Below are 288,358 nucleotides of genomic sequence, written 5' to 3'. Positions count from 1 at the left end.
CAATGTTTTTGCCCCATCAGGCAATGGGAGCTCAACCCAGAATTCCAATGGGTGGCCAAGACTGCAGGAACTGTGGAATAGCTACCACAGTGCAACACTCTGAAAGTCAACGCTAGCCTTGGTACTGTGGATGCACTCCGCTGACTTAATGCGCTTAGTGGGGACACACACAATTAACTGTAACAAACTGATTTCTAAAAAATCAACTTCTATTAAATCAACCTAATTTCTTAGTGTAGACATACCCTATCTGTCCAGCTATGGCAGTTTTCTGGTCCCCTGGCTCAGGGGAGGCAGGTTTGTATAATTTTTGGTGGTGCCCAGAACAGGTCCAAGTCCTGCCCCCGCCTCCACCTGCCTTCTAATCCAATATACAATAGCTTCTCACTTAAAGTCATCCTGGTTAACATTGTTTTGTTGTTACGTTGCTGCTCAATTAGAGCAGTGGTTCTCAAACATTTTTTTCGTGGACCACTTAAAAGTTGCTGCAGGTCTCGATGGGATCTTTCCAAATGTTGTTTGTACCATTAGCTAACTATTGTAAAGCGCTTTGGATAAAAGTGCTATATAAAAAAAAACCCTTAATAATTAATGTTTTTTTGTCCTACATATAAAAGCACACAACTCATATTTTAATATCAGTAGTCTTAACCTTTCTAATCCGATGGATGCACCCTCTCTCCCCTGCTGCAGCAGCCCCAGAGCTGGGACTGGGAAGGAGGGGGGAGGTTCTCTCCCCTGCCATAGCAGCCACAGAGCTGAGACTGAGAAGGAGGGCCGTATCTCCCCAGCAGCCGCAGCCCTGGAGCTGGGAAAAGTCACCTCTTTCTCTGGTCGCCACAGCCCTGCACTTCCCAAATTCCCCCACCCCCTCTTCTCACACCACTGCCCCCTTCCACTTACTCCCTATTCCCCCCAAGTCCACCACCTGACTTCACATGTACATCTTCTCCAGGGTCCAGGCACCTAATTAGCGGAGCCACTGTTCTCTGCTTCAACACCTGCGTGGCTCCACTAATTTTGTGGGTGTCCCTTCATTTTCTCATGTATGGCTGCCCAGGTGCTCATCTTAGAAGGAATGATCTACAGACCACCTGAATGGAGCTGATGGACCATTGGTGGTTCACGGACTGCAGTTTGAGAACCTCTGAATTAGAGAACATGCTCGTTTTAAGTTGCGCAACGCTCCCTTATAATGTTTTTTGGCAGCCGCCTGCTTTGTCCACTGCTTGCAGGAAGAGGAGCCCATTGGTGCTAGCAGGTGGGGGCTTGGAACCAGGGGGGGCTGGCAGCCCCTCTATCAGCTTCCCTAAGTTCCCTGGGCGGCAGCTGCCCAGCAGGTTATCAATTGCTGGGCAGGTCAGCTGCCCCACCTCCCACTGCCATGTGCTGCTCCTGCCTTCTGCTTTGGAGCTGCTCTGTGAACTTCCTGCTTGCTGTGAGAGGGAGGTGGTGAGGGAGAGAGTGCTGATGTCAGGATGTCTCCCTCTCCAACTCCTACCTCCTATCTCCACAGAGCAGGGGAGGACACGACAGGGCTCAGGATGGAGGGAGTTCATTGGCAGCAGCTGCAGTCTCAACTTTAAAAGGCAATATACTTAGAGTAGAGTGGTGAAGGGAGAAAGAGGGGGCCCCTCCCCCAGAGCTCACTTTGGATTCACTCTGATGTACTTTAAAAGGCAATATACTTAGAGTAGGGTCAGCATACTTAAAGGGGCAATGCACGTCTCTCTCGCTCTCTCTCATACACACAGAGGGTGTGTGTCTCTGTCTCTCTCTGCCATGCTGTCTCTTCTCCCTCCATTTGTGCTGCCTTGTAGAGTGTGAGGCCACATTAGCAACAACATGTTAACCCTGGAGGGCTCAGCCGAGTGCTAGTTCATCATTTAGCAGCAAGGTATTCTCTGGGAAATAGCCCACTCTTTGATTCACCACCTCAACCAAGCTTCACAATCATCATTGCTGTTGTGGCAAATTGCCAGCACTACTATGATGGGTCTCACGCTTTCTCTTCTTGGGGGGGAGGGGGTTCAGGGAGCCGTTTCTTGATCTTGAACTGGGATATTAACTGTCCTGGTGGAGGGGAGTGGAGAGGGAGGGACCCAGGCCCGCTCTCTACTCTGGGTCCCAGATCAGGGGCCCTAGGGATAGCGGTAAATCACTTGAACTAGCGGTTCCTTCCCCGGGCTACTTCCCTCTCCTGCCCTTCAGCTTGTGATGCTCCCTGCCTTCCCTCTGCACAAGCCAGGTGTCCCTTTACTTAGGGTCTTGGTGACGGTCTTCTTAGCCCACCGCAGCACTTGTCCAAACTTTCCTCTGTTTCCCTCCACACTACTCTCTGTTCCAACACCAATCCTCTCTGTTTCTACTCCTTCCCCTGTCTGATTGAAGCAGGGGGATTTTATCAGGTGACTGGCTTCAGGTGCTCTAATTGGCTTCAGGTGCTTTAATTAATCGATAGCAAACTTCCTTCCCTCTACAGGGAATAAGGCTCTCTTCTAACCCTCTCCTGCTGCCCTCTGGCCATGCTGTATCACACTGTGTACAGTATTAAATTGTTTGTTTAAAACTTATACTGTGTATATGCATATAAAATATAGTCTTTTGTCTGGCAAAAAAAATTCCTTGGAACTTAATCCCCCCCATCCCATTTGACATTAATTTTTATGGGGAAATTGGATTCACTTAACATCATTTCATTTAAAGTAGCATTTTTTCAGGAACATAACTACAATGTTAAGTGAGGAGATACTGTATATTTTTTAAAATAATGTAAAAATGTGAGGGCTCTGGGGTGTGGCTGGTGATGAGGGGTTTGGAGTGTGGGAGGGGCTCAGGCAGAGGGTTGGGTACAGGGGTGAGGGGTGTGGGAGGGGATTCAGGGCTAGGGCAGAGTGTTGGGGTGTGGGAGTGAAGGCTCTGGGCTGAGGTGGGGCTGGGGATGAGGAGTTTGGGGTGCAGGCAGGCCAGAGAGGAGGACCCTCCCAGCCCTCTCCCCGCCAGCAATGAGCTCTGTCAGTGCACATGCTCCTAGGGCCCCTTTCAGGTCCAGGAAGCCCCCTCGCCTCCCCTGTGGTGGGTGCCGGGAGGTGGGGCTGCCATCACATGTGCGCCTACTCCCCTGCTGCTGCCCCTCACTGTAGCCTCATTGGGAGTGGGGGATAGGGCTGCCCTTTGTCCAGCATGGGGCAGGAGCAGTGACTGTGGGTGGGGAGGCCCCCTGTGCTGGTGGAGGGTCCTGTTGGAAAAGGAAAGGGTCTGCGGGGGAAAGTTAGGTGCAGAGTCAGTCTGCCCTGACACTAGTGATGGGGGGCACTGGGACCCTTCAACAGCAGTTGATGCTGGGAGCCAGCAGAGCGAAGGCAGCGTGGAGCTGCAGGGGAGAGCCAGAGCTGGGGAGGTGCGAGGGGGCAGCTAGTGGGGCCAGGGGACACTCGGGGGAGACGTGCAGGGGTGGCAGGTGGGGATGGGGAAGAGAACCGGCCCCGAACATTGTTGGAGCTGGGCCCTGAATATTGCTGGAGCCCGGGCACCAAGGGCCCATACAACTTGCTACTCCAGCCCTGGCTTGTAAATATCACCACAGTATAAAAGTGCATCACAATCTTTAATGTATTTTGTCACACTAGGTAGGGAAACACTCCTACTGAGTGTCTGAGGCACAGATTAAGTGACTTGCCCAAGGTCACACATGAAGTCTAGGCAGAGCTAGGAGTTGAACCCCTCCTGTTTGAGGATAGGCAACGGTCCTAACCATTTGACCATCATTCCTCTATCAGTTTTGCAACCAGCTCCCAGGTGGCTGCCTCCAGCGAGCTGATCTCTTCCCCATTATCTCCCCATGCCTAATTTTCTCTGCTCCCAAGATTACATTTCCATTTTCTAATCATTTTAGATAACAAAGAGCCCTGTATTAGGTTAGATGCTGATCTGGGTTCCTGCCTATGCAAAAATTATTTGTGACTCATTCCTTTCCCTCCCTCCAGCTCATTCAGATGAAGTTGGGAATAAGATAATCAGTAAGGAGCCAAGAGGCATGACACAATATGCAACATATCTCCACTGGGAAACAGACAAGTTGATCACTAAACACTTCATCCTCTTTGTTTTGAGCATTTCATGTTTTAATTGAAGTGAGAATATAAGTCCCTCTAGACTAATTTCTACTGATGATATGCACCATCCTACAGATCAGCTGAGGTGCTTTTGCTGACAGCCTTTAAATGTGCACTCGTGAGGGAGGGTGGGAGGTCTCGGTAGATGGTCCCTAGAAGTTAAATTTGTTCCCTCTGTAATTCAGATTGGTTCACTTTCAGAACATTATGCAAGATTCTTATTTCAGAAAGCCTGAAGTCTGGCAGCATCTAAACTTTGGAGTCATGTTCCAATCTTAGGCATCTTGATTTTTCCCAATAGAGGTCATTAAAAAACAAACAAACAAATATATAAATTAATCACTCACCTCCACCACTCTTGGTGCTTTCACAAACATCCAAAATATTAAAAAGCCAAGGACAAACATCCAGAAAATACACGTGGCTCATGTAAAACCAACTAAGACTAAAATAACACTCAGCCAAGTTAATAACCACCCACCATCTAACTACCTCACAGGTCTCAGCCCACCTCCTCAACAAAAGCCTGAAACAAACATGGGCTCTACCAGATCCTATGGGGGAAGAGGGAGAGGAGGAGAAGCATTTCCTGACAGCTTTCTAACTAGTTAGGACTGTAGCCTAGGGGTAGAGATGCCACCTTCTAACCTCTGCCAACTCTGTAACCAATTGAAGGACAAGGCCAACTTCTGCAACTGGCATCCTGCTAGCATGTGAAGTGAAGACACCACCCGTAAAGCTCCTTTCCTGAACATACTGTCATCAGGGATACCTAGTACCAGGCTCAGATGGATCCTGTTCTTCTCTTCCTCTGTTCAAGGCCCTTCCTGCTTTGAGCATATGGGACGCTGAAACCCATTCCAGGTTTTATGGAGCTAAATATGGGCCATTTCACTGTTGTGGTTCCCACAATAACAATGGGAATACAATGAAATTTCCCATTCAACACTGTTACATAAAACACCTTTGTAACATTGTCAGGGATGCACCCTGGATAACTGGTCCTTCCTTTAGCACTGCTTCATCACTCGATTATTGGGAACCCCCATGTGTGAGAGCAACTGGGCGTCTGTAGAGCCTCATCTCGCACCCGCAAGGACAAGGGATGCAGTGCTTCTGTCCAAGGAGGCCTGTTATCAAGGGGAATCAGAGCTTACTGCAGGGAAAGTGAGCATATTACTAGTGAAGATTCTAAGGGTACGTCTACACTACAGGATTATTCCAATTTTACAGAAACTGTTTTTTTAAAACAGATTGTATAAAGTCGAGTGCATGCGGCCACACTAAGCACATTAATTCTGCAGTGTGCATCCATGTACCAAGGCTAGGGTCGATATCCAGAGCGTTGCACTGTGGGTAGCTATCCCATAGCTATCCCATAGTTCCCGCAGTCTCCCCCATCCATTGGAATTCTGGGTTGAGATCCCAATGCATGATGGGGCAAAAACAGTGTCACGGGTGATTCTGGGTAAATGTCGTCACTTAATCCTTCCTCCTTGAAAGCAAAGGCAGGCAATCATTTCGCACCCTTTTTCCCTGGATTGCCCTGGCAGATGCCATAGCATGGCAACCATGGAGCCTCTTTAGCCTTTTGTCTCTGTTACCGTATGTGTACTGGATGCTGCTAACAGACGCGGCACTGCAGTGCTACACAGCAGCATTCATTTGCCTTTGCAAGGTAGCAGAGACGGTTACCAGTCCTTTTGCACCATCTGCTGCTTTAGAAATTGGCGATAGTTACCAGTCCTTTTGTACTGTCTGCTGCTAGAAATTGGCGATGACGGTTATCAGTCCTTTTGTACCGTCTGCTGCTGTCATGGTTGCTCCTGGCTGGCCTCACGGAGGTCGGCCGGGGGTGCAGGGACAAAAATGGGAATGACTCCCCAGGTCATTCCCTTCTTTATGTTTTGTCTAAAAATAGAGTCAGTCCTGCCTAGAATAAAGTCTACTAGACAACCAGAGAGCACAGCCGCTCCGAGTCAGAGCCCCAGATGTCCCACAGAAATGATGAGCTGCATGCCATTCTAAGGGGTGCCCCTGCAACAACCTCACCCGTTGCTTCCCTCCTCCCACGCCCCTCCTGGGTCAGTAGTGGATCCATATGATAATTTTACTTCTGAATTATTTAATTGTTAACTTGCTTTTAGGATTTACAAGTTTATGGAGGAAAGGTGTACATTTATATTGAATGCTTCAGTTTTACAGCTCTCTTCTTCTCTAAGTGGAAGTTCCAGCCCCCACACATCACCTTAATTTCTAGATACACTGCCACGATTTCTGAAAGTTAAAATGCAGCAAGTTTCTGTTAAACATTACTTCATGCTTCTGGCATTAATGTAATAGAAGTCTGCATTGGGACAAGAGGGAGAAGCAATGAAAGCTGATTTCCTGGCATGCAGTAGAAATCCTGAGAAAATTGAGATCTGCCACTAATTTTAACAGCTGCATGGCTGCTTCGCGCTATATGAATACATAGTTACATAGCTCTTTATTATACCAAGAGGAAAACACAGAGACACTTCAAGAGGCAAAAAACCTAATTCCGCCATAGGATTTTTGGTGTAAAGATCCCAGTTTACTACATGGTCTAACTGATGTGGATGCAGTAGCAAAATGGAGACAGTAACATGCATGAAATTAAGCAGCAGGCTGCAACTTTTATTAAACTTTAGCACAGGGGAGAGGGCACTACTTACCCATCATCCAACCTATCCTATACTAAGCATTTAATTGGTTCCAGTGCAGGGGTTACAGGGCTCCTTACCAGGGGTGCTGGAACAATTTTTTTAGTAGGGGTTCTGAGAGCCATTGAACCAAACTGTAAACCCTGTATATAATGGGAACCACTTCAAGCCAGGGGGTGTGGCAGCACCCCTAGCACCTCAAGTTCCAGCACCTATACTCCTTGCTATACAATCCTTAATTCAGCATGGGCTATTCTAGTCTACCCCCAGGACTCAGAACTTTCTGAGTCCTAGCAACCTCCCCACATCCTCCCCTCTCCCCACTCCCCCACCACAAGGGGGACAGAGGGTGCTGAGGAGTGAGACCCTTGGCCTGAGAGGGCCACAGGATCTGACCTCAACTTGCAAAGGCCACAAGGTCTGACTCTGTCCTAGGAGCCCAAAGCCCATCACCAAAATCCCAGGTCTTTTACCTCTGGGAACTGTTCATTTTATCCTTTTAACTGCACAGGCAAATGACCACAAGTTGTGATGAATTAACAACTCAACCCAAGTGCCTCAGTTAGGTACGAAGCACGTTCCTACTTAACCCACTGTGACTCAAAGGTGCTGCAAGGAAGGTGTAAAACTCCCTGGTCCTCTCCCAATTGGACTATTAAAGAAAAAATTCTTCCTGACCCCACCACAATAGGCTATTGGTTAGACCCACAGCATCTGTCAGGCCAGGTTCTCATTCCTAGTTCAGGGTGGGGCGTCTGGAATAGAGCCGAAAGAGACTCCACCTGGCCCTCACTGCAGGTTAAATCCTGGGAGCTGGGGAATGCTGGCCAATGGGTACCAGAGACTCTGGGAAGAGAGGAGCTACCTGGTGTCCCTCAGTGTCTCCTTCTCTTGCTGCTAGTACTGTCCCCTTTCATCACTGGCCTCATCAAGTTCCCCCACCCCGTTGAGGGATGTGGGTGGCATTAGCAAAGCTGGAGATGTCAGTACAGGTCATTAAGGCTGGGTAAATACCTAAACAAACTATTCTGCATACTCAGTTAAATAAAGCCCTAAAACCTCTTTCCCAGAATTTGCAACCTCTTGTATTCAATTTCTGCAAACGTCATTTGTAGTTATGTTCACAGAAACAGAAAGCAAATATGTATGTGAACAAATATTTACTCAGAAAGTGATTCAGCAACCACTTTGAAAGCTCTAAGTGAGCATGGGAATCATGCAATCAGGGAACAGAAATGATAGTATGTGTTTTAGATCTGGGGTTCTCAATCTTTCCAGACTACTGTACCCCTTTCAGGAGTCTGATTTGTCTTGTGTGCCCCAGATTTCACCTCCACTTAAAAACTACTTGCTTACAAAATCAGACATAAAAATACAAATGTGTCAAAGCACACTAGTACTGAAAAATTGCTCACTTTCTCATTCTGTCTGTATGAAATTTTAGTTTGTACTGACTTTGCTAGTGTTTTTTAATCTAGCCTGTTGTAAAACTAGGCAAATATCTAGATGAGTTGATGTACCCGCTGGAAGACCCCTGTGTACTCTGAGGGGTACGCATACCCTGGTTGAGAACCAATGATTTAGATCAGTATTTCTTAAACTGGGGTCGCCACTTGTTCAGGGAAAGCCCCCGGTGGGCCGGGCTGGTTTGTTTACCTGCCATGTCCGATCGCAGCTCCCACTAGCCGCCGTTCACCGTCCCAGGCCAATGGAAGCGGCGGCCAGCACATCCCTCGGCCCGTGCCACTTCCAGCAGCTCCCATTGGCCTGCAGCCACGGCAGGTAAACAAACCGGACCAGTCTGCCAGGGGCTTTCCCTACACAAGCAGCGACCCCAGTTTGAGAAACACTGATTTAGATGACAACTCACAGCGCAAATGACAGTGAATACTTGGAAGTCCCTGTCACAGCAAACAGTTCTTTAGCATTAAATAAGACAAAATATGGTTCCATACACTGAATAATTATCAGTGACATTTCTAAAGAGCAGAGTCTGTTTGTGGATAATTAAACATTTTAAAAAACGACATTCACTGAGTGAAGTGTTCGGTGTGAATAGTTTGCCCAGTGCTGCTGCTCATAATGGCTGGTATGACAATGTTCACATAGATGGTTCTTTACTCTAACCATGAAAAATAAGAAGGAATAAAAATCAACAATTGTTCATTGTTCCCTTCTTTTCTCATTTCATGCCCAATCTGTGTTCCACCTGGTTCTCAGGCACCATATGGTCCAAATCACAAGTCATGTTACAGTAGCCAAGATTCTTACTTATTGTTGCAAAGGAAGGAAAAATGGTGCATGTACTTTAGCTTGAACCCTCTTTTTCTGTATAACAGATTATTGGCTGATGTTTCCATAGGGTAACCAATAGGTGCTAGGAAACTAATTTTTGGAACCTCAAATTCTGATGTTTCTATTTTGGCAAATCATCTTACTCTCCAGATAGTCTTTCCTAGTCTGAAGGACTGATTGCCTCACCTGCCTATTTGTGCATGAGATCAATAGAATGAAGACAGCAGCTTTTTTTCTGTCATGTTATCTTCAGTCAACTATTAATGTATGTGTTATGCTGGAAAGTGTTAATGGTTGCCATCAGTCACAGACATGGTTAAAGCAGATACTGTATTAAGCTCCTTTAATTCACCTAAATGGAAGGAGCAATTAAATGCCCTTGTATGTCACAATAGCCATGCACTAGCCAGCACGGTCAGGCTCAGCAGAATCTAAGCTATGTGGGCTGAAAGGTTTCCCTGGGTACTGACTGCATAATACAGAGACTGGAGCACTGATCTGTATAAGAAAAAGAAAACAACCAGAAAGCAAGGAGAATGCTTCCAGATGAGAAGAGAAATGACGATGAACAAGTCCTTGGAAGGAAAATGAAAGACAAAGCTTCTTCTGGGAACTCACTGGAAAGGCAGACTTGGATTTCTGGACAAGGAAACTGCTTCATATGTGTTACTTCTGAGTTCAGGGAAAGGGGCTATTTATATGTAAATATAAATGTATATGTAAATTAATGGGATTGCACCAAAAAGGATACCTGACTCCTATCATGAATTTCTCCTCCTAATGGAAACAACCTAGCAGGACCTTAAATATTGGAGAACTATTTGGGACAAAAAGGGACAATAATATTATTAACTACACTTTTGGTCACACAGTGATTTGCTGCTTTTTAATTACAAAGCCAGGACCTTTATTCTATCAATTATCTCCCACTATTAGGCTCAGTATTTTTTCTATATTTAGTACTAACTTCAATAGGATCGGCGGCTCTGCTTACAGATTCTCCTAATTTTCCATTGTAATTGGCTAGACAGGATGTGTATGTATTTAGATTATAGCATTTTGCATAGATTTTTGAGTAAAACTTGAGCTTCAAGATAACAAGGTACTGGATGGCTGTGGGGAAAGACCAGTCTTCCCACTTTGAGAGGAACTCCTTTTTGAAAACAATGATGTCCCATGATTTTTAGACTATTGGCAAATGCTGCCAACTTTTTTTCCATAAGCCTGACTACAAGGCCGTCCTTAGGATTTATGGTGCCCTAGCAGGGATTATCAAACTGGTGCCCCTGTGCCTGTCTTGCTCTTAGCAACACAAACATAAGCTTACACTATTAGAAAACTTGCCGCATGCATGTTATTAAAGCCAGTTTAACTTAATTAAGAACACTGTAATGCTGATGGACTAGCACTAAAGAAGTAGCACTGTAGAAAAAAATCTACTTTGACAGAATGATGCAAATAATATAATTTTTTTAATTTGTCAATATTTTATTGGAAATTTATATGAAACGGTATTGAAAGAAGGATTTGTTTTTAATTAAAAGCAATCTTTCTGGCTTTTTTGGCTGCAAAATCAGTAATAATGTCTTCGTATGACAAAGACAAAGTGTTGTCTTGTTTGACTGCAAGAACAGCAAGACCAGTCAAGTGTTCCTGACTCCTTGTAGAGTGGAGATAGTTTTTAATGAGCTTTAGTTTTGAGAAACTCTGTTCTCCTGATGCTACTGTTACAGGAATTGCCAGTAGAATACGAGCGGCAATGTACACATTAGGATATATGTCAACAAGTTTGCTGGTATGAATAAACTGTACAATGTCAGTGGCAACATTGATGACAGTGTACTTAATTCTTCATACAGTTCAAGTTCATTTAAATCAAAATGATCGCCGTGCTTCAGGAGGCTGTATAGGTCAGGGGTCTCCAATGTGGTGCCTCAGGGGCCTCTCAGTGCACCTGTGTACTTGCTAGCGGACAAGCATCTGCCGAAATGCCGCCAAAATTCGATGGCATTTCAGCGGCGAATCCTCTGGATGATGCCGCTTGCTGCTGACAAGCAGCGTCATCCAGAGGCATTGCCGCTGAAATGCCGCCGAATTGCAGCGGCATTTTGGCAGATGCTCATCCACCACCAAGTCCTTCATCTGGCACCCGGCAAATGAAAAAGGTTGGGGACCACTGCTCTAGGTTCTTGCAGATTGTCATTAGTTGCTCTTGTTTTCCTATTTCGTTGAATTTAGTCCCGCTCAGCCCACCTACCAGCTGAGTGAATGGAACCCCAGGCTGACAGCGGGTTGAGTGGCTCAGCCGGGGTCTCAGCCGCCAGCTGCTCCGCCCACTACCAGCCTGGGGTTCCTTGGGGGTCCCCAGGCCAGCAATGGGTGCTGAGTGGGGCCGGTGGCTGGGATCCCGGGTGACAATGGGGCAGCAGCCGGAACCCCAGAGCAGTGGCGAGCTGAGCTGCTCAGCTCACCGCTGCATGCCATCAAAAATCAGCTCGCTTGCCTCCGTTGGCACATGTGCCATAGGTTGCCAACCCCTGCTCTATACACTAGTAAGGAGATGAGCGTATTACACTTGTTGGAGGGCTCTATTTAGCAGTAAAAGGGCTATAAGAAAATCAGTCAACATTTTTTGTTTCTCTGATGAAAACTGGCCCACTTCCTTCCCCATACCAAACTTGTCACAAATAATTGTCAACAACTTAATTTTCTGTTTTTGGTTAAGATATTGATTTTTTAAAAAAAATATATATTGAATTTGAATTCAGGATTGTTAGCAAGTATTTTTGGCAAACAAATTTGTTAAATGACAATCTAAATGGCAACACAGTACTGCTTTCTTGCTTGGCTCACCCCCTAGCCTGCTGGTCCAGCAGCTGCAGTAGAGGAGGAGATAGGTGGAAAACTGCAGGACCCCAAAATCCACCTCTTAGGGTGCAGAGTGGCAACAGCAGCAGCAAACCCTCAGATCTGATCGCACACCAGTGGGCAACAGACCATGGTCAAGTTAGCACAGCATCTGATCTCAGGGAAGGGGCACCCATGGAGCCACAGCAGCTCATCCTGCCCTATGTAGCTCCCCCTGGATGAGATGGATCACTGCCAGCCCGGGGGAAAGACGCACTCCCCAGCTAGGGTGACCAAATCCAGACATCCTGATTTTATAGGGCCAGTCCCGATATTTGGGCTTTTGTCTTATATAGACACCAATTACCCCCACCTAGGGTGACCAGACAGCAAGTGTGAAAAATCAGGACGGAGGATGGGGGGGAATAGGAGCCTATATAAGAAAAAGACCCAAAAATCAGGATTGGCCCTATAAAATAGGGACATCTGGTCACCCTACAGGTGAGTTCCTTCCCCTACTTCTTCCCAGAGACCCCAGCAGCCAATCCCTTCCCTCAGACTATGCTGCATTCAGCTCTCTCTTGGACCCAGCAGCCCTGCTCTTACATGTTCCACTGCTTCCAGTCTGTCTGGGCCGGGCAGAGCAGTGCCCCCAGACCTAGTGGTGCCCTAGCGGCTGCCTGTTCTGCCTATGGTTAAGGACGGCCCTGCCTGACTACCTGGAAGTGGTGAGGTGGCCTTTGTTAGGTGTATTTGGACTGGCAAAAAGCCTCAGGAACTGGTGAAGAAAACCACCAAGCAGTAAATCCAGAGAAGTGTCCTCACATTTTATAATCTTTCTGTCACAAGACATCTTAGAGGCTACTAGAAAGGCCTCTAATTTCAGTTGTTTACAGATTGAATTCTTCCTTACTCCATTACTTACCTTTTTGTGATCTTCTGTAATTAACCCATCTGTACCAGTCACGGTGTGACCCAAGAACTTCTTAATGCCAACTTACAAGCTGGTGTAGAGCTGTACAGGTATCTTCTGATTCTGGTATGTACTTTCTGGTTCACTAAAGACCAGGCGCTGGCTCTAGGCACCAGCAAACCAAGTACGTGCTTGGGGCGGCATAATTTCAGGGGCGGCATTCTGGGCACTTCGGAAGTTGCGCTCTCGGAGGTTTTTTATTTATTTTTGCTTGGGGTGGCAAAAAACCTAGAGCCAGCCCTGCTAAAGACTGGCCTGTGAGGTCTCAAATGAAAGCCAGTGTAACACAGGTCATCAATATCACTGTGAAATGTATGTACAGGTATTATATAAGAAGTTATGTATCTGTTCCAAAAAATGGTGTTCTTTAACCTAATTGCCTTCTATGAGGAGATAACTGGGACTGTGGATGAGGGGAAAGCAGTGGATGTGTTATTCCTTGACTTTAGCAAAGCTTTCAATACGGTCTCCCACAGTATTATTGCCGGCAAGTTAAAGAAGTATGGGCTGGATGAATGGACTATAAGGTGGATAGAAAGCTGGCTATATTGTTGGGCTCAATGGGTAGTGATCACTGGCTCCATGTCTAGTTGGCATCCGGTATCAAGCAGAGTGCCTCAAAGGTTGGTTTTGTTCAATATCTTCATTAATGATCTGGAGGATGGTGTGGACTGCACTCTCAGCAAGTTTGCAGATGACACTAAACTGGGAGGAGTGGTAGATACGCTGGAGGGTAGGGATGAGAAACAGAGGGACCTAGACAAATTAGAGGATTGGGCCAAAAGAAACCTGATGAGGTTCAACAAGGACAAGTGTAGAGTCCTGCATTTAGGACGGAAGAATCCCATGCACTGCTACAGACTAAGGACTGAATGGCTAAGCAGCAGTTCTGCAGAAAAGGACCTAGGGGTTACAGTGACCGAGAAGCTGGATATGATTCGACAGTGTGCCCTTGTTGCCAAGAAGGCTGATGGCATTTTGAGCTGTATAAGAAGGGGCATTGCCAGCAGATCGAGGGATGTGATCAATCCCCTCTATTTGACATTGGTGAGGCCTCATCTGGAGTACTGTGTTCAGTTTTGGGCCTCACACTACAAGAAGGATGTGGAAAAATTGGAAAGAATCCAGCGGGGGGCAACAAAAATGATTAGGGGGCTGGAGCACATGACTTATAAGGAAAGGCTGAGGGAACTGGGATTGTTTAGTCTGCAGAAGAGAAGAATGAGGGGAGATTTGATAGCTGCTTTCAATTACCTGAAATGGGGTTTCAAAGAGGATGGATCTAGACTGTTCTCAGTGGTAGCAGATGATAGAAAGAATAGTAATGGTCTCAAGTTGCAGTGGGGGAGGTTTAGGTTGGATATTAGGAAAAACATTTTCTCTAGGAGGGTGGTGAAGCACTGGAATGGGTTACTTAGGGAGGTGGTGGAATCTCCTTCCTTAGATGTTTTTAAGGTCAGGCTTGACAAAGCCCTGGCTGGGATGATTTAGTTGGGAATTGGTCCTGCTTTGAGCAGGGGGTTGGACTAGATGACCTCCTGAGGTCCCTTCCAACCCTGAAATTCTATGATTCTAAGGTAAAAGCAGGTCATCAAAAGTTGATATGCCTTAGACCAGCTCCTCCAGAACAGAGGTAGGAAAATTCTCTCTCTTGTTGGCATGTAAATTCATCATTGTAAGCTAACACAATGGTTGCCCAAGGACTTGGGGGTTAGTGTATGCTCGTCGCTACCTACACAGAGAGAGCGAGGCCTGTGAAGGCCTGGAAGGCAGAGCTATTCCTGAGAGAGGCTGGTGGTTTCAGGCAGCTAAGCCAGAGCAGGCAAAGACAAGACTCCTTCATGCTAAGGGCAAGTAGTGGTGAGATGCCTCACAATTCCAGGTAGCCCTGGGGAGCATTCCACATGGTCAGTAGCAAACTGGTGCTTTTGTGCAGAAATTGAGACTTGGAGGAAGCTTATTTAACATCTGGGGCCTGATTCTGGCCTCACATCAATCAATGGATTTACACTACCCTATAACTAGCATGTGTGGTAAGAGAATCAAGTCCCTGCTGCTAATCTGAGCTGCAATCGCATCACTGAGTATTTACTAAGTTTCCAAGATCAAATGAACAAGACCAGGAATGATAAGTGCTTCAAATAATTGTCAGGTTTACTTTTACTTGAAATCAAAGAAACAGCAGCCACAAAACCATGAACAAATTTAAGGATCCTAAAGCAATTTAACTCTTATATCAGGCAGCCAGAATAACTAACTCCTAATTATGATTTTTATGTTTATTTTGAGGATCAGTGCTCAGTATTTTAAAAAATGAAGAACAGTAATAACATTCAACAGGAGACATAACATTAAGTACGATGATTATGTAGTTGAAAATGGGGCTCATTCAATAACTGGACAGAAGTGTGCTGTATTTTAAAACATAAACATTTATATTTGTGATGGGGTCCCAGGGTGCAATGTGGACTGTGGGACCACTGAGCCCTGCAAATGCACCAGCCTGGGTTGTCCTTCCCTGATGTCAAGCAAGTCCAACAGGCATTGCACGTACACAGCCATCCCCAGGCAGAGACACAGCCAACTGAGTCACATGAATGATCTCCCAGCCACTCATGAACCATCGATGGAGAGGTTCCAGCCAGTTCCCTCGAGCTTCAGCCCTACACCTCGGAACTGTACCTTGCTCAAGGATCCCTTGGACAGCGCAGGTTCATTAATTAGTTCATCACTGCCTCAGTGTGGAATGGACACACACTAGCTTTTGTGGCACTTTAGAGACTAACAAATTTATTTGGGCATAAGCTGGTTCTAGCCCACAAAAGCTTATGCCAAGATAAATTTGTTAGCCTCTAAGGTGCCACAAGGAGTCCTCATTGTTTTTGCTGATACAGACTAACATGGCTACCACTCTGAAACCCGACACTAGCTTTTGTAACCTGAGGTGAGATTTCTCAAGCACTTCAACTGAAACCACACTGTTTTAGGTAAAATATCAAACGGATTTAGTAAATACAGAAAGATAGATTGTAAGTGATTATAAGTAGCAGGCATAGCGATCAGAGTTGGTTACCTAAGAAATAAAAATAAATTAGCAGTCTAAGTTCTTACTTAATAGATTAGAATCAAACAGTCTCTCACCTTAATACATGGAACAAGCAGCTTACAGTTCTTTAATACAAAGACTGGACCTCCCTCCAATCTGGGACCAAACTACCTCGTTCAAAGACTTTGTCTTCCAGATGATCTTCCAGCTGTTGAGGTTGGGGGAGAGAGGCAACTGATGATGTCACTGTCTCTCTTTTTATATCTTATTCCAGCTGCTAGAAATATCCTTGGTATGGTGTGTGGGTCAGGCAGTCCCCCCATTGGTCAAGCAGTCTCCATTGCATATGTGCCTTCTCTAAGGAGACTCTGGGATAGTGGATTCTCACAACATAACTGAATAGCTCATAAAGCTCTACTTCATAACTTCACATACAATGATAGTACATACAATCCAACAGAAAATTAATGTTCAACAGATCAAGACTTTTAAAATGATACCTCACAAGGCATTGCATTGTACAAAACACATCATAATCATATGACAGTGGTGAATATGGGGATTTCAGGGTGCTATTCTGAGGTACAGAATGCCACTATGTTCATCTTATTTCTTGTGGCAAATCTCTTCCCTAGCATGCAAATATGGCAATCTAAAGCAAGAGGAAGCTTCTCTTTCTGCTTCTTTTTTAAAGTCAGTTCTATAGGGATTTACCGCTTCTCATTTTGGATTTCCTGCCTTGTACTCTGGGGAAGCAATATGTCATGAGAAATAGCAGATGCTACATTGCTGACTTGTTTTCATATCAATAGGCCACATTCAGTCCTGATGTAACTTTGTTTAAGTCAATGTCTCATTCACCTGCCAACAGCAAGATGTAGTTTTAGACTTGTCACAAGACATTTAATGCTCACCTCATTAGTGTAAGTGAAACCCCTTTCATTTGATATTACCGTTCTGGAACAAATGAAAGAGGGTTAGATTAGCCCATGTTTTATTATGGAACCCTTTTCCTAGTTCCTTTGGCCAGGACCCTTACGCTGGGTTTTTCTTTTTAGTGTGAACGGGAAAAGGAGTCAAGAAGTGAAGGGGAGTGGATGACTACGTTCAGAAAAAATAAGAACTGAGTGGAAACTTTTCCCCAAATTAAAACCAAATCCAAAACATTTTTAGACCTTTGAAAACATCTCTTTTAAATATATTTTTGCACTTCCTGCAAGTCAGGACTAGAATAAGAAACAGCACAGTCCACCTTCAGTGACCATTCATGGGACAACCCAAAGTCAGTTGCTTAGTAGCTATGACTGTTAACTAAAGGTGGAACGCAGTTGTGCTGGAAACCACATTATATCAGTGGGATACGTTAATGTGAGAGGAGCTGTCTATGGAAGGCATGGTTTGATTGTCTTTGTTGGGTTGGAATATTTGGACAAAAAATATTCCTGCGATTATTGAGACCTAGCCAGCTACTACTGGAACTCCACTGAGATCCTATTTTTAACAGGCTGTACAGAACCTACCTCTCAAATAGTCAAGGCCGAATCTGGACCTTATAGTTTAACAACCCTACTGATCAGGTGAAAGTCAAGGCAGAATTTAGCTAATGGGGAGAACACTGTGCCATGAAAAGAGAGAAAGTGGTGGTAGCAGTGGTGGTAGCATTTAATGAGGTAGGGCTCAGTGTAGTAACAAGAGTATGCAGGAAACTTTGTGAAAAGTAGCTCCCTGGTAATCCAAAAGCTGGGCTGAGGTTAGTGGTGATCAGATTAACTGAGCAACCTGAAAAAAAGGCAAACCTCCAAACCAAAGTACCAAGACTGGCTGTCCCAAATTCAGCCAAGAGAGTAGTTCCCACTTCTTGCACTATTGGGTTTTATCCTGACCAGGCCATTGCATTTACTTGAAATCAATTTTCCTTTACCTCTTCTGGTAATATGTGTGAAAAAGGCTCACATGTTGGACTGTGGGTGGAAACAGAAATGCTATCATTACAGCATTGGGGAGAACCACAATATTGTTTTCCCTGAGCACTTAGCAAATGTTCAAGGTTTTGAGAGTCATTTCTGTTAAGAGGAGAAATTGATGGATGGAGTCAGGGAATTCTTTAATACAATTCATTTTTTTTAAAAGAATGTACAAAGTACTGTTTTGCTGAACACAGTAGGAATCAAACAGCTGGACACTCTTCCTTTGCTTAAAGTTCAAAGGCCCTTTTTAGACAGTTATTTTCCCAAAAGCTTGTGCTCTCAGCTTTTTCTCAAGGTCACACTACAAGTGTTTTTCTGCCTGTCCTTGAGGTTTCCTTGCTGTTTTACCTAACCTCCCTGTGTTTTCATTCAGTCCCAGTAAACCCTTCCACTCACATGGTTCACATATCTATCATGTCTTGCATATGGCCTGTAGTTTGGGCGGTGGCTTCTAATGTTTCAGCTATCTATTCCATAAAAGAAGTTTAATAGCTTTTCACATGCATCTTAATTATGCTTTCCAGCTTCATTACGCTTTCCAACTTCAACAAGATTTCATCCAACGCGCAGCCTGATGTTTAACAAAAATCTATTCCAGACATGCATTTTGGTGTCCAGACAAGCAATTGTGATTATGTACCTTAAAACTACTTTAACAATGAAGAAACTAACTAATGTCCACAGATTAACAAGTTTTCCCCCAAACACAGAAACTGGCTCCATATACTTGATACCACAACAGAAGACATCCATTTGGAGTTGCGACCCCTCTCCTCTAATTTCATGGAAGGAAGAGGCCCTGCATTGAAAAGCTCCAGGGCCCTGCTGCTTCTGACAGATTTCCTTTTAAATAGTCCTCTTTACCTTAAATCTGCTAACAGCCTCGTCTCTCAAATGCCTGACTAGCCTTGGTGTGCACCCCACGAAGTCCAAACCTCATGTTACACAGTCAGCCCAGATTGATATCTAACATGGTTTGGAGGAAATGGGCTAACAGCTCTCACAAAAGCATCCTCCTATCTTGTACTTTTCCTGTGCAGCTTCCAGGCCACAGGGTTTTGGATAAACTTCAGATAAGCAGTTGAACTTTCTGATGCTTATCTGAACCAGGGCCAACCCCCCCCACAACTGCGAAGGTTCTCTCATTGGCAGTACTTTTCAGACAGAAAATTAACTGGGGTTCAGGGTGGAACATTGTCCTTTGTGGAGGTAAACAACAGTTATTCTGAGCACATTAAGAAAAGTGGTTTGCCTGGGTTTGTTTATTGACAGGAAACATATGCTCGTTCATGGAGACTCCCCATGAACATTCTGCTTTTTCTGGCAGTCTCGCTTAGTTCAGCTTTTCCTGGTGCTGCAGAATCTTTATATACACAGATTTATCATCATATGAACTAGTTTCCAGATCACTGAGCAATCCTTGTTTACATAAAGATCTGCAAGGAAAAATTGTAGGTATGAGCCTGAACTGGAACAGGGATGGCCTTTCATTGACCCATGTGGCATGACAAACTTGTGGGTTTCTTTACAATTTAGAATATGCGTTTGACAAGCCAATTGGGGCTTTGCCATTCAAAATAAGGACAAAGACTTGTTTTAATGCTCTTGGCCAAGACTGCTTTGAGTGATGGAACAAGTTGTCATTTAATTATATGATGGGGACAGCATCCTCCTGCTTGATGGACCTGCTCCTGTTCTCTGTTGACAGGACATCTCTGCTGTCAGCTCTTATTATTAACCATCTTGGTCATATTGGTTACCCTGTGGCACCAGGATAACTGCACCTATATTTCCCTGCAGTGGTCCAGCAAGGGCACCTGCTCTCAAACTTCCAGCTCTTCAGTCATTGCCTGTCTTGGGTGGAGACCTGCCTCTCACTCACCTCTGACCATGGAATAGCCAGGCTGCACAGTACCCTCCCTTCACTGTGTATTTCCTAGCACATACCGGCTGCCTAAATCTCTTCATAGACTGATAACAGAGTGATTGCTACAGATATAAGTTACCACATCGTTCTTTCTAAGCAAGCCCATTTTTATTCTTAAGGTAAAAGTACTCAGAGAAAGCATATTTAATACAATAAAAGACCTACATGCATATTAATAAGCTTACCAAGCTCACCTCTTCCCCAGGGGTGTCTTTGTAGTTAAAAGTTCATCAGAGTTTCAGCTTAGAACAAGCATCCAGTCTTATGAGACCTCAGGAAGTCAAGTCCTTCGAATCCCCTCCTAAGGAATATGGCCCTCTGTGGACCAGGGAGTCCTACCCATTTCCTGGATCAGGAAGAAGGCCCTGAATTAGTCTAATCCCTGGTCATTTATCCCAAAGTCCTTTCTTTGTCTCTTAGACCCTGGAGAGCCCAGTTTGAACTAATGTATGCAAACCTTTGCAGGGGGTAGTTTCAAAGGTTGGCTTTGGAAGGTGAGAATTAGCATTCCTCTCACCACAAGGTGTTTCCTATGGAAATCCACTTCATACATATTGTTCTAATAAAACCTTTGACATTCCTCATACCTTAGAGAGATTACATTAATTTTGTCTTCCTGCTAAATAAATTCCATGCAATCTCTCAATAGTACATAAATATTTGCATTTTCAATACAGTGAACTCCAAAGATGCTGAATTTAATTCAGTGAAATTTAATTTAAATCAGTGAGTTTTTTCCTGGATGTAACAGAATATTGTCAGAATGGCACACATGGTTTCCAGCAGACCTAGGTCAACTTTCCACCCTAGAAAGGAAAATGTTGGGAGATTTCAGTACACATGGAGATCAAAGCTCTGAAGCAGAAGATGTGGATCACATGGAAAAAAAAATGTTATGTCATGAAAAACTGTGTCATAATGCATATGCACAAGGGAGCTAAACGAAGCTCACACAGGCATCTTAATTCTGGCATTTTCTAACTTTTGAGTGCTTGACTTTACAACTTTAAATTTTTTCTAACAAGATTTATTTTAATATCATTTACTGTTATTTCTTTTTAAAAGAAGCTGAAAAATAAGAAATGTTATCATGTGGAACCATATTAACATGCCATGTCAATCATCAAAATACTCCACTTAGGAAAGAACATTGCACACATACAAAATGGGAAATGATTGCCTAGGAAAGAGTACTGCAGAAAGGGATCTGGGGGTCATAGTAGACCAGAAGCTAAATATGAATGAACAGTGTAACACGGGTGCAAAAAAAGTGAAAATCATTCTGGGATGTATTAACAGGAGTGCTGTAAGCAAGAAACGAGAAGTAATTTGTCCACTCTACTTCACACTGATTAGGCCTCAGCTGGAGTATTGTGTCCAGTTCTGGGCACCACATTTCAGGAAAGATGTGGACAAATTGGAGAAGGTCCAGAGAAGAGCAACAAAAATGATTAATGGTCTAGAAAACGCAACCTATGAGGAAGATTGAAAAAATTGAATTTGTTTAGTCTAGAAAAAAGAAGACTGAGAGGGGACATGACAACAGTTTTCAAGTACAGTTTTCAAGGAGGGAGAAAAAATGTGTTTCTTAACCTCTAAGGATAGGACAAGAAGCCATGGGCTTAAATTGCAGCAAGGGAGGTTTAGGTTGGACATTAGGAAAAACTTCTAACTGTCAGGGTGGTTAAGCACTGGAATAAATTGTCTAGGGAGTTTGTGAAATCTGTGTCATTGGAGACTTTTAAGAGCAGGCTAGACAAATACCTGTCAGGAATGGTCTAGATAATACTTAGTCCTGCCATGAGTGCAGGGGACTGGACTAGATGACCTCTCGAGGTCCCTTCCAGTCCTATGATTCTATGATCATCAGGGTTGGAACCTTTAGATCATAGCACAGACCTCTACCCACTTGAGCTAATGGAGTAACTGATACCAGTAGCAGGCTGTTATCTTTGACATGGACAACCCACTTGGGGTGATGATGGTGGGACATGTATATTGCTAATGGGTTTCACAGCTACTTTCTAGACAGCAGAGCAATGTTAAGATGCAGGAATCAGAACTCTGTTCCAGGTTCTGTCTACTCTTGTGGTTATAAACTGACAACCCCCCCACAGCCTGTTTCTGCTCCCAAAGCCCTCAAACCCTGGAATATGTTTCTCTCTCACCCTACCACCCTACTCCTCATCCCATTGCATACCAATCAAGCTATTTCTTGAATCTTTAGCACATCTGGCACATAAATATCTTGTGATGCCAATGCCATGCTGTCATAAACAGATAGCTAAGGGTTAATGTTCTTTTACCTGTAAAGGGTTAACACAGGGAACCTGAAACACCTGACCAGAGGACCAATCAAGAAACAAGACTTTTTCAAATCTGGGTAGAGGGAAGTTTTGGGTGTGAGTTCTTTGTTCTTTGTCTTGGGTCTGACCCTCTCGGCTCTGAGAGTGATTTTTCTATCTCCAGGCTTTCTAATCTTCTAATTACAAGTTGTAAGTACAAGGATAGTAAGACAATAGGTTTATATTGTTTTTCTTTTGTATTTACATGTGTGTAGTTGCTGGAATGTTTTAAATTGTATTCTTTTTGGATAAGGCAGTTTATTCATATTTTTTCCTTTAAGCAATTGACCCTGTATATTGTCATCTTATTACAAAAACTATATATTATGTCCTTTTTCACTCTTTTTATATAAAGCTTTCTTTTTAAGACCTGTTGGAGTTTTTCTGTAGTGGGGACTCCAGGGAATTGAGTCTGCAGCTCACCAGGGAATTGGTGGGAGGAAGAAGTCAGGGGGAAAATCTCTTTGTGTTAGATTTACTAAGCCTGACTTTGCATACCCTCTGGGTGAGGGGGGAAGAGAGATTAGCTCTCTCGGTACTTGTGTTTCCAGGACTTGAAACAGGGAGGGTAGAATCCCTTTGTTTAGATTCACGGAGCTTGCTTCTGTATATCTCTCCAGGAACCCAGGGAGGGAACACCTGGAGGGGAGGAGGGGGAAGGGAAATGGTTTATTCCCCTTTGTTGTGAGACTCAAGGAATCTGAGTCTTGGGGTCCCCCAAGGAAGGTTTTGGGGAGACCACAGTGAGCTAGGCACTGTATTATTCTTAGCTGGTGGCAGCTATACCAGGTCCAAGCTGGTACCTAAGCTTGGAGGTTTTCATGCTAACACCCATATTTTGGACGCTAAGGTCCAGATCTGGGAAAAAATGTTATGACACATGTGAACGCCTGTTCTCACTTTCAGGTGCCATTGTAAACAAGAAGCAGGCAGCATTATCTCCTGCAAATGTAAACAAACTTATTTGTCTGAGCAATTGTCTGAACATGAAGTAAAACTGAGTGGACTTTTAGGCTCTAAAGTTTTACATTGTTTTATTTTTTAGTGCAGTATTTTTTGTACATAATTCTACATTTGTAATTTCAATGTTCATGATAAAAATATTGTACTACAGTACTCTTAATAGGGGAATTGAAAAATACTATTTCTTTGTTTTGTTACAGTGAGAATATTTGTAATAAAAAGTAAATCTAAAGTATATTTTGTATTATGTGTTGTAACGGAAATAAATATATTTGAAAATGTAGAAAACATCAAAAATATTTAAATAAATGGTATTCTATTATTAACAGCACAATTAATCGTGATTAATTTTTTTAATCACACAATTAATCGTGATTAATTTTTTTAATCGCTTGAGAGCCCTAATATGAACTCACCTTCCTGAGGGTTAAATAGACTTATAGACTTTAAGGCCAGAAGGGACCATCATGATCATCTTGTCTGACCTCCTGCACATTGCAGGTCATAAAACCTCACCAACCCCCTCCGGTAATAGACCCATAACCTCTGGCTGAGTTACTTAAGTCCTCAAACCTTTCTTTAAAGATGTCAGGTTTCAAAAGAATCCACCATTTACTCTAGTTTAAACCAGCATCAAGTAACCCTTCATCAAGAATCCCTGTTCTCTAAATTAACAGTTATTTTTTTAGGCCTCAGGTCAGAGAACCAAGGACTTCATCAGTAGAGGTGTCAAGACTGCTTAAGTACTGGAGTCAAAGCAGAAACTGAAGCCATTGGAAGGTGGAATGATTATACACCAAGTGCCAAGTCACACTGAGGTGGCATGAGTATATTTGGATACTTGGCCTCCATAAGCATATAAATGAAGCAGTGCTCAAGTCCTAAAAAAAAGAAGTACTAGAACATAGTGCTGGTACTATAAGTAAAAGCACCAGATGTACTGGAACTGTGCTCTAGCTCCCCCACAAAATGCTGGAATGTCATTCCAGCCCCTCTAAAAACTACTGGCACAATTCAAGGCCTGAAACTAAGGGTTACACACAGTCGCAGCTATTGCCAGAAAATAAGGCAGAGCAACCTCTCTGGCTTGGCTGTTCTTGAGCCCACATTACTTGTGAATTAAGAGCCAGGTGCTCCTCTCAAGCTAAGGTGGCTCATTGACAACTCCCAGCCAATTGACTTTACATTGGCCACAGGTCTTGAAAAGCTCCAAGCCAGGCCAACACTTTTACTGTCTGTTATATTTAGTTTCTATTGAGGAATAGTGACTTTAATACTCTGATTACAAATTCCTTTAGAAATGTAGCATTTAAACTATTATATAATTAGTACATGACAAGAACTGTATGATTTGTCCAATAAAGAATTTTTACTTAACATAGTGCTTAATTTTATGCAGAGTAAAGGAAAGGGAGATGAGGTTTTGGGGAGGAAAAAGTGGGGGGAGGGGAGGATGAGGCTGGCTCCTCTGTATCTTTTTATTCGGAAGTTTTCCTATACTACAGACCTTGGTTAGGGTATAAATTAAGGATTTTTTAAAAAATCAGTGCACCAAAATGTGCAGAAGAAAAGTACTCGCATCTGTTTGCATAGTGTGTGCAATCCATTTAAGATATTATTTCAACCAAGAGAGAAAAGGAAACCTGAGTTTTTATGCAAGTGCTTTTAATGTCTACCCACCACCACCCCCACTTTCCTCTTTAAATATTTTTCTTAGTGTCAGGTACTCGATAGACTTATGGAAATCTAAGCAATAAGATAGGGAACTTTTCACAAGAGCATGACATGTGGAGCGAGCAGTGCTATCCTGCTTCTATATCTCTACAGTCCCTTTAGACAAGGGTCATTTCTGGGGATGGGAGATGCAGGGGTGGGTGAGGGGAATCAAGATTTAAGCACAGGTAAAAGGAAAATGACAAGAACTGTGCCAAACTCAAATGATCTAATAATTCTCTTCAAACAATTTAACACTGTTTACATCTATTGACTTGAAGGGAGTCACTCCTTATTTACATCAATGTAACAGATCAGCATCTGGGTCAAGGCTGAATATAGTTGCATCTCCAGTTACTTATCTTGGGCCAACTGCATCTCTAAAATAACAAACCCCATAGAAACTACATTAGAGAGATTAACCTACTCTCTTGACTCCAGAACACATTCTGTGGAGTAATGATCTTGACACCTGATCTCCTCAAACAAATTCAAAACTCTTGTCTCAGAAAATAAAGACATCCATGAGACACTGATTAAAAGAAAATATATTTTATTAAATGTTTCTTAGCCAGAAGAGATGCCCAGCATAGAATGTCCCTAGACAATGAACTCTGCTCTGCTATCCCCAGACCAAGGCTGAGGTGGTGTGTGGGAAGCTTGCCCTGTTGTATCATTTCTGGGGATGAATTAATAGCCTTCAGTCACAAAAGCTCTCAGTCCATTAACTTTGAACTGCACTAATTTCAGTCTAAAATAAATATTCAGGAACAATGGAGAACCAGTTTGAGGCAATTAATGCTCATGGGAGTCAGAGTGTTTTGAGGGAAAAGACTCTGTTTATTGTTCAGAAAAGGAATTCACAGAAGTTGAATTCTAAATGTTTTAAAATGAGTTGTGCTATATGGACAGGAGTTTAAGAATTGCTGGGAGGAAGGTAAAAAAGTGACAAAGATTCAAAGGCAGTAGGATAAATGATGTGCTGGTGGGAAGTAAGAGCAGTGAGAGAAAGAGGATGGAGTTGGAAGAGAAAATGTTTAGAGCTGCCAAATCACTCATTTGGGATTAGTTTTTGAGCAGTTTTTTTTAAATCATCCCAATGTACTGCCCATTCAAATACTGCTCCTAAATGTACCTGGGCTTGTTGCTTTCACCACAATCTCTTCTTTGTCCTTCCACTGGCTCCTGCTTCATCTGTGCATCAAACAAATGTCTTGCTTTTTCTTGTAAAATCTAATCTAGCTGTGCCATACCATACGTAGAATGCTGCAATATATACGCCATCACCTACTGCCTTCTCTCTGCCAAAGCTCCAGTCCCAGCCCGTATTTCTTGCCAGTCAGCTGCTACTTCCAGCACCTACAAACTTTGCAGGAGAAAAGCTCCCTGAAAAAAATTCATAAAGCCACTACCTTGACCTCCAGACAATACTTCCTCCAGACCCATCTCTGCTGTGAAGTCTTCAAAAGCCTATTTGGCTAGGCTAGAGTAGGGCTCTGACTGTCCCTATTCTCCTTCCTTCCTCTTACTAACTTCCCTACTCTTGTACATCCTTCCCACCAATACAAAAACCTAACAAAACCCGTGTCACTGAATCAACTGTCAGTTCATCACCATACTCATTTGCTTATAACATTGTATCCCCATGCCCAACACTTTATCTGTTTATGTTTGTTAGGTTGTAAACCTCTAGGGTCAGGGTAGTTTCTTATCTGTGTTTGTACAACATCCAGGCATAAAAGAAAGCTGATTCCCATGTCATGTGGCTCGTTTTGCAGGCATCCCTTCCAAAAGAAAGCATCCCCAGCACTCTCCTCAGTCGATCCTCTTCTGCAAATCGTATCTCGCTAAGTGACACAATGTTGATATGGTATCTTCAAGCTCTGGAGCATCAGCGCAGTCCCCTCACGGGACGGTCAGTTTGATTTGGACAATCAAAGAATGTACGGACAGTCCACGCCACAACATTAAGACAAAAGGAAGCCTTTTTAGTCTTGCTTAAGTTTCAGCCATGTGACGGGACACACTCCAGCCTTTGTAAGCTGGTTAGGCTGTACGGGATATGCAGTTTTTAGGGAACCCTTTCTAGCCCCTCTCCTCAGATTGAGGTCTGCTGTGCTGTCCCTCAATAAAGCAGCCAACTCGGTCAAGATGCTGCCAAACTACAGTGTCACCCCAAGTCAACACAGAGCTACCAAAGTCTTGACTCGACTACACATAGGTTCATGACTATGGATCCTAGCAATGTCCATCTCCTGTTATTTTTGCCATTCCCCAATCACAGTAGCACTGAGTGGATCATCAAAGGTTGTGCGGTAATTCAGTTAAAGTCAACAAGCAGTTGCGAATCAACTTGCACACTCTCTCAGCCAGCAAAATTTCCAATGGCAGGGTAAAGCCAAGACTACTGAAGGACTTCCTGGCTGCAGGTTTGTTTTTGTAGTGACCATCTCTTACACCAGTTGCCCTATTACCAGGCTAACAAACCAGGTCTGCCGAGCCAGAGCCCAGTAGCCAGGGTTTTTTAGACCAGATCCCTGTAGGTCTTCGTGGCTGCCATAGTAGCCCGGAGAGAATAGTTCACCAAATATAATTCATCCTAAAATTTCTCTACCTCTCTTTTTTTTTTTTTTGGGCGAACAGTAAAAATTGCCAAAAATGGAATAAATTTTTCTGGACAGCAAAACAATTTGTGAATTTGGCTGAAAACCCTCTGGAAATGTCAAAACCTGATGTTCAACATTACGTGTAAGGTATATAACTTGGCCATATTTCAATGAACTTTCATGAAAAATGGCAAAAGGCATACACCTGACACAAAAGACACACCCCATTACGCCAAATTTCAAGCCCCTGCTCCAAAGGTAGCTGATGCTGTTCAAAAGAAAGGCTGCCAGAATTTTTAACACGGGTCAAAACAACATATTTTTTATTAGCCTGGTACTTGGAAAGGGCTGAGCTGTTTTGGCTGAAGTTTTAATAAAAATAATAAAGCATGAGGCAGATACCTGGCATGGAACATTTCAGCCTAAACAATTACAGTTTGGTATAGTATAAACAACTATAAATGGGGTCTTATAAAAACAAGTGCCGGGTACCTCTAATAATAACAAGTGCAATATAATGCAGTGAAACATTCAAAAAATTCAGTTCAGTCTGAAAGTTTTGTATGAATATTTACAGGAAGCTCAGAAATAAATTATCCTTGACAAGTGTCACTTGTCTATTTTCCTTGACGTTACCCTGGCACCATTCAGGCTGTTGCCCTTGTTTGCTGGGTTTGACAAAGCCATAATTTTTAGGGTGGATTTTGATTTTGTGCTCTGGAAAACGTCCAGTTCAACTTTCAACAGGAAAAAAAGTATTTTATTGGGAAGCTGGTGTTCCCGGCTCCGTCACAAAAGGCAAGAAAGTGGCTCAAGGACAATGCAGCCAACACAGAATGAAATAATCCGAACACAAAGGGTTGAACTGAAGTTATGTCAATTTATCAGTGCCTTCAAGGTTACCTCTGTTCAAAGTAGAGGACAGGAACAGCCCTGAACTTGCTAGATCTTAAATAATCCAACAATGAGGCCTGAACTGGAGCAGTGACATGATTTTATATGTGTCTCCAAGGTAACCTTTGTTGCAAGCACAGCCCATGAGCGGTTCTGACAAAAAACCCTATAGGGATCATGAAATAAAGCCAAGTGGCTCTATCCTTTTTTCAGACCTCTGAATGAGGCATCATTCAATTTAAACAAGGGTGAGCCACACTGACAATTATTAATTCATCATGAAGCATGAGAATCTAACAAAAGAGGTCGAGAAAGATTACCTCTATTTAAACTGCGAGGAACTCCCTCCCACTAAAATTTAACTCAGTGAAGCAGTGCACAGCTCGTAATAACGACAATTATGCAGGAGCTTTTGTATAGTTCTTATTACCTCAGCAGTGCAAGGCCCCCAGCTCTATTCACAGTTTGTGCATTAGGAATGTTCAGCTGATCTTGTGCTCTGTTTGGCTGAGCACTACTTAGTGCTCTATCATAAAGCTAGGCCAAGCAATACAAACAATCCTTTATGGGCATAAGCTACCTGTTTTGAAAGTATTATGTAATAAGCTACAACAGGAAGAGTGTTATTGAGCTATGGGTACTCCTGTGGGTCCATTATGGAACATGTGACCAAGAACCCACATACAGAAATGACCCAGGAATAAACATCCTGCTGTGGTTCATTGCTGTTACATTATGGCCACACTTCACACTAGCATCTCTTTTCTTTCACTCTCTCCCCCCACTTCATTCCTTTCTTCACACTACCTCATGACCTGGGAACAGCGTCCAAGTAGGCAATAAGCAATAGTTGAAGTGAGCTGTTTGCAAACAATCTATAACCTGGAAACTACTTGTCCAAACTATGCATGGGTAATAATGTATAATGATTACAGTAGGATCATGGGAATGAGTCACTAACCAGAGCAGAGCCCAAATTTTCATTGAATATTAATTTATAACCTTTGAGAAGTTATTCTTGTATACATTGTTTGTCAAAATACTTTGTCATATATCAGCATGAAAGGCATTCCATAAAAGTACAAATAAAGTTCCTTTCTGATTCAACAAGAACCCAACATACAAGACCTAGTTATGGATTTTAAACAAACCAAACATAGGGGTGTTCAGATCTTGCATTACAAATCTAGGGGGCCAGTTGCAAAATTAAGATAAGGATTAAGGTTACAAATACCCCAAATTTCCAGACAGGCAGATTTCTATTTCAGTCAAGTTATTTATGCTATTTATGAAGCACAAGAAATGAAGAAGGAAGTCCAAGTCATGCTGTCTGGAGAAGCCTCACTTCTGAACTCAGGACAGTCTGTAAAATTAGCATTCCACAACCCCACAAGCCTGGAGTGCCTCCAAGGAGCCACACATTTTAACAAAAGATCACACAATTCAGCCATAAGAATATGTTCATCTGGTTATTTAAAGTTACTTTCCTGTCCTTAAATGAACACTCCATCTGTTTTTCATTTCCTGACTGGGGGTGGGGAAAAAACACAAAGGTCTAGAAGCTACTGACCAAGGTAAACAGGGTGTTCTATATTTACCAATAAAATAATAATAACAACAAAACATATAGAGAAGGAGAAGGGAAAAATACTCTGCAGGCTGGAGGAGGCACTGAGCATTAAGGGACAGAGAACATATTATTTAGAGTGGTAGGGGTTAGGAATGGGTAATTTACTTGCAGCTGTAATTCCTGTGAAGCTTCTGCACAAGGGTTCATATATTAAATTGAAACGTTTCCCTTTGCTGCTTGCTGTAGGTGGTGAAAGTGCATAGTGAAATGAGGGCAGAGATAGTCATAGGAGGCATCAAAATGAAAATATGTGGTATTGATAAGTTTTATTAGGGCAGAATTTGACTGTTTCTGACATTCAATGTGACATTTTGGTGAAAAGTGGCAAACCTGTGAATTTTATACGCATTGGCCTCAATCTGCTATTTGATGAAAACATTTGCCATTTGTTTATTTCAAACAGTTTTATCTCCCAACAAAGACTAGTTTCACCCGAGAATTTGTCTTTCATATTCAGTGGTTGCCCCCTCTCCCCACCCCAAAAAAAATTCTAGGCGAGAACAAAGAAAGGGTTTTTCCCCCCCCCATTAAACTCTCCAGCATATGGTTATTAATCGAATGGTCTGGAAATTAGAGTTTTATCCAAATGTGAAGAGGCATATACAGGTTTTACTGACTAGGAGAACATTAGAGTAATTCTCAAACACTCATGACTCAGAAAATAAGCTGATCAAATGATTCCCACATGTCACAACAGTTAGGAGTATAATAGAGATTTTACTCCTTCCTTTATTGGCATCTTCTGGAGACAAGATCCTGAGCACTGGTCTGTGCTATTGGACTATGTGGACATTAACATGGCAGTTCTTAGGAAAGATTTCCCCCGCCTTATCAATGAAGGCCAGTTCCATGGTCATTTTTTTTGTCTTACTAGATGCTGCAGTAATATAACAGTAATAATTAAATAGAACAACTGCTTTGGATAAACATTTTCTGTAAGTCATTCTGAACTCCAGCCATTTCAAAAGCCAGCCAGGAAAGCAGGCCTACCCTGTTAATAAATCTGCATTTCCTTTTCAGAAAGCTGCTGTGAGTCATCACACTGTAAATTCTGTGGAATGAAAACTGAAGTTATAAAACTATCAAATAATACTGGACCTGACACTGCAAGGTGCTGGCCACCCTCAGACCATACTGAAATCAGTGGATTGGGCTCCTTCTAATCAAAATGAGGAGGGCTAAAAGGTACTTCCTCCTTTAGTAGCAGCTAGAAGATAGTTTGTATTTTAATTCTATTATTTTATTTGCTCTGGACATACTTTGTTTTAAGTAGCATGTTTCTGCTTCTCAGGACTCTATAATGAGCTATTAGTAAAAGTAAAACTGCTCTAAAGAGCCTTATTTTAAAGAACATTCACCTCTCATTGCAGCTGAGAACAGTAAGAAGCTTTTCTCTCACACAGGAATGTCTGATGTAAATCAGTTTGCAAAAGCCTTCGACTTTGTATGTTCCAGTATCCAATATCATTGGCAGAAGAGGTCAAAACACAAACTAAGAGTCCAGATGTCTTGGGGTTTTAAATGACTGTATAAGTGCTGACAAACCTCACTGGGCCATGAAAAAATCTCTGTTTTTACTTCCTGACCACCATTCCTTCTTCTGCATTGTTAGGTGATTATTTCAAAAGCCAGACTATCCTCTGACGTGTTTTCCTTCTCTGAAACAAACATGCATAAAGCCACACAGAAGTAATCACACAGATTTATTACAATCATTACTAAGTTAGAGAATGCAGACCAAGGAGCCTTAACATAATTCCTAGCAAGGTAATTTGTTACTACTTTGTCACTTTGATCATGTTGTGATTTAGCAGATTCCTTTAAACTTGGATCAAGCTAATATTTAAACCCTAATCTTTTCTCCCTCTGCCTGTGCTTCTTGATTTCTCTCTTTCCCTTGTATTTATTAGCCTCATGACTGAGTACATTAATCTATTCACCATATAATTACTTTAATCTTCCTGTTTTTGTAATTTATACCATAGACCATATTTAATCATTTAACCCTGTGAAGTATTTTGCATCTCATGTTGCATGAAATATGTTACACAAAGTAAATCTGTATTCTTTTCCTCTAGACCAGAGGTTCTCAAATGTTAGCAACCTGAGGACCCCTATTTTGATTTAAAATTTTTCGTGGATGCCCAACCCCCTCCTCAGCCCCAGGCCCTGCTCTCACTCCACCCCTTCCCCCAAGGCCCCACCCTACCGCTTCCCACCCCTGCTCCACCCCATCACTCCTCTTCCCCACCTTTTTCTTCCCCTGAGCACACCCCGTCCCCGCTCCTCCCCCTCCCTCCCAGCATCTCCTGCTTGCTGCCAAACAGGAGGCACTGGGAGGGAGAGGGAGGAGTTGAGGGAGGGAGGGAGGAGGAGCTGATCAGCAGGGTCTGCAGACCCCCTGGAGTACCCATGTGGACCCTCAGGAGTCTGCAGACCCCAGTTTGAGAAACGCTGCCCTAGACAATAAGTTGAATTAAAGGGATCAAAGAAAACCAATTTTGTGCAAACTTTGTAGGTCCATGATCTGAAGGAAAGCAGCTCAGTCATTTGTCTCAAGTAGTAAGTTTGAGATACTTGCTTTCTGGTGCCCAAAGAATGACTGTGGGTAAAATTTTCAATGTTGCCTCAGTGACTTTAGAGCCCCTAAAAGCCATTTCAAATGTCACTGAGGCACAAAGGAGCCCAAGTCCTACTGTTTGAGATACATGAAACTCAATGAGATAGATGCTTTCCAAAATGTTACCCTTTATCTTCTGAAGATCTAAGATGAATAGTGTGCAAGATGGACATTTTCCTATCAAATCAGGCAAATTCAAGTAACAGCAATATTAGCAATTAGAGATTGCTGGCCTTAAATTTGTCAGATGAGTTGTTAGTCTCCATCTCTTTCCTAATAGAAAAGTGCCCATATCCTGAAAACTGAAAGTTTGCAGCACTTTATGACGCTTTTAGTGCACAGCGGCAAGGTCCACACAGATATACACCCCAGCTTGTCACACATTGAATCTCCATGTAGACAAGCCCTAAGAAAGAGATTGTTAGATTAAATATTCTCCTCAGGTCTTTCTACCTCAGGACTAGAGTTGGCAGATTTTTTTTCAGCAAAGAAGTAAATTAACTGAAAAACGAATTTTCTGGGGAACCAGAAATATTTGCCAAACCAAAAAACTCAGGTATTTACTCAGTCCTGCTTGATATGGCTTAGCCCTCACACAAGATCTCCTTTCCCCAGAAAGTCTCTCCCATCTCCCTACTAACCAGGTCAGGTAATGTTCTATCTGCCCCAATGAATCAACAAAATCCACTTAATCCTTTCCAAGCAGAATCAACAGCTAATCAAAAGATGGACTGTTTCAAACAAATACTGCCAGCCTATTAGAAATAGATAAATAAATAATAAACAATGAGGGCATTAGGGAAGACTGAGATGGAGATTATAATTACCTGGGGACACTAATTACTCCATGATGCATGAATGTGTTTTCCGGTCACAATGTTTTCTTGCTTGTTAACCACATCATACAACACTACTCAAAGAGCATGACTTCCTTTATAATCCATTGATTTATTTACCACCCAGGGTTTCAGAAATGGAGCAGTCTAAAAATAATGGCACTTTAAAGCTAGTCTCCTATGGGGCTGTTATAATTTGTTCCTGAAATGATCTATTAAGTTAAACAATTACTTTAGAGGAAGAGCAGTTGCATGTGTCTTCACCAACCCTGAAATTAACAAAGAAGCTTTTAAGGCAGTTATGGCTGGTTATGTAAGGGCTTACTCACACAAAGCCCCAAAAGCAGAATTCATCCTGAAATGTCTGTCATATGGGGTGAAACAAAGCAAGTACTGCCTGGTTGGTGGCATTTTTCTTACAGGGAAAGATGTTTCAAGTAGTGCTCACTCTCCAAGAACAGAGAGAATCCCCAAGGGGTAAGTGAGGAAGAAATCAAGCTGAACACTGTCATACTATAGTGAGAAAGAGTTAAAGTATATAATTATCTGCCTAACTGCACAATTTGTTCCTTAAATGTAGCAAACCTTTTTCCTGCACTATCTGAGGAGAGATGGGGAGAGAGAGAGATCCATCTGTCTAGATTATACATTCCATCCAAGATTCAGCATGAGATATATTATGCTCTTGTACATCAGACATTTCCAAAACACTGTGAAAGCTGTACAAATATCCAAAAGGCTTGGGGCAGGGTAAAGTTTCATTTTATTGGCAAATACTCTGAGGCTGAGTTTTCATTCTAGAGTCAGAACAGGGCAGGATCCAGCTGCATCACCCAAAGTATAATTGCTATGGGCGATTAAAAGGTTTAAGCTTGATTAAGAATCCTGTTTGGTTGGAATTTCAAATATTTAACCTTCAATTTTCAAAGCACTGCACAAGCACCGAGCCAACATTACAGGAAATTAAGTGACTAAAATCCATGCACAATGTTGAACCTGTATCTCTCCCTGTCTCCTCTCTTAAAAAGTTCCACTTGACTGATGATTAGGGTTCACTACCTCTCATCCCAAGAAGTAATGCTGTAAACAAGAAGTTCTCTCATACCTTAGCTCTTGTGAGAATTTAAGAGCTGTCAGTTTCTTGAGGCTGAATGAGAGGTTGAGAGCCAAATTCCAGCTGCAGGGCCATAATCCAGTGTGGCCAGCTGGAGATCCAGAGCTGTGTTGCAGGATCTGAGAGGTCCAGCTAAAGATCCAACACCAAAATCTGGGGCTAAGACATGTAGAACTGGGGAAGTTCAGCCAGAGTTGCAGCATTAAAAGGCAGGTGTTAATGGCTACCATAAAGTGGGTCTACAAGCAAACACAGACCTTATTAAAGCTGACAAGTGTGCTAGCTCTGACTCTAAGCACCCCTGCATTCACTCGCTACACACACTGTTATAATAATCTTTATACAAAAATATGCCTTATGAGGTATCATTTGAAAATTCATAACTTGCTGATCATGATGTGTATATTAATAGTTATATATATAAACGGGAATTATGACTAAAATGTGTTTAAACCAGGCATGTCAGAGAGAGTTGGTAAACAGGTCTGCCTTAGACAAAGGAACGTGTATTTGATTCTCTGTCCAGCTCAGTCTTCAGGCAAAGTCAACAAAGGTCCATTTTTATGTATTATGTAAACAAAGCTGTTAAGCTATCAAGGGGAAAGAAAAAGCATGGAGCTTCCTTCACCGCCAGACTCCATGTCACCTTCCTCACAACTTGAATAAACTTTATGTTGAGGGTAAACTTGAGAAGAATCCATTCAAAGGTTCACTGGACTATAAAGGAAAGGGGCAGAAAACCCCAACTTATCTCTCTCACCGAAGATCACAAAAAATCAATACTTTGGGCTCCTGGAGGAGATCCTGACTGAAGGGAAAGTAAGCCATTTTACTGGAAGACTGTGGGGGATAAATGGTGCCTTGAACAAAGGCTGTATGTTGCTAGTTTAAGTTTTAGTTGCTAGAAGGCGTTTCACTTTAATTTGCTAATAACCATTTCTAACTGTATCTCTTATACTTGAACTCACTTAAAATCCTACTTTCTTTGGTTAATAAACCTGTTTCACCTTTCAACAAACAGTGCTGTGTTTGAATTAAAGTGAATGTTAACTCCAGTGAAAGTGGCAAGTTGTTGGGTTTTGTCTCTTTAAAGGCACAAACAAACTGTATTATTTCTCTGAACATTGTAGGAGAGGGCTGGACATTACAGAGCAGACAAGTTTGGGAAGGTTCACGAGTGGAGGTAGGGTGTTGGGGTCACCTGCTAACATTAATCAAGTCTGGGAAAGATAAGAGTGTGTCTGTGATAACTGCAGGCAGGCTACTGGATTTAAAGGGATTGAGTCAGAGCTGTACAAAATACAGAACATGGAGTGCATGCTGGTTGCTGACGCTCTGTCTGTGTGTGTGTGTGTGTGTGTGTGTGTGTGTCAAGTAGGGACCCACAGGCAGCAGAAGCATTTTGAGGCACTCAGGGTTATAATACAAGCAGTGACACAACCTCTTACTGGTCTGAATCACACCCTGAAGTGCTACACTAACCATCTGCACTCAGACTAAATGGAAGAAATAGTTAAGTTCCTTTATGGAGTAAGACAGCTGGAGACAACCGAGACCACCATCCAAGGCACTGAACTGAATGCTAGGCCAATCAGTAGCTAAGCCACATGAGCTGAAGGGTTTCCCTGGGGACTAGGGTTGCAAGTTTTGGTTGGACGTATTCCTGGAATTTTCATCACATGACATAATCTTTAATTAAAGATTCTTTAATTCATGGGGACTCCAGGACAGTCCTGGAGGGGTGGCTAACCTCCAGGGACTGATTGTAAATGGAGGTGCTGGGACATTGATTTGGCTGTAGATGAATGTGAAAACAAACAGAAAGCAAGAGAAATCTAAAAAAGGCCAGAGGAGCAATTGTGAGCATGGCCCTGAGAGGGAGCAGAGACAGAACTCCTCAGGGCACATGACTAGCTGGAAAAGCAGGCTTGGAAACTGTAAGCAAGGCAGAAGGAAATTGCCTGATGTTTGTTCCTACAGGACTTTGTGTACATTCCTAGTGAATAAACAGGATTACACCAAAGAAATACCTAAAAAGCTAAATCAAAGCGGGGAAGGGGAGAGACAATAAAATGCACTGCTGTGAGGAAGCGATTACTTCCTATTCCCAACAAAGCAGCAGACAAGCAAATGAAAAAATAATTAATTATACATATTATTAAACAAAACAAATTAGAAATTTGTCCCCTACGCCTCCTCTCTCCCCGTCACTGTGGCAGGGACTGTTAAGAGGAGGTGGAAGAGGAAAATATTTGTCTTTATATCCCAAGCACATGCAACAATTGCTGCCAAACCCTTCTACCCATAGTCCTATATTAAACATTAGAACATCATCTTTATGTTAAGGGGAAAATATCTCCACTCTGTGGGTACCACTAATGTCTACAGGGACACTGCCAAGGTTGACATACTTCAGATATGCACAATCTGGCCCACAAAATCAGTAGAGTGTAAAGGGATCTGTCTATCTAGTCCATCCTTCATTTATTACTAGACATTATTATACTGCAGTACTGAATCACTCCAAGTAGGTGGGGCCCCATTGTGCTAGGTGCTGCACACCTACAAAGTAAAAGACAGCCCCTGCTCCGAAGAGCTCACAGTCCTGTTAAATAACACTTTCAACTTATGATTTAATATAAATGTCACTCGCTAGAGAAAGTAAGTCACTTGTCAGGATTCCATCAAATATTGTAGTGAAGGAATTTATAGAATGTCTGCAAGTTAACTGTGATATTTTCAAAAATGAAAGCATCTAGTTGGTTTGAATTCATGTGTCGAATCATATATTTAGTTATTTGCAAATATTTGGACTGCTACCAGATATTGATGGAAATGTTTGGGCATCCCAAAAGGTTAAATTTTAGCATAAGATTCTTAAAGTGTATTTTTCACTATCCTCTAATGTTATTTTTAAAGTATTTCAATCATAGAGTTAGGGAATAGAAATTCCAGAACACAAATACCAAGCAGTTAAAAGAGAAGCCTTTTCAAACTATCCAAAGGATAAAAATTATTCATCCAAATGATTAAACAACAAATACATCTGAAGACAATGAAGATGAGTTTGCAATAATTTGCTAACTAAAACAGAGCTAACTTCATAATGAACATTATTTGTGATGACGAGCTGTAAGAGCACTCAAAAGAGATGACCTTTTTGTATGATAATTTGCTAGCTATTGCTGCAGCTCTGCATAATTATTTCCATTATTTCTCTGCATCCCATTCCCAGGTTATACATAGACATTGCCTAATATGTAAATATAAATTGCTGCTTTTCTTACTGTCTCTTCTTTTTCCAAACCACATATATCTCCTACATGCAGCATATTATTAAACCTTCTAGGAAGGCAAAAGTTAATAACTAGTTTCTCTATAGGAATACATTTTACTGTACCAGGGGATTTATTATCTGAAGTCAGACAGGCTGCAAAGTTGCTGATGAGAAATAACCCTTCTCTTATAGTAAACTGTTTTGCCAACTGTTAGGTACATGTGACTATAGATTTGAAATATCTTGCACAAAAACTAAATAGTTTTCAAATTAAAAGCTTTATTGGGCTAAAGCCTGCTTTAAATCCCATTAGAGTCAATGGTAAAAGTGCCATTAACTTTTGTCATGATTCTCTCAGAACTGATGTTTAAAACCATTTTGTTCCTATCTGTGCTTGCTATTTAAAAATATATTCCCCCCTCAATTACAAACATTTCTCCTTTTAAAAAGACAACTAATAGGTAATGCAATACTAAGCCTCTATACCACCAGTTCAGATGCAGCATAGGACACTAATGACTTTCAATTGTTACCATCAGATGGCTGGCCGTTATGAAATGACTTCGTTGTTTCAGTCCTAGTGAACCCTTCAGTGATCGCAATCATAATAGCAGGCTCAGCAGAGAGGGCAGGGATTCAATTGGCCCTGAAAAGACAATTGCACTCTTTCCTAGAGCAAGTCCTTGCAGGCCACAGTTGAGGCACACTGGTGGGACATTTTGGAGCAAGCACATTCTGTGTGTGTTTGGGAATCAATGGAGGATTTCAGTCTTTGCTGCTGAAAAATCAGTTCTAGACAGATTTTACATTAATAGTTTTTAAAAGCTTTAATGAAATCTCACTAGCTAGTCAAGCGTTTGTCCAACTGTCAAGTGCTCAAAGGGATGGAGAAAAAAAAGAGGTTTATGTGCCACCCAATTTTGAGATGAACTCTAGTCCTATGTACTGAGAGAAGTGCCAATATACAATACAGCGCTTGAAAAAGTGTCAAAAACTAAAACCCAACACAATTTTTAGAGGTCAACGGGAAGCCGCTGGAGAGGAAAAAAAGGAAAGTCTTATGCTTTAGTGCCTTTGTTTTGTTCCAAATTTATGGCTAGGTGGACAATGTGACAGACTGACATCATCCTGGACAAGCCTTATGGAATTAAAACTTGCTGAAGTAGGATTAATACCTTCGGGGTCCATTGTATTAAAAATGCAACTGTGTATGGATTATTGTGAAATTGTATGTAGCTCCTCTAAGAAGAGGGAGATGGTAATGTAATTCCCCTGGTTACTAGCCCTTGGAAGCCACCCTCTGGAAAGTTTTGCATACACTAGTTCAAATGGGATTCTCTAGGGACCAAAAGACAAAAAGGATTTTTTGAATAAATAGCCTGGTTTGAAACAGGCTCATTCTCCTTCCTGGTCCAGCAAATGGATAGGACTCTTGGTCCACAGAGGGCCGCAATCCTTAGGGAAGCGTTGGAAGGACTGAGTGTACTGAGGCCCCCATAAGAATGAGTACTTGTTCTGAGTTGAAGCTTGAAACCACAAGGCAGCCTCTTGGGTGGAGTTTTGAAGGATTGCCCCTGATTAGGGTTGGAAGAGACCTCAGGAGGTCATCTAGTCCAACCCCCTGCTCAAAGAGCTAAAGAGAAAGTAAGCAGGCCTGCTTAGGCGGAGTTGCTTGCTGGGATATTACAGTATCCTCAGATGACTGTGCATCCTGGAAGTACTCCGGTCAGAAGAGTGTGAGACATATGTCTCCACTCAAGAGAGGTGACAGCCAGCTGAGACTGAAACCCAGAAACCCTTGCTGGACCATACAGGGGGGGAGTACAGGTACATTTATCATCAACCGTGATGCACAGAAAAATCATTTTGTGCTCAAAGGAGTTCCACACTGAAGGCTAAATCCTAGATTTCTTCCTATGTGAGTTTCCTTGGGCACAGACTGTGTGTAACATGACTACAAGTCTCCAAGGTTTGGCCTCCTTGCTGGATTTAATTTGTATGACGTGGCTTGTCAATGGTTTGTGTGGTGCAGTGTCTACCCATATCTAAAGGGTGAATTATCAAGCATGCACGGTAATGGATTAGTTGGTTTGTTTCCATGAGTTGTGTCTCCCAAATTTTTTGAAGCAGTTGGCACCGTTCATAACTTTGCAATGATTCTTTTGATCCAGCAGAGCAACTATACGACCACCTGTAAGAATTGTAGTGCACAACCATGAAATTCAGTCTAGAAAAATGTGTACCTGTAAAGAAGTAACAGCAAGTTTCACTTTGCATTTCAGTGAAAGCTTGATGGCATCCACTAGACTTCAACTGGCTTTGTTTGCATGTATCAATCTGAAATAAATCAAATCAAATTTGGCATGGTTTGGGGTTTCTTTGTGCAATGGTCACATCTCTCAAATGGCCATATTGAATCCAAGAAAAGAGTTAGAGATCTTGCCAGCAATGATCTGAGTTTCTCAACTGCATAGATGTAAATTGTCCATGTTAGGACAACAACAAAACTGACCACTGGAATTGTTTCTTGGTAAGAGAGAGAGATTTTACAAGCCAACCCAGAGTCAGCATATACTCATGTACTTATTTTTGCATGCACAGTTGTTGCCATTTCATTCAGAAATAGTTTAAAATAGAGAAGCATTGTGGTCTAGCCAATAGGTTATTCTCCCTCTGACCTTTGTCTGTTTAGACCAGGGACTCTTACAATTTACTTGTATAAACCTAGCACTAGGCGTTACTGTTACACAAATAATACTTTTTTTCATGCACCAATTCCTAATGTGCATGTGCAGGCCTGATAAATGCTTGTGCCAAAGCAGACACATTTTAAATGTACAAAGACATCAGGTCTCACTATAAAAAATCTTACCTTCTGAATTAAACGATAGACAAAGGGCTTGGCATTGGTCTCCTTGGACTGTAAGCTATAGGCACACTCAGGAAGCTAGACATTTAAGTGACCTCATTTGAGGGTTAAAAAGACCTGCAAATGCAAAAATGCCCCCACAGTTATTCATACCTAGAATTTTGTGCCCACAAATAGCTGAGCTACCAGGTAATGCTGGCCTGAAAGTTGGACCTAAAGTATCTGAGGGAATTTATCAATAATGGCTTGTCTCTGTATGAGTCTGACAGCGTGTAAGTTAAACACTTATTTTCAGGATTGTTTTCATCCAAGAATTATTTGATTCCTGGGTTAAGGAAAGGTACCGGCACATCACTCAGTTGGCCTCCATTATAAAGGACTTCTCACATCCTAGACCTATATTAATCTCTGCTCAATAGAACCCTAGTGTTTTCAACTACTAACATTTAATTTTGTGTGTGTGCATGTGTGTGAGAAAGAAAGTTGTATTTATGCCTAGATGCATGGAGACACGCTAGAGAAAATTTTTGTGTTTGTGTGTGTGTGTGCATCTGTTCATTCCTCCTACTGCAGCTTTGTCCTCACCCAAGCTGCAGCACTGAGTCTTTCCTCAGGACTCACTAATTCAAACAAGGCTAATCGCATTTCATGCTTCATGGTGTAATCTGATCAACAGAGGGGTTAGTAAAGAAATTCTTTCCCCTCTTCCACATCAAGCTATGGGATGGATTTATTATAAGAGTTTTTCCACTATTCTCTAAAGATTTGGCTGTTAACCACCCCTGGAGGCAGGACTCTGGGCTTAGACTCATGTCTAATGTGGTTCAGCAAAGCCTATGTTATTTATTTCCCCTAGGTTTAAGCTGACACAAAAGTACAAACCAATAGGACAGTTACATTGCCTTGCCTTAAGCTGAACTTGCTCAGCCAGAAGCATATTTAAACAATTCAGTTCTTTAAAACAGTGTCTGCTGTTTTTTTTTTTAATTAATGACCTCTTGTCACAGATCTACTTGTGCTCCCCATCCTGGGCTCTCACCAGACTGCTGTGAGGGGATCCAAACACTGAATGCCCCATGAGCTTTAAGCATTCAGAGTCTGAATAGAGTCCAGACACCGTATGTGGCTTGAACTGGTGAAAATGGCAGAGGATCTCACATAGATCAACTCCTGACCTTTTATAACCTTCCCATCCCTCTGTCATGTGACTCCCAGAGCAACCTCTGGAGGTGATCCCAGATTCCTAGCACATGACATAGCTCAGTGGTTTGAGCATTAGCCTGCTTAAACCCAGGGTTAAGAGTTCAATCCTTGAGGGAGCCACTTAGGGATCTGGGGCAAAAATCAGTACTGGGTCCTACTAGTGAAAGCCAGGGGCTGGACTTAATGACCTTTCAGGGTCCCTTCCAGCTCTATGAGGAAAGGTATATCTCCATATATGTTACTATTTCCCCTCCACCTGCTTTTCCTTTTCTATCACAAGCGTGATTTAGATGCTTTTAAAACTGTTATTGTTGAAGTTTTTAGGAACATCTCTGTATAGTGTCCTACATCACCCAAAATACCTGCCAGAGCTGCTGGCCCTCAACAGCTCTGAAAGACTCTGGGTTAGCAGCTGTGGAAGCTCCCTGTTCTGAGGGAGTACTTCCCCATCCATACAGCGTGGAATGTCTCCATGGCTTTAGGAGACTGCGTAACACCCATTCAAAATGGCAATAGCTCTTCAGCTGTTGCCAGTTAGGCTGCAGTTGTAGCAATAGCAAAGATTTCTATTAATATGGCAGGTGATGTTAATAATCATATAACACATGTTTATCTATGCCGACATGGAGGGCAGGATTTGGCAGGAACAGTCAAGTTTAGGCAATTCCTATGTTAGTGCATCATAGAATTGGAAGATGGGAAAGACCTGTTATGTCATCTAGTCCACCCACCCGGACAGTGCATTATTGGTTCCCATAATGTAGTCTTCACTGCTCCATCTAGTCTCCTTTTAAATTGTCTCTGACAACAAAGCTGCCATAATTTCCCTTGAGCGACCACTCCATAGCCTAGGGCATTCTTCCTAATATCCGACCTAAATAATCTTTTGCTCACTTTCATTCCATTATTGCTAATTATCTCACCTTGAGACTTCTACAAGAACTTCCCTCCAGCTTGTCCTCTTCACCCTTCATATCTTCCTCTCCTTTCAAATCAGCTCCTTCAGTTGAAGTTGGTATTGTGTTTGTTGCTCTTCTCTCACTTTGTTGCAGTTTTTGCCATCTTTCTGTTACCTATGAAGAAAGCACATACATTTTACACAATAGGATTATCATAATTCATTCTCCATGAAATTTATGTGCTGCCTCCACAGAGCATATCTAATTTTGCTACTTAAAGCCTAGCACATAATTGATTTTCATGCCAAAGTTTCTTGGCCTCAGTGAGCACTTATGCTCTGGAGAGCCCTTTATAACCAAATAACTAAACAAATCACGTCAGATTGCTCTGGTCTGAATACCATTGTTACCACTATTATTCTTTGTCTTAAGGTTGCACCCAAAGGCTCAGTCACAATCAGATTCCCATTGTGCTAGGATGCTATATGAACACCCAGGTAGACGTGGTCCTGCCCCAATAAAGCTCACAATCTAATAAGCCATGACAACAAGTAGACACAACAAACAATGGGAGGGAGAGGAGATGAAGGGGAGGGATGAGGGTTATGTGAAGCAAGTAGCAGTGGGAAGATCACATTTGCAGTGGCTAGGTATTTCCACAACTTGATGGTTCCAAGTCAACTGAAAGGTGTGCTGCACTTTCATAAAAACAAGTGACTACATTCACACTGGCTTCTACCTTTAAGCCTGATATAAACTACTCAAGTATTGAGAAGAGATGCCCAGTAGCAATAACATGCTGTAGCATCCTCTGCTAAAGATATTGTGCTTAATGGGCCAGAAATCTTCAGCATGAATGAAGGAGGTGCACTTTACTGCTTCTCTAAAAAAGAGCACATATGACCCTGTCTGGTTCTTTTGGTCCACACTAAGTGAACACCCTACCTCACTCAGAGCCCATGCTCACAGTGTGCCTGATGCACATGCTGGTCTGTTAGTCTAGAATTCAAGATCCTGCCCTATAGGTTGTGTAACTGCTATGCTTTCCACCACGGACAAGTGGCCTACACTTGTCCGTGGTGGAAAGAAATGATTTGTAGTCTCCATCTCTCTGCCTTGTGTATCAGGGCAGGATTTAGTCCATAAACTTAAAATAAGAGCATCCATTTAGATTAAACAGAGTTCCACCTCTTACCAGAGAGACTAGGTCTCTAGCATTCTGCTTGCTTAAGCTCTAGGAGCTGTAATGTTTGCTGTGTTTGTCCTGCACACACCACATAGGGACCCCCAACAAGATGGGGCTGAGTTCCATGCATCATCTTAGTGGCCACCTCAGCTCCTCCCCAGTGTGGCAAAAGTTATGCTATGAGGATGTGGGAATCTCTAGAGGTACAGAGGTGAAAGCTAGATTTGCCCCATAGTTCTTAAAAAGGGACGCTGAATATAAAAGTCATGTATATAATTCCTGTCCCCCACCAACCAGATTGCAGATACAGAGAGCTCCTGGAGAAATGGAAATTGAAGCTAAATATTCTTTTGAGGGTGGGACCACCTGTTACAAAATGCATGGGAGGCAGGCACAGTAGCATATGAGGACTTTGGCTGCATTAAAATGTATTGGATTTTTTTTTTTAACTATGTGGTCTCAGCTCACTCCTTCACTGATGCTACTACCAGTTTATATAAAATTCCCTAGTTTACTAAAAACTCTTATTAAAAATTCATTTTTGTCATTATTGATGGCGTTTCTTTACTTTTTGTATTTCACAGGCATTGAAACCAGGCCAGTCCTTTTGGCTCTTGCTTGCAGTCCTTTTCACTTTGTGGGTGTGCTGTACGAAGTCAATGTTGGTTTGTTTAGGGTTCCAGTGTTAAAGGGGTAGGTTTAAAAAAGGAGGGGAAATGAACAGAAAACCATTTCTAGTCATATGAAGGTTCATAACCCCAGATCTCCCTTTTTCAAACAAAGCTTCAGTTTTGGACCTATCCAGTAAAAACTAACACAAAACCAGAAATCTGGCACATGTGAAATATGCAATATTGTCTGGCATTCAAGTGGCCGCAGATTGGCTCCAATTCAAGCATTTTTATGCAAGATGAGAATAGAGAGAGGAAAGTAGCTCTCAAACTCCGCTGGAGAAATGTGCCCTTTCTCAGGCCCTAATGTTTTTTCTCCACACTCATAATCCCAGAATATTTTTCTAGTCTCCTGGGGGCTGATCCACTGGCAGTTGTGGGTGCTCAGTACCTCTCAGGAACTGGCTCATAGTTATTACAAAATTAGGTATGTAGTTCAATGAGTTCTGATTCCCACTTCACTTCTCATCTCTCACTATTAATTTCTCATCAGAAATATGTTAATGATTTAATCTTCTAATCTCCTGATTTTTCCATCCATTAAGACATTCCTCAAGTACTAATTCACTCATGTTCCATGTGTATTTTAAGCAAGTTGAGCATAAACTGAGAAGGATTGTGAATTAGAAGGAACCATTAATAAAAAAAAGATTACATCCATTTTGCCATGGTGCTAATTATTTACTGTTTAAAGGCCAGAGCTTGCGTATATGCCACACCAATACCTCTCCAAAGCTATTGTTTGTTCTCCAGAGTCTCAGCTATCATTTTAAAAACATCTCTAGCTGTTGAAGATGCAAAGAAATGCACTCCCTCCCCCATCAAAAAAGGTGAACCAAGTGTCACCAATGTACAGAGGATCCTGCAGAAACCTCGGCACAAGAACTCCGAGAAGAGTGAACTGTCGCATTTTTCTCAGAAAGAAGTTTATTCAGAGGCCCAGTGATGATTATTTAAATGTTAACATGGCTAACAATTTCATTCCTTATATAAGAAGGGAAGGTGAGGGTCACAGATCTGCACAATTCACTGTGAGTGACATCTCAATTTGGCTCTGCAAGTGAGTGGTGTGTGTAAGGTACCACCACTTATTTCCTCCCCACCCTAATTAAGAGGCAAACCAAACCTAAGGAGCCTAGAAGAGCCCTTGGGCATATGAACCTCCACTGAGGTGGAATAGAGCTCAAGGAGCCTAGGAGAGGCAAGCATCAACACAGTCCTGTTTTAAATACTGGCACAAGATACAGTGAGCAGCAGCAAATTTTCATCACTCAGATAGGAAGAGCACATTCTGTAGGCGGAACTTGGGTGAATCTCACTGCTATCCCTCACTCCACCTGACCCCATCAAAGACTAAGTGCTTTATCATAAGATTAACATGTCATTATCCTTGTCTTCGGACATCTCCTCTGGCTCTCTTAGTATTACATTTTTTCATAATTCGTTAGGCCAAACTGCCATCTGACCCTTACAATTTAAAACAAACAAACAAACAAAAACACTGAATGTACTTTAGGTTAAATACATTAGACACAGAGATTTCATCATAACTAGAGCTGGCCAGAAACCTGAATTTTGATTTGGTCCTATCAAAACATCTTGAGTACATAATGTCAAATAATTTCATTTCAGTAAAAACGATGTCATTTTGATAAAGTAAAACATTGTTTCAACATTATCATTTTGACTTTTCTGTTATATTCAAATACTATTGTATTTTTGTTGTAATACAGTAAAAGTCAAAAAATTGACAAGACAAAATCAAAATGAAAGGTTTTACCCTATCAAAATGACACATCATTGAAATGAAATATTTTTATCTTATCAAAACAAATTGGTCTGATATTACCAAAAATAATTGAGAAAATGTAAATGAATCATTCTCTTTTCCCATAAAAAATGTCCTTGGAAGAGACACATTCCCATGTAATATTTCAATTTTGACACAACTGCATTGTTTTGGACAAATCTGCTCCATCAAACTTTTTTCAGCAGCTGTAGTTGTAACCATAGTTAATGTACCACAATTAACTTGGTGTTGCGCCAATGCCTTATTCATTTTTAGCACCTCTGAAACACAAAAGTTTTATCATTCAATTGCCAATGTAGACATAGCCTATGAGTGAGCTGACTGATGGCTATTGTATCTGATATTCCTAAACCTGTATTATTGTTTCCAAGGAGAAAGCATGTTTTCCCCTCCTTCTGCTCATTTCTTCCATCTATCTCAACTTCAAAAACCCTATAAAGGCATTGTCTACACGGAGCTATTCTAGAAAAGATATTCCACTTTAAATTCACACTCTACCATTAATCTGAACTAACTTTTATGTGTAGACAAGCCCTAATTCCCTTCCCTCAATCTACTTCCCACCCTGTAAGACCCCCACACTGTGGCAATCTTCCTTCCATGAGATAATTCCTTCAGCTTCATTCCAATTATTTCTCCCATTGCGGTGTTTTCAGCTGTAGCTGTCTGAGGAGCATACTTACAACTCAACCTGGATTTCTTCTTCTCAAGTGTCATCCTTTCGCTGATAGAAAGTGACACTGATGGGCTGTGGGGATGGAACTGCTCCCATCACTCCATTAGATGGAGGGCATGTAAAAGGATAATAGATACAGGATACCTATTAAGACTGCCTATAATTAGCAGCAGTGCTGCTAAAACAGAACAAAACAAAATACTGAGACTTGACTTGAAGGGATTTGAACCAGGGCTCAGCGAGGACATTTATGTCCGATAATTTTGTATGAAAGCTTCTGTATTTTTTGCTAATAAATGTATTAAATGACAGTAAAGAAGCTTGCATGTTATAAAGGAGCACTGACAACATATTATACAAAACCTCTGGGCTATGAATGGACACTCAATCCTATTTTCTCCTAAAACAATGCTTTAAACATAGCTTCTCATCACAGTTCAAATGTTGAAAGGGAGGCACATTCCACCCCATAAATATTTTAGCCATAAAGACACACGTTTATCAGAGGCAGAGAGGCCCTTTGGTTTGTGAGTGCCTTCTCCAAACAAATTCAGGCTAGGAGTGGGTTTGATGGCATGCCTTAAACATTCCAGAAATGAATCCAAGCATTGTCTCACTGCATCTCAATATGTGGGCACAGCCAAGCTGCATGGAGAAAGCCTGGCTAAGTGTCTCCAGATACTGAGAATGTGGGTTGTGCTCACAAACAGAAAAGAGGCAGCACATATGGAGAAACTGAAATTCCAGAGAGCTGGTAACTGTGTAACTGAAGTTCACTAAAAATCAACTGGGAATTACAGAGGTGGTTTCATTTCTGATGCACAGCTTGACCCTGTGTGAAGTAATGCACGTGCCACATCCCAGTTGCTTTCCTACCCCTGCAAACTTATACACTCCAGAATGCATGAGAAGATGTATTAACTGGCCTAAAATGTAAGGTTGTCTCTGGATGGAATGGGTAGCTGGGGGACCAAAAAAAAAGTGCATCTCACAACAGCAGGAGGAAGCCTTTCTGTACTGGACGCATGATGAAAGTATGAAAGGTGAAAATCTAAGGCCCTTTCAAACTGCACACTTAGGGCATTCTTGTGGCACCTTAGAGACTAACAAATTTATCTGGGCATAATGAAGTGGGTTGTAGCCCATGAAAGCTTATGCCCAAATAAATCTGTTAGTCTTTAAGGTGCCACAAGGACTCCTTGTTTTTTTGCTGATACAGACTAACACGGCTACCACTCTGAAACTTAGGGCATTTTCACCCTCAACCATCCAATGCGCTTATCTATATCTAGCCCAGGCCAGAACACATATTTCAAGTTAACAATTGCTGTGGTGTATGGTGACACCTGTCCTAAGCACCTACCCATTTGTAATAGCAATTTGCCTTCAGATGACAAAAGGAGTAATGGGAACACCAGACATACCATTAAATTTAGGCAAAAATTTCCAAAAGCAGTCATTGATTCTACATGCACAACTTAAAATGCCTGGAGCATCATTTTTAGCAAGAGCTGAACCATACATAATTCAATTTGAAATCATTTAGACCTTCAGATGTTCAGCAACCCCCCAAAAATCAAGATGTGCCAAAGCTGGGCACCTAAAATCAGTGGCCACTTCTGAAAATTTTGACTTTGGCATGCAAATGAGACATATTATTAATAGAATCATAGAATCATAGAACTGGAAGGGACCTCGAGAGGTCATCTAGTCCAGTCCCCTTCACTCATGGCAGGACTAAGTATTATCTAAACCGTCCCTGTCAGGTGTTTGTCCCACCTGCTCTTAAAAATCCCCAATGATGGAGATTCCACAACTTCCCTAGGTAATTTATTCCAGTGCTTAACCACTCTGGAATAAATTGCCCCAACCCTTTATTTTTTTTCTCCCTTTCTTTTCCAAGGAAAAGGTACAGAACATTTTTTTGAAAAGAGAAAGTGAGGAAAAAGAAATATTTTATTCGGAAACATTTCTGAGCTCTCTGAAGCTTGCTGTTTCCCTCAGCTTCTATTTTTCAAACTTAAGTTAGCTGTTTACATTTAAACATTTAAAAAGTAATATGATCAAAGGAGCCAGTTAATAATAAAAGCCTGATTCTTTGGTTTGTCCAGTCTAGCTTTAAATCTTCCTTTATATAATTGTATCAGTCTTTGGCCCAAACCTGCTCTCACTGAAGTTAACAAGAGCTTTGCCATTGATGTGAACAGCATAGTTCCCCAGTTCTGTATATAATTGCTCTCTGGTTATCTAGTTTGACAGAAAAGAGCTGCTGCCTTTCTTAACTTTGGAGACATTGGAAAACTGTATTCAACTCTGCCAGAAAACTGATTCATTTGTTATTAACGCAGCCCATATTTAGCAATGTGTTTAAGACATAGAAAGCATTTACTTTCATCTCAACACAGCTCAACCTCAGTACAGTTGAATCTCCGGGGACGCTGGATTCCATTTTGCATGTCCAAATAAGGGAAAGCAAGAATTTTAAAAATGCAAACCTGGCCTGAAATCTCCCCAACTCCAAGAAGCTATTTTTAGGTTTTGAGAAACCTTTCGTTGAACATCTGAGGATGCTGCAAACCTTTGATTTTATTACTCTCCTCTGCATAACTAACCTTCAATATATACTGTAGCACATGTGTGAATTTTATCCAGTGTGTTGGGATGCATAGGGATGGGGATATGGAACAATAATGAAAATTGTAACATCATACAAATCAGTGGTGCAGCCGTACCTTGACCCATTTACTATATTGCATTCTGGTCTTCCTATACTAAAAAAAAATTCAGAGGGACTGGTTCACAGGCAGGTGTTGAATGATCTGAGACATGAACATCTTCCATATGGAGATAGCTTGAGAAGATTAGGAGCATTTACGTTGGAAAAAGAGTCAAATCAGAGGGGACATGACACAAAATATTTTTCAGTAGTGTTATCATAGCACCTAGGCACCCCAGTCATGGACCAGGCCCCATTGTGCTAGGTGCTGTACAAACACAGAACAAAAAGATGGTCCCTACCCCAAGGGGCTTATATCCATTTCAGAATTTTATACTGCTGCCCATCCTAGTATCTCAGAGCCTCCATGTAAAAATAAATAGCAATTGCCAAGTTTCTAGTAGTCTCTACAGAGTATCCCTTTTTGGGGTAAAAACTTTGCTTGGGATTGGTCTTTTGATTTTTGAGATTTTACTTCATTCTTTTTGTGTGTGTTTATTGGCTAAAAGGCATGATGGGAAGGCTTCTGGAAGAGAAAGATTTTGCAGCACTTTCTAAAGACGGTCAGGCAATGGATTCACCTGATCTTCTTGGGAAGTTTGTTCCAGACCTGGATCCCCTCAACCAAGAGTGCCTTATCCCTAGTTCTCAGGCACTTCATCCTGGGCTCTGTGATCAGCACTGTCCCAGAGGAGCACAGCTGTCGCAGTGGGTCATAGATCGATTTGGTCTTTAATGTAGCTGGGGCTTGAGCCATTTATTGCTTTGAAAATTAGAACCAAGTGCTTAAAATGGCATCAGAACCTCCCTGGCAGCGAATGAAGGGACTCCTGAGCACAAGCCTGATGTGCTCCCAGAGGCCTGAGACATGGATCAAGTGAACAGCTATATTCTATATGAACTAGAGCCTCTGCACTATCTCGACATTCAGCTTTAGACACAGTAGGTTGCAGTAATCCAGCCTGAAGGTGATGAATGCATTGTGACTGTTCTCAGGTCTTCATCTGTGAAGAAGGGACCAAGTTTCCAGCAAGCTGAAGGTGAAAGGCACTTTTAGAAACTGATGCTACCTGGTTGATCTCAAGGCTTCCCACCACTTTCATGAATGGGGGCTATATACATTCAGTGGAAGAGGGACATAAGGTCTCGACCAGTCCTTCAAAGGGTTTCCCCTTTCCAGCTAGCATGACTTTGGTCTTGGGTTCAGTATAAGCCAGCTGCTCTTCATCCAAGATCTAATTTGCTGCAGGCATTCTGACATTTTAGTCGTCTCACGTTCTCATAGACTCATAGACTCTAGGACTGGAAGGGACCTCGAGAGGTCATCGAGTCCAGTCCCCTGCCCTCATGGCAGGACCAAATACTGTCTAGACCATCCCTAATAGACATTTATCTAACCTACTCTTAAATATCTCCAGAGATGGAGATTCCACAACTTCCCTAGGCAATCTATTCCAGTGTTTAACTACCCTGACAGTTAGGAACTTTTTCCTAATGTCCAACCTAAATCTTCCTTGCTGCAGTTTAAGCCCATTGCTTCTTGTTCTATCATTGGAGGCTAAGGTGAACAAGTTTTCTCCCTCCTCCTGATGACATCCTTTTAGATACCTGAAAACTGCTATCATGTCCCCTCTCAGTCTTCTCTTTTCCAAACTAAACAAACCCAATTCCTTCAGCCTTCCTTCATAGGTCATGTTCTCAAGATCTTTAATCATTCTTGTTGCTCTTCTCTGGACCCTCTCCAATTTCTCCACATCTTCCTTGAAATGCAGTGCCCAGAACTGGACACAATACTCCAGTTGAGGCCTAACCAGCGCAGAGTAAAGCGGAAGAATGACTTCTCATGTCTTGTTTACAACACACCTGTTAATGCATCCCAGAATCATGTTTGCTTTTTTTGCAACAGTATCACACTGTTGACTCATATTAAGCTTGTGGTCTACTATGACCCCTAGATCTCTTTCTGCCATATTCCTTCTTAGACAGTCTCTTCCCATTCTGTATGTGTGAAACTGATTGTTCCTTCCTAGGTGGAGCACTTTGCATTTATCTTTATTGAACTTCATCCTGTTTACCTCAGACCATTTCTCCAATTTGTCCAGATCATTTTGAATTTTGACCCTGTCCTCCAAAGCAGTTGCAATCCCTCCCAGTTTGGTATCGTCCGCAAACTTAATAAGCGTACTTTCTATGCCAACATCTAAATCGTTGATGAAGATATTGAACAGAACCGGTCCCAAAACAGACCCCTGCGGAACCCCACTTGTTATACCTTTCCAGCAGGATTGGGAGCCATTAATAACTACTCTCTGAGTACGGTTATCCAGCCAGTTATGCACCCACCTTATAGTAGCCCCATCTAAATTGTACTTTCCTAGTTTATCTATAAGAATATCATGCGAGACTGTATCAAATGCCTTACTAAAGTCTAGGTATATCACATCCACCGCTTCTCCCTTATCCACAAGGCTCGTTATCCTATCAAAGAACGCTATCAGATTAGTTTGACACGATTTGTTCTTTACAAATCCATGCTGGCTATTCCCTATCACCTTACCACCTTCCAAGTGTTTGCAGATGATTTCTTTGATTACCTGCTCCATGATCTTCCCTGGCACAGAAGTTAAACTAACTGGTCTGTAGTTTCCTGGGTTGTTTTTATTTCCCTTTTTATAGATGGGCACTATATTTGCCCCCTTCCAGTCTTCTGGAATCTCCCTCGTCTCCCATGATTTCCCAAAGATAATAGCTAGAGGCTCAGATACCTCTTCTATTAACTCCTTGAGTATTCTAGGATGCATTTCATCAGGCCCTGGTGACTTGCAGGCATCTAACTTTTCTAAGTGATTTTTTTACTTGTTCTTTTTTTATTTTCTCTTCTAAACCTACCCTCTTCCCGTAAGCATTCACTAAACTAGACATTCCTTCAGACTTCTCAGTGAAGACCGAAACAAAGAAGTCATTAAGCATCTCTGCCATTTCCAAGTCTCCCGTTACTGTTTCCCCCTCCTCACTGAGCAGTGGGCCTACCCTGTCCTTGGTCTTCCTCTTGCTTCTAATGTATTGATAAAAAGTCTTCTTGTTTCCCTTTATTCCCATAGCTAGTTTGAGTTCATTTTGTGCCTTTGCTTTTCTAATCTTGCCTCTGCATTCCTGTGTTATTTGCCTATATTCATCCTTTGTAATCTGACCTAGTTTCCATTTTTTATATGATGCCTTTTTATTTTGTAGGTCACACAAGATCTCGTGGTTAAGCCAAGGTGGTCTTTTGCCACATTTTCTATCTTTCCTAACCATCGGAATAACTTGCTTTTGGGCCCTTAATAGTGTCCCTTTGAAAAACTGCCAACTTTCCTCAGTTGTTTTTCCCCTCAGTCTTAATTCCCATGGGACCTTACCTATCAGCTCTCTGAGCTTACCAAAATCCACCTTCCTGAAATCAATTGTCTCTATTCTGCTGTACTCCCTTCTACCCTGCCTTAGAATTGCAAATTCTATGATTTCATGATCACTTTCACCCAAGCTTCCTTCTACTTTCAAATTCTCAACAAGTTCCTCCCTATTTGTTAAAATCAAGTCTAGAACAGCTTCCCCCCTAGTAGCTTTTTCAACTTTCTGAAATAAAAAGTTTTCTGCAATGCAGTCCAGGAGCTTATTAGATAGTCTGTGCCCCGCGGTGTTATTTTCCCAACATATATCTGGATAGTTGAAGTCCCCCATCACCACCAAAACTTGGGCTTTGGATGATTTTGTTAGTTGTTTGAAAAAAGCCTCATCCACCTCTTCCACCTGATTAGGTGGCCTGTAGTAGACTCCCAGCATGACATCACCTGTGTTTTTTACCCCTTTTAGCCTAACCCAGAGACTCTCTACACTTCCGTCTCCTATGTCCATCTCCACCTCAGTCCAAGTGTGTACATTTTTAATATATAAGGCAACACCTCCTCCCTTTTTCCCCTGTCTATCATTCCTGAGCAAACTATACCCATCCACACCAACATTCCAGTCATGTGTATTATCACACCAAGTTTCAGTAATGCCAATAATGTCATAGTTGTATTTATTTATTAGCACTTCTAGTTCTTCCTGCTTATTACCCATACTTCTTGCATTTGTATATAGGCATCTAAGATACTGGTTTGATCTTGCCTCCCAGCTTTGCCCTGACCCTCCTTCCTCTCTGCCATTATAGCCCGTGCTCCCTCCTGTTTCCAACCCATCTCCCAGGTCTTGTTCCCCACTTACCTGTGGGCTTTGCTCACCTGTCCCCGACTGGTCTCATGTAGTTATCGAAAAGAAGCAGGGATAGTATTGATCCCTGCAGGACCTGGCAGGTGAGTACCTTTGGAGAGAAAGAACAATTACCCATCACCGCAATTTCAGTTGTGCTGAAGAGGAACAATTGCAGCCATTCCATAATGTTGAGCCATCCTCTCCTGCTATGTCCCAGTAGCAGACATGTTAGCAGTGCCTTGTGATCTACTTGGTCAATGTGGACGGTACAGAGAAAGAGCACGAGCACTTCTATTCTCCTCTCAAAATAAAGAGCAAGCACATTTAGTGAAAAAGAAGGGTAACAAATTTAAATATGACAGGGAAACAGCCCTTTCCACATAATGCACAATTAGCCCATGGAACTGTTTGTCACAAGGTATCATTAAGGCCAAGAGTTTAGAAAGCAATTGGATATGTATATGAACAAACGAGAACATCCAGTGTTACAGGGTTTCAAAACCCAAAGTGAAAAAACCTCAGCCAAAGCCATGAGGTTTGGAAAGGAACTACACGTTGATGCTTCATGGCATACCCTCTAATGGGAGTTAGGAAGAAACTTCCCATATGTGTTCTCTACAGACTCCTGAATTTTGTGGTGGTCTCCCAAATCCAAACATAGTTTTGGATATGAATGGTGCCACTAGCACAATACTGAACACAAGAACTGCCATTCTGAGTCAGACTATGGTCCATCTTGCCCGGTATCCTGTCCCCAGCAGTGGTCCATTTAGGGTCGTGTATTGAACAAGGCAGTTGGAGCGATCCACCTCTGTCTTCCCCTTGAATCAAGCCAAGGTTTGCACCACTTTCTTGAACTTGGGAAGTGTGATAGGGACTGTAGCAGGGTGGTCACCCGCTCCTGGCCTGAAAGGGGTTAAAAATCAGCCCTTGGAGAGGGCTGGGGCTGGAAGCCTTAGGCTGGCTTGATTGGGGAAGTAGCCACAGCTGGGGCCATGCCCCAATCAGGCCGTAGCTGGCCTTCATAAGAGGGCAGTGGAGCGAGGAGCAGTCTGCTTTCAGAGACGGGGGGCCTGGCTGCTGGGAAGTTCAGGGTACCTAGAGTGAGGCAGGGCTGGGGAAAGGCCAGAGGGGCTGGGGAGCTCTAGGCTGGCAACTCCCCAGGCTGCAGGGCCTTGTCCAAGGCCCCATAGAGGTACTGGGTTGTAGAGAAAGGCAGCAGGTCCAAAACTCCCTTGCCTGTGATGAGTGGCTTATACTGCAATTTACCCCACAGAGTGGGGGCTAGTGGTGACTGGCAGTAGCCTTATACTGAGGCGAGGTGGGGATAGTGGGTGGGGGGTCCCTGGGGAGGGGAGACCCTGAAAGAAAGGGGTTACTACCAAGGGGCAGCATCCCAGATAATGGGGCACCGGGTCCGGGAGGGACACGGGGCCCAAGCATCAGCCGAACACCGACCTGCAGAGGGTGCTCCAAAGGCTGGATGAGCTAATTCCCAGAGACGACCAGCAGGAGGCGCCACGGGGTGAGTCCCACATGCTTACAGGAGCTCACATTGGTTGTAGTCATTTCCAAACTCCCACTACCTGCTTTGGTGTGGAGTCCGATCTAACAGACTTTGGGGAGGCAGGAATTCACACAGAAATCATTCCTTTTTCTGTAAACAAGTGAGAGCAGCATTGTGTCCATGCAGCATCAGCATCGAATGTCCTTTCTGGCAGCCTGAAGTCCCTTCTTGAATTGCAGTCCCATCGTCAAGTAGGGAGAACTGGCAGCAGGAAGTAGAGGCAGGATTTTTTGTTTGCTTTCTGGCCATCCAGGGATTTAGACAAGTAGAGAGGCCAATTTCTCCTGTCTGCCCATCCACAGACATTCTCAGCTCTGTCGAGTGGGAGTTGCACAGAGCAGCTTACAATACACGCCTCAGTGTTTGGCTTGTGTCCATTTTTAGCCAAAGGCATAGAAAACATGAGTATTTAATGTAAATTAAAATGTGCAAAAACTTAATGTAAAAGGAACAAAACAAGAGGCAGCTCCTCCCTTCTGTCCCAAAGCATGTGCATGAGGGTGTGTGTTACTAAAGCTGTGATCAGTGTTTGTTTGAAACTAAACTTGAAACTGCACAAAACTCCCCTGGGTTTTGTTACAAAATTGTGAACTCTCACCAAGGTCATGTGAAGATTCATAAACAACCTGGTACAATTTATGCCTTTGTATCAAACCTACATGAAACTCAAGGCTTGAATGAAGTTTTGCTTTATGATTTTAGGTTTGCGTAAGCCCTAACTCAAAGCAAAACTCAGGGCTTGAATTGAAACAAACCATGCTGTGAAATTGATTTTACATAGCTTTAGTCATTACAGCCAGTTATCTGAGGTGTTATCTTGGTTTTTAAAATTGGGTTGGCTGGGAAGTAGTAAATAATGCCAATAAAATGAAATGCAGCATATGTTGTTAACACTTCCTTCCCTCCCCAGTCTAGCCCCTGACTTAAAATTGCCCTGTGTGGCAATTCTGGTCTATATTTAGATTTGATGTGTGAAAACCAGAAGAATTATAGGGTCCTATCTGTGACCAACAGGCTCTTCAGCTTCAGAGGCCTAAACAGGGTTGGCCCAGGTTACCTGAGGTACCACTTCACCACATGTGATCATGACCTCCCACATCAGCTGCTTCCTACATAACAATGTAACTGCTAGTGAAGAAAGAAACTGGCAAGGGCAGCTCTCTCCTCTACTGGCCCAATCTGAAACAAGTAAAGGCAACAGTGATCCTCAGCTCCTTCACAGCAAATGACCAAACTCCTTTCTTTGACCTAGATTTCCCATGAGACCACCACAGAACAACATGAATAAACCCCCAAGGAAACCAAACCAAACCAAAAATACATGGAGAACAAACCAAATCCTAACCCTGCTGGCTGGAGAAAAAGCAGATAAATATATCTTTGTGCGTACTTTATAATTTTGGGAGGTGCTCAGATGCTACAGTGACACTGGCTATGTCAAAACTTAGAAACAAATAAACCTTTTAAAAACTTGTTATGGCAGAGCCCTTATCTCGTCACCCCGTGAAGGGCACGAGTGGCAATACTGGTTTATTGGTTTGCAACGAACAGCTTAAATGCATGTTTAACTGTAAGCAGATGCTTAGGCACTTCACTAAGTAGGGGTAGGATTAGGTTCCAGTTAAGCATGTGCTGAAGTACCTGAGCATAAAGTGTTTTGACTTTTTGTGAAATGTCACAGGCAGAGATCTGGCCGTCCTCCAATCACTCATTGTATTCAAAAGCAGCTTGGCATGCTCTTCAGCCATGTCACCAAGATGGACTAAAACACCCCAGCACACCCCACTCTCAAATTCTTCATTGATGCACAAAGGGATGCATGACCTGATCCAACCTGGCGCCATCCACGGGGCTGCCTCAGAGATTCATGGATTCTTAGGACTGAGGGAACTTCACTGCACAATGCCTTGGGCAACACCATCAACCATGGTCACTCTGGCTGGCACAATGGCACCAATAGACTATGTGTGTTTGATGAAGTACTTAGCTAAATCAGAGCCTTCATTTCAAGCCTGACAAAATTCCCCCCATTAAACTGGCTTATACACTTGTGCTATCTGTGTTCAACTAGGGCCTAAAACCACAGAATCCAATCCAGCTCTTAAGTTACTCAGAGTCAGAGAGTGATCAGACCCAGGTTTCTGGCTTGAACATTGCAGCAGAGGTAATGTCCAATGTGAACTTCAGTATGTTGGAATTGATGATTTTGCTGCATGCCCCTCTCTACTTTGTACATATCTAATGGAGACTAGTCATCCCCTATCTCTAGACTTGACTCTCACTAGCTCCTCCCATTCCTTCTCTGCTATATTAAGCCTTCCAGTTTGAAATTTTCACTGGACACTGGGATAACCTTCCCATTGCTTCCCTTCCCTTGTAGCAACAGTCGCTATCAATTCCAGTTCTTAAAAAGAGCCAGGTCATGAGATGAAAGTATGAAATATGGAAAAATTCCAACTATAACTTTGTAGTCAAGCTACACCAAGAGAAAGGAAATCAGTGAGAGAAACGGGAAAGAAAGAATAGAATAAAACCTAAAGAAGACTGTGTTGTTTAGTTTTATGAAAGGTTTGTTTTTAATGACTTAATGATGGTTTAGTTGTTCCTGGCAAAGAACAGCTCAGAGCTTTTCTAGCTTTGGGCTTGGAGGAGATAATAACCCTCTCTCCAAACCTGTATCCCATATGTTATAGATAGATCACACTTGTCCTCTTTTTGAAAAGCTGACAGGTATACTCAGCTGCTTCTGCTTACTGGGCCTCTCAGCTTGCTTGCAGCTTAATCAGTGCACACTAGCTTGTTGCAAAATATATATATACACACACATTTTTACAGTTTCCAACAAAGCTATGACATGTTCAAAAGAACATTTATGCAGTTTCAGCCCGTAAAGATTTTTTTTAAAGTTGCAATTGAGAGCTTCCTCCTCCAAGAGTAGTCACTCCTGCCAAGTCAACACAAAATATACAAATTACATTTAAGATCTTTTGCACCATAGTTTTTGTTTCAGAGTTTTAAAATGAAAAGCTGGATGTTGGATTCAAAATAAGGAAACAAATCACATTTTCATGTTTAGCTGCAAAGATTAAGGAGAATATTACTTTGCATCTTACCTGAATCTGCCCTACAAAAGCATCGGACAGGCATTTTATCAACCACTGAGAAATCTGTTCTCATGGCTTTGGAATGTGCATGAGGGTTGTTGAAATCATTTGTTTTTTCTTACTGCTATATTGTACACTGTAGCACTCTCTTCTGGGATGTGCTGAAGTTTTGTATAACATTTGTTATTTTTTCATTCTCAGGATAAATACCACAGTACAGGGAAAAACAAAATTTGAAACAAAGTAATAAATAATGGCTTTTACCTAAATGTTTGTAAGGGAAAACTCATTAGTCAAATAAAAATAAAAACACTATACGGCTGTCAAGTGGCGTTATTTATGTTCAGACTGCTTTATAAAGTCTTATCACACCCCTGTGAGGAAAGTACATACTGAACCCACCTTGAAAATGGCAAACACACAGGTGAAATGACTTGCCCATGACCCCACAGTGAGTCACTGCCAGAGCTGGGACCAGAATCCAAGCTATCCTGAATCTCTGCGTTCCAACCATTAGATCACATTGACATTCTCCTAGCTCTTTTAGGAGTAGGATGAAAGAAAGAATAACCAGCTAGATCTTGTACATATCTTCTGGAGACACTGATAAAATTCCATGATCTGTGTTACACATAGGTCAGAGTCTCTAATCATAATGGCCCTTCCTGGCTTTAACAACTATCGGTCAATCTCAGACTCTAAGGTCATAATACCAACAAGCACAAAGGCCCAAATAGCAAAGCCACATGTTGTTTCTCTATATCCCCCAGGTACTTGTCCAGACAATATAGAAGAAGCTTCAGCCTCTAGGACGCCACTTGTCACCAACCGACACTTAAATCTCTTAACAAAACACCCATTTTCCTTAGCAGTATTTTTTGAAAATGTATGTTTGGATCCCTTTTCAATGAGTTTTTTTCTCTATTGGCTGATAAAAGGTTTTATTAGGGGCAGATAGAGCCTCCTGATTCAATGGGCGCACTACACACTAAACACTTCTTAAATATGATTTTAAGTTGTTGTTAAGCGGGACACCAACCACATGCAACAGCAACCTCTGCTTCAGCACTGCAACCCTAATCCTGGCCCAGTGAGGAAGGGAGGCCTCGGGAGGGAGCCCGCTCCTCATTGATCCTGCATCGGCAGCTCCTACCCCATTGGGCTGGGCCCAACTCCCCGCTCTGGGTGCTGCGACTTGGCAAGTGGGGTTGCAGTGCCACTGAAGTTTGGCACGTTTGGTTTCATGATTTCTGGGGTTGAAACTGAATCCATGAACCCATGCGAAAGCCACCGCTGGTTTTTCAAACCTTTTCTATCCAAGTCAGTGCTTAGAAGTTCTTTGGGTCAATTCCTGAGTCCCCAAGAGCTGGCTGCCTGCTGAGCTATCCTAGAAAATGGCTAACAACGGGCTCCACTGTACCCTTAGGATCAAGACATGAAGGGTTCACTCTCTGGAAGTGGTCAGCCACCTCTAGAGACTCTTCTCTCCACACTTTTCAGCAAGCTGCCTAGGGGGCTGGTATACCTCCACTGGGAACTGGGTGGGAGGAACTTTCATCTTTCCATCCAGCAGCCAAGAGTTGGTCCAGGTGTAACCGAGGGAAAAATGTGAAGAAAACAAGTGTCATGGTGATAATTTGGGCTATGGGAACACTATTACTGATAAGAATGCATGGGACAGGAATAACCTAGCTTGATTCTTGAAGGCTATTTTGAATTAATAGGGTTTGCAGTCAATAGATAAGCACATACACATTATATATATTCGTTAAACTAAGCACATTTTACTGAAATCATGGAAAACTCATAAGATTTTTTTTTTACTGCTCCTTTTCTGAAATTCACGGGTTTGTTTTTAATTGGTAAAAACTTGTTTGCCCATAAGTGGAACAAGTTACTCTACACCCTGCCCAGCTTTGACCAGGAGAGAACAGTTTTGAATGTGAGAAGAGAGTTCCATCAGAATGGCCTTTATAATCCTTGGCCTCCCTGTTTACCCCAACAACACGAGCATCTATTATTATGATTATCACTATTTGTTAGTCACTTAGGCATTAAACATTGACTAAGCAAGCCATTCTACTTTAGGCTGTTGTATAGGAAGCATGTTTTTTTTTTAAAACGAGCTCAGCTTTTAAAGCTTAATAAACTGTCCTAGCTGATCCACTCCTCAAGTGGAGCAAATCCAAGATGGTGGCTTGATTTCAACAGCCTTCTAAAACCTTCATATATGCTCCACTTAGTGGCCTGGCTACTTCAAAAGCAATCATACTGAAGTCAACGTGTGGGTGGCAAGGGGCTAGTGAACCACCCACGTGTAACAGAAGATGCCTCTATGTTCTAAGACATCCACAGCTTTTCCAAATTGGGTTCAACTAGGCCTCAAAATTACCATCCAAGGCTCAGTTTCTTGCAAAGCCTTAGCTGCTGCCACCACTAAGTAAACAAACTTCAAATGCCTTATCACAAGGATCGTTTCAAAGGGAGGATGGTTTTTGTTCTACGTGCCTGCAATCTTGAACAGTGCTTCAGTATGCAGGCCAGCTAAGGTATGTCCAAACCAGATAAGCTAATAACCTGGGGTCACAAATGGAATTTAACAAATATCAACTATTTTTTTAACAGATTGGAAGATAATGAAAGTCTGGAATACCCTACCTAGGATCATTATCAAACTAAATAAGTGGATTTTTTTTCCTCAGGGAAACTATAATATACAGGAAAAGGTTGTTAAGATGATACCTTCTCACTCCCAGGTACTTATAATAAAAGTAGCATGAGTCTTTGCATTTTCTACCCCCCCACCACCTACCCCCATTTTAAACTGAATTTTAGTGCTGATGAAAGGTGCTGGCTTGACATCCCAGGAGACTGAGGTACTCTATCCACAAAAAAACACAGAGAGCAACAGTGCATATTATGCACCCAGGTACTCCACCAATGTGCCTCATCTCTAGGAGGAAGCACCTTCACTTCTGTGAAGCTATCAACAAAACAAAAGATTGGGGCTGGAGGGAGAAGAATCTGAAAGTCTGTGAATTCAAATGAAATTCACCTATGCTGTGTCCTGCCAAGGCTAATTATTTAGTGGGCTGGTAGAAAAGCTTTTGGAACTAATAAACCATTTTCTCCGTTGGTCCTGGACCAGTGAGCAATTAACAAAAGAATCAGCCCCTGAAAGATTGTCTCAGTCTGGAGGCTGAAGATATAACTGACTTAATTAGAATATTCCAGGGAACATGTCCACACATGCCAGCTTCCCTTGAGATGGGAAAACATCAAGAGCAATAATGACCGCCACTGGGCAAAGGAATAGGTAGACACCTCTGAGCTGGTGGGAAAAGACACTCCGCCAGAAACTAAAGGAAAAGGCTAAAGTCCAGCAATTGCTCTGGAATGGGATTATGAACAAGGAAAACCTCCTTCTAACCAACTTCCTCTTGTCATATCAGGAACAGAATTAGTTTCAGCTTTCTAGCAAAAAAGAATTAGGTGAGCTGCCTTTGAATGTCGTACATAGCGATATCTCCCAGCAGACAGCATGTTTAACTTAACCTAGGATGCAACGTTCCCCAGTGTGACAATCAGGGTCCAGATACCTCAAAAGTTTACTGAACTATAAAAAGGGGAAAAGAAACCCTTAGTAATCCGGCACTGATCCATCCCTCTCTGGGGGCAAGGGTGTGTGTCAACCTAAGATACGCAACTTCAGCTACGTGAATAGCATAGCTGAAGTCGACCGCTGCCACTCCCCCGTCGACTCCGCTTCCGCCTCCCACCATGGTGGAGTTCTGGAGTCGACAGCTGAATGATCGGGGATCGATTTTATCGTGTCAGCACTAGACGCGATAAATTGATCCCCGATAGATCGATCACTATCTGCTGATCTGACAGGTAGTGTAGACGTACTCTCTGTAAGAAAAGTGCTTAGGCAAAAGGTTGTCACTTGCTAAGATTAAATTTTAGGCACTAGCAAGAGTGTTCTGGGGTTTGTAACCATATCTGTCTCTTCTTCTTTTGCTTAGTATCACTTAAATCTCCATGCTTTATTAATAAACTTGTTCTTGTTTTATTACAAAATCATCTCAGTGCTGTGTCTTAAAATGAGGTGTGAGTCTTCAGCTACCCTATCAGTCTGATCTAGGCTCTGTCTCATTTGGAGGCAGCAAACTTGGTGATGTCTTTGAGTGTCCAGTGAGAGGGACACTGCAGGGAGATGCCTCTGGGGAACTAGGTTCACTGATTGTTACCTGCAAGGCAAAGTTTGGACTGGCAGTCTTGAAGAGTTTGCTGGCAAGACAGATGAGTGAATGTGTCAGGGAGCTGACACACAGCTTAGCAGGAGCAAAGCTCTCATCTGGTGAGGCTGAGAAGGGTAACACAGTGGCTCACAATGTTGGGTACCCCAGGCAGGATGTCTCACCCAGAGAGGTGTGTTCCATTTGCACACAGAGAAAGGGTGTGGCAGTGGGAGACCAGTGTCAGGAGATAGCTAAATATTCCTATAGCCCTCATCACCATAGTATCTGAGCATCTGTCAAGCATTAACAAACAACAGCCTGGTGAGTTGTTTTCAGCAGACAGGGACACGGGTCAGATATACCTCTAAACATGATGACACCCTATCTAGCTCAGTTTACAGAGTCAAAATCTTTGCATGGCTGCACATCTCCTCCTCGTCCTCCTCCTGGAAAGAGCAAATCCTATTTGCCAACTCCACACGCACAAAGGTCACTCACTGCAGCACAACTAATGTGGTTCCACTGAATTGGTATGGGGGAAGCAGGATGCTGGGAGCACAGGTGGGGGATTGCACCTTCTGGGACCCTCGGACCATAGGGCTCCTTCCACACCATGCAGGAGGATAAAGGGCCTAGGGCAGCGCATCTGTGAGCATGTAGATCCACTGGCCTGAAGAAGATGAGCATAGCATAGCAGACTAGCAGAGGGAAGAGGATTTCACGCCCCTCCACCCCGTGTCTCCCATGGAGCATGCTGGCAAACAGCTAGCACTAGGGGCTGAAGTCTTCAGGCTCATCTCTCATGATCTATCTACATTAGCACTATTTGCAAAACTTAACACTGGCGTTGCTACTGAGTTGGGGCCCTACCCAACATAAGGCTCTGGTAGCTACTGTCAAAAGGTTTAACTAACTCTGTGATAAATAGTCACTGGAAGCCACTAAGGTTCCCATCCAGTGTAGAACCAGTGGGAATTTTTGTCTCAGCCTGAGCAGAGTAAATGCCCACTTAGCTGCATGGAATACATTTATATGTTCATACCACTTCTCAGTAAGCAGAGTTTCGCTATAACAGAACGCAATGCCATTCACAGCCTCAGAAACCACCCTGACATTATCATCAAAGAGGCTGATAAAGGAGGTGCTGTTGTCATCATGAACAGGTCTGACTACCAAAAGGAGGCTGCCAGACAACTCTCCAACACCAAATTCTACAGGCCACTTCCCTCAGATCCCACTGAGGAATACACTAAGAAACTGCAACATCTACTCAGGACACTCCCTACACTAACACCAGAACAAATCAACATACCCTTAGAGCCACGACCAGGGTTATTCTATCTACTACCCAAGATCCACAAACCCAGAAATCCTGGACACCCCATCATCTCGGGCATTGGTACTCTCACTGAAGGACTGTCTGGTTATGTGGACTCTCTACTCAGACCCTATGCCACCAGCACTCCCAGCTATCTCCGTGACACCACTGATTTCCTGAGGATACTACAATGCATTGGTGACCTTCCAGAAAACACCATCCTAGCCACCATGGATGTAGAGGCTCTCTACACGAACATCCCACACACAGATGGAATACAAGCTGTCAGGAACAGTATCCCTGATGATGCTACAGCACAACTGGCTGCTGAGCTCTGTGCCTTTATCCTCACACACAACTATTTCAAATTTAATGACAATATATATCTCCAGATCAGTGGCACAGCTATGGGCTCCCACATGGCCCCACAATATACCAATATTTTTATGGCCGACCTGGAACAATGCTTCCTCAGCTCTCGTCCACTCACGCCCCTTCTCTACCTACGCTACATTGATGACATCTTTAACATCTGGACCCATGGGAAGGAGTCTCTGGAAAAATTCCACCACGATTTCAACAGCTTCCACCCCACCATCAACCTCAGCCTGGACCAATCTACACAGGAGGTCCACTTCCTAGACACCACGGTGCAAACAATTGATGGTCACATTACCACCACCCTATACCGAAAACCTACCGACCGCTATGCCTACCTTCATGCCTCCAGCTTCCATCCCGGGCACATCACACGATCCATTGTCTACAGCCACGCACTGAGGTACAACCGCATCTGCTCTAACCCCTCAGACAGAGACCAACACCTACAAAATCTCCACCAAGCATTCTCAAAACTACAATACCCGCATGAGGAAATAAGGAAACAGATCAACAGAGCCAGACGTGTACCCAGAAGCCTCCTACTGCAAGACAAACCCAAGAAAGAAACCAACAGGACTCCACTGGCCATCACATACAGTCCCCAGCTAAAACCTCTCCAACGCATCATCAGGGACCTACAACCCATCCTGGACAATGATCCCACACTTTCACAGGCCTTGGGTGGCAGGCCAGTCCTCGCCCATAGGCAACCTGCCAGCCTGAAACATATTCTCACCAGTAACTGTACACCGCACCATAGTAACTCTAGCTCAGGAACCAATCCATGCAACAAAACTCGATGCCAACTCTGCCCACATATCTACACCAGTGACACCATCACATGACCTAACCAGATCAGCCACACAGATCACCGGTTCATTCACCTGCACGTCCACCAATGTAATATACGCCATCATATGCCAGCAATGCCCCTCTGCTATGTACATCGGCCAAACTGGACAGTCGCTACGGAAAAGGATAAATGGACACAAATCAGATATTAGGAATGGCAATATAAAAAAACCTGTAGGAAAACACTTCAACCTCCCTGGCCACACTATAACAGACCTTAAGGTGGCCATTCTGCAGCAAAAAAACTTCAGGACCAGACTTCAAAGAGAAACTGCTGAGGTTCAGTTCATCTGCAAATTTGACACCATCAGCTCAGGATTAAACAAAGACTGTGAATGGCTTGCCAATTACAGAACCAGTTTCTCCTCCCTTGGTTTTCACATCTCAACTGCTAGAACAGGGCCTCATCCTCCCTGATTGAACTACCTTATTATCTCTAGCTTGCCTGCATATATATACTTGTCCCTGGAAATTTCCACTACATGCCTCTGACGAAGTGGGTATTCACCCACGAAAGCTCATGTTCCAAAACGTCTGTTAGTCTATAAGGTGCCACACGACTCTTTTCTGCTTTCACTATAAACTGATTTCATGGTGCATAAAAATAATATATTTAACCCCCATACATTATCCTTCCACCTTGGAATGGAAACTATCAGCCTCAAGCCAAATGAAGGAGAAAAATGACAGCAAAAAACCTCAAAGACTGAAAATCATAAGATGAGAATCAGTACTGGAGATCATTCCCCTTTTGTATTTAAAGTCTCTAATAAGTACTTTTGAATTGTCTGAATTCCAGAGTAACTTTCCAGATATCCCAAATCATTGTACATAGAATCTTGATTTCACCAACAATACTCTTTTCAGACACAGTATTGCTAAAGCTACCTATTTCTTGGTGACAGTTTTTTGAATCTATAAAACCATATAGCAGTATCAAATACTGTTAGAGCTCTGTATTGCTCTCACATGCCTTTTAAAGAGCTGGAGACAACAGTGAGGAAGGAACCCAGGGCATATTGTGGAAATGGTCAACTATTGTGTGGAGTGAGGAGGATAGTTTTCCATCCAATTGGAAATGCAGTGGAACTAAAAGGATGTGTTCAGCACACTTAGGCCGAGTTCTGTTTTCACTCTGAAACCTGAAGCTGGGCAAGATTTGCCTGTTTCCAGATTTGGTTGTCAACATTTCTCACAGCTCTCCAGTGATTATATCCACATGTGCTTATTTGTCCAGCACACCAGGATGATGGCATCTTTAGAAATAGAAAAGCCCGTCACAGCATAAATATGCTTGTGGTGTGTGATGTTGCAGTGAGTGTGGTGAAAGAGTATGTTTCATTCAGTCTCAGACAATCTTGTTACTAATAACTAACTAATAATTTTCTTCCACAATTACTTCTGGAGGCCAAACATGTCAAGTTTTAGCCTACAAGATATTTCATCTTATAGTTGAGGGGCACAAAGTGGCCATTTAAAATTCAAAGTTAGTAGGGCCAGGATAAGTAAGATGGGTCATCCAGTCTGTCTTTCAATTACACATTGTGCATAACAACCCAAAAACTCATTCCCACTAACCTAGCTTTTAGAGCCTCTACTTGAGTAGAACAAAGATTGAAACTAAAAGCATTTACAGCTGTGTGTCTATAACTGGTGGCTGGCTGAGATAGGCTAATTAAACAGTGTTCTCTCATACTGACCAATGTATACTCATAGATTCCAAGGTCCAAAGGGATCATTCTGATCATCTAGTCTGTCTAGCATAGGCCATAGAAATTGCCCCATATGATTCCTCGAGTCTGTGTAGAAGACACTATGCATGTTTCATATGCTATGCTGTCAGCAACAGTTGCAAGTCTTTGCATGCACACCTTAGCTCTGTGCACTAACTCATTCCATGTAGACTTTCTGACTCACTAGACCTGAATCAAAAGGTATGTGCAGTATGTGGCAACCAAGGATTGGACTTGCATATAGGATGAGCCTGTAAATTGTGTTGAGTTATACAGCTGCCTCTCTTTTGCAATCATCATCTGACTAATCACAATCATCATAAAAGTTCTTAAGGTGTGTTCATCATTTCCCTTCTTTCATGTAGAGACTTCTTGCCTAAGGACAGAAAATAAAAAAACAGCGCCAAAGTAGCAATGGAAGAGTCACCCTCTATCAATTCTGTGTTTAAATAGGGTCTAATGTTATTTCATTTCATAACAATGTTATTTCAAAACGGTAAGTCAACCAGGCTGGTTGTGTTATTCTTCTAGTATTTGTTTCTTAAAAAGTACCACTGGGTATTAATTCAACATTCAAGTTGATAAATCATGCTCTGAATTTTTAGCAAAGGCAGAAGTGTGGTTGAAATTTCTTCCTAAATTAGGAGACCTGGATTCTATTCATAAGTCTTCTACATGAGTCCATGTGGGCAACTGACCATCTCTGTTCATCATCTAATGAGATAACAATAATACCTATCCCTTTGTGTTAAGTTCTCTTAACTCTATGGATGTAAATGTATAAATACTAATATACCGAGGTATTTACCCAATAATTCATTCTCTCTCACCTGAACACCTTGCATTGTGCTATTGTGCTTCTATCAAGTATCTCCATGTGCTTTATAAACATTATTCAAATAAACATCATGATACTTTTGGGAGGTATGTACTGTTATCTGCACTTTCAGATGGAGAAAATGAAGTACAGAGAGGGGAAATGACTTGTTCAGGTTACCTAACAAGTTGCAGGTCAGGGGACAGAAGCCAGGAGCCCTGACTCCCAGTCCTCTGCTCTAACAACTCTAACATGCAGCTTTACGTGTAAAGTAAACCTCTTTAATTTCAGAGCATGAGATAATTAAATTTGAAATCAACCTTCTTTTAGAACGACTCTGAGCCAGCAACTTTTTGACTATCCCGATCATTCTTCTCAACTGTTCCTGAATATAGATACAAGTTCACCTCTATCTGATGCAGACACACTTTGTTACACATAGTGTGGAGCAGAAATGCATGTTCATGAAACTCAGATAATTGATAAGCACATGCAGATCTAGATTAGGTAACTGAATCCCACATGGTATTAAAGCCATTTGCTTTACTTTTTTTTCCTTGTGCTGCCCTTCACTTTAGAGCTCGGCAACATAAGATGTCTGCTCTCAATTACCCCATTTTCAGCTCTCGGTTAGGTTTCAATCAAAAAGCCCAGTCTCATGTGAATGGTTGACCTCTCTGGCATCTGACCGCAAGTGGAAGAATTACTAACAGTAAGTGTTACTCAATTTCAGAGATTTCCATTATTTTTCTTACCTCCAGGCTACATGTGGAATGAGTACAGTTGGCAATCACACCCCAGGTTTCAAGTTGGCTTTCCTTCAGACGACATGGAAGTGTTTACCCGCCTCAGCTAAGACCTGTGCACTGCAGCCTATCTTAAGTGGCAAGTATTTCAGCCATGTGTAATTCAGGAATGTGGTCATGTTTAAACAGCCAACCACAGGTTTATGGCAACAGCAAAACCGTCTTCTTCAAGATAAATATAATTTGTTGCAGAACAAACGTCTTTTTTGTAGGTTCATTATAGTCTTAGTAAAGTTTATCTATATTTTTCTGACGTGTGTGAATTTAGAGCTGCTGAACAGTGTCAATCTGACAGGCATAGAAAGCCATGTCTACTGTCCATTCACAGAAGAGGTAGAGGCATCTGCAGGGCATTTTCTTCCCACCAGTGTGCCTCAAAAACCCATTCTGGAGGAACACCTTTAGGAACAAAAGGATAATTAAGTTGCCATGGGCTATTCAGTGACAGACCTCTCTGCTTAGCAGTGGCTAATGCTATACATGGTGATCTTACCTGACATGGGCACTCATTCAGTGAAAATTAGGTTAAGAACACCTCTCCCCTCCCCAGCTCATTTCAGACAGGCCTCTGTAGCAATCTATTCGGACACTATTAACCCAGCCTGGACCGTAACCACTTACCGCAAGGTAATAGGCTCTAGATAATAATACTTATTTATTCCCCACTCATTTAATCCCTTCCCCACAAGTTCAGAATGAGTGAGCAGAATCTAGACCACTAAGGGATAGTCTACACTGGCAACGTGACTTGTGTAGTTATGGCAGAGTACTAGGAGAGAGCTCTCCTAGCACCCTAAAAAATCCACTTCCACCAGCACGGCTCCCAATGCTGGTACACTGTTTACTCTGGTGCTTTACAGTGATGAACCTTGCTGCGCTCAGGCGGGTGTTTTTTCACACCCCTGAGCAAGAAAATTGCAGCACTGTAAATTGCCAGTGTAGACAAGCCCTAAGACTATCAGTAGGGGGCTCCTTCAGATCAACCAGGGCCCAAGTTTCAAAGTCATCAGCATCTCGTTTTCAACTGGAGTATGAACATGGTATTTTCTTACCCGTGCTCCAGAAGCTGAAGCTACTGCATCTTCAACCAAGAAGCCAAATGGGAAAAATGATCCTGCTTCAATTCCAAATGGTATCTGGAGTTCATGCACTGGCATGTAGTTCTTTCTAAGACCCAAGTTTAATTGAAAATGGTTATTATAAATGTAAGCACATATTAACCGAAGATTGAGCAGGTAAACGCTCACACACCACCCCCAGGCCAGAAAGTATTGGGTTTTCAATAATGACCAGCAAATTACTGGTAGATACAGTAATACAGATCTAATACACAGGCCTCTGAAATCATTGGATTGGTTTCTGCTTATCTTACATTAATATTTTGTATGAAAGGAAGCTAGGAAACTAAAATCTTTATATCATTCCGTGCAAAAAAAACAAACAAACAAACAAAGCAACCAAAACTCAGAAAATTGATTCAAAGCTGGATCTTTTGTGTGTCAAAATAATAAACTGCACTGACCACACAGTAAGATTATTAACAAGATGAAGTTACCAAAATTGTGTATTTATTTTCAAGGTAAAACCTCCAATCCAACAACTGTAATTCTTGAGTAAAATTAAAAAAAAAAAAAAAGAGAAACAGATGTCAGCCCAAAATTTATTTGCTGTTAAAATGAGGCATTTATGGTTTTTCAACACACACAATTGAATTAGGCAGATGGGTAAGGTCCACAATGCCAATAAAGAAGGGAAAGAGAAATTGCATAAAACTCACAGATGAGAAGAAGGAAATCATTATTTTTTCTTGGAAGATATAAACAAAATATATCAAAAAATATGACTAGAAAATGCATTTTACACCAAGCAGAATCCAGGCTCTGCCAAAAGTATCCCTGTTAGACACAAATAATACTTGAGTGTTCTATAATATATTGTTTTTATAGAAAGAAAATGTTGCAGTTCAATTTCAGTGAGATGCAGACAGAAAAGAAATATATCAGAAAGCTGACAATAAATAAGAGAAGCACAATGACAATGGATAAAATACAGTACACGATTTCACTAGATTGTTCTGAAGTTTATGTTGCTGGTCAGGTCCCTAGGATCTATATTTTCTGTGAAAATATGGGAATATGTGTGCATATCTAAATATGTATATGCCCCTTCTCTCCCCAATCTCTTCTTTCTCAGTGTGGTAGGGGCATAAAATAGGGAGCTAATAGTCCTAGGGCAACAGTGGAAGGTATTAAAGTACACAATTCTATATACTATGCTCTAGATTTGTGGAGGAAACCTTCATTTCTGTTTGACCAGTCTGATTGCATGTATCATGTGCTGCCTTTTCTTTCTTTCTTTCAGTAAATCAGAATTTGCAAGCAGGTCCAATTGCTCAGTGAATAAAGTTGCCCACTTCCTTGATCCTTCATGGAACATCACAGAAGCAAGGCTGAGTCTCTGAAGAGAAATAAATTTTTCATTGCTCTTACATGCCCCCTAGTGATGACTAATTTGAGACAGAAGTTAACACAACCCTCTTTGTCAACAGCCAAATTCTGTAAATAACTACCATGCAACAGAAGGGGGCTTAAATAAGGGGAAATGGGTAGGTGGTGTAAGCATTAGTTGTCTAATCAAAATAGGGCTGGGAATCTCACAAGCATAAAAGTTTCTCAGATGTCAGGTTTTGATTGCCAGATTACGGTACAGTATTTCACTTCTCACCCAAACCAGAAAAGGCAGAAATGAGGATTTCCTTCTCTTTCTTCCCCTCTCAAAAATCCCCAACCAAACAAGTTTTAACTCAGTTCAAATGTTGGGTAAAGTTTTAGGTTATTTCTTATTGTGTCCAAATCAGTTCATCTGTTCCTGCTAAAAACTCCTCTCAAAATTGCCCTAACTTTTGCCTTGGGGACTGATCCCTTGGTAAAAGTCTTCAGCTGAGTTAGGACAGGAAGGAGTAAACACATATTCTGATACCTGAGATAAAACAGAAATAGATATATATTCTGTATAGCAAGATGACAAGTCTGATTCTAATACAGGCACAATACACTCTCCTATCAAAATTTTCATTTGTAGTCTATTACCAAACGAAGTATTTATGTCCTATAGTTACACACTAATGATCCAAAAGCTTTCTCCTGTTTCTTACAACATGTATAGGCTGTCTCTACCTGTAACACACATATGCATAGAAAATAAATCCATGACAACACTAGATAGGAGGAAAATTCAACCTTGGATCTAGACAGAGATCCAGTCTCTATTATGGGCCTAACCAAAATCCTGGATCCAAAACATCCTTTAGCTTTGCTACTCAGGCCCATCTCTAATATGTACACATTAATAAAGTGCCTGAGTTGTGATATCTCAGGTGCCTATTGTCTGTGACTAACATTCCATCTGTCTTTATGAGTAACCCCATGTGTGACACAGCCACAAATGATTTAGGTCAGTTGTCTCCAAATTGTGGGCCATGGAACACTGTTGGGCCTGCAAGAGCTGGCTAATTCCATAGCGCTAACTCTCCTTGTTTCCACCTGTGAACCCACCTTAAGAAGAACCTAAAATATATAATTTCATAATATTTCTTTTCCTTATACATAAATGCTGTCAGTGCTTCAGGCATGTTAACAGGGAGGTGGTCTGCACCGTCAGGAAATGCCAGGAGAGAGGTGACCTATGTCATAAACAAGTTAATAAACTTTGAGTTAATAAGTCTCACCTCATGAAGACAGTGATAATAGTATCTCTATCTATGTACGAGTACATTGCTTTTGGTGGTTTTGTTACACAGACTCTTATTCTTTAAAAACTGCATTTCATTGAAATATTATACCCCACACAGCTGCTAGTAACATTCTATGCAACTCTTTATACATAATTCTGAACAAAAGAATAAGTGAAACACATAACACTCTTCAGTCTCTTTGTGCCACTGCCTCTCCATTGTTTGCAATGAACATTCACAACCCAGTTCAGGGTATGAAGTGATTGAAACAATAAGGTAGTTAATGCAAGACTTAACCACATAAACATGCTTGTGGAGCTTCTTTTCTGTGCTTGGCTGCTCCCTGAGCACCCACACTCGCACTGTCATCATGGTGGCAGCTTTCACAGCAGTTCCCTTATGATCATGCTGATGTTTTACCTTTTTACAAGTGAATTTTAGTGCTTTGTAAAGATGCAGGATTAGAAAAGATGCAGCCCTGTACATGACAGCTATATATCCACTAACACACACACACAACACAGTCAATGGGAGTGCAGGCTTCCCCTACATTGCCCCACTAGCATGCCTCAACCCACTTCCAAGGAGGCAATCTCAATGTTCATCCAAGGATTTACTGTCAGCCGTGATAGTGGGTTTACCATGTGGATACCTGTCCCCTGGGAACTGTGCTGAGACCACCCAATCCCTCCACACAGGGCCAAACATCAGCCAGATTTAGTGACATTTCCATCACCATGGACTGAAGTAATTTTCCATTTAAAATTTCTTTTTGCCATGCCACCATCCTTATACCTGCACTCTCAGTAGTGCTTCTTACCTTGTATGTCAACACAGAGCAGCCAATAGCAGATAAATCCAAAAGTTTCGTGAATACATAAAGAAAAAAACCCAAAACAGACCCTTTGGTTCTCTCCATCCACTTTTCTATTTAAATAAATACAACAGGATGGCTAATAACACAGATACATTACTCTGAATACTCTATAAAAATATTACCTATCTAAGCCTGGTAATTCTTTTTTGAGGTAGGTACATACAGTACAACAGATTAGCAGTTTAAGAACTAATACAAATACAAGGCTATACTTGTAGCTGTATGCAGGGCTTAAATTCAGCCAGAGCTGTCCAGACCGGAGCTCTGGTAAGTACTTTCAGACCCTATGGAGTTTTAATATAGCATGTGGGGAGGACAGTGGGGGCTGAAAGGGAGAAGAGCCTCTGGGAAGTACACTGGGAATTTAAACCCTGCCTGCATGTAATTCAGTCATTTAGTGATCATGCAAATATTTTTTGCATTCACACTGCGTGAGTTTTGCTTTGACTTCTGTGCTCAGACACTCTCTATATCTAGAAGTGGGCCTAAGCCACAAAGTATATACCTCAGTGATTGCTCTGATTGTGGGGTTTTGACTTAATCTACTAGAGAATTTGGGCCAGCTGCAAAATTCAAATCTCTAAGTGAAACGCAATTGAAGCGATCATGTTGCATATGGCTTGGCATTAAAAGTAGAGCTGGTCAAAAGACATATTTTCTGCAAAACATTAAAAGGAAACAAAATATTTCTTTTGTTTGAACTATTTGTGCAATTGTTTTAGCTAAATAAAACTTTAATTTGTGGATTTTGTTAAAAAAAAATTACACCATTTTCTCTCACTTTTGTCCACTAGAAAATGAGGAAAAAGTCATGGTGATGGTGGGTGGCGGGGGAAGACACGAAAAGTCAATCTTTCGGTTTTTCATAAAAAAGGTTTAGCTGGAAAAACATTTTGAACAGCACTAATTAAAACCAGGCAACACAAACAGATAAATCATATTAAAGTTTGTTAAGAACTTGGCCAAGGTTCACATGTGGAAGGTTTGCAAACCTTTAAATGAACCCTAGCAGAGTTCTGAGTTTAGAACAAAAGCAGGTGATCTCTGTCTGGTTTTGGGTATTATGTATAGAGCCATCATCAAAAGAGAAACATCACGGAAAAAGCTGCAGCTACTAACAGACTGGGTGAGGGATCCAGAGGTTGAGGGGATGGTCAGGTTGATATATTTTTTTAAAAATTGTTTGTAAAAACAATCACTTTTCTTATAAACAAAATAAACTGAAGCCTTAACAGTTATTCTTAAACCCACTGATAATTAGTTCACTAGCAGCAGTTTGTAGAAAGGTGATTGAACAGCAGATGAGCCCCCAATTGCACTGTTATTTTGGGGGGAAAGCACAACTCTCTGAAAGACTAATAGTGCATCAGCTTCATGGGATAATCAAAGTGCTGAATTTATTCTGGACATCCATGCTGCAAAAGAGTAATCTCTGCATGCTATGATGTTGCATAATTACACAATGTTTTGAACTGTAGATCAGTGGCTCTCAACCTTTCCAGATGACTGTACTCCTTTCAGGAGTCTGATTTGTCTTGTGTATCCCTAAGTTACACCTCACTTAAAAACGACTTGCTTACAAAATCAGACATAAAAAATACAAAAGTGTCACAGCACACTATTACTGAAGAATTGCTTGCTTTCTCATTTTCACCATATAATTATAAAATAAATCGATTGGAATATAAATATTGTATTTACATTTCAGTGTATAGTATACAAAGCAGCATGAACAAGTCATTTTCTGTATGAAATTTTAGTTTGTACTGACATTGCTAGTGCTCTTTATGTAGCCAGTTGTAAAACTAGACAAATATCTAAATGAGTTCATGTACCCCCTGGAAGACCTCTGCATACCCCCAGGGGTACATGTACTCCTGTTGAGAACTACTGCTGCAGATTAACATGCCCTGTGAGTGCAACAGTGTGAAGATACAAACTTTGTGATGTATTATCACGCAATCACCCAACCCTCCAGCTGTTTTATTTATCTGGATTTGTCTTGAAAGAAGCAAGTTTTTGTGAATAAGTATAGTACTACTGTGGCCATAATGAAAGCTCTGTCCATCTCTACTTAATGCCCAAACCTTAGGGTTTCTAGTCTACTGCCAATGGAAAGTAGTTAGTCTCAATATGAACTGTGCTAACAGACCCCTCAATGTTCAGTTGAATTGTGCAAAGTTTTCATTACTAACAGATTGAGCCAGTGATCCAACACATTTCCCTGTTGCTCTAGAATCTAATCCTTCATTTTTAAATGTCAGAAGATAACCTTTACATTATGAACTGAGTGCAAATTTATCCAGTGGTGTCTGCCTGACTCAACAGAGAGCTTGAGACATCTCCTCTCAAATCTGTTCACTTCCCCTAATTCGTTAATGGAGTGTCAATACTGAAACATAATTTTAAAATATAAATTGTCAACATTTTGCTGCCGATCAAAACAAACAATTAAAAAACGTGTATGATCATGTAATGAGGATCGGCACAATCTGTGAGCAGCATCTTATTCTGCGATCAGAAGAGGGTGCAGCTTGGGAGAATTCTACCAGTTATTCCCACCCCTCCACTCCCTGCATCCCAATTTGCCTCCCAGAGAGTAAACCTGAAACTCAGGTCAGGGACTCAAAATCTCAAGTAAGCTACAAACCTCACAGTGACTTTAGGGTGGGTTTTGAGCAAACCTGGATAGGTTCAAGTTTTGGGGCACAAAATGATGTAAAAAATGACCAGATGCCAAACCAAAAAGTAATAATTTTCACAGTTTTTTTTTCAAATGAAGTCTAGGGAATGAAAAACCAAGTGAATCGAAATTGGGGTAGGGGGTAAGGTCCACCCCAATGAAACCACCAAAGTTTTCACTAAACTTCGCTCTATAGTTTGCTACATTGTGTCTCAAAGCTACATACAATGAACAAAGCCTGCTGTGTTTCTAACATGTTCACATAGCAGCCTTTTGTGCAGAGCTTCCCCCCACCCCCCACAATCTTTCAAGAAAACTCAACTGATTTCCACCATCCCCCAACTTAAGTAAAGTGCATCTGCATCCTGCTTTAATGGAAGTCCCTTAAAATAAGAGAGAGACCGAAAACAAAACCTTGAAGTCAAAAGCTCCTGAGAGTTATAAGTTTAGATCCAACCTCCACACCTCGGGCCCATCTCTATTTAAACCACTGAACACAGTATAAAAGCTTCCCTCTGAACAATGGGGATGCTGTTTTTTTTTAAAGAAAGTCAGAAGTAGCTTCCAGTACGACATAAGAGATACAATAGCAACTGCTAGCAGAGACCAGCACAGCTCTGACTTATGTAGCCAGATGGAGGATCCCTTTTGGCTAGTTTGGTAGAACTGCTCCTGGGGATCAACACCAATTCTTAGACTGACAATGGGGTTCAATAACACACAGGATGCACACCCACAGGGAGTCTAGTTGCCTGGGGAAACACTGCTGCCAATTGGTTACATCTGTTGTAGTGTCGGCCTCCTATTGGCAGGCAGACAACAGCTTGCTGTACTGCAGCAGATGTGTGCATAACAGAGTCAGCAGCACTCAGACACTGCTTAGTGTTCAGGTCAGATCCATGCAGCAATAGATCCTGATGTGAATGATTTTCAGCACGTTTTTCTCAGAAACTAGGTTTTTGTTTGTTAAAAAACAAAACCAAAAACACCTAAATTGAGATTTACATTGAAAGCTGTTGACATGGATGAAAGGCTCCAAATCTTCGTCTCAGTCGATGAGCGCTGATCTTAGAGTGAGAGACAGAACAGTCAGGATTTAGTCAGAGCTTGGTGCCCTTCTAAAAGGAGGTCGTTTAATGCAATAACCGTGGCAGCAAAGTCAACCAGCTCCACAAAGTCTGATGTAATTATGTTTATGCCCATAATGCCTGGCTTCTGTGTCTTTACCCAGTTCAAAATCATAGGCAGGTTCCTAAAGAAAAAAAGGATAAATATGTTAACCAATATAACACACTGATATGGAAGCACCTTGATTTTGCTCTACATGTAACAGTTTGTCTATGAACAGCATGTTCGCACAGTATCCTTTAACCTCAAAGTAGCAAACACAATATATACTGCACCCTTAAAATGCAACCACCTCTGGGGAGAAGGGTGGCAGAAAACAGCACACTGCACAACCATTTTTTTTGGTGTGTGCAAGGGGGGAATAGAAATATCGGCCAAAGTCACCAGTGGAAACCGCTGCTTTTACAAGACATACTATAGCATTCTTATTGACTTCACTGAACAGTTAGGACCTCAGAATTTAAGGTCCTGCAATGGTTACTTTGTTCTTATTTTGTCTGAGTATATGCTGATCTGCAGGCTTTATTCATAGTGATTAGGTCTTGTGTTATTACTTAAATCATCGTAAGTAGAGATGGATGAAATGGTTTGGATTACTAAGAACTGAAATTTTTTTCAGTCATTTCATGAAAAGAACTTGAACCAAGGGTTTGCAGAAGTTTTTGTGCTCCTTTAACACTACAGCAGTGGGGTTTCCACAGGAGCCAGAAACAGAAGTAACTTATCCTATAATGTGCCTGTTGTTTTAAAAGCAGATCGAAAGGCAAGCTGTGTGCCCCTTGGAGCTAGCAATCCCAAGAATAAAAGTAATAACAACCCACAAAGGAAGTCATCAGTAAACAAAAGGAAAGGGATAAGGGCAAAAGAGTAGTTATTCTCATGAAAACCCAGTCATTTGTAAATCATTGTGAGGAACAATTTCAAATGTTTCTTCTCCATTAGTTAGAACTTAATGCAAAATGGTTTAAGACTCATGTTTAGGGCCAGCATTATCATAATCAGAAGGCAGAGGTCCATACAAAATTGTACAGCCAAATATGAATGTACAAAAGAGGCAGTTCCCATTCAACTGTGTATAAACACTCTGCATGAGGGTGCAAGCATGCTTTAACTTGTGAAGTATTTGGACTCTGTTTTTAACTGTATGTCGTTTCCAGACCCCAGTGTTTTAGCAGAACTTCTCAGTAACTTCCTTAGAAAGTTGTGCTTAAAACCTGATGACACATTATGGCTCTGTATTTGAATTATTGTTGGAACAAATGTTAATATTTGAATTATTGTTGGAAGACCTCAGGGAAGTAACTAATTTTAAGGAAGGATTTGCTCCATATGAACATTATTAAAGCTCGTGGAAATGCCTTGAAAATTAATTTACTGATGATTGTGAAGCATTTTGAGGATGAGAATGGTCATGTAAAAGCAGCAAAGAATCCTGTGGCACCTTATAGACTAACAGACGTTTTGAAGCATGAGCTTTCGTGGGTGAATACCCACTTCGTCGGATGCATGTAGTGGAAATTTCCGGGGGCAGGTATATATATGCAAGCAAGAAGCAAGCTAGAGATAACGAAGTTAGTTCAATCAGGGAGCTCAGCAGTTTCTCTTTGAAGTCCGGTCCTGAAGTTTTTTTGCTGCAGGATGGCCACCTTAAGATCTGCTATGGTGTGGCCAGGGAGGTTGAAGTGTTCTCCTATAGGTTTTTGTGTATTGCCATTCCTAATACCTGATGTGTGTCCATTTATCCTTTTCCGTAGCAACTGTCCAGTTTGGCCGATCTACATAGCAGAGGGGCATTGCTGGCATATGATGGCATATATTACATTGGTGGATGTGCAGGTGAATGAACTGGTGATCTGTGTGGCTGATCTGGTTAGGTCCTGTGATGGTGTCACTGGTGTAGATATGTGGGCAGAGTTGGCATCAAGGTTTGTTGCATGGATTGGATCCTGAATTAGAGTTACTATGGTGCAGTGTGCAGTTACTGGTGAGAATATGCTTCAGGTTGGCAGGTTGTCTGTGAGCGAGGACTGGCCTGCCAACCAAGGCCTGTGAAAGTATGGGATCATTGTCCAGGATGGGTTGTAGATCCCTGATGATGCGTTGGAGGGGTTTTAGCTGGGGACTGCATGTGATGGCCAGTGGAGTCCTGTTGGTTTCTTTCTTGGGTTTGTCTTGCAGTAGGAGGCTTCTGGGTACATGTCTGGCTCTGTTGATCTATTTCCTTATTTTCTCATGCGGGTATTGTAGTTTTGAGAATGCTTGGTGGAGATTTTGTAGGTGTTGGTTTCTGTCTGAGGGGTTAGAGCAGATGCGGTTCTACCTCAGTGCTTGGCTGTAGACAATGGATCAGACTTCAAAGAGAAACTGCTTGAGCTTCAGTTCATCTGCAAATTTGACACCATCAGCTCAGGATTAAACAAAGACTGTGAATGGCTTGCTAACTACAAAACCAGTTTCTCCTCCCTTGGTTTTCACATCTCAACTGCTAGAACAGGGCCTCATCCTCCCTGATTGAACTAACCTCGTTATCTCTAGCTTGCTTCTTGCTTGCATATATATACCTGCCCCTGGAAAGTTCCACTACATGCATCCAATGAAGTGGGTATTCACCCACGAAAGCTCGTGCTCCAAAAAGTCTGTTAGTCTATATGGCGCCACAGGATTCTTTGCTGCTTTTACAGATCCAGACTAACACGGCTACCCCTCTGATACTTGAGAATGCTCATGTGAGTTTTGACACATTCTTATAATATTGCACATTTAATATATACTATAGAAGAACCATATTGTATCCATGCAAATTAAACTCTCTAGTAAGTATCTTCAGTTAAGATTAAGAAACAATTTTAAATGTATAGTGCTTTACTCCTTAAAACACATGCCTCTCTTAACGAAGAAAGGTGAGTGAGGTGATATCTTTTCTTGGATCAGCTTCTGTTGGTGAGACAGGCTTTCGCGCTTACACGGAGGGCTTGTCTACACATACAGCGCTGCAGCGGTGCAATTGTACCGATGCAGCTGCACTGTTGTATCACTTAGGTTGTCTACACTGTGCATGCCACCTCCAGTCTGCACCAGCACTTTTAGTTGTTAAAACTTTTTATCATTCAGGGAGTGTTTTTTCACACCCGAGCGACAAAAGTTTTAATGATGAAAATGCCAATGTAGACAAAGCCTTAGCGAAGACACTATCTATGATGAGGGTGAGGGATTTTCTCCCATCAGCACAGGTACTCCATCTCCCTGAGAGGTGGCAGCGATGTCACTGGGAGAAGCCCTCACGTTGACATCGTGCTGTCTACACCAGGAGTTCAATCTGTATAACCGTGTTGCTCAGAGGTGTGAATTTCCACATCTCTGAAGGACGTAGTTATATTCACTTAAGTCTGTAGTGCAGACCAAGCCAGAGCTCTTCTTCAGGTCTGGGAAATTTACCCAAAGTGTCACAGCTAAATAGAGGATGGAACAGATTGTTTAGTACAAGTAGGTAACACTCAAGGGACCACTCAAGGTGAAGTGGCTTGTTAACACCCCTCTAGTCATAGGGAGGAAAAGGAGGGACAAGAAACAGCTGGGTGGGGGTTGTTAGTGGGTTATAGGTTGTTGTAATATGATTTTTAGTGTCAAGAAAAGTTATGAATTTAAGCTCCTAGGCTCGTTCTTTTTGTGAAAAGTGTTCACCCACAGGTAATGTGATGTTTTTGTCTTTTATCATTTTCCTGTGTGAGTTCATTCAAGAGACAACACACCTTTCAAGATCCATAGGTCCTACACATACCTATCACAACATGTGCTGTACCTCATCCCGTGCACTAAATGCCACAGTAGCAACTATGTGGGTGAAACCTGACAATCACTATGCTCTCAAATGTTCCACCTTGTATGTATTTGCGACACTGAGTAAGTTTCACAGACCTGAAGAAGAGCACTGTGTAAGCCTGAAAACTTGAGGCTCTCACCAACAAAGGTTGGTCAAAGAAAAGATAACACCTCACCCACCTTGTGGTTTTTTTAAGTGTCCTGTGTTTTCAGGAGTAAAGTTATACAAATTTAAAATTGTTTCTTAATCTTAAACATATTACCTCACCCACCGCATCTCTCTAATATCCTGGGTCTGACAAGGCTACACACGCTCTTAAAGAAAGCATTTTAGCACCATCTAGTGTTTAATGTACAAAAAACAAATCAATTTATTATTCTCTAAGGTGCCACAAGTATTCCTGTTCTTTTTTTGAAAAAAACAAACTGCAATCTTGGAAAACAGGAAGTTCAAAATCTTTGGATCAGATTACTTGGATATTAACATTATTTCATTATTTAGCTTTAGACATTATTCTGTCAGACTAAATTCTGTGGAAAGGCAAGAGACAGGAACTCCACATCCTAACTTCAACCACAGGAACTTCAGTATTTCTATTTTGTGAATATTTTAGATTCCGACCCTCTGGGCCTTTGAGGAGGATTTTTTTTTAAAAATAGAATCACAGAATTATAGGGCAGGAAGGGGCCTCAAGAGGTTTTTAGTTCAGTCCCCTGCACTCAAGGCAGGACTAAGTATTATCTAGACCAGGGGTGGGCAAAATACATTTTAAGCTGTCCGGCAAACTGCCGCTGGGGGAGCAGGGTCTGGGGCTTGCCCTGCTCTGGTGCTCCAGCTAGGGGACCAGGATGGGGAGGCTGCACCACACAGCTCCTGGAAGCACCCGCATGGCTCCGCTCCAGTGCTAGCAGGCCGCTCCATGTGTAGGAGCTGGAGAAGAGACATGCCACTGCTTTTGGGAACCGCTTGAGGTAAGCGGGGCTCAGATCCTGCTCCCTGCGACTCTTTCCATGTCCCAAACCCCTCCTCCAGCCCTTATCCCCCTCCCGCCCTCCAAACCCCTCAATACCAGCCCAGAGCACCCTCTTACACCCCAAACTCTTCATCCCCAGCCCCACCCTGGAGCCCACACCCCCAACTAGAGCCTTCAACCTCTCCCACACCGCAACTCCAATTTTGTGAGCATTCATGGCCCACCATATAATTTCTATTCCCTGGTGTGGCCCTGAGGCCAAAAAGTTTGCCCACCCCTGATCTAGACCATTCCTGACAGGTGTTTGTCTAACCTATTATTAAATACCACAACCTCCCTGGGCAATTTATTCCAGTGCTTAACCACCCTGACAGTTAGGAATTTTTTCCTAATGTCCAACCTAAACCTCCCTTGCTGCAATTTAAGTCCATTGCTTCTTGTCCTATCCACAGAGGTTAACTAGAACAATTTTTCTCTCTCCTCTTTCTAATAACCTTTTATATACTTGAAAACTGCTAAGTTCCTCCTCAGTCTTCTCTTCTCTAGACTGAACTTAACCATTTTTTCAATCTTCCCTTATAGGTCACGTTTTCTAGACCGTTAATCATTTTCGTTGCTCTTCTCTGGACTTTCTCCAATTTTTCCACCTCTTTACTGAAATGTGGCACCAAGAACTGGGCACAATACTCCATTTAAGGCTGTGTCACTGTGGAGTAGAGCAGAAGAATTACTTCCCGTGTCTTGCTTACAACACTCCTGCTAATCCATCTCAGAATTATGTTTACCTTTTTTTGCAACAATGTTACATTGTTGACTATATTTAGCTTGTGATCCATTATGATCCCCAGATCCCTTTCCACAGTACTCCTTCCTAGTAGTCATTTTCCATTTTGTATGTGTGCAATTGATTGTTCCTTCCCAGGTGGAGTACTTTGCATTTGTCCTTATTGAATTGCACCCTATTTATTTCAGACCATTTCTCCAGTTTGTCCAGAGCATTTTGAATGTTAATCCTGTCCTTTAAAGCAGTTACAATCCCACCCAGCTTGGTATCATCTCTAGACGTCATAAGTGTACTCTCTATGCCATTATCTAAATCAGCATTTCTCAAACTGGGGTCTGCAAGGGCACACCAGGAGGTCCATTGATCCTGCTGATCAACTCCTCCCCATCCCTCCCAGCACCTCCTGCATGCCAGGGAACAGCTGTTCAGGGGCACACAGGAGATGCTGGGGGAGAGGGGGAGCAGGGATGAGGGGTGCTCAGCAGAGAGAGTAGAAAGAGGCAGGGAAGAGGAGATACATGGGTGGAGCGGGGGTGGGAAAAGGTGGAGCAGGGTGTGGCCTTGGGGGGGGGAAGGGTAGAGTGAGAGTGGGGCTGGGGCTAAGCAGAAGGGCTTGGGGGTCCACAAATTTTTTAAAATGAAAACGGGGGTCCTCGGGTTGCTGAAGTTTGAGAACCGCTGATCTAAATCATTTATGAAGTTATTGAACAGAACTGGACCCATGACCGATCCCTGTGTGACCCCACTTGATATGCCCACCCAGCTTGATTGTGAACCACTGATAACTACTTTCTGGGTATGGTTTTCCAACCAGTTATGCACCCACCTTATAGTAGCTCCATCTAGGTTGTATTTCCCTAGTTTGTTTATGAGGTGGTCATGCGAGACAGTATCAAAATCCTTACAAAAGTCAAGATATATCACATCATCTGCTTCCTCTCTAAGGGTATGTCTTCACTACCATCTGGATAAGAGGGCAGTGATCGATCTAGTAGGGATCGATTTATCATGTCTAGTTGAGACACGATAAATCGATCCCTGAGTGCTCTCCCATCAATTCGCTCTGCGAGAGGCACAGGCAGAGTCGACGGGTGAGCGACAACAGTCGACTCACCATAGTGAAGATACCGCAGGAAGTAGAGCTAAGTACATGTAGCTGAAGTTGCGTAACTTCGATCGATCCCCGCCCCAGGTAGACCAGACTTTAGGCTTGTTACCCCATTAAAGAAAGCTATTAGGTTGATTTGATATTATTTATTCTTGACAAATCCATGCTGTTACTTATCACCTTATTATCTTCTAGGTGTTTGCTTGCTTGCTTATTTGTTCCATTATCTTTCTGGGCACTGAAGTTAAGGTGACTGATCTGTAATGCCCCAGGTTGTCATTGTTCCCCTTTTTATAGATTGACATAATATTTGGCCTCTTCCAGTCCTCTGGAATCACTCCTGTCTTCCATGAATTTTTGAAGATAATCGTTAATGGCTCCGCTATCTCCTCAGTTAGCTCCTTGGATGTATTTCATCAGGCCCTGGTGACTTGAAGCCATCTAACTTTTCTAAGTAATTTTTACCTCGTTTTTTCCATATTTTAATTGATGGGCAGGGGGGTGGGTGTATTGTAGGAAAAAAACAATAAATACCACTAGAAGAAACAATAATTTTCCAAAGAAAATCTAGAATTGGGCTGTTATTCACTTGGGACTAAAGATTCAATGAGTTTTTCAGAAAATCAAAAGCCACATGCTAACTGGTTTCCAGTGTCGCTCATTTCATTGTTTTATATCCAGTTCAGTAGGTGATATGGTCATTTTGACAATCAGACTCACAGTAGCAGCTAGCACCATTGTTACTAAATGCACAGGACTGGACACCAGTCTGTATGTCACCTTGACAAATCCAAGCTTTGATTATATGGTACGGGTAGAGCTAAGGAGTAAGATCCCAGGCCTTACACGGCAAAAAGGATCACTATTCACTCTGTGATTTGGAATATAGGCTACACAATGTTAATATCACACAGCAGAATCATTTGGGTCAAATTCTGGGAAATGACGGGCCCTGCACCTGCCCTTTAAGTCATTATGAATTACAAGGGTGCGGCAATGTTCAAGGTCAGGCCCTTTATTAGTTGTCTTATTTATGGATAACCATGTAGCCACAATTAGAAAACTCCTATTATTCATCTCTCTCTCTCTCTCTCTTTTTTTGGTCTGGAGAAGCAAGACACATTTAAGGCCATATCTTGTCCTATGAGTGTGTAAGTGTTATAGAAGTCACTGGGGTTGGTATGCACATAACTCAGAGCAGATTTTAGTCCACAGAAAATGAAATCTGGTTTTCATGTAAGAGATAAGCTTGTTTTTCCTCCTCACTTTAAATCAAGAAGAGTTGAGGGTACCTATTTTCTCTAGAGACACCACTTCAAATTGCTCTCTGCTCACAAAATATGAATTTGGTTTTGCATTTTGTCAGCCAATATCATGACTAAAAGGCTTGCACTTATGCTTGATATATAAACCATGAACTATTTTCCCATCATCCTTTGTACTTATGCTAAAATAAATTGCATTAGTAGAGCGTATGAACTCTGTCCTTGGGTACGTGTAGGAGCTGTTAGGGATAAGATGCATGTCTTGTTAAGGCCTGACAAGTTGCACGAGGTGCTGGTACTGAGGAATAAGGATGGTTGGCATGATGTCTTTGTGACCTGAAAACTAAGTTCAAAATAAGATAAGAAACTGGTAAGAACTGGGTGTACTCTACTTTTGTTGTAAACAAGAGAATTATATGAGCGAAGTAAGTCCATAATTTTGGAGCAGACTGATTGCTATGAGACTCTACTTCCCAGATTGGATTGGTAAAGTATTAATCTTTTCCCTTTTGTGTTGTGCTGTATTGTCTTTGACTAATAAAGATGGCTGAGCCTTATCTGACATCTCATCAATACCCTAAACTGAACCCTACCAACATACAAGAAGCAATGTGCTTAAACTGCAGCAAGGGAGATTTAGGTTAGACATTAGGAAAAAGTTCCTAACTGTCAGGGTAGTTAAACACTGGAATAGATTGCCTAGGGAAGTTGTGGAATCTCCATCTCTGGAGATATTTAAGAGTAGGTTAGATAAATGTCTATTAGGGATGGTCTAGACAGTATTTGGTCCTGCCATGAGGGTAGGGGACTGGACTCGATGACCTCTCGAGGTCCCTTCCAGTGCTAGAGTCTATGAGTCTATGTTCTCTGTGGAGATTTACACATAAAGAGATATTTTATGTTTTAGCTTAACTGCAGGGAGTGAGATGCTTGCAGTCATCAAATATAAGTAACAATATATCCTGAAAGATCAGCACTTGTTAATAATTCAAGCACAGGTCTGGTAGTTACTTGCTTATTCATTGTAACTTCAAGGTAAAAGTTTCAAACAAGGAGCTGTGGAACCAAGACAAATCCTTACCTGTGAACAAGTGTATTTTTTAGGCCACGGATTAGGTGCCGTGCAATAGTTTTCACCCTGGGTGTGAGAATAGCTTGAGAAACATGAAAAGTTCCATGTTGAGCCCGCTCCCCAAGAGTGGTCTCTAAGAACTGTAATAGCTTGTGCACGTTCGTTGTGTTTGCCCAAGGTGCCGGCATTTTATTCCCTGGCCACAGGAAGGGATATTCCTGATACAGAGGGTAGTGGTAGAAAATGAGAACCTAAATAATGGAAAGAAAGATAGAAAAGGATGCAAATTAAACCGAATCATGATGTTTTGGAACCAAACTTTGCATTTAAGTTTATCCATGCAGTCCCATTGAAGTCTGAGTACACATGTGTAAAATCTGGTGAGAATCAGGCCTCCTGTCTTTAAACTAGTACACTGAATACAATTAATTCACTGGAGTGTTACCATAAAGGAGAAAATCATTTTGATTAGCTGCAAATTCAGGACTGCATAGTGTTTCAAGTGTCACTACAGAAAAAGGAGAATTTACAGTATGAAACTGAAATCATATTCCAAGATGTTTTACTTAAACAACATTACTTTAATCTTACTCTAAATATTTGTCAAACAGCATTGCCAAAATGACTTTTATCTCAGGAAAAGGATGGTGGCAAGTCAGGAACTAAAATACTGTGTAACGCAATTCAAATTAACTTGCTGTGATATACTTGGCTGGCTCATACACTGGTGTTACACTGCCATTTACTGGATGGAACACCGAAGACAATCTCATTGTCTGCTATAACCTCCACTGTGCCTTCTGGAGCTGAGATATGAGTTTTATTCCTGGTGTCATATGAAATAACAGTTTATGAGAGTCCTGTGAATATCTGAGAAAGGTCTTCAGATCCAGAGTTAAATAATACATTGGGATTCAGTGTTCTAGTTCAGCCCATTAGGGAGTTTCAAGCCAGATGTGTGCTGTTTGCCTCTATGTCCAGATCTGAACATCTTAGAAGTTTATAAAGAAAATGGATCTTGAGTTCAGATCTGGATCCATCTCTAGCAAATCTGGATACCGAGTGTTACATCCCAATCTGTTTGTTTCAAAGTGTCAGATGATTTATTGAGAGCTAGCTATATCTAAAACAGAACATCTTTCATTATCTGAATTGACAAGAGACTCTTTGCTTTAATCAGGTAGAATCCTGGAAGCAGACTGAAGAGGACTTGCTCAGAGGAATTCTTCAAAACATGACTGTGCACACACAACTTTATAGTTTTGGAATTAAATGGAAGCACTGGGAGTCTTTTGCTTCAAGACTGAGCATTAGAGAACTGCAATCAACAGGCACCATAGTCACCAACCAAAGCTCATTCATGCACTAACATGGATAGAACACAGACCGTTTGCTCCTAAAACACAGATGAGATAAGAGACTATGCATTAGCTATCTATAGAATTAAAGTTTTTATTCTTTGTGTGGGCTAGTTACTGGAGGACAACGTGTCCTCACAAACACCAAGCCAATACTTTACAGAAGATCAATTACATATGCAAGTTTGTATCTTTGTTGCATATTTGTGAATTCCTGCATAATAGGGCCCTGACCCCTAGATGCCACCGTACTACAAAAAATAAAATAAATAATAATAATATGCTTTGAACCCTAATCAGACATTTTTTATAATTTGAATTGTAATGTTTTGGACTTAGATTCATTACATGTCCTTTCCCCACCTGCTGACTCTTCTCCCAAAGATATCGCAAGGTCACATTTTCTACATATTCCATTGTGCAAAGTTTTGATCCAAATGCTTCCCGGATCCTGTTAATCAGGTATATGTGGTGCTGGTCTTCCATGGCATAGAAGTGATTGAAATCCAAGAAGATAGCTTCTTTGGGATGCTCTGTGAGGAAGGTGTTTATCTCCATCAGTCCATCCCATACTTTGATGCCAAACAAACCATGTATGAAGTAGATCTCCTGTCCCACTTCTCCTGGTTTGGAAGATACACGCAAATCAAAGTAGCGGATCCCACCTTCCAGCTGCTCTTTGAAGGTCAGGTTTTGAGTCACTGACCATTTCTTCATCAGCTTTTTCACTAAAGAAATTTTAGCCAAACGTTTGATTGCTGTGGCTTGATCAGGTCCCACAGGAGATTTCTCATCAACCCAGTAGCTGAAAGAATCATGTGATCCTAGAGATAAAAAAGAAAGTCATTTTAATGTTATAGCATTGAAAATAATATTTAATGTGTCCAATATGGCACAAAGGTCTAGTGTTAAGGCACTGGACTGGGATTCAGGAGATCTGGGGTCAACTCTTGGCTCTGACACAGGACTTTGTGTGTTATCTTTGGCAAGCCACTTCATCTTAAAGTCTCGGCTTCCCCCATCTGTAAAATGGGAATACCACTTCCTATTCACATCTGGGAGTTTTTTAGAGTTACAACTGTCTCTTAAGATGTGTTTGTACAGTTCCCAGAATGATGCTAATACAATATAAATAATAAATAGCCATAGTAAGTACACTCCTCTGTCCCATTATCCTCTCCTGTGTTCATACTCCTCTGTCCATCAAAGAAACAAGCAAGCTATCTCCACAGATCTTCCACTGTGGTGGCACAGGGGTTTAAATCTGGTCTTGTGTTTGTTGATGAATTCAGCACTGAGCCCTAGAATGAACCAAGATTCTCTTTTTATATTGTATTTATTCCTTGCTGTAGTGGGGTGCTCACTCATTCCGGCCCTGAAAGGGTTAAAAGCAGCCCTGGAGAGGGTTAAGGTGGGGAAAACCTACGCTGATTGGGGGAAGCAGGCACAGCTGAGGCCACGCCCCAATCAGGCCACAGCTGGCCCTTTAAGGGGGCTGAGGGCCAGAGACTGGGAGGAATCTCTCTCTAGCTTCTAAGAGAGAAGGGCCTGGCTGCCTGAGAGCTGAGAAGGGTACCTAGGGTAAAGCAGTGCTGGGAAAGGGCAGAGGGAGCTCCAGCCTAGTAAAACCCCAGGCTGCAGGCCTAGTTAAAGGCCTCCAAACAGGTACTTAGGCTGCAGAGGGGCAGCCCAGAGACAGGCACAGGCAGCAGGTCCTAACCCCCTTGCTGATGATGAATGGTTTACAGACTGCAGTCTGCCCCAGGGAGCGGGGCTAGATGGTGACTTGCAGTAGCCACTGAGGCAAGGTGGGGATAGAGGGTTGGGGGGTTCCCCTGGGAGGGGAGACCAGAGTGAGGGAGTACTGTGGTGGGCAGAACCCCAGGTAAGGGCACTGGGGTCTGGGAGAGACATAGGGCCAGCAGAGGGCACTGGCCTGCAGAGGGCACTCCAGGCTGGAAAGACCTAATTCCCGAGACGGCCAGCAGGAGGCGCCACACCAGTGAGTCATCACCCCGCAACACTTGCCTTACTATCATAATTCATGTAGATATATCTACAGTTACTTAAAATGACACATGACTGTGGGAAAACCACCTAAGACACCAAAGCTCTTGGTTAATCTATGGGACGGAGACCTCAGGCTGTGGCTGGGTGAAAATCCGCGCAACGCACTGCCAATGAGTCTTAGCTCTGACCATAATGAATCATTTCCAGCCATCAGATGACTGAACTATCTCCATGTTCAGCTATTCCTTGGCCTTTCAGCTGTCACCGACAACCATGTAGCAGGTAGTGTCAGTTGTAATGATATTGTTTTGTTTTGTATTTGTGGATACCTCTATTCCAGGAACTGGACTGAGAGCAAACTCATTTCAAACAGGCTTTTTACTGGCAATGACTTTAGGTCACTACTGACCTTGTAAAAATGCAGGAAGGTGACTAAGAAATGAAAGATTCCCTCTCTCGTCGTCAATCACCTGATAACCGAGCCATCATCCTGCTGCCCCACCTAGTCTCTGCAGGAGAGATGGTAATGTGCCTGTGACACGGGGTGTCAGCATTATGGACATGACAGAATCTGGCAGGGAAATCATGCACCTAACCACAAAATAATGCTCATAAATAAAGCTCCACCTCTCACTAGTCTAATAAAAAGGTACCAAAAAAACAACCTAGTAAGAAAGAAATCAAGAAAAATCCATTGTGGATTATGTCTTCGTAGTTACTGCTTGCAGAATACAAGAGAAGAGAGGCTGGGAGCCCCTGAAGAAGTCCTGACCTGATGGCAGTGGGAAGCACGCAAGGGCAGGAAGGATGATCTTAATTGGAGCAGCAACTTTGAGGGGAGGTGGGACCAAGAACATAGTACTTAGAGGAGACCCTGGAGTCCCTTGTCAGAGGCAACATTAGGCAATCTGGGGATAGAAATCTGCCTGCCAAGACTCCAGTTTAGCTAGATTTCCAACATCCACCCCAGGGAGCTCCATCCTGGTCAATATGCTGGGGCTTTACAGACACAATCCTTCCTCTGCAGTCCCATCCAGGAAAACAAGTAGGTGGTTCTAGCTTCTCTGCTCCCTGGCTCCTTCTAGTCTCCCAGCAGAGAAGCTGCAAGCTGTTATTTGGGCTTGACCCACTAGCCAATTCCCAGGAGGAGATAGGAATTCCTGCTCTTAGAGCAGGAATTGAAGGAGCAAGCTACATCCAAATAGCCCTGCTCCTACTGCCAGTCTGAAGCTCAGGGGATGCTGCACAGCAATGCTAGCTCCCTCAGCTCCTGTCCACTTGCTGAAATATAGGAAGCATACACTGACTCCACCAGACTATATAATATTCTAGTATATTACAGATGCCAACATCCCCTTTCCTCCCATCTCTCCCCTCCCTGAAAATCCAGCAATTCCTCTGCCATATCCCTGAATACTCCTACACAATCTCCTTGTCTGATTTTTTCCCCTCCTCTCTGTTTATTAGACAAGCATCTCTTGTGTGTGTGTGCGTGCGCTCACTTGAAGACTAATATGTTTCCTGTCATGCTGCAGCATCAGAGCTGTAAATGCGATTATGATCTCAACAGGATTACCTTGTTAGGGTTATTAAATCCATGTGGACGCATAAGCTGTTCACAAGTCAAACATCAGTTTGCAAGATTCCAAAGCACTCCAACAGTAATAAGCATGAGCAGTTCCTCTCCATTGTGTAACTCCACACGCAGTCATGTGTGCGAGAGGGGGAGGAATCTCTCCTTCCCCAATCAGCGTGGTGGAATAAGGGGGAAGAGAGGCATGTCATAATTTTGCAGTTTCAAGAAAACAAAGCTATTTTGCTTTGCTTCTCCTGAAGAGTGAAAGGTTGTTTCCCACAAGTCTGATCATATATTTTATAGTTACAAGACCCTCAACCCAGTGCAGATTGCAGCATTTAACAGGATAAATGAAACTAGTGCAAGACAAAGGGGTGTTTCTCAGAACTGAGATAAGTAATGGCATCAGAATTTTGTGTTTTCCAATCTACCTTCATGCACGTGGCTTTAGACAGATGGTGGTATAAACATGGAGTCATAAAGCACAGGAGCATCTAATCCAATCCAATCCAGTGCAAGCATTCATGTACGCCTACAAACATATTACTAAACAAGCGAATTCTGTTGAGAGCTGGCAAGTACGTTCAATTGAAACAAATCAATATAGGAAATATTTAAAACTTTTTAATGATTTTTACATACACGCTTCAGAGACTGGATTCTTAGTGAACTGGGGAAGAAACTCTTTCATGTTGCTACGTTAAAAGTCCCTATATCTATGACTTAATGAATGTTAGTAAATGTTTTGAGACTGTGGATAAGTGACCCTCGAGTATAAATTATTTTATACATAATAAAATTAATTAATTTTAAGACTTGCCCAAAGTCTTTCTGCAGACCAGAAACATAGTGGAGAACAGAACCCAGGCCTCCTGAATCTCAATTTGCTACCTTCTCCACTGTACTGGGGAAATACTCTCCTTGTGAGGTGGTTTGTGACACCAGATGTTCATAGTTAGTATTCCGATTACAACAATATTAGAACTGCTTCGGTGCTGCAGCTTCAATGTGAGCCTCACTGCCAAATACCCGTAGAAGTCAAGACTTAATTTGGAATCATAGGAATGCATAGGTTATGAAATACAACGCTGGAACAAACCATTTAATGGTCTCTCTAGTCCAGTATCCCATCTCTCCACCAGCAAAGGTTGGATTCGTCAGGGAAAGCTATACCCTCTCCCCTGTCTGCCCAGGCATTCAAATTCCTTCCTGACACCAGATTGTTACTATGATAGATAGCTCTTGTAATTTTATCCTAGCAAGTGCAACTGTAGATTCATGAATCCTTTTTCACTTCCACTATGCCACTCTCAAGTTAATTGTGTGTTAAATCTATTGCCTTTATTATCTTTCATTATTCAAGAATGTTTTTGTTCTATTTTCTTTGTTTCAGTTGGTAAGAAGCAGCTTTTTAGCTTCACGTCTGTAACTATTTCTAAATTGCCAATTCTTCACTTTTTCATGTTCCTTAGAATCATAGGATCAAATTAATTAGTCAGATCAAATGAATGCAGTTACATTACAAAAATTTGGCATTATTTATTCTTGGACTTAATTTTTATTTTTACTGTTTTGTGTGGGTTATCAAGAACTGATTCCTTTTTCTTGTTACTGTATGAAGTTGATAATAAGAGAACATTGTATAATGATTAGAACATGGTATCTGGAAGCAAGAATTCTGGGTCCTATTCTATTAATGACTTCCTGTGTGACCAAGCATGTCATTTAACTTTACCCTAACAGGATGTTGTGAAGATTATTGTGTGTGCAAAAGGATTTGACATGTTATAATGTAAAACAAATTTCAAATACAAAATATATTGTCTACACACTGGAAAGATATAAAATACCCTTTCCTAGGCAAAAGCATATCTAACATCATCTCTACGAATCTAGTTTTCCTGACTGTGAGGTATATTAGGCTGTGGACTAGTCTAAATAAGTGAGTGAAACTCCTTTTCTTAAGACTTTTAGAACCAGGCTGAACTTAAACACCAGACAATACTGAAGGGGAACAGTGCTGCATTTTCAGGGAAATGGACTGGATGAGTGGAAAGATTTTTCTCATTGTGGACATACAAGGTATGATTACTGAAAATTAAATAACTTTATGTGTAATATTTCAGTGAGTAGCTGGCGAAGTCCACAAATGGCACTGGCATATTAACAGCATTAAAATGTCAATTGTGGACTCTGGCATTCCACCTCAGGATTACCTTAGCTGCAGTGACGCCAAACTTCTTACAGTAAGATTTGCTCTCCACCTAAAATACATTTGCCATTTATAATCAAGAAAATATAGATAAAGCACAAACCACAATCAAAAACAAAAACATCTGAAAATACACCAATCAGGCTTCAAAAGCAACAGATCTGGGAGCATCACGGAAAAGCTACACAAGCAGCAGTCAAGGAAAGAACAATATTCTGTATTTTGCAAGGGTAAGCTCTGCTTTGTACCAGCCATGAGGTACATGAATGAGACAGAAGCACCTCTAACAAACGCTGAAGTCTTCTGGATACAGGTCATTAACAATCCAGATTTTCTAATCAAAAGATTAGCATCTTAAAACATCTTTACTAATCCACATTGAATAGCACGTTTGACTTGCTTGATACCAGGCAAAAGGGGGGAGAGAGTTAGCCATGATTAACTATATGATCCATATGAACTATCTAGATAAGCATGTCCATTTTTGAATAGTATTTTAACAAAATTCTGTAGTTAAATGTAATACAGCAATTAAACAGGGGTAACACAAAGTCTAGTAACTTAAAGCTTCCTAGAAACTTGTAATTTCAGTATCAGGCATAGGGTATTATAATTAGGAGAGAGGGAGAACGGTGTTGAAGAAATAGTTGTTGAAGACACAATACTTGTATGTTAACATTCTTTTCTACCGCATCATCTCAAATCCAGTCCACTGTTATTGGCTGTCAGCTGTTGGATGGCCTGTGCCAAATCGATTTGGTGATCCTGGTCTAGTATTTAGTGTATTGCTGTCAGCATCATGAAAATCTCCACCACAATTGGCTGTCACAGCAGAGCAGAGCAGGACATGGAGGCTACACAACCTTGAACCTGGACTGAGGTTCAGTAGGGAAGTGGTTTCTAAAAAACTTACACCGTTGTACCTGATGGTGAGTGAACAGAGGACTTGAATCTTGGAGTATGTTTGACCCTGGATCCTCCTTGGAAAACACAGAATCTGTGTCTTGTTAGCCTAGGCCAGAGTTTGAAAAAACTTCACTTGCCTCTCTAGTGTATCAGTTCTTTTCATTGCAACGGGAGAAAATGGACTATTTGGTACCAGTGTGATTAACATCTTCCCCTCTTCGTGAGCTCTGGTCTGTGCATTCGCCTGCATGGAACTCAGAGCTCAACATTATTGCTAGGGAACATTAAGGTCAACCAATGTCTCTCACTTGTTCCCACCAACCCAGTTCATTCAATGATTTAGAAATACTTAAGCCAAGTAATAGTCACTTTTAACTCACAGCAAATGGAGCAGATTGTCCCACAGGGGAAATGAAGTGAGAAATCCAATAACTTTCTGACTCCAGTTAGAATAGTGGAAACAAAAATACCAGGAAATTACAGGATTTCCACAGTGGATCGTCACACCTCCCCACACTCAGTGGTGGGAAATAATGAACAGAAAGCACTGAAGTTGGAATAAAAAAGAAGGTGGGAAGATTAATTTGTGATGGAATTAACTCTTCTCCCTAGGAAAGTGCTGTGAACGCCCATTCACCTTGCAGTTATCTGTATCTTTTTGGGGTCCTGAGATGCTGAACACAAGGAAGAATTATTTCCAGAGAGACATGGGAAAGCAGAATTTACTTTCATGAGGAAAGCCTGTAATGTTCTGGGGATGACATTGTCTTTATATAAATTGCAATAGGATATCTGTACTGAAAGAGCCACCAAGTTCTGACACTTGCTTTTGGGATTCCTGAGTGGCAACATTGCCAGGAGTCAGCCAATGGCTCTTGTGACCCATGTTGCCAGCAGAGATTTTGATTGGAGGGTTTCTGCTTCTGACTATTTATTAAGAGGAGTTAGGGGCCTGAGTTCATCCCAAGACAATGGGTGGCTGGGCAATATGTGATTGTTGCTGCAGAGGCCAAGACACAGTTAAGGACCTACAGGAGGGAACACTGGACTACTTAGAAGAGGTGTATTTGCACAGGGGAGATTTTTCAAAGACTTACTTCTGAACTGGTTGAGGTAGGTTCTCATCCTCTTGTGAGACCCTCTGGTCTGTATTCATTTTGTCCACAGGGTCACCACACTGTCCAGTGGAGAGGGACGTGTATGAAGAGACATTGCACTGATCCAACATTGTGCTCTGACACAGTGAGGGTCAGCGGGCTGTGATCAGGCATGGCAGAGTCTACCCTACCTCAGATACATAACAACACTAAGAAGTTGCACAGTTCTTTCTGGGCTGTTCTCCCACTTTGCGGTAGCCTATGAGGGAGGTACTACACCACAGGGCCAACGGAAAACAGCCTCTTCTTATTATGATACTCCCCAGAGAAAGAGAGGAAAAGCTAGTAATATAGCATCTTGCCACTGCCCTCCAAAAAGAATAAAAGCAAAGTTGAAAAGAAAGGTGAGAGAAAGCAGAAGCATTGAATTTTTTTTTTATTATTATTTCTAGCAGGGGGACTTCTTACACCTGGTGTTTCCTAGTAGCAACGATGCTGTCCTCCTGCCTCAGCTTTCCAATTAGACCAAAGCAGTGTCCATCACTGACAAGTTGGAGATGATGTCATGATCCAGAGATCCTTGCTTTCACTGACTACATTCTCATGAGCAGGCATTTTTTGTCTTATTAGTTTTTCTACCCTATTTTTCAATGCTTCATGTAATCTGTGTAGCTCAACACTCTAATTTATACTGAGAAATGGTCTCACTAACACAGGAATTGCCACGCTGAATCAGACTAATGGCCCAGTCAGTCCAATAACCGGTCTCCAACTGCAGCCAGTATCAGCGGCTAATAGAGAGAAGTGCAAGAAACCCCACAGTAAGCAGTTATGGAATAACCTGGCTATCAGGAAAGGCTCTTTTTAAGACCTACTAATCAGAAGCTGCATTTCATATCAGGTTTTCATCACTGCTGCAAGATTATTTTCCTCTAGTGGATGATGCATCATTGCTTGGTGAATGTCCACTGAGTTGGGCAGGAAGCCAAAGAATGGAGATTTAAGAAGTTAGCCGTACATCCTCTATTTTTGATCTTTTTTTTTCAATCTCATATGCTTCACCTGTCACATGAGTACAAACTTTAACCCAACAGATGGTCAGTTCAGCTGTCTATGCACTGATTCAACGACATTATCCCCTCAGTCAGCAGTCCATTCCATCAGGACCCCTATAGAGACCTGCTGCCATTTCAATTTGCTCCCTCCTTGCATGGGGCCACAGGGTGAAGGTCACCTACTTCTCTTTGAGGGCCAAATTTTCATGGGGCACAAAGGTCTCATAAATGAAGATGGGGAAACTGACACACAGAAAGTGACTTGTCCCAGGTCTCACAGACAGAACCCAAATCACCTGTCTCCAAGCTCACCCTAAAAATTTAACCTGGTTTTCACTTAACTAACACTTTCATTTAACTTAGCCAATTAAGACACAAGACACCCAGGGAACTTTGGGTCAGCAATTACACATGCATCAAAATAATCTTGGCTATACCCACCTTTGGGAGGTGCTGAAATATTTGTATACACTCACACCCATTTAAGGTAAGTCATGCACATCTCATTCTGTGAGCAGCATATGCAACTGTGACCTCTTTTTCATGATTGCATACATTCAGAACTTGGAACTATTTTCCCTTAACAGCTTCTTGTGAATTCAGTAAACCAAAGTACACCCCTTCATGTTCTGTGTAATAGATACTCACTTTATTATACTTGGGGCTGGTAATATTGCCTATTAAGGTAGCTTGACACTTTCCCCATTGTAAGACCCTTCATAATATTGCCACACTTTAATTGTTGGGGCTGGGTTGTCTACATCAGGTTGAACATTTTTTGGAAAATTTCAGCCAAAATTGTTCAGCCATATCTAAGAATGCATAGTTGTGCGCATCTTAAAAGATTCCAGCAATTTTTTCTTTTAACAACTTGGCCACCTCCATGCTTTGGAGCGGGTTCTGAAATTTGGCAGGAGATGGCCTTTTTGACAGGGATGTGCCTTTTGCCCTCCCTGTAAAAATCTCCTCAAACTGAGCCAAGTTATAAGCCTTTGAAAAATCACATGTTCATTAGAAATGGATTCTAGCAGCTAAAATCTCTCACTGAACATGCTCCATCAGCTCACAACCTGTTGTGTGGGTGGATTGAGCATGTGCTATTCCCACAGAGCAACTGAGCATGCTTCCTCCAATCCAAGGCCAGTACAGGAGTGAAGTCAGACTGTCCAGGTAATGGCTGCTCTAAGTTGGGCCCAGGCACTGGACCTATGAGCAGGGACCTCGCTGTCTGGTATTCTCAATGATCCCCCTGCAGATATCCAGGCAGCATAGAGGAGGAAATCACATGATTAGAATGCAGAGGAGACAAAGAGTAGAGATGTGGGGACAGAAACTGACAGTAGCTGGGCAAAGAGACTGGGAAGAGAAGCCTGGAGAGCAGTGGAGGCTGGAAACTGGTGGGGGGGTGGACAGAAGGGCTGGGACTGGTTGGGGCAAAGAAACTGGAACTTAAAAACTATCACAAAGCATATGTACACATGGAGGGAGGAGTGGTGGCAAGATAAGGTTGCATAAGTGACCTTAATTTGGCTATCTCCTACCTTTTGAGTGCTTGACTTTGCAATCTTAGCAACGTTCTTTTAATGTATTTTTGTATGTATAATTATTTATGTAGTGGCATCTGTCTAAAGATTCCAACCCTGCCTATAGTTCCCAATCAGGAACTGAGATCTGAGTGTGTTAGGTTCTATCCTTGCCCGCTAATCTTAACCTGGCCTCCCACAATGCACGTGAAATGGAATTTGGAGGCTACTTTCAGCAATCAAGTTCGACTAAAAATATTGCTTCTTAGGATCTGTCTCCCTCAGCCCTTTGAACAGCACTCTTTATGACTTCACCAGTCTCCTGGTGCTGCATAAATCCTAGTATCAGTCTTTGGAGCCACCCAGTCTGCCACTATAATGATCACTGAGCCATGTTATGGTTATTTTATATGCTTAGAACCAGAGGAGCAAGATCCTGGTTATCCCTGAATGCATGTACAAGGTGGAGAGGACTGAGACAGGAGGTACATAGACTTTTCTCCTCCTAACACAGTGGAAAAACAAAATCCTCATGCTTCTTCACTTCAAGGGGCAGGAGAGTCATAGTGAAGTTGAAGGCGTTACGCATCCCAAACACTAAATACATGGCTGAGGCACATCAAAGCCTTGTGCACCTCCAGCCCATGCACCAGCTTGTGGTCTAAAACCAGGTCGATAGGAAGGGCCATGACATACCTTCAAACCAGTAACTGAAGAGCTGCCTTCTCATCTCTAAACACAATGCCTGTCTCAGCACTCTGGAAGCACAATGCCTCCAGCAAATATCACATACATATAGTTCAAATTACAAATGAGTAGTTTGGGCACAGTAAAGAAAGAAAAGCACACAGTAGCACTAGAAGTGTGTCAAAATTACAAGACTTAATATTTCCAGTGGGTGGAGGAGCCATACCAGGCAGGAGATACAATACACTTCCCAAGACACCTCCCAAGACATGGTGCTTGCAGATGTTACGTCTTTCTCTGGGTATGAAGAGATCACGAGAAGTTACTACGTCTATGAATTCCATGTAGCCAATGCATTCCAAGCTCAGCCCTTCTAGCCAGTTCTCTTTCTGCAGCACAGTTATGACCACTCCATACACTTATGTGGGAAAGGGTTTGATTGTGATGGGGTGTAGTCAGCCTTTGTGACTCCCTGATAGGGCCTTCATAGTCTTATTACATCTCTTTGGAAGAAGCAGTGAGGAAAAGAGCAGCAAAGGTGGGTCCTCCAAGTTTGCTGAGAGAAGATTCTCTGGAGAAACCATTTTGAAAACTAGAGAGACCAGGCACGCCAAGGGCTAGAGGGGGTAGCAACAGCAATCAGGGCTCTGCTGGCCCTGATAAAAGGAGCTGCCAGGCCTTAGCCATGCAGTTGTTAGCTGGGACCAGAGACATGAAGGAGGCGGCTCTGGCCAATGGAGACCAACCATTAGATAGAGTTAATGGCTTGCTGAACTTATATAGCTGTGATTGCAGAGAGAAAAGGACCTGAGGATGTCAGCCCTGAGCTAGGGGATGACCCGGGAGGAAGAGGCCCATAGAAATAGCAATGGAGGCTTGAGGTGGCTGCCGTGTGCAGGGTCCCTGAGTTGGAACCTGGAAAGTGGGCAGGTCGGGCTTTTGCCCTGCCACAGGTAAAGTGGCAAAAACCCCTAAAAGGAGACAGATCTTATTTGGGCACCTGAACAAAGGGGTTGAAGACCCTAGCGAGAGAAAATCGATTGTTTATTTATTGGACTCTTTAATAGCCTGGAAGGTATTCACTTGGATTTTGTGAGTTGGCCAAATGACCAAGACACTGAAAACCCACAAAGGTTGACCGGCAGCCTGCAGGAGCACCAGCGGCAAGAGGACGACTGTGGTACCGCCCCCCGTTGCTAGAAGGCACTCAAGAGGTGAGTGCTCCTTTACAGCATCCCTGCTAGTGAAGCCACAATTTGATTTAGAAAGCAGGTAAATAATGATCAGGAATGTAATTTTTAGGCTAAAATTCTACCAGTGCAATAGAAAAAGATTTTACAGTTAATGATCACAGTGGGACTTGGTCTAAGAGCACAATAGGTCTTTCCCATTTGTAATTTCTGTGAAATCAAGTCTATCTGCTGTGAATGCTTCTGAGCCAAAACATACTAGCTAGGACAAAGTTAATGCCCTAGTGCTTCATTCTCTAGTCTAAGGTATCACCCAAACGCAATGAATTCCCCTAATCTAAAGAACAAAATAGTCAATGCTTTTGCTCATTACCATGACCCAATGTGTGGAAGGCTGGACTAACCAACAGCTCAATAATGTTTCAAGTGAACATCTGCTAGCTTGCTTTGCTGGCTCCTTGAACAATGGGGACAGGACAGCAGCTTATCATGATCTGAGTAAGTGTTTAGGACTGCAAGGGGAGAGAGTACTTGAGTGTCAGGGAATAAACAGAAAGTTCAGCCTGTCCTAATAAAAAGAATTGTGTCAGTCTGATGAAACTGGGAATCAATACTATATCCAGCTAAACCATTCCACAGATACTGACAAAGATACCAGGCTGCAGCCAGGATGTCAGATCTGAACTGTGATATTGGAGAAATTGTTTAGAAAAACAATTCATTGGAAGTGCAACCACCACAAACCATGCCCACCGTTGCTCTGAATTTTGTCAAATGAACAAGTCATCAATGATTAGATATTCTCACCAAATTTTTAAAAAGGAGGTTTGTGCTAGAATAGTAGTTCAGTGAATACTAATGTAGCACAAGCAAAACTTTGTTGGATATATTACTTCTTACATTTATAATGGAGAAAATAAGAATACCAATAAAGACAAAAGTTAAATTATTTTTGTTAGGAGGCGGTAGAAGGGGACAGAAGTGTACAACACTGGTATTTTTCATATATATATTTTTGCACTGAAACATTTGTCACTTTGTTTTGAGCAGTACAATACCCTTTTATATTTTGTATTCACGTTAAAAAAACCTTCAAAAATGTCAATTTTAAACCCACCTTCATGTGGACTAGATGCATTTTTTTACTAAAATGGGCTTATTTTCAAGGGAATTAGTTTACTGAAATTATCCAGCAAAATTAGCCCCCTTAAGTATAACACAAAATACATTAAAAATGATGAGTTAATTAATCTTGGGTGATTTTTTTTCTCTCTCTCTACAAAAAGGTATAGTGGTATCTTCCTTGGAATGAACCATAACGAGGAATCTCACACCTCTGTCTGGATGATACTAGATTGTGCTACATTTTATTCTTGATGGTTATGGGTTTCAGGCTTTCAGATCTATTTTGTGTTTAGTAAAAGCAAGAGAAGAGCCTAAAGCAAAACTCCAAAGGTGAACACAGCTAAGCTGTGCAGCATAGGTCAAAATCCACATCTGGATTCAAATGTCTCAAAGGCCCACTCTATCTTGATTGCAGGTTAAATCAACACAGGAATTGCCATACTGAATCAAACCGTTGGTTCATCTCCAAAAGTGGCCATTATCAGCTGCTTCAGAGGCAGAATCAGGCAATCACCTGTACCCAGGGAATGTTTCTTCCTAGCCCATTCAATAGCTAGAGGCAGGCTTATGCCCTGAAGCAACAGGGTTAATTCACCTTAAATCTTTTCTATTTTTAAAGATAGCATTTATTGTTAAAACTTTGGATATTTTGTGTTCTGTATAAATGTCTAATCCTTTTTTGAATACTGTCAAGTATCTGAGAATTGAGCTCCACTGTGCGTGTGTTGTGTGTAAAAGTATTTATTTTTATACATTTTGAATGTTTCAGTTATCAGTTTAATTAAACATTCCCTTGTTCTTGTAGAAATTTTCCATCTATCTTCTCTAAAACACTGAATACAAGCAGTCCCAAAAGCTATGGTGTTTGGAGCAGAGGGAGGAAGAGCAAATGCACTCAAATTAGGTACCCCCTTGATTTAAAATCAAAGGGTTACTGTATCATGAAGAGCACTGGACTTTACTGTTTGACTTGATTTCTTCCTAGGGTATTGGCTGTTTGGTTTGTTGCTCTTGTTGTTAGAAGCTAATTTGTTTTTTTAATAGAATGATTTTATTTTTAATATATGTTGAAGGTGCTTAGATCTTTCAGTTATCTAGCCCACTCCAAGTCTATGCAGGTTTGTTCCCCACCGACATTTTCCAGCATTGTGTCCTGTCTGGTTTGGAAAGTCCCAAAAATGAAGTCTCTTTTGCTAAAGAAATGTCATGATTCTGTGAAAAAATGCAACATTATTTTGAACATACTAAACAAGAGCTCAACAGGTCCAAATCCTTATGTTCTCAGAGACCCTTGTCCCCAGCTCTCCAAAAAGGAGAGTTACTTCCAAGGCAGCTATTCCTCATCAGCACCACATGGAGCAGAAATGTGTATTTCTCACTTAGATTAATAAAGCCTCCCTCCATGTCACTGTCCTTAGTCAATATTCCTTAATGAACCCAATCATTGCTGTCAACTGCTGGAATGTTGATCCATGAAGTGATCGTTTTCTTACATGCTGCTGTTGACTTGCCTTGGCTCCTTTACAGGCTGCTTTATCATTGATTATACTCTATTTCATACAGAAGTTTGGTATGATGGAAATGGAAAACAAAACAAACAATAATTTGTGGAGTGCTGCTGTTCATTTGAATTTTCCACTCTTCCCTTCCCTTCACACTCCCTCCCTGTCTTCTGTATTCACAGGCTACATGACAGGCAACTGTGTCTAGCTGTCAACTTTCACCATCACCATATCCACAATGTGAAGGTTTCAAGAAAGACAGAAAGTCTGTCTTACGATGAGGAAACGTACAGCATTTTAGGGTTTCCAAGCCTACCATCATTAACTTTTCTGGTTCCTCTGCTGCAACTACCATGCTGCCAATATCCATTCACATCACTTGACTGAAATTAATAGACAGTTATGACATATCCAATACACTGAATAGCACTGCAGGTGCATATCCTGCCTGCAACCTTTGGGAGGCACATGTGCCGAACACATCTAAGCAGCATCTTCATTGTTGTTAGTATTATTGTCGCATATTACCACTGCTATAGCTGGTTGAAAATTAGAATTTCTGTCTCCTGAGAAACTTCTGTTTGTTTTTGTCACTTACAAGGGTGAAAATTTTGGGGAAAACATTTGTGGAATGGAAAATTCCAGAGCATATGGATTTGGAAGTGTCAAAATATTTGGTTTGGAGGTTTTTGGTAAAATGACACATTGTGAAAGTCATGAACCAAAATGTTTTGTTTTGGGTCAGTTCGTCAGTGAACTGCATCTAGCTGAGCTGCTCTGGTGCATCATGGGAGTTGCAGTTAGGGTGCCTCACGTCCCAGTGGCTTGAAACTCCATGGGTTTGCATCTCCCAGAGCACACACCAAAGGCTTCCCATGAAAATGTCTAGAACGTCAATGAATTTGCCACAACATACATACCGGGGAAGTTATGATGGCTTTAGGAGACTATTGCAAGGAACTTGGCAGTGCTGCACTTGAGCAGAGTCCAAAAATGAAATACCATAAGGAACAGTCTATAGCAGTTACCACTAAAATCTTCACAGTCTTAGGGGACTTGGGGTCAATTCCTGCCTCTGCCATTGGCCTGCTGGGTGACTGGACAAGTCACTTCCCTTCCTTGAACCTCAGTTTCTCCCTCTGTAAAATGGGGACGATGATACTGACCTGCTTTGTGAAGTGCTGTGGCATCTACAGATGAAAAGTGCTACATAAGAGCTGGATTATTAAGTACAATGAGACTGTGCAATTGTAAAATAGGCATGAGACAATATTTTAATGGCAACCACTATTCTTGAGTCTGCTGAATAAAAAAATATTGAGCTGACTTACAATTACATTGTGACCTTTTCTCTACAGAACATCATAAGTAGTTTCTACTATAAAGCATTCATACTGAATGACTAATGAATATATGCAGCAGGGATGATTTTTACATTACTCATCAGTATTGCCCAGGGCTAAGCACAGCATAGCATTAATTATTAAGTATCACCCCAGCCTGCTTCCAGCCCTACCTAGCAACATGAGAAATATATTTCAAAAGTAACATTAAAGGTATTAGAGTATGGGAGCAGAAAGGGAAGGCAGTACAGATAAATACCAATTCTTCCAGAGCTTGAATCTCTGTTTGAAATTCACACCTGTTCCCATATCTGAAACACATACCAATACTAGAATTCACCTTTACAAATCCTGACTTGATTAAATATTTGGACTCCATTTTAGACACTGCCAGTACTAGAAAGGTTTAGTTCCTGAACGCGGTGTTTGCTGTGATTTCTTTCTCGAGTTTTTTCCTTCTGTTTTACAAACAGAAGCCACCTACGCTCTCACTTGGACTAGAGCTGGTCAAAGGCTAGGAAGATGACAGATGCACTGCTGTTTACATAAAAGTCTAAGCACTAGTTTGCTGTGACAGATGGGGTTATATTACCTGTCATTCAGATGTATTTAATTTTGCACAGCCACCAAGCATCAAAGAAAATGTTTTTCAGTTCCAGGTTTCGTTATTTTTAGCATGAGTGATTAATTCATTTGAAAAATACTTCACAAAAGTAAATTATTAGTTGTTCTCCTGTTTTAAAAGCTTTGAGGTCATTCGGGACATAAATACTAACTTGTGACTTCGGCAGCCAAACACACAATATGAATAGTGGAAGCAAATGTTGTATGACCTCACATGTAAGCCTAAAGTTATTTGGGCTAAGTGTCTGGCCAGTACTTATGAATGACTGATAAATTTGAAGAAAGCCAGGATTGACTCATGAACTCTTCACAAAACTAGAAGGGACTAAGGTCAGGCTGAGATTTCTGAAACAGTTTATGGAAGCTTGCATCCTGCCAAATCTCACTGAATTTCTACAGGATCCGAGTACCCAACCAGAGCCCTGCACAGGACTATTTTTTAAAAATCCCATTCCCGTCCCGCTCTGCAATACCCACTCCCACCCATGCCCACATTGTTTCTTGCATTTTTATCCTGTACCTTCTTGCAAAAACCATAGATCCCACAAATCCCACCAGAAAGAAAGAGTCCCCCATGCTACTTTAAAAAAAGTCAGATAGTATATACAGTATAACAGGAGTTATATTTTTACATGGTTTAAGCAAGATTTTTTTTTCTTTTGGTAGTAAAAATTGTGTCTGAATTCTGTTTTTATATATTAAAAAAACAGAATTCAGACAATTTTTACCACCAAAATAAAAAAAAATCTTGCTTAAACCATGTAAAAATATAACCCCTGTTGTAATAGACATCAAATCTCTTTTTATTCCTCACTTAAATGTAAGTATTAAAACCTTTATTTAAATCAGAAAAACTTGCTTTACATTGCTGAAATTCTATTTCTGACAAACTGAAGGAAGATTTAGTGTTTTCCTGCAAATTACTGTAGTTTTCTCCCCCCTCTTCCCCCGGTCCCACTCGCACATAGTACATTTTACTTGGATAACAAGAATATCCCAGACTTGTCATAATAAATATCAGAACAACAAATAACATTACAAGGGATACAAACTCATGTTTCAGGGCATAAACCAATTTCTAACTATTGGGGGGATTGGCGTAAACTCTGGTGTTACTGTATGACAATCCTCTGAAGCAGATGGTACTGGACTTGATGGCACAGCGGTCTCCACAATTCCTATATAGCTTTCAGTAGAAAGACTCACGTGCTAGACTGCTTCATTCCTATTTTACTACCTATAGATGAGACATAGATGCCAAATTGAATGTCAGTCAGTTGATCTCATAGATTACGGGTTCCTCAGTTCCGGAAGGTGTTCAGACATAGGCATTACCAGAGCAGAACAATGATTCATCTGGTCCGGCATCCTGGCTCCGCCAGTAGCCAGCGCTGGATGCTTCCGAGGGAAGGTCACTCCCTCCTCAATAATTTACTCCCTTGAGTAAACATAGAAGTGCGTGGGAGGAGAGAATGTTCCTTGACCTCAGCTGGTGATCAGCTGACCCCAGAGCAGAAGGTGGTAAAATAACCCCGGACATTAAATTTTACCCTCGCTGACCACACACTTTGCAGCAAGTGGCAACCAACACTGAGTATGGTTGTTTCAAACCAAGCAAAAAACCAACCAGAAACAACCCCCAGCCAAGCCTATAGCGAAGGCAATTCGGGGGTACTCACACCTCCTAGACCTGGGTGATAAAACCAGCGTAACTCGCACAGGGGCTTTGTCTTGGGGTGAGCCCCCAAAACAATCAGCCCCTCTCCCCCAATCCGCAGGTGCGTTCACACGACACGGCCCCGCCCGGCCCCCAGGCTTGCAGTGTTTCTTGTCAACCAGCCAGTTCGGGCGCCGAAGCTTGTCCCGGGAGGAAGAGCCCATCGGGCACCCCTTGCCCTGAGCGGTTCCCGGCCAGTCTCGGGCTGGCACACCAGGGAATGGGCTCTCTCCTCCGCGCTGCCCTTTCTCCTGGGCGGCACCGAGCGCGCCCCAGAGCAACCCGCCCCGCCACAGGACCCCAGCATCCCCCGCCCGTGGCTGGCTAGCGCGGGACACGGGGGCGTTAACCCGCGCGCTGTCCCTCCCGGGGCACCTCACGCCCCTGGCCGCCCGCGGGGCTCATCCCGGCGGCGGGGGCGAGCCAGGCGCGCAGAGGACGCGTTACCTGGGATGGCCAGATGGGCCAGCGGGAAGGCGCTCAGGGCGGGGGCGAGGGAGCCCATCCAGTCCGCGTTGCTGCCCTCTGCCATCCTCCCGCCGCTTCGCCGGGGCTGCCTGCTGGCGGGAAGGGCGGGCGGCTACCGCGGGGCTCGCCTGCTGCCACCAGCTCCCCCGGGGCCGCCCGCCCTTCGCCTCTCCCGGGGCAGCCTCCGGCTCCTGCCGCCGCGTGGGCACCAGTCCCCTCAGCCGCCCTGGCTACGCGCAACTTCGTACCGCGCCCCCACCCCCGGCGGACATGCCCTGCCCTGCCCGCGCCTCCCCGCCGGGAGCGGAATCACACGGCACAGGGGCCCGCTCCCGGCTTATGTAACAGGTGCGCTGCTCCTCCCCGGCCGCGGCGAGGTATAAAGCCGCTGGGCCCGCTGCCAGCGCCCAGCCCCCTTGGCAAACATCCTCTGGCTCTGCCCAGGGCACCGCCCAGCACCGGGGAGAAGGCGCGACGCGAGCAGCCTCGCTGCCCTCTGGCTGTGCAGAGATCAGCTTTGCAGGACAAGTCAGAGGCGATTTGTCAAGGTCAGACTGAACGCCGCGGGGAGAGATTTGTCTCCGCCCAGCAGCTGGCTCGGCTTCCGACTGCGGCAGGAGGGCCTGAGACGGGGTGCCAAGCCCCCCACCCCTTTTAAAAGAACCGCTTGTAGATCAACCAACAAGTAGAAGCAAGGGATTTAAGGAAGAAACGGGAGGAAAATGGCTCTGACAGCGCAACTTCACATCTAATAAAAACCACGTTGGTAAGAAATCTCCGAAGCTAGGAAAACGTGCCTAGGGAAAACATGAGTAGAGCTGTCCTGGGGGTGGTCATAAGAACATGCTTTATTTGTCAATATCGCAACTGTCTGTGAATGTGGCAATATCAATCCATCTTTTTCTTTTTGGGAGGTGGCGGATGGGGGAGGATAGAGGAAATGTTTCTCAGGTACAGGCTGGCATCCCCCCCCCTCCAAAAAAAAAACATGGTTAAGACACTCTCCGGGGGTGAGGGAGAAGGAGTTTCAAGTCCCTTGTGTGCCCAATTGAGTAACACAACCACTGGGCTATAGAGTTAGGCTCTGTTTGGTAGGTTATACAAAGTGGAACAGGTCCAACAGGAGAGTCAGAGAAACACCAAATCGTCAATGCCATAAGATAGGGAGTGGAACAGCATTCTGGGACTTATGCATCATGAAGGACTTTTGCTCTCAAAAACAGTAGGGATTAGACCCTGGTCAATACCCAGTGATTAGAGCACTTACAGAGGGTAGTAGGAGGAAGGATAGAAACTCAAGCTCAGTTCCCTGAGATGAAGCAGGGATTTGAGCCTGGATCACCAACCTCCCAAATGAACGGCCTGACCCTGAGCGATTGGCTATTCAGGGGTGGATTGGTTCTTCCTTCCTCCTTCCCTCTCTCATTTTTCATTACAAACTTCAAGAGGGCTTTCTTTCATCCCACTGCAGAAAGAAAAAATATTTGGAAACTCAGATTTTTGCAGGATAGAAAATCTTGCCCAGTTCTCATCATAACAAGAGAAAACAAATTACATGGTACCATATCAAATTGTACTTTCACTACAGTTTCAAATAATAAAGTATTAATCGTTCTTTTAAATAGTGAAATAGGTGCAGACACATTCAAAATACAAACTGAAGTGAGCATATCCATCTAGCTCATGGAAGAGCATCTGATAAAGCTTCATATTGCTTTTGGAATTAAATTTCTGAATCCAGGGTAGGCATAGCCACAGGCTGCCATAATGCAAATACCTATTGATACTGACATCAGGATGGGAATCACTTACAAGTACTATATGCCAAGGGCCTTTGGTCTATCATTCACCAAAAGCTTCATCCCTTTATCATCATTCCCCCCCACCCCACACACTAATTATTCTCTGAATATTCAACAATGAAACCCACTCAACTAGCTGAGGAGTCTAAAAACCTATCAGAGATGGAATACATGTGCATAGATCAAGTTACTAGGCAGGAAATAGCCCATCTCATATAAAATTCAAATGCACTACATTCAGATATTAAACAGGTACATTGGTACATATGTGCAGTAATAGCACTGTTTGGACTATCATTTTGTAGCTTCAGGAGAATGGGAATGAATGAGGCAAGACCACACTATCTTACACAACAGTTATTTAATGCAGCCAGAACCAGCAATACCTGAATTCTCGAGATCAGAGTTGACTGCAGGCAGGCCCACACTCAAGAACATTGCCTTCCACACTTTCCATTTTCAGAGCCTCTCTCAAACCACACTCACTTCCTACACAGCTAGGCGGGGTAAAGGGAAACCTATAAGAAAAAGCACATAGCAAATAATTTTATAGAATTTCTATTAGCTTGTCCTCAGTACAAAATTTTATATGGTTACAACACAACTGTGCAAAGTTGAATCAATTCGCATGATACTGATTGGGACACTGTGGTCAGCATAGAATTGGCTAACCTGTGTTTAGTATCATGCAGCACACCTTGCTGACAACACTGTCTACAGTGCCAAAGTCGTGGTTAGCGCTGTGCTGGCTAACTCAACTCTTCATAGTTGTTTACTAACAGCATACATTTTTAATAATGAAAACAAGGCTTATATGGTCACAAAGGCCTCCATGTCCATTTCAAGCCCCGCCTCAGCCACAATAAATCTTTTCAGACTTCAGGAAAGCCTTTAGCACACTAAAATATACCTCCAGATAACTCAGATTATAGTGCAATCAGTTAAAGCACATGCCAAATTTAAGTCCTTAGCAATTTTCTTAGCAGCTGTTAATATGAGTCTGTGTTAGACTACTGTGCTGTATAAGCCTGGCAACAAAGAAATATCTTCCTTGTTAGCCATCCCGGTTGGCTCTCTCATTTTCAGATCCAACTGAGTTCTTGCAACATGTCTTAGATACCCTTCCTGGCTGTCCTCCCAGGTCATCTTCCAGAGCCTCTCTTGGCCTGTGATAAAGCAAACTATTTCCAAAACAAGAGGCAAATCCTAAATATTGTATTATTCCTCACTATACAAGTCATCTACTAAGTAGATTCCTGCTCTCCCCTCAAGAACATATCCTTTTGTCAAATAGGAAGCAGCATAGCCTCCAGGGAACAAACACAGTCTGGAATTCACCGATAGTTTATTCTAATACCTTTTCTACCATCCCACTGCTGTGTGACCTCAGACAAGTCACTGTTTTCTTCACCTGTATCACTAATATAGTGTGTACCTACCCATCAACATAGGAAGGAGTTGAGGTCAGGGCCGGCTCCAGGCCCCAGCACGCCAAGTGCGTGCTTGGGGCAGCATGCCACGGGGGGCGCTCTGCCGGTTGCTGAGAGGGCAGCAGGCGGCTCCGTTGGACCTCCCGCAGGCGTCCCTGCAGAGGGTCTGCTGGTCCCGTGGCTCCGGTGGACTTCCCGCAAGCGTGCCTGCGGATGCTCCACCCGAGCCACAGAACCAGCGGACCCTCTGCAGGGACGCCTGCGGGAGATCCACCGGAGCCGCGGGACCGGAGGGCGGCAGAGCGCCCCCCGTGGCATGCTGCCGTGCTTGGGGCGGTGAAATGGCTAGAGCCGGCCCTGGTTGAGGTTCACTTAAAAATACATACATAATGCTTCACATTCTCTATATTCCAGACACTCGGCCAATCCTACAGTTCCTCCGCTTAATGCTTGTAACTTTTGAGATCTGGCACCATTTCTTCTTCATAGTCTCACGTGTTGCCACAGAGACTCCTAAAAAGCCTCTTGTAGCCTGAATTCTGATATCTGAACCCCAAGGATTACATTTTTTTCATTGGTGCTGGTCAGCTTAGAGGTCAGCCAGGTGCCTGTCTTCTGTGAAGTATTTGCACTCTGCTTCTCTGCCTTTTTATTTATTTATTGCTCTATGCACATTTGGCAAATCTGACAGATTTAACTCCTCATGCAGCAGGACCCAGATGCTCAAGTGAATATGTTGTAGGACTTCTTTTTCTGACAGGCACTGAAAACAGCAGGAACAAAATAGAAGTCAGATCCCACAGTTCAGAGTCTCAAACTTTTCTGCAAAGCCGGCTTGTAAAAATGGGCCTAATCAGGCATGAGTAGAAAGCAGGACCTTTACTTTCTGTATTATAGTTGCATTTTACACAACTTAGAAACTTATTTTATGTACGTTTCACAGTGATTATTACTATTATTTGGTCTCTGAGTAAAGTAGTACACAACATGCCTGCTTCCCCTTACTGTTTGAATCCTCCTCCTGTCTGAGTAGTAGCTGAGGCCTAAATAAAAAGAAGTCATTCTTATGTAGTACATTTTAACATCTGCATGTTTTTCTGACCATCCTGTTATTGCAATGTCAATCAGCAAGGGGAACAGTTGCATGTGAAAAAAAGCTGACCCCACACAGAGCTGCCCCACAACTGGTCAAATAATGTCCAGACAGTATAGCAATAGGAATAAGTAACACATTGGTTCCTCTTCTGCATCAGCTCAACAACAGAACTGGAACAAGATCCATCAGTATGTGGGCATGGGCTGGGCCAAAGAGGAAGTGGTGATCAAATCAGGGAGGATGTCAGCAGAGTCATAGAATCATAGACTATCAGGTTGGAAGGGACTTCAGGAAGTCATCTAGTCCAACCCCCTGCTCAACGCAGGACTAATCCCCAACTAAATCATCCCAGCCAGGGCTTTGTCAAGCCTGACCTTAAAAACCTCAAAGGAAAGAGATTCCACCACCTCCCTAGGTAACCCATTCCAGTGCTTCACCTCCCTCCTAGTGAAAATATTTTTCCTAATATCCAACCTAAACCTCCCCCACTGCAACTTGAGACCATTATTCCTTGTTCTATCATCTGGTACCACTGAGAACAGTCTAGATCCATCCTCTTTGAAACCACCTTTCAGGTAGTTGAAAGCAGCTATCAAATCCCCCCTCATTCTCCTCTTCTTCAGACTAAACAATCCCAGTTCCCTCAGCCTCTCCTCAGAAGTCATGTGCTCCAGCCCCCTAATCATTTTTGTTGCCCTCCGCTGGACTGTCTCCAATTTTTCCACATCCTTCTTGTCATGTGGGGCCCAAAACTGGACATAGTGGTCCAGATGAGGCCTCACCAATTTCGAATAGAGGGGAATGATCACGTCCCTCGATCTGCTGGCAATGCCCCTACTTATACAGCTCAAAATGCTATTAGTGTTCTTGGCAACAAGGGCACACTGTCGACCCATATCCAGCTTCTCGTTCACTGTAACCCCTAGGTCCTTTTCTGCAGAACTGCTGCCTAGCCATTCGGTCCCTAGTCTGTAGCAGTGCATGGGATTCTTCTGTCCTAAGTGCAGGACTCTCCCCTTTTCCTTGTTGAACCTCGTCAGGTTTCTTTTTGCCCAATCCTCTAATTTGTCTACGTCCCTCTGTTTCCTGTCCCTATCCTCCAGCATATCTACCACTCTTCCCAGTTTAGTGTCATCTGAAAACTTGCTGAGCGTGCAGTCCCCACCATCCTCCAGATCATTAATGGAGATACTGAACAAAACCAGCCCCAGGACCGACCCTTGGGGCACTCTGGTTGGTACCGGCTGCCAACTAAACGTAGAGCCATTGATCACTACCCGTTGAGCCCGACGATCTAGCCAGCTTTCTATCCACCTTATAGTCCATTCATCCAGCCCATACTTCTTTAACTTGCCGGCAAGAAGTCGGATGTAATCTTACCCCAACTGGCACCAAATAGGAATTCTAGATTTGCACTGCCATGAAATTTAAAATCCACTGAGCCAGTGTGAACTTCTGCATGCCGCCAAGGCCTGCAATTATCACATTACAGCCTCATACAGCACACCTGTTTTATGTGCGTGCATATGAACACATACGCTGGATTCCATCTGTATCCACAAAAAAGCTGTGGTCCTGAATCAGATCTTACTCACACCGTTGTAATTCTATTCGATGGAGTTACCCCAACATACAGCAGAATGACAGCCGAATCAGTACTTACATTACTGCAGCATTCATTCATAAATCAGGAAATGTGAACAGTAAGATTGCAGCTGTCAATTTACTCTTCCCCCTTGTCCACAGATATTAAGATATAGGGTAATATTTAGGGTACAGCTACATTTCAAGCTAGGAGTATAATTTCCAGCTCAAGGAGACACATACTCATACTAGCATGCTAAAAATAGAGTGTAGCTGTAGCAGTGCAAGCAGCAGGAGGGGCTAGCTGCCCGGAGTACATGCCTAAAGTCTCAGATAGGTATGCAGCCAGGGTGGTTATCTCCTCATGCTGCCACAAGTGCACTCTGTTTCTGGTGTCCTAGCTTGACCAGAGCTAGCACAGACATTTCTCCTCAAGTTGTAAATCACACCTCTAGGTGTCAGCTAGTCAGTACAATTGAGTAGAAATTGGTGCAATTTCCACACCAAGGGAGAGTAAAGGAATAACAGTACAAACCAACTAACATGAGAGGCTAAAGAGTAAGGGTATGTCCATACTGGCAGAGCTACAGTGCCAGGAGTTACAGCACTGCTCAGAGAGCGCTGAAGGGAAACCACTTTTGTGTGTTCATGCTGTCAGCTGCCTTTGCAATTGCGTGTTCACACTTGCAGCGGTATTTAGAGTGCTGCACTCTGGGCAGCTATCCCACAGAGCACCACTTTCTTTTCTGCCTCTAAGAGTTGTGGGAAGACGGAGGTGGTAGTGGGGAAGTCAAAATGCCCATTGTGATCCTGGGAGATCCTGCCTACCCCTTAATGCTTTGGCTTATGAAACCATACACGGGGCAACTTGACAGAAGCAAGGAGCGGTCCAACAACAGGCTGAGCAAGTGCAGAATAAGTATTGAGTGTGTTTTTGGCCGTTTAAAATCCCGCTGGTGCTGCCTCTGTGGGAAGCTGGACCTGTCTGATGACAATATTCCCATGTTTATAGTCGCATGCTATATGCTCCATAATGTTTGTGAAGGGAAGGGTGAAAGCTTCCTTCAGGGCTGGACCACAGAGGCTCAGCACCTGGAGGCTGAGTTTGAACAGCCAGAGACCAGGGCTATTAGAGGGGTGCAGTGTGGGGCCATAAGGATCAGGGATGTCTTGAGGCAGTAATTTGAAGCTGAAAGCCACTAATATTTGTTGTTATGCTCGGGAGTGCAGTGCTTATAATGCTAGGTGGTGATTGGTGCAGACGATGCAATATGTGAGCTTAACATAATTGTACACTGCTTTGCAGGGCTCTTTTTGCTTTCAATTAATAGAATAAAGATTGCTTTCAAACTAACACAATTCTTTTATTAAAAAACAACAACTGGAGGAGAGAGTCAAACCAAAAAAACCCAACCAACCAACCAAACCACTAGCAGTGAGGGGGATGGAGGAAGGTCCCAGGAGGAGGAGGGCTCCCAGGACGGCTAAAGATTTGTGTATGTCCAAGGATCATATCCATCCTTCTCCTTTGGAGTACAATTCAGTGTGTGCTGTACTTCAGCAGGGCCAAACTGCTGAGGGATGGGTGTTGAGTACAGTGGGTAGTGGGAGTCTGCAGTGCTGGACTGTGAGTGGGGAGGAGTGGAATACAGTGGGTATAGACTGGAGCCAAGAGGTTGATAAGAGTGTGTTGGTGGTGTCTGGGGGGGCACATGGGAAAGAGTTTTGTGACAGTAGCTGCAGGGGAGAGCAGGCATGGAGCTGCTCAGTTTGAAGAGCTAGTATCGCCTGGACCGCGTCCACTTGGCGCTCCATAACGTTTAAGAGCTGCTAAGTGGCTTCATTCTGGTGCACCACGTTCTCCTTTCAATCCCTCTTCTTGCTGTCCCACCACTACTTCAATTCTTGTTTTTCGTCCGCGGAGTGAATCATGAATCTAGACTGTTCTCAGTGGTACCAGATGACAGAACATGGAATAATGGTCTCAATTTCCAGTGGGGGAGGATTAGGTTGGATATTAGGAAAAACTTTTTCTCTAGGAGGGTGGTGAAACACTGGAATGAGTTACCTAGGGAGGTGGTGGGATCTCCTTCCTTAGGAGTTTTTAAGATCAGGCTTGACAGAGCCCTGGCTGAGATGATTTAGTTGGGGATTGGTCCTGCTTTGAGCAGAGGGTTGGACTAGATGGCATCCTGAGGTCTCTTTCCAACCCTGATATTCTGATTGTGACATCACACAGAAAATCCTCCTTAGTTCTTCTTGGTGCATTCTAATTCTGCGCAGCTGTTCAGCTGGCTATAACAAAGAGGGAAGCTGGGCTCTCAGGGTCATCTCTGTGAAGTTTAAATGCAACATTTGAAAGAAGTAGTATTGTTTACAACATAGACAACAGTGATTTAGTGATTTAACACACAGCCAGTACTCTCACACCTGTCACTAAATGGCTGACCACAGGCAAGCGCACATGAGCCACAAGACCCCCAAAATGGATAGTAGCCACAGGGGAAGAGTAAATCCCTCTTCCTGGATCCTGCTGTACACTGGGCACATGGCTCCTGGGGAGAGCCAGCACTGTGTGTGTGAGGGGACTGATAGTCATTCCTGTCCGCACACTTTCCACAGGAGGTGATCATTATGGAAAATAGCTCACTGCTCAGGGTCAGTGGGGAATCAAGGGAGGGTCTTCTCCAAGACTGCAGCTTCTGCCCTGGCCCTATGTGGCTTGCCTATGTGCAGCAATGGTCCCCGTGCCCCCGGGATGGCACAGTGACATGAGAAAGTTACCGTTAATGGGACAAGAAACAAAGCAGCTCTGCCAAAGAACTTGCATCAGTGGATTTCCCAGTATCTCCATGAGAGTTTCCTGGAGATCTGAGAGAGATTCCCATGAAGTAAGAGAGTCAATCAACAGCCTGTTCCGTCACTCAGACTAGCCATGCAGTGGGAGACAAGCCTGCTTTATGCAACCCTTCTACCTCCCAACAACTTGCTTCAGCGATTCCCAAAATCAAATCCACTTACCAGGGGTTGCCTCTCCTGTTTGCACTTCGCCAATATCTGACAGCTGTGACTGGTTAGCCTCCTCTGAGGTAGAAAAGAGCTCCTGGCTGCATGCATCTCTGACCTCCGAATAATCCTCTGCCTCTGGGTCCCCTTCCCCCTCCACATGCTCATCCAAGATTTCCTCCTCCTGGATCAGTCCACTTTCGACTGGTACACAAGCCACGGAAGTATCCGCAGTGGTCTTCACAGTAGCGGTGGGGTCACCACCGAGTATCGCGTCCAAATCTTTGCAAAAATGGCAGCTTGTGGGCGCAGCACTGGAGCGCCGGTTTGCCTCCTGCCCCTTATGGTAGGCATTCTGCAGCTCTGTCATTTTGACCCTGCACTGCAGTGTGTCCCAGTGTTGGCCCCTTTCTGTCCTGCATCCTGAAATCTGTCCATAGGTATTATAATTCCTACAGCTGGAGCACAGCTGATGAGGTCCAACAGCTCAGCATTGCTCCAAGTGGGGGATCGCCTTGTGCATGGAGCAGCCGTGGCCACCTGGAAAGATGCACTGAGAGCACTGCATGTGATACAGAGCAAACAGGAAGGGACTTTCAAAATCCAAAGGAATTTATGGGGTGGTGATGATGGTTGGTCCTGTGAGTGCAGGGCAGTAGAGTTCAAACCAATAGCCAGAGAGGTGAAAACAGGCATTGTGGGACACCTCCCGGAGGCCAATTGCAGCACTGCAATTAACCACAGTTTCTACACTGGCACTGCAGTGCTGTACCCCGACGCAGAAAGTTGTACGCCTCTTGTTGGGTTGTTTTTTATACAGTGCTACAGCTGCACAGATTCTGCACACTAAGGGCTTGTCTACATTACCCGCTGGATCGACGGGCAGAGATCGAGCCAGCAGGGGTCAATTTATCGCGTCGAGTCTAGATGCGATAAATCGACCACTGAGTGCTCTCCCATCGACTCTGATACTCTGTCAGGGCAAAAGGTGCAGGCGGAGTCAATGGGAGAGCATCAGTCATTGACTTACCACAGTGAAGAGACCAAGGTAAGTAGATCTAAGTACGTTGACTTCAGCTATGTTATTCACGTAGCTGAAGTTGCATAACTTAGATCAATCCCCCTCCTCGCCCCCACACCAAAGCATAGACCAGGCCAAAGTGGCTTGTCAATGTGTACACCTCGTGACTTACAATGCAGAAAGCTGCTTTACTGTACAGAAACTTGCCAGTGTAGACAAGGCCTAAAACAGACCATTTTATTTTATACTTGCATTGTCTGTGGCACTTCTTGCAACATCCTGTTCCTTCCACTTGCTCAGGATGCAATATTACCAATCTCTGTTCACTCATTACTATAGCACTTATTTCACCTTTGTCTTCATCCCTAAGAATACGTCAACACTATAGACACAATAGCAGCATAGCTACGTCACTGTAGTTATGCTGTGTCAAGGTTTTTTCCCTCATTTTGAACTTTAGAGTAAAAATGTTGAGGAGCTGCATGGACCCTTCTAAGCTTAATTACTAGCTTAAATCTGGTACGCTGCCACCAGCCAGAAGTCTGTCTGGCACACTTCTGTTCCCACAAAACCTTCCCTGGGGAATCCAAGACCCAAACCCCTTGGGTCTTAAAACAGGGAGAAATTAACCAACCCCCCAGCTTTCCCCCCACCAATCCCTGGTGAGTTTAGACTCAATCCCTTGGATTCTAAAACAAGGAAAAATCAATCAGGTTCTTAAAAAGAAAGCTTTTAATTAAAGAAAGAAAAGGTAAACATTATCTCTGTAAAATCAGGATGGAAAATGCTTTACAGGGTACTCAGATTCATACAGACTAGAGAGACCACCCTTCCCCTAGCCTGAGATACAAAGTTACAGCAAACAGAGGTAAAAATCCTTCCAGCAAAAAGACACATTTACAAGTTAAGAAAACGAACATAAGACTAATCTGCTTTGCCTGGCTATTACTTACTATTTTGAAACATGAAAAACTAATTCAGAAAGATTGGGAAGCCTGGGTGTATGTCTTGTCCCTCTCAGTCCCAAGAGCGAACAACGAACAAAACAAAAAGCACAAACAAAGACTTCCCTCCACCAAGATTTGAAAGTGTCTTGTCCCCCTATTGGTCCTCTGGTCAGGTGTCAGCCAGGTTTACTGAGCTTCTTAACCCTTTACATGTAAGAGAGACATTAACCCTTAACCATCTGTTTATGACACACCCCCCAAATCTCAGACAGTGTGGAACCACACTGGCGGTGATTTATTCCTAGAACTTTAGAATAAACAGATTAATAAACACATGCACCTTTACCTATACTACTAATTATGTAAACTACAAGACTTTTCACATTTTAAGGACAATTTTTAACCAGTTGATTCTGGGAAACTTTCACGGGAGAGTGCATCAGCTATTTTGTTAGAAGCTCCTGAAATGTGTTGAATTTCAAAATCAAAATCTTGGAGAGCTAAACTCCATCGAAGCAGTTTTTTGTTGTTCCCCTTGGCAGTATGAAGCCACTTTAGCGCAGCATGGTCGGTCTGTAGCTGGAAACGCCGTCCTCAAATGTATGGGCGTAGCTTTTCCAGGGCATACACAATGGCGTAGCATTCTTTTTCACTGATTGACCAGTGGCTTTCCCTCTCCGACAGTTTCTTGCTGAGAAACACGATAGGATGGAAGTTTTGATCCAGTCCTTCTTACATTAAAACTGCTCCTACACCACGCTCAGATGCATCTGTGGTTACTAGGAATGGTTTGTCAAAGTCTGGGGCCCTTAGCACAGGGTCAGACATGAGTGTTGCCTTAAGCTGGGTGAAGGCCTTCTGACACTCATCAGTCCATTTAACTGCATTTGGCTGGGGTCTTTTTGGTCAGGTCTGTTAGTGGGGCAGCGATTTGGCTGTAGTGTGGTACGAATCACCTGTAATACCCGGCCAAGCCTAAGAAGGATTGGACCTGTTTCTTTGACTTTGGGACAGGCCACTTTTGGATAGCATTTACCTTGGCCTGTAGGGGGTTTATTGTTCCTTAACCCATCTGATGTCCCAGGTAAGTCACTCTGTTTTGGCCTATTTGATACTTTTTAGCCTTAACAGTTAGTCCTGCCTGCCTGATGAGCTCAAAGACTTTTTCCAGGTGTTTTGCCCATGAATCAGAAAAAATGGCCACATCATCGAGGTAGGCAACTGCAGATTCTCCCAATCCTGCTAGGAGACCATCTACAAGTCTTTGGAAGGTGGCGGGTGCATTTCACAGCCCGAAAGGAAGCACATTAAATTCATACACCCCTGCATGGGTGATGAAGGCTGACCTTTCTTTGGCGGGTTCATCTAGTGGTACTTGCCAGTACCCCTTGGTTAAGTCTATTGTAGAGATGAACTGGGCATGTCACAATTCCTCCAATAGCTCATCGGTGCATGGCATTGGATAGTTGTCAGGATGAGTTACAGCATTTAGCTTACAGTAGTCCACGCAAAAGCATATTTCTCCATCTGGTTTGGGTACCAGAACCACTGGAGATGCCCATGCACTGGTAGAGGGGTGAATTATACCCATGTATACCAATTATACCAATGTAGCATGTTTTGGATCTCCCGTTTTATAGCAGCTTGGGCATGAGAAGACACCCGGTAGGGTGGGGTTCTAATTGGATGAGCATTACCTGTGTCAATGGAGCGGTATGCCCATTCAGTCCGTCCTGGGGTGGCTGAGAACAATGGAGCGAAGCTAGAGCACAGCTTCTTGATCTGTTGCCGCTGCAGACATTTCGAGGTTGTGGAGAGGGTCACCTCTTTCAAGCCATCGTCACTTTTTTCTTTGTAGTAGACACCTTCAGGCCACTCAGCGTTATCTTCTCCCTGGGCTGTAAACTGACAAACCTTTAAGTCTCTGGAATAAAAGGGCTTTAAAGAATTAACATGGTACACTTTAGGCTTTAGGTGGGAAATGCTATGAGATAGTTAACAGCTCCCAGGTGCTCTTGGACCGTGAATGGCCCTTCTCATGACACTTCCATCTTATGGGCCTGTTGCCCCTTCAAGACCATAACCTGGTCTCCTACTTTGAAGGAACGCTCTCTGGTATGTCTATCATACCAGGCCTTTTGCTCTTTCTGAGCATTCTTTAGGTTTTCTTTAGCAAGAGCTAAAGAGTGTCGGAGGGTGCTTTGTAGGTTGCTTACAAAGTCTAGAATGTTAATTCCTGGAGAAGGCGTAAACCCCTCCCATTGCTGCTTCACCAACTGTAATGGCCCCTTAACCTTGTGGCCATACACAAGTTCAAATGGTGAAAACCCTAAACTGGGATGGTGGTACAGCCCTGTAGGCAAAAAGCAACTGCTGCAACACTAGGTCCCAATCATTGGAGTGTTCATTTCCGAATTAATGTACCATGGTCCCCAAAGTTCCATTAAACCTCTCCACCAGGCCATTGGTTTGATGGTGGTAATGGGTGGCAACCAAGTGATTCACCCCATGAGCTTCCCACAGATTTTTCGTGGTCCCTGCCAGGAAATTAGTTCCCGAATCTGTAAGGATGTCTGAGGGCCAACCTACTCTGGCAAAAATGTCTGTTAAGGCCTGGCACACAGTTTTAGCCCTGGTGTTGCTTAGAGCTACTGCTTCCAGCCATCGGGTAGCAAAGTCCACGAAAGTCAGTATGTACTGCTTTCCTCTGGGGGTCTTTTTTGGGAAAGGACCCAGAATATCCACAGCTACTCGCTGAAATGGGACTTCAGTTATGGGGAGTGGCTGAAGAGGGGCTTTGACTTGGTTTTGGGGCTTTCCCACTCTTTGGCGTACCTCACAAGACCAGACATAATTAGCAACGTCCTTGCCCATCCCCTCCCAGTGGAAGGACTTCCCCAGCCTGTCTTTGGTTCTGTTCACCCCAGAATGGCCACTAGGATGATCATGGGCTAAGCTTAAGAGCTTTCTGCAGTACTTGGTTGGAACTACCAACTGTTTTTGAGGATGCCAGTCTTCCTGGTGTCCACCAGAAAGAGTCTCCTTGTATAAAAGTCCTTGTTCTACAACAAACCGGGATCAGTTAGAAGAACTGAGAGACAGTGAGGTGCTCCGTGCTGCCACCCAAGCTTTCTGAAGGCTGTCATCTGCTTCCTGCTCAGTCTGGAACTGTTCCCTTGAGGCTGGAGACATCAGTTCCTCCTTAGACTGTGGACTTCGGCTTGGTCCCTCTGGAAGCGATGTAGGTGATGAGGTTGTTTTCGTTGGTGAACCACTTTTCGCTGGTGCACTATGCGATATTTCAGGCTCTGGCTGAGCCTCTTGGGTAGGGCTGTCTGCTGCTTCTGCCAGTTCAGGCCCGCTGACGCCCTCTGGCATTGGGGTTGGAGATGGGTTTGCAAGTGCTGGCATCAGTGCTGGCAACGGTTCTGGTGCTGGTTGCTTTTCCAGTTCCGGTTCTGGGACTGGATGCACTATGGCTGTTACCGTCGTTGGCAGGGGTTCTGGGTCCACCACCTCTGTCTGGGTCTCTGGTAACAAAGACAGGGCCATTGTGGACGACTCAGGAACAGGAATGGGTTTGGAAGCTTGCCTGGCTTGGCTGCGTGTAACCATTCCCACCCTCTTGGCCCGCTTCACCTGGTTGGCCAAGTCTTCCCCCAGTAGCATGGGGATGCGATAATTGTCATAGACTGCAAAAGTCCACATTCCTGACAAGCCCTTGTACTGGAGAGGCAGTTCAGCTGTAAGCAAGTTTACAGATTTTGACATGAATGGGTAAACTGTCACTTGGGCCTCTGAGTTGATGAATTTGGGGTCCACTAAGGATTGGTGGATAGCTGACACTTGTGCCCCCGTGTCTCTCCATGCAATAACCTTCTTTCCACTCACTCTCAAGGTTTCTCTTCTCTCCGAGGGTATTTGAGAGGCATCTGGGCCTGGGGATCTTTGGTGTGATGGTGGTGTAATGAACTGCACTCGGTTGGGGTTCTTGGGGCAGTTGGCCTTTATATGTCCCAGTTCATTACATTTAAAGCACCTTCCAGCTGACTGGTCACTGGGCCGAGGTGGGTTGCTGGAGACTGGTGAGGTGAGACAATAGGGTGTCTGGGGCTTTCCTTGGGTTGTAGGTGGGGTTTTGGGTTGCCCTCGGTGATAGGGTTTATTTTTGGTTTGCCCCCTGTGATATTCACTCCCTTTGCTAGTAGCTTTTTTCTTTTCTGCCACTTCCACCCATCTGGCTCTAATCTCCCCCACCTCGGTTACAGTTTTGGGCTCCCCATCTAGGATGTACCTTTCTATTTCCTCAGGAACACCCTCTAAGAACTGTTCCATTTGCATTAGGAGGGACAACTCTTCCAGAGATTTAACATTTGCTCCTGATATCCAGGCATTCCAATTCTTTCCAATGTGGTAGGCGTGTCGGGTAAATGACACCTCTGGTTTCCACCTTAGGGCCCTAAATTGCCGACGGGCATGCTCAGGTGTTAGCCCCATTCTGATTCTGGCCTTGGTTTGAAAAAGTTCGTAATCGTTCGTGTGTTCCTTAGGCATTTCAGCCGCCACCTCTGCTAAGGGTCCACTGAGCTGTGGCCTCAGCTCTATCATGTACTGGTCTGTAGAGATGTTGTACCTATGGCAGGTCCTCTCAAAATTTTCTAAGAAGGCCTCAGTGTCATCACCTGCCTTGTAGGTAGGAAATTTTCTGGGATGGGAAACAGTACCTGGAGAAGGGTTGTTAGGGTTGGCTGTTCCATCCTGCTTAACCTTTGCTAATTCCAGGGCCTGCTGGTGGGCCCCCCTCTGGAGCTCCAAAGCCCTCTGGTGGGCAGCCTCTTTGGCTTGTTCTTCTATTTCTTTCATCTCCAGCTTTCTCCTGTGGTCAGCCTCTTTGTCTTTCTCTTCTGCATCCAGCCTAGCCATTTCCGGTTTAACTGCTTTCTTGGCACTCATTTTTCTGCTTTCTTGTGCTGCCCGCACCCCTCTGCAGCTCAGACTGCTTGGTTAACAGAGATTTTCTAACTAGTTATACCCGAGAGGTAGAAAAAGAAAACAATTCAACTTGTAAATGCCTTTTGCTGGCTGTCTGCTGGCTCACAGCTTGAAGCCTCCTCTTAACAAAGACCCTTGTAAAAAAAACTTAATACCTCTGCCCTCAGGTTGCTTTCTAAGCAGCTAAAAAGGAAAGAAAAAAAATCCAACTGGCTTTTGGTTCCTAGAAATCCCAACGCTGCTCACCATGTCAAGGTTTTCCCCCCCACTTTGAACTTTAGAGTAAAAATGTGGGGGACCTGCATGGACCCTTCTAAGCTTAATTACTAGCTTAAATCTGGTACACTGCCACCAGCCAGAAATCTGTGTCTGGCACACTTCTGTCCCCCCAAAACCTTCCCTGGGGAATCCAAGACCCTAACCCCTTGGGTCTTAAAACAAGGAGAAATTAACCATCCCCCCTTCTTTCCCCCATCAATCCCTGGTGAGTTTAAACTCAATCCCTTGGATTCTAAAACAAGGAAAATCAATCAGGTTCTTAAAAAGAAAGTTTTTAAATAAAGAAAGAAAAGGTAAAAATTATCTCTGTAAAATCAGGATGGAAAATGCTTTACAGGGTATTCAGATTCATATAGACTACAGGGACCCCTCTCCCCCTAGTCTCAGATACAAAGTTACAGCAAACAGAGGTAAAAATCCTTCCAGCAAAAAGACACATTTACAAGTTAAGAAAACAAACATAAGACTAATCTGCTTTGCCTGGCTATTACTTACTATTTTGAAACATGAAAGACTGATTCAGAAAGATTGGGAAGCCTGGGTGTACGTCTTGTCCCTCTCAGTCCCGAGAGCGAACAACAAACAAAACAAAAGCACAAACAAAGACTTCCCTCCACCAAGATTTGAAAGTATCTTGTCCCCCTATTGGTCCTCTGATCAAGTATCAGCCAGGTTTACTGAGCTTCTTAACCTTTTACAGGTAAAAGAGACATTAACTCTTAACCATCTGTTTATGACATGCCGGCATTACCCTGTGGAGTAGATTTAGCCTATACAAATGGAAGGGGTTTTTCCATTGGTGTTGGAACACCAAATAACATTCTTCCACTGATATAGCTGCATCTACCCTGGGGGTTAGATCAGCATAGCTACATCAGTTTGAGGTATGGACTTTTAAATTAAGAACAAGCCAAAGTCTCTAACTGAGTGATCAAGCACTGTCTGTAATACAATTTGTGAACTTCATAGGCCTAGTTGACACTTAAAATTTGGGTCAACAGTTACATTGTTCAGGGTGTGAAAAATCCATACCCCTACCCAAGATAGCTTTGCCAACATAACCCTCATCTGTAGGTGCTGCTAGGTTGATGGAAGAATGCTTCTGCTGAACCAGATACCATTAATCTGGGAGGTGGTATTCCTACACCAAAGGAAAAACCCCTTTCATCAGTATAGGGTGCGTATACACTCTGGGATTATGCCAGCATAACTACAGGGACGCAACTATGTTAGTATAGTCCCTGTAGTGTAGACATACCCTGAGATTCTCGTGTAGCTTCTTCCAATATATTTTTTTCAACATCTTAACAGCACATTCTATCTTTCAGGGCTTACACTTTGTGGGCAAGTTCTTCCTTTAAAAAGAAGAGTGCTTTGTCACATATAAACACATATTTTATACAAACATGCACAGATTTTTTCCCCTTAGGACTACTGTAAATTGAAAAGTGTTGCTCCATCAAATATCCTTCTAGAATCAGAGTACACTATAGTGTAAATTTCAAAGTTTCCTTGATTCTGTATCTTTTTTAAAAGTACAGTATATATGTTTTTATAATATGTATTTTTCATTTGACAGGTTCTCAAACTCTTACTTAAATTCAAGCACCATGCACAGAGTACTTTATACACTTCCTTTAATATATTGTATATAAAAAATTGTCATATACAAATCAATCCCTTCTGGCATAATATTATCACCATCATTTATCATCATTAGTCAACATCAACGGAATGCATCTTCCGATGATAAGGAGTGTACCAAAGCCAAGATGGAAATTCCGGAAGCCAGATGGGGGCTCCTTTACAGAGTACTTAGAATGAGGTGTTGTAACCATCCCATTAAAGTATCAGAAGGGTAGCCGTGTTAGTCTGGATCTGTAAAAGCAGGAGAGAGTCCTGTGGCACCTTATAGACTAACAGATGTTTTGGAGCATGAGCTTTTGTGAGTGAATACCCCACATCATCTCCATGGAAGATGCAAGTTGTTGTTTCTGTTGTGCCATTGTTAAAGTTCTAAGTGCAACAATTCCATGTGGCTTCCAACCAGTGTAGATTCCATGTTTGAATGATGATTGTGCTGAAACAGTATGAGAAGTCAAGTGATCTGGAGATTTTGGACCATTTTATAGAATCATTGGATTCCGCTCGCCAGCCTCGATGGGAGGAAGTGACAGTGGTGCTTGACTTTACACAGTCAAGCCAGAAGAGCTGGCGCTTAATTTGTTGACTAAGTGCTGTTCAACATCCATGTGCACAAAGCAGGCTGGCAGTTACTCCAGATCAGATTGCCAGTCATCTGTTGAAGGTCACCAAAGCTCCTGTTGACAGTTGTCTAATGACAGATACATGACAAATAGTGGCGTTTCCTAAGGAGAAATCCAGTCGATAGGACAATGGAGCCATTCACTAGTCTGGAATTGGTTAAAGTGCAGAATGATTTGAAAATGGGTACAGCTCCCAGATATGATAGAATTACACCTGAATTCATTAAACTTGTAGGTTCTCATGCTTAGGAATGGCTTGTTTGTTTTTTCAACAGAGTTCTGCAAGAATCCAGACTGCCTAGAATCTGGTGCCAAGCGAAGGTCATTGCCTTGCTGAAACCTAGGAAAGACCCATTCTTGCCTATGAGCTGCAGACAAATTCTACTCATAAGCATATGCTTTAAAGTACTTGAGTGTATGATTTTGCAAAGAATTTCACCATCTGTGGAAGGCATGTCAGCACCAAAGCAAGCTGGTTTTCGCCACAGTCATAGTACACATGATCAAGTGCTGGCAATTACAACTTTCATCAAAAATGGAATCCAACATAAGCTGAAGACTGATTCAGATTTCTTTGATCTGACTGCAGCCTACAATACAGTTTGGCACACAGGTCTTGTGGTGAAATTTTCTAGAACTGTGCTGAATTGGGTAGTATGTGCAGTGGCTCTTTTTGAGAAATTACTATTTCCATGTGCATATTGGTGATAAAACAAGTGCTTGGAGGCACCAGAAGAATGGCCTCCTGCAACGATATTCAACTTATATTGAAATGACCTACCACTTGCCAGATCTCGCAAGTTTGTTTATGCAGATGACTTTTACCTTGGCACTTAGTCACACTCCTTTGACAAACTTGAGTATTCAGAATGCAGATATGGTGGTTATGGCTCATTGTCATTGTCGGTGGTGCTTGATACGAAGTAGAAGTAAGACTGTGTCAAGTGTCTTCCACTTAGATCATGCACAAGTGGGCAGAGAACTAACCATAGTTCTCAGTGGTCAGCGAATAAAGCACGAGTTATACTCGATCTGTCTAAGCCTCACGTTGTATAGAACTCTCACCGTCTTACAAAGACAGTGACTAAGGTCAAAACGCGCAACAACCTGCTCAGAAGACTAACTGGAATGACATGGGGCACCAACGCCCAAATGTTACATACTTCAGCCTTGGCACTCTGTTATTCAGTGGCGGACTATTGCAACCCAGTATGGGCTTACTCGTATCACATAAAGCTGATCAATATACAACTTAATTCACCATGCTTATTATTTCATACCAACCAACCATGGTTACTGGTTCTCTGCAATATCGTTCTGCCAGTGTTCACAGAGAGATAAGTGTAGCAAAACTGATGGCGAACTGATGTAGCAAAACTGATGCCACATCTACTATTAAAGAATTGCTAATCCCTCATGTCGCCCATTGTGAATGTTTACCAGTTGAGCGATTTATCATAAGGGACACGTGGCAAGCTTCATGATCTGCAGAGAAAGTGACAAATAATTTTATTGTCTTGGATCCCACTCAACATCAACCCGGATTTGATTTACCACAAAGACAATGGAGCCTTCTGAACAGGTTTCTTACCAAGCATGGAATTTGTACAGCAGCGGAATTTCAGTGGTGTTTTAGAGACAGTCCACTATGTCAATGTGGGCAGCCACAAACATGACACATATTGTTGAGGACTTCAAAATGACAACTTCCTGAAGAGCTTTGTATGTTGAACATCGTCAATAAGAATGCTGTGGCTTGCCTTGAAAAGATTACATATGCCAAATAAATTAATTTTTCAAGTAGAGTGACAAAAATATGATCATTTCTAAGTGTTAAGTATTTAATGGTATGAAAAATAATATATTTACAGCTATATGTATTCACACAGCAAACTGATCTAATATTGTCCTGCATCCAGGGAACAACAGAAAGGATATGTTTAGGATCTAGTTAACTGTGCATTGCAGCCCAGCTTCTCCTTCAGTTGAGGTCAATTAGCATATTTGTCATTGACTTTAAAAGGAGCAAAATCAGGCCCCAATATCTCAGCACAACCCCTATGCTATTTCAATCACCAATATTTTTCATGTAATTAAGGCCATAGAATTGCAGCTGCCATCAAAGCTCTGAACCCAGAGAGGATTTTCATGTGGCTACATCAGCTTGTGCAGTACCTATCTTGATAGTTCAGTACATTTAATTTGAGTTTGTTTTCCCTAATTCATCACTGTCGTTCACCTTCCCATGCCCCTCACTCTTTGGTTTAGCATCTATTTGGCTATCAAATGCAGCTATTTGTTTAAAGAAAGTAAATCGTTAACTGTGTAATCTGTTTTGTTTTTCATGATGGAAAGGCTACATGACACCGGAATGGTCTCTTCATGTGCATGTACAGCACTTAGCATAATGCAGGTCTCATTCTTACTGGGGCATTTGGATGCTACCATAATATATATATATACACATACACACGATTAAAATATATATATTTGGAAAAACTAAATGTGTGTTCTCATGGATTCCACAACTCCATCCTTTGCTGAATAGTTCTCTTCCAGAACCTACATTTTTCTTTGTCCAGAAAGGTTGTTTCTAGAACTTACTGTGGCAAAAATAAATTTATAAATATGAATGAAGTATAGCTGGTGCAGAATCATATTTTTGAGTTTAACAGCCTGAAACAACAGTGCTGAGAGGCATGGACTGTCCCATTCATCTCACTAGCATGTTAATTTTGAAACCTAAAAGATGAGATTTTAATAGTCAGCACTAACTGCTTCATTGGTTATCTGTAGCAGAAACAAGTGTCATTCTCCCACACCAAAATCACCTCCCACACTGTTCCAGATGCCCAGAGCCCAACGTGACCTATTCCCTTGGCAAAATCGTTAGCTCCCTCCGCCCCAGAAGACATCTAAAATTTAATTGCGTGTGCTCAATACAAAAACCTGTTGCAGTGACATTTATAAATTTAGGCCAGAGTTAAAAAAGTAATCATCATCATCATCTTCCAAGGACCAGTCCTGCAAACACACTTACACATGCTTCACTTAAAGTCAGTGAGACTAAGTGCTTAAAGTTAAACTCATGTTAAAGTGTTGGCAGGATTGATGCCTAAACAAACATTGCTAGGGATATTGTACTGATTTGCACTAGCCATTTTTGCAGAAAGTTCAGTAAAAACCTGTATTTTTTTCTTTTTTTCTGTAGCTGCTATGGAATTTTCGTTCAGCTGCACTGTGTGAAACAGAAACCAGGGTAGCCTCTTGACAGAATTTATATCCAGTGTGCCATGGATTATCAGGGCGTTAGTGCTTGAATTTAGATGTACACAAAAGCTAAAGAAAGGATACCTATCCCCATTGAGCTGGCGACCCTAGACATAGGTTGGTGCCTGCAAAGGGTGGCAGTACAACTCTACATCACCAGCAAGCCAGGCAACTTAAAAGCTTAAACTTCCATTCCTCTCTCTCTCTGACAGTTCCCCCCAAATGCATGGTAAAAAGATTAGCTTTGCAGCATACACTGAAGGTCATCAGTCTGGGGCTAATTCAGAGTAACGGGAATGGATATTTTTCACCATTGCCTAACAAAAAAATATGTGAATGGTTTGTACTCAGGTTTTCAAAAAAAATAATGAAATAATAAATAAATAAATAATACAATAATAAAAAAATAAAATAAAAAGTAAAATTCACCCCCAGGTTGACACCAAATGTGAAAAATTTAAGCCAAAAAGATATGAAAAATTCAAAGTCTATGAGCTACTGAAAATAAGAGTTTCTAATGGAAGAGCTACTGCAACCCTACCCTGATTGTTTTCTGTCACACATCCCATTACTCAATGAGTTGAATAGCTGCTATTAGGGCTTTCAGTCATAGTTTTTCAAGATTTACATGTTAGTCCTAAATCTACAGCACTATGTTAATTCAAAATCTTTACATGCATTTATCATCACAGACTAGATCAAAATTATTATTCAACTGGCTTCTGCATCATCCCAGTGTTTTAAAGGGACACTGCTACCCTTAAAAAGAAAAAAAAAGCAGGATTCAGCAATTCATGTTAGTATACTGAAGTCTTCTAAATTATTCATAACCATTTTCACCACTGAGTGCAATGGAATTATTATTTCATATTTAAGAATATCAGACACAGTCTTTCATAATGCATAGCAGACACCATTTTTTAAAAATATTGCTTCTTCAGTTACAGTAGACCAAGTTACTGTGTTCAGTCCCTGTTACATATCAAAACAGAAAAATACAGTGACTATCACAGAAACTCAGTTATTTGCAAAGGCAATCGCGAATGTCAATAGCAATCTTGGGTTTTTTGTATTGGCCCTTTTTTTTTTTTTTTGCATTCATGATCTCCACTTCTATTTAATTGTGTTAAGTGTACATACTTTATTTTCCTTTCTTTCAACCAAAACCTAATATTTAGGACTCAACTACATGACAGTGCTTTCCCTTTAAATACAGTATTTACACCAGATGAGAATGTTTCCAGTTATGCTTCATGTTGTGATCAGTTTGCATGGAGAAAGAACTCCTAGTGAAAATTAGTAAACCAACAAGACACAAAGAGGATTTTTTTCCACTGGTTAAAATCTTATTAGGCTGAATCTGCCTCAAAGAATCAACAACCAGAGAGAGACACCAGATGATGGAGGATTTGTGATTAAGGGCCTAATCCTATATTCTTTAAATCAACATAAAGACTGGCATTGACTTTCAAAGGTTTTGGATCAGTCCCTAAAGGAATAATTTTAAATATAGTGTGATTTTTTGAAAACTGTATTAGAACATATTTCTATAGGATTTAGCTAACAACATTCCTCTGCAGAACTCGTAGGCAAACCTGTTCTTGGGTCACTGCCCATAAGGCTCTAGGGAGTCACAAAACTCAATGAGTGAGTCACAGTCCACATTAACTTAAGTATTTTTCCTGACCAAACACTAGTTTGATTTCTCTTTTCAACATGCCTCCTTCTGTGGTTTCAGTGACTCTTTCCAATGTCTGTTTGCTTGCTCTGATAAATGAAGGCTTAAATTCTGGAAAAGGCCTCATAAGAGATTCAGTACAATGTGCTCTTCAGGATTTGTTAAGCAAAATTAACTTCTAAACAAAGGCTTAAAGACACTGTTGGAACAAGAGAGTGTTAGCTAAAATAGAAAGTTACTTTTTAGATCTATGGTAAGATGGGCTATTTCTTCAGGAGATAATGTTAATTATCAGCAACCATTACACTTATTAATCCAACTCTAGGATTCTCTACCAGACTGCATTCTCCTACAACCTGCTTCCAGGCAGCCTGAGAAAAAACACAAGTTTAAATGATTAACAAGACAAAGAACATGCTACAAATAACAGAGGTGCCTTTTAAATGAATAATCCAAGTCTAATTTACTTATAGTAAAAAAAGGTGCCTTTTAGATGTCACAATGAAATCTATTTGAGAGGCATATAATTTAGAGTGATGCAGAAGGTGTTAAAAGAGGACTAACACTTGTTGGGATCATTTGCATGTACAATAGCCAGATTGTCCTCTAAGCTCTCAGCTGTCTCACACAAAAGTCCCTATTGATCTGTGGAAACAACTGAAAGATTTGGGAAATGCATTTTTTTGTGTGCTCTACATGACAGAAGGCAGGAAGGCTTCCCAACAGGTGGCTTCCAGTAGTATGATGAGATCAGGGGAAAATATCTAGTCTTGATAAGCAGAACAATGAGATACAATGACACTGGCTACTCTGATGAAGGTCCAGCCGAACTCCATAAAAGTCTGGAAAGACTCCCATTGGCTTTAGTGGATGCTGGATGAGGTCCTAAATACTGAAGATAGAATCATCATAGAACTGTAGAAATGTAGGACTGTGGGACGTCAAGAGGTCATGAAGTCCAGCCCCCTGAATTGAGGCAGGACCAAGTAAACCTAGACCATCCCTGACAGGCATTTGTCCTACCTGTTCTTAAAAACCTCCAATGATCCTTATAGGTAAAAAGTTGATCCTAACAGCTAACTGAAGTCTCCTTTGCTGTAGATTAAGCCCATTACTTTTTGTCCTACCTTCAGTGGACATGGAGAACAATTAATCAAAGTTCTCCTTATAATGGTCCTTAACACATTTGAAGATGTATCAGGTCACCCCCTCAATCTTCTTTTCTTAAGACTAAACACGGTCAGGTTTTTTAACCTTTCTTCAAAAGTCAGGTTTTCTAAAACTTATCCTTTTTGTTGCTCTCCACTTAGCCAGTTATTTCCCATTTTGTGGTTGTGCATTTGATTTTTCCTTCCTAAATGAATTACTTTGCATTTATCTTTATTGTCTCTAGCTAAATAGAGATTCTTGTCTCTTTTCTATTCTTCAAACATTCAATTTTTTATTCTTTTGAAAGGAAGTAAACAAATACATTAAACAGAAATACCTAGCTGCATGGCTTCAAAGTACGGTGATCTTAAACCTATGTGGTACACATTTTTTGGAAGAACAATATCTAGGGCATGACCTAAATCATATATGTACAAAAGTAACACAGACAAATGCAAGTAGCAAACAAACATCTAATTATCACAGTTTTTGCTGTGCAGGTTGCATTTTATAACGTATTTTTCTTTTTCAAATGCATTCATTTAAAAGTTTTTTTCAGCCTTTATCCTACAAGTTCCAAGATTTTGCCAAGTAGTATAATTTTATAATGTAAGTATTATAAATACTTTGCACTTATAAAGCACCTTCTATCTGACAATGACATAGTTGTTTACTAACATTAGCTAAATGAGGCTTAATCCTGGACATCCCGACTCATATACTCGCATAAGTTGGAACTGGTCACACATCCCACTGATTGTGGTATGGTATGCCCAGAGTAAGTAATGTGCAGGGCAAAGTACGCAGCTGTGTAAGGCACCAGGAAATTCGGGGCACCAAATGTCCTGGTGCCCTGCATAGCTCCATGCTGCTCCAGCCCCCCGCTCCGCCTCTTCGCCATGGCCCCTGCCCCTTCTCCACCCCAGCCCCACCTCTTCCCACCCCTGCTTTGCCCCAGGCCCACCCCCACTCCACCCCTTCCCAAAAGCTCCTGCCTCTTCCAGCCCCTGCTCCACCCCAGAGCCGCTCCAACTCCACCCCTTCCCCTGAGGACTGCAGCAGCAGCAGTTGGGTGCCCTACACTCACTGGGTGACTGTAATTGAAGTGACCTAGCCCCAGCTTGCTCCGTGCCTCCAGCTTCCAACCACGCCACTGGTGAGTGCTGGGGGACAGTTCCCCCCCAATCCCCAAGGCTGGGAGCCAGGGTAGCTGAGTGGAGCAGGCTGGGGTCAGGTCACTTCACTTCCCACCGCCCCGTGAGTGCAGGGTTGAGCCCGCCTGCACTCACCAGGCAGCAGGAAGTGGAGCGACCTGGCCCCAACCCGCTCCGCTCTGCTGGCTTGTGCTGGGGAGCGATTTCCCCCTGCCCCCCAAGCCTGCTCCTGCCCCCCCCCCACAGAGGCCTGGGGCCACACACCCCCTCCATGGGGGGGGCTGCGTAGGGCACCAAAATGGCTAGGGACGGCCCTGGTGATGTGGTTGGGGCTGGTAATTAGATACTTCCTTTCTCCTTCTCCTCAACATTGCCTTCTCCCTCTACCCCTACAAAAGAAATATTCCTAACATGATTGGTGACTATGAGCATCTCCCTCCTCCTGAGCAGGGGAGACTCTATGTATTTTGCCACCCCAAGCATAGCAGTCAGGTGGCTTTCGGCAGCATGCCTGTGGGAGATCCACTGATAACGCGGATTCGGCGGCATGCCTGCGGGAGGTCCGCCGGCCCCATGGCTTCGGCATACCCGCCGCCGAATTGCTGCCGAAGCCATAGGACTGGCGGACCTCCTGCAGAAACGCCGCTGAAGGCAGCCTGACTGCTGCCCTCACGGCGACCGGCAGGTCACCCCTGCAGCTTGCCGTCCCAGGCATGCGCTTGGTGCGCTGATGCCTGGAGCCACCCCTGCTCCTGAAGGTGCCCTTTGGTGTTCTACTGAAGGAGTGAGAAGCCTCAAGCTCTTCCTTCCTGCTATCCCTGCTGCTCAGTTGTGCTGCTGGTGAGAAAGAGGAAAGGGAAAACATCTGTCACAGAGGTTTTTTGTTAAAGTAAATAAAGACCAGAGGAGCTAACTGGTGGACCAGGGCAATGGTGATGCATGTATCCATTATGTGGCCCTCGCCCATGTGCTTCCATTCTGAGGCAGGAACAGACCACCTAGAGCATCAGGAAGATACTTCAGTGTTAATGCCCATTCGCTCCTTACCTCTCTTAGCTCTGCCTGCAAACATGTCCTTCCTGGGATGGCTTTGGTGATGTGGACACTTTTCCACCAAGTGGACTGAGTCTACCCCAGGACATTTCATATAGTCTACTGAACAATGATCCGACGGTCACTAACAGCCAAGTCTGAAGTGACAACTATAACCTAGAGGTGAAATATATAAATCCCAGAGCTGACCTTCTGAGCCATCCAGTGCCTGAGTTCTCTCTGAAGACATGGCTTTGTGCTAGAATAAAATGGTTATACATAATGAGCTGATATGGCTTTCGAATAAGATCAGTCTTCAATTATGAAGTGAATAGCTGACATTTGTGATTGCCTTCTCTCTCACTAGTCTGTATTGGAGAAACACATTACATAGTGCAAGGAAGGAGACTCCAGAAAATAGCTTTCTTAAAACTGAAGGACCTATACTGTATATTTATCTGTGTTTTGGAGCAAATTTTGCAGCTTATGATTTCATACTCAATTATTTATCTGTTTTTGAAGGAAGTTTTGTATCAAATGTTTTTAATACTCTTCAATACCTTTTCAATAATTATTTCACCTGTGGCCAACAAAAATGTAGTAAAGATGTTCATTTTATTGTTATGACTTTACTAACCAGAGAATTAAATTTACAGCTGTGGAACCATCTTCTGGTGGTAAGGTGGCATTACACCCACATAATATTTCTTTTACAACTTCAAGTCAAATACAAAAAAAAAATAAAAAGCTGTACAGGGTAACATTCAGGATGCGACACAGACCAGCCTCATATTATGAGGGCAGGAACTCTATGGGAAGAAACTCCGTGGTCATAGATATATGCACATAAATGGACTTATCAATTTGTGATGGCATTCATTTTTCTCTGTGTGGCTGAATAATGAGTCTTGAAAATAAGATAATGAAAAGAGGAAAAAATAAGAAAATACATATTAAGTTTCAGAAATCCTTAGATTACAATGAACTCATGAGACTAGGTTCTGACACTGGTGTCAACCTTTAGTAATTCCATTTTCTTCTTCTCAATGTGACCTGGCAACAACTCAAACAGCTCAGGAAGGTTGAACCAGTTTGGGACTTGGACACACTGAATTACATTCTTTGCCTCCAGAGAGAAGTGCTTTAACTCACCCAGTTACAGCAGCATTCAAGTCTTCCTCCATGACTTGCCCAGGAACTTGCATCCTTGGGAAAACTTAGCTGACAGTTCCCAGAACAATGTTCCTGGGAGCTGAAGGCAGAGGATCCTTGGCTTAAGGAGTTTGGCTATTGAAACAGCTACATGAAAGGATTGTCTAAACCAGAGTCTGACCATTTTCAAGGCAGACAAAAAAATCCCAAGTCTTAAGGAAGCTTTTCTACTATAAATGGCAAAATGATGATCAAAACTACAATTACTCCTCAAGCAGAATTTCCTTTAACCAGGAAGGGGAAAAGAGCAGAGAAGTCCAGCACCGATATTGCTGGGCAGATTTATGTCACAGGGAAGCTCTTCTATATGGCAGTGAAGGGTGCTATGGAAAACCCTGTAATAGTTAGGCTTCAGTCAAAAAACTTCAAGGAAAACCCAGGGAGGTGCCAGAAACAAAGTTAGTTACAAAGGTGGTATTCTTTCCTCTAAGCCCCGGGAGGTAATATCTTTTGGATCATTTTTTTAAAACCAAGATAGTGAGTACTTGCAGCCATTGAAGATTCATTGCTAATTTTTTACTAAGCTTGCAGCAGTGTCCTGGCTGCATTCTAACATGGGTTATTATTTGCTTTTCTATATTTTCCCATGAGTTTTTAGTGGATGACTTTTTTTCCATTTTTTGTCTTAAACATTATGTAAATGGTTCTGTGCAGTTAATCATCCATGTTTTACACTAGATTTAGATGCATTTCAGTGGTGGAAAAGCTGATCTCTATTCTGCGCATGAGAAGTTTGTAAAGTTCTTTATGAAGAAAAGTGCTTGCTATAAACCTCAAATATTTAAGAATGGACAAACACAATAGCGTACTCTTATGTCTGAGATTTTAGAGGGAATAGTTTCTTAATTTCTTTTTCCTATCAAATAACTCCTTCATTTAAAGCTATGAGGAATGCAATAGCATTTGTAAACTCCATGACACTCATCTTCCACTTCTATTGCAGAAAGTGCTGCATATTCCATCCCTAAACCAGCACATCATTTTCAACTTTACCATGTCTGAATTTGGCTCCTTGTGAAACACACACTTTATCATGATGGCATTTCCTTACATTAATTGTACTGCCTCCAGTTGAAGCCTGACTTCGTACATGTCTGAAAATTGTTTGCAATATTAAAAGATATTAGCAAAGACAAAGAGTTAAACCAGTTCTCAGCAGGATTCTCCCTGCTGACATTTACAACTGTGGAGTGAATAATGAAGAACTGTGTTCCTTTTTTTTCTCCTGCGATCAATATGTTTGATATATAAATATACTTCAGAAAATATTTGTATCTTTGAACAATTGTTACTTTCAATAGCTATTGTCCATGGAAGCAGTCACTGTTTCTATTATCATCCCCTTGGATTGTTATGCATTTCAGTCCTTAGGTCTCCCATTTAAGATGGCTTGCTAGATAACCTGACCTCTCCTTGGCCTGGCACTTTTAATATATGCAGCAGGTCTTCTCAGCAAATCACGTCAGAAGGAAACAGCAGCCTCCTCTCATGTCAACCTTTCCAAGTGAGTCCACATTGGATGTCAGTGATGATATATGTGGACTATCGTCCTACAATGTATGCTCCAGCTTTTTAGGCTGAGCATTGGCTAACCTCACTGTATATCAGTATTTGTATAGTAAGAAAGATTATAGTTTAAAAAAACCCTGTTCACGCATGTGTCAGAAAGCTTCCAAAAGTATTACCAAGACTGTGGAGTAATTATGTCTGCCATATGCTTAAAGTGCTCATAATTATAGGCATACCAAAATAAAATTCTTCAACATTTTTTCTAGGCAGATTAATGAAGTGACACATGCACTAATCTACTCCCATTATTAAGACAGCAAATTCCCATCTGATCACCCAATCCAAGTTGAGCACCTGTAATCTCCAATGTGCTGCAGTTAGACTCCAGTCTGTCAGATGAATGCATATCTAAATGGATGAGAAAGCATACTCAGGAGTGCTTTGCTTCTGACCTTGTCAGTTTAAGAAGTTTGACTCTGAATATGGGTCATTCAGACTGAACTCCAGCAATCTGCATTTTAAAAGGCTTACTCAGTTACAAGATATAATATTCTTCGGAGATAGTTCAGGAATACATCAAGAAACATTACAAAGTTTCCAGTTCATGGCAGGATGGGGTAGTTCCATCAGATTCTAGCATGGATGTGTACTTAATTGGAGGTGGTGGTGGCTTGAAAGATGGAGGTCTGTTCATACTAGAATAAAAAATAAGTCTTTGAAAACACAACAGCTAATGATGTAAAAATGGCTATAAGGTTATTAGGGAAAATGGGAAGAGATATAAGGACAAAAGGTAAGAAAGAATTTTGGCCTCTTTCTTCTCTAACATTTTGTAGAGTTCATGTCTGTTCTCTCTGTCATAAACAGATAGCTAAGGGTTAATGTTCTTTTACCTGGAAAGGAGTAACCTGAAACACCTGACCAGAGGACCAATCAGGAAACAAGACTTTTTCAAATCTGGGTGGAGGGAAGTTTGTGTGTGAGTCCTTTTGTTTTTTGTCTTTTGCCTGTACTCTCTCTCGGCTATGAGAGGATTTCTGTTTCCTGCTTTCTAATCTTCTGTTTCCCAGTTGTAAGTACAGAAAGGACAGTGGTTTATATGTTTTTTATTTTGTATTTACGTGTGTAGTTGCTGGAGTGTTTTGAATTGTGTTCTTTTGAATAAGGCTGTTTATTCATATTTTTTTTAAGCAATTGACCCTGTATTTGTCACCTTAATACAGAGAGACCATTTTTATGTTTTTTTCTTTCTTTTTACATAAAGCTTTCTTTTTAAGACCTGTTGGAGTTTTTCTTTAGTGGGGAACTCCAGGGAATTGAGTCTGTGCTCACCAGGGAATTGGTGGGAGGAAGAAGTCAGGGGGAAATCTGTGTGTGTTAGATTTACTAGCCTGACTTTGCATTCCCTCTGGGTGAGGGGGAAAGAGAGATTAGCTCTCGGTACTTCTGTTTTCCAGGACTGGAAATAGGGAGGGTGGAGGCCCTCTGTTTAGATTTACGGAGCTTGCTTCTGTATATCTCTGCAGGAACCCAGGGAGGGAACACCTGGAGGGGGGGAAGGGAAATGGTTTATTCCTCTTTTTTGTGAGACTGAAGGAATTTGGGTCTTGGGGTCCCCAGGGAAGGTTGTTGGGGGGACCAGAGTGCCCCAAAACACTCTAATTTTTTGGGTGGTGGCAGCTTTACCAGGTCCAAGCTGGTAACTAAGCTTGGAGGTTTTCATGCTAACACCCATATTTTGGACGCTAAGGTCCAAATCTGGGAATATGTTATGACACTCCCACCTACATATTCTACTTTACAGCTCAAAACCATGTTCTGGCATTGATGTGTGCTCTTTTGTACACAGAGGTGGAGGGCTGGGGACAACACACATCTTTTACAACTTGAAGTGCTGTCGTGAAATCCAAAACCTTTGGATAAATAAGGCAACAAGCTGTTGCTTGCATTGATATCTGGAGACACATTTACAAAGATTTATAGCTGTGCATGGAGATTTACAGGGCTCCATAAAGTAAAAGCCCAGTCCCAAGATGTTAACAATCCAAGGATAAATATAATCTTACTGCAGTTAACTGAAAGTTCAGAATAACCAGGGTACGTTTTAAAGGGGTTTAGTTTGCCATCCCTATATTTCCCCAAACATTTAATAAGGAACTCAGCTCTCTTATGTGGAATGTTAAATTGAAGCATATTGAACAGTGAATGGGATTAAGCTTCAATTATGTATATCACACAACTGTATGTCTGTACTTGTTCATTTCTACCCATGTTCACATGCATCTACAAAATAAGATAATTATCTGAATTTCATTCTGAAACTTTGGGCTGGAATCCTCACTAATATCTCTATTTCTGCTCACCATTTTTGATAATAATACTTACATTTCTTTTTGGTACTGACACCATTTTCTGATTCCTAAAATGATTAGAAAAGAACAAAACAGAAGCAAGAGCGCTACAACCGCAGGCCAGGAGAAGCGAGCATTCTCTGCATTTCCCACCATGCCTGAAAAAGGGACAGAAAAAAAGAATAATTCAAACTCCAGCTCACAAGGAAAAGCAACATTCTGCCAAAAAAAAAAAAAGAGGGGGGGTTTCTATTTGATTTAATTAAGCAGGCAACTCCCTTATCCACACATCTATATAGCAAACCCAACCTGTATAGGACTGCCAGTGTTTTCAAATTTAGATGCATCAGTTTAAGCACATAAATCCTAATTCAGGCACATAATTAAGTGGCTTCATATCATAGTTGTTGAGATTACAACTCCATTCAAAGTCAACTGAAGCTGCAAATACTCAGCATTTATGAAAAATCAGACTATGATCTGAGTGTTTTCTTTTAAGCACTTACTCTGAAAAAGTTCGGCCTATACATTTTCCACTGTATTCTGGAATTCTATGAGAATGGGAAACCAACATAAACATATCACTAGGGTTGCCATCTGCATCAAAGTTGGGGACACAGATCTAGTTTTCTTAAGTTTGCCCCATGCCCATTACAATTGGTTAAAATATTTTGATTAATTTTTAGGCAGAGATTTATGTGCTGAAAAGATTCTCCATGTTGCTAACCACAGAGAGATAGCCCTCTGAGAATCCACTACAGCTTCATGCATGTTGTGGGGGTTTTAATTAATTCTACAAGATTTCCAGTGCTGGTGAGTGTATTCAATGAAGCTCTAACTCTTTAACTTAATACTGAGTCTTACTGAGCTAACTGAAGGCTCCATACAACTTAAGGCAACACCAGCATTGCAGAGCTGCCACTTGAAGCAAAAATTTGGGCCTGGCCATGGTACAAGTTATGGGATGGCAGCTGGAAAAGCCCCTTTCAATTACTGTGGGCAAGTGTGTGAACTCATTATTCACATTGTTAAACAGTTGCTTACAGTGCTAGTCCATTTGAGTCAATTTAACTACTTGTGTGACAGACTGCTCATATAATGTGTGTGAAAAGTTCACAGCCTGGCCTTTCAACTGGTACTTTAACTCAGTTTTGTTTTTCCTTTAGCCAACAGCAGCAATAGCTCTGCCCACTGTGCTACTAGTAGTACTAGCAACTTAATGGAACCTTTCATTTACAATTTTTTGGAGCACTGGTTTGTATGACGGTTACAAGGGTAAAACAACCTGACATTCCTGTCAGTGATAGCACAACCACAAGCTCAACATTATCATATTACCACCAACCAATGAAAAGTACTGCATTATAATGGATTTGAAATAAATCATATTTTAGCACAGAAACCATGTTGTCAGTCCACTAGTAAGCAAAGGTGGGTAAACACCAGTAACACACTGATATGTCTGTGAAATTCTATAGGTGTGTCACGTTGTTAAAAGTTGCAGTACATGACATTTCACAGATTAACCCCATCTTTCAGTTATAGGTGGCTACCCACAAGTAGCATGCTTAGTATGCTCTTTTGCTAAAGATGTGCCAGGATAGAAATACCCAAAGCAGCTGTGATTATCTGCATTGTGGAGACATGAACAGCCATTAGACCCCATATACAACCCTGGTTTGATTAGGTTTTGTTGTTGTTGGTGGTGGTGGTGGGTTGGTTGGTTTTCTATTACCAGTGCAACTACTTGAAGCTCTAAGTATTAGTCCCTCAAGTTCTTACATATCTACAAATATTTATGAAGGAGAGAGTTGTGAATGAATGGCTTACCAGTACCATTAACCAATTTCCTTGTAGTTGATAAACCATCGAATTTAGTAAATAAAGCTGGATCAACCATTGTGCTGGAGGACAGATTGCCTAAAAAGATATAGACATACAATGTAAATAGTGTGTTTGATTTTACTGAGCATGATTTTTAGAAGTCACAACCATATATAATTCATGAGAGCCTGAAAGAGCTGAAAACCAGCTGCCAAATTCTGAGTGCCCACTTTCATTTAAAGGGACAAAGCCAACTTTAGTTTTGACCTAAGATCTAAATTTGATATAAACAAAGATTTATATAAAGTAGTTACAAATGTTAAAAACCTCCACTAAACAATGACTTTAGTCACACGGAACTTCTGCAAGAGAGGTAAACATTTCACCTGCTCTACAGATGGAGAAATTGAGTCCAAGAAATATCAAGTGACTTACTAAAAAAAATCACAAAGTGAGTTTGGTAGCAGAGCCAATAATATAACCCCAAGTACTGTGTCACACTAAAAAATCACCTTTCTTTGCCTTGTAAACAGTTACATACCTTTCCCATCCTTGCTAGTTTAGCCAAGCTACACAAATTTGTGACTGGTACTGCTTTAGGATTTATTGTCATTTTTCTGGACGTGCCTCCTCAGTTCATCACTATTCCAAAGCAATGGATAAAATAATTAACCACACAACGGCATGCATTCTAGATCTGCCCCAACACTTACAGTGTGGCAGGGTTACATTCTCCCTGGAGAGGGTTGTATTCACGTTGCTCTGTTGGGTTGCAGTAGTAGGGTCACTCAGTCCTATTTAAAAACAATCCATTTTCAGAAGTTACTTTACAAGCCATTACTGCCACATCAGGCTTAGTTTTGCTATTTTATGTCCTTTTCTTTTCTGGACTCTGGCAGTAAATGAAATAGCAGACCAGCCTAAAAAAATTATGTATAATGTCTGGTGCCTAAACCTACTATACTCAAATATAAATTTCATTGCAATACTTAGTTGGCAAAATAAGGTTGTTAATTCCACAAGAGCCGCACAAACAACCTGTGGGAGATTAAATAATTGAAAAGAAAAAAGACAATGGCCCTAGTGTTACATGAGACTTCCAGGACATGCGGTTTTTTTTGGTTCTGACCAGAACGGAGAAGTCAAAGAATTTTTTTAATACATTAATCAAATATTGTGCATCTTTTTAAAAATTCAGTTCAAGTTTTAGATGGAAGTTTACATCAGTTCTTACTTTATCAAAACATAATACGTGCTTAGTTCCCATGGGGATGAGCAGGATATAAAAAACCCCAGAGATATACATTTACTGCAAAATCTTAATCGCTCTATATAGAAGCTTGAACAGCATTACATATTTATTCTTATTAGTGTTTTCCATTTGTACTATGGCAGCACATAGAGAGGATTCAGCTGGGATCAGGGCCTCACTGTGCTAGACACTATTCAAATACAGTCAACAGACACACCTCGCCCTGAAGAGTTGCAATCTAAATACACAAAAATAAAATAAAGAGTGAAAGAAATGAAGTATTATTATTAAAATGTCCCTCACACTATAGATAAATGGATTTCGTTAAAAAGGAAAATATCTGATACAATGTTTTTGTTTTGTTTATCCATGGTTTAGCTAAATTTTTTGTCACTAGGGCTTTATCCCATTCAGGTGTCTCATGAACTCATTGCTTCTCTTTGCTTTGCTTGCGTTCTCCACTAATATATTTAATATGTTATAACTACCCTCTCCGTGTTCTGGTTCTGCCCAAGGACCTACCTTAATTTTAACATTATGCCTGACATTATTTATAAACATTTTTAGTTTCAATTTGGGCGCTGAGGAAAATTCCTGCCCTGACAAGCCTGAAGACTCAAGTCCTGCATATGATGACACATATAGCTTAGACAGAAACAGCTTCCTCTCAAGTGCCCTGCCAGTGAACCATAAACCTGACATGAAACCACTGATCAACATTATTGGTGAAAGCGCAGTTCAGACTCCAAGACCCTTTTAGTGTTTGCCCTCTCTGCTACGACAAAGCTTGGCCAATTAATGCCACTTTGGTGGTGGTGGTGGGGGGGAGCGGAGGAGGAAGTGATTTTTGTCATCCTGTCAGCGATAAATTGAAATGTGACCCATTTTGCACAGGCCACCAATGATACCAGATATGGAAACAATTTATGGTCACAGCTGTCCCAAACTAGTTTTAAACCAATGATTCCACATAGCTTCTGAGAAACTCATGGCTTGCTCTTCTGATCCAATACCTCAATGCTCATTATCATCGCTACACAGAAACTTTTAAAAATATTAGCTTTAGTGTCTTTTGATATACATATTTTGTTAGCAAGTTATAATTTCCCACATGTGCTGCATGAGACCTTATTTTATGCTGGTGAAGTCCACAGACACCAACTACAGGCAGCAGTGGATTAATGATTTTGCCTCCCTTAGGCCCTGAAATAATTGCCGCTCCCGGCCCCGTAGGAACTTGTTTTAGTTTTTTTACAAATTCGTTTGAACTAAAATCAATCTAAATATCATTAAAATAATAGAACATTTAGAAGTTTTATTATAAATAAAATTACAATTACAGCGGACCCTCGCTCGAACACACGTCTGTATAGTCTGATTTCGCTTATAGTGCAGGACCACGCATGGACCCAAACCCTGCATTCAAGCAGGGGTCCAGAGCAGTTTAGGATTCTTGTGAGTATGTTTACTAAATGGCTTCGTGCCGTCATTGGTGGTTTCTATGATTGGTAGAATCGCAGCGTCACTGATGCTGCGATTACAAAAATGCTGTTATTATAAATTTGCCACTCCTGCAAATTTGTCGGCCTAGGTGATAATACGCCGCTGACCACAGGAGCTTTAGCTGGGAATGCGTAAGGTGGAGGTGGAGAGGACTAGGTAAACATGAGGTTTGAGTATTAACTTCAAAGATCATCAACTCAATTCCAACTCTAGATTCCTGCCTGTGGCCTAGTAATTACACTTTGGAGTGGTCACGGCAAGCAGCACAATGTGATGCTACCTGTTTTAGAGCATAGTTTGCACCCAGCGGCGACTTGCATAAGTTCAAATCAATAAACCTGAAGTAAGTGAGCTAGGGAAGGTTTGGGTTCATGTGCCAGCTGTTCACTCAGGTCATTTCAAGAAAGAGGTTTTTGTTATGTCTTTTTTTCTAAGTTGCTAAGTTCTTCTAAGTGTGTTGAAATAAATCTACTGGTGGAGGGGAAAGAAAAAAAAAAATCTTATTAGGAATTCCTGTCAGGAATACAGCCTCATGTGTATCCAATATCAGACTTTGCATTATAACACAAAATAACATTCAGGAACATGTGTCAGAAACAGTTTTGGTGTGAGCAATCAATATTAGCTTGTTTGATCCTTATTTTTTTTGCATGAACCATTACAAACAGAATAACATGCCATAGGGGATTTCTTCTCATGGCTTGTAAGGCAGCACTCATGCCTCAGCCTTACAAACATTACAGCCTATAAAAATATTAATACTTAGAGACTAGCTGGCTCAAAAGAATGATCATGAACTAGGAAATCTTTTGCAACCAGGTCAGTGGTCTTTCCTTGACTAATGACTGAAAACCATTGCCACCTGATGGCCTATTATCACCACAAATGTTGACACTCAGCAAAAAGATCAATGGTTCAATGGGCAAATTGAGATTGAGCTACTCTCTGCCATTGGAGCTGATTCCCTGGTCCCACTAGATTTGAAGCACAGTGTTGGGTAAGTTTGCATTGCTGCTCTAAGCGTTCAGTTTCCAGCCTTCTTTATCCAGAATCTTTTATTTAATGAAATCTTACAAGGAAAAATATACCCAGAGAGATAGGTATCATCTACTTACGCTGTGATGTTTCACTTTCACTGGTGGCTATGGTGTTGGTATAGCCTTGTGTATCTGTGGGAGAATCAAACTGGCCTGTTGGAAAACAAAGCAACAGTTTGCAAAAGTTGTGCTAGACAACATTGTTGTGCTTACCATTCCTCAGACTCTCCTCACTGTCTCCTGACTGGATGATGATTAATGGCTGTTTCATCTAATATCAGCAGTTTTGGTTAATTCACAGACAAGCATGATGATATAGAACTGGATGGGACTTTCTTTACAGAAACCCAAAGCAAGGTTTGGGGTTTTGTCATCAAGTAGAAACACAGCATGATTTACTGAAAGGATGATTCAGGTTTGTGAAAATTTCTAATGAACCTAGTCTGAGTTTTGAGAAAATCTGAACTGATTTATCATTTCAATGGGAAATCAGTTGAAACTTGGTGGTTTTAATTGAGTTTTGGGGCTTGTTCAAAACTGAAGCCAAACATACGTGAATCAAAACTGTGGAAAAGATTCTCTGCATGAACACCTATGAAACAAACCCATGTTTTATCCAGCTCTAGCAAGATGATGTTTTGAGATAGTGACTATCAGGACTTTTGTAAAAGCCAATTCCAATTCTCCATTTAACAGATCAAAAGGAATCAAGTGAAATGCTAAATAGGCTAGAGCTGAACCAGCTATTTATCAGGAATTTGACATTCTGGCAGATAACAAGCAACCTCCCAGATGGCTTATTTCAGACTTGCTAAAAATGTCAATCCTTCTTGACACCTGTCTGATTCTGCAAGAATGGCACTAAGTCATCGGAGAATGTTTGCAAGCCTGAGAAGGTGAGACAAAGCTATTACCTAACACACAAAATGCAAGTGTCTTCGGGTGCTGCACACGAGGGATTAACATGAAAGCTAAGCATAGAACAGGCTGCCCTTGCAAGAGCTCCAATCCTGCCCCCTTACAGCCTTCCAATCTATTTGTGTGCACTCTCTGCTTGTATCAATTCCCTTACACCAGCTGTCTCCTGGATTTTCAATAAGAGTGCTGTGAAATAAGAAGTTGAATCAAACAACTTTTATACTAATGAGGATTTAGAAGGCAAATCCTCTGCTCACGAACTCAGTTGACTCCCAGGGCATCTTCTGAAGAAGCCTATGGTGACACTGGTGTGGAAAGAAGTGAGTGAGTTATTAGAAAGGAAGGAGCAGTGTTATGCAGAGCACTGGGTCACCCAGACACCCAAAGACCCTGTCTATTGTGTAACTGTAATTGAGTCAGGGGAACCAGCTCTAACACAGTTGTTCCCTGTTTACAGGAGATAAGACATGCCAAAGTCCTGTTTACATCACAGCTTTTTACCAATTCCTGAGCCAGTTATAACATGTTCTAATTAGGTTGGCACAGGCTCATTTATATCTGTAGTGTAGCTGAAGCCTTATTTGGGTGGCAGACATTTATATTTGCATATTGCAAGCAAGCTAAAAGGTTTTCATTTATTTTATTTATTTATTTCACAAGGAGGCTGAGGTAATAAATCTTTTATTGGACTAATTTATGTTGGTCAAGCTTGAGAGATGAGCTGTCAAGGTTACACATTTTGTTTGGCAGCTCTTTGCTTGCCTCCACATAATCCAGCTGGCATCTTGCTACTATTTCTATGTCTTTGAACCTGTTTAGATTCTCCACTTTATTTTACACTATCTTCTTACCTTCTCAAAGTATATGTTATTACTAAGCCATTCAGTTTCTTCCTCTGGTGTCATCACTCACCCAGGCTGCCAATGTCTGTCTACAGGTCTGTGTAAGTATTGTTATGCTAAGCTAATTTGCATAGTCACACTCCACAATTTAAGGAATATTTACAATACCAGAATCAAGAGCGTTGGTCTTTTGCCATCACATGTAAGTGAAGCTGCTAAAGGTACCTTTACATATTTCAGGTCAGATTCATCTCTTCAGAAAGTGGATACAATTCCCACTGACTTCCACAGGAGTGGTACAGCCTCCTGGAGGGCTGAATTTGACCCAAGAGGTGGAATTAGCCAAAGGTAAGAGCTCTTGCTGAATCAGCTTGTTATTACAGGTAGGTATGGAACTAACAAATGTGTATTCTGGGATAGGCAACCTTCTGAAAAGCTTTAATGTTTGAGTGTAATTAGTGTAATTAAGAGGATAAACACTCATTATGGAAACAACCCACTACGTCAAACTGGGTGCACTGCAGCCATATGAGAATGGAGAAGCTGAATTTAAAAGAAAAGAAAAACAATCACTTTTGCTCTATGTTCTATGTACTTCAGATATGTAGTGTCTGCCCTTCTCTGAAGTCTAAGATGACAGAAGACCAATGCCCACAGTACAGCTGACACTGAGCACTGTCTGTATTGTAATATACAAATATATTTTCATTTGTGAGCCATGACTATGGTGTTGCTCTGAGGAGGACGATGAGACTAGAGTAGTCTGTTGCACTGACTCTTTTCCATGCCCTGGGGGCTGCCATTCTTCACAGCATGTGGTTTGTCTTTTACATTCTGGGGTTGTTTCATTTGTGCATTATGTGCCAGTAAGTCTATAGCCTATTGCTAGCAAGACGAGAAAGAATGCCTGCCTAATCCTGGATCATACAAGCTCTGGAGGGAGAGACAGACAACTAGGCCTCATAATGCAAACAACCCTTAAAAAGGCAGTGTTTCGATGACTAGAAGGTTCTTGGTTCTAGGAAGGACCTTGTTATTCCAAACCATCAGGGCCAAACCACATGTAAGAGGCTCAGAATTTAGTCTGCTTTGATTCATGGGATTGTCATAGAGTTGTCAGGTGTACACCAGAGACAATTGTTGTGAGCTAATCCCTCCAGGGGAGTTTGAATAAAACCCTGCATTACACTTTCAACTAGAGCTGGGTGAACAATAGATTTTTTTGGTTCAATGGCAATTCCAAAAAAGTAAGTGTGTGTGTGTGTGTGTGTGTGTGTGTGTGCGCGTGTGTGCGCGTGTGTGCGCGTGTGTGCGCGTGTGTGCGCGTGTGTGCGCGTGTGTGTGCGTGGCGGGGAGGGGACGAGGGAGATAGTTTAGGACCAAACATATATTTTTTCAACCTGAAATGAAATGTTTTGTTTTGATTTTGAGCATTTTTTTAAAAAAATTTTTAAGTAAAATTCAAGCAATTTTTTTAACAAAAAATAATTTCAGACAAAAAATCAAAATGCTTCATTTTGAAAGTGTAGAAATGAAAATATTTTGAAATGTTTTACTCTTTTTTTACTTAAGCAGTTTGGCAAAATTAACACAAATTTGTGAAATGTTTTGGGGTAGCTGAATCTGCTTTTTTTTTAAACCAAAAAGAAGGTGTGAAAATTTTACCCAGCTCTGCTTCCAGCTGAGTCATATTTCATCACGCAAACCTGAGCATCAGCAAGACCCACTAAGGCTGCCACAGATGGAAGAGAGGAAATCACTAAGCCGAGTCATGCATTGTAAATATTTTATTTCTCTACGCACTCTGTGGATGCTCTGGTGCTGCAATACTTAGTGTGAACTTTCAGTATCTGTAATATAGTCCCATTTTCAAATATCTTTTTAATTATAAAAACATATATACACAATATTTTTGCTCAATTCACTTTCTAAAACTGGTGCATATTTTCTGAAACAAACAATACATACTACTACATCATAACCATGATTTCTCACATCAGTTTATTCTTAAACTGCCAACTATCAGATGAGAGACAAGGTTGGTGAGGTAATACCTTTTATGGGACCAACTACACTGCAAACTACCAGATTGTAACACAGTGTGGAATAGGATTATACCTATGGTGTAAATATAAGTTGTGTATTTTTGCCAAAAAATTGATGTCAGTTATTTAGTGTCTATCTGTATTTAACTTTTTTCTTTAATTCCTGCAGCAATACAGAAACCATTTTGGACACAAGAATGAACCTGAATCATACTTACTTCGTGCAGTGGAAACAGATTCAGAGGTTACTGGGCTTGTGAAGTCTAAGGAAGTTGAAGATGTAGTTTGAAGTCCTATGTAAAAGAAATATTATGTGATAAGACATTTAGTTCATGGCATGCTTGGTATTATTATTACAGTAGCACCTAGAGTAATCAACCAAGGTCAAGACTGTTGTACTAAGCCCAGTGCTAACATACAGTTAGAGACTCTGCTCCAAGCCTATTGAAGTTTAAGAGCAGATGCATATTTAAGTTTAAGAGCATTACATAAATGTAGAAACTTAACAAGACAGTCAGAGGAGGAGGCTGCGGATGATAATAGAAATACTTCTTTGAATAGGCTAGCTATGTGCACTATTTTTAAGTATCTAAGGTTGCTAGGTTTGTGTGTGGGGTGAGTGCTGTATGCTCTTTATTCCCACTTTCAGTCTAGTCAAACAAGGTCTTTGCAGTTTTAGCCTTGACATCTTGGATTACCAAGCAGGCCTGGTGTTTTCCAAACTCTTTTAAAAGGAGAGGCAGGACACAGTAACTGATACAAATGAAAATTATACCATTATCTCTAAGCTTGTTTTAGCCCAGGAATGGTGGCATTGTTAATTAGACCTATTAAGTGGTCACTACAGAAAGGCTTTCCTTTGTAAAACACTATGTGTAGCCCATGCTAACGTATGTGGATTACATATCCATGAAGTTGCAACAATGAGGTCATAATCAATTTAAACTTCTAAGCAAATATTCATGGATTCCTGTCAACTAAGAACCACACATAAAACTAATTTTACCAACCAACAGTCATGTTGTACCATTTGAGTTAGGGGATGCAGAATTGGACCAAATGGAAAAGTGAAATCTAGAAACCTCTCAGTGAGGGTAGGAACTTCATATTTATGACATGTCTGGTGATACATTAATATTGAATATGGAACATATGGTTCATATTAATAGTGAAGACGTGCAGTTATGATGTTTGAGTGCAGGGGTACTTTTCACTTCTGGTCTATCTCCTCTCTATCACCACCATATCAATTATCTGTAACAGTAATAAGATTTTTATAAAGTATTTTACTTTATTTTTTAATTTGGTGCTCAGGATGGGGGTGGAGATGTGGGAGGTGCATGGGATGTGTGGGGGCTGGGGATGTGGGGAGTGCCAGAGTCAGGGCTGGGGTCGTGGCGGGGCTGAAAGAGTCAACAGAGGGCTGAGTGGGTATGAGGGAGGTACAGGGCTCAGGGCAGGGGCCTGGGTGGTGTGTGGGGGTGCAGGGATCAGGGCTGGGTGTGTGTGGGGGTCAGGGCTCAGGTCAGAGGGCTGGGTGACTGCTCCCCTCAGAACCCCCAACCCCCCCGCTCCTTGTCCCCTGACTACCCCCTCCTGGGACCCCTGCCCCTAACTGTCCCCCAGGACTCCACCCCCTATCTAAGCCTCCCTGCTCCTTGTCCCCTGACTGCCCCCCTAGGACCTTACCTACTACCTGTCCCCTGACTGCCCAGACCCTTATCCACACCCCCGCCCCCAGAAAGACCCCCTGGACTCCCATGCATATCAAACCACTCCCCGCCCCCTGACAGAACCCCCAGAACTCTGGACCCATACAACCCCCCCGCTCCCTGCCTGCCTCAACCCCTCTCCACACCCCTGCCTCCTGACAGCGTCCCCAGAACTCCAAACTCATCCAACCCCCCCAGCTCCTTGTTCCCTGACCACCCCCTCCAGAGACCCCCCCACCCTAACTGCCCCCCCAGGACCCTCCTTTCTCCCTATCCCCTGACTGCCCTGACCCCTATCCACCGCTCACCCCTAACAGATCCCAGACTCCCATGCCCCATCCATCCCCCCTGCTCCCTGACTGCCCCCTCCAGGGACTCCTGCCCCTAGCCACCCCTCCCTCGGGATCCCACCCCCTATCCAACCCACTGTGCTCCCTGTCCCCTGATTGCCCCCACCTCTTATCCAACCTCCCCAGCCCCGGACCCCTTCCATGATGCTCCAGGCAGAGCCAGATATGCTGCCCCATGGGAGCACACAGCCCCGCCCTTCAGAGCACTGTGTGCGTGATGGCAGGGCTCCGGATGAGCGGGGAGCGTCTTTCCCTCCCCATGGAGCCAAACGCTGCCCCACGGGAGCGCGCAGCCCTGGCCCCCAGAGGGCTGCATGCGCAGCAGCCGGGCTCCAGGGGTAAGGAGGGAAGGCGGGGAAGGGGCCAGAGGCTTGCTGCGCTTGGCCAGATGCTCTGGCCGGGGAGTGCGGACCCTGTGGCTTGCCACGCTGGCAGGATTTTTAATGGCACGGTGGAGTCCCGGCAGGCCGCAGTGTGCCATTAAAAATCAGCTCTCGTGCAGTCTTTGGCACGTGTGCCATAGGTTGCCGACCCCTGCACTAGAGCATGAACACATTCTGAACTGTGATTCTCAGTCTTGCCTCATTGTGTGCCTGATGCATAAGCACAGGTCAAGTACAGACAAGAATCTATTAGCAGAAAAATAGGATGAAATATTTTACCTGTGGTAGCCATGATTATTGATGGAAATGTTGAAATTTCAGGATCTATAAGCAACCAAATCCAACAAGGACTTTTAAATAGCTTTTTCAGTACAGCAATGCCATTTATTATGTTCCTGAAAATAGAGCCACTAAGGGTTCCAAAGGCACAAGGCAATTTACAAAACCTCACACTGATCTTTCAGAGAAATCAATATAATCAGGAGATGCAGAGACTCATAAGCAAGGAAAAGCTGAAAGCCATTCATCTATGCATGCCATTCTAACAGGTGATTATGGGGGAGCATGCTAACAAGTAAACAAATGTGGTCAACCTAAGGGTTGTGTGCAATGTTGCTACAGATATTCAACCCCCCTGACATCATCGCTTATTTGCAAACCTTAGGCCAGGTTTAAGTATGTGTTCTTCAGTTGGGTTGATGCTATTGACCAGGTTCTACAGCCAGAACAAGTCCCCTCTCCTTTCTCCTACCAGAAGGCCACTCCCCCATTGGAGTCTTCCATACACCCTTGAGGGGCAGGCCACATCCAGCTCAAGGAGAATCCCAAAGGGAGGAAAGTAGGTCATCAACTTTCCCTGAGTATGTCCAAGATAAGCACGATGTCCTTGAAACAGGAGGGGAGGACCAACTGCTGTGAAGGTGAAGAGGATGAGGGTTCTTTTTCTGTATGACAAGAATCTTCAAGCAGGGGCTGTGCCATTGACAGCTCCTGTCCACAAAACACTGCAGGTTCATGTGCCCACAATAACTTGGACTCTGTAGGGTTTGTATAATTCTAGTGAACACCAAGGAGGGAGGGGAATCATTTAGGCTGTTACAAGGGTGCATAACTAGGGAGTAAAGCCTTGAAACTGAAATTCTGATATATACTGCAGAATGCACTGCACTGTATCTGAAAAAGCCACTATATGTTAGTTAATAGGAGACAGCAGGCTTCTCTGTGCAGATTGAAATTTCTTCTTGTTTCATCTGGTACTGTTTTTAGCTTCCATATAAGGAGAGATTAAAAATACTGGGACTATTCATCTTTGAAAAGAGATGACTGTGGGGTGATATGATAGAAGTCTATAAACTCATGAATGGTGTGGAGAAAATGTATAAGAAAGTGTTATGTACCCTTTCACATAACACAGGAAACAAGACTCGCCCAATTAAATTAATAGGCAGCAGGTTTAAAACAAACAAAAGGAAGTACTTCTTCACACAACACACAGTCAACCTGTGGAACTCATTGCCAGGGGATGTTGTGAAGGCCAAAACTATAACTAGACTTAAAAAAAAAGTTCATTGAGAATAAATCCATTAATGGATATTATCCAGAATGTCAAGGAAGCAACCCCATGCTCTGGGTGTGACTAAGCCTGTGATTGCCAGTTGCTGGGACTGGATGACAAGGGATTTATCACTGGATGATTGCCTAGTTCTGTTCATTCTCTTTGAGGAATTTGGCCTTGGACACTGTCGGAAGACAAGATATTTGGCTAGATGGACCATTGGTCTGACCTAGTATGGTCATTCTTATGTTCTTAAATTTAATATAACCCATACCCAGATTAGACCAATGACTTAACAACAGCACTTTTCATGACCATTTAAGTATTCACTGCCTCTCACACCATTGGCCTACAAGGGCACTGGACACTCCTTTTTCCAAGTTCAATATGCACCGATTCTTCTATATACATATAGACCTACATAGACACATACATATATACATACAGGCAGATCACTCAACGAATCACTGAAATGTAGTTATCTCTAGTGTGGAACACACTGGAGTATTTGCTCCAACAATACTACTTAACAGCAGCTAAGTTCGGGGATGTGAAGAATAATTTGTCTAGCTGAAACTATCAGCAGAACTGACAGTGACAGAAAGCAAGAATTTGGTCAAAACGGATGCCTGAATTAGCAAACAGACTGTTGTGAAATGTGCCATTAACTCTTTAAAAATCACAAGTGTATAGGACCTTGGTAGTGTGCCTAATCACATGAATGAAGTGTTGTTAATAGCACAGTATCCACCTAATGTTCTTCTCAGGCATCAGTTCAATACTGAGAGCCACCTATTCAACTGCCAACCCAAACTTCCAGAAGAACCTTCAGTGATCCTTAAACTACGTCCCATTCAAAGAGTAAGTAGGCTCCCTTCTGCTTAGCTTATGAGAATTAGCTATGATAGATCACAGCTCAAAATGGTGCAACTTTTATGGTAGCAGCACAATTAAGTCTTCTGTTGTTTTCTGAACTTCTGATAATTGCACCAAAGCAGAGTATTCTAACTATGCTGTTCAGTCCATCCAGAAATGCTATGGCAAGTTTGGGTGCCCACTATTCCAGCAGGAAAACAGAGCATTAGAAACTTGTGCACGTATATGAGTGCACCAGTTGGAAAACAAATAACACAATACTAAATGTAGTGAAGAGTAATTTATCTTACCTTTTGTAGCTGTGGTTGTAAAATCTGGAAATGGCCCTTTGTTATATACATGGCCTAGGAATAGCCAAATAAAATCAGTTCTTAAATAAGACAATAAACTTGTGTTTATAATAAGATCTTAAAAATAATTCACTTGTGGTGTGCCACAAGGTAAAAGCATCACATTGCAGCTATCTTAGTACCACTATGATTTTTCCTTCTAAAAAAAAAACTCGTAAGTTTTTGCATTGAGGAGCACTATGTTGGTATTAGTAAATCCTATAGTCAAGTTTGGAAATGATTGATTGTTGATACAACTTCAGCGTGGGGCTGACATTATCAGTATTTGAGGTTTTAAAAGAAGATCACTTTTAAAAAATCTTTTCAGTTATTTTAAATTATATACATCTGACAATCCCTCCACACACTTATCTCCCCTGCAGAAACCTTTCAAAATCTTGGCATGTAAACATTCTTCACTGGGAAGCATACCAATAACTAAATGTGACCAACACTGGCTGCAAAGCAACAAAGTCATTAACATTTGAAAGTTAAGACTGGACATACATAGTAGGCATTGGTCACTAAGGAATGAATCATGTCCCCATCACAGCGACAAATACAAAGTCTTTGCACTAGGGAGGAACGAGGGTGGCGGAGAAACAGTGCACATGCATCTGAATGCCAGTGGACTGCTAATCCTTCCTTAATTACTGAGTGGGAAAAGAGATGCCCCACAGCCATTACAGCATCCCCAGTAATGCAATTACTCTATAGGCTGCTATGATCCCATGTCCATGAAGGCGTAATGCAGCGCAGTTCTCCATTCATCTCCCACAATAGTGGAATCCAAGGCACCCAGCTGCTGTTAATGGAATGCAGAGAGGGCTCCATGCATCCTACCTATTGGTTTGACTGTCTTCAGAGCCTTTTTCATCCCTTACTCTCACTGCACATAATCTGGCCTTAACTCTCTGAGGTTTGACTTTCCAGACAGCTTCACTGTGCACATGCATGCCTTTCCCCAGGAGCTCACATTGAAAAGTGCTTGTTAATAATAATGTACTGGTGCCTTGTAGCTAAGCCAGTGTATACTTAGCTCAAGACTGTAACAGGCAGTGGTGTAAGAGTAAATGGAATGAGTTCCCTTCCACATGTACAGAAGCCAACTGTTTTTTTAAGCTGTTGTAGTTTATGTTTGACAGATCCTTAGCACAGTTAAGGTCTTACCTTGAAACTGCGCACGCAGTATTGCCTGACACATGCTCATGTAAGTTCTATACATACAATCTTGTATTTCCCTGAGCCTGGGATTTTTTTTTTAAGTTACAGAAAGCTCAGTGCATTCTGTGTTCTGAATATTTTAGATTTCAGATGTGTCGTAATTAAAGATGACTTACCAGAAGAAATTATTATTTCTCCAGATGAAATATTCCACCTTTTATTCCCCTGAAAGGGAAAACTACACATGCACCAGAAAGTCTGATTAGTGTCTGACTGGTTTGTACTTTGTATCTTCAGTATTGATCTCAATTCATAGAAACCTTCACCATCTTTTAGATTTTCAGCTTCAATAGATATTCCTGAGAGTAAGATGGAAAAGCCATTAGTCCTTCTTTTATGCCCTGTCCCATAAATCAGAACTGTGCGAAATGCTAGCTCTGAAAAACGAACTCATACAGCTTAAGGTTTCTTAACTCAGATCTGGTACAAAGATTTAATCAGATAAACATGACTGTTCCAAGTTGTCATTTCCATGAATGGAATTGTTGCATGGGAGCCATCACTGCTTGTCAGCTGTTCTTCACTGGAAGTATAGATGTTCCTTCTGCACTGAAACGAGTACCCAAAACCCTCCATCTAACATGCATAATGCAGCACCAATTGCTTTTCTTTTGGCTTATAAGAATATTATTTCTGATTAACATTTATTACCTCCAAATTGGTCTTTAAAAATCTCTCCATCCACATACCATGTGAGGCTTGGCTTGGGAAATGCCTTCTTTACAATACAGGTAAGACTAGCCTATAGGATAGTAAGAATAAGTCAAGTTATTAGTCTAAACATTTCTGTCTTGATTCATGTTACTGAAATATTCATTATAAATATAATAATTAAAAATTGTACTAACATATTGCCCATTCCCATTTAGTAACAACCATTTACTTCTCTTTTAGGATGATGACATTTCTTATCTAGTTCTTTCTATTTCTAAAGCAAAAGGTAAGATTTATCAAGCTCAAGGGACTGCTGAACTGAATGTAGAAACATTTCACCCTCAATATAGATCTTTGAGTGAAAGCTGGGCCAGGTTGGGAGGATTTAAATTCATTATCCAATTCTGTTAGTGGCTTGAGAGAGATGGGATGGTTCTCAGTTTTACTCCTAGAAGATAGATAGATATCCATGTTAAAAAAACCCCAAAAAACAATTGTATAAGGAAAGAATTCAGCTAGGTCCAGACAATGCACTAAAGAAAAAAAGGGAAGTTTAGGGCACAACCTCTTTTATTTCAGATATTCTGATAGGTCCTCAGAAAGACCGCCTGGCACAAGGATGTGCCAAGTACATAGAACTAGCTATCATAGAACTGGGTACACCTATGTCAAAGATTACAGAGACACCAGAAGCCTATGTGTTGCACCCTACGTGGAATAGCAAAGGACAGACCATACTTACTCCCAAGCATCTGACACATTTACCCCCTAATTGGGTTTTGTGGCAGCCAACAAAAGGCAAAGACTGGGTAGACCTGAAGATTGGACTAGCCTCTCTCTAGAGGGGGTGCCTCCACATTGGGGCATAGACATATCAATGGACAGTGAGCATGTGGAGCCTCATCATGCCTGTGCTGCCTGTGAGTTGCAACATTTGAAGTGCTAAAAGAAGCTCAGCCTTCTTCTACTTTAAAAGTAAGAAGTTTATTTTATTATAGGGTAGTCACACACTACACATCCATCCCTTCTGAAGAAAGCAAGGCATGTAAATTGACACCAAATGCACCACAATGGTTACAAACACACATTCAGGATGGAGACTGAAATATTTTTCTTGTCGTAAGTCATCTCTGAAGTCATGCTGTACTTGATGTTTTTCCTTCTGTTCTCCCCACAGCCCTTTGTCCTTTCTTAACTATAATCTCATTTTTCAGTGCTTCTTAATGGCAAGTGCTGTCCAGACTGGATTTTATTCCTTTGAGGGGCTAAAACAGAGGAGGAAGGTGTTCAATATTTGGAGGGGGCGGGAGAAGAAGTAAAACCTCTTGAAAATACGCTGAATGGTGCAAACGAGATTGTGGTATTGAAAATTCAGCACTGAAATAGGTCATGGGGGAAATGATGACAGTTCTATGCTTTGTGTCTGACATGTGGCTAATCTGAAAGCAGGATGGATGTGGCTTATGTACGTTAGAACAGACTCTTCAGTTCACAGAACTTATTTCAGGTGTCTGCGTATCAAAAGGCTAAATCTGGCTGGTCAAAAACTATGCAGACAGATTTCTTGAGAATGCTGTCACCAGTTGGTCATTGGGCAACTGATCCATTTTGTACTAAATATGATCTGAGGTGTAAAATTTGGGTAAAGATTCTGCTGACAATGTGAGCCATGTGCCCTAGCTACATTACTGTGGGCAAAGGGTAGTGATAGATGGAGAGTTGTGCCTTAGAAACTCAGTAGGGCTGCCATTAGGCAAAGAGTGTGGCAATTTAAGACACAGGATGCATTTTGCAAACATAGGTCGTGCAAAGGTGGTATTGTGTCACCTCTACACGGACACCTCCACCTTAATCTTGGCAAGGGTGGTAAGTTGTATGGGCCTGTGGTGCCCAGGCTCCAGCAACATTCAGGGCCTGGGGGCCTGACTCCACCAATGTTTGGGGCCAGGTCTCTTCCATGGCCTCGCCTGCCAGTTGGGTGTAGCCAGGACTGGTCGGAGCCCAAGGGAAGTTAGAGTAGCTAAAGAGCTGTTTCAACTTGCACTGGCTGGTAAAAAAGCCCCAGGGGGACTGTTACATAACTGGAAACAACTTGAGTACAAAGTGGAATTCCAGCTCCTTTTAAAAAACACTGATTCCACAGCCACTTTTGCCTAGCTGTGCTCAGTGACATGGCAAACATGCTATTCAATGCCTTTAGGCAGTACTACTCCCAGCACGCTAGTGCCTGCAGTTCATACAATCAACTGGCTTTCCAGGAATCTATCCATGTGGAAAGAATCTCCCTGCCTCCTTCCACCAGCAGATAACAGAAGGAAATGTGATTGGCTAACATAATAATTGAGTTATGAGTTTTCTATAATTGGAACATCGCTGTTGCAAGGACCTAGGGTTTGGCTTAAAATCTCAAGGAAAAACTGAGCTTCACACCAATTTCTAAAGTGTTTTCAGTGGTTTGGGATGGAGGCTAAAGTAGCTGGGGAAAAACAGCAGCCTCATCTCGATCAGTGCAATGACATATTCATCAGGCAGGCTTGCCGATATTCTTCTTTGGCCCAAGAGGCCCACTAGCAAAGGATTTGGATTTGCATTTTCTTTATTTTTCATGAGCTTACCGGTTCTGTTATCTCTGATTTTGTTCGTGCTCATCTCCCCCTACCCTACGCCCCCAAAGGCCATGCAGAATTGTTCCCTACAGTAAACACCAAACTTTGGTATTTTGCCTCATCTCATTTTTACCCTACCAACAATCAATTTTAATCAACCATTAGTAGCTAATTATTCAAGTGATTTGGGGAACTTCCACCAGTTCCCCTGTGAGGCTGTTCCACAGCCAAATAGAGCTTTCTATAAAGACATTTTTCCTGATAAACAGCCTCAATTTTTCTTTGTTCAGTTTCTTATCACCAAAACTGCTAGTAATATCCTCTTGGATCATCCTCAACAACTCCCTCCTGGATGCGTATGGACGTGCAGTCAAGCGTCAACATACTTACTCTTGCAAAAATGTTCTGCGATTTTTTACAATCAGTAGCAGGCAATAGTTGCTCTTTATGTCTAGTTAAAGCACACTGCTCCAACCAATATGCTGATTCACTAATAACTCAGATGAACGAACATGAAATACTGAACTTAAATCACTGATGTGACTTCCTGTGGTCCCTGAGCATTCTGTCAATTCTAATCACTCACCTCCCCAATGCTGCCTCTGGAATTATTTTGGAGGGTAATGGATATTTCCGGCTTGGCTGAAAAGCAAATAAAATACATGTTAACGAAACTGACAGCAATAACCACAGTAATTTAGCTTCTCGAAAGAGTCTTAGTATTGTCTTTTTTAAAATTCATACCAAGATCAACATAATGACTACATACATGTGTTGTTAGTACACACTAAATACTGATGAAGAGGGGAAGAGACTGACACTTAGGATATAGTAGAAGTAGCAATTACAAGATCTGTAACATATTTTACTGTTTTTAATGATCCTAGTATCTGAGACATGTGTAGCCAAGAAATTAGTTCATAACATCTTATATACAGAATGACGATGGTCATAGCCACAGGAGGAGGAAGGCTAGGAGCATTTTCTTGCCATCAGTGTGCTTCATTTGAGTACAGCTGACTATACTAACATGAGCTTGCATATATTTTTAAGCCTGTCTAAATGATTTTTTTTCTTTTTAAAACAAGTCGCTGAACTATCATTCAAAAATAAAAGGTGCATTCTTGCACCAGGGAATGTTCAGGTCACTAATAATATCTAAGGACTTACTGGTTTAGTTATCAACACTTCAGACAGACTGTGGCTAGCGAACAATGAACCTCAAAAGATTTGAACTAACCCCCCAAAAATTAAATGCTTATCTCAGCCGGACCTTACTCTCTAACCCTCTTTTGGCTGCAAAACTGGACTAGAAATCTCAGGTAACCAAGGGTTTCTTCTGAGAATTTTGATTCTTCCTATTTTCTGCTTACATCTTTCCAGATTTCAGCTGTATTGCCTTTACTCTCTATCCCAAAACGTTTGCCCAGGTTACCTCTATAGCACTATGGCATTACTTCACTGAGGAGTTCTGCCCACATCTGTCTGTCACATCAGAATAATGCAAAGCTGTTGTGTTCAGATATGTGTATCCATAACTTGGCTTTCTTTTGTCACATCTTATTGCTCTTGGAATCTTTCGCATGTGTATTCAGTTTTGCTGACTTGTTTTACTTGGACTGGCTCAGGTTTTAGTTTCAGGGGTTTGGGCGTTGTTTGTGTTGTGTGTGACATGTTGCGGGTGTTGTTTGTGGTTTATTGGTTTTTCTGGGTTTCGGAGGGTTCTCACTATTGTCTCCAGATATTGTACTGGGAGGCTAGTGCTTTTAGATATTCTGCTTCTTACCATAGCTTTAACTAGGCAGCACAGCAGAATGAACAAAAACGGGCTGGGAAGAAAATAGCCACACTTTTTCAAGCCTCAGAAATTTTGAATATTGGATGAAGATTAGGCCAGAATTTATTATATCTTAGCCATTTTTGCCCACTTTCCTTGTATATATTAATTTTAAATCACAGCTGGATACATTTTTTCCCAAGTCCATGTTGGTTTCTGGCCATGCTATTTTCTCTGTTTCATGATATTATGTTTAGTGTGCAACTATTCAATCCTGCATCTACAAGAAAAGGAATTTTCCATGTAACTTCAAAGCTTCTATCAATTGTTTGGCATCCATTTAGCTTTCTAGGATCTTTACAGATGTTTTGGGACCAGGAGGAATTCGGTATCTAGCACAGTGATTTCTGCTGTTGGACTTTTATTTGACTGGTCAATCATTGGCAAGTTAAACTTGAAAAACAATTCTCGCTAACTTAACTCAGAGCACTCAGTTCGAGAAAAGGCACGTTCACTATGCACATAGTTCCAGAAGTCTTCTATTAACCCCTCCCCCAACTGCTTATTGATGTTTTACGGGGGATGGAGGGGAGCACTAGATAAATCCATCAGGTCCCTGGCTTTGTTTTTATATCATATCTTACTTGAACTGTAACATAGACCCAATATAACACTTAATTGCTATCACTGACTTTTACACACAGGGTCAGTGTTTCTTCTGTGCCAAGTTAAAGCAGGACACAGCAGTGAGATGGGGAGGGCTGTTAGGGAGAAAGCTACAGCTCCTTCGTTCTCTGTCTAGCTCATAGTGGAGGGGCTGCTGCCACCTGAGATCACTAGTTGTCATCTCCAAGTGACCATACGAGATCTGGGGATTGCTGAATCGGTGTGCTATGGCCAGTCCCCCTGATTGCCCCATCCCAGCTCCTATGCTAGGAATGAATGATGCATATTAGGGACTCTAATGGCAATAATTGTATTCAGTCTCTGCTCCTTCTACACCATGTCTGAGGTGTAAAAGGAGAACAGCTGGACAGAGTGTAACACATAGTATTGTATACAGCACATATACCAACATTGCACTCAGGTAATAAAAATATAGACATACACATGCACCATAGTGGAGGAGAAAGGAGAGTGAACACTAGTCTTTACACCTGATAAAATATTAAATAATATTAACAAGGGGAAAGAGAAGCAAGCTGCAATCCCTCTGATCTGCACTCTGTTTGCCTTCTGACCATGTGTGACTAAGATTTGAGAGACCTCAAGTCAGCTTCTGAATCCCCCTCCAACCTTTCTGCTGACTGGGAACCAGGACGGGAAGAGTGCCAGAGACAGAAGCAATATAAGTGCCCTTCTCCTCCAGTCCAATTGCTAGGGGTTGGGCTGAGGCTACTGCAAGGCCCTCAAAGAACACAGGAAAAGGTTTTGGTTTGTCTAGTTTATTCTGAAGTCTGCTCTGCGTCTTCCCCCTCCCATTTCCTGCTAACATGCTGGTATACGTGTCTCTGTGCACAGCCACCCTGACACAAGTTTACATGAACAGCAAGCAAAGGATATTAATGTCTAACTTATCATACACAGAACAAGCGGCTATTCTAATTGCAGTGGTTTCAGTACTTTTCAGTGCTCAAGAGACTATCCAGGTTACAATAATTATTTGTCAAATGTCACTTTTTAAGCATAATAACCATTTCTGACTCACACAAGCGCAAGAGGAAATCTCAAACTATCAACTTCTATTTTTGTGTCTCACCTCAGCATGTGATAGCCCCAAAGAGTTTCCTTTTTTGAAAAATATTGCTTCCTGCTGAATCTTTGCATTCTGAGCATTGGCTCAGTGTGAGATGTGTTGTAGACTCCTGAGAGCAGATGGTTATATAATGGATATGTTGACAGCACCTCCACAAGATGCTCATTCATTTTAGCAACCCTGGAGTTGTACCTTCAAAGATTCAGTGTACTATAAGCAAATTAATCCTTCTCAATTCCCCATGTCTTTGACACAGCAAACAATGCTGTCCACTTGTATTTCAGCAGTAGATTTCCTACACTATTTGAAACAGAACAGACCATGATTTGATAAAATAGTGATATGGGATGCCTCATTTTGAGGGTGCCCAGTCTGTGACAATTTAAAAGGCTCTGATTTTCAGAGGGTGGATGGATCAGTAATTTTCTGAGAATCAGGCCCTTTTAATGTGTTTCTGGTTAGGCATAAAAAAAAAGAAAAGAAGCACCCCAAATTACTAATCACTTACTAAAATCTTAGCCGTGATCTATAATTGAGCTGGTCATAAGCCAATAAGGGCTACAATTTTATATGATCTCCATAACCAAGGGCACAATGAGCTTGACTGTGAACGTACATGAATGCCCAGCTGTTACCATGCAAACTTGCATATACAAATGAGCTACTTACACACCTATTTGCATGTTGAGTGTCTATTTGTATACCCAGTAAGGTACTTTCCACAGATGCTTTCCTCCATGTTGCAGGTGTTGGCACCAATTATTGGAAATTTGGTCTTAAGTGTTTGTCAAGAAATGTGGATTTATTTTCTGAAGTAATTCACAAGAACAAAATGGCTGTCTGCGTAGCATGAATCAAAAGTCTTTATAATGCAAAAAGGAAGAGTTGTCATAAACCGCTTACCAAATACTTTCACTTTGATGATGTTCATCAGGATTCTTTCAGGATGGTACATCACACGGCAAGAGAACACCTTGCCATCGTCAACAATTTTGATTGGGGAAATCTTTAGTGCATTATCTGGACCCAGCTGAATTCTTTCCTTATACAATAGGCTGTTAGTCTTATTCACATCCTGCTGGTAGAACTCTTTGATTATAAGAGTTGTTTCTTCACGTCCATTTTCCCCCTGCTTAAAACACAGACAGATGTTTCTTCCAGTCATTAACTCCTCCCTCCCTCCATCACAACCATTTCCTTCTCACCTTCTTTGAATTAAAGCCTGAGGGATCATTCTAGGGTTGCAACATTTAAGCTTGGCACTCATTATAGCCTTTTCAATTCCTGGATCTCAGAGCCCATCACAAAAATGGTCATGATCTCCATTTTACATATGGAGGAAATAAACACAGAGTAGCTGGTTGACGAGATTATGATCAAGTCTCCTGAATTGTAGTCCTGTGGCTTAGACATGAACCACACTGTGTCCTTCCCACCTACAGCTACTCTTCCACACAGTGTTGGGCAACTGTAGCATATTTAAGATTAGAGAAAAATTAGAGACTTCTCTTAATCTTTTGATTTTTTTTTATTTCTAGTTGCACCAAACTAATTGAAAAGCCGAACTTCATCATCATCTTTTGACTCCTGTGCGCCGGAGCTAGTAGCAATGCCTACAGTTATGATTGATTCCCTTTCTCTGTGCATTTCTACACACACAATCTCAACATGTGCTGTATACTTGCACATTCTGAAACGCAGAACCTTTGCTTTTTTTTCCCAATGTATAGTTTGTGCTAATTTATATTTGGTGATGGTAATTCAATGTGAAGACTTGCCCTACAAAATTTCTAAGTTTAGGATAAATGTAGTACAAAGAAGAGGTGATCCAAACTGATAGCCAAAGGAGATAGAGCCACTGGAGAAAATAAAACTTATGCTTATATTTGAAGGTCAGATTAACAAAGACACTATCAATTAGAGCTTTTCAAGAGTAACAGATGCCAACAGATATAAACCCCAAAAAGAACAAACAAGGTACAGAAATTAATGAGCAGTTCCAAGGACATAGTTTGCTCATCTTCATCTCTGAACTACTGAAAGTAATCTTACAAGAGAAAGTTGGAAAAAATACAAAGATTCCGGCAAAAAGTAACATGCAGTGCATAAAATAACTTGTTCAACTCCAAGCCAAGAGCTTCTAAACTTGGTTTGCATGTGATTTCACATGTCTAGGCAACTTTGTTTGAGAGCTCTTTTGTTCTTCTCATTCTTAAATTGAAAGTTAGCAGCGAGCAAAAATATCTATATGTAGTATCACTTTCTGTTTCTGAAATCACCAGACACATTACTTATCAAACAACCAGGAGCAGCTCAGTACATTATGAGATAACCCTGCATGATGTTGAACATTTGGTAGTGCGCCAACAAAGCAAGAATTTAACAACTTTAAAAAAAATGATGCAGAGGGTTGGGTTTTTTTCTATTTTGGTTATTCAATTTACCAATTTCTCTACACTTTCCAACACTCTTTTTGGTTTCAATTATTTTGTGAAAAATTAAATCATCATAGCAATGTTTTTCCTTTGTTCTCTAACACACTGTTTCCGGTGATATGTATGCTGCTTGTCAACTGTGGAGACATTGCATTTCTAGCTTTTCCTCCCTGTTGTCACAGTCTGATGTTTACTCAGGTACTGATATTATTTATAACTTTTGTCTAACAAACCTTTACTTTAACTGTTTGCACTCCCTTGTGCAAAGTATAACATTTCTATTTGCTATGTTTTTTCCTTACTGTTTAACCAATAATGGAGGGTAGTTACACTTACCATTAGCCATTTCAAAGGGTACTTGGACAAATTTACAGAAGTCATGTTCTCAAGGCATGGAATTTCCAATGTTTCATTTAATAGCATTTCCACGAACCTATAGTGCTTCTCATCTTTTATAATTGTAACAGAAAACAAGAATAAAGAAAATTATTAGCACAATATGTGATGTGCTTTAAAACAAAACATGCATTGCTCTGCTGTTCCTATGCTGTTGATTGTTTAAAAATTCAGTTAAAATACTTCCAAAAGCACAATAATCTTTTACACGCTTATTTGCTAACTGAAAACCGCAGTCCCAATTCTGCAAGCAACGCTATGCCTGAAAGTACCATTGAGTTTAACAGGAATATTGTAATGGAGTACTTGCAAAAGAAATTCTGCTAGTTGTATAATCAAGAGTTACTCTCAGAAGGAAAACTTGGAAAGGAGGAAAAAACAGAGTTTGTTCCTTCCATTTGAGACACATAAGAGTCTGAAACATCTAATTTCTTCTACTGGAATAAACCTTAACATTAATTTTTCCATCTTTTGTTCTTTTCATCTGAGGATCTCAAGGAGCTTTACAAACATTGAGTAAGCCTTGCATCATCTCATGTGAGTTAAATATACTCCTTGTTTTATGAATGAGGAAAGAAACAGAGGTATTAACCAAGGTGATCCAGGTCACATTGACAGTGGCACAGCTGGAAATGAAGCACAGAACTCTTAACACTTGATCCTTTCTCTACCATTGATTCTTTCTTTTTAATACAATCATGCTGTTTTTTCCCCTTCCTATAGCAGCTTTGCCCAGGAAAGTTTTGCTTAGTAATCATACAATAAAATTTAGATATGGCTGCAATAGTCTGAGCACATATTCCTTCTCTCATAACAACAGTACACTTGAAATAGTAATAACTAGGGCTGTCAAGCAATTAAAAAATTTAATCGGGAAGTCAATAGTGCACGCTGACTAGAAGCTCTTCAGCTCTGGAACTAGATTCCACTAGTAGATTCATCAAAGGTACGTCTAGCTCACATGACAGTGTGCTCGACTTGGTTTTTGTTTTTCCTCAGTCACAGGTTCTTAGTCTACGTGGGCTCTCTGTGTCTGACAGTTGTCTGCAATGACAACTCTCACATCTGGACGCGAAGTGCAGTGCTACAGCTGGCGAGGAGCCAGCGAGCAGCCCATGTCATGAAAGCACTGATTTGCAGCCCTCAGAATGTTCTGCAGGAAGCTCAAAAGAGGAAGCGGTTGTATGTATTTCAATGAGGGAAGGACCACTCAAAAAGGTAAATGTCACTATCGCTGCATTACAAAAGGGCACTAATCAGCTTTTCATGATAGTCCAGAAAGGGGAAATGGAGTGAATCTTTTGCTGTACTATGTACTTGAGAAATTAAACTCTCTGGGGGCGTCAGCAGATAAGTTACAGGTCATGCAGCAGGCTACAGACAGTGGGGTTTAAGTACGGTCAATAGACAAACAGGAGAGCTATTTAAAACATGAATTCTTGGAACAGGAGGTATTTTTGAAGACTACCTCTCTGCATTCTCACAATCCTGTGTCAACCGTTGCATTTTTCCTGCAGTTCTTTGATTCAGTTCTCTAGTAACAAACTGTCTGCTATGGTCCTATGTGATCACCATTCACCATTTTTATCTCCCTTAAAATATACATTGGCAATAGGCATACTGATAAATGTAGTAATATGTTTGGTTTGCTCTAGTAGGGGGCAGAGCACACCTTGCTGGTTTGTGCCGTTTCTCCAAAAAGCCAGCTTGAAACTCACAGAACGTAAACAATTGTTGTCCTCATTTCACCCCATGTAGATGGTAATGCTGATGCTGGGCAGGTCTGCATCAGTAAGGAGAAAGGCTTAATTTCTTTAAGGAGGAGAGAGAAAACCCAGCACAATGAATAAACTTTTAGTCAAATGCTCATCTAGCTTTTCCCTTCATTTCCTCCACCCAGTGCTCTCCACACTCTAACAATGTACCATAGCCATGGCATGGAAGTAGAACTTTCTATCCCATAGGGGTGTCAGAAGTGCACCTTGGCTATAGCACAGAGTGCTGGTGCAGTCCTTTTCACAGTGGCTGGTGGGTTTATAACCTCTCTAAGTTTTACTCATTCATCATTAACATTCTTTATAGTCTCAATTCTCTTCCCTAGTTTATTTGATCTGCCTTTTGCTGTTAGTCAAATGGCAAGAAGATCCCCAAAGAGGAGACTATGCAGTAACTCCAAGGAATCTCCTGCATCCATGAGTTAAGATGGAATCTTGTCAATGAACCAACATTTGGCATTTCAACCCTAGTATTCATATTTTTGATCCAAAGCGATAGTTTGTCCTTGTTTGTTTCAGTAAGCCCACGCAGATGGGTTTCCTGAGACTGGTCAGCCTAGATGTTAGTCCATGAAACTTAAAAACAAATGTGAGCTACTCAAAGCCACATTCTACTTATTAATCATAGCAACAACTCCAACCTGGAGAGACTCAGTTTCAGTTTGCACATCCCAGCATATGTGCTTTTTTGGTAAAAGATCTAACTTACAGCCAAATTCTAAAGCCACTGAGTCAACAGTATTTGCCCTTGGGGCAGGTAGGTGACCCTTAATGCAGCAGCTGCCATTCTGTTTTGCTCCTCTTTTCTATCCTACTCAAGGACAAACATGTCACTATCTTTTACCTTTCCTATATCCTTCAAACACTCCTCAAAGTCTGCATGCACATGAATGCAGTACACAGGAGAACAAGTACAACAAGATACATAGCGCCTGTCATAAACAGATGGTAATTGTCTCTCTTACCTGTGAAGGGTTAAGCAGCTCAATAAACCTGACTGATACCTGACCAGAGGACCAATGGGAGGACAAGATACTTTCAAATATTGGTGGAGGGAAGTCTTTGTTTGTACTGTTTGTTTTGTTCATTGTTGGCTCTGGGGGAAGACTTGGCCAACCAGGTAAAGCGGGCCAAGAGGGTGGGAATGGTTACATGCAGCCAAGCCAGGCAAGCTTCCAGACCCATCCCTGTTCCTGAATCGTCCACAAGGGCCCCGTCTGTGTTACCAGAGACCCAGACAGAGGTGGTGGACCCGGATCCCCTGCCAACGACTGCAGCAGTCACAGTGCATCCAGTTCCAGAACTGGAACTGGAAAAGCAACCAGGACCAGAACCGTTGCCAGTACTGACGCCAGTGCTTGCAAACCCATCTCCAACCCCAATGCCAGAGGGCACCAGCAGGCCTGAACTGGCAGAAGCAGCAGACAACTTTACCCAAGAGGCTCATCCAGAGCCTGAAATACCATCTAGTGCACCAGTGGAGAGCAGTTCACCAGCCACAAAAACAACCCCGTCACCTAAATCGCTTCCAGAGGGACCAAGCCCAAGTCCACAGTCTAAGGAGGAACTGGTGTCTCCAGCCTCAAGGGAACAGTTCCAGACTGAGCAGGAAGCAGATGATAGCCTTCAGAAAGCTTGGGCGGCGGCACGGAGCATCCCACTGCCTCTCAGCTCTTCTAACCGATCCCGGTTTGTTGTAGAACAAGGACTTTTATACAAGGAGACTTTTTCTGGTGGACACCAGGAAGACTGGCATCCTCAAAAACAGTTAGTAGTTCCAACTAAGTACCGGGGAAAGCTCTTAAGCTTAGCCCATGATCATCCCAGTGGCCATTCTGGGGTGAACAGAACCAGAGACAGGTTGGGGAAGTCCTTCCACTGGGAGGGGATGGGAAAGGACGTTGCTAATTATGTCCGGTCTTGTGAGGTGTGCCGAAGAGTGGGAAAGCCCCAAGACCAAGTCAAAGCCCCTCTCCAGCCACTCCCCATAATTGAGGTCCCATTTCAGCGAGTAGCTGTGGATATTCTGAGTCCTTTCCCAAAAAAGAACCCCAGAGGAATGCAGTACGTACTGACTTTCGTGGACTTTGCTACCCGATGGCCGGAAGCAGTAGCTCTAAGCAACACCAGGGCTAAAACTGTGTGCCATGCCCTAACTGACATTTTTGCCAGGGTAGTCTGGCCCTCCGACATCCTTACAGATTCAGGAACTAATTTCCTGGCAGGGACCATGAAAGATCTGTGGGAAGCTCATGGGGTGAATCACTTGGTTGCCACCTCTTACCACCATCAAACCAATGGCCTGATGGAGAGGTTTAATGGAACTTTGGGCACCATGATACGTTAATTCGGAAATGAACACTCCAATGATTGGGACCCTGTGTTGCAGCAGTTGCTTTTTGCCTACAGGGCTGTACCACATCCCAGTTTAGGGTTTTTCCCGTTTGAACTCGTGTATGGCCACGAGGTTAAGGGGCCATTACAGCTGGTAAAGCAGCAATGGGAGGGGTTTACGCCTTCTCCAGGAACTAACATTCTAGACTTTGTAAGCAACCTACAAGCACCCTCCGACACTCTTTAGCTCTTGCTAAAGAAAACCTAAAGAATGCTCAGAAAGAGCAAAAGGCCTGGTATGATAGATATACCAGACAGTGTTCCTTCAAGGTAGGAGACCAGGTTATCGTCTTAAAGGTGCAACAGGCCCATAACATGGAAGTGTCGTGGGAAGGGCCATTCACGGTCCAAGAGCGCCTGGGAGCTGTTAACTATCTCATAGCATTTCCCATCTCCTCCCTAAAGCCTAAAGTGTACCATGTTAATTCTCTCAAGCCTTTTTTTCCCAGAGACTTTAAGGTTTGTCAGTTTACAGCCCAGGGAGAAAATGAAGCTGAGTGGCCTGAAGGTGTCTACTACAAAGGAAAAAGTGACGATGGCTTGAAAGAGGTGACCCTCTCCACAACCTTGGAAAGTTTGCAGCGGCAACAGATCAAGAAGCTGTGCACTAGATTCACCCCATTGTTTGCAGCCACCCCAGGACGGACTGAACGGGCATACCACTCCATTGACACAGGTAATGGTCACCCAATTAGAACCCCACCCTACCGGGTGTCTCCTCATGCCCAAGCTGCTATAAAACAAGAGATCCAAAACATGCTACAGATGGGTATAATCCACTCCTCTACCAGTGCATGGGCATCTACAGTGGTTCTGGTACCCAAACCAGATGGGGAAATACGCTTTTGCGTGGATTACCGTAAGCTAAATGCTGTAACTCGTCCCGACAACTATCCGATGCCACGCACCGATGAGCTATTGGAGAAATTGGGACATGCCCAGTTCATCTCTACAATAGACTTAACCAAGGGGTACTGGCAAGTACTGCTAGATGAACCCACCAAAGAAAGGTCAGCCTTCATCACCCATGCAGGGGTATATGAATTTAATGTGCTTCCTTTTGGGCTGCGAAATGAACCCACCACCTTCCAAAGACTTTTAGATGGTCTCCTAGCAGGACTGGGAGAATATGCAGTTGCCTACATCGATGATGTGGCCATTTTTTCTGATTTATGACCCGAACACCTAGAACACCTGGAAAAAGTCTTAGAGCTCATCAGGCAGGCAGGACTAACTGTTAAGGCTAAAAAGTGTCAATCAGGCCAAAACAGAGTGACTTACCTGGGACACCAGGTGGGTCAAGGAACCATAAACCCCCTACAGGCCAAGTTTGATGCTATCCAAAAGTGGCCTTCCCAAGGTCAAAGAAACAGGTCCAATCCTTCTTAGGCTTAGCCGGGTATTACAGGTGATTCGTACCACACTACAGCCAAATTGCTGCCCTACTAACAGACCTGACCAAAAAGACCCAGCCGAATGCAGTTAAGTGGACTGATGAGTGTCAGAAGGCCTTTACCCAGCTTAAGGCGACACTTATGTCTGACCCTGTGCTAAGGGCCCCAGACTTTGACAAGCCATTCCTAGTAACGACGGATGCATCTGAGCGTGGTGTGGGAGCAGTTTTAATACAGGAAGGACCGGATCAAAACTTCCATCCTGTCATGTTTCTCAGCAAGAAACTGTCGGAGAGGGAAAGCCACTGGTCAATCAGTGAAAAAGAATGCTACGCCATTGTGTATGCCCTGGAAAAGCTATGCCCATACATTTGGGGACGGCGTTTCCAGCTACAAACCGACCATGCTGCACTGAAATGGCTTCATACTGCCAAGGGAAACAACAAAAAACTTCTTCAATGGAGTTTAGCTCTCCAAGATTTTGATTTTGAAATTCAACACATTTCAGGAGCTTCTAACAAAGTAGCTGATGCACTCTCTCATGAAAGTTTCCCAGAATCAACTGGTTAGAAATTGTCCTTAAAATGTGGAAAATCTTGTAGTTTACATAATTATTAGTATATGTAAAGGTGCATGTGTTTTATTAATCTGTTTATTCTAAATTCTAGGAAAAAATCACAGCCAGTGTGGTTCCACACTGTCTGAGATTTGGGGGGCTTGTCATAAACAGATTGTTAAGGGTTAATATCTCTCTTACCTGTAAAGGGTTAAGAAGCTCAGTAAACCTGACCAGAGGACCAATAGGGGGGACATGATACTTTCAAATCTTGGTGGAGGGAAGTCTTTGTTTGTGCTGTCTGTTTTGTTCATTGTTTGCTCTTGGGGTAAGAGGGAGAAGACGTGCACCCCCGGTTTCTCCAATCTTTCTGAAACAGTCTCTTATGTTCAAAATAGTAAGTACTAGCTAGAAAAGGTGGATTAGTCTTATGTTTTTTTTTAAACTTGTGAATGTGTATTTTGCTGGAAGGATTTTTTACCTCTGTTTGCTGTAACTTGAATCTCAGGCTGGTGGGCGAGGGGAAGTCCCTCTAGTCTATATGAGCTGAATACCCTGTAAACATTTTCCATCCTGATTTTACAGAGATAATTCTTACTTTTTTCTTTCTTGAATTAAAGCTTTCTTTTTTAAGAACCTGATTGATTTTTCCCCCTTGTTTAAGACCCAAGGGGATTGGGTCTGAACTCACCAGGGATTGGTGGGGGGAAAGGAGAGGGGGAAGGTTAATTCCTCTCTGTTTTAAGATCCAAGGAATTTGGATCAGTGGAGCCTCTCAGGGTAGCCCAGGGAGGGGAAAGTTTGGAAGGGGGAAAGGAGGAGGGATGGTTATTTCTTCTGGTTTTAAGACCCAAAGGTTTGGGTCTTGGGTTCCCCAGGGAAGGTTTTGGGGGAACAGAAAGTGTGCCAAATACTATATTTTGGCTGGTGGCAGCATTACCAGATCTAAGCTAGGAATTAAGCTTAGAAGTGTCCATGCAGGTCCCCACTTTTGGACGCTAAAGTTCAAACTGGGGGAAAAATACCTTGACAGTGCCCAGGCAATGGCAAATCAGAGTCCTCACCATCATTTTCCCTGTTTCATTCCTGTAGTTTGTTAAATACTCGAAATCACGTATTTCAGTTGTTTTTTAAGCAATCAAGAAAACTCAGCTGATGTGAACAACTAAATTCCTTCCTAAAATAAAAATAGCGCATTTCTTCACTTTTTCATGTTATCTGAAACCAGGCAAAACTAATGTGATTTCGGATTTTCATTCAAATCAAAAATTTGAGTCATGTTCCCTAACCTTCCAGCAAACTGGACCAAGTTTCCTAAGCATCTTATTCATGATTCTGGGTGGAAATCAGGTGGAACTCATTAACCTCATATGGCTCAGAGATCAAACTTGGCAAGTTCAGCAGACTTTAGTTTTTGAGCTAGTTCAAACTCAGGACTGGTATGAATTCATCCAAATCAAAACTGAAACCTCTACATACCAAACCTACTGACCTTCAATAAAGCAGTGGTCAACAAGAACAATTTATTTATTAGCTGTTTCTAGGAAGCATAGTGCAAGTTTAAGAGCTGGCTCAGAAAATGTTTGAATTCCCATTTCCCAAATCTACCCTTACACTGAGGAAATTAGCTACCTGTAGACATTGCAGCCTGGTTTTCAAAAACACCCAGCGTTAACACTACACACATCAGTCTATAGGAATTGAGGATGTTCAGCCCCTCTGTTGATCAGTCTCTTTACTAATAATTTCAACACACACAGAGTATAGTATGTTTGGAAGACAAGTGTCCTCCATCCCTAGGATGCTGCATTTCCCAATTACCATTCTCTGTCCAGTATATCATCATTGTTCCTAATGACCGCACATCATCCCTCCTCCCTGCTACTCACCTGGTTCCTTCCATCAACCTGCTCCGATATTCCTGCCCATAAGTTAAATTGTGCTATGCTTGTCACCAGGCACTGTTTACATACGGAAAGGCAAGGCATACCAGGCTCTCAGACAACAGCTAAACCAGAGATAGCAACCTGTCTAAGCAGCAGCAGTATAATACAAGTGCACATCTGGAATTACAGAGCAAATTGAATGTAGCGAGACAAAAATATTCACAACATTTACTTGTTCTGTTTTTTCCCTCAAGTGTTCCCAAAATGCAATAGGTATCTTAATATCACTTACCTTCTGCCTTGATAGTAAGATTAATTTCTGCAGCCTTTGTCCCATATGGGTAGGTAGCAAAGCTACACTCATACTGCCCACTGAGTGAGAGACTAACATTACGCAAATGTAGACTCCACCGTTGGCATTTCACCTGGTTTGCTCCAGCATCATGGGAACTCCAAGTCTTGTTAACATCTACCCAGCACTGGCGGGGAGTCTTACTGAAAGCCACTGAATAGTTATAAGAAGTCTTAGAAAAAGGTAAATACGTAATGCCATATATAGGGTTATATACAGCTATTCTACTGGGTGGTGTATCATCGATCTTTGACCATTGTGTTTGTGTCAGATGGATCCAATCTGCGCTCAGAATGCTGCATTCCAGAGTCACATCACTGCCAGGGAAAGCACGGACTGCTTCTGTGTTTATAATGGTGCCTTCAAGCTGGCCTTAAAAAGAAACAGAAAAATTGTCAAGTCAAGCAATGCTTATAAACAACTCCCCTTTAAATCTTCTTCTCAACACTGTTTAGTACCTTCATTAGAGAGAGATACCTATATAATAATAAGCTGGGGCCTAAAATACAGTACTGTAATATTAAGTACAGGGAGAAGGTTCAGCAATTGATGGAAGTAGTAAATCATTAGTACAGATTCCAGAAAAGGAACTGGAGAAAAAAATAAGCAGTGGCTCAAGTAGCTTGTACAGGATGGGGAGTGCTACTACATCATACTACTCAAAGAGAAAGGGGAGCTTGTAGGTGGAGATCTTTCAAGTGATATGTAAAGCAGAAGCCAGGACTGCTTATTCCACAGCTCTCTTTGCAAGAACCAAGAAGTAATCAATCCTGCTTGCTAATTCTATTTTGTGCAATTGCATTCTGCCTTTTTCAATTACCCCTGCTGTTTTAATAGGAAAAGGTGTTCTTTTACATGGACCTTGCTAGGCAGCTTCTGCATTCTGCTGTGGAGGCTGTATTTCAGTCAGGGCCGGTGCAACCATTTAGGCGGACTAGGCGGTTGCCTAGGGCGCCGAGATTTGAGGGGGCCAAAAAGAGCCCCCCAATTTTTTTTTAAATGGTTGAGCAGCCGCTGCTGCTGGGACAGAGAGGGAGTCTGAGCTGCCGGCAGCAGTCGGCAGCCCAGGATATCACCCTGGTTAGAGTGCTGCCACGGCAGCCGGCAGCCCAGGGTGTCCCTGGTTCAGGGCGCCTCTGCGGCAGCCGGCAGCCCAGGGTGTCCCCGGGTCAGGGCGCCTCCGCGGCAGCCCGCAGCCCAGGGGGTCCCCCGGGTCAGAGTGCCTCCGCAGCAGCCCGCAGCCCAGGGTGTCCCCCGGGTCAGAGCGCCTCCGCGGCAGCCGGCAGCCCAGGGGGTCCCCTGGGTCAGGGCGCCGCCGGAGGGGGCGGCAGGCAGCTCCGGAGGAGCTGCCGCAGTGGTGCCTGCGGGCGGTCCGGTGCTCCGCGGCTCAGGTGGAGCTGCCGTTTGTGCCTGAGGATGGTCGGCTGCTCGCGCGGCTCCAGTGTACCTCCCACAGACACCACTGCGGCAGCTCCACCAGTGCAGCGGGACCAGTGCGCGGGGCGGCGGCAAAATTGCCGTGCGCCTAGGGCGCTCAAAACCCTAGCGCCGGTCCTGATTTCAGCATTGGAGGAAGAGGCCTCCTCATGTATGGTTTGTTTATCAGTTTGTTAATTTTCTGAGGCACTTTGAGGTCCTTTGTGCACCATATAAATACAGAGCTAATGCATTTGTGAAAGGAAAAGAAGTTTTCAGCCTTAAAAAAATAAAAATAAAAATAGCTGCTGCCACAGTGAAATTGACCTTTTCTCTTTCTTTTTTCTTCTGGGGGAAAAGAACTCTGATATATCTCCACTGTCTCTGTTGAGTTCCAAGGGACATGGAGTGCAGCACATTCATATGCATGAAGTTCCCAGGCAGCTATCAATGACATTACACAGAGCAGACCCCTACAGCAGAACTCCACTTAACCAAACAACAGTGCCACACAACAAATACTCTTTTATCTGGTGACAGGTTTCGGAGTAGCAGCCGAAACCTGTCATTATGCAAGGCACTGCATTTAGCAGTATGGAGTGGAAATCCATCAATTTCATGAAAAAACTCGTACAGATACAGACAGACATCTTCCTTTCCAAATGCAAACATATGGACATCATACCAAAAGGACTAAAGGTAAAAAATCCATTACAATCTACATATTACACAGACTATAACAAGTACTCCTGTTCCTTTTATCTGAAGTATTTGGCAGTCACAAGTAACTTTCAGAAAAAATGGATATATATGAGCACCCTCAGATGTAGGGCTCACTCTCCCTTAGCAGTCTTTTTAGCCTCTCCCCATCTTTAAAAACCACTTTGAAAATTCTCACTATGCACCCCTCCCCCCCTTCCCAAATGGTTTAGCTACATTCAGAGCCATATTTACAACATCTCTCTCCCAAGCTTTTTGTGCCTCCCCACACCCTGCAGCCAACACCCTCAAGTCATTTTATTCATTAAGAATTTTTAAAGGGACATGGCAATTTGATTTTATGTTATATGTAACCATGTCAGGGATGGTCTGACTCTAGACAAATACTTAATCCTGCCATGAGTGCAGGGGACTGAACTAGACGACCTCTCGAGGTCCATTCCAGTTCTATGATTCCATGTTCTACAGTCCCCTAAATGCCTGCGCAGACCGAGGACATGTAATGCAGCAGTGAACTCATTTGTCATTTATGTAGCACTAATAGTACTCTAGGATCTATATTGACAGCTATTAAGCCAAGACGCAGGCCCTGAAGGGCTTACAGTTGAATGCCCCAGTCCTGCAAGGAGTTCAGTGTGGACAGGTCTGTGAACCCACCAGGAGCTCATTGCAGAAAAACTGGTTCTAAAATAATCAAAATATGAAACCAAGTGAATAGAGCATGAAAAGCAATGTGACTGAATAGTCAGGTTAAGTGCACTTAGCTCCAGCATTTTAATACCCCCTTCATGTACATCCTTTACAGTAAAATAAAGGGGAGTAAGGTGGGCAAGTTAAGATTTGCGTGGAAGATTTGCCTAAATAAAAATCTCAGTATCTGTCCAATATGACGACAGAGGCTGATCTAAGACCTCTACTTACTAAAGGCATCTGTTATATTCAAGAGGTACCATCACTTAAGTAGTTTCCAGACAGATAACTTGCAATGAAAATTATTTTTAATAGTACATATTAGAACAAAGAGCCACATCAAGCAGGAATTTGGGAAAAACATTTTAATACTTCAACTTTTTTTTTATTAATTGCTTAACACAGCACCAAATTAACAGAGTCCATTTTATCTAAAGGTGTGCAGCAGCTCTCTTATCTTGGAACTGGAATCTTGCCAATTGTTTTAACAACTCCAATTTTACCCCAACATTAAAAAAAAATTAAGATACTTGTATGTCCATACTTAACCCCCTTTCCTGCAAGATGTTCCACCCATTCAGAGTATCGTGCTGCATAGGCAACTCAGACACTTAAGTTTAAAGTGGAAGGACTATGTTGGCACCAGAATAAATTGATGTGCACTGGGCATGATTAAATTTAGGCTGGAAATTAAAAGAAACTTTCTAATCATTAGAGGAGGGAGGGTCTGGAACAGCCTTCCAATAGGAACTTTGAGGGCAAACAACCTAAGGACTTCTAAGAGGGAGCTTGATAAATTTCTGAACGGGATTATACGACAGGACTGTCTCCAATACTAAGGGACTGGACTAAATGAACCACAAGGTCTTTTCCAGTTCTGTGTTCCTCAGTGCTCTGATTTTTATTAGGGCAGAACACCTGCAGCTGCAGAGAACTTTAAGGGAGTTTAGCCTGGATAAACAACTGAAGGATTTTGCCGTAACTTCTGTTTTGTTGAGATTTAATATTGACAATTGTATTTCTGTATGTAATATGGATTTTCATTAGTCATCTTACTTGGCTCTTCTCTCTATCTAAACTAAACTAAGATTTTTTTTTTCGTTTTTATCATCATCAGTTTCCCTTACAGCAGTAGGAAATTTCTCGACCTGCTCCATCTATATGCAGTCATTGATAAACATACTCAGATACATCTTGCAGTACCTGGAAAATCTTTATTTTTTGAACTGGAAATTGGACTCAAGCCACAACATTCATACTCACACTCAGCCCTGGGTTTTAAGTACCCCAAAGGTCAGGATGCACAAATGAAGCGTTATGAGTTTCAGGCCCTGCTCTAATTTTTAACAAGGCTGGTTTTGATTAAGCTTGCCTGATACAGACACAGTAGCTCTCCCTTCTCTTAAGTCTTATTCTAATATTCAAAATGCCTTGCTCTGGGGGCATGTCTACATAGGAACTGGGAGATGCAATTCCCAGCTTGAGTAGACATATGTATACTAGCTCTGGTTTATCTAGCAGGCTAAGAGCAATGTGGCCACAGCAGCGCAGGTGGCAGCTCAGGCTAAGTATATAGCCGGGAGTCCAGGTAGAGTGACCAAACAGCAAGTGTGAAAAAGCGGAACAGGGTGTGGGGGGTAATAGGAGCCTATATAAGAAAAAGATCCCAAAATTGGGACTGTCCCTATAAAATTGGGACTGTCCCTATAAAATTGGGACATCTGGTCACCCTAGGTCCAGGTGAGACTGTACTCAGTCAGCTACCTTGAGCTGTTGCACTTGCTACCATGGTCACGTGGCTCTTTTTGATGTGATAGCTTGAACAGAGCTAGTGTGTGTCTGTCCGTCTGTGCTGGAAATCATACCTACCAGCTGCTGTACAGACATACCCCCATGACAACCTTGTGTTGCAAGCCCTTAATACAGTGCACAGATGGGAAAAAATCCAGGATTTACAAGCAGTCAGTATCATGGTTCTGCAATTAATGGTTTCGGAGGGGAGAGGAAGAGGAAGTTAAAAAACGGACACAGTTAGGAGGGAAGCTCTCATTTCTAAAACATATATTCTGCTAAAATGAGTGAGTTCTTTGCAATGAGAGAAACTGTGAAAATGGCTTACAGCTTTGAAGAAGCTGACTTGCTAGTCAGTACATCTAGTTAACATTTAATAGTAGTTATCTGTATTTTGCTGTAACTATGAAAAAGTTGCCTTGAAACACAATATCACTGTTAGCAGTTTGACTTTTGCCTTAATGTGAAATTTAAAACAGGTTTTTCCAAATTAAAGAAGCTCAGTCCATAAAACACTTACTTACCAGCAACACGATGTGTTAGGATGAACAAATACAATGCACAGGGAGGCCACCTTTTCTCCATCTTCATCGCTTGGTGTTACATTAACATTTTCATAGTTGTCTTAGTGATTGCTGCAAGTTCTTTGTAAAGGAAGCCAAACCAGTCTACTTTACACGAACACATCTGATCAACCCAGACACACCATTTCAGCGTGGCTTCAGAGAAGAGCAACGTCAACAGGAAACTGAGGTTTTCACATCTGGGGTGTAAAATTAGCTCATCTTTTAAAACCTTTCTGTAAAGATCATGCCTAATTTATTCAAACTATAAACCCTAGATGCTCTCTGAAAATGCTGTCTAAACAGTAAACTGAAAACCACATATATTCTACAGCTCACATCCAAAACTCAGTGCATGGTCTTATTCTCTATATAGAAGTCCAGAATGGACACAGTTACTAAGATAAATGTAAACTTCTTGAAAATAGCCTAAAGTTTAAGAAGTGTGTATGATGTGCTGTGTAGAGCAGGGATGCATTGTAACTATTTGCTGTGCAGCGTACTCCTACATTTTTAAGAACCCATCAATGAGCAGACAGGAATTTTCTTCACACAGTTAATTCAACCTCTCAGGCCAATTGAGGCAAGCAAATTTTACTATTGATGAACACATCTGTACTATAACGTTAATTGCCATGATGCGAAACACGGTTTGGACTCAGTGTAGAGCAGGAAAAACTCTGTTCAACATTATGTGAGCTAACAGCATCTGTGTTGCTAAAACCATTACTGTTACTACTGCTAATAACACAGTTGAAATCAATGAGACTACTCTAATTTGTAAAGATTACTCCTGTACGTAAGGGCTTGCAAAATCAGTTCTTCAGAAAGCTCTTCATGGCAGGGACTCCATGTTTATTTGTTTTGGTAAGGTCCACATGCATCTGTGGCACTACATAAAATATCGGTGAATCAATCTGTTTGTCCATTCTTCTGTGTTTTTTCCTTCCCATGTGCCTCCAGAGTAGTTTGGTGTACAACCTACATGCTACATTCACTGGTCAGAGAATTAGTGCATTGGGGTATTTCCAGTTATACTGATTGTTTTGTTTTTGTCTTGTTTCCTGTTCACTTATTTGCCACAGTATTACAAACTGCAAAATTGTGGGTGAAAGTTTAATTAGTATGGTAAACCCCATGCAACTTAAAAACATGCAGGCTGAGTTTGCAGTGTTGTCACTGTTAGCAGAAAGTTACAGCTGTTGCACTTGGAGCTTGCACTATTGCTGGTGACGCACCTCCTTGCAACATTGTTTGGGGTTTCTGGGAGCTTGCACAGCATCCCTATTGTTTACTGCTGCCCCTACTAATTCACATTTCCCAATCTGCTCAATCACATTTCGATAAGGTCCATGCCTCTTATTACAGATGGGGACACCTGGGCTTTGTCTATACTAGACAAGTTCCCCACCAGTTTAAGTAAATCTACTTAAACTGGTGCAAATCCCTAACATAGGTGCACTTAAACTGCTGTTATAACCCTTGAGTATAAATCATTTATTTCCAATTGGTAAATTACCAATGAAAAGAAATACAAATTTAGCAAGGTTCAAACAGTTTAAATACATCTATATTAGGGTTTGTACCGGTTTAACTACATCAGTGATACTAAGATTGAGGCTTAGGAGCTGCAAGTGGCTCTTTAATGTGTCTCCTATGGCTCTTTGAGGCACATGGTATTAAAACACTGTGAATTAATTATTAACCAATTTAAGATATTAACCAGTCAGGATGCTTTTACTGTGTTATTAACCAATTGTAGAATACTTGACCAGTCATTTTGTGGTGAGAATATTAGATATATTTTCTCACTGGACAAAATGACACAGTGTTTTAATACCATGTGCTGTAATATATATAAAATAGTAAATGAAATAATGAATTCACGCTACTGTGGCTCTTTTGGGTAATGTTGATCACTAATTTGGCTCCTGAACCACTGAGATCTGACTATCACTGAACTAGATCAATTTTAGATAAGTTCATTCCAGTAAAGACATGTACAGTATCCTTATAAAAGGGACAAATTTCAAAATAGAAAAGAGAAAAAATATTCTAGCACTTCCAGTTTCTCCTCCAGTAATTTTGTTCTTCCCCTTTGCTTGTGTGTTAGATTAATTGTTGACATTCTTTTTAATACATGTAGCTGTTCTTTAAAAAGAGTTTTGGTGTTTTCCTGCTTGTTTTATAATGTAAAAGCAAACTTGAAACTGGACTTCAAAGCTTGAGTTTCAGTCTTAGCCAAAATTAGTGGTCTTCAGGGCAGATTCACAGAGTCAGATTGACAACACGCTAGTTGCATGCACATAGGTCCTAGTGAATAACTCAATATTTGCTGAGGACCAGTGTCACTTTATTTTATGACAATAGGGCTCTATTTTCACAAAAATAACTCTGAGCTGCACACTTACAGTGGGCAACTACTTATTTTATACACAGTTGCTTTTCACATGCAGCTCAAGGTCTGTTTTTTAGGAAGTTTAGTGCACTGGTAATAGTTTTTCAAACAGAATAAATTGGTTTTGAGCCTTTTTTCTGCTCTTCCTTGGATTTCTTTTTCTAAAACGACAACAAAACAGCAAGATAGAAGCAGGGTGAGTACCCCTCACACAAAGGCAATACCTGACCCTATTACTGATCAGTGAAATTGTGCTCTAGCTGAGCCAGAACCCGGCATCCTCATTCCTAAACATAGGCCACTGTGGGATAAATATTTGCTTGTAACTCCAATGCCATCTCTTGTTCTTGTTACTTTAAATCCTGACCCCATCCTTAAGACAGCTGTGCTGCCTACATAGTAAATGTCATTACTATGCTCGGAAGCAATGAGGTGCTGTGTGGTCAACAAGACATTCAAACCATAGTTTTCAGCAGTCATTTGGGAGAAGCAAAAATGCTCTCTGACATGCGCACTCCCCGGTTTCCAACTCAGGGAACAGTGGCAATAGATAAATTGCTGACGTCTGAGCCAACTGCAAAAACAAGAGTCCAAGACAAATCAACTTGACTCCAAACTTCTGAGAGGGATCCATGAATAGAGTTCTTCTATCTGCCCCTGCTGAGCAGTACCCAGCAACAAACTTTTGAACTACTGGGGGAAAGGCTTTTGTGTGACATGCCAGAAAAACCTCACGTGAGCAGTTTTTATTGATCTCAGAAACATACATCACAATTTGAAAAGACAGCACAAGGGCAGTGTGTTGTAGGAGGCATCCACACAAAGGTCACTCAGCAGCATTTTTTTTAATCAGTAGGTCATTTGGCCTGACCTCAAAGTTTGCCTCTCCAACGAGAGACGGTCTGACAATGTTATGGTTTTATATCGAGTTTCGTTGGTTGAGTGTTGTCACTCAGTATTCATATTGTGGCTTGCTGATGTGCAAGCCATTTCCCTCCAACCTGCCTCCAGATTTCACAGGCCTTACTCTGAACACAACAGCTCACCCATAGGAATGACAGATCAACATCAATAGGTAACAACTGCCAATGTAATCTACAATTATATGGGAGGTACAAAACCTACTAGCTGTATCCCTACCACCCAACACTTTTTTGTAATAGTCATGAACAGAGAGCATGAAAATCATTCAAAACCACCACTGCCTTTTAACAGAAGGACTGTTTCCCTCACGAGGAGAGCTTTCTGCCATATCATATACCATTGTGAGAACCTGTAAGCTTTCACAAAGCTAAATAAGCCTGGGCTAGGAGAAATAGAATATTTCTGCAGAGGTGATGGCTCAGTAGACTGCACGTTGGAGATAGTCAGCAATGAGTTTCTCCATTGGAGATGCAACTCCATGGGTGCTAGCCACACATAGCAAGTGTCCCTGTGTAGCAGCCTTGAATTTATCACCATGTGGTCTATAACTGCTTCAAAGCAGCTCTAGAAGACATGGTGGCATGTTAGTGTACATTAGTACCAAGAGGTCTTTGTGCTGCACTGCTGGTAGTGCAAGGTTGAAAGATTAAGAAAAAGCCAATGTAAGTAAGGCTTGAGATAGTGGGTTTTTTTGGATGTGGGCAGCACAGCATAAGGGGGACTCCCCAGAAGAGTCTTTTGGAGAAGATTTAAGACAAACATACTACAGCTGTCAATCATTAAAGATCCAACTTCTGTTTTGTAAGAATAGGGATGTTAGCTCCAGTGCCTTGTCTAAATTCCAGCTACGGAAATTACTTTCTGCCTCTTTGAATTCCTTCTGCAGTTCCACTTGGGTCTCCTAATTTTCTTCAATCTTTGCCTCAAACTTAGTGCTGCCATGTTTATGAATAGTTACTGCTTTCCACTACATAGGTGGGATCATTTCAATAGAGGTTGGATTGTATAATGTGCATTTCAATCTGTAAAGCACTCAGACACTTTATGTAAAAGGTGTTCTATGAATGCAAACTATTTGTACTTTCAAGCACCCTCAGAATTCTCTTATGTAGATTTAGTATTTATCTGACATATTCTGAATGTAGGAGACCAATTATTATTTGCAGCCAGTAGATGGCACTGACAATTCATATCGGTACATCACAACTCGAATAACTCAGATTCATCTCATCTCCTTTATGACAGTAAGTGTATCCAATTTGGGGTGGGGGGATGGCTGTAGGGGTCCTCTAATTATTTTCTGCAGAGGCATTCATCACCGAAGCAGGCATTTTGAATGATAAAAATGACTTTTTCCATGGAAGTCATGCCGGTCCCCTCCATTATACTTCATGTTCACAAAAAACCTCAATTGCAATACAATTCTTCTCCCTCAATTACAGTAAGCAGCAACCAAGAAGAAAGAAGAACGGCAGTCGGTCCCACAGAAAAGGAAATCTTGAACTCTAGGGACAAATTCAATTATTCACAAAGAGAACCTTTTCAGAAATGCAGGGGCCTGAGCTAGTCCTCCTGAAGGCAAGGAATGATTACCCTTGCAAACTAGTGTCCTCTAAACATTGCTTAAAGGAAGCACTGCTCCCAGATGAAAAAGCAGTATATACTTTGAAGAAGGAATTTCATTAAAAAGTAAACTAAAGTAGGTTTGCTTGATGTTTAGCACCAATATTCCTACATTGCCACCCTGTTTTGGTTTTGAACTTCATTGAAAATAATAATAACTACTGTTACCAGGCAACTTTCAACAAAGCAACTCACTGAGTTATGATTAAAGGGCCACTTAGGTAGGGGGCGGGACAGTTTTGTCTAATGGGATAGGACACTGGGACAGGAGTGAAGAAACCTGGGTTGTTTTTGTAACTGGCCAGCTGCATGATTACAGGCCAGTGACTTTACTGTTCTTTTTCCTCACCCAACCTTTGTAAATAGACAAGATGCACAGTTATTTCTTCAGGATAAGGACTCTCTCTCACATTGTGTTTGCAAAGTGCCTAGCAGAATGGGGCCTCAGTTTCATCTGGAGACCCTTCAGAACCATCTACATGCAGACAAAGTTAAAATTCATCTTCATTTCAAAAATAATTTTTGCAACAGCAACTTTTGTTTCTGAAACAAACATATTTAAAAATATATATTTACTTTTCACTCAATATTATATTACTATTATATTATAATTATTATAATTATTTCTTTTGAACTGGATCATGAAAACAGACTCACTTTTGCATATAATAATTTCCAGGCTGGCCTGCACAAGCTCACAGTTGCTGACACAGTAGGGTCGAGTTTTTGTTGTTGTTGTTGTTGTTGTTTTTTTAAATACTGTGTCTACTAGAATTAAAGACAAACCCTTATGCCAACATTTAATTTGACCGTTAGTTCTGTAGAAGCTTTGAGGCCAAATTAACCTGACAATGTCCCTTTAATGAAGTCTCTTAACCATCCTTATGTAGCTGATAAATACTGTTTTCTCCATTGTAGAGATTGGGAAGCTGGTACAGAAATGAATTGATTCATCTTAGGTCCCAAATCAAGCAAAATGGCAATGCTAGGGTAATAACCCAGGAATCCTGACTCCCTGTCCTGTGTTCTAACTTGTTAGAAACACTGCAAGTTATCATAGTGACTTCCTGGATTAAACAAGGGCCATTTTCAAGACATTACTAGAAAATATGATCATTGTGGGAAAGATTCTTCCTCAATGAATGAATCCATAAGTCAGTTTGAGGCTTTAAATTTCATGACATAGCTAAAAGCCAAACAGCAATGACGGTCAACAAATCAAAAGATGAGACGTCTCTAGGAAATTCAAGCTATTAAGGAACTCTATATTCAGCCTTCACAGTGAAATATAAATGTCCAAGGATAATAAGTGAAAACAACTAGCTTTCTCACTTACACCCGAGTCAGCTCTGGAGCATCACCTTCTCTCCTGCCAGAACCAACATAACTCTAAACACTGTATCACAGAGTACAGCTTACAGGAAAAGCAAATACTATTTAAAACAAAACAAAACCACCACCACCACCACGCACTAACAAAGAAAAACTACTATGACAGAGTCAGACTGAGGGTTTCCAGCAAATTAAAGACTGCAAAGAGCCATTATTTTCCAAGGCAAACTAGATGCCTATCAGATTAACCCTGCCTGTTAGTTACTGCTTCTACTTCAACTGTGGCAGAACAGCAGTTTTCTCCTTTGAGCCCTTCACCAAATACATTTGTTTACATGCACATTCTATTCCCTGACCACCCCCATCTAGAAAAAACATCAAATTAGAAGAACTCAGCCACATAAGATTGTTTGCAGTGTTGTTCTTGTAGCTATGTTGGCCCCAGGATATTAGAGACACAAGGTGGATGAGGTAATATATTTTACAGAACCAACTTCTGTTGGTGAATGCGCAAGCTTTCGAGCTACACAGAGCTGAACTCTGTGTAGCTCGAAAGCATGTCTCTTTCATTAACAGAAGTTGGTCCAATAAAAGATAGTACCTTACCCACCTTGTCTCCCATATATTGTGACACAGAGCACTATAAAAAGCCATTTGTTAGAAAAGGGTTAACCACTTATTATGTCAGTAAGCATAGTCATGTTAAACTACAGACTCTTTTAGAGGGTAATACCCTGTATTTACCACCACGTTCCGAGTGAAAAGATTAAGTTTCTAGCATTTATGACTTTGAAGAAAAATCTTCAGATGGTCATTAAAAGCAGTTCTTTCTGGCCGAGTCTGCAAATGTCTTGAAACAATAGCGTGGACTCCTTCTGCTCATTTCAGTATGGAACTCAAGACCAATGTTGATTATTTTAAATAATCATTATTTCACTGTTCATCAATGCCCATGAAGAAGGATGATCACATTGTGCATCTCTCTACAGTGAGTGGCATCTGGTTCAGCCATCTCAAAGTTGTGGAGCTTTTGTTTGGGAGCAGAACTTGGGACAGTACCACTTTTTCCCCCTGGTTCGAGCCCTCATCCTAGATTCTATTTCCATCTCTGCCATTGACTTCTTTATGATCTAATCACTGCCAACATCTTGTTACTGACCTACTGATATACCTTGGGTAAGTGATTGCATGACACAGCTTCCCTGTTCTGATTTCCCCTTTCTTACAATTGGTTAACCTTTGCAACACCACCATATTAGTAAAGTATTTAGAGATTTTCGATTTCAGAAGTTCCATTTCATCATCCTCTCCATTTTACAAATGAATATGTTGAAGCACAGTAGGCTTACAGGATTGTCTAATGCAACATAGCAACTCAGTGGCAGATTCAGTATGGTTTCAAGTTCCCAATTCCAAAATTTATCATCATTGTTTATGCAGATTCCCTAAATCTTATTCCCATATGTTGAAGCCACTTTCTGCCCCTTGAAAAAAAAATCATACAGTAAATTAACTTATCTCTTATGATAACTGGATTTTAAAAAGGAGCATCTTTCAAGATCCTCCTTAAATGCAGTAAGCTGGAGAACTGCAGTATGAGCGAGCACAGAACAAACTGACTTATTTAAATATAATCCCACATTTTAATCACAAGCAGGGGGTGGGGGAAAATCTTATTATTGAACTGAAATAAGTTGATTTGCTGTGAATCAGATTTTCAAAAGGACACACACGACAGGGGAAGTGGAATACATCGGGCAAGGAGAGACAGCTGCAACAATTACAAGTAATATTTTTCTCTTAAAATTGGGCAATTACACATAGTCAATTTCTATAACAGATGTTACAACATGATAAAGAGCTTATTAGGGAAAAAACACAGCATGGATTTACTAGGGACTAGTTTAAAAGCCCAACAGATTGGTCTGTAGGAGGAGTAGAACACAATCTTTTAGAGCTAGCTTCACTGACATTAATGACTACACTAGAGGTGCATTTGACCTGTGATGTTTAGTTTGAAAAGAGTTGATTGTGGTCATTTACAATGCTAAGAAAGTATTGGGAGGAAGTATTTGGGATGAAGATCAGTGGAACTGACCAGCTGCTCAGAACACAGGTATAATATTACAAGTCTGATTTAATACATTGTTCTACCAGCAAAGCTTGTGGCTAAACAGGAAATAAAACTCATCTATCCTTATTAGATTTGGGCTATAATCTCATATCACTCAGATATTGGACTTTTCTAGCAGGCTTCCTGAATTGCTTTCATATCACTATCAGCAGCATAAGATAACAATGCAATTGTGGCACTAGACAACTCAGCAGTGGTACAGTTTAGTTGGACTCCAAAATAGACTGTGAATCCAAAGTATGCTCATGTTTAGTGGCTTGAACAACAGAAATATCAAGCAAAACCTGCATGAGAAACAGACAGGATAGACGAGTATTTTCATCAGTGATGATAAACAAAAGAGCATCATCTAGCTACACTACAACGTCTATATTTAAAAAGTTGGGTGCAGCAAGTGTATTTCTTCTTTTCCTCTATGCTCACTGTAGGCAGTGCTGTTAAAGAAAACTAAGCCCAATGCGCACCCACAACTGCTTTCCTTCTACATGTGGCAACAAAATTCTCCTTTGACCTCAGTGTTGAATTAACAAAACCTGAGACTATCTTCTATAGCTGTTCTGTATCATCTGGCCTGATAAGACACAGACTCAAACTTGCCCATTTTATTTTTAGGCTGTTCATTACAAAGGCAACATTTGCAATTCCATTTTTAAAAAATTGTTCGTTAGAGAATAGTAAGTTGTGTTTTAGACTCAGGTAATAACATCTTTGAGTCTGATGATGTAATTAACAAAAAAAGATTGGACATGCCAAAATAAGGTACTGTCCCTTGAATAACCACAGTAGAGCAGTAGGAATCCAGAAGTGTAGAGCAGAAGTCAACAGAGACTGTCTAAAGGAGATGTGCACTCAATTCCACTAGGCTCCTGTGAATATTCCAGCCAGAGCAAACACGCAGAAAGGATATGGGGTATATCCAGTTTCACACACACACATACACCACACACACACACACACAAAAACCCTACCCAACATCTTCCCACTCTGTCTCCTGAGCAGTGATACCAGAAGGCAATACAAATAATATGTATATGAAAAAAATTCAGTTAAATCTAATCCGGGACCACCAGCACTAACCTTCATTGATTGCATTTGTTTCTGTAATTTAGGGAGATTATGTTGCATTCTTCATAGGGAGTAAAAGTTGATCCCTGTTTAAATGGAAAATTCAATCTTAACTATATGGCTGTGACTCATGTCTCCATAATATGCCACCTGCAGAAAGTAATAAGGGCCTTGTGAGGAAAAGGAAACTGAAATCCCAAAGCAGATTGTGGACAAGTAATAGAGTTGGCTGACTAATTATTACATGACTACTATGATTTATAAACTATAACCTGAATATAAAGATAAACCTTCTGGACTTCTTTTTGGGTGAGCAGTTAGCTAGCCCAGAAAGTTTGAGAAAATTCACCTCTCATAAGACTTTACCGTTACCATATTGTTTTCCATTTATATATGAGCTGAAGCAGTGGGGCTACTCAAGTGAGGAACTCCTCTTCCCAGTCTTGGGCACACTAAAATGGCCAATAGTCTGTACAGATTCACACATGCTATCTTCACACCTTTAAATCCTAATCTAGACAAGACCTTAGAAATCTCTCTTAACATGGTTCTCAGAAAAGTATTCTTGCTACCCTGGGTGAAGGGAATCTTGTTAATACTATGTTCATCACATTAAAGCACTGAGGAATCCTTGTGGCACCTTAGAGACTAACAAATTTATTTGAGCATAAGCTTTCATGGGCTACAACCCACTTCATCAGATGCATGGAGTGGATAATACAGTAAGCAGGTATAAATATACAGCACATGAAATGATGGGAGTTGCCTTACCAAGTGGGGGGTCAGTGCTAACAAGGCCAGTTCAATCAGAGTGGAAGTGGCCCATTCCCAGGGCCAGCTCCAGGCACCTGTGGAGGAAGCACGTGCCTGGGGCGGCACATGCTAAGGGGCGGCATTCTGTCCATTCTTGGGGCGGCACAGTCCGAGCGGCTTTTTTTTTTTTTTTTGGCTTGGGGCGGCAAAAATGGTAGAGCTGGCCCGGTCCATTCCCAATGGTAGACAAGAAGGGGTGAATATCAACAAAGGGGAAATTAGTTTTTGTAGTGCTAACAAGCCCAATTCAATTAGGGCGGATGTGCCCCATTCCCAACAGTTGACAAGAAAGGGTGAGTATCAACCGAAGGAAAATTATTTTTTATAGTGACCCAGCCACTCCCAGTCTTTATTCAGGCCTAATTTGATGGTGTCAAGTTTTCAAATTAATTCCAGTTCTGCAGTTTCTCGCTGAAGTCTGTTTTTGAAGTTTTTTTGCTGAAGAATGGCCACTTTTAAGTCTGTTATTAAGTGTCCAGGGAGATTGAAGTGCTCTTCTACTGGTTTTTGAATGTTACAATTCTTGATGTCTGATTTGTGTCCATTAATTATTTTGCCTAGAGACTGTCCGGTTTGGCCAATGTACATTGCAGAGGGGCATTGCTGGCACATGATGGCATATATCACATTGGTAGATGTGCAGGTGAACGAGCCCCTGATGGTGTGGCTGATGTGGTTAAGTCCTCTGATGGTGTCCCTTGAATAGATATGCAGACAGAGTTGGCAATGGGGTGCGTTGCAGGGGTTGGTTCCTGGGTTGGTGTTTCTGTTGTTTGGTGTGTAGTCGCTGGTGAGTATTTGCTTCAGGTTGGGGGGCTATCTAAAGCGAGGACTGGCCTGTCTCCCAGGGTCTGTGAGAGTGAGGGATCATCCTTCAAGATAGATTGTAGATCCTTGATGATGCACTGGAAAGGTTTTAGCTGGAGGCTGTAGGTGATAGCTAGTGGCATTCTGTTACTTTCTTTGTTGGGCCTGTCCTGTAATAGATGATTTCTGGGTACCCTTCTGGCTCTGTCAATCTGTTTCTTCATTTTACCAGGTGGGTATTGTAGTTTTAAGAATGCTTGATAGAGATCCCATAAGTGTTTGTCTCTGTCTGAGGGATTGGAGCAAATTCAGTTGAATCTTAAGGCTTGGCTGTAGACAATGGATCATGTGATGTGGTCTGGATGAAAGCTGGAGGCATGTAGGTAAGTATAGAGGTCAGTAGGTTTCCAGTATAGGGTGGTGTTTATGTGACCATCGCTTATTAGCACTGTAGTGTCCAGGAAGTGGATCTCTTGTGTGGACTGGTCCAGGCTGTCACTAAAGCATGGCGGTCACTAGTGATTCCAATGGAGTGGGGACAAGGCCTACAGTTTGGCGATTTATTTGCTAGAATTTTAGCAAGCAGGACTTAGGATCACACATTCAAACACAAGAAAGGAGTTTTGTCTGGATACAAATGCCAGCCCCATGTGACTTGCTGTGCCTTGAGGAAGCAGTCAAGTTCTGTCTTGTGGTGGGAGAGGATGTAGCTATTTCCCTTCAAGAGACCAAAATCAATCAATCCATCCTTCCTTGGTGGTGCTGGAACAGAAGACAAGGACTCTCAAGGCAGATTATAAAACACAATTCCCTCAATTAACTTACCCAGACTCTGCTAGAGACAGTTAGATTCTCAATTAACAACACAGTAAACAAAGGGATAGGCTGGGGACCTATAGCTTCTGTGACCAGAGAAAAGGCCAGACTGTCCGCTGCATTTCCATGTGTAGAGGGAAAGCTGAGTAGGGTGTGAGAGTGGCAAAAGGAGTGCAAGTGGCAGTGTTAAAGTCTCATATTACTGCCCACAGGTGCATGAGGGGGCCAGGGCTACTCTCCACAGCATAGCTGCCTTTGCAAGAAATATGCAGCATAGAACTACTGCCAGTATTATCTTACATTGCTGGCCCTTCTCAAAGCAAAACTCACCCTGAGGGGGATGCCTGAGGGCAGCCATCAGCTGGGACTGCAAGGGAACATGCTTCTTGGAGTAGCCCTGTTGTCACACAAAACAGGGGCTGAGAGTTACGTGGAGATACTGGACCTTCACATCAATGGCTCTGTTTTTTGTGGACATCATGAGAGCCATGGCTTTGGGAGACCAGCCCCCCTGCCTATTCCATAGGAAGGACAACTCCCGCACCCTCCAATAGGGTAGTTTAGAAAACTGTCTTATATCAGTCTCCTGTCACATATCCCAGTCAGTCCTCCCTAACCTGTATTTCAAAGATGTCAGTCACAGATGCTTCTCTTCAAGCTCTATGGCTCTGTTAAGGCTTAGAGTTGAGGGACCTGATGGACATGCTCAACACATCTCTGGACTCATCCTCTGAAGCCACACGGTCACATAGGTCTATCAGACAAGGCAGCGTGATGGACCCCAACATTCACATTCTCTGACTCCTCAGGGCCAGCAGTCAGGAGAAGTGGGTCTTGTGGGTGCAAATTTTAGCACGTATGAATAGGTAGATTCTGTCATCTTTTTAAATGACTGCATAGCTTTCTGCCGCTTCAAATTGCAAATGCATGTGTATACATATACAACTTTGCATATGGAAATTAGGTGATGAAAAATAAGTCCTTACATTTTTCCATTAATTGAAGGTATTCTTAGCAGCCTGATAAAGAATTTCTTCAATGTGATTATCATCTTCACCAAGTCCTTGTTAATAAATTTCCACTACATTATTAGCAGTCTTTAATCTTTTTTAATGTTTTCTTCAAATAATAATTTCTACAGTCTGTGAAATTTATTTATGCTTAGTCAACAGAAATATCTACTGACCAGAATATTGGGAATGAAATGCAGGACTGCCCAGAGAGGGGGGCAAATGGGGTAATTTGCCACAGGGCCCAGCAGGGGCCTCCACAAGAATATAATATTCTATAGTTTTGCAACTTTTTTTTATGGAAGGGACCCTTCAAAATTGCTTTGCCTCAGGTTCCCTGAATGCTCTAGGCGGCCCTGATGAAATGCACAAATCATACTTTTGGATCTGAGGCCCAAAACACAAGGCCAATTTCCTATGCTGTATGTCTTTGAGGTATGTCTTCATATATCTTATGCATCACCCTCTCTATCTGAAAAATGAAGACATATGCAGCTTTGCCAAAGGAAGAGGCAATTAACACTGAACATGGATTGGATTCCCCTACAGGATTTCAGAGCAAAGAAGCTGAACTCTGACCCAGAGAGATTGGAATGAGTTTTATAGTGTTATCATATTCCACGATATAGAGTTAGATGGATTGTGTTCAGTGAATGGCAACCTTTTATGACAGAACTTACTTCCCCCAGTAAATAGAAGGTAAATATGACCAAATAAGGAGTGGCAATAATGGCAATCAGTACCTTGCACTATCATACCCAACAAGTCAAATGGTGTCAGACTAGACTTATATTTTCCCTTTCAGTAAGGTCGTACATTGACTATACTCAATCACATCAGAGACAAAATATTACTGACCTTAGAAAGAAAATTTCAAAATAGTCTCTTGACAAAAGATAACTGATGGACTGGATTCCTCTCTTGTATTTTGGTGAAATATACCCCTGACATAGCCTGATGAATGGCTGTAATAAACACAATGGGCAAGGGAAAGAGCAAAAAATCAGCTAGTGATCATGATGCACCAGCCAAAGAAAATGGCATGTCAGAGAACTTGCACAATGACATACGTGACCGATGACAGCTCAAGGCTAAAACTGATGCCTACACTCATCCATCTGGATAAATATAGTTGCAGTTATCAGTGCTAGCCAGTGGAAACACACAATTGGAAAATTTTTAATTTGCCATTTCCTAGTTATTATGAGACTCTCTGAAGTTTGGTTCCCGTTTAAGGGAACAAGCAGCACTAGCAAAATCTGCATCTCAATTTTTACCCTCAAATGAATTGCAGGCACCAAACAGAATACTGTTGTGCCCCCGCCCCCAGGTACATGATTTGTACCCTCGATATGATACTTGCAGGCTCAGGTATTCAGATCTGCACCCACAATCCAAAAGCAGGTCTACAATTGTAGATGCTGGTGTTATTGGCTTAATTTGCCTGGGGGCAAAGAGGGAGTCACCTTTTTCTCAATTTGGTTCAGTATGCAACTAGTGAAAACATATTTGTGATCCCCCATTCCAACTTTATTCAAGTTCTGTTTTGACTTTTTTTCCTCCCACCTAAGCAACCCGGGTCTCCCAAACCGGCCTGTGGCAGTTCAAAACAGATCTCTATTTCAACTGTTTGTAACTATCAGAACCAACTTGCTCTCTATAAAACTTTGAGTATAATCCTTCCTTACAATCCCTAGATTTTTGCATTGGCTTCAAGATTTGAAAAGAAGGAACACAGCTGAAAGCAGTTGATCTAAATAGCAAAAATCTCTTCTGACCATGAACCCATCCAATGTCAACATCAATTTGGCTTTCCTATCTGCTCAGTGATCCCTCGCACATGAAACCCTATGCAGTTGCATATGTTGCCTATGCATAACCCCCACATCATCTTTGTATTGTTGATCACTTCCTCCATATATTAGCCTCTAGAAGACCCCAAAAAAAGAGTTGGATCAACAGCAAGAGTTGAAACAATTGCTATTACACAGGTCACAAAACCACAACATTTTATCCAAATCACCCTGCATTTTGGTGATTTGAAAAAAGTGTAACCAAGATCCAAACCACCCCAGCCTTGTTCTCAAACAAGCAATACCTGACAAATAGGGTTTTGCCAAACCAAAACACATCCTAATTTGCTGACAATTTACACTGGCCAAAACTGAAAACCTTTATCCCAAGTCCCTGAAATCTGGGTAGTAAAAATAAAATGCAATCCACAATCCAAATGCTTTGGGTACAACCAATTCCCCCACTGTCCCCATCAAACCTTTTCCTACTACCTATGTCAGCACATCAGCAGCTGCTTCTGTGATAATTTAGTGCCATGATATGAATCTCTTGAATACACAATAAGCTAACTATTAGGGAGGGAAACAGTGAAAAAAAATTAAGGTAGACTTCCCTCATTCCATTACTTCTCCGCACATGAACACAAGATGTCTCCATGACAACCTGCCCTCTTTGAGAGGTCAGAGCTCAGCCCTGAATTTTTAGACCTAGTGAATTCACTATATGATGGATCTTCAGTAGGAAAATTAAATGAGAATTTCAGACACCTCAGAGAGGAATCACACTCATGCCATTACGTATCTGGTTGACAATCCACCAAAGTCAGTGTTATAAAGACAACACTTCCGAAATGTTGTTTGTAATCAGTACTTCAGTGAAATGCCAACATGTAAGACAAGCATAAGGTTAAAACATTTTTCAAGAGACAATCACATTACCTAATACTTCCTCCACAATTAAAGTCAAGTGTCTCAAGAGCACTTGAATGCTGCCAACACTACACAGCCTCCTAGTCTGAGACTCTTGTTTCTTTCAGTAGCACTGGTTTAGCTCTTAAGGTTCTGCCTCTTTCGTTTATGGACTTCTCCAAAATTTGTGTATTGTTAGTCTTGAGAAATAAGTATTATATGGAAAGCCTTCAAGATCAAAGCCCTCCCTCTGCAGAACAAATAGTTAAGCAGCAGCAACATTGATTACATAATTAATGTTTAGAGGGGAGGGGACACAAGCTTGAGTCCATAGCCCAGTGTAGCCTACAGGTACCCTTATCTTTAACACAGAGGCACAGTCCTTGGGGCTTACAGGTCACAGGTTGCATCTTGCCCAAGGCAAAGATTAACAATGACAGCAGTTGGCTGTTATTGGTTCTATTTTGTGGAAACTACATGCAGTCTTAAGGCTCTGGCTCAGTTCTCTGTGGAACCTGTGGCTAAAGAAAGACAGCTTAGGGCATATCTACATATTGAGCTGAAGATGTGATTACTATCCCAAGGAGACATAACAACACTAGCTCTGATCAAGCGAATATGTTAAATGTAGACCATAGCTGCAGTGGTGCAAGAGGCAAACTGCCTAAATATGTGCTTACCTGAGATACTAGGCATGTACTCAGAATACCCTCCTGCTGCTACAGCTTCACTCTATTTTTATCGCTCTAGTTCAATCAGAGCTAGCACAGGTACGTCTCCTCTAGTTCGGAATCATGCTGCCAACTCGAAGTGTAGATGTACCATTAGATGCCATTTTCAGCTGATTTCTTAGAGCATCTCTCTCACCTGAGCCACACTTTTTTGAAAGCCTGTGGGTGAGGACTTAGGCTTACTCCCAGATACCAGTACTTCAAGTAACCCAGCCAGGTTGAGTATTAACTCAATACTCTGTCCTCAGCTTTTCCTTATATTATTGCAGCCTGAGGAATATTTCATAAAAACTGGATGGGTGGTTTTTTCTGTCTGCCTGCTGGGGAACTTAGGTGTCAAATCCTTGCTCAAAGAAAAGCACACTTTCTAACTAAAGATTTTATAAATTTTCTCCAAATGAAGCACATAGCCTATTAGGGACTATGAGTTAACAACTTCCCTAGCAACAGCCAAGAATAATTCATTATTCTCTTTATCAGCAAAGCATTTCTAATCATAACAATAAAATTTAAATGTCAGAGGCACCAAAAATCAAGGTTGCTTGTCCAAACATTTCTTTTATTTTCACAGTACATTCACATCTATTGAACAGTAACTCCCTGTCCCAAACTCCCATTCTGACAGCAAAACTTCAAACTTCAGTTGCACAGCCTTGCCTCTCAGGGTCCTAAAAATTACTTTTAGCTAGCAGTGGTTGAACATACAAAATGGCTGACTGTGGTACTGTCAAGTTCTGGGGTACACGCAGGAACATCAAATTCTAGGGTTCTGTCTTACTGCAATGACACTCAACCAGCTCATTCCCATCCTTTTGTTGGCTAGGCACATGGACAGCAAGGAAAGGGAATTCTTCTGGAAGTGACGAAATATGGAAGTAAAGTGAAGTCATCTACACACTGACAGCATTGCTGGCCTAAGCCACTCATCATCTTCCCCAATGGCCTTTTTCCCATGTTCAGCTGGAGGTGACAAAAATAGACTTCCTGCATCCAAGGACTCTTGTGATCAGGAAGCACATCCTCAGAGAGGAGTCAACAGAGCCAACTGATTAAAGAACCTGATCATGACTTCTGAATCCCACAAGCATATCACTCACATTGGCACTGGTCAACAGCATAAAAGGCTATTCAGGGTGCTATTGCTACTATCTTGAACATAAAAATACTTGTTTTCATATATAAAGCAAGAGTGCTTTTTTATCTAGTGAGGGAAAATTAAAATAGTTTATATTTTAATCTTACAACAAATCTTTTCCTAAAGTCTCAACAACAGTTGAGTATGCCTTACTCTGGCCCAGGCTATGCACAGCACCCTCTTGCTTAGCATAAGCATATAGTCACATCTGGACCTGCAATTTTCTGACTTTTGGTTTTGCTGCATTAGTAGAGATTTCTGGCACTGCTCACCTTTATTTTTAGCTAGATTCTGAACAGAGTCTTGAGACTCATTTCTTCTTGCTATGAGGTTAGTCAGAAGGGGAACATGTACTACTTTAGTGATTTTTAGTCTTTGCCTGTCTGTCAATCTTAAGTTTTAATTCCTTTCCTTTTCAAACAGTGTAGATGAAATATTTTCTTCTCACTGTTTGCCCACAGTCCTATGCCAGGTTAATACCTTCTACTTTTGTAGATCATTCAGAATTATTTTCTGATTGAAGTCTTCAGTTGTGATCCATACAAGGTCACTGCAACTTTCTTAGTGTAGTATGTGCCTGGTTGAATTTTCACTGAAATACTAAGACTCTCAGATACTAGTCTTTCAAGATGTATTATATTCTACACCTGATAGTCTGTAGAAGCCCTTTTTGTTCCTTGAATCCTCTTTCCTGTCTCTTTTCAGTGTTTCTTACCTTTAAATTGTTGCCCCTTACCAAACCCGAGAGCAATTCCATTCCACCTGTTTTAGAATCTTATTTTTCAACAAAATTATGAGGTTTCCCCAGTTAATTATCTCGAAAATACTAGAACTTGTTTTTGTTTTGTTTTTTTACCACAGAGATCTTGGAAGTGAAAACACTATTTCCTCAACAACAAGAAAAAATCACTCAAATATTTATTTTAACACACATTTCAGAAGGCCTTTTTTGCAACCTCTCAAGAAATAAAAAACACATAGTGCAAACCAGTCGGTTTTTTAATTCTGGTTATGACTAAAGTTTTGCTCAGTGCTGTATATTGAAACAATCAAAAACACATATTTGGGTTTCCTCAATAGAAAACTTTGCAGACAAGAGAGATACCAAATAGTAAACAATCAAGGCAGCAGCAGCATCCCTTCAGAAAAAAGCAATCATCTCCTGACACAAACAAAGGAAGTTAGACCACACACTGCAACAATGTATCATATTTCACATCTATTTAAGTACTTCTACCTAACAGGAACAAAGGAGGCACCTGGTGTTTTAATTAACTTACACTCAGGTGATTATGCCTTGAGCCACTGTGGAAAGTCAGTATCTAAATCTAGATATGATTTTGCAAGCCCATCAAATCCAACTATCATAAAAAGTTTGCTTGAGTACACATTGGAGCATACTCCCAGATGTTCACCTCTGAAATAAACTTTGGTCTCATCCTTAACCTCGTGGCAGCAGCAGGCAGGCCTGTTGCCGCTGGCACTGAGTGCTAATGCATTTTGCAGTGCATTAGACCTTAGCATCAGACAATAACAATTCCCAATTCCAAGAGTTAATAAGAAAAAATGTGTTTCTAACGGGCACTGGCGTACTTTTTTCCGCCCACGTTTATTCAGTCAGTGCTTTGTCCTGGTGGTGGGATATGGTTACATTATATTACCATAAATTCAATTGTTTGCAAATTCTCTCTCAATTTTCTGTCCTCTGGCAATAGAGCTACATTTAGAGCGGGCTGTCGTTTGCAATTGCTTGCCCTCCTTTTATTGATGGGTTCCCTGAACATCTCACTGCACGTTTTATTCCATTATCCTTTTTTAATGGCTTTTCATTTCCTCAAACACAGCCAGTCACAGTTCTATCCAAGAGAGCATTTTATACCAACAGGTACCAGCTCCACTCCCCACCCCTCACTGTGGGGGGAAATAACATACAGTGGATTTTTCTTTTTGTTTTCTTTTGAGTGATTAACTCAACATTCACATATTAAATATTGTGTCCTTGAAAGTCCTCCTTCCTATTTCTTCTGTCTCCTCTCAGATTGCATGAATGCAGAACACATATGGCTTGTGCGTTTTTTTAAAGTAATCTTAATATCCACTTTTTGCCTTTTTTTTTTTAATTCAGATGAGTGTAAAAACAGGGCCAACCAAGAAATGTAAATTAATTGATGATTAAGGCAGATTGTCAGCTGGAGTTGTATCATGGTTCCCACTGACATTTTTCAGGAATACCTTCCTACTATTGAAGAAGCCATGTGCTACCAACAGATTTAATTTTAAAACACACATAATTTCATTTGTTTGCCAAAGTATAACCTCTAGGCATCAGCCTTGCACTGAACAAATGATAGGGCAGTGAAAAACTTTATTTGTCACATGTGAAACTCCTGTAAGAACTGCACCACAGTTAACAAGCTTCTTTAAGATCTAACGGCTTATGCTGTCAGTTATAGAGCATATTTTAGACATCAGTAGCACATTCTTTTGTCGTCTTATAGTATTGTATGTGTTATACCTCTGGGTTTGGTCTAACATTCACAGTTCAGAATGGGTGCTTAATGTTTATAGGCCTCAATAATTAAAATGTCAATTTCCAGTGACAAACAGTATCAGCCCTACAGTGGCATAGGCATTTCAATATACTTTTTCACACTCTTGTGTGAGGAGGGTCTCATTTTGACATTTTCAGGGACCATGCTATTTTTTCATGCATCCTACTTAAGTTTCCAGGCCTCCAGTCTGACAGTGCTCCATGAGGTACATTAAACTACAGATAAAATAGGAGAGCCATTTTAGGGCAAGTCAGAACTGAAACTAACTGCAAAAATTAGTAATTAAAAAGCCGCTGTTAAATATCACTAAGAACCTAGATCAGATTCAGCATTCTGTGAGCACTTAGAACTTCCCTGAAATCATTATGAATCTTGGATGCACAAGAATTGTTGTGTCCATCTCCGAGTGAACCTTTTGACTGAAGCTGAAAACAGCAGACTGCCACAAAGTGGGAGTTAAATGAATGAAAGGACGTATTCATGGAAAATGCACAGGGTCCATGAGGAACCAAAAATAGCAAAAAACCCCAATTTTAAGGTTAATTAATCATCAGTGCAACAAATAATTTTTTAACATGGGCACCACATGGGACAGAGAAAACTAAGCAGCCACGTGACTTAGCAATGAAGCCTAGATATGAAGATCAATTTCTCTTAATTGCAAATATTGACTTGGGCTGTTTATAATTCAGTAAAACTCAAACTATTTCAAAGTCATTGCAAGTATTGTTACATACCTTCTTAAAGAAGTTGTCATCAGAAAGAGCTTAAAGCTGTGCAGCTATCTCCAAAATGTAAAGGTTTCCTTTTAAACTTGTATCCTAATGGGAGATAATGTTACAAGTGTAGAAAAAAGGTTTTCAACCAGTCAATTTGTATTACATTGAATAGTATTGCTCCAGACCTCAGTGTTAATTTCCGAGAAAGAAAACCATAGCAACGCTGTCACATTAAGATTTTCATCCTATCAACAGAATGGTGAAATAGTGCTACACATCGAAGGCTTCTCATATGTATATTATTGGGAGGATTTTATTGATGTTGATATCCTTGAGTGGAAGATACGATTTCAAAGTATCATTCCTCACCATTAGGGTATTTTTATGCCATGTACATTTACCTGTTCTATAAATATTTCCATTGCTCATAGTGCCATTCGTACTGAAGATGTTGGAATGCACACATACAGCATTTCTCCTCAGGGCTGAACACACCATTGCCAAGGCTAAGCTTTCTGAAAAGCGAGAACAGCTTAAAAAAGCATATTTGCTAAACAGATTTTATTCATAGATTTATAGACTCTAGGACTGGAAGGGACCTCAAGAGGTCATCGAGTCCAGTCCCCTGCCCTCACGGCAGGACCAAATACTGTCTAGATCATCCCTGATAGACATTTATCTAACCTACTCTTAAATATCTCCAGAGATGGAGATTCCACAACCTCCCTAGGCAATTTATTCCAGTGTTTAACTACCCTGACAGTTAGGAACTTTTTCCTAATGTCCAACCTAAATCTCCCTTGCTGCAGTTTAAGTCCATTCCTTCTTGTTCTATCATTAGAGGCTAAGGTGAACAAGTTTTCTCTCTCCTCCTGATGACACCCTTTTAGATACCTGAAAACTGCTATCATGTCCCCTCTCAGTCTTCTCTTTTCCAAACTAAATAAACCCAATTCTTTCAGCCTTCCTTCATAGGTCATGTTCTCAAGACCTTTAATGATTCTTGTTGCTCTTCTCTGGACCATCTCCAATTTCTCCACATCTTTCTTGAAATGCGGTGCCCAGAACTGGACACAATACTCCAGTTGAGGCCTAACCAGTGCAGAGTAGAGCGGAAGAATGACTTCTCGTGTCTTGTTTACAACACACCTGTTAATGCATCCCAGAATCACGTTTGCTTTTTTTGCAACAGTATCACACTGTTGACTCATATTTAGCTTCTGGTCCACTATGACCCCTAGATCTCTTTCTGCCATACTCCTTCCTAGACAGTCTCTTCCCATTCTGTATGTGTGAAACTGATTGTTCCTTCCTAAGTGGAGCACTTTGCATTTGTCTTTATTGAACTTCATCTGGTTTACCTCAGGTTTTTAGGTTCTTTTTGTTTGCTTTCAGGTTTCTGAGTGCTTGAGTCCCGTTTAAAATCTTTTCTCTGTAACCATGAGGGCTAGAAACTTGATGACAGCTCAGATGCTTTCATCTCAAGACACTGTGGCTTTAAAGAACTCTAGATATGATCATGAGACTTGCAGCTTTGTCAGCTCGCATGATTTTAGTGCAAGTAGGATCACATAGCTCAGGCTTATTATGCAATAATTTGGGTGGGTCTTTTTTCAGAATCAGGCAGGTCAGTAGAGCTGGGTGAAGTTTCTCGACTGAAACTTCTGCCCCATGAAAAACACAGATTTGGTGACGCAAACTTTTTGTGAATTTGTGTGAATTGAAAATTGTCCATTTGGAAATAAAACCAACCATCCTTCCTTGCCCCTGCCCACAAACTGAAATATTTCTACATATTTGGAACACTTACTTTTTGGTTCTAAATAACTTTTCATTATGAAACTTCCTTTAACATTAAAAAAAATTCAAAAAAATTGAAAAATGCTCAAAATCAAAATGAAATGTTTTGTTTCTGGAAGAATGAGACATTTTCTTTGACTCAAAGTGATTTTCCCTCCTCCCCCCACCCACCTTTTAGAACAGCCAACAAACTAAAAAAAAAACATTGTTCTCAGCTCTGGTTGGGAGGCTATTACAGGGTTCTTACTAGGTCCAATCCTACAAGGTACTGAATGCCCCAAGAACCTCAGCACTTTTTGGTTGGGGGCCTAAAATGAACAACCCTTTGACAGAATGTAGTCATGAGCGTGTATACACACAGGAACAATAAGGATTTCCATGTCAACTGTTAGAAGATAGTGTTTGATTTTTCTGGGCTGACATTGGCTGAAATCACTTCCTTGTTATGGAATTAAAGATAATTTCATTCTTTTTGCTACAGAAAAAGCAATGCATTCTTTGTATGCTTTCACTACATATTTAGTACCCTTTAGATTTAACTGAAAACTGGCTGTTTCACTTTTTTTGCTCTATATGAGTTAGTTCAGGATGGAAGATTTTTTCCCTTTTTAATAAAATATAACCTAACATATTATAAAGTTTTAATATATTTTGGCCTGCTATCTTTTTTAGGGGTGGGGGGAGGAGTAAAAGGAAAAATTAATTCAACCACATTTGTGCAGAGCAATATTCTGCAGTTTTAAATCTTGCAAAGCATTTGCCTTGTAGCTTCAAGGGGGAAGTGCTTTTCCAATTACATTTTTCCCCCCAATAGGTTCTTAATTTGCCTTGTTTTATAAGGTTTCATATTATCATTTAGCATAGCAATGAAAAACAGTGAAGCAGCTAAAGATTGCAGTCTGAGGCCTAGCTTTGATGAATCTAATGGATGGCACAATATTACTGCTCTGCCTGATTGAAAGTCATTCACACTTGCTACAATTTACAAGGCAGCCTTATAGCATAGTGTATATTTATGAATAAACAATTTTATTTTATTTTACTTCTAACTTCTGCTTCAAAGACATAAGAACAGAAGAAGACATCAGAAAACGTATATAATTCACATAGAAATAGGCTAATATGGCAAGAGGTTGCAATTCAAAGCTGAGTACTTGGAAGGGAATTCAGGTAGTAGTAATCTCAGGTGAAAGTGAACTCTATGCTGAAACTGAATGCAAGTACCAAGTTGTTTCAGTGTTATTGCAACATGAAAGTTTCAGTTCTGATTACTGTTAAACTCTGCATTAGTAAAGCTTTCACTTGGGGGTGGGAGTGGGGAGTCCAGTTAGGTCACTTTAAGAGGGTTCCACTTTTACTTCACTTGCAAGGAAGTCTTTGTAACATGTCTATTAATAATCTTCTAACTGATGAAAATCTTGTTATCTTCATTAAGTGCAGTCAAAACAAAGGGCCAGCTATTCAGAAAGATCACTTATCTGGTTGTATTAGATGTCTATATTCTGCTGTCAAAATAAATCAAGTTATTTCTCCTATTTTTACCTTGTTCCATAAAGTAACACATAAAGAAACAACATTCATAGCCATAAAAAAGTCTTTTTTAAAACTCAGAGATTATCATGGCCTTCTTCTCCTTTCTTCTCTCATGGCACATTTTTATTTAAAAAGCGAATTTATTCCAGTGAAAGCAATTAGATGGATAATCCTGATGTCAGAAACCAGCAATTTACCCACATAAAAACAATACAAGAATCAGAAATGCAATCATTACTACCACCAAGCCCCACCAGTGTGTTTCTATCCTGACTTGAACTAACCACTTCTGGAGACTGGCTATAATGTATTGCTAAAGTATATTATACAAGTATCAGAGGGGTAGCCATGTTAGTTTGGATCTGTAAAAAGCAATAAGGAGTCCTGTGGCACCTTAAAGACTAACAGATGTATTGCAGCATAAATCAATACATCTATTAGTCTTACAGGCCTGGTCTACACGACGCATTTAAACCAAATTTAGCAGCGTTAAACAGATTTAACCTTGCACCCGTCCACACAACGAGGCCCTTTATATCGATATAAAGGTCTCTTTAAACCGATTTCTGTACTCCTCTCCGACGAGAGGAGTAGCACTGAAATCGGTATTACCATGTCAGATTAGGGGTAGTGTGGCTGCAATTGATGGTATTGGCCTCCGGGCAGTATCCCACAGTGCACCATTGTGACCTCTCTGGAAAGCAATCTGAACTCAGATGCACTGGCCAGGTAGACAGGAAAAGCACCGCGAACTTTTGAATTGCATTTCCTGTTTGCCCAGCGTGGAGCTCTGATCAGCACGGGTGGTGATGCAGTCCCAAATCCAAAAAGAAGTCCAGCATGGACTGTACGGGAGATACTGGATCTGATTGCTGTATGGGGAGACAAATCTGTTCTATCAGAGCTCCATTACAGAAGACGAAATAACAAAGCATTTGAAAAAATTTCCAGCCTATGATAGACAGAGGCCACAGCAGGGACTCAGCACAGTGCTGCGTGACAAGTGTAACGGAAAGCCAAAGAATCAAATGGACGCTCATGGAGGGAGGGAGGGGGGACTGAGGACTCCAGCTATCCCACAGTCCCCGCAGTCTCCGAAAAGCATTTGCATTCTTGGCTGAGCTCCCAATGCCTGAAGGGTCAAAAACATTGTCCGGGGTGGTTCAGGGTATATCTTGTCAATTTACCCCCCTACCCTCTGTGAAAGAAAAGGGAAAAAAAAATTTCTTGCCATTTTTCAATGTCACCGCATGTCTACTGCATGCTGCTGGTAGACGCGGTGCTGCAGTGCTGAACAGCAGCATCCCCTCTCCTTCCTTTCCCGATGGTAGATGGTACAAAATGGTGGAAAACCATCCTCACCATCCCGTGAGCGCTCCTAGCTGGCCTCGGTAAGGTCGGCCGGGGGCGCCTGGGTAAAAATAGGAATGACTCCCTGTCATTCCTGGCAGATGGTACAAAATGCTGGGTAACCATCCTTATCATAGCAGCTGGAGCCTGAGCTCCATCAGCACCCCCCTCGCCCCCTTTCGTGTCTAAAGAAAAGATTCTGTACTGCCTGGACTATCATAGCAGTGGGAGACTGCGCTCCTCTCCCCTCTCCCTTTAATGACCTGCCTAGACTATCATAGCAGCTGGAGGCTGCCTCCCCCTCATTTTATCTTGCTAAAAAGTCAGTGTTTCTTATTCCTGCATTCTTTATTACTTCATCACACAAATGGGGGGACACTGCAACGGTAGCCCAAGAGGGGTGTGGGAGGAGGGAAGCAACGGGTGAGGTTGTTGCCAGGGCACCCCTTAGAATGGCATGCAGCTCATAATTTCTGCGGGATCTCTGGGGCTCTGACCCAGAGGGGCTGTGCTCTCTGGCTCTCTAGTAGACTTGCCCCATATTCTAGGCAGGACTGACTATTTTTAGACAAAACATAAAAAAGGGAATGACCCAGAGAATCAATCCCATTTTTGTCCATGTGCCCCCGGCCGACCTCAGTGAGGCCATCCAGGAGCACCCATGACAGCAGCAGATGTTACAAAATGATTGATAACCATCATCTCATCGCCAATTTACAATGGCAGACGGTGCAATAGGGATGGTAACCATCTCTGCTACCTTGCAAAGGCAAATGAATGCTGCTGTGTAGCTCCGCAGTACCGCCTCTGTCAGCGGCATCCAGTACACATACGGTGACAGTGACAAAAGACAAAACAGGCTCCATGGTTGCCATGTTATGGCGTCTGCCAGGGCAATAGGACGCGAAATGATTGTCTGCTACTACTTTCACAGAGGAAGGATTGCGTGACGATATTTACCCAGAATCACCCGCAACACTGTTTTTGCACCATCGTGCATTGAGATCTCAACCCAGAATTCCAATGGGCGGGAGAGACTGCAGGAACTATGGGATAGCTGCTGGATAGCTACCCACAGTGCAATGCTTCAGAAATTGACACTAGCCTCGGTACATGGACGCACACCACTGAATTAATGTGCTTAGTGTGGCCGCAAGCACTCGACTTTATACAATCAGTTTTACAAAACCGCTTTATGTAAAATAGGAATAATCCCGTAGTGTAGACATACAATAAGTTGCCACAGGACTCATTGTCGCTTTTTATATTATACAAGTCAGCCACTAGGTGGCATTGTGCGTAACATACCTTATTTAAAGCAAACTTCATCCATGAATATTATACTGAACAATTCTATTGTCTTTCTCTGAGAAGAAAGCTCTGAAGCCAGTTTGTAATGGATACAAGAGAGTAACCTGCTAGTAGCAGTCTTGCAATCTACCATGTACATAACACTGGTAAAAGAATAATTCAGTCTGAGGCACATTCAGTTTGTGCCATCTCTTAGAGAGTTAAAGGGTGCCACTTAATTCCCATGGTACAAGGCTTTCCACAATGTTTCTGCCTGCTAGAAAAGATTGGACTCTTACCCACAGATTTTTTTCATACCAGCCAAATATGTGCGATTAAGAGGTTATCACTTTCATTTACTCCTTAATGGGGTTGAATTTAAAGCACATTTGAAATGCTAACATTTTCATGTTTTTTTCTGGAGTTACCTTCGTTTAACAAGTGATGTTTTTGCTTCACTGATGCCTAGATTCCATAGTGTCCATATCCCCAAATTTCACTTGGTGCAGAAGCCATTTCTTCTCTTTTTTAAAATTAACTCAAGTTCCTTTGCTTCGCTGGAATTATTCCACAATCTGTAGAATAGCATTAATGAAAATTAATGCATTCAGATCTGAGCTCAGTCCAACTCAATTATTTGTCCACATCACAGAAGGTGCAATCAATGCTGACCAGTTGGCCCCTCTGATATTAACCTCAGTCAAGAAGACAAGAATAGACTATGGGGTATTAATTGCCCTCAGCCTAGAAGCCATCCCTCTGGTACAGCTCTGAGACATGAAGGCAGGGAAGAATGACGAAGTTGATGCTATTTATATTGAACGTTTTCTGTAAATAAAGAATTTCTTTCCCTAGGTCTGTGAACGCACATCTTCCACAAGTACAAAAACTTGCATCAATATTGAAATAATATTCAAAATACTCCTGGCCTATATCACTAGACACATCAGAAGTCCATTTTATTTTTTGTTTGGAAGCCAGGAAACCAGATTCTTCATGTGGACTGAGCTTTTGTCATGTACCAAAAAAAAAATTACAAAATTCTAGGCAATATTTCTACCCAGATAATGATGTTGGGAACTGTTACACCTGTAATTGCAACACTGTCTATTTGAACTAATGCAGCTTGGGACATTGTTCAGTCTTTTGTCCAAAGTAGGCGAGAGAGTTGTCACACTTCAACATAGAGATGTTTTGGATCTCTGCTTTACATTGTTCCAAATTCAGTCCTGAAATATGAAACATGATTGGAAATCACCAGATGGTGAATGCAAATAGTCTTGTTACTTCTGTTTATTTATATGTATACGAGTTGGATTTTTAACTTCTTATAGTCAGCTGTACCACAGCTTGTTTTAGTTGCTGTGTGTATGACAAGTAAAAAGTCTGTGCTACTTGCATTTCTATTGCTGACTGAAATAATTGTCTTCAGAGTAGCGGCTGCCTACAAGTTACGCTCATGAGGAACAAATTGGTGTAAGGGGACACAACTTTATTAAAATCACTGGAGTCACATCAAATCTGTATTTGGTTCATCAGGTGCATCAGAATTTATCTACGGTATGTTGCCCCTTTTTCACTCAAGTTGCTAGTCAGATTTTGAGGCCCTAGAGACGCTCTAGTTAGAAGCAGAAATTGATGGAGCCTGGTGTTTTTTTTATGCAGTTTTGTTTATTTACAAGGAATATACAGAGTCCTGTGTCTCTGCATGCAGAAGGAACTAAGAACAAAAGGAGTACATGGTTTCTTAACTTACAGCCCCAAGTCTCTTTAGCCAAAGGATCCAAAAGCTCTCTCCTTAGCCTTTCCAGGGTCATGCTACAGTCAAGAGATACTGCTTAGGTCTCTTGCTTTTTGCCTCTCAGTTTCTTCAGTCGGTTGTCAGTTTCTGTGTATTCTGCCTCCTCCCTCCCCCCCCAGCCCCTCTCTCTTTTTCTGTATCAATCATGAACAATACTCAGCAAAAGTCCCCCCACCCCCAAACCAGTCTAAAACTCCTGCGTGGTTTCACATAACCCTTTTGGCTTAGGTAGAGACTTGTGATTAATTTATCCTTAAAACTATGTTGATTGAAGGGTAAGTGAGTTCACACCCATCCATCTCAGGGCTTGTCTACACTACTGCATGGGGGTCGATCTAAGATACGCAACTTCAGCTACATGAATAGCGTAGCTGAAGTTGACGTACTTAGATCTACTGACCTCCTGTCTTCACTGCGGTAAGTCGACAGCTGACACTCTCCTCTCCTTGTTCTGGTAGAGTACTTAGTTGACGGGAGAGCACTCAGTGGTAGATTTATCGGGTCTCATATAGATGCAATAAATCGACCCTCACTGGATCGATCTCTGCCCGCTGATCCTGCAAGTGAACTTTTAACTCAACCCATAAGAAGGTTTCACCCAGCTCATAACAAGGACAAAATACTTCCAGCCCTGTGAGTGCTGTTAGCTTTGTAGGCAGGAGAGCACTCATGCCAACAAAGCCACATTCACACTGCCACTTGCATTGGCAAAACTTTTGTCTTTCACGTTTTTTTTTAAGACAGCCCATGAAAGAAAAAGGTTTTGTTGACAACATCGCAGCGTAGACAAGCCCTCAATATTTTTTTCCTTTTTACCATGAAGAGTGCTGGAATTTCTTTCCATTTCATTAAATTATTTGGTTTCCTTTTTCAAATTCTGACATTCCGTACTTGTTAATTTCATTAATAGGTGAGGATGGAAAGCAGCCACTCATAATTCCATAAGTTGCAGTTGAAGGAAAAATAGTACATCATTATATAATTAGCAAATTGTCATGCAAGCCACGAAAAATTATACAGAAGGGATAGGGAACACATTACGTGATAGGAACATAATTTAACATTTCGATCCTAAGGAGAGGCACTTGAGGTAGAGAACAATTTTCTAAAGTTCTCACTCTTCTCCATCCCTGGACAAATACATCACTTTCTATACTGTTAAGTCCAGTTCAGTGCATATAGATAAACAGATTGGCACTTGCTTTATTTCCCCCTCAAAAAGTGTTTTTGCTTATAAATCAAATCAATGTCAAGTGGCTGATTATAAATCTAGAAAATCTACCCTAATTGGATTAGTTAGTAAAGGGAATTAAATAGCAGACAGATTCTCAGAAACATCACTGCTCTAATTCAAGCCACCCAAAGTAATCTAGTCAGGAGAAATAGAAGAGAATTTCCACTAGAAAAAAATCATCTGATGGGCGAAAGCTCTAGAAGCAGCTGTTCCTCCTAAAAGCCTGCTTTCGGAATAGAGTCCATTTAAAATCAATTCAATTTACTACGAGACTCTCAAGCTACTTTTCATTGGAATAAAATAATAAAAAAGCTCCCTCCAAAGACGCACCAAAGCAAACAAGCACTTTCCACTTCTCCTGTTTAGACATAAGTTTAAAAGTAGGAGTTTTTACAGCCTCATGGTTGTACTTTTCAAGTAACAGCAGCAATGAACAGGAGCCATTGAAGCCCATCGGCTAGATTCTTCTCTCATTTAATGTGAGATAAGCTAGGAGCAACCCCAGTGAATTTAGTGGGGTTACTTCAGATTCTGAGCAGTGCCACCAAGATAAGACTCTTACCTTATGTACCATCTTTTTACTAAATACAATTTAAACACAGAGTGCATTAAATTAATGTTGTATTTCAGCCTTCTGCTGATATCACAACCAGGAAGTATTAGTCTTTCTCCTAACAGTGACTGACTGTATCTTATTATCCATATATTAAGTGATACAACTCGATTTATTCAAAAAGTGTTACAAGGACAACTAAAACATTCAGAGAAACTAGGTTCTGGATGATCCATTACTTCAGGGAATATAACTGCACATCAGTTAACCAAGATACAGTTACATGTAATTAACATAGTCAGTGATGCACTGCTAATATTTTCATGAGATGCTTCCACAAATATTTTCTTCCATAGCAGCATACACTATGTTCAACAACAGTAAGAGCCTGGATGATCAGTTTCATTTGTTTCCCCCATTTAATCAAAACAAGCATACAAACAACAAATCACAACCACCATAACCAAGGAAGAGGAACCCAACCTTTGGTAGAAACAACATTTTAAATTCACTTGCTGAGAATACTTGTTTTCTTTCCAATTAAGAAGGTGGCCTGAAGTGAGTTATTACTACGGCTGGTAAAATATGTGCATCTGGTTTGTGAACTTTTACAAAAAAGTAAAGCACCATGTTTGATTCTGTATTGTTCACGGGCCATGTTGTTTGGTTACTTGTAGTACATTGGGGTACATGTTTAAGATATTGGATATGTTATACTAGAAGCATATTATTCATTACTAGTTATTCCTTCTGCTGCAATATCCTACCTCAATGCCTCAAGGTGGCGCAGAAGTGACCCTGATTTGTCTGACAGCCAGGATAGTTGAGTGTATCTTCCGTACGTTCAACCATGTTATTAAGGTGTCAGACTTCCAACCCAGGGAAAGGACAGCTGTCCTTCTTGAAGTTGGATGCTAGCTAAGTTGAGGAAGTAAACATGCCAGTGATAGCATAGCTGGGGGTGGATGAAGAAATGGCTAAAACAACGCGAATAAACGGGCCCCAACTCTTTGTGCACACCTCGATCCGTTCTCTGATGGTGGTGGAGAGTTCAGTTGATGAGAGGCTGTTAAGACTCTCAGGGGCCCGAAAAATGATGACCCTCTCAGTGAGCACCTATAACTGCAGGACACTGACGTGAGATGATTCGATTAACCATCTAATGGAGGAGAAGGCAAGGACAGACTGCGACATCCTTGGTCTCTGCAAAACACAATGAGGAAAGGAGATGGTAGTGAAGTGGAGAGACAAAAGTACCATCATGTAGGGAAAAGGAGAAGGCGTGAGAACCATTGGAGGAATCGGCTTCATCATCAACAAGGAATGGTCTTCAAAAATCATTGCCTGAAAGTTCAAGTAATCGCACATCAGAATGCTACACCTCCAACTGAACAAGAACAGCACCCTCAAGATTATTCAGATCTATACTCCCACAAGCAAAGATGAAAATGTTGAAGAATTCTGTCAGGAGCCCACTCAAAAACCCACAAATATGATTGTGATGGAAGATTTCAGCACCAAAGTTGGAAGAGGGAAAGAAGGTGAAAAGTTCATTGGAAAAGTATCAGAAAAAAAACAGGAGTACTTGTGGCACCTTAAAGACTAACAAATTTATTGGAGCATAAGCTTTTGTGGGCTATAGCCCACTTCATCGGATACATAGAAGGAATATATAGTAAGGAAATATATGTACACATACAGAGAACATGAAAAGGTGGGAGTTCCCCTGCCAACTCTAAGAAGCTAATTAATTAAAATGAGCAATTGGTATGGCATTGGTGAATGGAATCCATAAGGACAATGACTGGCAACACTGGCAGAGATGAAAGAAATGTTCATTGGTAACATATGGTTTAAGAAGAAGGCCAAGAGGAGGTGGACATGGATCGCACTCAACAAGATTGACTATATTCTGATTGATAAGCGGCGCATTGTACAAGACATCTCAATAATACCATCATTTAGCAAAGGTAGTGACCATCGCTTGGAAAATGGCAGATGGCAAATCGGAGACAGTGGACAAAAATATTTGATGAGACAATCTTGAAAGTGAACACTTCCAAGGAAGACTTGAGTCTCATAGATAACTGCAATGAGGATTATAAAAACTTCACTGATAAGCTGAAGGCAATGCATGAAATTAGCTGAGAAAAAAAGACCAAAAAGTGCGAAGGGAAGAAACACAGAGGAAATGCGGAATTTGCTAGAGAAGCGGAGGAATATGAAGTGAAATGATGGTGACAAACTTGAGTTTTCCCTTCTCTACAAGTTGATAAGATGACGACTAAAGGAGGACTTCAAGAAGTACTGAAATGAAAGGCTCTTAAAAATGGTTGAAGATCACAGAAGCCTTTAAAAAAGCAAAAGGGAATTGACACTGTGCACGTCAACAATAGTGGCACTGAAGCACAGGGATGGAAAATTAGTAATTGACAGAACAGGGATGGAGGCGGTTTGCAAAGATTTCCAATCCAAACTGTTCGTGTCTCAGAAAAATGTCCCAGTACCAACACTTCAACAGACCAATGAGCATGTATTCCTAGTCCTTGTCAGCAAAGTTTGACATGCAGTTCACCAAAGGAAGGAAGGAAAGCCCCAGGTAAAGATAGACTGACAATCGAAATGATAAGAGCTGCAGGCCTAGACCTCTGAGAAACCCTTGCTCAGATGTTTAGCCATTACGTGGAAATGCAGAAGATACCATCTAGTTGGAAGGAGTCCAATACCATTCTGCTGTACAAGAAGGGCAATCATGAAGATCTAAAAAACTATTGTCCAATATACCTGCTCTCACATATTTACAAGATGTTCACCAAAATAACAAACTGACTCTCACAGAGTCTGGATGAGCAGCAGCTTAGAGAGCAGGTAGGCTTTCAAAGGAATTTCAGAACAATGGACCATATTTTCACTATAAACCAGCTATTGGAAAGCTCAAGGGAATACAAATTCCCTTTACGTATTTCCTTCATTGACTATGAAAAAATGTTCAACAATGTAGAGATCTACGCCGTGTCAAAAGCTTTTGCAGAGAAGGGCATCAACACAAACTATATCACATTATTAAAGGAAGCAAATCCTAACTGCATTACAAACAACTTTATTTGATACTCCTTTTCGCATCCCAGTTAAGAAAGGCATGAAAAAAGGTGTAGGGAGGCGCCCTGGCTCCCCGTCGTGCCTGAGAGGGACGAGCCAGAACAGGTGCCTCAGTGGGCGGAGCCACCGCCGCCTGTCCCCTCCCCCCGTAAGTCAAGGGGCTAGACAGGAAGTATAAAAGCACGGCCTCAGTGCTCAGTTGGCCGCAGACTGCCAGAGAGGACAGACGCTGGTGCCCGAGCTCCTGCCGGGCCCAGCCTGCCCTGTGCTCACTACCCAGAGGAGCACTGGCCTGACCTGCCTCATGCCCGGTACCCGGAGGAACGCTGGCCTGAGCTTCCCCATGCCCGGTATCTGGCAGAGCTGCCTGAGCTTCCCTATACCCGGTATCCTGAGGAACCCATGGTCTGGGACCCGCCGGATGACGCCGGAGAAGGACAGGTACCTAGAGAGGGGGAGATTAGAAGTGGCCCGGAGGAAGCCGACCCCAGTCTGGCTCCAGCGGATCCTCAACCAATGTCAGTGTGTTGCGGCCAGGATTCCCCACTGACTGCAGCAAACCCTTGCCACTGCTAGGGCCCTGGGCTGGGATGCAGTGGAGTAGGGGGGCCTGCGTCTCCTCTGCCACCCTTCCAAGGGTGGCAGACTCCCCCTCCCTCTGGCCTGAGGAGGCCTCTTGTGCTGTTTAGCTCGCTGTTCAGCCCCTGCTTGAGGGTCTGACCCTTACCTGGGTTTGTTGCCCCGCCCTGAGCCAGAGCTTGGGCTTTACAGACTGCTACTGTTCACTTGTTGCTCAGCCCCTGCTGAAAGACCTGAGCTTGAACTGTGTGCTGCCCTGCCCTGCCTAAGGGCCTGGGCTTATATATTGTTGACTTGTTGCTCAGCCCCTGCTGAAAGGCCTGAGCCTAACTGCTTGTTGCCCCGCCCTACCCAAGGGCCTGGGCTATAGACTTTGTATTTGCTCAGCCCTGCTGGAAGGCCTGAGCTGTGAGCTGCTTACTGCCCTGCCCCATTCAAGGGCCGGGCTTATGTACTGTGTTGCTCAGCCCTGTTGAAAGGTCTGAGCCCGAACTGCTTATAGACTCTGTACTTGCTCAACCCTTGCTGAAGGGCCCTGAGCCTGAACTGCTTGTGGCCCTGCCCCTGCTCCAGGGCCGGGCTTAAAGACCCTGTGTCAGCTTAGCCCCTGATGAAGGGCTAGGACTCTGAATTGCTTAGAGACTATTCGTTTGCTCAGCCCCTGCTGACGGGTCTGGACCCTGCACGGACTGCTGCCTGTAGGGAGGCACCCTGGCTCCCCACTGCGCCTGAGACGGATGAGCCCCAGCACCGGACCCTTACACAAGGAAACATGGTTTCACTGAAACTCTTCACAGGCTGCCTCAAAATGGTAATGGGGGGATGAATTGGAAGGGTGGAATCAACATCAATGGACAGCAGTTAAACCATCTCAGATTCACGGACTATATTTGTTGATCGCCAAAAATACTATCAAACTACAGAAAATGCTGTGAGAACTCAAGACAAAAAGCAGCCAAGTCAGACTGAAAACTAACCACTCCAGAACAAAATTTATGCGGTCTGATACCTTGCCAAAAGCTCAAATAACAATCAAGGGAGAACAAATAGAAGAAGTTGAGCAATAGGTCTATTTGGGCCAAGACATTAACATGCACCACGATCAGGAAAGTGAACTCTCTTGAAGAAAGAAGCAGGTTGGTGCACATTCAGTTCTATCAAGGATGTCCTCCAAGGAAAAATCAACAAGGCAACATGCACCAGCCTCTTCAACTCAACAGTACCGCCAGCAATGTTGTGTGGCAGCAAAACATGGGCGCTGACTAAGACAGAGGAACAGCAACTGTATCATGGAGAGGGCGAAGGAAAGAAGAATTTCAATCTGTGACCGAGTCCCCAGTAAAGTGACAGCAGAGTGGAATGCAGGACGTTGTCGTTGAGAGCAGGCATAGTAAAATTTGATGGACTGGGCATATAGCCAGGCTCACTGACAATCGACGGACTGCAGCTGTCGCGGAGTGGTACCCATGGGAACTGAAACAACCATTTGACCGACTGCCAAAGAGATGGGAAAATTTTATTGTGAAAAGATATGGCTGCACATGGAGAAGGAAGGCCAGGATACGAGAAGAATGGAAGACGTGTTGATCGGCGCAATCTATACGAGGACTGAAGGACTAATCGATCAAGGTGAAGTTTATTAATCAGTTTTTCTCTTCTTAAAAAAAGTTTGCCATCTAATCAAGAAGCAAAAACAATACCATGTGACTTAGGTGACCAATTACACACTATGAACTGTGAGCATCAAATAGCTCAAGTGACCAGTCTCAATAATTCATAGGCTGAAAAGCGAATTATCCTATTTAACCAGTAGTTTTAAATAACTCGAGCAACTGGAAAATCAAAATCTGTTTACAAATGGCACATTCAAAGGATTTAGGGTCAGAAGAACCATTTTGATCCCTTAGTCTGACCTCCTGCATAATATAGGCTACTGCAGTTTACCCAGAAATTGTCATATCAAGCTCACAACTTCTCACTGAGATAGAGCATCTCTTTTGACTTGTGAACAGCTCCAGAGGGATAAGTTCACAATGAATATTACTCACAATGAATAATTTAACCAGCTGCAGTTATGAAACCCACCACACACACTGTGAGGAATATAAAAATTAGTATTTCACTGCGCAACATTACATATGTTCATACCACAAGGATTTTTCAATTGAGAAAGAGTGGGAGGTTGCTTTTGTTTGTAGAAAGTGTCAGTTTTAATTTTGTGTGGCTTCTACATATTTATTTAGGTTTGCCAATGGCTGGTTTACCCAGGTCTTGCTTCTTACTCTTTTGCTGCATCAAGATATAGGTTAAAAAAGACAGAGTGATAATTTGCATTTTGTGTGTCATCTTTCATTTTCAGCATTTGGGCCAGAATCTAAGGAGACTCAGAGTTTGAGCAGCTCCTCCCCTCAGCTCAGGAACAGCACAACAGGTCCAAGTGGGAGAAAGGCGGGAACAGCAGGCAGCTGCCACCCTCTGGTTTCAAGGAAGCAGTGAGTAAGGGCTGTACCCCAGCAAGGTGGAGCAGGAGTAGTGAAGGAGGGAAGTAAGGAGCTGAGCTACTGACTTTTTCGAAAGGGAGGAAAAAGGCAGAGAGCAGACAGGAGGGCAATGCCTGGTCATTTTCAGGAGGAGCAGTCATGGGAGTTAAAGCAGAAAAGCTATTGGGAGAACTCTGTGCTGTGTCAAAACATTCCATCCAGTCTCCCCTACATGGAAACATACTGTAGATAGAAAATACAATAGGGTGGTGAGATACAAATTTTGTCTGTATAGGGTTAGGAAGGCTATACTAATGAGTGTAATACTGTATTTTTTATAGTACAGCTAGGAAAATTGTGAAATGCTGAGCAAACAGATCTGTGAAGCAAAGTTAGTTGAAGGGCACAGACACTTCTCTCTTTCATCTCCTGAGTGCCGTTCATATTTGTTGACTGTCATAGAACTGAGATATGCCCAATAACAAGTCATCCACAACAGGATACTGATAAAACCATAAAAAGAAACCTTCCTGCATTGTCATCTTTGAATAACTTCAAACACTTTGCAAATAATTCTTAGCACATGAATAAGACACCTCCCTAGCCAAAGACCCATTATTCTGAAGAAAATCTGGCTGCTGTAATTTTAGGTAGTAACCCTTGTAGAATTAGCAATGTAGGCTGGAAGGGACCTCAAAAGGCCAACAGCGCTGAGGCAGGATTAAATATAAACATCCTGATGGGTGTTTTTCTAACAAACTCTAATGACGGGATTCCAAAACCTCCTTTGGAAGCCTATTCCAGCGTTCAGCTTTCCTTATAGTTAGGATGTTTTTCCTAATGCCTAACTTAAGCTTCCCTTGGTACATTTTGTCCAACTCTCAGCAGACATGGAAATCAAATGATTGCCATCTTCTTCATAACAGTCCTTAACGTATTTGAAGATTTATCAATTTCCCCCCTCCAGTCTTTTGTCAAGTCTAAACATGCCCAGTTTTTTTTTAAACCTTTCCTCATAGGCACAGGTGCCTGAAGAACTGCAAGAGTGTGTAGGGGGAGAAAGTCCCCCCTCAACATCCCAACCATCCTAGAGCCCCAACCCAATCCCACCCTACCACAGCCACTACCCCCTGCCCCAAACCCTCCTCCCAAAGCCCAAGCACCTCACACCATACTTTTCTTACCTTACTCTCCCTGCTGACCAGTCTGAAGCCCTTGGTTGATGGGTCCTTCCTGCTTTCCAGATCCAACAGGTCCCCAGCATCAAGAGAAGCCTTCACTGCAGCTTTGGTAGTGGATAGGTGAAGGCCCAGCTGCCAGCATGTGGCTCAATGCAGAGTGGGACCCGAGTGCTGGCCAGCTGTGCCAGATCACGGCGCTCTCCCTCCAGGCCAGGTTTTAAGGTGGCGGAGGTAGAGGGGGACAATGGTCCTTTGGGTGCCAGAATCTTTGTAGAAGTGAGGGAGGGGGCAAGGCCAAAGTAGCAGGGGAACTAATACTTAAATATCTTGCAGATGTTTCTTTTGTTAAAAAGTAGGGGTAAGGGGTAGGGAGGGGAGGGAGGTATGGTCCCCTGGCCTTGCCAGTTCTGGTGCCAGTGCTCATAGGTCAAGTTTTCTAAACCTTTTCTCATTTTTGTTGCGGTCTTCTGGACTCTCTCCAATTTGTCCACCTCGTTCTTAAAGTGTGGTCCACAAAACTGGAAACAGTACTCCATCTGACGCCTCACTAATGTGGAACAATTATCTCCTCTTTCTTATATACCACACTTTTGTTAGTACATCCCAGAATGACATTTGCCTTTTTCTCTGTAGCATCACATTGTTGACTTGTCCTTTGCCTGTGAGCCTCTATAATTCCCAGATCCTTTTTTGCAGTACTGCTGCCTAGCTTTATTCTATAGTTCTGCATGAGATTTTTCCTTCTTAAGTGAAGTACTTTGCACTTGTCTTTATTGAATTTCATTTTGTTCATTTCAGGCCAGTTTTCCAATTGAGCAAAATAATTCTGAATTCTAATCCTGTCCTCCCAAGTGCTTGCAACCAGGGTGGCTCCAGGCCCCAGCATGCCAAGCTCATGCTTGGGGCGGCATGCCTTGGGGGGCGCTCTGACTGTTGCCAGGAGGGCACCAGGCGGCTCCGGTGGAGCTCCTGCAGGCATGCCTGTGGAGGGTCCGCTGGTCCCGCCGCTCCGGTGGAGCATGAGCAGGCACGCCTGCGGGAGATCCACCGGAGCCGCGGGACCAGCAGACCCTCCGCAGCCACGTCTGTGGGAGATCCACTGGAGCCCCTGGACTGGTGAGCGGCAGAACACCCCCCGTGGCGTGCCGCCGTGCTTGGGGAGGCAAAATGGCTAGAGCCGGCCCTGCTTGCAACCCCTTCCCAGCTTGATGTCAGCTGCAAATAGTATAAGTACACTCTCCACTCCACCATCCAAGTCATTAATGAAAATATTTGAATAGTACCTGACTCAGTACAGACCCTCTGGGATCCCACTAGATATATTCTCCCAGTTTGATATTGAACCATTGATAACTACTTTTTGAGTCTGTTTTGCCAACCAGTTGTACACCCACCTTCTAGTAATTTCATCTAGACCATATTTCACTAATTTGCTTGTGAGAATGTTATTTGGGGCCATGTCAAAAGTCTTAACAAAATCAGTTACATCATCTCTACTCCTTTCCTTGACCCTGTCACCCTGTCAAAGAAGGAAATTAGATTTGTTTGGCATGATTTGTTCTTGACAAACCCATGCTGTCTGTTACTTATCACTTTATTATACTCCAGGTTTGAACAAATTGATTGTTCAATAATTAGTTCCAGGATCTTCCCAGGTATTGAAGTTAGGCTTGCTAGTCTATAATTTCCCAGGCCCTCGTTTTCCCCTTTTTGAAGATGAGAATGGCAAATATAGTACCTTAGTCCTCCAATACCTCATCCATGCTCCATGAGTTCTCAAAAATAATGGTTTTGAGATGACTTCAGGTAGCTTCCCCAAATACTCTAGATGCATTTCATCAAGCCTTGTTGAGTTGAATACATCACACTTATCTACATTTTCTTTAACTGTATTGTTGAAGACTATACTAAACTACCTGTGAGTGCTCAGCATCACTTCCTCTATAGCTAAATCCACACTTTCCTGATTAAGTATAAGGGCAATTAATCATTAAATAGTAACCAGTGTGTGCATTAGTACTTTCACACTTTATAACCCAAGACTGAACACTTAGGTCCTGATAATGATTGGGTTTCCATGGTGGATATTACATGGAGTTAAGAATTAGCCGGGTTATGCCCCGTTGGTTGAAATTACCACAACAATTTGTTGTCCATAACTAAATGGTAAACCAAGCAAGACAAATAATATTTTAAAACACTGTGAATGCATGGAATTGTTTGGCAATTATTTCTAATAAATCCAATTTATTGGATTACCTGCAATTGTGTCTTTTAAAATAAGCTTGAAAAGTTTAGTCCTATATCTGGGATACTGTCTTTAATTATTTTGCAGATTGGTTTATTGATCTACTTGATACATTCTTAATGCTCAGTGCTGCGAAATAATCCTAAAAATGGTCAATGAAAGCTAATATAAAAGCATATTCATTAACTCCTGTGTTAGTAAGGTTAAGAGTACCCAGAGGCTTACAAGGATTGCCCTGCCAGCCAGTTAGAATAGAATATCAGGGTTGGAAGGGACCTCAGGAGATCATCTAATCCAACCCCCTTGCTCAAAGTAGAACAAATCCTGGGACAGATTTTTGCCCCAGATCCCTAAGCGGTCCCCTCAAGGATTGAACTCACAATGCTGGGTTTAGCAGACCACTGCTCAAACCACTGAGCTATCCCTCCCTCCAGTTAATATGCATAGGTACAGCTAATTAAATTAAATTACCATCTTCCTTAGCCTCCATCCTGTAACCTTACATAGTCTATGTAATACTACAATAATTGTTCTCAAGTACTGCAGAGTATTTCTTAAACCTAGAAATACCTCTTTATTCTAATACATAGTCTCAAAGCCACACATGGTACATAGGTATCTGTTTATAAGTTTAAGAGGAACATCATAGACACACAAACAGATATTAATGTGTTTGCACATATGCATGCACACCCTATTAAACTATGCTCCCTCTTTCATGAATAATAGTTTTGCTCCTTGTTCTGCATCATTTACTCAGAGAACTGCAGGTTACCCAGAAGAGGATGACCCCTTTAATGGAGGACTGTGACCTTATAGCCTGCAGCTTTACCAACATTATTAAAAGAAGAGAAAACACTGAACTCACAGCAAAGAAAACACCTAATAGCTCACACAAATACAGACTGCATCTTCAATCTAACATTACAGTAGTAGAAGCTGAAACAAGATGTATCCATATGGTTCTCTGACTATAACCTCAAATCACCCAGCCTGGAAAACCTGAAGCCAAGATTGAGTTAGAACAGATACACTAATAAAATATTATTGAGGCTTGCAGATGTTATGTCAAACCCAGCTATTTTTATGTGCTATTTGTCTAGTATTTTCATTCGTTTGAAATGGTGGTTATTGTTCATACTGAGCCCAGTACAGATATACTCATGGTACATTAGCCAGCTGACTTTACAGTTTGAGGGCTATAACAACTAGTTGAAATACATTTTTACACAAAACTTTAAATAAATACTTTAACACTTTGCCATCTCCATGAAAAATCTGAGACTGGTTGGGTAAAGAGAGGGGGAGTTGGAGAGTAATGCAGGGAGACTGAGACTGGTTGACTGGGGAGAAGGGGAAGAGGAGGCTCAGAATGGTTGGACAAGGAAGGAGAGCAGTACAGGCTGAACTAGGAGTTGAGAAGAAACTGAGACAGGCAACCAGTGGGAGGAGAGTGGGAAAAGGTAAGAGAGGGCAGATAGGTCTGACGAGAAGCAGAGTTATGACAGACTTTGGCTAGCACGTTTGTTGGTCAGCGGTGTGGGGAAAAAAAACACTCCAGCCAACATAAGTTTCACTGACAAAAGTGCCAGTGTGGACGGTGCTATGTCTGCAGAAGATGATCTCCCACCAACAAAGCTACTGCTGCTTCTTAGGGGTGGCTTAATTATGCCGGTGGGAGAACTTTCTCCTGCTGGCATAGAGTAACTACATGGGAGACCTTACAGCAGCACAGCTGCAGGGGGAACAGCTGTACTGCTGTAAGGTCTGTAGTGTAGACATAACCTTAGATTAGGTGAGGATGCCTGAGAAGGGAGAATAGGAGCCAGTGTAGGGGAAGGTGAAGAAAAGAAAATGGAGGTTGCAGGAATGGGAAGTACAAATTAGATGTGGAGTTGGGTGGAGCAACTTTGACTGGCTGAGCAAGGAGACTGAAACTAGGATGAGAAGCCTGGGGAGTGCTGACTAGGAATGAGTAGGCAAGGAAGATGGGACTGGATCAATAAGCCAGGGATGGGGAAGAGACAGGACTGAGACAGAATGGAGTGGACATGGCAGAAGGGGTTAAACTTGGATGGAACAGACAGAAAGATCTGTGTCCATAGATAGAACTCCCCTCCACAGCCTGGCATGGAACACAAGATTACCATGTTTCACCATTCCTCTGTGAAACCCACTAGCAACACGTGTGTCTCATCCCTCTCTGGTCCAAATAGAGGATCACAATCCATTACTCCTAGAAGTTATTCCATTAGCTCAAATGGCAGAGGTTTATGTGGTGGATTTAAAGGTTGCAAACCAGATCGTGACCCACGTGAGTGTCAATATGATTCCACATGCTAGAATTGGTTTCTTCAGTTTGTGTAATTTCCTAGGTTCTTTTAAAAAAAACAACTATACAAAAATAACATTAAGGCTCCCAAGTCAATAGCCTACTTCACTACACTACCCTGAGTAATCCCCAGAGAAAGTTCATCTTGCGCACGGAATGAGTCAGAAATCCTGCCAAAATATAATGTGATAACGTAATTATAGAATGTATCATAATGCACATACATGGGAGGGAGGAGAGAATAAGATTGTACATGTTGGTTGAATTCTAACATTTCTTAACTTTTGAGTGCTTGACTTTGCAAACTAAATGTTCTTTTAACATAATTGTTTAGTGTAATTTATTATATATTTTTATACAGCACCTAGCATAGTGGAGTCTAATCTGGTTGAGACTTTTAGGGGCCTACTGAACAACAACCTGCCCCCACACACACACCCATCCCCCGCCTCCCAACACCACATTCAGGATGACCAGCCTAAATTAATTCATTAGTTGCAACACCCATGAAATATGTGTTAATCACAAACCCATGGCACTAAAACCTTTATGCCATGCCATTTCTCTGTAAATGGAAGGGGATTAAGGAAAAGCAGAGAAGGCACTCTTATTCCAGCATAAGCATATCCACCCTTGCAGTTAGTTGTCTGATTGATTTTCAAGTGTAGACAAGCGCTTGGTTCAAATAGTTTGAATGAAGGTGGTAATTAGCCCTCCATTGGGTATATCTGTGCAGATCCCACAGTCTGGATTATGGTGGGGCATGAATTGCGTGCTGCAGGGTAACTGCCCCATATAGATCCTCTGAACACAAACTAAAAGCTACCTAGTTCACATTAACATCACCCTGTTTCAAACAGGAATACACTAACCTGAACTAGGTACCTTTTAGTTCACACCTGCAGGGTCTACATGGGGCAGTTACAGCACAGCATGCTAGTGCATGCTGCAGTTTACATCCCTCTAGTCCAAACTGTGCAGCCATGTAGAGAAGCCTACAGCCAGTTGTGTATTTCAGCCAATAAACTCAAGGCCTGGTTCCCAGAGAGCACCCCTGCCTCAAGAATTCAGAGATTGGGGGGATTAACACAGAGATCCAATTCTTCTGCTGCTTGCCACAGCTCCCTGAGAAATAAATTTACCATACAAGGCTAGCAAGAGAGCATTTCTTCTGAAGTGAACTAGGCTCCTATGCAAAAAACAAATAGAAACAAAACAACATTGCTGCCTGGTGATTCTGACTTAATAGTATTACATTCATAGGGGATTAAAGAAGAACTACAGTCTCCTTCTCCAATCATACACCATGTCTGGAACCACAGATTCACAAATCCAGAGTAGGACTACTACTGCAACAATATAATTTAATTAACTCCTGTTACTAGACCTCTCTAAACCTATTCTAAGCTGGCTGGTGGACTACCCTGTACTTGGTCAGTTCTGCTTTGCAATGAAAGAAGGAAATAGCAAAGGGTCAGGGAGCAAAGTCATTATAAATGCTGGGCTGCCAAAAATCAGTGACTACAAGATGTTGACCTGCCTGACACCACCTGACTAGAAAGGTCTGTAAGACCATTTCTGAAGCCTCATTTAGTCTGCCTGTTTTCCCACTCTCTCAGTATTTTTTATCTAAGTTATCTATTGCCCATGCATTTTCACTACAGGCTTTACTATAATACAAATAAACAACAACACTGAAATACAAGTAAAATGAAATATCAAATCAATAAAAATAAAAGCGATGGATGAGTATTCATACTGAAAACCAAATCAAGTGAGTTTAGACCCTTGTGCCTCTGCCCCAGTTACTTTTCTGATTCTTACCTCAACAACTGAAAGCATCATTGATACTAACTTTCCTGCCAAGACCGATGTTAGGCAAGTAGACTGCAGTTTTATTGATGGGTTGATGAGAGATGAAGTGAGCTATCAAAGAGTGCATGGAAAATCTGTGACAGAACTGAAAGTTGAACCCAGATCACCTGAGACTCCATCTAGTGTCCTAATCACAAGATCATCCCCCATTACCTTGCTTCAGTGAAAAGTTTCTGTCTTCATTTGCTCAATTTAAGCAACATGCTCTGGTCCTGTTTATTCTTGGAACAAGCACATGCACTATTTTGACTTCACTGGTAGGGGTCTGCAGACATCCTACAGCTGGAGCCAACCTGAAAGATTTTGTTGTCCATGGATAGTATTTGCATCCATCTTTGGTTCTTATTTTGCCTAGCCATCTCAACTGGTATCTTGGAAGAAGACTCATGCAGATTACAGAGTCTACAAAGGAGCTTATTAGTTAATGGGTCTGGCTGTGAACAGTGTTCATGTTGTCCACGCCCCAGGATATGGATGATCACAAGCATGACCCAGACTGACTTCCCAAAGTGGGTCACTCTAGTAATCATCCAGCATTGGCAGCAAGAAATACAAGTACAAATATAAGGAGTGTATAGGGAAATTACAAGCCTCAGGTTGGACTACAGTATTTTGTTAGTCATATTGGTACAACTTTTTTTCCATCTGTATGTGCCTTGTATAACTCTAGCATCCAGTGGCAGATTTAACACATGCACAGTGTGTGCTCCCCAAGGATAAAGCAGGCACGCTTTTTGGATCACAAGAAGTTAGCTCCCTATAATTGTCTATCCCAAGCACAAGGTTCTTTTAACAAACTTTCAAGTGCAATCACTTCACACAAGTATTAAGAATACAATCTTATCCTCACACACAGAGAAAAATTGGGCCAAGACCCAAAATATTTACAAGTATTAAGCAACCCTCATCCTAAATGTATCACATGTGTTTAGTGGTTAAAGCACTTGAATAGGACTCAGAATACCTGGGTTTTAGGTCCCTCTTCTGACACACTTCATGTGAACTTGGGCAAATACTCCATTACTGCCTTTAGGACCTTTGACTATACAGCAGGGAATCAGAGAAGTACATGTAGCAGGAAGGGGCAGGGAGTGCCCTCCCTTTTTCCCTATCTACTTCAGGTCTCCATGTAGCCATTGGCTGGGCAAGGGGGGAATATGGCCAGCTGATTGGCTGCCAAGTGCTCCCACCTCTTTGCTATTTTAAGCTAGCCCAGACTTTTCAAAAGCCTCCTTCTCTCTGATTAACTGCCCAGCCCTCCCTCCCATTAATTGTAGATTAGCTCTGTGCTGCTTATGATGCTGTCAGTCTGACTGATCATCATTTTTCAGGGATCTTGGGCCAAGTGGCATATGGGCAAGTGGGTTTTTTCACCTTCCTCACAGTCTGCTGGAGGCATAGTTGGGTTGGAAACTATAGGATTTAAGGTTCATATAATGCTGTTAACTAAGGTTACTGACTTGCCACAACCTACAGCTAGTGTCCAATGTGGGTAAAGACTAAAGGAGCCAGTTCCCAAACGAGGATTTCATAGTTGGACCTTGCCCTCAGTGGGGAGAGGAGCCTGAAGTCTTTGCTAACTGAGGTTCCCCTCAACTCTGCCCAGCCTCTAGGCCTCTGCCATGCCACCCTTCTTATGCATAGGGATGGCTAGAGGTTTCACAACAGGACCTGAGACCGTGGGATAGACCAGGGATAGATCCCAAGTCATTGTTTGGTTTGTAATCTGCACGGGAACCAATTAAATGCTTGATATGTGAAAGCAGGGGGAAAGTGGTAGCATAGTGCCCCACCCAATGTATAATTCATAAAGTTGTGGCCTGACATTTAAACCCATCCCATGTGCCTCTCATTCATTCACCAGCTTTTCCTGATCAATCACTTTATTGCTCTGTATCTCGGCTCCCTGTCTGGACACCTGGGACAATATTTACTCTCTTTCAGCTTTTACCCTTGTAATCTTGTCCATTTAGATTGTAGTTTCTTGAGATTGGGGACTTTCTTGTACCTATACACAGAGCCTAGCCAATTGGGATCCTGACACTGGTTGCAGCCTATAGGCAGTACTGGAATACAAGCACTTTGAAACATCCTCGAAACTCAACACACTTGGATTATTTCAGGCCTTGGGAGTGAGTATGTTCCAAAGCAGAAGGGATATTGCCCTGCCAGCAACTATAATCTGAATCAAGCAAAGGGACTCCAGGTAAACAGCCCACTGATTGCAATCTGACACCAATATTTCTGGAGTTGCCAGTTGAAGGTCCATAGCTACAGCCTCCTTGTTATGGATGAGGTATATTGTACAATCCCCAAAATGACAGCACTTTGAGTAGTGAATGAATTTTCAAGTCAATCTGTTTCTGAGTGCAATTAAGAATGAGTCCTTAGAGAAACCGAGCACTCTACATCTGACTTTTTTTTTGTCCCAAATGATTTTCACTCAAGTGTTGTCTATCTAAGAAACTAGCAGCGAATTGAATCTTGAGTATATGCAATGCAATGGGTAGCTTTTGGGAAATACATTTTTAGGCTTAGGAGACTGAAGACTATGATTCTCCTTCAGAGCCACTGATGAAGAATTGCTCCCTTTCAAAATGGCCAGAATTTCCTACTGTCCTAGATAGACCTGAAGCCACAGTTTGTCCTTAGCAAAGATGGCCACTGCCTCCATTTACTAGCTCATCACAATTCTTCTTTGTATCTCCTTACAACATAGCCCCTTCCCATCTTCCTCAGTGACAACTCTGTTCCACTAAGGTTTGGAACAATGATCAGATTTGCTAAGTCTGCATCGCGGCTTCAGCCTCAACAAGAAAATAACACTAGCACTGACTGTGACCACATTTCCTTTTTTTCCCTAGTTACAGTCGTTAATAGTTTCCTTTCCAACTTCTCTTCCTTTACAAGTGTAACCCTTCTGTCCCTCTGAGTTGGCAGCAATAAGGACCGGGTTCAGTATCCAGGGGTTCCGTTTCAGTAACACAATGCATAACCGGCTCGAGCCCCCACCCAGTGACCTGGGACACTCACATACCACACCCCCCGGGCGCCTCTAGGAGGCAATACTTCCCCTCTCGCAAGCACGGAGTCTGAGTGTAGCAAAATCTTTTTAATAAAGGAAGGAATCAATGCGGCATCCCATTGGAGAAACACCACAAACAGGGTTATAACACAAACCATAAACAAAAAACCCACCTCCAAGTACGTTTGGCACTGTCCCTTTTCCCCTTAGGGTTTTAAGTCCAATCACCCCAAAGTCCAACAACCCAAAAGTCTCTGGTCAGTGCCACCCCAGAGTTCGAGAGTTTATCTGTAGAGGTCCCTCCCCCCAGCCTGGGTAGAAAGGGGCACCTTACGTGGTCCGGGGCCAACTGCCCTGCCTCTCCGTGGGTTCTGCTTCTGCCTTCTCCACGAACCGCTCCGCTTTACCACCTGCTCCACTCTGCTCCTCCAGCCGTCCTCAGAAACTGCTCCGCTCCAGCAACTGCTCTGCTCCATGAGCTGCTCTGCAAACTGCTCGGCTCCACTCGCTCTGTGGGCCGCTCCACCCGTCCCACAGCTACTCCGCTCTGCCAGCCGCTCTGCTGCCACCAGCTGTCCCGTGATCCGCTCCAGCCGTCCCCACTCCACCAGCTGCTCTGTTCCACAGTATAACTTCAGGCTCCCGCACTAGTTAGCACAGTACTCAGTGCTCTCAGCTCAGTTATTTCAGCTCTTTAGTGATTTCAACACTTAGTGATCTCAGCTCTTAGTAGGGGAGCCCCAGTGCTAGTGCACCATTAGCCCAAAGTGAATTCAGCTCAGTAACCTGTATTTAAATTCTTGATGAAATAAAAAAAATCAACTCTGACATTCCACAGTGGAGAGAGGAGGGGGTGCAACTGGTGCTTCTGGCTCCACAAGGAGACTGCACCACCAGGCACAGATACCTGTCCCCAGCCTTTCTCCATTCACTGGGTTTTGGAACCCATGTCCCTTGTCTAGCAAGTACCACCCAACTGAGGGTGAGTCATTTGTCACCAAGCAGTCCCACAGCTCAGCAGTCTGGGATAGGGTAGGCGTGCCTATGCAAATACCTCTCTGAAATTCTTTCCACCAGATGTCAGCGTAGAGCTTATCCTGACTCTGCTTACACAAGCACAATTTTCCACAATATTCCCCTTTGAAATTGTATTTTTTCTTCCCATCAGCCCAAAGACAATGTTCTCCCCCTTATTACTCCTGGGTGCAGGAGAGCAACATCAGCAGTTTTACAGTCGAAGGACTAAACTATTCGCTACCGCTAATCACCTGTCCCGCTGACACAACTCAGATATAGCTGAACGCAAACTTCAAACTCGGGGTCCCATCCTCATGTTTTACTCATGTGAACAGTCCCATTGAAGTCAAAGTATTTCTTCTTGTGAGTAAGACCTTGCAGGCTTAGGCCATGCCCATGTTAATAGGCCCTCATGAGTAGCACAAGCTTTGCTCAGATAGAAAAGAAATGCTTTAACCTAAGGTGCGAAGACTTGAGAATGTGGAACTTGGCATGGGCAGCAGAAAATTCTGTGACACTATCAGCTGCACAGTATAAGATGGATGCTGTGTACATAGATGTCTGGTTAGTTACCTGCACATTTACCTTGCTGCAGGAATTGATTTGGCTGATGAAGCAGGAGACTGTAGACTCAAGAGGTTTAACAACTTTGGGGCAAGGGATATGGAGATTTAAGTGCAGGAAGTTGCTTTTCTCCAGACTAAGAAATAAATAACCACCTTCGTAGTTCTAAAAGCCCATTCATTCCAGAGAGGTGAACATACAAGTCCCAGCTTGCATTGATGACTCTTGTTATATGCAACCTATTGATAATACAGCATGATAGCCATTCCCAACCCATCTGTGTTCCTCTGAAGTTATAAGGGCTCACATTGGACTACAGTATCAGCTTCAGGTCATTTTTTAGATTTAAAGGGGCAGAACCAAGTTAAGCAGTCATGGCCCTGCTACGATGAATGAGCAAACTGTCTGATGGAACTGGAGAGACTGGAAGGAAGCCACCCAACTGTCACTTAAAACAGGTACCTTAATGTTGGAAGGAAGATACACTAGCCTCTTTCTAGCAGAGAACAAATTAGTTAAGGGGAAATGGGGGGTTATTTGGAAAGGAATTTGGAAAAGAGTTATTTGGAAAGAGGGTGCGTGGAAGTCATTACAGGACTTGTGGCTGGAAGGAAGAAGTACCTGTTGCAAGGACTTTAAAGAGAGTCAAGTGGCTTCATTTTCCCCTCAAACAAGGTATTCTGATCAGCACCCAAATGCCAGGCACTTGACTAAACCCAAATCTCATCTTTGAAACTTTGAATTCCAACTATAACTAAATGCAAATTGGAATACAATGGATCAATACTGTATTCAACATAAAGAACAATTAAGCATCGCACAGTTAACTTGCAGACATTCATGAAACTGTAGTGACTTCTGCTTTAAACCATGGGTCAACCCAATGTAACTCAAAAGCAGCAGGTTTAATACAAACAAGAGGAAATACTTTTCACAAAATGCACAAGTCACCTGTGGAACACATTGCCATGGGATGTTGTAATGGCCAAAAGTATAACTGCAGTCAAAAAAGAACTGGATAAGTAGATGGAGGATAGATTCATCAATGGCTATTAACCAAAATAGTCAGGGACTCAATCTCATGCTCAGGTTGACCCCAAACTTCTGACTACCAGAAGCTGGGAGTGGAAGACGGGGTGGATCATTCCACATTTGTCCTGTTGAGCACACTTGCCCTGAAGCTCTGGTATAGGATAATGTCAAAGTCAGGATACTAGGCATGATAGCCCATGGTTTGACCTGGGGTGGCAACTCATATATTCTTACATAAACTTGTTCTTTAACCCAGTCACTTGCACTAAAATACACGCAATAATACTGTATTTGTGCTATTAGTGGTTGTCTGCTGTCAGCTTGGTTTAATAATACTTAATGGTTCTATAATAACCTGACCAGACTGACCCTTCTCCGCCTTACCTACAAACCGCTATGATTAATGACAAGCCCTATTGACCATTTGTGGTAGCATCCTTATTACAGGCCCCCTAAAGTTTTCATCAGTTTAATTTAGTGTGGATATCCTTCTCTTAGGGCAGAATTCTTCATTTTCATAACCTTAATTTTTCACTTCTTTGCCAGTAACTCTCAGATCTGTCTCTCTGATGGAAAGCCAACATATTTCAAGTCAAGTAAAGGTAACTCTAATAATTGCCTATGGGACATATAAAGCCTGAGTGAGTCTTAAGTTTTCTTCATTTAAAATCTAGTAAAAAATGAGCTGCAGATGCTTAAGACTGGATCCCATTATCAGCCTTACTCCAGGACAGTTTTCAGTTCATTTTGAGACATTTTAACAATTGAAACCAGAGCAAAAATCATTTCTTTGTGGGTTTGCATTCCCAGCTGATTTGAGTGTAGCATGTTATTAGGCAGAGTGTGCAAAGGACTTTGTGTTATCATTCGAAAGATTTTAGTTTGCCAGGTCTGCAATCAGTAGATTCTAAGAAACCCAGCCACACTTTTAGTTTTCTCTAGGAAAGACTCCAGTAATGCTCATCTGTTCACATAACATATAAAAGATGATCAGTAATCTTTGTTAGTATATTGCAAATTTGGCTGCTAAGGTGCTTTGACGTGAAAAGTAGTGCATGTCATATCGTACCAATTTCTACATCCTTACACCCACTGCAAGTAAAAAATTGATTCCAAGATTATGGTGCTGATGTGTAAAACCTTCATAGACAGGGCTTTGATTATATCTTCAAGTGAATATCCATGTACATCCTGCCTAGATTAAGAGTGCTCTGGCAAGTCTCCCTTTCTTAGTCTTGGTATCCATGGACACAGAATGTTTGGCAGGGCTGGCTCCAGGCACCAGCGGAGGAAGCATGTGCCTGGGTGGCACTTCAGGTGGCAAAAATGGTAGAGCCAGCCCTGATGTTTGAGGCTACATTTTTTTTCTTTATGATCCATGAGTTTGAAATAAGTTTCCTTGTTTTGTTTGTGCATTAAAGTACTAGCCTTAGTTTTTCCTTTCTGTAAAATGCTGGCATTTCTCTAACATCCTCCATTCATTGTATTACTTTTATTAGATAGTTTATCATTCTGGAAACTCTGGGCCAAATTCTTCAGTGGTGTATGCAGTCACGACTTCTCCTGATGTCACGAGAGCGCTATCCACTTACACCATAAATGATTGGCCCTGACTACATAAGAGGCACATCCCATACAGTTACAGCAGAGAAAAAAACATGACAGACAAGCAACACCTGGTGAGACGAAACTCACTCTTACTTTCAAACTGAACACAACAAACATGGATAATTAAAAGGTTAGGCAATTAGATCAGATTACAGTAAATGAAGTATACTCCCTGCTGCCCTCCTCACCTTCTTCCAAATATGGATCTTAATTGTTATGAAATGTGTTTACACCAGCGTAAACATAATAGCATCTGCATTGACCGATATAAAATTGGAATCAAGAGAGAGCAAGTTGGTCTTGTACTTAAATTTTCTATTTTAAATTTCTCAATTGCAATGTAATTGGACCTACTGGATATTAACTCATTTCCCTTTTCTATCAAGTGCACTAAATGAGAAAGGAAGAGTCTTTCCTGTCATACAGGCTTTTATACTCAAATTTACTTCAAGGCATAGGTCATCCTTCATCATAGCTTGGATTGCTTCTAATAATGCTGCAAGCATTTTACAACAAGACAGCAAAAATCTTGATTATTAGCAATTCAGATTTTAATCTGCAAGGCAAAACCAGAAAAACATCCTTTAAAGAGATAATTGCTATAGAAAAATAAGCAAACAACTAGCCTTTCATTTTCACAATGCAAAAACGGCTGTTGGTTAGAAGTGAATTGTTGCACTGGGGCAGGTTTCAAAGCTCATTTCTTTCCAATGCTGTACTTAAAGTGATTTATTTCATCCACGGGAATGAACCTTTCTTCCCCCACGTGAAAAGCGGGATTCACATGAGGAATTAATATTTCAAAAACTGAAAAAAACAGCAATGAACTGAGAGAAGGCTTTTTCTATCAGAGATGGTTTCCTAAATCCACCATCTTGGCTTTTATAAATTATTTTGTCTGTCAAAATGCATTACACAAACCTAGAGCTATTTAAAAGCTGGAAATTAATAATAGCTGACACTTCTTTTTGGACTTCTCATGCAGTGTGTACTGCACCTTTTGTTTTTTAAGCAGGCTTTGATGTGTTTTCTTTTGAGACATGTACATAGAGGTGCAGTATTAACTTCCCTCTGCTTGTTTGTGGCAAAGAGAGAAGCTAGAGTTACCACCACCACCTTCCTTGTGGGTTGTAGTCAACAAGATGGAGGCTCTGACAGCTTTAGATCTAAATTTTCTAATCTGACCAGGAATACCTCCATTTTTGGGGTGCTTAGCTTGACCCCACCTTAAAAGGGAACCTGATTTTCAGAGGGCAAGTGCTTAGTACTTAGTAAAAATCTGATGTCTTTAAGGTTACTCCAGGCTGGGCACTCAAAGGTAGTTTCATTTGAAAATGCAGGCCCTTGATTGCTGCTGATCCTTAGTAGCCACATCAGTAAAGGCAGCTTAACAGAAGCACTGCTGCAGCATATCCCAGTCACCATGAACACAACTTTTTCTCAAGGATTATTTGTACTTTTGGGGCTGGGATGGCCCCTTACACCTGTGACCTGAGATGCCTAGGGCAGCCCACACTGAAAATGCCAAGGTCAGGCCAGGCTACGGTGACCAGATATCCCAATTTTATAGGGACAGTACTAATTTTTGGGTGTTTTTCATATATAGTTTCCTATTACCCTCCCCCCCCACCCCATCCCGATTTTTCACACTTGCTGTCTGGTCAACATAGGCAAGGCTGCAAAAAGGAGAGAAGATGATCCCAAACCTGGTGGTTAACACTATACTTAGATTCACCAGCAGGGGTGAAAATGGAGATGATACAGCTGCCTTTTTATATCCCTTGTCACGTGGCTTGTACATCCTTTGTCCCAAACACAAGCTTACAGCACATGGGTATGGAAAACTGCTTGGAGTCCCTTGTCCACAGGCATGTCCCTAGGTGTCCTGCTGACTCAGAGGCATAGCCCCGGGCTTCTCTCAATGGGTTCATTGTACCGCTGATTGCCCTTGATAGGCCATCAAGCAGGCTAGATAGTGCCGATGTCAGTCTGTCTAGGAGCATCACCAAGGCCTGGTCTACACTATGCGTTTAAACCGATTTTAGTAGCGTTAAACCGATTTAACCCTGCACCCGTCCACACAACGAGGCCCTATATATCGATATAAAGGACTCTTTAAACCGGTTTCTGTATTCCTCCCCAAAGACAGGAGTAGCGCTGAAATTGATATTGCCATGTCGGATTAGGGTTAGTGTGGCAGCAAATCGACTGTATTGGCCTCCGGGAAGTATCCCACAGTGCCTCACTGTGACCGCTCTAGAAAGCAATCTGAACTCGGATGCACTGGCCAGGTAGACAGGAAAAGCCCCGTGAACTTTTGAATTTCATTTCCTGTTTGGCCAGCATGGAGAGCTCACCAGCACAGGTGACCACACAGAGCTCATCAGCACAGGTAACAATGCAGTCTCCTGAGAATCAAAAAAGAGCTCCAGCATGAACCACACAGGAGGTACTGGATCTGATCGCTATATGGGGAGAGGATTCCGTGCTAACAGAACTCTGTTCCAAAAGACGAAATGAAAAAACGTTTGAAAAAATTTCCAAGGCCATAATGGAGAAAGGCCACACCAGGGACTCAGCGCAGTACTGTGTGAAAGTTAAGGAGCTCAGACAAGCCTACCAGAAAACTAAAGAAGCAAACAGAAGGTCCGGGTCAGGGCCGAAAACATGCCGCTTCTACGCTGAGCTGCATGAAATTCTAGGGGGGTCCACCACCAGTTCCCCACCCTTGTCTGTGGATTCCGAGGTGGGGATGGTAATCTCAGCCCTGGCTGAGGATTCTGCGGATGGGGAAGATGAGGAGAAGGAAGAGGAGGATGAGCTTGCAGAAAGCACACAGCACTCCCTTCTCCCCAACAGTCAGGAACTTTTTCTCACCCAGACGGAAATACCCTCCCAGCCCTCCCAAGCCACTAGCCCAGACAATGAAGCCATGGAAGCGACCTTTGGTGAGTGTACCTTTGTAAATATAAAACATGATTTAAAAGCAAGCTTTTTTTAATGATTAATTTGCCCTGAGGACTTGGGATGCATTCGTGGCCAGTACAGTTATTGGAAAAGTCCGTTAACATGGCTGGGGATGGAGTGGAAATCCTCCAGGGACATCTCCATGAAGGTCTCCTGGAGGTACTCCAAAAGCCTTTGCAGAAGGTTTCTGGGCAGGGCAGCCTTATTCCATCCTCCATGGTAGGACACTTGACCACGCCATGCATGTAGCAAGTAATCTGGTATCATTGCATGACAAAGCCTAGCTGCGTATGGTCCCAGTGATTGCTGGCATTCAAGCAACATCCGTTCTTTATCTCGCAGTGTTATCCTCAGGAGAGTGATATCATTCATGGTAACCTGGCTGAAATTCAGGAATTTAATTAAGGGGACAGAGATGGCCACTCCTACTGGGCTGTTTTCCTGTTGCTTAAAAGAAATCCTTCCTTGCAGGTAGCCAAGCAGGGGGAGGAGAGTGGGGGGAATGGCGCTGAGCTTTTTCACGTTTGGCTAGCAGGGATCTTCCCTGCTACCAGCCAAGCGGTGGGGGGGGAGGGGAGTGTTTAGCAGTGATCTTCCATGATACCTGCCACGCGGTGTGGGGAGGGGTAAAGCGATCATCCCAGAGAATTGGATGGGGGGGTGGTTTCTGCTGCTTCATGTTAACAGGAAAAAAGCAGCACTGAACAGGATTTGCTTGGTATTTGGGAAAGAAGAGCACTATGTATATGAAGGATGCAGAATCTGAAAGACAATGGCTTACCATGGACGCATGCAAGCTGAATTCTGCTGCCTGAACCTGCGTCTGTGAGATCTCTAACACCAGAGCTGCAGGCACTCAATATTAAGATGCAAAATGCGACCTTGTAGTGGAATCACATGTGCTATGTAAGGTGAATAGTGTTTTTCACCGTGAAAGAGTATAAGCATTGTTCTGTAAAATGTATCTTTTTAAATACTTCTCTCCCTTTTTTTCCCTCCCTCATGCAGCTGCAAATTTTTCAAGCCTCGTTACTCCATCCCGAAGGCTATCTCAGATAAGGCGGGGGAAAAAAAAGACGCGAGATGAAATGTTCTCGGAAATCACGGAAGTGACCCGCAATGAAAGAGCTTATCTGAATGAGTGGAAGGACGTGGTATCAAATTACAGGAAAGATGCCAGTGAATGTGAGGACAGGAGAGACTAATGTGAGGACAGGAGGGAAGCTCGAGATGACAGGTGGCGGCAGGAAGATCAGAGGTGTAGGCAGGAAGATCAGCAGTGGCAGGATGCTACACTGGGGCTGCTGCATGATCAAATTGACATCCTCCAACGTCTGGTGGAGATTCAGAAACAGCAGCAAGGTCACAGAGTGCTGCCACAGCTCCTGTGTAACCACCCTCACTCCTCACCATGTTCCATATCTTCCTCACCCAGACGTGTAAGAACGCGTGGGGGAAGGCTTCGTGCACCCGCCCACTCCACCTCCGTGGACAGCCCAACCAAAAGGCTGTCATTACTTTGAAATTTTTTTAGTGGCCTTTTCCTTTCCTTCTATCCTCCTCTCAAACCAGACCCGGGCTACCTTGTCAGTTCTCTCCCTCTTTTTATAATTAATTAATAAAGAATACATGATTTTTAAACGATAGTGACTTATTTCCTTAAGAAAGCTGTAATCGAAGGGAGAGGGTGGGTTGCTTATAGGGAATGAGTCAACCGGGGTGGGGGGTCATCAAAGGGAAACAAACACGGCAGTCACACCGTACCCTAGCCCGTGATGAAACTTATTTTCAAAGCTTCTCTGATGCGCACCGCTTCCTGGTGTGCTCTTCTAATCGCCCTGGTGTCTGGCTGCGTGTAATCAGCGGCCAGGTGATTTGCCTCAGCCTCCCAGCCCACCATAAAGGTCTCCCACTTACTCTCACACAGATTGTGAAGCAAACAGCAAGCAGCAATAACAATGAGGACATTGGTTTGGCTGAGGTCTGAGCGAGTGAGTAATGTGCACCAGCGCGCCTTTAAACGGCCAAATGCACATTCTATCACCATTCTGCACTTGCTCAGCCTATAGTTGAGTAACTCTTGACTACTGTCCAGGCAGCCTGTGTATGGCTTCATGAGCCATGGCATCAAGGGGTAGGCTGGGTCCCCCAGGATAACTACAGGTATTTCAACATCCCCAACTGTTATTTTCTGGTCTGGGAAGTAATTCCCTTGCTGCAGCCGTTTAAACAGAGTAGTGTTCCTGAAGGCGCGAGCGTCATGAACCTTTCCCAGCCATCCCACATGGATGTTGGTGAAACTTCCCTTGTGATCCACCAGTGCTTGCAGCACCATTGAGAAGTACTCCTTGCAGTTTACATACTGGGTGCCCTGGTGCTCCAGTGCCAAGATAGGGATATGGGTTCCATCTATCGCCCCACCACAGTTAGGGAATCCCATTGCAGCAAAGCAATCCACTATGACCTGCACGTTTCCCAGAGTCACAACCTTTCGTAGCAGCGGCTTAATGATTGCTTTGGCTACTTGCATCACAGCAGCCCCCATAGTAAATTTGCCCACTCCAAATTGATTCCCGACTGACCGGTAGCTGTCTGGTGTTGCAAGCTTCCAGAGGGCTATTGCCACTTGCTTCTCAACTGTGAGGGCTGCTCTCATCTTGGTATTCTGGCTTTTTAGGGCAGGGGAAAGCGAGTCACAAAGTTCCATGAAAGTGCCCTTAGCATGCGAAAGTTTTGCAGCCACTGGGAATCGTCCCAAACCTGCAAAACTCTGCCGTCCCACCAGTCTGTGCTTGTTTCCCGGGCCCAAAATCGGCGTTCAATGGCTAGAACCTGCCCCATTACCAGCAGGATCTCCAAAGCGCAGGGGCCTGCGGTTTGAGAGAATTCTGTGTCTATGTCCTCATCACTCTCATCGCCGTGCTGCCGTAGCCGCCTCCTCCTCGCCTGGCTTTGCAGGTCTTGGTTCAGCATAGACTGCATGAGAATGCACAAGGTGTTTACAATGTCCACGATTGCAGTCTTGATCTGAGCAGGGTCCATGCTTGCCGTGCTATGGCGTTTGCACAGTTCACCCAGGAAAAAAGGTGCAAAATGGTTGTCTGCTGCTTTCACGGAGGGAGGGGTGAGGCTGTACCCAGAACCACCTGAGACAATGTTTTTTGCCCCATCAGGCACTGGGATCTCAACCCAGAATTCCAAGGGGTAGGGGAGACTGCGGGAACTATGAGATAGCTACGGGACAGCTACCCACAGTGCAACGCTCCGGAAATCGACACTAGCCTCGGTACATGGACACACACCGCCGAATTAATGTGCTTAGTGTGGCCACGTGCACTCAACTTTATACAATCTGTTTTACAAAACTGGTTTATGTAAAATCGGAATAATCCCGTAGTGTAGACGTACCCCCAGAAACATAGCACAGGTTTGAGATACAAATATACTACACATATTTATAACTCATGAAACAAAGATGATACAAAAATATGAACAAAATTATCATATTTAGGAAATCCTAACTTTCCCACTGATACTGTACATGACTTATTTTGTAAGATTCATTGCAACTTTGTAATATTGGTATCAATAATATTATAAATGGGCAGCCTTATTCCAGAGAGCATCACAACATGTTTATCCCAACACAACAGAAGTTGTGGTAGCTTTGGGCTTTGGTCCCCTCCCCCTTGATCCTCTAATAATTATAATTATTTCTTATTTGTATTACCAAAGCACCTAAGAAACCTAGTCATGACCAGGACTCACTGTGCTAGCTGAAGTACAAACACAGAACACAGTAATCTACTCTGACACAGCAAGATTGCCTCTGGTCCATTTTTTAGCATTTTCTTGTACCACTTACTTATGTAATTCCTCATGGTTCTCCCCATCCCCAAACATTTCTTGTTTGTGGCCATAACAGTTTCAAAGAATTGTTATTTACTCCAATGGTAAATTAGTCACAACCTTATGCAGTTCTCACAGCTAAACAGGTGGAAAGCTTTAATGATTCTCAAGTGCCTAGCATAGCACTGAAATATGATTCTTAGCCCAGATTCCATCCATTGCAATGGGAGATTCCAAATCAGCTAACTGGGACAGAGACTCATGTGTATTTACTAAATTTCTATATACCAGGAAAGCAGCATAGGCATTTTTAAATAAAAATGCAACTCACCTGGGTTTCAGATTTCATGGCAATTCTAATCTCAGGCTGGGTGTAGTGACAGGTTCATGGAGCTTCACAGACCTTTAAAATGATGCACTCCAGTTTATAGATTTGCAGCAAAAAAAATCAGTTTTGGAGGTGTCGCTCAAAACTCAGAATCTGGCAGCTTTCCTTTTGCTTTGAAGCTCTGGGTTTGTGCAAACTCATATGGTACAAAACAAGCAAAACCCTCGTACAACACTCCTGCAAAATCAAGCCTGATGATTTCTGTATAGCCATCCTACTCAGATGCGTGGCCTCTACCTGCCCCACCTTCTACTTCCGTCTGAAAGGGCCTCCAAGAATTCTACAAAGACCTGAAGGAACGGCTAACAAGTTCTGCTCAACTCCTCCTTATTCCCCCAACTATTAATTTTAAGTAACATATTTCAAACATTTGCCACTCTCACTTTTTGTCTATAATGGGACAGCTACTTAACATATCAATCAGACACCCATCCGCGCATTGTTTTAAGTCAGGCTGGTCTATTGCATCTTTTCACGCTTCAGTTTAAAAAACAAAACAAAACATTGTTGCCACTTACAGAAGTCATGTTTTTAAAGAATCTGATTAACATTTTACCTTCCTTGCTCATCGTTAATCATGAACAGTTACGTAGGTCACTAGGGGTGTGTGTGTGTGTGTGTGTGTGTGTGTGTGTGTGTGTGTGTGTGTGTGTGTGTGTGTGTGTGTGTGTGTGTGTGTGTGTGAGAGAGAGAGAGAGAGAGAGAGAGAGAGAGAGAGACTGTGTGTAAAGAAAAGTAAATAGTAGGGAGAGACGTCTGTATTTCGGTTTCTTCCAACTAGTCTCAGAAGCTCTTTGGTGGCTTTAAAAAGTTACATCAGGACTTAATAGTTATGGCTTTCAATTTCTTTGTTCTTTCTGGAGTGTAGCAGTTTCAGAGCTAAGTTTAAAAAATGGATGGTACATTCCCTTTTCTAAATTAAATTGTCTATGTGGAGCCATTTACTAATGAAACTTATGCATGCCACAACCACATCAGGCTTCTATAATGTTATCCAAGTCCCAGCTGCTTAGGGACTTAAGAGAGAGCACCACCTGCCAGACTTAAAAGTCTATTCCACAGCATCTGTTGAAACAGGAGGTCAACTTGAGGATAGCCATAAGAGGCAGAAAAAGATAGGGCTCCAGTAAGAACACACAATCTGTAGTAATCCTCCTTTATGAAGCATTCAAATCCATTAAGGAGCAGAACCCCCTGAAGCACTGCACATCCAAGACATTGCACTATTCAGTGCCTTCTAAAATAACTCTACCTACCTACAGCCAAAAGGTAATTCAGAAAGTAAATCTGAATTCACTCTGAGAGAGAGGTAACAATATGGCAGATGAGCCTATCCAAGGCATTTCAACAGCTGCCTCATTCATTGCAAATGACCATTTAATGTTATGCTTGACAGGCCACACCAGCTTTGCTCAATTGTCTTGTAAACTTAGCAGCTAAGACACAAAACTCTACCTGACCATTCTTTAAATAGATCATTGAAAGAAAAGAGTTTTTTGGTTTAAAAAAGTGACTCATACCAGGCATATGGGCAGTAGAATTATTTACGGATACGTGGGCTTGTGACACTATACCTCGTATTTGACATAGCGATATTATTATAATATGATTATGACATAATTGTGATCCATTTGGTACAAGATGAGTCATGTAAGGTGTCATTGGAAAAGTTATGATTTGTTGAATAGGATTATCCTATTTCTGTGCATGTATCATTTTTGTATCTGCAGTTATGAATGTTGACTAGATATCTGTATTTCAATTGTGCTCACTCTGGAAGACACCCACAGCTAGCCTTTCAGGTAGAACTATGAAGAAGCCAGACAGTGCTAATGGATCATCAACAAAGACAATAGGCAATAGGAAGAGTTTAGCCTTCCTGTAACATTTCAGATGGCCTGTAAATAATGGTGGCTATGACTCAGCTAGGGCATGTGACCAGACCACACAATACTGGACTCCATTTTGGGTACCTATATTTTACAACAAACTGGGTGGGCACTGAGTTTGGAAAGAATGGTTCCAGCTATAGGTTAAAGCTATATAAGGTGGAGTGTGACATCATTTAGTGGCCTGACTCCCCACACAAGGACATTCCTAGAAAAACCTGAGGGACAAAGTCTGAACTAGGGAGTGTTGGTCCCAAGCTAAAAGGATTTATAGCCTGTATATGGAAACCTGGTGGAATAATTGTATCATCAGCCAGGGTGAGAGATTGCTAATTCATATCTAATCTTTCTAGTATTTTAGTCTTAATATGCATTTATGTTTTTTACTAGGTAATCTGCTTTGATCTGTTTGCTATCACTTAAAATCTATCTTTTGTGGTTAATAAACTTGGTTTTTGCTTTATCTAAAGGAGTGTGCCTTTGAGTGAAGTGTCTGGGGGAAAAAATCTCAGCTTGGTTAACACAAGCTTGTTGCATATTCCTCTTCACATTGAGGGAGGTGTAAACTATTTATGAGTTTACATTGTACAGGTCCCTGTATAATTTTGGGTTTATACACTAGTGGGGAGTGCATGCCTGGGGAGCAGGGAAATTGGCTGGTATCTGCTGTTTGTGCTCAGGTAGCTCAGTTTGTGTGAGTGCTGCCACCTGTTGTCATGTTGGGTGATAGACCCTGGTAAGGCTGGTTGTAAATCTCCAGCAGAGCAGGGTCAGCCCACTGTGTGCCTTGGAGGGGTACAGTGGTTCCCATGGCTCCCAGACTTCACCCCTCACGGGGCTCAATGAGACGAAAGCTCTGACTAGGTTTTGCCAAATTAGCTAAAAAAAGCAGATTTGGCTCACCCAAATTTTGCAAATTTGTGTTGATTCTCGTGTATTATTTTGGTCAAAAAAGGAAAATAAATTCAAAAGTGTTAAAATGGTTCATTTCAACATTATCTTAATGAAACATTTCAATTTTTTAGGTCTAGATTCATAAGGGAACATAGGCGCCATTCACAATTCCACTGGAGGAGGAGAAGCCAGTGGCAGTGCTGAAACCTTCCTGCCTTATACCCAATAGCCTTGTGGTTAAGGCATTCACCTGGGATATAGCAGACTTTGGTTCAAATACTCATTCTGGACCAGAGATCTGAACCCAGATGCTAGGGAGTGCCCTCACCACCAAATTATGGACTATTTTGAGAAATGGCCCATGCCCAAATCCAAACTTCCAGTTGGAGACAGACAAGAAATAGCATTCACTGAGGGGGCCACAGCACAGGGAAATAAACATTCTGTTTTTTATTTATTATGATTTCTGGCTCACATCTTGTGAAGAGTGTGCAGGAGAACATGGATAAGGTGGTGGCTTATTAGTACAAGAAATTGTACGGTAGAAGGGAAGACAGGGAAAAGATGATGAATGGAGCCTGAGGACTGACTGATAGATGGAACAGCTGAGGGATATCTCATCACATCTCCTTTTGTGTAACTTAATGCACAAACTTTGTGATTTCCCATTCACAGTTCTCTGTGACAAACTTCATCCCTTGCCAAAATACCTTTGGGCTGTTAGTCAGTCAAATAGTTGCCCTTTGTATGACAGTTAAGGCTTCAATATGTGAATGTATTGCTCTCTGTCTGACATCTAGCCCCATTACTGTTCCAAGAGATTTCCCTGTTCCACAGTATATTATTCAGAGATTTTTCATGGCATTGTTCCATGGATGATATTTGTAAGAACAAACCATTTCTTTCTCTTGTCAGCTTATGGTGTGTTTCATCTCCCATTACCTCAGAAAGTGACAGCTTGATTATAATGTAATTACCTTTTTTAGTGAACTCAGTGCATAATTTTATTTCCAGATGGGTTTATGCTGCTTCTATTTAAACTCATTATGAATAAGAGGACAGCACTGGAAAAATACAATGTTCACAATTTTCTTTAAAAGGTGATCATTACACGGGGGCTACAGTAAGTGAAGTGTGTCCACTATTACATTGTTGAAAAGATCAGTTTCTTAAACCTGAAAGTGTAGATGTGTTTCCATAAAAATCTCCTTTAGGACATTTATATGGAAATTGCAAAATAAGTGTTTCATTTTCATTGCTTGGCGATTGTAAAAGCTAACACACTGAACAGCTTCAGTGTGCAAAGAGAAAGTAACAGCAGAGAAGGGACCAGAGTGAGGAAGTGCATTGCTCAAAGCAGGGATAGTGCCAGCTCACGATCAGTAAAATTTAAATGTGTTTTTACTCAGAGGAAAAAACCCCAAACAGCTCGTTTGCAAGTAAAATGGTATTTGTTGATGGTAAGAACTGCATGCTGATACATTTTGCCAATGCATGTGACAAGAAAATGCATGTAAATCGATGGAACTCTGCAGCATGAAGTGTGGTTCTTCTCTGAAAAACCAACTCACTGAAGTGGCATCCTGGGGTTCTCTGGTTATTTCATCCCAGCAACTTCCAAATCAAATACACTCAATTCATAAGTAAGTGAATGACTGACTGCTACAAAATCAAAATGGAATCTTACAGCCCAGGGGTGTTTTCTTGCTCATCAACAGCCTGATAGATTCTACACTTGGTACTTGCATCACTTATAGGATTATTAACTAATGAGCCAGAAAATAATCTGGCTCATAGACTCAGACTCTAGGACTGGAAGGGACCTCGAGAGGTCATGGAGTCCAGTCCCCTGCCCTCATGGCAGGACCAAATACTGTCTAGACCATCCCTAATAGATATTTATCTAACCTACTCTTAAATATCTCCAGAGATGGAGATTCCACAACTTCCCTAGGCAATCTATTCCAGTGTTTAACTACCCTGACAGTTAGGAACTTTTTCCTAATGTCCAACCTAAATCTCCCTTGCTGCAGTTTAAGCCCATTGCTTCTTGTTCTATCATTGGAGGCTAAGGTGAACAAGTTTTCTCCCTCCTCCTGATGACACCCTTTTAGATACCTGAAAACTGCTATCATGTCCCCTCTCAGTCTTCTCTTTTCCAAACTAAACAAACCCAATTCCTTCAGCCTTCCTTCATAGGTCATGTTCTCAAGACCTTTAATCATTCTTGTTGCTCTTCTCTGGACCCTCTCCAGTTTCTCCACATCTTTCTTGAAATGCGGTGCCCAGAACTGGACACAATACTCCAGTTGAGGCCTAACCAGCGCAGAGTAAAGCGGAAGAATGACTTCTCGTGTCTTCTTTACAACACACCTGTTAATGCATCCCAGAATCACGTTTGCTTTTTTTGCAACAGTATCACACTGTTGACTCATATTAAGCTTGTGGTCTACTATGACCCCTAGATCTCTTTCTGCCATACTCCTTCCTAGACAGTCTCCTCCCATTCTGTATGTGTGAAACTGATTGTTCCTTCCTAAGTGGAGCACTTTGCATTTATCTTTATTGAACTTCATCCTGTTTACCTCAGACCATTTCTCCAGTTTGTCCAGATCATTTTGAATTTTGACCCTGTCCTCCAAAGCAGTTGCAATCCCTCCCAGTTTGGTATCGTCCGCAAACTTAATAAGCATACTTTCTATGCCAACATCTAAATCGTTGATGAAGATCCTGAACAGAGCCGGTCCCAAAACAGACCCCTGCGGAACCCCACTTGTTATACCTTTCCAGCAGGATTGGGAGCCATTAATAACTACTCTCTGAGTATGGTTATCCAGCCAGTTATGCACCCACCTTATAGTAGCCCCATCTAAATTGTACTTTCCTAGTTTATCTATAAGAATATCATGCGAGACCGTATCAAATGCCTTACTAAAGTCTAGGTATATCACATCCACCGCTTCTCCCTTATCCACAAGGCTCGTTATTCTATCAAAGAATGTTATCAGATTAGTTTGACACGATTTGTTCTTTACAAATCCATGCTGGCTATTCCCTATCACCTTACCAACTTCCAAGTGTTTGCAGATGATTTCTTTAATAACCTGCTCCATTATCTTTCCTGGCACAGAAGTTAAACTAACTGGTCTGTAGTTTCCTGGGTTGTTTTTATTTCCCTTTTTATAGATGGGCACTATATTTGCCCCCTTCCAGTCTTCTGGAATCTCCCCCGTCTCCCATGATTTCCCAAAGATAATAGCTAGAGGCTCAGATACCTCCTCTATTAACTCCTTGAGTATTCTAGGATGCATTTCATCAGGCCCTGGTGACTTGCAGGCAGCTAACTTTTCTAAGTGATTTTTTACTTGCTCTTTTATTTTATCTTCTAAACCTACCCTCTTCCCTTAAGCATTCACTATACTAGACATTCCTTCGGACTTCTCAGTGAAGACCGAAACAAAGAAGTCATTAAGCATCTCTGCCATTTCCAAGTCTCCCGTTACTGTTTCCCCCTCCTCACTGAGCAGTGGGTCTACCCTGTCCTTGGTCTTCCTCTTGTTTCTAATGTATTGATAAAAAGTCTTGTTTCTCTTTATTCCCATAGCTAGTTTGAGCTCATTTTGTGCCTTTGCCTTTCTAATCTTGCCTCTGCATTCCTGTGTTATTTGCCTATATTCGTCCTTTGTGATCTGACCTAGTTTCCATTTTTTATATGACGCCTTTTTATTTTGTAGGTCACGCAAGATCTTGTGGTTAAGCCAAGGTAGTCTTTTGCCACATTTTCTATCCTTCCTAACCATCGGAATAGCTTGCTTTTGGCCCCTTAATAGCGTCCCTTTGAAAAACTGCCAACTCTCCTCAGCTGTTTTTCCCCTCAGTCTTGATTCCCATGGGACCTTACCTATCAGCTCTCTGAGCTTACCAAAATCTGCCTTCCTGAAATCCATTGTCTCTATTTTGCTGTACTCCCTTCTACCCTTCCTTAGAATTGCAAACTCTATGATTTCATGATCACTTTCACCCAAGCTTCCTTCTACTTTCAAATTCTCAACGAGTTCCTCCCTATTTGTTAAAATCAAGTCTAGAACAGCTTCCCCCCTAGTAGCTTTATCAACTTTCTGAAATAAAAAGTTGTCTGCAATGCAGTCCAGGAACTTATTGGTTAGTCTGTGCCCCGCGGTGTTATTTTCCCAACATATATCTGGATAGTTGAAGTCCCCCATCACCACCGAATCTTGGGCTTTGGATGATTTTGTTAGTTGTTTGAAAAAAGCCTCATCCACCTCTTCCACCTGATTAGGTGGCCTGTAGTAGACTCCCAGCACGACATCACCCGTGTTTTTTACCCCTTTTAGCCTAACCCAGAGACTCTCAACACTTCCATCTCCTATGTCCATCTCCACCTCAGTCCAAGTGTGTACATTTTTAATATATAAGGCAACACCTCCTCCCTTTTTCCCCTGTCTATCCTTCCTGAGCAAACTATACCCATCCACACCCACATTCCAGTCGTGTGTATTATCCCACCAAGTTTCAGTAATGCCAGCAATGTCATAGTTGTAGTTATTTATTAGCACTTCTAGTTCTTCCTGCTTATTACTCATACTTCTTGCATTTGTATATAGGCATCTAAGATACTGGTTTGATCTTGCCTCCCAGCTTTGCCCTGACCCTCCTTTCTCTCTGCCATTATAGCCCGTGCTCCCTCCTGTTTCCATCTCCCAGGTCTTGTTCCCCACTTACCTGTGGGGTTTGCTCACCTGTCCCCGTCGAACCTAGTTTAAAGCCCTCCTTACTAGGTTAGCCAGTCTGTGCGCAAATAAGGCCTTTCCCCTTCTTGAAAGGTGAACGCCATCTGTGCCTAGCAGTCCTTCCTCGAATAGCATCCAGTGGTCGAGGAAACCAAAGCCCTCCTGGCGACACCATCTTCGCAGCCAGGCATTCACCTCCACGATGCATCTGTCTCTGCCTGGGCCCCTACCTTCAACAGGAAGAATCGAAGAGAATACCACCTGCGCTCCAAACTCCTTAACCCATACTCCCAGAGCCCTGTAGTCACTCTTGATCTGCTCAGTGTCACACCTCACAGTATCATTTGTGCCCACATGGATGAGTAGCATGGGGTAGTAGTCAGAAGGCCGGATAATCCTCGACAATGCCTCTGTACATCTCGGATACAGGCCCCTGGCAGGCAGCATACCTCCCAGGATGAACGGTCAGGGCGACAGATGGGTGTGTCCGTCCCCCTCAGCAGAGAGTCTCCAACCACCACTACCCTACGTTTCTTATTATCAGTGGTGGCAGCAGACCTCCCAGCCTTAGGGGTACGAGGCTTCCCCTCCTTAACTGTTGGGGGTGATTCCTTCTCTCCTGTATCAAGAAGAGCATAACGGTTATCTATTATCACAGCAGGAGGGTTTGCAGCAGGGGTGGAGCACTGCCTGCTGCCAGAAGTAACCAGCTGCCAGTGTGCACCCTGAGCCATCTCCTCCTCCACTGGTATGTCAGTAGTCCTGTGAACTGGGACAGCTACGTCAGCTGTCTCCACATGGATACTGTCCAGGAATTGCTCATGGATATGGATGTTCCTCAGCCTAGCCACCTCCTCCTGTAGCTCTCCCACCTGCTGCCTGAGAGATTCCACCAGTAGGCACCTTTCACATTGGATGCCACCCCCAGCCTGGATATCAGTAAGTGGAAATTACAAGTTACAGTCTTTGCAAGCCCACACCAGAATCTGGGTAAAAGCATCCATGCTTTCGTGCTCTGTCTGGCTACAGGCGCAGGTGGAGGAGACAGAAGCAGTGCTGCCACAGGTGTTGCGGGGCCTCCTCACCATCATAAGCCTCCCTCTGTCAAACTCTCTCAAATTCCCGTCTGCAGCTCCCTGTCCGCTCTGCTCTGCTTTAAACAGAAAGGTTTTGGATGTGGCTTGGTTTAATAGGTTCAGGGGACCAATGGGTCACAGTTGAGACCGACAAGGGACCCCCACTCCCTTCCTGCTCCCCTCCAAATTCCCTTGCGAAACTCCCTGTTAGCAGCTCCTGGTCGCTTGTGCGCAGCTTTATGAAGCCTTGGCCTGAGTGAATGCCCCGCCCACTGGATAAGGCTCAGCCAATTACCAGAGGCTTCTAGCTTTCAAACCTTCCTTGGTAGCTCCGCCTCCAACTGCCAGCTACAGCACACGGTCCTTCAAACAAACAAACCACCACAACAACCAAACAGACTGACAAACACAAGCTCAGCACACAGCAAGTAACCCCCAAACACAAACACACACACTGCAGACAGTCACTTACCCCACAGATACTGTATGTGCTCCTCCTTCACCTGGAGAACTCCCTTGCAAAACTCCCTGTTAGCAGCTCCTGTGCGCTAGGCTCCTTCTCTGTAAGTCATGTTGGCTGTACAGTGTTAACATAATTCAAATGTAACAAAAAAAAATGTCATGAAAGTGAGCCTGAAGTCCCAGACAGAGATCATTAATTTAGCAGGGAGGTATCATTTTTACTAGAGCTGGTCAAAAATTTTCTGAAAAAAGTATTTATCTGTGGGGAATAATGTTGATTTGACTAATTCATGGCAATGTACTGATTTCATTAACGTTTTCAATGGGAAATTATCAAAACAATTCAACCAATGATATTTCTTTGTATTTTATAACAGTTGAAGTATTTTGATAAGGTTGAAAGACAATGATCTGGAATATTTCATGAGAAATTCTGAGATTGCAATTTTTCATCTTAATTTGGCACAAAATGAAATCTCAGAATTCTTATGGGACAGGATTCTTTTTTTATTTTAAACCAGCTCTAATGTTTATATCGTCTTTTTCCTTAGCTGAAGAGCTTGACTTGAAATAAATGTTTAAATCGGAAAATATCATAAGTTACTTGCCCTACAGGGGAGTAAATGTCTCAGGTGATGAGTAATAGGGTATCTGGGATCCTGTGAGCTTTAGGTCCCCATTTCATCTCCTGGCACTCACTGGCACAGTGACTGATTGACAACGACATTTGAAAGCCACCTAAGGTACAAGAAATGAATTGGGAGGGGATCACTTTAATATGCTCACATCACAAACAATCTCCCTATCACAATCTTTATAATTGACATCTTTGTCATCCCAGCACTGATATTCAATAGAACATACCATTTACACTGATTTACGCTCACCCGTAGTGATGACAGCCCAAATCTGAGATTTTCTGCTTAATGCCACCTTGATCAAGCAGGCATCTTTTGCTCCTTGCCTGCCTCTCAGATGTCAGACGGCTGGTTCCCCTTTCAGAACGTGCTATGTTCAATTTGCTTCAAAAATACCTTCTTAAAATGAAGAGCATTTTATTTAGAAACCAAGTTTATTTAACACAATCTCATATATTCTGGCCCTATCCCTTCCCTTTGCATGGTTTAGGCCACCTGTCTAGTCTGACTAGTAACCAGAATTTTCCCACTCTCCCTAGAGTAGTTCATCCATCATTTCTCCTGGGGCATTTTTAACCAGTATTTTAAAATTATTCCAGTCATGCATTTCATCATATTCTATTGTGCCAGAGACTTCGGTATATGAATTTAATTATTCACCAGTTGGGGGCCTTTAGCTTTTCTACTTCCATTTTACCACTCCAGTACAAGCTAGTTCCCCTGCTACATCACTAAACAGAGATCATCGCACATCACAAAATGGTTAATTTCCTCTATCAAGGAGTTACTGACAGATTAGCCATGATCAGTAACACACTTGACGTACAATTTTATCAAGAAATAATATGATTCTAAATAAGAATTGGATCGTCAGACATTCAGTTAAAAATGATAAGCGGGAGTTTTTCCCTCCCATAACTTTTCAAGTGACTAAAAGCTCTATAGTACAGGAACAAAACAAATCGTGCATCTGAAATATAAAGGAAAGGAAAAAAACATAAAACACTGAAAGAAATTGACATATGACAAATTAGCTGTCCCTGGGGTATTGTGAGGGTTCTCAAAGGAAAAAGCACCTCTCATAATTACGTAGTGAATCATAAACCACCAACTCCAGACTCACCACAAAAATGCCTCGAAAAAGACAATTCAGAAAAGTTTTATTGAAACCAATTATTTACTTACAGGTCCTAGCTCTTTAAGCAAGTAATTGGTTTTCTAAAAGATTCCTCAATCTGAGCTTTCCAAAGACATTTTTGTGGTGAGCTTAAACCTGAAGTTATTTATTTGTACATAAATGAACTTATTCCCCACCACCTCTTTAGTCTCATCAGTTGTTTCTGTAGATGGACTGCCGAGTGTCAGAAAACCAATATCATTGTGGAGACCACCCTCTTTTGAAGCGAATGAACTGAATGAGGTCAGATGGAGTTTAAGTATCTATCGTTCATGGATGGTTTTCAATTTTCCTTTAGGAACTGTAATAATTAGATTAGACAAGGCCCAAATGTTACCCCCCTGTGGAGTTCTGAAGTCTCTCCCCACCTCAATTCTCTTTTTGACTCATCAGCATTGACTCATGGCAGTAGATAGAAGTCCTCACATCAAGACCCCTCCCCACTATTTATAATCGGGGTTACCAAATGCAGTTCAGGGATTCACAGGGTTACCACGGGCTGTGGAGAGTACAGGTCCCAGTCTGCAATGCTCAAAATGGTGGTTATAGATGGGTGCAGGCAGGGTAGAGACAGAGCTGCAATGATCTTGCTGCCCAGAACCTCTGGGACCCAAAACTCCGCAGCAGAGACCCTTCCCCACTCTCCTCTTTTACAAGGGCACAAAGATCCATGTGGCACTCATCCCAGCCATGTGATTTTAGGGAAGATATAAAATCAATTAGGAAAGGTAAAATACAAGTTTGTTCAGATTTTTCTAAAGTAATCACAGATTCAGAGGAAGATCTATACATACACAGCTAAGTGTTATAAAAAACTGAACCCTGCAGAGCACCTGCAAAAGCAATTTAAGCAGGACCTGCTGCTTAGGGGGGTAGGAAAGGAACACAATGGGGGCTCAGCCAGGGATACCCCTCTTCTCCACAGCATCCCCCAAACCTGGAGCCACACAGGGCAAAACCCCTTACTGTGGTGGCACAAGGGTCCACACTGTGCCCTCCCTCTCCTCCCATCCTATGGTCTTGGAGAAAGACACTGCAAGGAGGCAGCAGTGGGAAACGAGCTGAGAGGAGCAGCTGCAACAGCCATTTAAGCAGAGGCTGTGGGACAGTAAATACGTGACTGTAAGCCGGTAGTGTCGGGGCTCGTCCTTCTCAGACGCGGCAGGGTGCCAGGGCGCCTCCTTACACACACAGCAGTCCGGTAGGCCTAACCCCTCAGCAAGCGTTGAGGGAATAAAGGGTCTGCAAACAAGGCAGAGTCCCGACCCTCCAGCCGGGTTTGGGTAAGCACAAAGTACATAAGCCCAAGCCCTGGGGCAGGGCGGGGCAGTAAGCAGTTCAAGCTCAGACTCTCAGGCAGGGGCTGAGCAAACACAGTATCAGCCCAGACCCTTGGGCAGGGTGGGGCAGTAGCAGTTCAGGCTCAGGCTTTCAGCAGGCTGAGCAAACACAGAAACCCAGAAGGCTACACAGAAGGCCTCCTCAGGCCAGGGAGAGGGGGAGTCTGCCACCCTTGGGGGGGTAGCAGGGGGAACGCAGGCCCTCCCACTCCACTGCATTCCAGCCCGGGGACCTAGCAGCAGCCAAGACTCGCTGCTGTCAGTGGGGATCCTGGCCGCAACACACTGACATGGGTTCAGGCACTTCAGGAGCCAAACCAGGGTCGGCTACCCCCGGGCCACTTCTGACCTCCCCCTCTCTGGGTACCTGTCTCTCGCCAGCATCGTCTGGGGGATCCCAGACCATGGGCTCCTCCGGGTACTGGTCGTAGGGAGGCTCAGGCAGCTCCTCGGGGTACCAGGCACAAGGCAGGTCAGGCCGACGTTCCTCCGGGTACCGGGTATGAGGCAAGTCCGGCCAGCGTTCCTCCGAGTAGTGAGCGTGGGGCAGGTCAGGCCAGGTCAGCGCTCCTCCGGGTAGTGAGCACAGGGTAGGCTGGGCCCAGCGGGAACTCGGGCTCCAGCATCTGTCCTCTCCGGCAGCCGACCGCCAACTGAGCGCTTGGGCCGGCCTTTTATACTTCCTGTCCCACCCCTTGACTTCTGGGGGGCGGGGCAGGCGGTGGTGGCTCCACCCACTGAGGCACCTGCTCTGGCTCATCCCTCTCAGGCACTGCGGGGAGCCAGGGCGCCTCCTTACAGTCACCAAGTTAGCATCTATAGTTTTGCTTCTGACATTCTTTTCCTTAGACTGACTGGCTCTTTGCTCCAGCCCCCTCCTCCACTCTTTCCTCAAGCCACTACACCTCAGCTTCAGTTTGCCAGCCCTCCAGGCTCCTGTCCTCTCTTCTCCCTGGCACTATTTCACTTATCCTCCCACCCCTTTATTCATTGTCCTTTACTCTGTCTTGGTACAGTGCCTAGCACAATGGAGTGAGCTCTGTGTTGACCCTTTGGCATTACCATAATATAAGCAATATATAATATCACCACTAGAGCAGGTCTCAAAAATCCTGACAAAACGTTTGCCAATTCTGCAAAATTGAAACATTCAACAGAGACTGTGGGATTTCACTGAAGTTCTGAGAGAACCCTGCACGAAGGAACTTGCCTGCTGGGCGGATGGCCCCAGGGCTGGGGACCCCAGGGCTTCGAAGTTAGCCCATCAGGCTGATTGCCTTAAAGTCAGGACTCAATTCCATTTTTTAGAATTAAATTTCCAAATCCTCCACAAAATGCAATTATGTTTCTCAGTCCATCTGTAGTCACCCCCACAAAAGAAGAAAGTGAATAAAAAACTCTTGACGAAGCCTAGAGCAGTGGTTGATAGGGATAGCGGGGAGCATCAGGAAACTTCAGCTTCTTAGCATGTATGAGACCCACAGCAACTAGCTGTCAAAGGAAGCAGTGGATTCTCCATCTCCTAATGTCTTCAAATCTAGACTGCGTGTCTTTCTGGAATATGTGTTTTAGCCAAACACAAATTGTTTGGCTCAATACAGAGTAAATGGGTGAAGTTTAGCTACCTGTGATATACAGGAGAATAGATTAGATGACTAAAAGGTCCCTTCTGTCCTGAAAAAAAACACCTCTGTGATGCACTGTACCTCAAAGTATCACCCTGCAACAACCATATCCATCATTCCCATATGGTTATGATATTTCATACAAAGCATGCCTTGTGAGGTATCATACGAAAGGTCATGATCTACTGAAACTCATTGTTCTGTTAAAATATGTATATCATATGAAGTTATGAGATTTTGCTATATAGTTGTTGTTGAAATATGTTATGAGTCTGGGAGACACCCACAGATGGCTCTCCAGTGGCAACAAAGGAGGTGACCCACACCCAGTCAGGCATCAAATGACCATCACCAGCCATTGATTAGAAGAGGAATTGTAAACAAGAGATTTACAGTTCAATAAGATACAGCTGTGCAAGCACCCCACAGTGGGCTTCCTCAACTCTAACTCAGCAAGGCCCACGAGGACATGGCGGGACCAGTATTTTTCCAGAGATATGAATTGAGAATATAAAATAAGGGACAGTAGCATCAAGAGATCACCTCTCTCCTCTGCCTTGTATCCTGAGAATAACAAGAACACTGGGAAAACAAATGTTTGAAAAGGGGAGATTGGTCCCAGGCTCAGAAGAGAATTCAGCCTTCTGTATATTAAGAACTGTAACTTGCCTGCAAGATCTAGTGGCGTGAGAAAAGCTGTTTGATTCAAATCTAACTGAGTCTGATAAAGTTTTGGATTTGGAAAGCGTGTTTACTTTCTATTTTCTTAGGTAACTATCTGGGACTTTTATGGCTACCACTTATAATCACTTAAAATCTATCTTTCTGTAGTTAATAGACTTATTTTAATACTTTATCCTTACCAGTGAGTTTGTCTAAAGTACTTGGGGAATTTGCTCAGATTACAAATGCTAGTGCATGTCCACTTTCCTTTGACGAAGTGGGGAATTAATGAATTTGTAAGAGAAGGTCTTGAGTATGGAAGATGGCACATTTCTGGGGTGCAAGACTGGGAGGATTTGCTGGTGTTTTCCTGTGTATTGTTCACAAATGGCTTAAAGCACATTTATGAAATTTAGCTGTGTGTGTCCCTGCATGTTGTTGACTGAGTGACCACAGCACCTGAAGAGGTTACCTGCTTTTCACTAGCAAATCATCATGAGAGACAGCCCAGGCTGGGAGAGTTAAAGGGGCTCAGTGGTTCCACAGTTCCAGATTGTACCCCAGGGATCCCCTCCCCCACAATGAATAAGCAGACCTTTATAGCTAAGCACAAGTTCACTTGATGGAGGGGGTGTGATGCACCCCATAATGCTTAATACAAATATGCTTTATGAGTGTAAATATGACATAACTGGAATATGTTTTATGCTAGATATGCCATGTAACATATCTTTGCAAAGGTTATAATTTACTGAATATATTCATCCTATTTGTATGCATGTATCATTTTTATATCTGAAGATATAAGTGTTGGCTCTATGCTTGGATTTAAAGTGTTTGCTATAGGAAGCACACAAAACAGATTTGGTCAATATAGTGTGAAGGGGCTATTGAAGTAATTGGGAGTGCTTAACTAACAATGGACTTTGGGAGATGCCAATCCACATCTAAGCTTTCCTGGAAATGTTCAAACTAACATGTAAACAATGGCATTGGCCTGCAAAAAAATGAATCATTCTAGACATGTGACTTGCGCAGGTGGCTAGAGACCCTCCCTTGTGGCTGTGATGTTGCACAAGAGAGAGGATATAAAAGGCCCTGAAAGCCCCTCCATTTTGTCTTCAGCTGGCTCAGAAGACAGCCTCTCCACCCCAAAGAGATACCAGAAAGAAACTGGAACAAAGGACAGTAACTACAGGGTTGTGAGTGGTCGTTGGACCCAAACTAGGAAGGAGTCTAGTCTGTCAAAGAAGCTTATTGGAACATCTGAGTGTGAGATTTACTTGCATTTAGTTTCCTACTGTATTAGGCTTAGACTTGTATGATTTGTTTTATTTTGGTTGATAACGTACTTTGTTCTGTCTGTTATTACTTGGAACCACTTAAATCCTACTTTTTACATTTAATAAAATCACTTTTTGCTTATTAATTAACCCAGACTATGTATTAATACCTGGGGGGGGGGCAAACAGCTGTGCATCTCTCTCTATCAGTGTTATTGAGGGTGAACAGTTTATGAGTTTACCCTATATAAGGTTTATACAGAGTAAAACAGATTTATTTGGGGTTTGGACCCCATTGGGAGCTGGGTATCTGGGTGCTGGATATGGGAGCACTTCTTAAGCTGCTTTCAGTTAAATCTGCAGCTTATGGGGGATGTGGTTCAGACCTGGGGCTGTGTTTGTAGCAGGCTAGTGTGTCTGGCTCAACAAGGCAGGGTACTGAAGTCCTGAGCTGGCAGGGAAAGCGGGGTCAAGGGTAATCCCAGCACATCAGGTGGCAGTCCCAAGGGGGTCTCTGTGACCCAACCCGTCACAAGGGGTTGGGTGCAGGGATCATAAAATCTTAACATACCCTGACAAATTTTTCAGGTTTTGTTTTGTTTTATAACTCTAATTTTAAATTTTCTCCTTCGGCCATCTGAATTCCAAACATGGCTGTTTCGTGCTACAGTCTGAACGGGACCAGACTTGTATAATTCCTCTTTCCAAGGTGAGTGAGATGTGAAAATAAAAACAAAAACAAAAGCATAACTGGTTAGAAGTAGAACAGAAAGTCTTTATATTTAAATAATCTCTGGTGTTAGTAAGCATTATGAGCAAACATCTTCAAAACAGGCCTCAGAATGTCAATATTATTTTAAAATTTTCCAGTCTAGACCAAAAATTCTTCAAACCTCCAAAGCTTTCCCTTGGTTTTCTAGTGGAGTCCTATAAATATTAAGTACTAGAGAGTTGTTCCTGTACTTATAATGTAATAACTGGTGTCATCAAAACAAGATGCTGCAGTGGTTTCCACAATTACTTGTGATTGATTTATCACTTGGCGGTGAGGACTGGGTTTAAATTGATATTTTTCAGCTCCCTTGCTCACTAATTGATTTTTTTTTATTGTTCAAAATTTGATTTCATCTTATAAAACAGATTAGAATTGTTATTGCTGCATGCTATTTAATCATTCTGCTGTGTAATTACTGTTGCTATTATTTTATACTAGGTCTTTATTAGCAATACTTGTTGCTATGTACTTTAGACATTTAATAATCTTCTAAAATGGTAATTGCTCAATATCAGTTTACTAAAATTTTGAGACTCTTTGCCAGGTTGGGTGCTCTAATACTTGTTAATCTCTATCTGATTGATCTCTTTCTTTGTTTGACTGTTGGTATGTTCTCCGTATGAGAGCCCAGACATTATTTACGACCAACAATTTATGTGTCATCCACAAATTTTATGAACAGTGACTTTATATTTACGTTTATATTTATAGAATTTTTATCTTTTTAACAAATGCAAAGCCCAAGGACCAACATACTTGTTTTTTCTTTGTTTTTCCATTGAGTGGGTAGCTCATGTTAACATGGTAAGCTTACCAATATGGAACGGCAGCATCCATCTTAATTTCCAAACTTAACCAAAAGCTTGGAATTTAGATCGTCACATAAATCCAACAGAGTTCCAACCTTGTTTACCTGCAGAAAATATGTAGCATAAGCAGCACAAGCTTCCCCCACAATAGCTCACTAGGACATCAACACTGATCAAAAGGGGACACCACATAGCAAGAAAGGGTAGCTCAAATTCCAGCCCTTTCATTATATGTCTTTCCTGTTGTGACTGGCAACCAGGGTGTCACATAACAATTTTAATAGTGCTTGTGAGCTTGCCACACATAGGGTGACCAGATAGTAAGTATGAAAATCAGGACAGGGGATGGGGGCTGGGGGCTTAATAGGAGCCTATATAACAAAAAGACTCCAAAATCAGGACTGTCTCTATAAAATCAGGACATCTGGTCACCCTAGCCACACCTAGCAGCAGTAGTGACTTAAAGATGTAACCAAATGATGACTATGGGGTGGATTTAAACTGCAGAAGAAGTGATAAAAAGCTGAAGACCCTGGAGCATGTAGGCCTCTGTTAGATCAATAACTTGACTGTATGCTGGGGGGAAATAGGTTACATTTATTATTTTTCTTTATAGTTATCAATATGAACCTTCGTGGATTATTTTACACAGTATGAAAGTACTTTACATACATCTGGTCAATTTTACACAAATATTTTAAACTATCTTTTAAAGGTCAATTTTCTAAATAAAATACTACATGGTGGAAGGCACAGTAATGCTAGTCAATAGAAACCTTAGCCATGCTAGAGCTGCTCTGCTTCTCCTGCTGCCTCACAGGCCCACAATAAGTACTGATTATGAGCACCACAGCATGGTCCAGGTCTAATTGCTTCAATCCAAAATGCAGACTGAGAAGCTGATTTTTTTTTTAATGTGCTGCAGCCTAAAAATTAATATCAGCCACTCAAACGTTTGTTATTTATCACTACTGATGTCTTTGCAGTGTTAATTCTCTCTTCAGAAGCACCTATGAATAAGTGAAAGGTAGAAAGGATCAGTTCCTGATTGCACCTAGAGAAAGTCACTATTACAGCCACAGAGTCACATGGGAAAGCAGTCAGTGCAACACCTTGAGCACAGTCTGTCTTGATCCTCATTAACATTTTCACACTCAAAAGCTCAAGATGGAACTGAAGGAAATCCTGCTGTTTCCAGTTTGTACCCTAATACATTTAATAACCAACTCCAACAGTAAGGACAATTCATATGCGAGATTAATAAGGGGATAATCAGGCCAGTGAATAGACAGAAGGTGAAACACGAGGAACAGTCCCAGACAGATAAGGTTTAGACTTGTAATTTGGCTGAACACTTCACATCTAGAAAAATATACGGTGTCTAGATGCAATTAAAGCATCCTACACATACCTGGCAAATGAATTGAATGAAGATTTGAAGGAAACAAAATTAAATTCTTCCTAAACACCAGGCTGTAATGGGGGTGAGAGGGAATAGTCAATTGCAACAATACTTAATTGCTCTGTCAATTCTTCCAGGCATCTTGGATAACACTGACTTTGCTAAAGATGTCACAGTCAAATTGTAAGTTCTTCAGGGTAGGGACCATGGGTAAAATTTTAATAAGCACCCAAGTGACTTAGTTGTAGAGCTGGGTAAAATTTTTAAGCAAATAGTTTATTCAAACCCAAATGCGTTTGTCCCGCTGTCTTATTGCTATTTCACGGCCGCTTGTCTGAATATTAAACCAAGTGGGAGCTCCCTCATATCCCATTAAAACTGAGTTCAATATTTCAGTGATTTATATTTTCCAAGATATTAAACAGTGTTAAATTTCAGCCTTGATGCATAAATGTTTAACTCCACTGGACTTCAAATTGCACCAGCTTGTTTTAGAGATAAATTTGGGTCATAAAGTTCAATTTTGAGACAATTTACGGAAGACTATTCTGACTTGTTACTAAGGCTGGGCTGCCATATCAGCCAATGGCAGCTTGGCCTGAGTGAGGAACTCATAATCAGGAACAGCGTCTCCAGGCAAACCCTAGAGCTTTCTGGATGCACTTCCGTTCCATAAATTTTATTTAGGCTGCCTTATGCAGTGTGTAAGATACTAAAGAAGTATTGAATAGACTGTCTCCAGTGTGACCCTCTTGCCATTGAATTCAACTGTGGTCAAAAACAGGACAATCTTCTGGTTAAAGCACTGGGTGGGGACTCAGGAGACCAGCATTCATTTCCCGGTTCTGCCTCAAACTTTCTATGGGACCTTGGACAAGTCACTTCATTTATCAGTACCACAGTGACACCCTCACATTGGATAATAATTTTTTCCCACATTTCTTCCTGTCATCCCTACTAGACTAAGGTTCTCAAGGCAGGAACTCAGTACATGTGCATGTGATGCAGACAAAGTGTACTGTGCATACAATATACACTTTATACTATGGGCCCTTTTCACCCCTGCAGAAGCTACTATGATAGTAATTACTAAGTGGCAAAACTACACCTGAAAGCAATGGGAGCTGGTTCAGGCCGTCATTACCAACAACTTGTCAAAATATCAGTGCAGCAGTACATCCTATTTATACCTCTACAGTAATATTTTGAAACTAACTTATTAGCATTTTCAGTTCAGTATGTTCTCTCTGTTACACATTTACATCTCAGTAATTGGGTTTGCCTGATGACAACCTGCAATTTCAGAAATCTTTTATAATTATGGAAATGAAACTTTATTTGCCTTTTTTTTTTTAAACACAACACAACTCATTATCAGGATAGACTATGGACTGTTGGTTTGATATTAGTGCATTCATTACTCCACCAAACTTTTCCCTCTTCCTTTTTGCATGCATTCAGTGAAGACAGTTGCGACTATACAGTGTAAAAAAAAATGCCTTCTTAGAGTTGAACTGAGCTCTGGTGTAAACAAACAACTTCAATGGGATTTGCACTGGCTGCACCAGGGCTAAATATGACAGTGCTGTGATAATGGGATCGAGCAACATTGCTTATTTAAAAGGAGAGACTACAATTAACCTACAAACCATTTTCTTAGAATCAAGAAAAATCATCTGGTCAACTTCATGCTTATAAGAACCCAAGACATCCTGGGAAATTAGTTTTGAAAACTAGACATTTGTTCATCTTTTCCAAGACACTCTTCAAGGTGACTTTGTACTGTTTACATTTGTTAAGTATAACATGGTACCAGAAAACTCTATGAAGAAATGCTACATACAGCTTAGATAGCTTCCCAGAGAGTCAGGAAGTAGAAGAGTCATTAACTTTTCAGCATGGGCTTATCTCTACTTCATTTCATTTTTTCATTTGTCCTTTGTCCGTACTTTTTGCTCCTAGGTAGCCCTGTAACAGGTATCATGAGTTTACTGAGTAATAGACCATGATCTTTCTCACCTTTAACTATATATTTTAGATGATCCAGGATTTGGTCTTTGCTTGCTTACCTGAGACCATCTCTGCTATTCAAAGCCACCAGGAGAGAGCAGAAAAACTTGGTTCAATATCTGAACCACCTCACCTCTTAGTCTGACTTTCAACTTTAATCACTCACCATTGCCTGTGCAAGCCAAGAGCCTCAAATCCAGGCTGGAGAAGACTGTAATGGCCATGCCATCACCTGATCATGAAAAGGAAAATCTCTCTTCTTTCTTCGGTCTTCTCTTTCCTCCATGTTTCTGATTGGTTAGAAAAATTCCCAAGTCTCCAGGCAGTACAGTAAAAATGAATAAATACCAACCATCAAGCAACAATTGTAAATAGTTTAACTTTTCTACTGCATCATTAAAGGGTTAAGAATGAACAGATTTTTTTGTTACTTGCTATTTTTCCCTGCATGTAAATAAAACCGTCTGCATAAAATTATGTTTATTGATTAAGGCGTAAAAAGCCTTAGATCATGAAAAAAGCCTAGAGCAGTACTAGCTATGAGGTGCAAAAAGTAACCACACCTAATCAAATTAAGCCCAATTGTCCTTTGTTGAAAAGTATAGTCTCATCACCTCACTAGTAGTACGGAGAAGCATAAATGTTCTCAAAAACATGTATATCCTTCTTTATTTTTAGTGGCACTCAGAAAGGCAGTTTAATCTGCCTTGAATCATAGTTCATACCAGAATAAACTATTCAGCAAAAAGCCAAATATCCTCCAGTTCTGAAGAAGGGAACCTAATGCAAGTAGCAACTGTGTACTAGGAGAAGTGAGCACATCTTTCTAATTATGAACCAAATATTGGAATAACTTGAGAAATTCCTATCCTGAAAGCCAATAAATACAGTAGGAATGGAGCCTCAACTAGTGTATTTTTTTTTCATTAAATGCAAAGGAATACAAAGAGGTTGTTTCTCTTGTTCCTCATGTGCCACTTCTGTCATTTTTAGTATCTTAAAGTAACAAAAAAAGTTTATTTCCCAGAAAGTTAAATCTGTGATTATTTGTAATTGTCTAAACTGACCATTTTGTTGTCCTCCATTTCTCTAATAGTTAAAAGAGATTGAAAACTGTTTCGGCATAACTTTGCAATTATTTGTTTGTTTTGGTATGTCAGCAGCTGAAGATCAACTCTGGCTAAAGTAGCATAGCGGTGTGGCTTCAAGTCCACCTGCTAACAAGCGGAGTATAATCTCTATGACTACAAGTGATAGTGAGACATCTTGCAGGCAGAGAGTTAGCTACAGATGCTGAGTTATAACTCTGATTCCATTAAGACATTCTCATGAAGCCATGACTCAATTACTTTATAGATACACACAGTACATGCAGGGCCGGCTTTAGGGCGATTCCCCCAATTCCTAGGAATCGGGCCCTGCGCCTAAAAGGGCCCCGCAGCGTCCAGAATAGGGGCCCCACACCCTTCGCCGAAGTTCCGCTGGAAACAGCGGCTACCGATTGAGCTGCCACCAAATCGCCACCGCTGTCTTCGGCAGCAGCTCAGTCGCTGCCTCTGTCTTCGGCAGCAGCTCTTTCAAATCGGGCCCTGCACGTCCTAAAACCGGCCCTGACTACATGGATCTTTATGTTCTGACCTAACCTCTTCTTATCTTTAATTCCCAGAGAAACCATACCACTTATTCTTATCCAGATCTTCCTCTAAACGCTTGCTCCTTTATTTCACCTCCACCACCATCACCACCAAGATTGCAGGGAGGACAGTGGTTAGGGTGACCAGACAGCAAACGTAAAAACTCAGGCTGGGTGTGGGGGTAATAGGTGTCTATATAAGAACCTCCCCCCCATAATCAGGACTGTCCCTATAAAATCAGGACATCTGGTCACTCTAACAGTGGTTCTCTTCCATTCCTGATTCTGTTCTACCCCTACTGCTACTGCTTCTTCCCTGTTCCCAGCAGGCCCAAACTCCTGCCACTGGAGGAAGGAGGTTTTGCCATCTTGTTAGATCAAGTTGATTTCATAACAAACAAAAGCAGCATTGCAATGGTGAGAGCTATTGTGGCGAATTTATACTATTGCTAGCAGCAGGTGGTCAGCTTTAGGTGGGGTCCTGTGATTTTCCTCAGCAGCACATGTATTCGTTAATTAAAGCCAATTTTCAAAGTGTATCCTCAGTGCTTTGTCAGGCTGTTCATTGCAGGCCTGCTGTTACTGCTTGGGAGCCCCACGTAATTAACCATCATAAATGGAACACTGAATTGGGATTAATCTAATTTTACTTTGCTTTCATTTATTCATTTTGTGTTACAATGCCCCTGCTGCCCCCTGTGGGAAAGCCAGGCATTGATTACAACACTGTGCACTCATACTTTATGTTGCGGGTGGTCCTGAGGACTCAGTTTGCAATGGAAATCCATGAATACCATAAAACACAGCATATATAATACACGGCCTTTCCACCTTTATCCAAGCAATTGGTTTCTGTACAGCTGTGTTTCCAGCAACACTGAAGAAGGCAGACCCAGCACAACTGTGAAACCAGAGCCTTTTATTGGTGAAGATGTACAATGTCGCACAAATAGCAGACAGCTGCCTTAAGGTGTCATGACAAGTAAGCTAGGATACAGCTCAACACTTACAATGCATACACATCTCTACCACTTGCGAGTAGCCCTGGGGCACGCCGTTGGAGACCTGCTCCCTCATTCGAGATCCAGGATAACATGGAAAGAGATTGCTGCTGTTTCCCTGACAATTTAAGAAGCAGCAAACTTACGTCTGAGAAGAAGCCACAATGTGACCTTCTTCCCCTCCTTACCTGACAGTTAGCAGCCTCTGCTTGTACTTTTCACTAGAGTTAACAGATTGAGAGCCACTGAAGGGTTTCAAAAAAGAGCTGGAACACCCCTAATATCTCAATTTAGGTAATACATTCAGCCATTACATCTTTCCCTGCTGTACCTCTTCTGACTTGAGATCCCACACATAATACTTTCAGCTATGTGCCAACTGGCGGTATGTACAGTGTATGAAACAATTTCCTATGGTCATATCCATAGGGTCACATATAATGCCATTTAAAGGGACACACATTGAATTGGGTAGTGGCCACATTAAACTCCCACATAATGGACAGTTGTACCTAACCAAATGGCTGAGCAAGTGGTTACTCTTTTTTATTAAGAGAATTTTGAGCCCTGACCAAGCCGGCTTTCACCGAGGCTGTAGCATATGAAACCAAGTACTCGCACTGACCACATTTGTTGAAATTGGCTTTCAGAGAAACTTTGAAAACATGCTGTTTTCACCCATCTAACAGCGGCATATGACATAGTATGGCACACTTGCCTGCTCATGAAGGTATCCTGGGTCCTGCTACCTTGAGTCACAGGTGTCATTGAACTGTTTCTCCACTATAGGCAGTTCAGAGTCCATATGGGGGAGACAACGAGTGCTTGGAGACAACAGAGCAATCGATTACCCCAGGGCTCTGTGCTTTTGTGAACCCTGTTTAACCTTTAATGACCTGCCAACAAAGGAGTCATGAAAGTTCATTTACGCAGATGACATCTGTTGTGGTACCCAGACCTGAACATTTCACAAGCTTGTTGCCACCTTAAACCAGGACATGTTAAAGTTAGCTAACTACTGTAAGACTTGGCACCTCCAGCCAAGCATCATAAAAATAATCTCCAGTTTGTTCCATCTTCATCACGCCAGAGCAACCTGAGAACGGACTATTTATCTGAATTGTCAGGAGGTGAAGCATGAAGTAGAACCAGTTTATCTAGGTGTGACCTTAGACAGCACACTGAGTTATCATGGCCACCTGAAGAAAAGAGCAGCTAAAGTTAAGACATGCAACAATCTTCTAAGCAAACTGTCAGGTTTGTCATGGGGTGCTCATGCTCCAACTTTGTGGGCTTCAGCTCTTGCCACCTCATATTTGGTGGCAGATTACCGTGCACCAGTTTGGAGTTGATCGTCACACACTAAACTGGTGGATACACAGTTACATGCCTCCGTGTGCATCATCTCTGGCACCCTGCGTTCGACTCTGCTCTCACAGCTTCCAGTTCTGAGCAATATTGTTCCTCCTCATATCAGAGGTTGCTATTGGCAAGTTACTGGAAAAAGTACGCACCAACCCAAGCCTGCCACTGCACAATGACCTTTTTAAACCACCAGCTGCATGTTTGCAGTCACATCACCCATTATGGTCTCATCTGCCATACCAGGATGTTAGGGTGGAAACACTCTGGTCAGAGGAATGGATATCTGTTATAAACCCCAACCAGTCCCTCGTCGCCAACATCACAATTCGCCTGCCTGGTTTTGACCTGCCCTGTCTCCAGTGGTCCCTGTTGAACAGGTTCTGGACCAGGCAAGATCTTTGGGCAGCCAACCAGTATTTCAGGGGCCTCTGACACAACCCTTTGTGCCGCTGCAGTGCAACACAGACTATGACGCATATGGCTGACGAATGCCTGCTGACTAGGTTCAGCGGTGACCTGGAGGAACTGCATCACGCCACTGAAGATGCCATCGCTTGGCTAGACCACTATGTACATGATAAATTAAGAGAAAGGCCAAAATAAACTGAAAGGTACCCATCTTGCTGGCCAAACATATAGGTGCTAGTGGCTTTAGCTTGATTATGATCATAATCATATGAGTTAATTCCTGACAGTTTGTCACCTGTGGCCTATAAGAACACATCCACTCATCAACATGTTTAACTTGCTGACCATCTCTGCCAGGAGAATGCTGTAAAAAAAATTCCCAGAAACTTCTAGACATTGAAAGCCCATCTTTGCTTCAGGCTAAACTCTTGGGGATCACAAAGGTTTTAGAGGAAGTGCCAAAATTTTGAACTTATCAATTCCTATCAAAAAGGGCAAGAAAAGGGGAAAAAATGATGCAGTGACACAATGGGACCATCAATTGGATCTTCTTCACCTGGCAATTTAGATTTCACTCAGCCAGACTTAAAGAACTATTTCCTTTGCAGAGACTGTTCCTAGCCTCTCAGGAATTGCTAATCTTTGTCTTCTAGTGTTCATGACATCAGAAAATGTATCCTCAAGTTGTGACCTTTGAATATTTCTTTTCCATACTGTTTATTCATTCCAGCTCCTCAGTAATCTTTTTCAGATACAGTTGTGCTTCTTCAAATAAAACCATCAGATCTACCAGCAGACAGATTAAATTATGATATTTTAACCTGTAGGGTTATCTATAAACACACCATGTATTAAGGGCAAGCATAAAGTCTCTTCTGATGCCCCTAGCACAACTTTACTGCTTCTCCCCACATATTACCACAAGCTGCTCTCACCTCACGATTACTTTTGTTTTCATTGGGACCACTGCTCTCAGTTCTCAGACCTTGCCTATGCTACTCAGCTTCCATAATCTTGCCCACCAGAACTGTGACCAACGACAAGTCTCCCTCCACCTGAGATAATCTTTGATCAACTAGGCCTTTATACCAAAGTAAGCAATTTGTTATAGTTACTTTGTTTGGCAGAGTGGCTGCTTCTCTATGACCCATTGGGGCCATCTTTATCCTAATTTGTGTTTAAAATTTTGTTTAACAAACCAAGATGTATCTACCAGATAAACCAATGCATATTCTGTACTCATTTTGGGCTCACAACTCTCATTAACAGCTGAAGCTTCCTACACTGAGAAGGAGTACCATAAGCAGAATACCTTCTCTGTGTCAGATGGAGAGAATTTTTGCTGAATAAATTGAACCACTTATATTGTGCAACTGTAAAACATTTACCGAACATGTTGTGCAAGGTTTACTGTTTTTTGTCTTGAAATACCTAGCAAGATAAATGTGTTTGGTCATTTAACTCCCAGATTTAATTCAAATTGGTATATTTTGTCTGCAGCATTTGTGAAAAGGTCAATTAATATAAAACCAGAAAGAAAAGAAAGAAAGCAGCAAGCAAAATCCTTTGCAAACACTAAATTACCATTCACTTTCTTTGGCATCTCAATATAGAGGCTTGTTCATAAAAGAGCAATATAAAAAGTTGGGAATTGCCTTATTAATTAACCTACTATTTCTAAAATGATAGGGACTGACTGCTACAGAAATCCCCTTTGAGAACCTATCACATATACACTAACTGTACAGTTGGGTAACACTTTTCCTCCAGTAGCATTAAAATCTATCAAGTAAGTGTTTGAAAAGTTTTCCATCACCATGTTATCTGAGCACTTGAAAACATTGTAACAAAAAAGATCTCACTGTTCCACCATTAAATGAACCAGCTGTGGGGTAGCTTTTGACCCCTACTCCACATTAATACAGCTGTTTAACATAGTAAGTAAAGCATGCTTCATCTTAGGAGAAGCCACAGGTGAAGTCCAGATAAGAAAATATGAATGATTTAAGTTGCAATTTGGCTCGGCCACCAGGACTCTTGCAAATAAAAACACCCACGGGATCTTTGAATACTCAACCTTTGTTTTAAATCATTAGAAAGACTAAAAAGTGGCAGCTCTGGGCTTGAGAAGCAGATTTTAACTTTAGAGCTGTACTTCTCTGAAATAACCAAAATTGACATACAGGGTTGGATATCAGGCCATTTCTATTATTTAACTGGCAAAGATATAACCTTAGATTAACTGTTCATGTTATGTTCAGTTTCTCCTTTGCAATGACTTAATCTTGGGTTACCTGCCTCTAAAGCTTTAGAGTAAGACTGCAGGTTCCTAGCACTTTTACTTTTCTTATTCTCAACTGCCTGATATTGTTGGACAGAAATACTTGAGTTTTGCTGTCTTTTGGAGTGCAAAGTCACATCCTTAAGAGTGAAAAGAAACTTCTATGCAGGGCCGCCCAGAGGGAGGGGGAAGTGGGGCAATTTGCCCCAGGCTCCGCAGGGGCCCCCAAGAGAATGGCTGAGGCTCCCGGCCCGACCCCGCCCCTCTCCCGAAGCCTCAGCACATCCAGGAGCTTCCCTGAACAGCTGCAGGGTGGCTCCGGCGGGGCCTGAGCTCAGCCCTGTTCAGAGTTGCGTGGTCAGGGGTCGGGGCTGGGAGCTCAGGCCCCGCCGGAGGTAAGCTGCACTGCTATTCAGGGACACTGTTGGATGTGATGCGCTGAGGCTCTGGGTGATAGGGGGAGCTGAGAGTAAGAGGCCAGGGCCAGGGGGGTTGGATAAGGGGCAGGGAGTCCCAGGGACAGTCTGGGGACAGGGAGGGGACAGAGGTTGGGGGAGCGGTCAGGGGACAGGGAACGGGGGGGGATGGATTGTGGGCATGCCGGGGGTCTGTCAGGACTCAGCGGGGGGGGTGTGGATAGGGGTCGGGGCAAGCAGGGGACAAGGAGCAGGGGTGGGGTCCCTGGTTGGTGGTGGGAGGTGGGGTCTCTGGGGGACAGTGAGCAGGATAGGTCGCGGATTTTGAGGGAGGCACAGGCAGTTGGGGGGCAGGAAGTGGGTGGGGGTTAGATAGGGGGCAGGGCCAGGCTGTTTGGGAGGCACAGCCTTCTCTACCCTAAAGCTCATTCAGCAGTTTGAGGCTTGCAGAAGAGCCAAGCTGTTAGCTTTTCCATTAGGGCTACCATCCCTTTCACTTCTCAAATGCTAAATTATAGTCTATATTTAATTTCAGTGCCATAGGGAGATTCATGTCAGGGGAGGGTAGCTTCATTTAAAATTAGCCACTGCGGGAGGGATCACATGAGAAGAGCAATATCCTACACCACCTACCTCCTTCCCGACCCTGCCAAGGGAGACAACCACCCTGCATTCCCTGAGGCTTCAGAGGGGTTAATTCAGAGGTTCTCAAACTTTTTTGTCCTGGTGACACCTTTCACATAGCAAACCTCTGAGTGCGACCCCACCCCCACACACTGAAAACACTTTTTTATATATTTAACACTATTATAAATGCTGGAGGCAAAGTGGGGTTTGAGGTGGAGGTTGACAGCTTGCAACCCCCAGTAATAATCTCGTGACCCCCTGAGAGGTCCCAACCCCCAGTTTCAGAACCCCTAGGTTAATTTAATTTTAGCACCCTGTGTCCATTCACATGCATGTGCTATTTTGAGCATTTCAGTTTTCACAACATAGGCTCATCCCAGATTCTGGAACAAGCTCAAACGCTCAGTTCGTGGAGTATGTACATAAGCTATACTAAAGACAAACGCACAGTAACCGTCTCCAGTTTGTGAGGGACCCCATGGAGCCAGTCTCTAGGAAACAGATACATGCATGGAGGTTAAGTCCATTAATGTCTATTAGCCAGGATAGGTAGGGAATGGTGTCCCTAGCCTCTGTTTGTCAGAGGGTGGAAAAGGATGGCAGGAAAGAGATCACTTGGTCATTACCTGTTAGGTTTACTTCCTCCAGGGCACTTGGAATTGGCCATTGTTGGTACACAGGATATTGGGCTGGATGGACCTTTGGTTTTACCCAGTATGGCTTGTCATAAACAGATAGCTAAGGGTTAATGTCTCTTCCACCTGAAGCACCTGACCAGAGGACCAATCAGGAAACCGGATTTTTTCAACTCTGAGTGGAGGGAAGTTTGTGTCTGGGTCTTTGTCTGTCTGCCTGCTTTCTCTGAGCTTTGGAGAAGCAGTTTCTACTTTCTAGTCTTCTGTTTCTAAGTGTAAGGACAAAGAGATCAGATAGTAAGTTCTATGGTTTCTTTTCTTTGGTATTTGCATGAATATAAGTGCTGGAGTGCTTTGATTTGTATTCTTTTTGAATAAGGCTGTTTATTCAATATTCTTTTAAGCAATTGACCCTGTATTGTATCATCTTAATACAGAGAGACCATTTGTATGTATTTTTCTTTCTTTTTATATAAAGCTTTCTTTTAAGACCTGTTGGAGTTTTCTTTACTTCAGGGAAATTGAGTCTGTACTCACCAGGGAATTGGTGGGAGGAAGAAATCGGGGAGATCTGTGTGTTGGATTTGCTAGCCTGATTTTGCATTCCCTCTGGGGGAATAGGAAAGTACTATTTGTTTCCAGGATTGGGAACAGAGAGGGGGAGTCACTCTGTGTAGTTTCACAGAGCTTGTGCCTGTGTATCTCTCCAGGAGCACCTGGAGGGGGGAAGGGAAAAAGGATTATTTCCCTTTGTTGTGAGACTCAAGGGATTTGGGTCTTAGGGTCCCAGGGAAGGTTTTTCAGGGGGACCAGAGTGCCCCAAAACACTCTAATTTTTTGGGTGGTGGCAGCAGGTACCAGGTCCAAGCTGGTAACTAAGCTTGGAGGTTTTCATGCTAACCCCCATATTTTGGACGCTAAGGTCCAAATCTGGGAGTAAGGTTATGACATGGCTGTTCTTATGTTCTAAGCTAAATGAACCCAAAGTTATGGAGACAGATATGAGTCAAGGAAGTCAGCAGAGTATCGGAAAAATCTCTGATTGGATGGGCTCAGGTGTTTGGTCACAGGCTGAGGTGGTTCAAAAGTTTTGGATTTTTTTTAAGCAGAATTTTTTTTTATTGTTTCTTTAAACGGTCAAACACAGCAAGCAGCAAATGTTTGGCCACACACTTCTGAAACCCCAAACCATATTCAGGTTTTGGCAGACTAATTTCAGCTTTTCAATTAAAAAAAAAATAAATTTTGAAAGAAAGCAGACATTGTCCATGATTTTTTTCTGCTTTTTAAAAACCCCTAGTTTTCGATCTAAAAAAAGTTTTGAATGAAAATATTTGTCCAACCCTTTTAATGAGCTTTAGTACCTTTTAGCACTAGCTGATGCAGAGAACCAGTTATACCTTGTAAAAAAGTTTTCTTAAAACTGGAAAAGCTTGTGCCAAGATGCGGAAGGTTTATTTTTCCCAGGGCTACCCGTGGTGGCGGAGCAAGTGGGGCAATTTGCCTGGGCCTTGCAAGGGCCCTCAAAAGAATATAGTATTGCAATTTTTTTATGGAAGGGGCCCCCAAAATTGCTTTGCCCCAGGCCCCCTGAATCCTCTGGGTGGCCCTGCTTCTATGAGACAGTTTGCGGAAGTGAGTGAGCCTTTTAATTTAAAGAGATTTAAAGATTGAAAAGTTGCTGCAGGGATCCATTCACAAGCAGTGTTTTGGATATACTCTTTGAAAGGAGTGATTCCCCTTAGACATATTCAATCTTTTTCAATGGAGAATATGTATTTGAACAGCAAGGTTTAAATTGACCAGTGGGGACTTGCTTCCTTAGAGAAGACGGTAAGACCTGTCAAAGTCATGTGCAGCACGTAGATATTGTAGTGATAGAGATATCAGAAATGCTTATAGAAAAACATTTCAGATTGAGGCTGCAATTTAGCATGGTGGATTTCTCAAGTCCCATGAGGCACAATCTGTGTAACCACCATATTTTTATGTGATGACACTGCAGGTTGTATCTGCAGAGAGCTAGAGTGAGATAACTAAAGCAGTATTCTTGTTACTATGTACATAAGCTACCCATCCCGCTCTGGAAAAATGAAGACAATCCTGCTGATTTACAAGTATGGGTTGAACCTATGTCTAGGAGACAAGAGATCGAGATTATTTCTGGCTGTGCCAGAGACTTCCTGGATAACCATGAGCAAGTCACTTAGAGTAACGATTTCAAAAGTACCTAAGCAACTTAGGAGTTGAAGTCCCATTTTCAAAAGTAAAAAACATTTTAAAAAACAAGGGTCAGGTACAAAGATTACTGGTGAATTTTTTAAATGCCTCAGTTTCCCCATCTGTAAAATGGGGATAACATTTTCCTACCTCATAGGGATATTGTGAGGATAAATACTTTAAAGATTGTGAGCATTATGTTCACAGCATACACACAGAGGAAATGAAATAAAAATATTACTCTTACAGTAGTGGCAGTGTAACACTGCATTTATTAGAATTCCGAACACTAACACAGAAGACCCCAAAACAGAAAGAAGAAAAAACCAGGCTGCTCCCTAAGGCAAAGAAGCACACCTCATCCCACTCTGCTTTAAACTGGTTCTTCCAAGACTAGCTGTACTCACTAGCCTGCTAGTAGAACCTGGAAATCACATCCCCCCTCTCCGTAGCCCTTATGTCTGCATTTAATGTACCACATTGAATGGCTCAGATACTACAGAAATGAGGGCCTTCTAAGACAGACAGACAGAAAGGGTACATCTACACTACCCGCCGGAACGGCGGGTAGCGATTGATCTATCGGGGATTGATTTATCGCATGTAGTGTAGACATGATAAATCAATCCCCGATCACTCTCCCGTTGACTGCTGAACTCCAGCAGTGCGAGAGGTGGAAGCAAAGATGACGAGGGAGCCTCGGCCGTCGATCCAGTGCCGCGAGGATGTGAAGTAAGTAATTTTAATTCAATCTAAGATACGCCAACTTCAGCTATGCTATTCTTGTAGCTGAAGTTGCATATCTTAGATTGATCCCCCTCCCATCCCCAGTGTAGACCAGGCCAAAGAATCTATAATGACTTATTTAAGGCCTCCATACTGTTGAAACCTGAGAATCCCCAAGGTTTAGAGTCCAAACTATTTGCAGGTGTGTTAGCTTAACAGTACTGATCTTGTACTTGTATGCGTGCTTGGATTTGCTTTCTGTTATGGAGCACACAAGAGAAGTTACCCTCTGAACCCTGTATTAATAGGCAATGGAGCTGTCATTTTCCAAATCAAGCTCCAGCTCACTATTTCCGGAGCATCTACTCTTGCTTTATATCCTGTCTCTGGGGAAGTAAATTGGCCTTCCGTCTCTAGCAATTGTTCATTCTTCTTGGCCTGAGCATCTGGGCAAAGTGAAGCAAAGCTGGAGGTCAAACCAAATTTGCCTATGACCCAGTAAAGCCTTTAGAACCTGTTGCACGTATGTAGTTTTTGAGATGTCTGAGTCATTTATAATTATGATGTCCTTTGAGAGCCTGAAATAAAAGTTGCTAGAGAAATGTCAGTCATTTTAACTCAACTGGGAACAACATGGGAAAGCCAAGATAATGCCTACATCTCAAGTTGTGAGGAACAATTTGATTTACTGTCATTTAATAAGACTAGAGTTTCAGGTAGAGCAGCTAACATTCCAGAGAAGAGAGACCTCAGTCAAATTTTAAACCAATTTGGTCTAACTTTATGTACAATTTTTGATTTGTCCCTGAAGGCCTTTTGCTTCCCTGTCCCCTTTCTTTCCTGTCCTTTTTTCTTCTGTATTTTTGAAAATAGATTTTCAATAAAAAATAAAATAAAAAACTTGAGGTCTGCTAATGCAGGTAGAAGTAACTGCGCTGGTAGGAAAAAGACCGACAATTCAGGGACATAACAGGAGCAACAGTAAACCAGGAAATCTAAGTACTATTACATGAAGAGTAATAAAACATGTGAAATACATTGAAGATGAATGAAGTTAAATATTAATAACGCTAACAAGAATTAACATTTAAATAGAGCTTTCATTTGTAGCTCCTAGGGCACTGCATAAATGCAGGTAAACCTGGGAAAACAGAATAACTGTTGAAATGACCCCAGATTGGACAGCATGTCAGCAGCAGAGATGGAACAAAACTCTGGTCTCATAGCTCTCAGACTTGTACCCTGTTCACCAAATGAATCTGCCACCCACAACTGTTAAGTTTTGTAGAGGAGGGAATTTAAGGTGTGGTCCCCTGCTCTACACCACTAGATTCTCTGCTTCTCTTGACAAGTGAAATCTCTGTGCCTCCTTGGCTGTGTTAGTTTAGTGACTGAGATGTTCAGAGATCAGACAGAAGGTAACAAGAGTAACACAAATGGCTGCACTGGTCCAGTTTCTCACAAACCTGCACAAGACCTGGGTTTACAGCAACCAGTACTGTTATCCAATAATTTAGGCCAACTCTGAAAGCCTTAACAGAGTGCCCAGACACAGCATTTAATTAGTATTTCAATTATCATTTAAATGTTTGCACATCTAGTTCAATAAAGATCAGGCAGCTGAATTTTGAAACAAGTGGCTGTGTCATCAGTGATTTCCCAAGAGATGGTTTATTTGAAGGTTAACAATTCAAGCAGAGGGTTCTAAAAAGCAGTTAATCAGTATAAATACTTTTGGCTGCAGACATTGCCTCTGTGAACAAGTGCCTAGTTCCTTTGATCTTAATGAACTACAATGTATTTCATGCATCACGGCAGCTGGTTGGTTCTAAGCTGCAGTTACCAAGTGCAGAGAGGTCACATCCAACTAAACAATATCTTGTATTGGCTAGGTTGCAATTGTACTGTAGAAAATTAGCAAAGTGAGTCACTAGAATAACTGTTACACCAGCTATTAACATGAAGAAGCACGTGCAATAAAGTTTTAAAGGAAATGTTTCAGTGAACATAAGTTTGCTTGCTAAAGGCAACAGAACCATAGATTTACAACAACTGTTACTGATAATACTTGCTATGGGCTCTTTTGTCAAGTGAACAAAAACATCTATGCCTGTAATCATAGGAAGGGCAAGTGGACAAGAGTAGGAGAGGGGGAAAAAAAGTAATCCTATCTTTCTGCGCTCGACTGTGTGGTGTGTTCTATTTGCTGGCCTGCTAAAAAGCTATTGTGTCTACTACTCTAGAAGCTGGGAGAACATTCCTTCAGCTCAAGCAGTAGAAACCTGTATTTTTGGATTTGAGAGAACTAGAATTCTAATCTAGGTATGCCAAGTGTTTAAGAATTAAACTAATTTTGTGCAGTACAGCACATGAATTCATTACATGCTGGGTAGCAGGGAGTGTCCCAAGCTATTCCATGGATGTTAGGAAAATTACTTTCTATTCTTTCATATAGCAGGTTTGGTCTCCTATACATAAGTAGACACTTGTTTAGTTGCCTGAAACCAGACTGATTCAACTTACAAAGGAACTGTTTTCTCAGTCTTCACAGACAGATTTATCAGTCAGTTTATCCAAGAGATTCAGAACAAACAGCTTACGTAAGGACTGTGCAGCACGATGAAAGAATTGAGCAGAAACAGCTTTCTTAAAGCCCTTATTCTTCAAATCATCTTACTACACTGACCTGCACTAATGCCCTGTGAAGTAAGCAATTACCCCTATTTTACACAAGAGTGAACTGAGTCAGAGTGAACAATTCCAATTCTTACAGGAACCGGCTTCAAAACAACTTCCTGGCTCACAGTCCCATGTGCAAGCCACTAAGACCCCAATTCTCAGTCCTGTGGTCCTTACACTCTTGTCTCCAGCCTTTTATTTATCCTTATCCCCTTAGGTCAGGGGACTTCATGCCATCTTCCCCATGACTGGTCGGAGCACCCAGGCCAACTCTCCATACTAGGTTTCAGTCCAGAAACCCTACAATGAGCAGCTCAGGTCTGTTCTGCAAGACACTTTGCCACTGCCTCCCTGGACTTCTTCCTACCATTAGCCTTTTGTCAGGCCTTTTCCCCAGCACCATCTTCAGTTCATTGTAACACCCCAGCACCACCCAGTGGATTATTTCCCACCCTTGTATCAGGGCCAACCACAAAAGCTTGCTCCAATCTTGTGTCCTACAGGCACCTTCCCCATCCCGCCCCTCCTCAGCTCTCTCCTTTTCTTGCAGGAGCTTCCTGTTCCTGTTACGTCTCTCCACTCCCCAGGGAGTGGAGGCAGATGTCTTCCTTTTCTCCTTGCAGCCCCTCTAGTTCTATTCCAAACACCCCACCTCACTGTCTACTTGGCTTCACTGCCTCTGGCTTTCTCCTGCCTCAGAACAACCCACCTCTGGCTTCAGGCGTTGCTCCCCCCAGCCTCTCATGCTTCCTCCTGGCTCAAGACCCTCTAGTTCTGGCTCCAGGCTTCCCTCTGCTTTTAGCCCAAGAGCAAATTCCCAGCTACTACTCTTCTGGGTCTCATCTCTGGCTTTTTCTCCATTTCTCTGTGCTCCTTCCTTCATGAAGACCCAGCTCCTCCCCAGCTGGGTTTGTTCATTTATTCTTAACTCAAATCCAGGTGCCATCTAGGGGCTTAACTGGGCTCAGGCTCCTGATAACCCCTGGTTAACCAATGTGATATTTAGACCTCCCAGCACAAGCCCATAATTACCAGCTGTGCTTTTGCAAGTCTCCGCCAAGTCATCTTAAAGCCATAGATTGATATTTGATTCCTGACATGGGCATAAAGTTGTGGGTATATCTGAAGCCTAGCTAAAAGGAGAGACATATTATACTTCACACTGCATGAAGCTCTCCAGGCTGGTCTGTGCCCCATTGCTTAGGCATTATAATGTAGGAACTTTTTTAATTCACTACTCTCAACGGTTCACCAAAAATAGTTGCTCTTTTTCAGTTTCCTGATAATACAGTAAGTTAATGCACAGTTAATGCACAGATACACAATCAACATTTCCTGCTGTTGGGCAGGAACTAGTGCACAAGTAAAGGAAATAGTGTGAGTGTGAGCAGAACAGATACAGGCAGTGTGAGAAAACCTGTGCTGGCCACAAATTCTGACCTTACAGACCTTCAACACTCCTTGGGACAGTAGGAACAGCTGCATCATCTTCTCAACAAATCAGGTGGGATGCAGGATAAAATGCGCCACGTTTCCCCCCACCCTAACTCTTTGGATGAAGATTGAAGATCCTGGCCCACGCTGCTGAAAAATGCTACTGGCTAGAAAAAGAGGCACTGAACACACTTTAAGAAGCCAAATGACAGGAAGATATAATAGCAAATAATACGTTCCCAATCACACTGTAGTAATGGTAGCCACAGAGAAAAGGGACTAATCCCTCAGAACACGTTTTAACTTTCAAATGATATCAAATGGTCTAAACACCATCCTTTCTTAGCTTCATTTCATGACTTGGCTTCTTAGCCTGCAGTCACAGATATCACACTCTTATTCAAGCAGGTATGAGAACTGTCCCTTCTGCTTCTGGGAACAGAAATGTCTGACATCAGATTTATTTTTATCTTGGGGTTTGGAGATAGATAAAAGGTGGTGGCTTTGAGTCATTGCCACTCACTGTCCCCTCCTCCACCGGTTAGCTACTCTGGGAAACCTTTTCCACCACAAGTCTTCAGATTCCAGTCTGCATGGGATTTTGGATGTGAAGGTGAAAAGTTATGAAACATCCACATCATCAATCCCTGGCAACTCCATGGTTACTTGAGCACACATTTATTCTGGAGTGAAACTCTGCATCTCCTACCGGACACCGTTGCGGCTGAGACTCAATCTGTGCTTGGAGTCAGACCATGGAGACATGCCTCTGAAGGAGAAGGAGAGCTGTACATCAGTTCGGACCCCTGAAATCAGCTCACATCTTGGCTAGCACTGGCAAAAGAGGCCATTTTTTGATGGTATAATACCAAAAAAAACCAAGGACCCTGTATTTGCGTAAGTCTCTTCCTTTATGTGAGTTTATTCTGTGCAGGGGATGTTTTGGCTTCAAAATTAATGCATCCATCCTGTTAACACTTTTCAGTACTATGTACGGCATGTTGGTTCTTCCATTTTTATATTTATTACACTAGGCTGTAAGAAGAGCACTCAGCAAAGATAATGTCTTTAAGGGTGAAAGTACATTCTATTCTTGCACTACACAAAGCATTACAACATTTTGGACATCAGTGCTAATTAAATACCATAAGTGGTGTCCTTATTGAGAACCTATGCCCAGTACTATGCCCAGTACAGTCCATACCTGAACCACCTGACGATAGTCAGCTATGGCGCCGACTCCCCCTCCTGCTCAATGGGTGGAAAAATTTGGACATCAACTTCCAAAGACTGGAAATGCTAAATATTAGACTTGGGAACCAATTTATTTTTAATAGTACAGAGAACAGATGTCCATATGTTGCAATAGTAATATAAATATCAAGCCCATTATTTCAGTTGCCAGGAGTTTGGACTGTGACTTTCAGTTTCCCAACAAAGAGAACGCATAGGCAAAGCACAGATGGGGAAACATTAGTAAATCCATAGGAAAAAAAATTCGAAGTTACTGCCTTTCTGTGCAAAAGCAAAAGGAAATAACATTTCTGAAGGACTAAGTGAATTCCAGGTGAAACGAAGCAGCAGTTTGTTCTGTTCATATTATTTCTAATTCAAAAGGAATCATGGGTGACAGTTCTCCTTTTAATTAAAAGGTTTTAAAGGGTCTTAATCAAAAAGAGTTAATCTTTAATGTTTATGCAAGGATGAGTCTCCTGCTTCTAGGAGAATATTGTATTTTCTCTCTTTTTAAATAAACACATGGCCTGATCCTGCAGGATGCTGAGCATTTCCTGGCCTTGGAGTGCAGGATGCACAGTACTCCTCTGCAAATACCTAGTACCTTTCTTGGTTGGGTCCATGCACTGTAAATTTGCGAAAGATGATGACACCAAGATTGAGAAGGAGGTTTTTTTCAAAGAGCTATAGAGAGCAAAGGTGGGCTTTTCTAAAACACCTAAGTGACTTAGGAGCACAAATCCCCTTCAGTGTCGCTGGGGTGACTCCTATTCTAAGTCACATAAGTGCTTTTGAAAATCCCACACCAAATACACAAGGTTCTGTACAGACGATTAAGGCCAAAACTTGCAGGTCTTATTCAAGCAGAACTCCCTGAAGCTGGGAGTAGGTTAGGGTTGGGTTAGGCTATTTCCACCTGACTACAAACTTGTCCTTTACAGTCTACCAGTGCTTGAAATTCTACCAGTCCAAGAGGAAGGGAATGTGTTTTACAGGCACTCTGATTCAGAGGTATTCAACTCATAGGGCAAGAAATCCCCAGCACAGCAAGAGGAATTTACCACTGCATGACCACAGCTGATTAAAAAAAAAAAAAAGTGGCAGTCTTATTGCTGTAAAGGTGATGCAATCAATGGAAATAGGGATGTTTTTCTTTTCCAAATTTGCAAAACCTCAAACACAATTTAGTGTGTGCATGGGAACACTCAGAAGGATTTTGTAATGTACCAAATCATCCAAAAGCAAAAACAAAGGAGTGAGAGGAATGCTATCTGCACTATTCTGTTCCAAGAAAAAATGAATCCATTGGACTATTAATTGACTTGAACCTTTACCCACAACATGAACACAAATGAACCCCCCCAAAATCTATTCTGGCCATTTTAGTTAAGACAGTGTTAATTTCTGGATCAGCCAGAGCTGTGACTGAAAATGGAGGGGTTTCAATACAAGAAAATCTGTTCTCACACTATTTTCAACATGAGTGGAGGCAGGAAAGGAAGTATGCTGTTGTGGTTAAGGCACTGGGACTGGAATGAAGAAGATCTGGGGTCTGTTCCTGGCTCTATCACAAACTTCCTGGGCAATCTTAAACAAATCACTGTGGACCAAAGTTTGAATAATCCCCAACACTTTCAGCTATGACTCAAAGTTTTGAGTGCTTCTAGAATTTCAAAGACCAGCACACACACACACACACACACACACACACACACACACACACACACACACGAAGCCTCTACACAGTATTTTTAAAAAGCTGTTTGACTGAATGCCCTGCTGGAATGGACCCAAGATTGTCAGCCAAAAAAGATGAAAGTTTTTTGTTTTAATCTGCAAAATACCAACAGGGGCAGCAGCAAGGGAAGTTTTCCATGCACAGCCCTAATACACCATCCCTGTTCTATCTTAGAATAACAAGTTATGGGGCAACAACGTAATGCCTTCTCCATAGCCCATTCAGTCCTTGGTTTCTCTGCTCAGACTGCCAACAAGTAGGCCACTTAGTGCCAAATGTAAAGGCATTTTTAATCATGTTGACATCTACCCCTAGGAAACAGACGGGGGCGACAAACTCATAGCATAGAAATCTAGTGATAATTACTTTCCATCTGTTTCTGACTTGAGCCAGCCTTGAGCACTGACCTAGATGTGCCGTGTTTTCCCCTCAAAAAGCAACATTTGGCTGAGATACTAGAAGAAAGTCAAGCAAAAAAGAAACCTGATGAAAGTCCCACCCACATATCATTCAGTGTTGTGTTTTGATTAACTTACACTAAGTGAGACTCCTAAGTAGCTCTTTCCTGTGTTGCTTGGGTATTTCCCCCCTTGAGACTGCCACCTGACCTTGATTGTAATTATATTTCCCCTTAGACTGAGGAACCTGGCAAACAGGAAGGACTCTCAACAGGTTTGTTCAATTTCATTCTCGGGTACATTATCTCAGCGGCTAAGCCCCTCACAATCTTTCATGCTTCCAAATATCCCTTGGAGACATTATTTCTATGTTACATATCGGGAATTAAGGCACAGAGAAAAAGCGATTTGACCAAGGAACAGGAACTCTGTAGCAAAGCCGGGAATCAGGCCAACACCCTAATCCCAGCACAACCCTGCCTCTGTCTGTGATCACCCTTCTCCTCTATTTATCTCCCCGGCAATAGATAGATTATTCCCAAAGCAAATGTAATGAAGACCCACCACTTAAAAAAGATCCATTGTAAGGGTTAAAAAAAAAAATTCTATGAATCACATTCATTTGGATGACAAGCTCAGTCACAAGCATCAGATTCATTTCCTCTGTTTTGCTTCAAAAATTGGCCTCCATATTTTCAAAGCCCCTCCCCTACTCATTCCCACATAGATTGACTGTCAAGGTAGGCTGAAAGGGTAAAAATCACTTCAAAGGGAAACATAAAAGTGCTCTTTCTAAAGCTAAATTATCAAAGTCTGCATCAAGATGCAAAAAGTACGTCTTTGTCAGATGTTTGGGATAGAAAATTCCACTCCATTAAGAAAATATGCTTCTGTCTTTAAATAATTTCTTGGTAGATATTGGTTAGAAACATATTTATGAGGATATTAATATTCATACTATATATGTTTATTTTACGAGGCATGAATCACAAGTAGAGACACAATAGAAGAATTATTATGGGGTTTCCATTACAATAAGAGCTGCATGAAGCAGCTTGCTCACCGCAAACTTGTTGGACACTGGTTGACTTTGGATTAGGTCAAAGCAATGATCTGTATAATTATCAGCCCTCCCCTATTGCCTTCTATCCCTCACTTTGGGGAATCAGGCTTAGGGTGTCCAGATTTTTGTTTCAGTATATGCCCCTATTGATAAAGTGATACTTGAGTATTAAATAGAGGAGGGAAGCTTGCAGAGGTAGGTTAATAAACGTTTAAGCACAAATTTTCAGCATTTATCTGGGAGCTAGTATGCCACATTAACAGAAGTGGCTGATGCTTGTTTATTTCCCTAAATACCTAGGGTCCAGACATAGCATTAGATATGCATCAAGCCTTGCACAGTTAGTTACAAACAAAAGAAATCAGAAACATTTAGCATAGTAGCAACCCTACAGCAAAATAAGACAATTATTGGCTATTAATGTGTATTTAACAGTTTGTGAATTTTTTCCAACAACTCTCTCTGTATGTATTTGAGTAGACTTGGCATTCTCTTATCTTATCGAGGTTCCTTTTAAGCCACAATGACTTTTGTTTAGATCTTGAAGGTCATGGCTTCAAAGGACTGCACTACAATCTCAGTAAGATATACAGACAGGCATTAACAGCCTAAGTAAAGAAAAAGCAATGCAAGGGAGAAGAGTGTACTTTTCCGAGGATTTACATTTATCACTAACTAAAATACCTGAAATTTCTCCAACAAAAATATGATCTAGAAATGCAAAGCTCTGCCCACAAACACCCTGATGCCACAGCACCCCCAACATGCAATATATTCTACACCCCTTTTTGCTTGTGGGCAAAATGAGGCACAGAGATTAAGTTGCCTAAGTGGCAGTATAACTGAAAAAGCTCCTGACGCTCAGTCCCATGCTCTAACCACTAGACATCAAATCCTTGCCTATTTTACTGTAGCTGTGTTCTCCACACAAGGCTATTTAGTTTTTTACAATTTAGGATACAACGCCAGGTTATGCTTTTCTTATCAAGAGAATGGGAAAGGCTTTAATGAATATGATTGAGACACCAAAGGTTATTTTAAAACAGCAACTTAATTCCAATATCTGAAGAGAGACAGCTTTACTCTTATGGCAACTTATTTTGACCCCACTGATCAATGGAAAGTCACTTTCTGTTTCTGAAACAATAGGAGAGGTAATACCTTTTATTGGACCAACTTTTCTGGGTGAAAGAGACATGCTTTTTAGCTACAAGGAACTCTCCTTCAGATCTGGGCTGAAGAACTCCTCTGTGCAGCTCAAAAAGTCATCTCTTACATGAACAGAAGTTGGTCCAATAAAAGACATTACCTCACCTATCTTGTCTCTCTAATATGCTGGGACCAACATGGTTACAACAACACTACAAACTTTCTATTTCTGTCTAATGATGATTTTCAAGCTTTTGTGGGCAGTGCATAGGCTAAATTGGACCCATCCTATCCAAATTAATCAGCAGCTTTTTAAGTTTAGAGGCAATTCTTTTCTGGCTGGAACAAAGCTGCTAGGGCTGCAGAAAATAAAACAAAAGCCTCCTTTTGTGGGATCGATAGGCAATAAAATAACTGTCAGTGCTGTCCAAGGTACTGTAATACTCTAGAAGAATCAATACTAATATTTCTTTTTACAACATGGCTAGATATAAACATGGGAAATTGTGGGCAGCCATTTCAGAATTTAAAATGTCTGACTCTGTTTTTCAAGCCACCATCAGACAAGATAGGCTGCCTCCATGCCTTCCGTGTCGTCCCCCAAGCTCTCCGGGGAAGGATTCCAGCTCGTCCCCCTGGCTCTCCGTGGAATGCTACCAGTTCGTCCCCCAGGCTCTCCAGGGAAGGCTTCCAGTTCGTCCCCCAGTCAAAATCAGACGTCCCCAGACGTCAAAATCAGTCTGGCTTTCATCCTCCATTCTTACAGCCCAAAAAGTCCTTTCGTAGCCTCCTAGTGCTCCCTGCCAGGCCTCTTACTTACTGTCTGTGTCTGAGCTGAGGCTACTTGGCCAAGAAGCACTCAAGACAGCAAATGGAAATGACAGGAAGAGACAACAAATGTGAGTCTTAGAACTGTCTCACAACAAGAGTTCCTGTAAGTGTTGGTCAGACGCAGACTGATTTTGACATTGGTAGGGCAGCATGGAGACAGTCTGTCTTGTCTGATGGTGGCTTGAAAAACAGTCAGACATTTTAAATTCTGGAATGGCTGCCCACAATTTCCCATGTTTATATCAACACTACAATCTGAGGACTTGGAAGCAATTACAAAGTCAGTCACACTGGAGCAGGCCAATGTTCAAGCCAGGACTGCAGCAACTCGTCAGGCACTACAGGCAGTGGAACTGCTTAGTTGGTCAGGTGCATTGTTGAACTGTTCTCTGTTGGGCAAAGAAATCCCCCCTTTCTCCACAGCTGCAAAGCTACAAGCCTTTATACTGCAGCAGCAGTTTGGTAAGACATTTCTGAACTACTTCCCTAGAACTGTCACTGCCTCTGGGACATGTGCTCATGGTACCTTGACTGTTTCTGACCATCTCTTGTGGTTGGCTTCCAGCTAACATTCTAGCCCGTGCAAACACGGTGTCTCTAGCTGACTAAGCAATGAGGTCAGGAGTTGGGCCTGATCACTTTTTCCCTCTTATCACCTTTTACTTTCTTCTGAAGGTCAATAGTCCAAATCCTTCCTGCCTTTCTCCATACATCACACCAGTCCTCTGCCACTTCCACTGAATGGAACAAATGGACACTGCAATTGCTATAGCAGCAAGAGCCAGTACAAGCCCTGCCAGCCTTCTTCCCATCCTCAAATGGCACCAGACCTTAATGGTTACATTTTTTCCACCCACCCACCCAGCAGAAGTGAGGGGAGTGTCAGTGAAAGCCTATGGAGGAACCCTCCCTTCCCATGCAGCAGCCATTACTACTTTCACCCCCTTAGGGAGGGTCAGTGTGAGTGTAACTCAAGTATGCTTCAACCACTTGTCCAACCAACCCCTCCTGCAGACTTCCACCTCCACTATCCCACAGTCACCTCAGCCCTTTTGTCATTCTCAACCCTTCCCCCTTCCTCTGTTTCCCTTTTCCTGGCTGTAAGCACTCTGTTCCCCAACTCCCAGAGCACATCCATGAGCAAATAATTCATGTACCAACCCCCATTATCAGCATTTGCTTCTTATATCCCTTCCCTCCACCCTTAGTCTTTGGGTTTTAAATCCTTCTTGACAAGGATGGTCTTCTTATCCATTTTTGCTTCCTATAATATAATGAGACCTCAAGACTGATTGGGGTCATTAGATACTACTGAAGTAAGTAATAAATATTTTTCAATAGAGGGTCAGATATTTAAAACGAAAGGGCATAAATGAAAATACCTCAGATCTGTCAGCTCCCAATTAATTAGTACCCTTCTGAGAGCTGAAGAAAATATCTTTAAGGCAGCACTGAATTCTGAAAAAGCTTTTTGTTTTTTTTCCCCTGAGTGGCTGGGGAGTTGGAGAAAGAAAACTATGTTGGCTTCAAGGCTTAACCGCACATTAATTACTAGGAATGAAGAACTTCAGAAACACCACACACATTTACTGACTGCATTAAAAAAAAAGGGTTTTTTCATTTTGGGTCAGTGTTCCAGAAAACTCCTAAAGCAACAGAATTCTGTATTACAACTTTGCTGCATTCAAATTTGCTTTATTTTTTCAAATACACATTTAAAGCATCTCATTGACACAGAGGATCTGAAATAAGGCTTTTCCATGAATATAGCACTGCACAAGGCTAGCAGCACATTTGATGCTATAGAATTATAAAAATTTAGGGCTGGAAAGGACCTAAAGATGTCATCAATTCCACTCCCCTGCACTGACGCAGGTCCAAGTAACCTAGACCATCCCTGACAGGGGTTTGTCCAACCTGTTCTTAAAAACCTCCAGTGATGAAGATTCCATAACCTCCTTTAGAAACCTATTCCAGAGCTTACCTACCCTTACAGTCAGAAAGTTTTTCCTAATATCTACCTAAATCTCCCTTAAGGCCATTACATCATGTCCTACCCCAGTGGACGTGGAGAACAATTGATCACATTCCTGTTCATAACAGCCCTTAACATATTTGATGACTGTCACCAGGTATCCCCCTCAGTCTTTTTTTTCTCATGACTAAATACACCCAGTTTTTTAACCTTTCCTCATAGGTCAGGTTTTCTAAAATGATCATCATTTTTGTTACTGTCCCCTGGAATATGGTTTGTCCATGTCTTTCCTAAAGTGTTGCACCCTGAATTAGGCACAGTACTCCTGCTGAGGGCCCACCAGTGCCAAGCATAGCAGGATAATTAGCTCCAACATCTTATATAGAACACTCCTCTTAAAGCACTCCAGAATGATTTAGTCTTTTTCACAACTGCATCACATTGTTGACTCATATTTAATTTGTGATCCACTAGAACCCTCAGATCCTTTTCAGCAGTACTACTGCCTAGGCCAGGGATCAGCAACCTTTCGCACATGGCCTGCCAGGGTAAGCACGGGCCACGGGATGTCCTGGTCGCCGCTTTCCACCGCCTCCATTGGCCTAGAGCAACGAATCACGGCCAGTGGGAGTCACGATTGGCTGAACCTCCAGATGCGGCAGATAAACAAACCGGCCTGGCCCACCAGGGTGCTTATCCTGGCAGGCCGCGTGCCAAAGGTTGCTGATCCCTGGCCTAGGCAGTTATTCCCCTTTTTGTGGTTGTGCATTTGATTTTTCTTTCCTAAATAAGATACTTTTTACTTGTCATTGAATTTCATTTTGTTTAACTCAGACCTGTTCTCTAGTTTACTTTGAATTCTAATCCTGTCCTACAAAGTAATTGCAACCTCCTCTTAGCCCAGAGATTTATAAGTGCACTCCACTCCATTAGCCAAGTCATTCGATGAAGATAATGAATAGTACTGGGCCCAAGAATGACCCCTATGGCACCCCACTAGATGCATCCTCCCACTTAGACAGTGAACCACTGATAATCACTCTGAGTAAGGTCTTTAAACCAATTGTGCATCACCTTATAGTAATTTCATCTAAATCACATTTCCATAGTTTGCTTATGAAAAAGTCAAGATATATCTACTGTTTCTCCATCCCCTAGACCCATACTCTTGTCAGAGAAGGAACTTAGGTTGGTTTGACATAATTTGTTCCTAACAAATCAACACTGGCTAATTCTCATAACCTTTTATCCTCCAGGTGCTTACAAATTCATTGTTTAATAATTTGTTTCAGTATCTTCCGGGTATCAAAGTTAGGCTGACTGGTCTATAATTCCCTGCATTCTCTTTGTTCCCTGTATAAAGATAGGTACTATGTTTGCCTCACTCCAGTTCTCTGAGACCTCACCCATCTTCCATGAGAGCTCAAAGATAATGGCTAACAGTTTCAAGATTGATTCAGCGAGTTCCTTAAGTACCCTGGGATGAATTTCATCAGGTTCTGCTGACTTGAATACATCTAACTTATCTAGAAATCCTTTAACCTGCTTTTTTTCTATTTTGGATTGTGTTCCTTCCCTCGTTGTTAGTATTAATTGTGTGGAATATCTGGTTACATTTACCTTTTTAGTGACAACTGAAGCAAAGATAAGCATTAGCCTTCTTGGTGTCATCAGTTGTTAGCTCTCTCTCCCCACTGTTTAGAGGACCTACACTTTCCTTCATTTTTCTCTTGCTCTTAATTTATTTGAAGAACCTCTTATCGTCATTTATGTCTCTGGCTAGGTGTAACTCATTGTGTGACTTAACCTTCCTGATTTTGCTCCTACATCTTTGTGCTATTCTTTTGTCCTCCTCTTTAGCAGTTCTTCTATGTTTCCACTCTTTGTAGAACTCTTTTTTTGATTTTCAGATAATTAATTAGCTCATGGTGGAGCCATATTGGTTTCTTACAATTCTTCCTCACTTCCCTTTGCATCAGAATGGTTCACAGTTATGCTTTTAATATTGTCTCCTTTAAACTGCCAGCTCTCCTGAACTCCTTCATCCTTTGGATTTTCTTCCCATAGGACATTACCTATCAGTTCTCTGAATTTGTTAAGTCTGTTTTTTTAGCACTCCATTCTCCTTATTCTGCTACTCTTGCCTCATTCTTGTTCTTGAAAATCATAAAATCTATCATTTCATGATCACTTTCACCTGAATTGCCTTCAACTACCTCCCCCTTGGTCAGAATCAAGTCTAAAATTGGCCATTCTCCTGGATAGTTCCTCTTCTTTCCGAGAAAAAAAAGCTATCTGCATACATTCCAAGAACTTACTGGAAATTGTGTTTTGCCATATTACTAGCCAACTTTTCTGGCTAGTTCAAGTCCTTCATTACTACTAGGTAGTATGTTTTTGATGTTTCAATTATTTGTTTCAGAAACACCAAATCAACATCATCTTTCTGATATGGTCATCTATAGGAGACCCCTACCACGACATCATTCCTATTTCTCCCTCATTTTATCTTTACCCAGGGACCTTCATCTAGTATGGTTTTCACTACCTGGGTCTTATAAGTGTATATTCTTAATGTCTAATGCAACACCTCTTCCCTTCCCCACCCCCATATAAACAGGGAAGTAAACAGTGGCAGCAACACATTCACATGGCTATGACATAACCAGGGTGGCATATAGAATGTACTTCCATCTTGAATGATACTTAGTAAGTCTTCATCTTTCAGTAGGAATCAGTGCAGAAGGGTTTAAACTTCTTAAAACCCTCAAAATTGTAGCTTCCAAACTCATTCGTGGTCAGCCTCATGGTCTGCTTTCTTCCACCTCAGATCTATAAATCATCTGCAAAAGCATACCTTCTTTGTCATTAACGATCTGGATGATCGGATGGGGAGAAGAGGTAGATACAGTGGAGGGTAGGGATAGGAAACAGAGGGACTATACAAATTGGAGGATTGGGCCAAAAGAAATCTGAGGAGGTTCAACAAGGACAAGTGCAGAGTCCTGCACTTAGGGTGGAAGAATCCCATGCACTGCTACAGGCTGTGGACCGACTGGCTAAGCGGCAGATCTGCAGAAAAGGACCTGGAGATTACAGTGGAAGAGAAGCTGGATATGACTCAACAATGTTCCCTTGTTGCCAAGAAGGCTAATGGTATATTGGACTGCATTAGTAGGAGCATTGCCAGCAGATTGAGGAAAGTGATTATTCCCCTCTATTCGGCACTGGTGAGGCCATAGCTGGAGTATTGCGTCAAATTTTGGGGCCCCAACTACAGAAAGGATGTGGAAAAAGTGGAGAGAGTCCAGCAGAGGGCAATGAAAATGATTAGGGGGCCGGGGCACATGACTGACGAGGAGAGGCTGAGGGAACTGGGCTTCTTTGTCTGCAGAAGAGAACAGTGAGGGGGATAGAGCTCAGCTGTTCTCCATGGGGGCAGATGACAGAACAAGGAGTAATGGTCTCAAGTTGCAGTGCAGGAGGTTTAGGTTGGATATTAGGAGAAAAAAAATCACTAGGAGGGTGGCAAGGCATTGGAATGGGTTATCTAGGGAGGTGGTGGAAACTCCTTCCTTAGAGGTTTTTAAGGTCAGGCTTGACAAAGCTCTGGCTGGGATGATTTAGTTGGTGTTGGTCCTGCTCTGAGCAGGGGGTTGGACTAGATGACCTTCTGAGTTCCCTTCTAACCCTGATATTCTATGATTCTGAATGCTGGACATGACCCTTTCGACTGGTGCAAGACTGCAACTTGCCAAAATTGTTTTAAGTTTCTCTTCATTCGTGAAAAAATCAAACTAATTACAAATTAATTGCGAGTATTATGAATATGTCATATTTTTTACATGAAAAACTGTTTAGTTTCCTCTCCTCATTTATGTTTAATGGCTATGTTTCTACTCCATATAGCTGAGTTGTCATCACTATTGCACTGAACACTCATATCTTTGATGTCACACAGACAGCCCGCCAACCCAGAGACCTTTGAATATGCTGAAATGCCATTGGTGCAATACCAATCTGACATGCAACTTCTTGTATATAGCACCACATGCTGTCAACTGACTACCCAGATAGATTAGACTTTCCATCCATTTGATGTTAGTGCCTCTACATGCAGCATCAGTAGATCATTCATTTCCATTTTATACAAGGCATGCATAGGTTTGGTTTTAACACTATTCATATTAAATTCCATAGTTTCTGTAGATTTTCACAGCCTTTCCGGGTTTAACTATAGCTTGTCAGTAGTCTCTCCAAATAAGGCAGTACCACCTGTATATTCAAGATCCTCTAAAATGAATCTTTAAGTGTCATACCTTCTACTTTAATTTTCTAATAGGCTATCAGTTGACAAAACAGACAGAGACTAAAGAACATAGATGAGAGAATGAATCCTTGACATACTCCTGATTCAACTAAAAACCAATCTGCAATATAACCGTTGACCCTCACACGACTTGACATATTGCAGTACAGTTCTTCTATGGGGCGTACAAAATCCCCGACACCCCATAGTGGCATAGCAGTAACCACAGTCCTGATCTCTGCACAGGGTCAAAAGCAGCGGCAAAGTTAATTTCCTTTTGTCTAGCTAAGTTCTACATTCCTTAGAGCATATATAACATGGACTGTAATCGACCTGTCCAGAAACCACACTGATTGTGTCTCACTTTTTGGTTCAGACAGCATTTCAGTCAGTTCAGTTGTATGATCATAAACATTTCCCCTGGGAGTTGCAGCAGTGTTATTCCCCTATAATTTAATCAAGCTGAGTAAAGTCACACAATATTGCTTAACCCTTCTTTTTGACCTGATAGAAACTTCAAATCTGTCTATCATGCTCTCCTTCAGACAGGAGGCTGAGCTGTGCTATTGAGTCCGCAAGGCAACAGCAATGGAGATGTCATGTCTCTGGTGGTAGTCATGGCAGAGGACTGTTAAAATGAATATTTTAAAAAAAGAGATTTTCACTGAGGCTGCTAGACACAGAATGATCAGATGGTTCTTTAGCTCTTACACCAATGGTAAATACAGTATATAGCTTAGTTTCAAAATACAGGCTCTCTATTTCCTACAGAAAGCAGTATTGTAGAGTCTATTCACCGTGCTGTAAAACCTTGTCTACACTGGTAGTGTCACGTGGGGTACTTATAGTGAAACAGACTGCTTCCACATTGTGATGTGTAGCTACATGCAGCAGTGAAAGGCTCTGACAAAGGAAGGGAAGGGGAAAGTCTCTGGCAGCAGGGAGCTGCCCAAATCTTTCCCTGCTGCCTCCCTCCTGCCAGAGAAATGGCTCTGGTCACTCCCTGCAGCAGGGAAAGACTTCAGCAATGGGACCCTACAATGCTAAAAATAGCCATGTAGATGTAGGAGGCACTGCTTGGGTGAGTCGACCACCGTAAGGTTCTGGCACGTTTTAACTTTGCTCTCCTAAGAAGTGCCTCACCATCTACACTGTAATTTATACCCATGCTAGGGGTGTGTGCATTGTATATACTCTACACACCATCGTAAGTGTAGACATAGCCTAAGAGAAAGTGGTGGGATCCCAGAACAGCCTCTTCCAAGAGAAAAGCATGTAAACCCTGTGGTCTGAAGCGATAAAAGATAAAGGGTTCAGTGTTCACGCCTGTTGGGCAACAGAGGAAAGAGCAGACAGAAGCTGTATCGGGGAAGGAGCTCTCTCCCACTATCTGTTCGAGAACGGTGAAACTACAGCTACAGAGAGCTTATTTGCATAAGCTTTCTACCCAGACATCCTCCAAGTGACACTTGTAACTCACGTGAGCTGTACACAAACTCCAGATTGGTTGGATAGTGGGCTGAGAGAGAAACAGGATAAAGGGGCCCCTATCTTATAGCAAGGAGTACTTTGAGTAAAGTGTCTACTCAAGGAACCTGTATACCATCTATCCCCCTTCATGGAAGACTTGGCAAAAAAATGTGGCTCTTGGCAAGCAGCAGCTTTTCACTTAAGCTGCAAATGGCTGCAAAATAATTGAGTAAACTTCAGTGAGGCACCTCCCCCCAGCCTAGATAAAGCTGAAAAGCCTGTAGCAGGTTGAGGTGCTGGAGCCTTAGCCAAGGCAGCATTTTCCCTAATCACTGATGCCAAACTGTAAGTGGAGCGTAGCAGTGGAGCAAGAGGAGAAGTGATGTGTCAGAGGGACCTGGGCTTATCTGATAATTGACACTGGGAGACTGAAGAACAAGAACAACTGCCAAAAGACATGGGGTGGGTGGAGGGAGGAGGAGCATGATTTATTTTTTATTCATTGATTTGTTCTTGCACTGTTTGTCCCAAGTTGATGCTATGTTCCTTCATCCCCAAATCATTTTTTTCTTGCTTCACATGGAGAGTCTATAGTTGAGAAGGAAAGTATTGCCTGCTTAGATCACCAGGGAAGATATTTAGTTTTTTCTAGATATTTCAACCTGATCCTTGTTGCTGCCACCACCACCTGAGGGTTAGAAACATTATGCAATCCAAAAACAGCCATTGTACTATATTGGAACCTCAATGGGCGAAGTACAGAGCAAGTCAAACTGCATTTAAGTAATTTATCGGATCTACAGGGGATTTACCTGCTTAAACACTATTTGCTGAGATTAAAGGGAATCCATACACTTCAGAAGAGGAACTAACCAAGTATTTTTCATTGAGAATAACTCTAGTTTTTCAATATCGTTAAGTACAGCTTCCACTTTTAAAGTAGTGTCAATGATGTCCAATTCCTTCGCAAGTATCAGAGATCCAGACAATCCAGTATGCTGGAATAGGTCAGCACTCATTTTGAGTACATTGTTTTCCAATTACTACAGTGATACAACTTTTAGATAATGTTTTCACCTCTTAGCTCAGAGAGCCGAGAACCGGCTACAACATGGTACAACGGCTATAACATGGTAAAAGAACTACTGATGTATTAGAAATAATGATGATCAATTTAACAATACAGCAGGGTATATATAGCACATCTGTCCAACTGGAATGGTTTCCTGAGAATGGATTCCATGTGGTAACCTCAAGACATGGATACAGGGCATACCATCATCCATTTAAATGGCACACTTAGCATGCCAGCAAGCTAATTCATTAGCGCTACCTGAGCGTGTATTTTTATTTGACAGAAACAATGTGTCCACTCTGACCACTCTCCACTCTGATCAGTTCAGGTTGCAATCCTGTTATGTTACAATTGTGAAATATGTATTTAATTTTTTAATGCTTTTATATAGTCCCTATTTTGAAAGCAATTCGTGAAATCTTAAGTACCTCCTGGCCTAATGTATTTCTAGGACCCTTTGAGGATCAAGGCAATGGCTTATTTGACATAGTTTTTCTCATCAGAAGGAGGGAGGCAGCTACAGGACATCAAGTTAAGTAGATTCAATTATAATATTGCACTAAGTAATAGCATAAAGAGCACCAATTGAATCCTGGATAATTCAGATATCAGTATATCAAAGCACAGGAGAAATGGATCATGCTAAGCATTGCTCCTTGAAACAAATACAGATGCTAACAATAAGACAGATACTTTATTCAATCCAACACCTAGGCAAGAAACCTGGGAGCTTTCAACAAACAACTCAATATTGTTGCAGTAGCTAATG

The 288,358-nt window shown here is 42.2% G+C and overlaps 3 protein-coding genes across 4 annotated transcripts; all 3 read right to left on the bottom strand.

Moving 5' to 3' along the window:
* Positions 1-51,845: 51,845 nt before the first annotated feature.
* On the bottom strand, positions 51,846-243,436 carry LOC127054453 (uncharacterized). The gene is made up of 2 exons (XM_050960658.1): positions 242,811-243,436; positions 51,846-53,280 (listed from the first exon to the last, which is right to left on the bottom strand). Exons 1-2 carry the CDS (start codon positions 243,304-243,306, stop codon positions 52,688-52,690), a joined length of 1,089 nt encoding a protein of 362 aa, XP_050816615.1. The 5' UTR covers positions 243,307-243,436; the 3' UTR covers positions 51,846-52,687.
* Positions 76,523-106,863, bottom strand: PLCXD2 (phosphatidylinositol specific phospholipase C X domain containing 2). The gene is made up of 4 exons (XM_050960999.1): positions 106,750-106,863; positions 88,099-88,559; positions 86,387-86,628; positions 76,523-77,479 (listed from the first exon to the last, which is right to left on the bottom strand). Exons 1-4 carry the CDS (start codon positions 106,832-106,834, stop codon positions 77,317-77,319), a joined length of 951 nt encoding a protein of 316 aa, XP_050816956.1. The 5' UTR covers positions 106,835-106,863; the 3' UTR covers positions 76,523-77,316.
* On the bottom strand, positions 134,074-177,705 carry CD96 (CD96 molecule). 2 transcript variants are annotated; one of them, XM_050958734.1, is made up of 15 exons: positions 177,522-177,705; positions 172,321-172,752; positions 163,964-164,076; positions 162,096-162,321; positions 158,246-158,301; positions 155,051-155,141; positions 154,516-154,698; positions 153,137-153,190; positions 150,695-150,739; positions 148,189-148,263; positions 144,244-144,318; positions 141,087-141,167; positions 140,380-140,469; positions 138,584-138,707; positions 134,074-136,893 (listed from the first exon to the last, which is right to left on the bottom strand). In XM_050958734.1, exons 1-15 carry the CDS (start codon positions 177,586-177,588, stop codon positions 136,785-136,787), a joined length of 1,821 nt encoding a protein of 606 aa, XP_050814691.1. In that variant the 5' UTR covers positions 177,589-177,705; the 3' UTR covers positions 134,074-136,784. The 2 variants fall into 2 exon arrangements, with proteins under 2 accessions (XP_050814691.1, XP_050814699.1); XM_050958742.1 differs by lacking the exon at positions 153,137-153,190.
* Positions 243,437-288,358: the final 44,922 nt, after the last annotated feature.

The sequence above is a fragment of the Gopherus flavomarginatus genome, chromosome 1 (genome assembly GCF_025201925.1).
Source record: "Gopherus flavomarginatus isolate rGopFla2 chromosome 1, rGopFla2.mat.asm, whole genome shotgun sequence".
NCBI classification, from domain to species: Eukaryota; Metazoa; Chordata; order Testudines; family Testudinidae; genus Gopherus; species Gopherus flavomarginatus.
The sequence above is the reverse complement of the archived record's forward strand: the minus strand, read 5'-3'. Positions and strand labels throughout refer to the sequence as shown.

Bases quoted from the DNA above. Each gene is read 5' to 3' on its own strand.
- PLCXD2 (XM_050960999.1), bottom strand. From the start codon at position 106,834: ATGGCAGAGGGCAGCAACGCGGACTGGATGGGCTCCCTCGCCCCCGCC. The intron at 88,560-106,749 runs GTAACGCGTCCT...TTTTATCTCTAG, and splicing joins GGCCCATCTGGCCATCCCAG to GATCACATGATTCTTTCAGC. The intron at 77,480-86,386 runs GTAAGGATTTGT...TTTTTTCTTTAG, and splicing joins AAAAATACACTTGTTCACAG to GAACCTGCCTATGATTTTGA.
- CD96 (XM_050958734.1), bottom strand. From the start codon at position 177,588: ATGAAGATGGAGAAAAGGTGGCCTCCCTGTGCATTGTATTTGTTCATC. The intron at 154,699-155,050 runs GTAATAAATGTT...TCTTACTCTCAG, and splicing joins TTTTAAAGACCAATTTGGAG to GAATATCTATTGAAGCTGAA. The intron at 141,168-144,243 runs GTAAGTAGATGA...GTTTTTAAATAG, and splicing joins TGAAAGTGAAACATCACAGC to GACTGAGTGACCCTACTACT.
- LOC127054453 (XM_050960658.1), bottom strand. From the start codon at position 243,306: ATGGACATAGGAGATGGAAGTGTTGAGAGTCTCTGGGTTAGGCTAAAA. The intron at 53,281-242,810 runs GTAAGGTCCCAT...GAGAGCTGATAG, and splicing joins TAAGCTCAGAGAGCTGATAG to GTAAGGTCCCATGGGAATTA.